General features: G+C 42.7%; 5 protein-coding genes and 1 long non-coding RNA gene across 7 annotated transcripts; 4 read left to right on the top strand and 2 right to left on the bottom strand.

The window, feature by feature from the left end:
* Window positions 1-33,460: 33,460 nt before the first annotated feature.
* On the top strand, window positions 33,461-36,070 carry LOC117502993. Its single transcript, XR_004558448.1, has 2 exons — window positions 33,461-34,401; window positions 35,733-36,070. It is a non-coding gene; the product is annotated as an uncharacterized LOC117502993 (long non-coding RNA).
* On the bottom strand, window positions 35,996-107,805 carry scara3 (scavenger receptor class A, member 3). The gene is given in 15 exon segments (XM_034162141.1): window positions 35,996-37,234; window positions 37,313-37,490; window positions 38,539-38,731; window positions 40,678-40,766; window positions 40,856-40,972; window positions 40,974-41,009; window positions 41,011-41,049; window positions 41,051-41,078; window positions 49,517-49,761; window positions 51,535-51,653; window positions 53,657-53,737; window positions 56,329-56,448; window positions 66,013-66,057; window positions 67,541-67,573; window positions 107,384-107,805. Coding segments are annotated over 15 exon segments (1,827 nt in total). The 5' UTR covers window positions 107,391-107,805; the 3' UTR covers window positions 35,996-36,737.
* A 30,388-nt stretch (window positions 107,806-138,193) lies between these two features.
* clu (clusterin) lies at window positions 138,194-169,093 on the top strand. The gene is made up of 10 exons (XM_034162674.1): window positions 138,194-138,346; window positions 148,027-148,170; window positions 150,047-150,195; window positions 157,218-157,388; window positions 163,372-163,542; window positions 164,201-164,411; window positions 164,573-164,713; window positions 164,874-165,100; window positions 166,805-166,974; window positions 168,523-169,093. The coding sequence occupies exons 1-10, from the start codon at window positions 138,199-138,201 to the stop codon at window positions 168,533-168,535; spliced, it is 1,545 nt and encodes a 514-aa protein (XP_034018565.1). The 5' UTR covers window positions 138,194-138,198; the 3' UTR covers window positions 168,536-169,093.
* Window positions 169,094-174,981: 5,888 nt separating this feature from the next.
* Window positions 174,982-253,382, bottom strand: reps1 (RALBP1 associated Eps domain containing 1). The gene is made up of 18 exons (XM_034162675.1): window positions 252,693-253,382; window positions 244,413-244,536; window positions 228,811-229,040; window positions 227,055-227,217; window positions 222,509-222,639; window positions 219,642-219,804; window positions 219,499-219,562; window positions 198,498-198,652; window positions 195,586-195,707; window positions 189,978-190,065; window positions 187,675-187,776; window positions 187,336-187,396; window positions 185,347-185,545; window positions 184,938-185,132; window positions 184,717-184,803; window positions 181,825-181,979; window positions 175,860-175,965; window positions 174,982-175,772 (listed from the first exon to the last, which is right to left on the bottom strand). Exons 1-18 carry the CDS (start codon window positions 252,843-252,845, stop codon window positions 175,704-175,706), a joined length of 2,367 nt encoding a protein of 788 aa, XP_034018566.1. The 5' UTR covers window positions 252,846-253,382; the 3' UTR covers window positions 174,982-175,703.
* A 4,245-nt stretch (window positions 253,383-257,627) lies between these two features.
* abracl (ABRA C-terminal like) lies at window positions 257,628-264,150 on the top strand. The gene is made up of 3 exons (XM_034162556.1): window positions 257,628-257,766; window positions 259,678-259,741; window positions 263,411-264,150. The coding sequence occupies exons 2-3, from the start codon at window positions 259,681-259,683 to the stop codon at window positions 263,593-263,595; spliced, it is 246 nt and encodes an 81-aa protein (XP_034018447.1). The 5' UTR covers window positions 257,628-257,766; window positions 259,678-259,680; the 3' UTR covers window positions 263,596-264,150.
* Window positions 264,151-269,020: 4,870 nt separating this feature from the next.
* On the top strand, window positions 269,021-286,943 carry heca (hdc homolog, cell cycle regulator). 2 transcript variants are annotated; one of them, XM_034162143.1, is made up of 5 exons: window positions 269,021-269,450; window positions 274,230-275,274; window positions 280,707-280,873; window positions 284,068-284,180; window positions 286,460-286,943. In XM_034162143.1, exons 1-5 carry the CDS (start codon window positions 269,318-269,320, stop codon window positions 286,622-286,624), a joined length of 1,623 nt encoding a protein of 540 aa, XP_034018034.1. In that variant the 5' UTR covers window positions 269,021-269,317; the 3' UTR covers window positions 286,625-286,943. The 2 variants fall into 2 exon arrangements, with proteins under 2 accessions (XP_034018034.1, XP_034018033.1); XM_034162142.1 differs by having other exon boundaries at window positions 269,023-269,450; window positions 284,026-284,180.
* The last annotated feature ends 1,415 nt before the right edge of the window (window positions 286,944-288,358 follow it).

Here is a 288,358-nt window from a genome sequence, read left to right as displayed (position 1 = left end):
TGTCTGGTAATCACAGGGAGGAGATTGTGTTTTATGTCACACCTTCTACCTCCCGTGTGATTTTGGGTTATCCTTGGATGATAAAGCACAATCCCTGGATTGATTGGCCGTCTGGGGTTGTGGCTCAGTGGAGCGAAACCTGCCACCGGGAATGTCTCGGATCCTCGGTTCCGCCTGGTGTGACAGCTAGTGAGGAGGTCAAAGTCCCCCCCAATCTGATGGCGGTGCCAAGTGAGTACCACGATCTTACTGACGTTTTCAGCAAGGATCTGGCGCTCACCCTTCCCCCGCACCGTCTGTATGATTGTGCCATTGATTTGATCCCGGGCGTTGAGTACCCGTCCAGCAGGCTGTACAACCTCTGACGTCCTGAACGCGAATCAATGGAGACCTACATCCGGGACTCATTAGCTGCCGGGCTGATCCGGAACTCCACCTCCCCGATGGGTGCTGGTTTCTTTTTTGTGGGCAAGAAAGACGGCGGACTCCGTCCATGCATTGATTACAGGGGGCTGAACGAAATCACGGTTCGCAACCGATACCCTCTGCCCCTATTAGATTCAGTGTTTACGCCCCTGCATGGAGCTCAAATTTTCACAAAACTGGATCTTAGGAATGCGTACCACCTGGTTCGGATCCGGAAAGGAGACGAATGGAAGACGGCATTTAACACCCTGTTAGGTCACTTTGAGTACCTGGTCATGCCATTCGGCCTCACAAACGCCCCCGCGACGTTCCAAGCTTTGGTAAACGATGTCTTGCGGGACTTCCTGCATCGGTTTGTCTTCGTATATCTAGACGATATACTCATCTTTTCCCCGGATCCTGAGACTCATGTTACGCATGTACGTCAGGTCCTGCAGTGGTTGTTGGAGAACCGGCTGTTTGTGAAGGGCGAGAAGTGCGAGTTCCACCGTACTTCTTTGTCCTTCCTGGGGTTCATCATCTCCTCAAACTCCGTCGCACCCGATCCGGCCAAGGTAGCGGCGGTGAGAGACTGGCCCCAAACAACAAACCGTAGGAAACTGCAACAGTTCCTCGGTTTTGCTAATTTTTACCACCGGTTCATCAAGGGCTATAGTCAGGTGGTTAGTCCCCTGACAGCCCTGACCTCCACAAAAGTCCCCTTCACCTGGTCGGATCAGTGCGAAGCCGCGTTTAGGGAGTTGAAACGCCGGTTCTCGACTGCGCCAGTTCTGATGCAGCCCAATCCAAGTCGCCAGTTTATAGTCGAAGTGGACGCCTCTGACTCAGGGACAGAAGCCGTGCTGTCCCAGAGCAGGGAGTCCGACAAGGTTCTCCACCCTTGTGCCTATCTTTCCCGCAGGTTGACCCCGGCTGAAAGGAACTATGACGTCAGCAATCGGGACCTTCTTGCGGTGAAGGAGGCTCTGGAGGAGTGGAGACACCTGTTGGAAGGAGCTTTGGAGCCATTCATGGTTTTCACAGACCATCGGAACCTGGAGTACATCTGGACCGCCAAGCGTCTGAACCCCAGGCAAGCCCGCTGGTCACTGTTCTTCGGGCGTTTTGACTTTCGGATCACATACCGCCCCGGGCCGAAGAACCAACGGTCTGACGCCCTGTCCTGGGTGCACGAAGAGGAAGTCAGGACCGAGCTGTCAAACCCAACCGAAACCATCATCCCCGAGTCAACTGTCGTGGCCACCCTCACCTGGAACGTGGGGAAGACCATCCGGGAGGCCCTGACACGGAACCCGGACCCGGGGACCGGCCCAAAGAACAGACTGTACGTCCCACCAGAAGCCAGAGCTGCAGTCCTGGACTTCTGTTACGGTTCCAAGATCTCCTGCCACCCAGGGGTGCGAAGAACCGTGGCAGTTGTCCGGCAGCGCTTCTGGTGGGCGTCTCTGGAAGCCGACGTCCGGGAGTACATCCAGGCCTGCACCACCTGCGCCAGGGGCAAAGTGGACCACCAAAAAACTCAGGGTCTCCTCCAGCCTTTGCCCGTGCCTCATCGCCCCTGGTCTCACATCGGCCTGGACTTCGTCACGGGCCTCCCACCATCCCAGGGCAAGACTACCATCCTCACGATAGTGGACCGGTTCTCCAAGGTGGCCCACTTCGTGGCCCTCCCGAAGCTCTAAACTAAAGGACAGATTCATTGGACCCTTCCCCATCCTAAAGGTCCTCAGTCCAGCCGCAGTGAAGCTGAAGCTGCCAGCTTCACTGCGGATACATCCAGTTTTTCATGTGTCAAGACTCAAACCCTGCCACTCCTCTCCCCTCTGTGCCCCCGGACCAGCGCCGCCGACTGCCCGGATCATTGACGGGGAGCCGGCTTGGACTGTGTGCCGGCTCCTGGACGTCCGTCGGAAGGGCCGGGGGTTCCAGTATTTGGTGGACTGGGAGGGACACGGACCTGAAGAACGCTCCTGGGTGAAGAGGAGCTTCATCCTGGACGCGGCCCTCCTGGCCGACTTCTACACCCGGCACCCGGACAAACCTGGTCGGGCGCCAGGAGGCGCCCGTTGAGGGGGGGGGGTCCTGTTGTGTGGGTCGCTGAAGAGGAGGTACTGCTGGCCCACCACCACTAGATGACGCCCTGCTTGAAGTGCGGGCTTCAAGCACGAGAGGGCGTCGAAGCCACTGGGAGTGACAGCTGTCACACACCATCAGCACCAGCTGTCACTCAGCCAACTCATTAACCTCACCATAAAGGCTGGACTGCAACTCCACCTCCTCGCTGAGAAATCAGCTACCTTGGAGGTAATTTTCTCTGCTGAACTAAAACACTGAGTCTGAACTTCTTTGCAGCCGTTTTCCTGTGGTGTTGCCTTATCGGTGGGATTGGAGTTTGGTGTGATCAGCGACGGCTTCGCTTCACACCCCAACCAGATAAGTGGTTAGACAGGAGCTGCACGAGTGTGTGATTGGAGGTGGAGGTGCTCCCTCCCAAAAGAACACAGACGGTGGGATTACTGAGTGTGATAAACTCACACTCATCAAAACTGTTTTTCTGTTCTCTGTCAGCAGTACCAGGTCTGACAGCTGGAGACGGTGGCCACCTGGGGCTCCAGGACTTGGCGGGTCCGGTGTTCTTCAGATCCGTTGGCGGTGAAGGCCGTGTGGGATCCGACTCGGTTCAGGACGGACGTCTCCTATCCTCAAGCCTGCCCACACGTCACTCAACATTTAATTGTCTGTGGTACCAAAACTGTAGTTGTCTGTATTCTGTTGTGCACTTCACAACATTAAATTGTTATTGTTTGGCTTATCCATTGTCCGTTCATTTAACGCCCCCTGTTGTGGGTCCGTGTTCCTACACCTTCACAACAACTTCTGGACTTGTACTATACAAACATGACCCCTCTGGAAAACCTCCAGGTGATGTCATGACATAAAATAAAAAAAAACCTAAAACAAAAACAAAAGGCTCCACAGATTGTCACAGTTCACGATAAAGAAATAAATACATTTCCAATATTTTGAAAATCCCACCACAGTTAGTAGTGCTGAAATTCTTTAACTTGAAGGACCAAAATCTGGATGGCACGTTATGGACAAAACTAAATATTTATCAACTGCACACAATTTTCAATTACATGGTAATAATAATTTTGCAATATAAATATAATACGTTAGAGAAAATTTACATTCTAAGTCTACAATGACATGTCACCATAAAATCACAGTATGAATTTTGGAGAGATCGTCAGTTGCCAAGGTGAGCCAAAACAAAGGGAAGGTAGGCCAAATGTGGCTGATGTCAGGGTTTTCTGGACTAAGCCTTTCTTCTCATCTGTGGTGCTGATGGAGCCAGTTTGTGTGCACAGATGCCGTGTGAGCGCCTGTGGTCGTCACGGTTACTGTGTTTTATCTGCTGTGCTTCCAGTCGAAGTAGCCTCAGATGACTATCGTGGTCGCACCAACGTAATAGATGGAAATAACATCCACCCCAGCAGTGGTCACGGAACATCTGGCAGCACATGCTGGGACCACACACACACACACACACACACACAAACACAGGGGGCAGTTTGCATTTTCTTCTCGTGTCTGTTTCATCCCACCATCACAATCTGTTCCTTTCTCTTCACTTCACTGAGGCAGTTCTTCTAGTTCTGTAGTTGATCCCTGGGTGCATGTGTGCTGAAAAAGGGAGAAGGATTCTAGGGACCCATGACTGACAAGGGCCAAGGGAGGCCCCTAATACAATTATAATACTGACAAAATATGGCGCGGTGGCCCAGTAAGATTTCATTTCATGGGGCCCAAAATCCCTGGCGGCGCCCCTGTGCAGGGGTGCCCGAAATAGGTGAAAATAAGGAGAAGGATTCTAGGAGCCCATGATTGACAGGGGCCCAGGGAGGCCCCTAATACAATTATAATACTGACAAAATAATATGGTGGGGTGGGCCCAGTAAGATTTCATTTCACCAGCTGGAGCAGTCTTCATTCATATACTGCTCATGAGTAATTTTCTCTACTCCGACCCCTGTCGAAAACTGATTATTACTCTTATGGAAAAAAATTGCCAGCTTTCAACATGCAAATGACAATCCAAGCAAACAAACATTTCGGATTCGGCAAGTTCACCCTGGCTACCACTTTCATCTTTCCTCGTCTCTACGGCCAGTTCTCAACACGGACCAAAACTGCTCTAAAACCACAACAAACCATCGGACTTATCATTGCCATCTGCCTCCTGTTATCCGGGGACATCCACCAGTGTCCCGGTCCGCTCTGCCGCCCAGCAGAGGACAGCCATGCCAACACCACCGCTAACAGGAGCAACAACAATAACCTACAGGTATTCTCACTTTGTTCATCCTACTCAGCATTGCATCAACCTCACCTCCATTCCTCTGTCCTTCCTGTGAGCGCTGCTCTGGTGTCCAGGACGGGTGAGGCGATCGGCGAAACGAAGCCACTGGGGTCTGGGAGCGATGCCTCTACCTGGGGCAGACCATGCACACTAGCCCCGCTGCACTCACATGCCGGGCCTGTACATCCTGCCCAGATGGCTCTGCTGAACGCCGAGGAAAGGAGGCTCCACCACCATCATCCTCAATCCGGCTTCAAATCGCCCACATCTAAGAGACATGAGGAATATTCCACTGGCCAGCCCGCACCACGACCTCTTCACCGACTGCATCTCCGCGGCACACATTCAACGCGTCATTGGCAACGACGTCATCAGAACACGACCAGCACGATGACAAATAAAGGGAAACAGGGAAAACGTGGAGTGGATTTCCGCCTGCTCCGGACTTTGCCAAGATGCAAGAACATTTCCAAGATAAGAATAACACTCTTCAATTCCCAATCACTCACAAATAAAACCAGCCTAATATTTGAACATATTCTCGACAAACAAATACATATGATGTGCCTTACAGAAACCTGGCACAAATCAGACTCATATCTGGCACTAAATGAAGCATGTCCCCCAGGATACACATACCTGGAAAGGGCCAGGTCCACAGGCCGGGGTGGGGGTCTTGCTGTCATTTACCATAAAGCTCTTATTATAACACCTCTCCCACTGCCAGAGCTCATCACATTTGAGTGCTTGTTATTCAAATGTAGATCACAAAAAGAAACAACAAAAATTCTCCTCATCTACCGCCCCCCAAAACCACACCCTGGATTCACTGCTGAACTTCAAGACCTACTAACATCACTCTGTGCAACCTCCAATAGTACACTTATACTGGGAGATTTCAACGTTCACGTCGACTCCCCCACAAACCGCCCAGCTGCAGAGCTCCTAGATCTCCTGGACTGCCTTCACCTCACTCAACATATAACAGTTCCCACACACAAAAGGCCACACTCTTGATTTGGTCATAACAGACAATGCTCCCATTAAAAACATAAAGCTGTACGACCTGGGCATGTCTGACCATAAGGCCGTCTCCCTGGAACTGCCATTAGCAGAAACATACCTCTAAACAAAACGTCAAATCCGGTTCAGAAACTTAAAAGCAACTGACACCATTCTGTTCAACCAGGACATACAGAAAATTTCAGTTAATGAATCCGTTCAGCACTACAACTCTAGTCTTCACAACATCCTCGAGTTACATGCACCAGTCAAAACAAGAACAGTAACTTTTTCCAGGTCAGCTCCTTGGTACAGAACAGAGCTCTGAAAAATGAAAACTGCTGGTCATGCCCTGGAGCGCAGATACGTCTCCAGTGGCCTACACGTACACAAACAGGCTTACCGTGAACACCAGAAACAATAGAGAGGTTGACTTCCGGGGGCGTGGCCTGCTGCTGACCCTGCGCGTTTGTTTCACTGTTTGTCTGTTAGCGTTATTAAATTTGTTTTAACGTATTTTTTAAAGCAGTTCATTGGTTTAATGTGGATGTGACCTGTCAGAACTTCACTGCACTTTGCACTTTGGACCTTATCGTCGCAATGAAAATCGTACTGCTGTGGATCATTTTCTGCCTATCAGCGTTTGCGCACGGGAGCTGCCTCACAAGCCGGCAAAGCTTCCTTACCTACACCAGAGAGCATCTTTTGTCACTTCGCTCACCTGGTGGGGTTCCTTCAGTTTGTCTACCTGCGGACTGTCAGGAAATCCGACGGCCTCTTAAATGTCTGGGGAAAAGGAAAAAGCGTGGCTCCAGGGGAGGCGTGAGGCACCGACTCTGGAGACGCCGCAGCAGATTCCCGCTGCCTGTCATCACTCTGTCTAACGTCCGCTCGGTAAGCAATAAACTCGATGAACTTGTGCTGAGAGCCGAGCCTGACAGTGACTTTAGACAGAGTAAGATCATCCGTAAACACAAGATTTCATTTCATTGCTACGCAGACGACACACAGTTATACATCAAAATGGACTCCACACTCCCCTCAGCTCTGCCGTCTGCCTTTCAGGCTTGCCTGGAGGAGATGGAAGCATGGATGACTGATAACTTTCTTAAACTAAACACTGACAAAACTCAAGCCATCCTCATCGGTACCCCACATCAAACCCAGTCCTCCTCCCTCACCAGTATTCCCATTCTCTGCCACAACATTCCCCTGTCCACCTCCGTCACCAACCTTGGAGTCAGATTTGACCCACATCTCACCTTTGTCACCCACATCCGCCACCTATGCAAAGTCTCCTTCCATCACCTCAAAAACATAGCCAAGCTTCGCCCCTCCCTTTCCCAACCAGATGCTGAGAGGTTGGTCCATGCTTTTGTCTCCTCCAGGTTGGACTATTGCAATGCCCTCCTCGTCGGGACCCCTGGTAAAAACCTGCTAAAGCTGCAGCACATCCAGAACTGTGCTGCCCGGGTCATGACGAGGAGGCGCAAGTTTGACCACATCACCCCTGTCCTCAGATCCCTCCACTGGCTGCCCATCAAATACAGAATAGAGTACAAACTCTGCCTCCTGACTTATCAGTGCATGCACGGAACCGCCCCTGTCTACCTCAGTGAACTCCTCACTCCACACACCACCTCAAGATCTCTCCGCTCCACCACCTCCTCACACTGCCTTCACCAACCCAGGACCAGACTCTCCACCATGGGAGACAGGGCCTTCCAGGCAGTGGCCCCTCGGCTCTGGAACTCCCTCCCAGAGACCCTGAGGGCCCCACAAAGTGTGGAGGCCTTTAAAAAAGGCCTAAAGACATTGTTATTTCAAAAGGCCTTTTAGAGATCTTATCGTTTGAATTGATTATTGAAATCTGTTTTAATTCTGTTTTTAAATCCTTGCTGTAGCACTTTGAGATTTCTTTGAAATTTAAGGTGCAATACAAATAAAATGTATTATTATTATTATTTCACGGGGCCTGTGCAGGGGCGCCCGAAAAGGTGAGATTAAGGAGCAGGATTCTAGGAGCCCATGATTGACAGGGGCTCAGAGAGGCCCCTAATACAATTATAATATGGCAGGGTGGCCCAGTAAGATTTCTTTTTATGGGGCCCAAAATCCCTGGCGGCACCCCTGCCTGGGTGACTGCAGCCCCCTGTTTCTCTTGATTGGATGGACTGTGTATGACTATAGTTAGGAGAGGTTCAACGCAGAGGAGAAATTTCATTTTATTCTTAAACAATGAGAATAAAGCATAAAGTCATCAAATCAAATCAATTTTATTTATATAGCGCCAAATCACAACAAACAGTTGCCCCAAGGCGCTTTATATTGTAAGGCAAAGACATACAATAATTACGGAAAAACCCCAACGGTCAAAACGACCCCTTGTGAGCAAGCACTTGCCGACAGTGGGAAGGAAAAACTCCCTTTTAACAGGAAGAAACCTCTAGCAGAACCAGGCTCAGGGAGGGGCAGTCTTCTGCTGGGACTGGTTGGGACTGAGGGAGAGAACCAGGAAAAAGACATGCTGTGGAGGGGAGCAGAGATCAATCACTAATGATTAAATGCAGAGTGGCGCATACAGAGCAAAAAGAGAAAGAAACACTCAGTGCATCATGGGAACCCCCCAGCAGTCTAAGTCTATAGCAGCATAACTAAGGGATGGTTCAGGGAAAGTCATATGCACATCTACGCATTTGGTTGTTCCACAGCATGATTTATAAATGTGAAATGAACAGTTTTAATTACAGATTAATTCACAGGCTAAGTGTGTAGACCTGGTTTCATTTGGGTAAAGTTCTTGTTATAATCTGACAGACCCTGTCGATGGACTCGTGACGCTTTTCTGCAGAAGGATTTTACCAAGTACACTTCAAGGATTTTGACCTTTTGTCCCCAAAATCAAAAGGCTTCTTGGGGTCACCATGTTTGCCGACAATTTGGCAATTAAGTTCCTGCCTCCCACAAGATATTCATAAAGTATGTTCCAGTAATGTTGACCTTTGACCCCATAAATCAGTAGGTTCATGCACCAGGAGGGTAGGGGTCCCAGAAACACAAAAGAATGTTTAGAGAAGTAAAAGACACCAGTAAAATAAAAGCATTTACACACATCATCACCGGCTCAGTTTTACAGCTTAAAGTCAAAGTCAGGTCAAAACATTAACACTTACTTTGACAGCAGGAACGATGGCGGTTAAAAAAAAAAAAATCCACATTCTACACTCAAACAGACAGCACTGAGCATCAACCCTGAGCAGCCTTCAGGGTAATTCATCAGAAATCTATAAAACATTTCCACTGTTTCCTTGATTTTGACTTGAAGCATTTAAAATTCAATATGGAAACAGTGACGGAAGAACTGGAGCTACATTCCAGTACATCACTTCCTATCTGTCTGTGTTAGACAGGAAGTGATGCCAAGTCGTGTCACAGTTTCCACACTTTTAATCCACAATTCAGACAACAGACTCAGCAGACGTCAACTACCTTCTTCTGACAGGCAGAGTCCAGCATCTACGTACCCGTACACCATCGTGACGGGGAGCCCCCCCAAAGTCTGTCTGAACATTCTGTACATTATCACTGTAGATTAAGATCTGAGTCTTTGTGGTGGAACTACTTTGGTCATCTCAAGCATCAGTTCAGACAGAGCTGTTAGATAATGTTTGTTTGGAAATTCTGAGAAATATTAGTTAAGTTTTACTTCATCATATGTCCAAGTTTCAGACACAGGGAGATCTCCTCCTGTTGGTGAGAGCCAGTAACATTAGGAGTGTGCGATTAAACCGCACCCGTTGTTAACACCCACATTGTATAAAAGTGTTGTCCAAGCTATTTCGGGGGCCTTTCACAAGATGGACACTGTCTATGAGGGTCCCTGTCAGGTTTTCATTGTGACCTTTAATAAATCCAAAATGAGGAATACAATGGTTTGGTTCTTGGAAAGGGGCAGTAAATTACATAAACAACCGGGTAGAAATTACAGAGCTTTCAGCTTTACTCTGACTTATTGTGGCTTACAGGACAAACAGTTCTCCAGATTAATCACAGATACAAATATTTCAGTGCTGCCAAATGCTAATGGGAGGCAGGACGGCGAACAGAGTCCTGATCAGTATCTGGAGCCACAACCATTTCACATGTGGTTTGAAAATTAACAAAAATGGTGTTATGCAATTCTGAAAGGACTTCCAGCAAACAAAAACCTGCATGTTGCCGGGAAAGAAGCTGCTTACAGCAAATTATCAATGCAACCCTGGACCACATTGCTAATTTGATGTTTGTGCTAAATATATGCTGTTAGCAATGCTGTAACATGCTAACTTAGCATGTTACTGCTGCTGTGTTACATGCTAACTTAACATGTTACTTCCTTGCTAGAGTACGAATAATGCAAAACATATGATTTAGACCAAAGGTCAGAAGTGTGGAGGTGAGAGGTGGAACTTTAAATGTCGGCAGTGTGACTGGTAAAGGGAAACAGCTAGCTGACAAGAATCAAAAATGTAGACGACATGGGCTACATCCAAATATGCAAACTGTAGTAGGGAAAAAGCAGTATGCACCTCTTTAGTTTGGATCTAACGAACTTCCCGGGAAAATTCAGATGGTGGACATACACTCACTGGCCACTTTATTAGGTACACCTTGCTAGTACTGTGTTGGACCCCTTTTGCCTTTAGAACTGTCTCAATTCTTCATGGCATAGATTCAAAGTGTTGGAAATATTCCTCATATTGACACAATAGCGTCACGCAGTCGCCCATTCAACCAGTCTGTCCATTCCCAGGTATTTGATATCAACAAGGCACTGCTCACTGGATTTCTTCTGCAGACTGACCACCCAATGACAAAGTGCATCTAAAATCTACAGACACAGGAGTGAAACTGTCCAGCGAGCATGAGACAAGCAGGCCGCTGCTCCACCTGGGCCAACTCAAAACAGCAAGGCCCAGCCACATCTTCAAGACCACTGCACTCCACAGGCCCGAAGTCCTCACCCCGGTGTGGAATGAAGAGCCCAACCCAGGGACACATCACCTCCAGCCACCAAGGAGGTGCCTCACACCACCTGTAAAGTCCCACGGCAGCCCTTCACCACACTGTATGCCTCGACCAACATGAGGCCCACGCCAGAGGACAACATCACCACAACCACATGGTCCCTGCGCCTTGTGCCTACACCCTGGGCACTGCCCAGTGAGGAGCCACAGGGCACCCGATGGACACAGCAGAGACCTGCGATGTGACAACCCAAGCCCTACATGCCCAACATGCAATTAAACTGCAAAGCAGAAAGCTGTTTAATTGCTAGTAACCAGAGTGATGTGGTTGATGCATGTATTGTGTTTAAGAACCTCCTGAAGAATTGTTCATCTTTGGTTTCCAGCATCCACAAACTGAAAAAAAAAAAAAAATTGTTTACTTACTGAGTGATGAACAGAAGAAGGTGATGTAAGGCACAGAGAGAGATGTTCTGGTGGTTTGTAACGTTGGGAATCTGTCACAGCTCATTTTCACAAACTGTTTCCCTTGTGGGTCCAACATGACAAGCCACATTCTGGACCAATTACCTGACTTTTCTTTAACCAAAGCCCAAAGGGCTGGGGGGGGGATTAAAACCCACAAAGAGACCATCAGCATGTTCCTGCTGAAGTCTGGGATCCCAGAGTTTAACTACACAATTCAAACTGAATATTTGGTGAAACTGGAGAACAAGGATGAGTTCAAAGTTTCATGAAAATCATGTTGCAAGCAAGGGCTTCAAATGAGCCGCAGCTTTCAGAAACTCAGTACTGACAAACTATTTCTGCATTTAATCCATTCCCAGAGCACCTACCAACACCACCTCTGTTTATGTCTTTTCATTTTCCTTTTCTTTCTTTTCCATTGTGAGAAGATTAATCCTTTGATCTTGTTAAACATTTAACCTAGTTGTCATCTTTGTTCATAATCACTTGTCTTTAATTCCCATCTTTGAAGTTGATTACTGGCTCTTTGATCCTGATCACTCACCACTGAGCCTAATCATTGGGCCAGATTGCCGGGTTTGGCTCCTGATAACTCGTTATTGATTGATCCAGATCACTAGCCTTTGATTTTAATCTTTGAGACTGATTGCTTGATTTTGATCATCTGCTCACTTGTCCCTGAACCTGATTGCTGGGATTTGTTCCTGTTCACTTGTTTATGTTTTCATTGCCATTTGTCTGAGTATTGCTTTGATCTAACAATCAGGATCAATTATCCATGTGTTCATGTTGTTTTGAGATATCCTGTTGATTAAATCAGCAAGTAATCTGTAATCTATATAATAATACTTCTCACAAAAGCATATATTCCTCCCTGTCATGGCCACACTCTGTTTACTTCCAGCGGTCCTTTTGTTTTGACACTCGTGATTTATTTCTATAGATTTCTTACTATCCATGTACACTCCCATTTCCTGTTAATATGCACATGCCCTTTCCTCACTTACTGTGTCACTCTCTCATTTGGTCATCATCTCAAGTGCCAGAACATCTTGGTTCCTACATAGACATCTTGCATTTTTTTTCCTGTGTTTGTGCTCCTGTTGCCAACCTTGTGCTGTCCATTTGTACTGTTTAAGATGTGCCTCGCATCAGTTGGATTATCTGGCTGGTATTAGGTTTGTCTACATTTTGACCCACTGTCTGACCGTGTTACTCACTGCATCTCTTCTGCCCATTATAACACGACTGACTTACCTGTATTTAGCAAACTCTACCTGCACAAAGATACTGAATAAAGACTGTTTTACCTACTCAATTCAGTTTTTTCAAATAGCATCAAATCACAAAATAAGTTGCTCCAAGCTGCTTCATATAAGTAAGGTCTAACTTTAGCAAACAAATAACTCCCTCTGACATTTTGAGGACAAAACCTCAAGCAGATCAGACTCAGGAGTGACCAACTGCTTAGGCCATTCTAAATCTAACAGAGTTCAAATGGCATGCTGGGAAACTGAGTATTTTAAGTTATGTGGGTCAAATTCTAAAGTCATTTCCATTATGATGTGGGTCTCAGGAGTGAGAGGTTTTCTGGTGAGGAAAGTGTTCCGTGTGCAAAGTGCAGAACTACAGGTCCCTGAGGGGGAGCGTATGAGCGCCTCATGCAGTTCAACTCCACAGCAGATGTGACACAAATGTAGGAATATGGGGAAAGATAGATGTCAGCATTTTGTATCCAACTTCACATCACTTATAATACATTCAGACTGAGAAGAATTTTCTATCTTCATTATGCATTTCGTTTCCACAGCACATCCATCATTATGGTCTGTTTGTCAGATTTTAATAAGAGGAAACAAACATTTTACTCAAATTGGCTTCAATCAAATAAGCATTTAAAACTGAAAAAGTTTATAAAAAGAGGTTCTGATGCAACCACAAAAATAAGCATAAGGAAACAAATCAGTTGTAAAGTTCCTGACAGCAGAAGAGCTTTCTTTTGGCTTCAGTTTCACCCCAAAATTCAGACACAGAGTAGAACTTAGGGACGGAACATGCCGCTGTAGTGGCCCCTTCACACGTAGTGCGAAGTTTGGACTAAGTGCACACTTAGTGCGCATGACACAGGAATCATGTGCAAACCGTGTAATGTCGTCACTGTCGCCAATGCCTCGTACACCTGTTGCTACAACTATGTGTGCACACCAGCGCCTGAAAGACAAAGTGTGTGCTCTGCGAACCCATCACACCCTCTCACAGCAGGTACCAGCCAAATTCCAGGTGACACGCACGAACAACTAACACTGCTTGCATGGCATTTAGAAAATGTGTGGCCAGTTGCACTCTTGGCATGACAATCACTGTCGCACTGCTGTGAAATTTGTCTAAGTTCCCCACAAGTGTGACTTTGCAAACACGCACACTGACATGTGGGTGTGTGCACGCTACTCACGGGAGGCGTGGCTTCCAACAGAAAGCAGCAGTGGTGATCTGCCATTCTGGACATTCCACGACAACATGTACTGTGGACAGTTTATGGACAAACAACTGTCCAATGTGAGGCACTTCTGTCTGATTGCTGTATTTATATGGACATAAATACAACATATATTGCTGTGGCTGACAAGCTGCAGCAAGCGCACAACGGAGCGGACACTGACAAACCCCCAGGTTGAACAGACCATCAGATCAGAACATGCAGCGGGCGATCTGACAGTCACGTCACCCATGTGAGCTCTGTTCCACATGATGCGATGTCTGTGCTGTGGTGTGCTGTCCACAAGACACGCATGTCAGGCAGACATGGCCGACTGGGTGCACCTGACCAGTAGATGTGGAAATCAGAACACACTGCTTCTCATTCATGTCATTTCATGACTGTATGTCTGTGACCATGGGTCATCACCAGAGGAACAGAGGAATCATATTTGTATTGCTCACTTGATAAATGCGGTGTTTTTATATGGTGTGGGATTTTTTTTTTGTGATACTTCCTATCCTGTCCTTCCTGATATGAGGCAGCTTCCCACAGCTTTTAAAGAACAGCTTTGTGGCTTAGTGGTAAAGTCTCTGACTAGTAATCAGAGGTTTTGAAAAGTGTGAGTTCACGTCCAGGGAGGTGTTTTTATTATTATTATTATTATTATTATTATTATTATTATTATTATTATTATTATTATTCCACATAAGCAGCTTGATGTGGTTCCAAAGGTACCGGCTGGTTTTTATTTGTTATTATTATTCCACATAAGCGGCGTGATGTGATTCCACACATATCAGCTGGTTTTTATTTCTTCCACATAAGCGGTGCCATGTGCTGCACCTGGCACTATTCCTGCTCGACGGACACTAGTGCATGCACGAACTCTCGCACCGGGTTCGTGCATGCCTGGCCCTTGGTGCGATGTTTCAAACTGTTTCGCTGTTTTCATCCAAACCTCGCACTATGTGTGAAGGGGCCCTAGAGGAAGCAAAACAGGAAACACTACAAACGGATTCTTGCTGATGGATCACTTTTACAGTTCAACATTTGTGCCAAGGGCAGTTCAAGTCAGATGGGGGGAACCACAACCAGATCCCTGTGGTGCACTGTACATGTACACTCAAAATTAAATCATCAACCCATCAGCTACATCAGTAGTGTAAGTTTTATTAGTGCCATTCACTATGGTCGGATGTTTCTGTGTAGGCTCTCCGTTGTCCAGGTGGTTTCCATAGTAGAGAAGCTTGAATCTTCGACTGGACTGGGTTGCTTGACGTGAGGACGTTTCGCTTCAAATCACAGAAGCTTCCTCAGCTAAAATTCTTGCTCTGGTAGTCTGACCTCTGTCTTGACTCTTGTACAGAAGAATAAACCAGAAGCCAACAAAAGCTGGAGTTTTTTTCAAGCTTCTCTACTATGGTCGGAGTTGATTTATCACCATATGTACTGGCTGCAGTGTGAATTTAACACTGTTTAATTTGTGTTAACTTTGTTCAGTGTTGAATTAATGTTCATGTAATACTTTGACTATGGTCCAATTCAAAATAGTGTTAAAACAACTTCATCATATTGTAAAATAATTCTACTAGTGTTTATCACTATGGCGTAACACTGTAAAACAGTTTAACACTGAGTTTGTTTAACACTATTTTGAATGGCACTCATTCTAGTGTTAAATTAACACTCCACAATTTACTGTGTAGAAATTAACAGGTTTTACCCAGTTAATGAAAATTACCAGCACAAGCAGCATAATACTAAACTTTGCTTGGACTTAATACATTGCACATGCTTTTATTTCATTAAGGCTTTTAATGAGCATATATGTATAGAATTAGAAAAAAACTATAGTTAATAATTAAACCTCTTATTGTTGAGCATTTGATTGCCAATGGATTATTTTTAAAGATGTAAACTTGCACTGTATTTGCCAATATAATGTTGGGATTACATTCAACCTTTTACAGTGTTAAAGTAACACTGCAGTGACTACATTAGGACCTTATTGGAATAACACCAAGTCAAAATCCGCCCTTCGTCCATTTCGTGACACATGGGAAATGGATCAAGTAGAAGATTGTCTGTTTGGGGTTAAATACTTTGGGGACCTTGTGTGGCTCGTGGCCACTATGGCACCAATGAAGCCCCAGCAGGATCCCTGAACACAAGACAGCTAACGGGGCTGTGGTGAAACAAGAAGTCCTCAACGGCGGACCAGACAGAGGAGGTGATGGATTGTAACTCAACAGCTCAGACCCCATTCAACTGGGATTTTCACCATCAGACCAGGATGAAGCTCGTGTTCGTTGGCATTCCCACGTTCAATAAACCGAAGCACAGGCTTCTCTAGATCGATCCTGGACCACAACAAGCCAACTCCATTAGAGGGTTGCTGACTGTCATTTTACACAAAGAAAGCTTCAACATCACATTTGAACGGGGGACCATACACACTTGTAGTGTTACTTTAACAGTGAAAAATGCACAGTGTATAAAATTTTTAAAGACAGATGTGACACAAACAGAAATAGTATAATTAGTTCAAAATCTAAAAAATATTTCTGTGTGGAAAATAATTGGTTTGATTTTGTTGAAATGAGTGATAACTAACTGCCACTGTGGAACCATCCAGGAAAACAAGATTTGACTTATGACAGGTTGGAAACACATCACCAGTTGTTCAATGTGGATCTGCCAAAGTAATAAAGACTCAGCATCCTATTTTCATGTAGATGCTGAAAAAGTTAACTAGAGATAAAGAGCTGAGGGCAAATTCATCCAAAGTGCATCAGAATGCACGCAAATCAGGGTGAGGAGCGTGGAATGTGGGTGTAAAAAACCCACACACAACAAAAAAAAAAACCCACACACAACAACAACAACTTCTACCAACTTTTGCCAAGTGGTGCGCCACCAAATGCAGCCAGGAAAAAGACGCTTCAGGAAATCATCCACACACACACACACCAGCCTGAAAAAAAAAAGTTTTGCAGCTGTGTGTAATTAGCTCTTCGGGGGCTTCAAGGCAAGCTTAGCTAACGTCTCAGGATGTGTAGCTTTTCAGTTTGTGTGTGTGTGTCGAGGTTATGTCATGATTCCCTGCAGGGTTGACTGTAATCGCACCATGTGACAGTCAAAGTGCAAAAACAAACACGAATTAAAACCCAGAAATAATAACTTGTTTATTCAAATCCCTTTGCTTCATTTGTCTAACGGGTAGTCGATACAATCGAACCCAATACAAACATCACATTAGTAGTTTTCAACAATCATTTCACCATATGTCAAACAAATCTCTTAGTGCACCCCAAAGTGTTGGACTTTATAGAGCTGCAAAAAAAAAAAAAGTTATGAGGGAATTTCTCTGTGGAAAACATTTTTATTCCACATGAGCTCCCTTATTACCACGGAGGTTCTGTTTTCATTCCTGAATAGTTCACTAGTTGGTTTGTCAGCAGGATCTTTAAAGATTTATGAGCAGATCTATTGAAATTTAGTAGAGGTAGGCGTGGACAGACGCAAGAGGTGGATCAGGATCAAAAGGGTGGATCTGATGTTGATCCGGCATTGGCTTCTGATCATCGGAATTGCTGGTTGGTTGAGCAATCCGGATCAAAGGAAAACAGGCAGACAAATGGCAATAAAATCAGCTGAATACAGCTCAAATCCTCAGATCAAAGACAGGCACCAAATGCCAGTAAGCAGGATCTGGAAGTCATGATCAGAGATCAGTGAACAGAATCAAAAGGTAAGTAATAAAGATTTTGAGGTTGGGACCAACACATGAGTGATTAGGATCAAAGATAAATGTTTATTCAATGCAGGATCCTAAAGTAAACATACCACAGTACAGAGAATGTTGATAATGTTCAAGTCTGTTATCTAAACTTTAAAAGTTAAAATTAGTTAGTGCCCCTAAGATTTTTATTGATTTTACATTTATTTCTGTGATGGTCTGGTGGTCCATCCATAGTGTACCCTGCCTCTCACCCAGTGTCCGCTGGGAATAGGCTCCACCCCCAAATCCTTAAGTGGAATAAACAGGTATATAATAATAAATGAATTGATATTCATTTGAAGAAAATACCAAAGCTTCAAATTCCCTCACAGTTCTATTTGTTAATACTTGTTGCTTTTCCACAGTACAGTGCAGCAAATAAAATGATTAAAATATCATACAACCAATCAGACTTCATGTGTGTCAGTGAGGGCCACTAATTCAAAAAACAACTTTAGTCATGTGAAAATCATAATTGGCAGCTGTTTTATTTCCCAGATGACCATGTTTCCTCATTATTTCATGGCAAATAATGCAGAAAAAAAGGTACGGAGTTTATTCTGACCTCTGAATTTACTGTTCATTGAAAACACTCGGTATGAGGTTTAAAGGAGGTGCTGATGTTAAGTGAAGGAGGTCAGTTAGGCTACAAAAAAAAAAACACAACCAGACAGAGCAGACTCTTTAGGTTTGGCCAAATCAACAATGTGGTGAATAATTATTAAGAAGGAATGTATGGGTGAGCAAAACAACAGATGGCCTGGAAACCCGCAGAAGTGGATGGTGCCAGAATTCTTTGGTGAAGAAAAAAAAAAAAATCCTTCACAACATCTAAGAGAGTAAAGAACACTCTGGAGGATATAAATGTATTGTTGAAACACCTTTGTGAATGTAAGAACAGAAGGTTGAGAAGAAGCTGCAAACCACATGAACATTTAATCCACTCCAGATGTTTGTTCTGGTGACAGCTGTTTGCAGAAACCTCCCCAATTCCTAACTGTACAAACATGAAGATCTGTCTGCCTTGACAGGCTTTTGGACCCTGGTGTGCAGGTGATGGTGACATGGAATCAAGCCAGGAACCTTTCTGTACCTGATGAGTGTTCATCCTTATGGCCAATCAAATGCATTTCAGTTTGTACTGCTCAGTTCAGGTGCATTTCTCAGCCTGAACTTGAGGAAACAAGCTTTGTCCCAACAACCACAAGAAAAAAATAACTTATTTTAAAAGCTGAAAGTCCTTTCTGCAATTATTTTACTGGTGTTACAGCACTCCATTTATTCACACCAGTGTTCACCACAGACATCCATCATCTGTTCAACACTCTGCATGCGATGAAAATAAATTCCATTAAGGATCCACCAAGCAAAAAAAGAAAAAAAAAACAAAAGTTAAATTGCACTCTTACAACAATGCCATTCAGTATGAGCAGCTGAGTGCAGAAAGGGAGGGCTATGGCATTTCAGAATCGTTCCATATTGCTTGTCCACACAGAGATGTACAACCCCAATTCCAATGAAGTTGGGACGTTGTGCAAAATGTAAATAAAAACAGAATACAATGATTTGCAAATCATCTTCAACCTATATTTAATTGAATACACCACAAAGACAAGATATTTAATGTTCAAACTGATAGACTTTTTGTTTTAGTGCAAATATTTGCTCATTTTGAAATGGATGCCTGCAACACGTTTCAAAAAAGTTGGGACGGGGCAGCAAAAGACTGGGACAGTTGATTAATGCTCAAAGAACACCTGTTTGTAAACAGGTGAGCGTCATGATTGAATATAAAAAGGAGCATCCCCAAAAGGCTCAGCCCTTCACAACCAAAGATGGGGTGAGGATCATCACTTTGTGTACAGCTGCTAGAAAAAAAAAGTCCAACAGTTTAAGAACAATGTTTCTCAACATTCAATTGCAAGGAATTTAGGGATTCCATCATCTACAGTCCATAATATAATCAGAAGATTCAGAGAATCTGGAGAACTTTCTACATATAAGTGGCAAGGCCGAAAACCAACATTGAATGCCCGTGAGCTTCGATCCCTCAGGTGGCACTGCATTAAAAACCAACATCATTGTGTAAAGGATCTTAACGCGTGGGCTCAGTAACACTTCAGAAAATCATTATCAGTTAATACAGTTCGTCGCTACATCTACAAGTGCAAGTTAAAACTCTATCATGCAAAGTGAATGCCATACATCAACAACATCCAGAAACACTGCCGCCTTCTCTGGGCCTGAGCTCATTTGAAATGGACAGACACAAAATGGAAAAGTCTGCTGTGGTTTGGTGAGTCCACATTTCAAATTGTTTTTAGAAATCATGGACGTCATGTCCTCTGGACAAAAGAGAAAAAAGACCATCCAGATTATTACCAGAGCAAAGTTCAAAAGTCAGCATCTGTGATGGTATGAGGGTGTGTTAGTGCCCATGGCATGGACAACTTACACATCTGTGGTGGCACCATCAATGCTGAAAGTTACATCCAGGTTTTGGAGCAACACATGCTGCCATCCAAGCAACGTCTTTTTCAGGGACGTCCCTGCTTATTTCAGCAAGACAATGCCAAGCCACATTCTGCACGTGTTACAACAGCGTGGCTTCATAGTAAAAAAGTACGGGTACTAGTCTGGCCTGCCTGCAGTCCAGACCTGTCGCCCATTGAAAATGTGTGGCGCATTATGAAGCACAAAATACAACAACGGAGACCCCGGACTGTTGAACAACTGAAGTCGTACGTCAAGCAAGAATGGGAAAGAATTCCACCTACAAAGCTTCAACAATTAGTGTCCTCAGTTCCCAAACGCTTGTTGAGTGTTGTCAGAAGGAACGGTGATGTAACACTTTGTTCAGTGAAGGCATCTTTTAATTTGACATTGAAAATTGAAGTCCGTTTCCTGTCAATCTTTGTATCTTCTGAGTTCGATCCCCACATTAAACGACTGGGAAGCAGGAAAACCCCCAACAAAAGTATTGGTCAAACACGTTCAACATCTCTTGGATTCTATGACTCATGTTACCCTAAATGTGACAGCTAAGAATGACAGATGTTCCAAACTACTCCTTTTTAAAACCCTGTCTGCTTAACCTGAGGTTCAGGGTGTCGCTGATCTTGATGACTGCTTGTTGTGGAGCGACCAGAACTACATTCTCCAGAGCAGGAGGGGTGAGTCATCCTCCAGCCACATGGCGGTTGTTTATTTCTGTTACAAACTGCAAAAAAAGGATGTAGGTGCACGTGAATTATTTATGCATGTGAGTGAAACAAGAACAGGAGACACTCAGAGAACATCCGGGTCAGTTCATGCAAAGGATCTATGCAAGAAGTGTGCAACCAACAAACTACACATCAGATATCCGGGTAGCTGCACCATGTGAGCAGGTCAGCTGAATAAAAAGCAACTAATCACTGGAATGCAAAAACATGTCAGTATTCAGGCGATTCCACTCCCATCCTGCAGGGGGAGGCACTGGCACTGATAGTCAATGTGACTGATTCCATTTCAATTTTTATAAAACTACTTTAACTCAATACAATAACATTTCACAAACCAGCAAGCATTAAGAAAATGGAAAAACAATATTTTTAGAGACCACACTGACAAAACTGAAAACAACAACAACAACAACAGCGGGCCTCATGCAAGAGACACTCGTACTAACAGATTCTTTCCACATTTACCAAAATTTTTTCATAGGAATGAATAAATCTACGAATACGCCAAAACTGTAACAGGAATATATTTGTGTAATTTATGCAGTAACTTTGAAAACTCTAAATAAATTACACATAATTATATTGATGTGATTCTGTTTAACTCAGCAGCACATCTGTTGTGTGGGCCGCTGAAGAGGAGGTACTGCTGGCCCACCACCACCAGAGGGCGCTCTGTCTGGAGTGCGGGCTCCAGGCACCAGAGGGCGCTGCCGCCTCACAGGAGCAGCCGGGGTGACAGCTGTCACCAATCATCTGATCAGCAGTGGTATATCAGCAGGACGACATCTCCACCTCTTTGCCGAGATATCGCTCTACCTAGAAGGTACCGTACTCAGCTGACTGTGTTGTCTTTGTGACAGTAACCCTTTATTACTTTTGTGCGTTAAATAGCAGACATTCTTCCAACGAGAGGTGGAGGTGGTTTTCCCGCCATACGGATTGCTGGGTGCAAACGCACCCACATTTAACTGTTTTTGTTCCTCGCCAGCAGTACCAGATCCGACAAGCGGAGGCAGTGGCCACCTGGGAGTTCGGGACTTGGCGGCTCCAGTATTCCCGGGGTTCGGTGGCGGAGGAAATCGTGTGGTTCCGGTTCTGCTTTGGACAGACGTCTCTTATCTTCGAGCCTGCCCACGTGACACATTCTTGTGAATTGACTTCTCTGTCTATTGTTGTGATCCGTTGTGTTTGTTGTGCTTATTCACAGCAGTAAAGTGTTGTTATTTGACTTCCTCCATTGTCCGTTCATTTGCGCCCCCTGTTGTGGGTCCGTGTTCCTACACTTTCACAACAACATCCCCTATTTAAACTGTTTATCTGCCTTTTTTTTTTAAATAATTCATATGTGTTTCAAACGTGTGGTATCCGTGTTATTGTTTTATTCTTTTTTCTATCATTTTTTGCTGTTACTTTAATTGTCAATGTTTGCCCCCCAAAAAAGTATGAAAATTGCCTGTGTTTTCTGAAATACTGTGTTTATGGTTTTTGTCCATATGATTTCCAAAATGTAAAATTTAATTTGCAGTGTTTTTTATAAATGAGATTTCAAAACTGTTGCTGTGTTTTATTGATTTTTGTAAGAGAAGAGTTTTCTAAAATGTTACTGTGATTCGGGTTTTTAGTTTGTTTTCTATAATGTTGTGTTTTGCACTCTCAGGGCCACCTCATGTGTTCCGTCTGAAGCATGTGCAGGCATGATATCACACTTCTGAATCAGCAGAAAACACGGGGGCTTCTGGGGCGTTTTCTGGAACAAACCATTACACGGTCAGATCTCACGGCTCCTCGGTCCACCTCGCTGCCACTCAGCGTTTTAGATTTCCAGCAGCAGCCTGTGAGAGGTGTTACATTCCTGTCATTAATTAAATCATTTGTAAAAACAGCTGCTGTGTTGGGAGTTAATGTTTGAAGCCATCTGAAGGGTTCAGCAGAGAAACCAGACGTGAGAAAGGTGAACACGTATGAAAGTGTGGGATTAATTCTGCAGAGCAAAGTCCAAACTGGCAGATGTTCCAGAAACACATCTGGCTCCAGGGTTTATGCTGGATCGGCCTGATGTTTTTCACCACAGCCTGAACACACGATGCCCTCTTGCACTTTCCCTCTTCCCTCCCTTTGACAGCAACAAGGCGTTCCTCCCCTCAGTCTTCTCTCCGTTTAAGATATTTTTCATGTTTTACCTCGACTTAGGAGAATAAATACACTTAGTGCTATAGTTTCATAAAAATCCTTCAAAACCCCCCAAAAGGTGCCGATGCAGATTTTATCCATCACCACCTTTAAAAACATTTATGTTTTGTGGGAGCAGGGTGACAGTAGCCTAGAATTAGAGATTCAGATTCACTATGAAAAGGAGAAAAACAGTTATTAAGTTTCTACAATATCCAATCACCTCCTGGAGTCGGGTTTTCAAATAGACCTTGAATGTAATCATGTGGCGTTGAGACAAACCTAAATTAACAAGTGATCCCCGCTTGTCTAAATAGACCTGGGTTCCCCTGTCTCCATGCCATATTATACCAGACAGCGTGGCTGAGTTGAAATCGCCCATTTTTGACGGTACGCCCAATGCCTTTTAACCAGTTAATGCCATGTTGACAACACATGCTCTCAGAGGATGACCAGGAACAATGACAAATGGATCACAATGAGGAGAAAAACATCAAATTTGTCCTCTTAGAGTCACAACGTTAGGCTCAGTCAAGTGCCTCTTCTGCTACCTCAAGCCTTCTCAGGACATCTTGATAGTAGTGTAGATGTGTCTCTGGGAGCATAGGTATCTTTGGGGTAGGTCTTTCCACAGTTTATCCAAATGGTTCTTGAAGCCGTTAATACTAGATGCTGATGTGACAACGACGAGCAAGTTGTTGCAGGTATCTGAGGTTGTAAAAGGTGCGTTTGCTCAGATTAGTCCTTGGCCTACTTTTCACGACTTTCAAATAATGTCCAGTGGGTTTGGCATTAGGTCTGAGACTTTGATGAAGTCACACACACACACACACACACACACACACACACACACACACACACACACACACACACACACACACACACACACACACACACACACACACACACACACACACACACACACACACACACACACGTCAGTCATATTTACCAGACAGAATTTTATACATTTCAGTCATGTCTCCTTGGAGTCTACAGAATGATAACAAAGGGAACTTTAATTTTCAGAGTCTTTCAGGGTATGATGATCTCCATTTGGCCCCAACCTGGATCATACATGGTCTGAACCAGTCCCCACAAGAGGCTTTCGAGTTCTGGTGCAGCACAAAGGCTGCTTGATAAAGTGTGCAATGGCCTTCCCTCGGTGGGACCTCAGTCCTGATGACAACTGTGGCTGGCTGACTGTCTGGAAAAAAAAACAAAAAAAAAACAATCACAGAACACCAGTGACTCAATGCATCACATGGTTTGCTGCTTCTGGTCCTTTAATCATTACAAAATAAGAGGTGTATTTTTCAGGACAACAAGTCTTTGGGGTCCTGGTACTTCCTGTCTTACTGTATGGTTGCATGACTTGGATGTTACCTATACTGTGTGTCCAATTCTTAGGCAGGTTGTAATCCAGAGGATTAATTTTATTATTGAACAAATACAACGCTCTCAATCATTCTGAAATGATAAGATACCTCAAACTTGAACCTTTTAACAAAGGTTCAAACCATTTGTGTGACTACCACTGGAGACAGGTGTGGCAGGGTTTACAGCACCTCACGAACTACAAGAGGAATAAGTATCAAATTATGTAACGTGAAGTGGCTGGACACAAATGCAAAGCTTTGACACAGATGAGTCACATTTAAAAGGTTTAACTGAAGGCACTGGCAGGGTTCAGCACTCCAACATCAGCAACAGTATCAGACACATGAGACAAAATCAGGGTCCAAAATACAAGCAGGCAGTTCAAAAATGCAGCAGAGCAATCGTGACAAAACTCAGAAGAAAAGAGGCTGGGAGAAAAGGAAGGGAAAGAATGACCAAGGTGAGGCTTAAATACAGAGAGGTAATGAGCAGACGATGAGGAACAGGTGTGAGGGAAAGCTCCAGGGTGTGGGAGTGGAAAGACGGAGGGAAACGCCCACCACCAAGCACCAAGTGACAGACAAGAGAAAGTGGTGAAGCCAAAACCCAAGTAGAAAAATAACAGAAAAACATCACACAAGACATTACAATCCTAATCCTGACAACAAGATGAAGTCACTCAGTGCTGATGCCTCGCTGGTAGAGGAGCTTAACCATTTGTTCACCAGCTGTGAGGCAAAAGGGTCCTGTTCTGCCATTCAGACCCCATGGCCACCCCAAACTCCACCCACTTAACCTGCAGCAACATCAGGTGAGATTGAAGGCTGTAAACCTCAACAAAGCTCCTGGACCAGATAGGGTACTTGGAAAAGTATTGAAGGTCTGTGCTGAGGAGCTATCAGGAGTCCTGACAAAAATTTTCAACATCTCTCTGAAGCAGGTCATCATCTCATCCTACCTCAAAGCAGCCACCATCATCACTGCCCCAAAGAACTCAGCCATAATCTGCTTCATTGACCACAGATCAGTCGCACTGACCTCTGTATTCATGAAGTGCATTGAAAGACTTATTCTCCTCCACGTGAAGACAAGGGATGGGTATTGATAAGATTTTATCGATATTATCAATTCTGCTTATATCAATCAAATTACTTTTCGATTCCCTTATCAATACCTCTTGTGAGTTTTCTGTGTACTAAAAATAGTCTTTACAGGTTCACTATATTAACAACATTTTATTTTATTGAGTCTTAAAGTAAATAAATAAGAAATTGGTCACTGGTCCAGAGATCTTTGATCTCTAGACATAAATAAAAACAAGAGGAATCAGAGATTTCTGACGTCCACCAATCCGGATCCGGATCACCTCCAAAATTTAATGGAGTCTTCGATGGTGTAATATCTGTCTGTGGTGAAACTTTTCTCAAAATCCGTGCAGTAGTTTTGACGTAATCTTGCTAAAAGGCAGACAGACAGACAGACATTCAAATAAATAAATAAATACAGTGGCTTGCAAAAGTATTCAGCGTCTTGGTATTTCATGCATTTTAATTTGTTTATGCCATTTCAAATGCAAAAAGTAGATCAGGCTTCTCAGTATAAAAAAATCTAAAATTATCTTCCTTAGACTCAAACTGAAAGTAAATCTCTACATCTTGATATAAATTAATTAAAAATATAAACGCCAAGATGATGGGTTGCATAAGTAATCAACCCCTTTGGTATAATACCTGTAAATATTCAGTTTAATTGCTAGTTTTCTTCAGACAAGTCAGGGGATGGATACATGAACATTTCCAAGTCACTGAATATGTCCTGGACTTTATTTACATCAGTTATGAAGAAATACACACAGTATGACACTCTGTGGTAAATCTGTGGGAAGGAGACAGTTCTCAAAAACTGAGTGACTGTGCAAGAAGGAGAAGAGTGAGGAAAGCCACCAAGACACCCAGACAACCCAGAAGAAGTTACAGGCTTCTGTGGCTGTGATTGGAGAAATTGTGCACAGTGCAAGTTTTGTATTTTCTATCCCCAGTTATACAGCTTCACAATGAAGTGGTATAGAGGAGGGTTTTATTAAGTTCAGTTCTGAAAGTTCAGCTACAATTTGCCAGAAGGTACATCTGAGAGGCAAGCCTAGATTTGATGTTTTGGTGAAAGAAAACCCTCCTCCTCTAAAGTTCCAGACATATTCAGTGACTTGGAAATGTTCATGTATCCATCCCCTGACTTGTCTGAAGAAAACTAGCAATTAAACTGATTATTTACAGGTATTATACCAAAGGGGCCCATTACTTATGCAACCCATCATCTTGGCTTTTATATGTAAGGATTAAACAACGAGAAGCCGTGCATTATACGGTTTGAATACACAATGCGGAGTCTAAAACACCACGACGCAAAGCGGAGTGATGTTACTCCACGAAGTGCATTCAAAACGTATAATGGACGGCTTTGAGTTGTGTAATCCGCTTATACCATGGTCCCACACAGTGAGCTAACACAGAAATAGTTAAGTTAACTTTTTTGTGTTCTCTTCTTCTTTCCCATCTTCAATCTTGTCCAGTTCGTCCGATGATCTTTATGCTGTTGCTTTTGCTGTTCTTCTTGTTTGCTCTCCTCCTCGTTCCATTCCTAAAACGTTTTATTTTGGCCACAAATATTAAAATTCACTTGGAAATCCATGTTTTATTGCATTTCTGTCATTCACCTGTCAAAACACAGCTGATCTGCAACAACTGATTTGCACGTTGCTATGGTGATGACCAGAGCGGAGTGATTATATCAGTGACTTAACTCGCCGAACTATGTGTGCGTATATACGAAAATAATGCATGCCAGTTAGACATGGAATTCTCACTGACCATGGTATAATTTTAATTAATTTATATCAAGTTGTAGAGATTTGCTTTCAGTTTGAGTCTAAGGAAGATAATTTTCAAAATTTTTATATCGAGAAGCCTGATTTACTTTTTGTATTTGAAATGTCATAAATAAATTAAAATGCATGAAATACCAAGCGGCTGAATACTTTTGCAAGCCACTGTAAACGCCAATGATTTTGTTATGTCCTTGGTGGACATAATAAATAAAATCTGTACATGGTCACTGGATCCTAGATCTCTGGACATAAATAGAAATAAACAAAATCTGTAGGTTTTGTCCAAAGAATTTCCTTTCAGATATTAATGGAATACATCAACATCAATGTAATTCATAAACAACGGAGGACGTCTCATTTTGGAAGAAAAGAAACAGTTTTGGTTGGTTGTAGTTTATGTTTGCAGTAACAACATTTGACCTTAAAATTTGCTTTGAAGTTATCTTTCCAACTTTACTTGGCAGAGAGCCGTGCAGCGTTTGGAGCTGTGCACTTACCCCCACAAAACAGAGGATATTGTTATTGTTATTATCATTATTTCCTTTACCTGATGGACAACTTCAGTTTACGCACCGGCGAAGTGGGTTCAGCTCACGCCAGAGAACCATAGTGTAAAACTCCGGCGTGGAACGATTCTTGTTCCTTGCACGCAATAAGACAAGAGTCCCAATTAGTGACTTTAATCATCTCAAAAGTGACTCACAATTGACATCTTAAATGGCTTTGATAGGAGTTAATGAAGTAATTATGGACCTGCTGCTTCCGAAAAGCAGCCAAGCAGAGAACCAGCGGGTCACAAGACAGTTTCCACAGTCACCCTTGTCTCTTTACCACTTGTAGGTGGTGACAACTATTGAGTCATTCAGATCTATGGTTATTTCTTCTTGAATAAAGATTTTGATGATGAGTTGGTGCAGTTGATGTTGGAGTAAGGGACCTTCTTCTTTAAAGACCTCAGCGAGAATGTCGCTTTGTTGTTTTTCATGCATTTAAGGGTGAGGAGAGTTTCTTTGAGAGTTGGCGTTCGGCTGAGTTCTTCAAAGATGTCTTGTCTTGGTAGATGGCTGAGCACTTCCGAATTCTCAATGATTTGATTAGCGTTGAAGTTTTCTTTCCATCGAACACTTACTGTATGTCATCTTTGGTCTGAAGACCAAGCTCAGGCCATCCTTTCTTCAAAGAGGTGTTTGTCCTTAGTTGAGGGGAGAGCTTCTCTTGTGAGGACATATCTTTCTGGAAGTTGAGGAAAGCTTTTCACTTTTAGTCAACAAGTCATTGGAAGACCTGGCCATTCTCATCAAACCAATCCTGGTACTTTCTCTTCTGGTGTCCAAGGGTTTCTAGGCTTCCTGTTGTTCTGAGCTTGTCCCGATGTATAGGAGAGGGATAGAGTACTTCATGGGGAGTTCTTTCATCAGGCGCTCTTAAAACTCTACTTTTGTTTCTGGGTCTTTGAGTTTGACAATGTTGAACCTTTTGACAGTTTTGTAGCGTCTAGGCCTCCTCTTAGGACAGATGTTCAGCTGAATCTTGGAGCAGATCAGACAATAATCCATCCAACAATTGTCTGTGCCAATCATTGCCTTGTTGGATAGGACATCTTTCTGGTCACACCTTCAGAAGATGATGTAGTCCAGCAGTTGTCTGCATCTCATTTCAGAACAGTTATGTTCAGCCATCACATCGCGTTTCAATTTTTAACCTTACATTTGCAAGGTAAAATATTTATGATTAGCTCCAAACTGACAGAACAGTAGTTCTCACTCTCATTTCAACACGCCAAAGTCCATTCGTGGTGCAGAATTAATCAAATCCTGAATATTGTGGCCCACAAATCTAGACTGAAGCAGTTTAACAACAGGACCAGAGATTTACTGTAGCTTCACATATGGAATAGTTGAGGATTACCTGGAGGAGGTTTCAGTCACCACATGTCTGGTTGAGAAAAAGAGAAACGACTTGTGTCCAAGTCAAGAATTTCTTACATTTCTTAAACTTTTTAGTTCCATGTCTTCAAATGTAGTCTTGATTCCATCAAAGGTATTTCCTTGTAGATCAAAAGCTGCAGTGTTTTCTTACCACTGCTTTAGGGTTTTGAATGAAAAACTGTGTGCGTGATTTAGTACAAATATGCCGTGCTTATAATTAAGAGTCATGGGTCTGCAGGGCAAAGGGATTTGGGTGGAATCTTGAAGTATGTTTTTGTTGGAAAAACCTAGTTCCTGACATCCTACAAAAATGAGATTGCTGTAAAATACTGAGGGGATTAAAACAGTCAGCATAGCGTTTGTTCCACTGTACATTTTCATAAGATTGCTAATGCCACTTCTGAAGTGTATTTTGAAATAGATGCACTCATTATCATAATTTATTGTTGCCCTGGGTCATGGTGGTAGCTGGTTTGATGTATCTCAGATGACCTGTTCCACAGCTGTGTCATTCAGCTCCTCCTGGTGGATCTGAAAGCCTTTCCGAGCCAGATGGGACATGTAATAAAAAATTTTAATCCATAATATTGACATAAAAAGGCTCATTTTACAGTTAGGGTTACATAAATTAAAAGTAGATAAAACGGGAACCAACCTTAAGTTTTTTAATAGGAGCAGAAGAGACAAGAAGTAAACCCTGTTATGTTCTTGTTTTGCCCGGCTTATCTCCGGATTCTGCAGTGTGAAGCTCATGAGGTTTTATGAGTCCCCCTGGATGGGACACCAGTCCAACAAAGGTTACTTCCCCAGCCAAGGCTGCTTCCATTTACAGCTGTGTGAACTGATTCAATGAAGAAGTGTCTTTTCCATGGACACAAGGAGAATGACCAGGAATCCAACTTAGGTCTCTTATTGGTTGTCCAAGTACCTGTCTCACTGAGCTACCTACTCTACTGAATCATGCAATCATCTGATGGGTGGAAAACATGGAAATGCCCAGGGGTCCAGGAAAGCACCGCCCAGGCACTACGACCAGTCCAATCCAGTTCTCAATGTTGCCGTCTGTGGTATACGGTATTCAGATGAAGTGAGAGCATCTTCTTGGCCTTTCCAATTGCTGAAGACCTCACAGTGCTGAGGACCTCCAAGCCAGATAATTAACCCCTTAAGCCCTAGAGCCTGTTTCACCAAAATCACATACCCATACATTATGATTTATTTCTCAGCTTGTACAACCCCTGGCAAAAATTATGGAATCACCGGCCTCGGAGGATGTTCATTCAGTTGTTTAATTTTGTAGAAAAAAAGCAGATCACAGACATGACACAAAACTAAAGTCATTTCAAATGGCATCTTTCTGGATTTAAGAAACACTATAAGAAATCAAGAAAAAAGATTGTGGCAGTCAGTAACGGTTACTTTTTTAGACCAAGCAGAGGAAAAAAATATGGAATCACTCAATTCTGAGGAAAAAATTATGGAATCACCCTGTAAATTTTCATCCCCAAAACTAACACCTGTATCAAATCAAATCTGCTTGTTAGTCTGCATCTAAAAAGGAGTGATCACACCTTGGAGAGCTGTTGCACCAAGTGGACTGACATGAATCATGGCTCCAACACAAGAGATGTCAATTGAAACAAAGGAGAGGATTATCAAACTCTTAAAAGAGGGTAAATCATCACACAATGTTGCAAAAGATGTTGGTTGTTCACAGTCAGCTGTGTCTAAACTCTGGACCAAATACAAACAACATGAGAAGGTTGTTAAAGGCAAACATACTGGTAGACCAAGGAAGACATCAAGCGTCGACAGAAAACTTAAGCAATATGTCTCAAAAATCAAAAAATGCACAACAAAACAAATGAGGAACGAATGGGAGGAAACTGGAGTCAACGTCTGTGACCGAACTGTAAGAAACCGCCTAAGGAAATGGGATTACATACAGAAAAGCTAAACGAAAGCCATCATTAACACCTAAACAGAAAAAAACAAGGTTACAATGGCTAAGGAAAAGCAATCGTGGACTGTGGATGACTGGATGAAAGTCATATTCAGTGATGAATCTCGAATCTGCATTGGGCAAGGTGATGATGCTGGAACTTTTGTTTGGTGCCGTTCCAATGAGATTTATAAAGATGACTGCCTGAAGAGAACATGTACATTTCCACAGTCATTGATGATATGGGCTGCATGTCAGGTAAAGGCACTGGGGAGATGGCTGTCATTACATCATCAATAAATGCACAAGTTTACATTGATATTTTGGACAATTGAAAGGATGTTTGGGGATGATGAAATCATTTTTCAAGATGACAATGCATCTTGCCATAGAGCAAAAACTGCGAAAACATTCCTTGCAAAAAGACACATAGGGTCAATGTCAATGAGCAGATCTGATTTGATGCAGGTGTTAGTTTTGGGGATGAAAATTTACAGGGTGACTCCATAATTTTTTCCTCAGAATTGAATGATTCCATATTTTTTTCCTCTGCTTGGTCTAAAAAAGTAACCGTTACTGACTGCCATAATATTTTTTTCTTGATTTCTTATAGTGTTTCTTAAAGCCAGAAAGTTGCCATTTGAAATGACTTTAGTTTTGTGTCATGTCTGTGATCTGCTTTTTTTATACAAAATTAAACAACAGAATGAACATCCTCTGAGGCCGGTGATTCCATAATTTTTGCCAGGGGTTGTACAAGGTCAAAAATGCAAAAGTTTGGATCAGCTAAAAGACAGGTCCTAGGGGATGTTGTGGATGCAAAAAAATTGAAAGTAAATAATACTTGGCAGGGGTAAATGAGTTTTTTTCCCCAAAAGATGAATTCCGATTTATGTCTTTATTTGCATGGCATTTCAGCTGTGGTTAGCTGATATGTGATTGAAGTGGATACCTTTGTAGAGGAGACTTCGCTTGATGCTTTGATGTACGAGGGTAGGCTGAAAAGTTCTACGGTTCACTGTGATACAGTTAATGCATTAACTGCATCATAGTGAACCGTAGAACTTTTCAGCCTACCCTCATATAATAAGTGTATGTTGATGTCAGCACTGGTTAGTTATGAGTGTTCAAATGTTCCAAAACAGGGCAAGTCCCCAAATTTAGGGACTCTAGGGTTTAAGAGGTTAATAGTGAACATGTCACATGGCCAAAATGTAGTTGACATTCCCTCATTATGCAAGTGATAGTCTTGATCTGAGTCTCCATGAGTAACCACTCAGTTGACACAAAGTCATTCCAAAGGTACCCTATGATCTTCCAAAAAGACCTGGGACCGAATGCATTCAGTCGTCACCTGAGGTTCCACTGGTGAGCATCCAAGCCTCACAATTATATACAAAAACAGAAAGCACCAGGACCTGAAAAACCTTTGTTCTCCTGGATCAGTGTCGGCATTACCACACACCACTGTTCAGGGACTGTACAACTCCATAAGATCTTTCCAGGTGTGTTTTCACCTGAAATGCTGAGGACATTTCAGAAATAAGTGAATGTCTCTCCAAGTTTGACACTTTCAAGACATGCAGATACACTTCTGATGGCCAAGTTCATGAAGTCATTGAAAGCCAACTTCTGACAAGTTTTTGGATCCCACTTTCATGTCATGCAGACACACTTCTGATGGCCAAGTTCATGAAGTCATCGAAAGCCAACTTCTGACAAGTTTTTGAATGCCATCAGTGAAGAGATTAGGTGTCTTCGCTCGCCAGCAGCGATGTACAGCTGCTTGTACCTCCTCATCATTAGTGTGATGGTACCCCTTTAGGAGTTTTTCAGCTTTGGGAAAAAATTAAAAACTGTAAGGTATGAGATCCGGATTGTATGGGAGGTGTGGTGATATTTGCGCCTCTGCAATGCATCCTGTGTTTGTTGACTTGTGTGGACGAGCATCGTCCAGCTTTTGCATTGTCCATGTATCAGTCAGAGTTGACAAACAAACATCTCCAGAGTGTACTGACATCCACAGGGGTGTCGCCATAGACAACACTCATTTGTTGACGAATATCAACGGGTGCACATGCGGAATTCAGTAACACTGGGTTTTTTTCAAATGCACGTCCATGTACATCGCCTTTTTTTTTAACCAACTACATGTGTTATGTCAAAGGCAGTTGTTCACATCCCCGAAACTGCAGCTTAAAATGGTTTGGTGTCGCGATGGTCAACAACAAGTCAAGGATTACTGTCGTACCAGTTTCACTTCAATATCTTGCTTGTTCTTGAAATAATCACAGTGGACACAGACCTTTTTAGCCGACCCTATCGATCATAGTAGATGATATATGTTGGGTAAAACATAGTAACAGTAACAGTCAGAGGCATCAAATCTGAAAAAGGTAACATGAGGGGTAGAGACATGTTTTTGAATTAATGACAACCACTGGGTTTCTTTAAACAACAGTACTACGCTTTGAAAGTACAGTCGGTGACAACTGTTAAAAGCATTTATTGAAGTTTGATGCAAGCCAGTCGCATTTCATAACACCACTCAGGTTTACAAAAATAGGATGTTTCCTTCAATATAAAGCCTTTTTATGTTCTGTGCTTCTGCTGGTGTAAATCCTCTTAAAAGAGATTAGTCTGAACAATGTCATATTGTGCCATTAAGCACTGCGATCATTTATTAACTGTAATTTTTAAATGTACATTTATGTTTCATAAGTTTTATGACTCACCTATCATTGACACATGTTGAACTCTGAGATTCCAGAAAGCTGTTAGCATCTCTTAAAAAAATAAAGGCAGAAGATTTTTCTTCAAATTAATGGCATCACAGCATTCGATTGAAAATGACTGAATTATTTGATTCTGCATCTGCTGGATGCTAAACATCTTCAGAGTACCTGCTCTGAAATACCACATTTTAAAAAGTAAAATACTTTAAAGGGATGCTGCATAATTGTTCAAGGAGTTTTACAGAAACACAAATCCAAGTTTCCACCTCCAAGGATATCTATCTGTCACTGAAAAAAGAACCAACTTAAAATAGCATTGCAACTGGTAAAACTTGAATGAATTAAGTTGTTTGAACTTAAGTTAGCAAGTTAGATCAGCTCTAAGTTCAAACAACTTAATTCATTCAGATTTTACCAATTGTAACACTTTTTAAGTTGGTCCAACTATTCTCTTTTTTTTTCAGTGATGTTTTGGTTGCCATTGGCATGTTTAATTTGATTGGCCTCAGGATCCTCAACGAGGCAGGAACAAACTTCAATAAGATTTGGTGGGCAGTTTGGCCTGAGGTCAAGGAAGAACAGGTCAGGTCAGGTCAGGCAGAGAGCATGCAGTGGTGCCATCCACTCATGTCCACTGAAGCCACTAAATTTTGCTGCAGATCCAGAAGATGAGGTGGATGTTTTTTTTAATCTTTGGTAATCCTGTTTACTTTGATCCTGATCAATTAACTTCAATTCCACTTATGCTATAATCAGGAGATTCAAAGATCAAAGGCAGGGTCAGATCAGGATCCTGATTGCAAGATCAAAGTAAATAGTAATCAGGATTAATGGCAGCTATTGTGATTAAACCTCAGTGATTAGGAACAAACAGCGGTAATCAGATCAAAGCTTGATGAGCAGGGTAAAAGGTGAATTATCATCATCATCATCATCTCAGTTCAGCGATAAAGATAAATATATATTGATTGGCCAATAATATCGGCCAGTACGAGGTCTGTGAGAAAAGTATTGTACCTTTTTATTTCTTTCAAAAACTATATGGATTTGATTCATATGTTTTTACGTCAGCCAAGCTTGAACCTTCGTGCGCGTGCGTGAGTTTTTCCATGCCTGTCGGTTGCGTCATTCACCTGTGGGCAGGCTTTGAGTGAGCACTGGTCCACCCCTCTCTTCGTTGTTTCATTGTGAGGAAATGGTGGAATGATTTGGGCTTTTTTTCCATCAGAATTTTTTCAGAAACTGTTAGAGACAGGCAGCTGGAAACCATTCGAAAAATTTATCTGGCTTTCGGTGAAAAATCTTCAGGCTTCACAGAGAATAAGGAGTGTTACTACAGCTTTAAGGATGGCCCACAATGGCGCTCGGCGCGCCGCGCTCCGAGCCGCCATCGAGAGGCAGAAACCACCACATCATTTCTAAACGGATCGCTGTGTGGAGCCGGGACCATCGTGTGCAATTTCTCTGGTTATTACAAGAGCTGGACATCAGCCATTTTCCAGCAGATTTCACTTTTAACAAGAGATTTTGTCATGGAAAGCCGTGCGGAGGCTTCGCGCGTCACGACCAATTCGCTGATGAAGCGAGACAAAGGAACACCTCCGTTTCGGAGTGCCAGGGGACAAGTTGGAACATGCCCAGCTCTCCACAATTTCTCTTATACTCACTCGACTGGTAAGCACTGAAAGCCGAGATAGGCATGTCCCAACTTGTCTTTTAACACTCCGAAATGGAGGATCCAAAGATCAGTGATCGGGGCAAAAGTGGAACATTCAGTGTCCTCAGGATCAAAGGTTGTGGATCAGAATTGAATACGGGCGATTTGAAGTTTCAGGAGTCGAAGGATTGATTCATGAGCTGTACTGTACTGGGGCGACCCTTTTTGGAACCTGTTTCAAAGCTGAAACAGAACCTTGGTGTTGAAAACTTGGAGTTTGAGTTGTAGTTTCCATTTGAACAATAACATCTCTTTAAGAACCAATAAAGTGCCATTGTTCATCAATGTGTGAAGGATATACAACAAAGGAACTCTGGACCTTTTAACTCTTGACTTGTCATTGAATAATCCTAATTGTATTAAGCAGGAGGGATTTTTTTCCCATCTGTTTCCATGGAGTGTAGATACACTCTGTCAAATAGTCCATTGTTCTCAAAAACACAACTCTTAATCTAATTCTGGGACAACCCCCCAGTTGACTCGACCCTGTGAGGTTTTGATGGCCTCAGACATCAACCTCAACTGCAGACATTCCTCACTGACACTACATTCAGCTGTGTTCAATAGAAAACACAAAAATATGTCAGAATTTTCATTTCATTGTTGAGTAAGAGGTTTGAAATCTGGTATAAATTTGTAATTCAACCCATGCAAATTGCTGGACAAGCGTATTCTCATAGCCTCAGTGCATCGCGAAAATCCCTATAACACGCAGAGGTGCAAAGGCGCAGAAGTAATACCTTAAGCTGGACCCCGAGCTGAAAACAGTGGACTTTTGTTTAATTTTCAAGATACAAAATCATTGCTGATCACATTCAAAGGTACATCGTTTAAACCCCGCTTGGGTACATCTTGAGCGACAAAGCATTGTACACTTAGTGTCAAGAGTAAAGTCACTATGATGTTCAGATGTCTGATCAAAACACAGCCCTTTGCTGACCTGCGTACTTGCAGCCGTCAGTGAATAATAAAGAGAACAGTCTGTGAGCAAAGTTCTGCTTTCAACATTTATCATCATCATATTTATCATTATGACACTCATCAGAGGAATACTTGCCCCGTCTCTGTCTCAGATTTATTCTATAAAAGTTCTTCATTTCCTCATGAAGCCAAAAGAAACATTCAGAATGTTTCTTAGCTGATTATATCCAGGTCAATGTGGGTGATGGCTTCCTTCAGGTACGATTGAACAGTAACTCTAAAGCTTTGGTACCAGACCCATCTCACCTCGGTCTACTGCCTTTTGGAGCCACTGGCAGGTGTCACGGTTTGGGAAGGCTGCTGAATTTTGATTCTGTCATGAGGATATGGGAGGCCTGGAGGACCAGGAGTTCCTGGTGGACCAGGTGGCCCTGCTGGCCCTGGTTTTCCCTTAGGCCCTGGTGGGCCAATGATGCCTGGTAGTCCCTCATGGCCCTGGACACCTGGAGGTCCCGTTGATCCTGGTAAGCCATCTTGACCAGAGCGGCCCATGTCTCCTTTCTCACCCCTCTCACCACGTGGACCTGGCTGTCCAAGTGACCCTTTGGCTCCTTTGAAACCAATTCCACCTCTGGAACCGGTAGGGCCTGTTTCACCAGGTGGTCCCTTGGGCCCAATAGCACCTTTCTCCCCAGACAATCCACGGATTCCAACAAGACCTCGGTCACCTTTGCTTCCTGATAGACCAACAGGGCCTCTTGAACCAGCCTCACCACGATTCCCTTTTGGCCCCGGTGGTCCAGGAGCCCCTGTTGACAGTAGGCAGTGAGACAACAAATACAAAACATTAACTATTCATCAAGTTTTTTTTCTATTTATGCACATACCTTTTACTATAGTGAAGTTCTTTATGAGCTGAGTATGATGAATGTCCACTAATTTCATTTCTTCCATCACCATAGACAGGTTCCTGACATCAACATCTAGTCGGACATTCAGCAACATGTTCTGCTGCCTCAGCGTGTCTGCTAAGTGGAGGAGTAACAAGACTGTGTTGTTCAAGTCCTGCAGAGTCCATGTCAGGATAAATAGAAGAAAGAAAGAACCAAGAAGAACAGAAACACAAAGAACAAAGAAGAATGAATACAGGCTGTCCACCACCGCCAACTCCAATGCAAATGGTTCTTCTAGCTTATTTTTCATGAGCAGCTAAGTCCTTGCAGTACCAAATGCCTTTTGACTGTATACAGACATAGCTGATAAACCAACATAAAATATGGCAGGTCTATATTCCAGATCCAGATCCTTATCCAGATTCAGGACATAATGGCAGCAGACCAAGCAGCTCACCCAACACAACCCATCTTCAGCCAAATCCTCTAACTCTTCCTGGGGGATCCTGAGGTGTTCCTAAGCCAGCCAGGAAACATAATCCCTCCAGCATACCTTGAGTCTACCAGTGGCCTGCACCTAGGTGGACCTGCTTTGAATAAGCAATCTGCTGAGGTTGTCCAAGCCAATCCATTTGTCAAACAAAGGCATCAGAATAAAATTTTGCATCTCCAAACTCCTTCTGCAGCATGGTGAATTAGTGGTTAGCACTGTTGCCTCACAGCAAGAAGGTCATGGGATCACTTTCCCACCCATCACTTCCAAAGACATGCAGGTTAGGTGGATTGGAGACTTTAAATTGACCTTAAGTATGTGTGTGGGTGTGAATGCATTTGTCTGTCTATATGTGGCCCTATGACAGACACGTCCTCTTCAGGTTGTACCTCATGCCCTATAACTGCTGGGATAGGCTCTGGCCCCCATGACCATTGGAGTAAGCGGTATTGAAAATGGATGAATGCATGGATGGGTGGATCGAAGGATGGACAACCCTTATGTCCCATGCCCACTTTGGCAAAGATCCATCCCAGAAGGTTAAAGTCTGTAACCATGACAAACTAGCGTTTCTAGCTCATAGTTGGCCATGAATGTGATCTACAGAGTGGTTTATTGATATAACACAACAAGATTGTATCACATTCACACCCACAAGGGAAAATGTCAACAGCATCTCTTGTTATTAATGTGCACACAGGTTGTTAAGGTTCTTTGCAGTTACCACCTGTAGATCTTCGGTGTGTCTGCCCAGGCGACTCTGGCATGATGAACTCTCCATGTTGATGTACCTGTACATGCTCTGGACATGGCTCACTGTGGCGTTGATGCTTGAGGAGATGGTGTCTATCTCCATCTCGATGGAGTTTAGACGACCTTCCATGGCAGAGAAACGTTCACCTGTCCGATTCTCGTAATACCTGATACCAGAATGATTAAAGATCATTACAATGGAGATGATGAGTTGTAATTCTGGAAAGAACATGGACTGTGTGTTCATGTATGTGTGTACAACTGTGATATGATAATGCACATTTTCATGCCATTCATGCTTGCGTTTGATACCGTGGATCATCAATTTACTCGATAGGCTGGAGAATCACTTGGGATTGCTGGAAGTGCCCTTGCGTGTCTGATGTCATACGTGTCCAGTCGTTCTCACTGTGTTTTATACAATAACACTACCTCTAATATTAATGACATGACATTGGGTTCACAGGGATCTGTTTTAGGCCCCCTGCTTTTCTCCTTTATATAGCACCTTTTGGGCATATACTGCTGTGTTTTGGGATTGCCCTTTCATTGCTATGCTGATCATACTCAATTGTACATGTCAATAACGCTGTAACTCACTCAAATAAAATCCTTAGAAGATGCCTTCCATCAGTAAGAAGCTGGATGTCTAGTACAACTTCCTACTTACTTACTTTCTGATAAGACTGAAATGATGGTTCTTGTCCAGCGAGACATCGGTATCACTTTGACCAGCTGGCGATGGGCCTGGGTTCGTGTGTCATACATCATATGGAAAGATGAGAACCTGGGGTAGTTTTTGATCCTACATTGTCTTTTGAATTCACATTAGAGATATACAAGGATTTGCTTCTTCCATCTGCGAAATATAGCGAAGATTTGTCCATCCTGTCTATGGCTGTTGCTTAGACCACGATTCATGCATTTGTCTCTTCTAGATTGGATTATTGCAATGTTTTATTTTCTGGGTTGCCGCAGTCCAGAATCAGGGGTCTTCAATTGGTTCAAAATGCTGCTGCCACACTTTTGACATGAAGCAGAAAGTTTGACCACATTACTCCCATTTTGGTGTCTCTCCACTGGCTTCCTGTCTCTGCAAGATCAGATTTTAAGGTCCTGCTACTGGCCTATAAAACGTCATGGACTGACACCGTCCTATTTGGCTGATCAACTTAAACTCTACGTACCGGCCCGGGCTTTGCGTTCACAGGACGTAGCCTTACTTTGTGTCCTTAGGGTGAATAAAAAGTCTGTGGGAAATACAGCCTTCTCTGATCGTGCCCTGGTCCTGTGGAATCCTCTCCCTGTGTTAGTGAGGCAGTCAGACTCTGTTGAGAGTTTTAAGTCACGATTGAAGATGTATATGTTTTCTATTTTGTATGATTAACATAGTTCACACTCTGATTAGTCTGTTGTTTGCCGATGGACAGTGAAAAGCCGATTAATGTCAAGCAGAGCCAAGGTCCCCCAGACACCACGGGTCTGCTGGACTCCGCATTGCCCAAGTGACATCGCAAGGTGACGTCACTTGGGCAATGCTGATGTTCATTGTGGTCCAGGAAAAATTTTCAACATGCTTAAAATCTTTGACATCCATGCTAAAATGCTAGTATGCCGTTACTGTTCTGTTTTCCTCTGTCGCCCTCTGCTGGCCAACGCTGCAGCCTTGAATGCATGCATCCCCTCTTCTGGATCAACTTGTCATTAAGGAATAAGTAGAAATGTGAAGGAACATGTATTGACAATGCGCCAGTAGCAAGTGACAAAATCGCAACTACTGATTTCATATAGGCTACGTTACATAATATCTCATACTTTGAGTCAATGATCAGTTGCGCCAATCTATGCTACTGCTCTGGGAGCATACTACCAATGTACCCACCCTCTAATGGCAAAAGCTGAACTATGTCCTATAGCAAGTCCATGGACTGTTGCCAAACGTCAAGCTTCACCAGTACAATATTGCCCTCTGCTGAGCTATGTCAACCCGTGTTGAAGGCAGTACATTTAGACCCCTGGAGTGAGCCTACTCCGGCATTTCACAGAGATTTTTGAGAATCTGCTACATCGGTCACGTCAGCCACATTAAGTCATAGTGTAAACAAACCCTTACCTAGAATGGTATTGAAGGTCATGCATGTTCTCCTCATGTTCATCCATGAAAGACGTTACATTATCAAGCTGCATTTGTAGGTTCATCACCTGCATGTAACAAATTTGGAAGCATACAAGACATACTGTTTGTACTAAACTTGCGTATTACAGTGTCAAATGTTACTGCATAAGGTCACCTGCTGGGTGAGGTCATAGTACACCTCTGTGGACACGGCAATTCTCTGGAGTGCTGCGGCAACACCACTTTGGAGGTAACGTAAAGTCTGTGGCGCACTGCTCATCTCGGATTTGATTTGTGGTCAGAACACGGCTGTAGTTCTGCCAGTCCCCTGGTCAGTGTCTGGAGAACCAATGTATCCTCCTCTGCTTTTCCTTTGCAGGGCATCTATCCACATTGTGCTGAAGGACAAGAAAACATAACAAATACAACATTCAATAGATGAAAGTGTTATTGTCATCCATCCAACCATCTGTTTTCCTTCATATATCTGGGGGCGGGTCATGGTGGCAGCAAATAACCCATATGTTCATCTTCACAGACTCATCTTCCAGGTATTTGGGGGGAATCACAAGACATTTCCAAGCCAGATTGGATGTACCTTGGGATTCCTACCAGATGCCTGAAAAATTTCCAGATGGAGGCATAGTATGGAAAAACAGTTCTACTATGAGCTCCTTCTGAGCGTCAGAACTCTTCACCCTGTTGTGAAGGGAATCCCCGCCACACAGCAAAGGAAATTAATGTCAGCTGCTTGGAACCACAGTCTCATCCTTTTGGTCACTACTCAGAGATCCTGACCACACTTAAAAAATGGAATGTAGCCTGAATGTAAAATTGAGACCTTTTCCTTTTGACTTGGCTGACTATTCACCACAACAGTCTGAAACCACACCGGCATTACTGAGCACCCTGCACCTCTCTCATAAACAAGATCCCACAACAACTTCACTTAGAGAAGTAACTTCCTCCCAACCTGAATTGAGCAATCCGTTAGTTTGAGTCAGAGTACGATGGAACTAGAATGGGAGGTGCCAATGCTTATCTTGGGCATTTCAAATGGTCACTCGAAGAAAAAAACATCAAAGCTGCATCATCTGCAAACAGCAGCAACGCTATCCTGAGGTTACTGCAATGATTTGAGTTCAGAAGTGACTCCAACACAGAAAACCGGCAGGATATATTCTAACAGAATTCTTTAATCAGACCTGAGAGATCAGCCCACTGTCATTTCTGGGAGATCTGTCAAATGACAGAGGTGTCCGAGAGGCAAAGAGCCAAGAAACTAACCAGGAAATGACGCAAAGAGTCCAAACACGGTCAACAATCAAAACAGGCGATGGTGTCCAATGACATCAGGCTAAACTCAGAAAACCTGAGGAGGTCACAGAGGTCAGCAACTTCAAATCAAATATGGAGAAATGATGTAAGAAGGACAACATGGAAATTGGACAGACATTCTGGCACCGGAGACAGCAAAAGGGATGAAATTAACTTTAGTGCAATTAGGACAATAAGGAACAGCTGCAGAGGGACGCAGGAAGAAAGGCACAAATACAAAACTAATCACATATCACAAGAACTAAAGTAGTAGGAGGAAACAAACAACTAGGAAAATAACAGCAGGACACCAGAGGGAGGCAGAGGACAAAGACAGACATCAGACAATTTATGATGACTTATTTAATTAATTTAAAGCCTGATTTATGCAGCTGCACAGCAATGACGTGTGCGACAGTTTTAAAATTCTCCACCTCTGGATTATACTTTATTCGGGACTAATTTGACCCTCAACAAGCTTTTCTTTCTACAATCATCACCTCCAAATCAAAGGTAAGCTGTACATTTTCCTCTTCTACCAACTTTGTCCTGTAAATGTGCGGACTTTTCTGATATGTTTGTAATCAGCATGCACACTGCAAAAACTAGTAAAATATGATGATAGCAGTGAAAGCAGAACAGTGTCAAATCACAGCCTTTTGTGTCTGATTTAACAGGTGCACGTCCAGGCTGCGGGTACGAGTCTGAGCAAAGTTTCCTGCAAATTTCCTTCCGGCTCTCGGGTTCAAATTTCCTCTCCTGCTCGGCATGGATATTGCAAAAAATGAACTAAAAAATACAAAAAATAAATGGCCGGACTTTTTAATAACAGAAATGACTCCGACACCACTTTCCTCAAATTGGTGAGTGTCAGAGCTGAACTTTAATTTGTACCTCTGTTACTGTGCAGGTCCAGACTGCTCGGGGTTTTTAATGGAAATGCAATTGGACGGGACATTTTATCCGATTGTGAACAAAAAATCCGTAATACAAAATTCGTTATATATTGTGTTTATTACTGGAAAACAATACAAAAACATTGGACTTTTTTTTGTCCGGTGAATGCAAATTTTACACAATGATGGTTTAGGTGAGTTTTACTGTACATGGGATTGAACAATAAATTTACTTCTCAAAACTGTGACAATGAAGTCAGCTTCTATCCCACACAGCTGACTTTATTTTCCCAATTTTTTTTTTTTTTTTTGTTCAGATCAGAAGGGAATCTTTACATCTTGAAGCCCTTGTTCTGTCTATTTGTGCATCCAAATGCACAACAACCCATCATTTTCAGTGAATAAATAAATAAAATAGCTGGATTTCCATGCAGACAGATTAACAGCAAATGTTATTTTCAACCCAAGATGGGACCACAAGTCACATGACCGTTTTTTTTTTCAACTCGTCATGTCGCCACTCTTTCAATTAAGGCACTCTACATTATCCAGTCTCTCTCCATCATTTTAAATACTCATCATCTCCTCAAAGTACTCCCTCCACCCTGCTGTGCAGGAGTAGCGGCATCGGTCATTAACTTAGCCCTCCGCTGATCAGGCATGAAAATTTATTTTGTGACATGACTGTTTGGTTTGGAATATTTTATCCTGGATGCCCTTCCTGATGCAACCCCTAGATGTTATCTGGACTTGGGACTGGTACTCAGATATACACTGGCTTGTGCACTCCATGTGACAGATATTTGACAAAATTTACATTGTACACCTTAAAAACGTTACTGCTGTCTCAACAAGAAAAAAATATGTAACAATTTGCATAGATTTTTTTTAAAAGTTATTTCAACTTAGCAATTACTGAGTTAATGCTCGGCTCGGTATTTGCCGGCATTTGAAATGACTTTAGTTTTGTGTCATGTCTGTGATCTGCTTTTTTTCTACAAAATTAAACAACTGAATGAAACATCCTCCGAGGCCGGTGATTCCATAATTTTTGCCAGGGGTTTTATATATATATATATATATATATATATATATATATATATATATATATATATATATATATATATATATATATATATATATATATTTGCAAAAATCTGAAAAAAACTTGTCACATTGTCATTATGGGGTACTGTGTGGAGAATTTTGAGAAAACAAATGAATTTCATCCATTTTGGAATAACATAAAAGAAAATGTGAAAAAAAAAGTGCAGCGCGTGAATACTTTCTGGATGCACTGTATATGAAGACTTTTGAGCTTGTCAGCTATCTCTTTGATCTCTGCCAGGGGCACTGTTGAAATTTTCCATTGCTTGCTGAAAACTGCGTGGTGTAATCCCTATCTTTCCTTCTTGAATTGGATAGCTGGACTACATATCAAGGCAAACTGGCCTTCCAAATCTCTCACCACATTTGAATTTTTCTTCAGTATCAAATGAAATTACAGTCCTGTGAGCTGCTTTGGGTGCTCCATGGACTACACAAATCCAAAAAGACTCTAATTTTAGAGTTTGACAGAAGTATGTTCCCTCAACCTTCTTGGCACCGCTTCAAATAGCTTTACTGTATTTGGCTGAAGGCCATAAAGTCAAATAGTAAGTGTGGCTAATGAGAAACATAATCTTTAAGCACACATGGTGTAGAGGATTGCTCATGGATACTACCGAATTTACTCCATCTATAAAACTTTCGAGCACAATGAACCCAATGAACCATATTTGGAACATACCATGCACTGGAGTATAAGTCAAACCTGTAAAAAAAAAAAAAAATGTCTCTTGAAGAGGACAAAAACATATGTAAGTCACACAGGACCAGGACCAGTCACACTTTTTTCCTGCATATGAACTCACTTTCTTTTAACACAGCGTTTCTCTGGAAGTGAGCTATGGACAGGACTTCAGTAGAACATGTGCACACCACAGTGTATGCTGTTTCTTAACATAAGGACTTTTAAATTCCAAGATAAACATGTTGGATGTTATTTGATGCAGACAAATACGGATTGCTTGGTCACAGTACAACAAAAATGTGCATACATTTAATTTTTTTTATCACCTCTTTAATTTGTTGCTTTTTTCCATTGTTGTCATACACTTTTATTATTGGAGTTTATTTTGTTAGGTATTGTGATTCCTGGGAAAACCACATACCGATATTATGATTATTATTTTTTTATTAGAATTATTGATCGTATGATTTTTCATGATAGTGTGTTACGTTGCAGCAGAGTATAAGTTGCAGTACTTCACAAACTAGTTAAAAAAGCCACAATTTGTACAATCAGGACACAAGACCCCATAGCTTTGTGCAAAGTTACCATCTTTATTCAACCCTGGAAGTCGATACAACATCCGTAGAACTGCATTGTGGGAACAGTAGTCTCCCGTTACACCACCTTTTAGCTAAAGACATCTCTATGAAGACGACTCAAAATGGTTCACAAAAAACATAACTGTGGAGCATTCTTCAATGTGAACATTTTAAATACTTTTGTTGTACAGTTACTTTTAACATAGAACACAAATGTATTTCTGGTAACCGTTCTTTTTTACAGCCTATCAGACATTTCTATAAGCATGAATGCATACCATTAGCAGATTTACATATCCAACCTTTCCGGAGGTCTCACGACTCGTCCAGATCTGGTAACAGTCCCTGTTGGTCTAAGGTGGCTCCTATTTCTCCTTAGAAGACCCCTGTCTGTCTCTACCACATAAGATCTTGGAGCATTGCCAGGTCTAACTACTGCTCCAGTGGTTCCTTCAGTAGTTTTCCACACTTTCTGTCCTGTCGCTAGTTCTGGGAGCGGTCTGGCACGGTGTCTCTGGTTATACTGCTTTGCCTGCTCACACCTCCCCTCCTCATCATTGTTTTGAAAAGTCTTCAAGTCGGGCCACTTGGGCACCAGTTTGGCTGCAGACTGTGGTAGGGAGCTGCGCAGGTGTCTCCCCATGAGCAACTATGCTGGTGAGAACTCATGCTCCAGTGGGGTGGCTCTGTACATGAGCAGCGCTCTGTTGTAGTCACAGCCCTTTTTCCACAGGTCTTTAATGGTACGAACAGCGCGCTCTGACTCCCCATTGGCTTGGGGGCACCTGGGGTTGCTCGTGACATGTGTGAACTGGTACTCTTTAGCAAACTGTCTGAACTGGTCTGATGAACACTGCGGCCCGTTATCTGATACCACAGTCTCTGCAACGCCATGTCTTGCAAAGGCCTCTTTTACAGCTTTAATAGTGACCTCTGCAGTTGCGTTCCTCAGTTCAGCTATCTCAATGTACCTAGAGAAAAAGTCAATAAACAGCAAATATTGTTTCTTTGACCACTCAAAAAGATCCATGCCAACTTTTGCCATGGGCGGTCAGGAACAGGAGTTGGTAACAGTGGTTCACGATTCTGTACCCTGTGCTTTTGACATATTTCACACCTGTCTACCACCTGCTCTATTTGAGTTGAGATGCCCGGCCACCACACAGCCTCTTTAGCTCTAGCCCTGCACTTTGAAATGCCCTGGTGGCCTTCATGGAGACGTGCCAAAACATCCACTCTCAGTGGAGGTGGTATCACCAGTCTCTCTCCTTTCATGAGAAGACCATGTGCTACATTTAAGTCCATTCTGTGTTGCCAGTACCCCCTTAACTCTGGATCTAGCTTACACTTTTCTGGCCAACCTGTCAAGCAGTAATTTACCACCTTTTTACACAGTTCATCTTTACCTTGTGCTAGCTTAATCTCCTCCAGCCTTTTGTCCGTGGCTGGAAGATGGGATACAACACAGTCCACAAAGACCTCTACTTTTTTTTCCAGCTGAAGGCCCCCTGCCAAGGGCGGGCCCTCCAGCAGAGCTTGCGACAGGGCATCAGCGGTGACGAGGTTCTTCCCTGGAACATGGACAACGTTAAAAGAAAAGCGCAGCAGTCTGAGGCGGAATCTCAGAATGCGTGGAGGTAGGTCGTCCAGGCCTCTTGTGCTCAGGAGGGGAACCAGGGGTTTGTGATCCGTAATCAAGGTGAACTGTAGTCCCATGAGGTAAGATGAAAGTCTCTCACATGCCCACGTTACAGCAAGCGCCTCCTTTTCTATCTGCGCATAGTGTCTCTCTGTGTCTGTGAGTCCTCTTGAGATGTATGTCACTGGTCTCCACGAGCCGTCGGACTGTTTCTGAGTAAGAACGGCTCCAGTACCGTATGGCGACGCATCAGCAGCAACTCTTGTATCTGCTGAGTTAGAGTACTGAGCGAGCACTTCAGGAGAGCTTAGTATCGCTTTTAGTCTCTGGAATGCTGTGTCCTGTGGCTCCGCCCACATCCACTCGTTTCTCTCTTTTTGTAGCTCTTTTAGCGGTGTGGTGATTGTGGCTAATTGTGGCATGAACTTTGCAAGATAGTTGGCCATTCCCATGAGATGGTGCACATCTTCCACACGCTGAGGCTGTGGCAACTGTTGGATTGCTTTTACCTTGTTGGGATCAGCCTCAATACCTTTTGCTGAAACTTTGTGTCCCACAAAGATGATTTCACTTTTAGCAAACTCACACTTATCGTTCAGACTGCGACCTTCCGTCTGAAACTTTTGGAGCACACAGTGCACCCTATGGTCATGCTCCTGCCTGTCTCTGCCATACACAAGCACATCGTCAGCATGACAAATCACACCTTCAGAATCCTCCAGCATCTGCGACATTCTCCTTTGGAAATGTTCCAGTGCCGATGCTATGCCAAAAGGAAGGCGGTTGAACTGAAACCTTCCAAAAGGAGTGATGAAGGTTGTGAGCGGCCTTGACTCGGGTGTGAGAGGAATTTGCCAAACTCCAGAATGGGCATCGAGCTTTGTGAACACTCTAGCATCCTTCAGCATTCCTAAACTCTTAAACACATCTGGGTAAGCTGCTCTGAAATCTGTCTCTGATTCAGTGACTGTGTTTACTCTGTACACTAGGTCTAGAGCCTCACATGCTGGTCTGCTTAACAGTGGCTGTACTAGGTCTGACACAAGGTAGACATCCTGTGATACACTGTGCCCTTTCACTACCAGCTGTGCCCCAAAGCAGCCCTTAACATTGAGTGGGTAACTGCCTGGCCCCAGTAGTGTCTTCTTAGGTTTCTGCAGCTTACCATCCCTGTCTGGTCTGTATAGTCCCTCTGGAATAGACGTAACATCTGCCCCTGTGTCGAGTTTAAAGTCTATGTTTTCCCCATTTAACTTGACCTTTTGCATCCAGGGCTGTGACCTCACTGTCCCTACTTCTCCCAGGAACACACAATCCTCACTGTCTGTATCTTTTAGATTTTCTGTCACTTCACATAATCTTGCAGCTTCACTACTGCGACAGACTACAGCAAAATGTCCTTTCCTCTGACATTTTCGACACTGTACTTCTTTAGCTGGGCAATCTTTCCATGAGTGCTTGTTCTTGCGGCCACATTCCTTTTCACTTTGCTTGATTGGCTTTTGTTCTTTCTTCTGCCATGTCTGTGTTTTTCCTCTTTTCATGTTTGTCCTTATAGTGTCCATGTTCAGGGTTTTCTCTTCTGCAGAGCTGCTGTGAAGTATTAATTGTTGTTTCTTTACAGTTTCACTCTGCCTGACTTTCTGAATGGTTTATCAAGAGTTAACTCTGAGTCCATTTGTAGCTGCTCGGACGGTCTTTTGTCTCTTATGCCAACTACAACTCTGTCCCTTATAAGTTCGTCTTTGAGCACTCTGAAGCCACAGTTTTTTGCAAGTTTGTGTAGAGCTGTGATGAACGATTCTGGACTTTCACCCTCTTGTTGCTGTCTGGAATTAAACTGTGCTCTTTCAAAAATGACATTGTGTTTTCCAACACAATGCTTCTCAAATGCCTCTTTAACAGTTGCATAATTCTTTTTATCTGCATCACTCAGTGGTAAGACAGCCAAAACATCGTCAGCAGCATCTCCCATAGCATACAGGAGTGAGGTGACCTGATATTCGTCAGGCTTATTGTCAAGAGTGGTTGCAATGCGAAACCTTTCAAACCTTCTGATCCACTTTGGCCATTCAGCAGGATGAGAAAAGTCAAATGTCTCTGGGGGAGTTATTTGTACAGTGGTCACCATCATGATGAGTGGATCCCTGGCTACTTCGCGTCCAGAATCCGAACTATCCAGTGAGCCGACCACGTCTCCCTCCTCCGACATGTAGGGCCGTGCTTAACAGAGCGCACACCCCTTGTAGCTAGCACTGGTGTCTGTCTTGGCCGCGTTTCGCCTGCATGCTGGTCATTTTCGGGTTGCAACTGCACGAAAACCTCCGCAAGTTAACTGCACTGTACTGCACTCGAAAATACCACGGAGGCAGATCCCACTTCTGACACCATGTACAATCAGGACACAAGACCCCGTAGCTTCGTGCAAAGTTACCGTCTTTACTCAACCCAGGAAGTCAATACAACATCCGTAGAACTGCATTGTGGGAAGAGTAGTCTCCCGCTACACAATTTATACTTCAGAAAATATGGTGTGTCACAGGCACAGTCAGTATCTATTTAGTATCAGGAGGTAAGTATTGACCCATCTACTACACAATCTGTGACTCACCTGAGTGCCACTGTGGTGTTAATTTGTTGTGCTACAGCTTTGAGGTTATACTGATCCTCTGTGACGGTCTTCATTTTCTCTTCAGTTTCCTCAATCACTTCCTTCCAGCCATCCACCTGATCACGGTATCTTCCCAGTGACTGGCTGAGAAGCTTGATTGACATGATATGGTTTTGCATGTCACGTGTCAGACGGTCGCTTGTTGCTTTCAGGGTGTCCTGGGTCTGGGAGGCCTGGTCCAGGATCTGGAGGATGATGAGTGACAGGAACAAATACGAGAAAGTTACTGCCAAAACAAAGGGCTTCAAATAAATGATAAAACACAGCGGCATTGCCATTATGTCCACTGCCATCTGGTGGAGGAGGGCAGTTGGAATGAAGTTGGGCTGAAGTTGATGCACATAAGTGAACATATACAGTAGATTTACTGCAAACACCAAATCACAGAAAAGTCGACAGCATGTAAGCATCATCCAAGCAGTGTTGGGTAGGGTTCTAGCTAGAACCAGTTTAGTGTCGGGTGAATTACGTGATCACAGCTCACGGCCGGGGGTGCAGGGCCCCCCGGCGAGGGTCAAGGGGGCAAAGCCACCTGAAGCTATAGGGTTTTATTCCTCTAAAATGTTATTGGGAAGCTCTATTTTAACCAATTTTGAGTGGTTTTAGATGCATTGAAATAAAGAATAATAGTAATATTTATAATACCATAGTTCTTTTTAAAAAGTTAACAAAATAAATAATGTCGAAATGGTTAAAAACATTAATATTTGATGGGCATATTGCATTTGCTCTCTTCTTCCTCTTTCATCCAGTGAAGCAGGCAGAGTTTTTCTGACATGACAGTTTTTTTGTCAACATGTTTGAGTGGGATTGCATTACTTTAAAACAACAACAAAACAATATAACCACTAATTGTTTTGTTTGAACAAGAGCTGACTAAGGCTCCTCTTCCCCCACCCTCCTCCTCCTCCTCCTCCTCGCTCTCAATGTCAATGCAGTTTTCCCAGAGCTTTTTGGAAATGGGAGCCTTTAAACTGTAAAATAAACCGTAAACATCTGAATGTATCAGCATCTACCGAGACTGACACTCTTGATTATTTTAATGAAACATTTTAATGGAGTTTTTTTTCCCTTTAAGTCAGAGCGGATTGAGACTGCTCTGATCTGCTTTCAGCATTTGCTGAAAGCAGCTGACTGCTGATCTCTACTGTTTGCAGCTGAGATATGAAGAAAATGAGAAATATATTTCTTATTTCTTTAATTATTTGGTTGGAATTGTAAAATAGAACAAAAGTACAACACTATAACCTTGAAATATGATGGAATTGGCACATTTTTCAGCAACATTTCAGTTCATTTTTGGAAAATCGGGCGAGAGAAGAAATTTGAACCCCAGAGCCGGGAGGAAATTTGCAGTACTCAGCAGTACTGCCCGGCGCCACCCACCATAGCTAGAACCCTGGTTTGGAATATCTATGACTGAAAGTTAGAGTTATGGGGTAAAAAGAGTAAAAATGGTGACAAAGGTCAGGTTCAATTTGTACAGAAGTCAAAATTAAAAGTTGCTCCAGATTTGGTAAAAAGTGATGCAAATTATTGGTTGAGCTACTAGGATAATAAACAGAATAATTTTGACTGTGATGAATGTCTGGTCTCCAAAATAATGGTCAAACAAGGTCAATGTGCAATGGATTCTGTCACATAACGTAACGTGACAAAGAAGCATAACCAATGGTGAAAAATATTCCTGTTTAAAATTCTATTAGCCCAACCAATATTTTCCATAATTTTTTAAAAACAAAACTGGAGCAATGTTGGCTTTTATCTAGTCGTAAAAACAACTGAAATATATCCTGCCAAAAATCTGGATAAAGATATAAAGTGGAATAAATAGAGGACAACCGCAACTAGTGCAGCAGATAATAAAATATTTACAGAGGAATCCTTCAAATGGTGATGCAAGCACCAAATTTGGCACAAATAAGTTGCTGTACGTGCAGTAAAAAGGTCTGCTGTACCTGATTCTGCCCCAGCATCATTTTCTGGATGTCTGCAAACTCTCGCTTCAGCCTGCTGATCTCCTTGTTGTTAAAAACCATATCCAGACAGCCCGAGCAGTTGGAGGTGACGCTCAGGTCTGAGAAACAGGCGAAAGAGGCAACAGGTGGATTTACAGGACAAAGATCTGACTCAGTCCCTCCTGCTAATAAAACAATACATTATGCAAGGTAGCTACACAAGGAAATGTGCACTGGGCCAAATGGAATATCAGTTTAACAGACAGGTGACCTACACTCAACAAAAATATAAACGCAACACTTTTGGTTTTGCTCCCATTTTGTATGAGATGAACTCAAAGATCTAAAACTTTTTCCACATACACAATATCACCATTTCCCTCAAATATTGTTCACAAACCAGTCTAAATCTGTGATAGTGAGCACTTCTCCTTTGCTGAGATAATCCATCCCACCTCACAGGTGTGCCATATCAAGATGCTGATTAGACACCATGATTAGTGCACAGGTGTGCCTTAGACTGCCCACAATAAAAGGCCACTCTGAAAGGTGCAGTTTTATCACACAGCACAATGCCACAGATGTCGCAAGATTTGAGGGAGCGTGCAATTGGCATGCTGACAGCAGGAATGTCAACCAGAGCTGTTGCTCGTGTATTGAATGTTCATTTCTCTACCATAAGCCGTCTCCAAAGGCGTTTCAGAGAATTTGGCAGTACATCCAACCAGCCTCACAACCGCAGACCACGTGTAACCACACCTGCCCAGGACCTCCACATCCAGCATGTTCACCTCCAAGATCGTCTGAGACCAGCCACTCGGACAGCTGCTGAAACAATCGGTTTGCATAACCAAAGAATTTCTGCACAAACTGTCAGAAACCGTCTGAGGTAAGCTCATCTGCATGCTCGTTGTCCTCATCGGGGTCTCGACCTGACTCCAGTTCGTCGTTGTAACCGACTTGAGTGGGCAAATGCTCACATTCACTGGCGTTTGGCACGTTGGAGAGGTGTTCTCTTCACGGATGAATCCCGGTTCACACTGTTCAGGGCAGATGGCAGACAGCGTGTGTGGCGTCGTGTGGGTGAGCGGTTTTCTGATGTCAATGTTGTGGATCGAGTGGCCCATGGTGGCGGTGGGGTTATGGTATGGCAGGCGTCTGTTATGGATGAAGAACACAGGTGCATTTTATTGATGGCATTTTGAATGCACAGAGATACCGTGACGAGATCCTGAGGCCCATTGTTGTGCCATACATCCAAGAACATCACCTCATGTTGCAGCAGGATAATGCACGGCCCCATGTTGCAAGGATCTGTACACAATTCTTGGAAGCTGAAAATGTCCCAGTTCTTGCATGGCCGGCATACTCACCGGACATGTCACCCATTGAGCATGTTTGGGATGCTCTGGACCGGCGTATACGACAGCGTGTACCAGTTCCTGCCAATATCCAGCAACTTTGCACAGCCATTCAAGAGGAGTGGACCAACATTCCACAGGCCACAATTGACAACCTGATCAACTCTATGCGAAGGAGATGTGTTGCACTGCATGAGGCAAATGGTGGTCACACCAGATACTGACTGGTATCCCCCCCAATAAAACAAAACTGCACCTTTCAGAGTGGCCTTTTATTGTGGACAGTCTAAGGCACACCTGTGCACTAATCATGGTGTCTAATCAGCATCTTGATATGGCACACCTGTGAGGTGGGATGGATTATCTCAGCAAAGAAGTGCTCACTATCACAGATTTAGACTGGTTTGTGAACAATATTTGAGGGAAATGGTGATATTGTGTATGTGGAAAAAGTTTTAGATCTTTGAGTTCATCTCATACAAAATGGGAGCAAAACCAAAAGTGTTGCATTTATATTTTTGTTGAGTGTATATTCAGGACTGATGTTCGTATTTGTACACAGGGTAAAGTGAAAATAACAGTAAAGATGCATAATGAAACCTACCGGAACTATATTTTATGTAAAGTATGAAGACCTAGCATGAGCAGGATTCAAACCCAGGTCTACCTAAAGGGTCTCAGGCCAACTTCTTCTGCTTCATAATTTTTAAACATCTGTTGACCAAACCTTGTGAAGCGTTCTGAGTCTGTATGTATTTTACCATCTAATCCTTGCTGAACCTTGGCGATCCTCTTGTGATAGAGCGACTCCTCTTCAGACAGATTGTCGACTTTCCTGAACACTGGAAACAGGAGGGAAATGAAGGCCAACTGTTCACGATGAAGGTCAAAAAGGAATCAAACAGTCAGCTTCGGACAGGGTCAGTAAACAGTCACGTATAAAAATACAGAGAAATATTTGCTTTTGCATTTGACAGTCAAAAAAATTCATGCAATCACACTATAGATTTGAAGAATAAATAAGGCATCTGCACATCAGGTCAGAGAGCGTGTGCTGGTGCAGAACACTGCTGCTTCCACCAGACTTTGGAACCGCCTTGCGTTCTGGATGATCCCGACATCCACATACAACCATCAAACTGCTGCCCTCAGGTGCAATATGGGCGTCCTCTTGCTTTTCTCCAGCTCCTGGTGTCTGTATCCTCAGGTACCTGCATGCTACAACAGGACCAAAGCACTCGCCACATGTCCAAAATGTCACAGCTGACATTCCCTCATGATGCAAGTGATACTCCTCATCTGATTCTCCCTATGTACAGACTCATTTGACACAAAGACATTCCAGTGGTACCCAAGGATCCTCTGAAGAGACGTGGTTCCATTTGTCACCTTAGATGACTGGTTCATGTCCAAGTCTCACAACTGGAAGAAAGTACCAGGACCATAAAGACCTGAGCCTTCATTCTCCTGCAAACATCTTGACATCACCAAATGCCACCTCCAGCCACCTCATGACTCCATAAGATCTTCTCTAGTGTCTCTCAACGTGAAAGCCAGAGGACCTAGAGTCATTAATATCACTGCTGAGATAAGCGAATGTCTCCAGAAGTACAACATTGAAGGTCAAGTCCATAAAGTTACTGAAAGCCTGGATCTTAGTCTTCATCCACGACAATCTGAAACCTAGACACTTTAATTCCTCACTCAGGGTCTCAAGTGTTGCAATCAGGTTATCCATAGACTCCACAAAGATCACAGCATCATCCCCAAAGCCAAGATGAGGAAAACGTTCCTCACAAAGAAACGCACTAAAGTAGCTCGGTTCCACCTACCTGACCCAAAACCCTGTCCATGCAGGCAACAAACAGTCAAACAAAAACACCAGTAAAAGGAAAAACATCAAGAGATTCCACCACTGTTCCACACGACACTCACAGATCCTGTTTGGAGGCTGGCTATGATGTCAGACATAGAAAACACATCTGCAGCACGTAGGTGTGAAAAGAAATTTAGATGAATTTATGGAAGCAGAAGCAAGATGTGGTAACTTAAGTCATGTAATGCTCTTTCTTTTTCTTGTTTTTTTTTAACAAATCCGTCCCAAACGCTGGTGAATGTTGGTTTACTCAGCTGTCTGAGGCCCCTGGCATGTTTCCCTCGAGAGCAACAACAATGCTGTGAGAGTGTAACCGTGTATGTTCCAGTGCACATTAGAAAAAAAAGTGTTTGAGATGTTCTGTGCACGTACTACCTGTTCAACCGCATTTGGACAGGAGTCCAAAGTTCCCTGCTTTGTATCTACTAGTACAATTGAACACTTCAGCAATGTGCAATACTTTTTCTGTTGATTCTAAAGTGTTTCAGTGGTTTGTTATTGTGCAACTTTTTTTCTGTAAGTTAATCAGGACAATGTTAAGGTTCTGCCACATCATCTGTAGTATTGGTTTCATCCTGATTGTGTTTGCCTTGATTTTCAAAAGTAATGGACATGGTAACTGGGGGTGGTAGATTAAGCAATGTATTAATTTTTACCCCTTTTCTCAGTTTCTTTGGTATTATGCAAGAGGCCATTATTTACAGAGCCCCAAAGTGACCACTGGAAAGAAAAAACAACTCAATGGAAGCCATGACTGACTGCACTGAGCACTTGAAATGCTATTGCAAGTGCACAACATACACTTTTGAATCATTTGTGCACATGTTTTGATTAATTCACAGAAATTCAGTTTAGTGCATCCACAGCGCAGTGTGGTGAATCAGAAGAGGCACTTCCTGTGTCAAGATCAAAATTAGCGTTGGTTAAGGAAAGTGGGAGACTGTGAATAGAATCAACATGGAGTGATAACTGTTGTCTTGTGTTTACTCTTGTGGAAATACTTAATTCATTTTCTGATTCATGGTGGCAGTAGACTAAGCAGCTCAGCCAGCACTTCCTTATCTTTGGCCAAGTCATCTAGCTCTTCCTGGCGGATCCCTCCAGCATGTTCTGGGTCTTCCTCGGGGTCTCCTCCCAGTTGGACTTCCCTCCCTAGGCAGTCGACCAGGGGGCATCCTCACCAGATGCCCGAACCACCCCAGTTGGCTCCTTTTGATGTGAAGAAGCAGCAACTGTTCTCCAAGGCCCTCCTGGATAGTTGAGCTTCTCACACTGCCTCAGAGTCTAAGCCCAGATACCCAACCTTGTTCTTTCAGTTATTACCCAAAGGTCATGGCTATAGGTGAGGATAGGGGTGCAAATTGACTGGTAAATCAAGAGTCTTGCCTTCTGGCTCAGCTATTTCTGTACCACGACGGTTCAGTACCACGTCTGTAAAACGTCAGATGCCGCCCCAATCCCTCTACTGAGCTCACAGTCTTGATCAATGGGGAAACAATTTTATCTTAAATTAATTTGACTTGACTCATATGGGAAAAAAAATTGAGGTGAACTCACCAAGTGATGCTAGCACTACTACAGTAATGATGAGAAATGCAACAAATCCATAGAGGACTTTGACAGCCAGCTGCAGAGAGCTGCTCTGCTGACACCTCACACATCCTCCTCTGGTCCGACCTGAAAGAAAAAATAAACACACACATAAATCAAGGTGAGTGCATGATTCATAACCACATCATGGGTTTTTTTTTTTTACTTTAAGTTAGCGATACAATACCACATATCGCCCAATACTGCAAATAAAGACATACCTTTATCCTGAAGGAAGGGTCCATTTGTTTTGCATTACGAATGTAAAATAAAAGTTCAGATTGAATCTCAGCAGTGACATAATCTGCTACAAAATCAAATATGGGCTTTTAGATTTGTCTGGTTTAAAGGACAACATAGTGTAAAAGTTCAAAAGAAAAAAGTACACTATATCATACATTGTATGATGTAGTGGTGATGTAGTCCACATGGGGGTTGTATTTCCCAGCTGGCATGGGAACGCCTCGGGATCCCCCGGAAGGAGTTAGATCGCTGATGGCCGAGGAAAGTGTGGGTCGAGCTGCTTTGTCTGCTGCCCTCGCAGAACATCCATTCATAAGAAAATGAATGGATGAATAAATAAATTCATGATTTAAAAATTAACTAAATTTAAAACAATACCACTACAAAATAATCAACTACACACAACATAAATAAATGAACGTTGTTCAATACATTTGATTTGTTATAATTTAACATAAGTGTTGTGTGGGCCGCTGAAGAGGAGGTACTGCTGGCCCACCACCACCAGAGGGCACCCTGCCTGGAGTGCGGGCTCCAGGCACCAGAGGGCGCTGCCGCCTCACAGGAGTAGCCGGGGTGACAGCTGACACTCGTTGCCTATGACAGCTGTCACCACTCATTTGATCAGCATTGGTATATCAGCAAGACGTCATCTCCACCTCTTTGCCGAGATATCGCTTTACCAGGAAGGTAACGTTCTCAGCTGGCTGTCAGATTTTTTCGACAGTAACCTTTTGTGACTTTGTATTGTATAGCAGACTCTTTTTCCAACAAGAGGTGGAGTTGGTTTTCCTGCCGTGTGGATTGCTGGGTGCATACGCGCCCACATTTAATTGCTTTTTGTTCCTCGCCAGCAGTACCAGGTCCGACACGCGGAGGCAGTGGCCACCTGGGAGTTCGGGACTTGGCGGCTCCAGTATTCCCGGGGTCTGGTGGCGGAGGAAATCGTGTGGTTCCGGTTATGCTTTGGACAGACGTCTTCTATCTTCGAGCCTGCCCACACGACACCTTTTGTGATTTGACTTTTTGTCTATTGTTGTGATCCGTTGTGTTTGTTGTGCCCTTTCACAACAGTAAAGTGTTGTTATTTGACTTCCTCCATTGTCCGTTCATTTGCGCCCCCTGTTGTGGGTCCGTGTACCTACACTTTCCCAACAGGATATCTCGGCCAACGTCATGGATCCCGAGGGGCGTCAACCGGCTGTTGAACGGCCAATGGAAGAACAGGGCGCACAGGCGTCCGCAGGAGGAATGATCGGTGAGTTGCAGCGGATCCTCACCGCTTTCACGGCTCGGTTGGATTTAATGACCGAGCAGAACGTCCTCCTTAACCGCAGGGTGGAGGCTCTCGCCGCGCAGGTGGAAGTGCGCCCTCAGGGCGCTGCTGCGGCTCTCCCTCCTGTCGACCCTGTGCGTAACAGTGACGTTCCACAGGTCGTTCAACGACCCCTCCCACCTTCCCTGGAAGCATACATAAGCCCTCCAGAGCCGTACGGAGGTTGTGTGGAGACGTGCGCGGACTTCCTTATGCAGTGTTCGCTCGTCTTCGCACAACGCCCCGTCATGTACGCGACTGATGCCAGCAAGATAGCTTATGTAATAAACCTGCTTCGCGGTGAGGCACGCGCTTGGGCTACAGCGCTCTGGGAGCAGAATTCACGGCTCCTTCAGACATATGATGGGTTTGTGAGGGAGTTCAGAACAGTGTTCGATCACCCAAATAGAGGAGAGACCGCTTCAGCCGTGCTGCTGTCAATGAGACAGGGGCGCCGGAGCGCAGCTGCCTATGCAGTCGACTTCCGCATCGCGGCTGCGAGGTCCGGCTGGAATAGCACTGCCCTCCGCGCCGCCTTTGTAAACGGACTGTCATTGGTTCTAAAGGAGCACCTGGTGGCTAAGGACGAACCGCAGGATTTAGATGGGCTTATTGATCTCGTAATACGATTAGACAATCGGTTAGAAGAACGCCGTCGGGAACGAGACGAAGGGCGTGGCCGGGCACGCGCCGTCCCTCTCCCTTCCGGTTCCGACCGCGTTCCGCCCTCCCCACGCTCCACGGCCCCTGCGCTCCGTGTGGTTACAGCTCCCCCTGCTGACGAAGCTATGGACACGAGCAGGGCCACATTTAGGGCACCAGATAGACAGAGGAGGCTGGCCCGCGGAGCGTGTTTTGTTTGTGGCTTGATAGAGCATCAGGTAAGAGACTGCCCCGAGCGGTTAAACACCAAACGCCCGCCCCTAGAAACTGGGCTAGGGGTGGGCCGAGACATTCACGTGGGACACACCCACATTGCCACACGACTCCCAGTTACAATCCTTTATGAGGATTTAACCCTGAAGGCCCCAGCACTGGTGGACACGGGCTCTGAAGGGAATCTGTTAGACAGCAGATGGGCCAGGGAGATAGAGCTCCCTCTGGTGGCGCTTACCTCGCCTGTGCAGGTGCGGGCACTAGATGGCTCCCTACTCCCTCCAATCACACATAAGACTGGTGGTGTCAGGAAATCACCGGGAGGAGATCGAGTTTTTTGTGACTCCTGCTACCTCCCGTGTGATTTTAGGGTTCCCCTGGATGTTAAAACACAATCCCCGGATCGATTGGCCATCTGGGGTAGTGGTTCAGTGGAGCGAGACCTGCCATCGGGTATGTTTAGGTTCCTCGGTTCCTCCCGGTTCCCAGGCTAAGGAGGAGGTCAGAGTCCCGCCCAATCTAGGGACGGTGCCGGTGGAGTACCACGACCTTGTAGATGTGTTCAGTAAGGATCTGGCGCTCACCCTTCCTCCCCACCGTCCGTACGATTGTGCCATTGATTTGGTTCCAGGCGGTGAGTACCCATCCAGCAGGCTGTACAACCTCTCACGACCTGAGCGCGAATCAATGGAGACCTACATCCGGGACTCTTTAGCCGCCGGGTTGATCCGGAATTCCACCTCCCCGATGGGTGCAGGTTTCTTTTTTGTGGGTAAAAAAGACGGCGGACTTCGTCCATGCATTGATTATAGGGGACTGAACGAAATCACGGTTCGTAATCGATACCCGTTGCCCCTGTTGGATTCAGTGTTCACGTCCCTGCATGGAGCCCAAATGTTCACTAAGCTAGATCTTAGAAATGCGTATCACCTGGTTCGGATCCGGAAGGGAGACCAGTGGAAGACGGCATTTAACACCCCCTTAGGTCACTTTGAGTACCTGGTCATGCCGTTCGGCCTCACTAACGCCCCCGCGATGTTCCAGGCTTTGGTTAACGATGTCTTGCGGGATTTCCTGCACCGATTCGTCTTCGTATATCTAGACGATATACTCATCTTTTCTCCGGACCCTGAAACTCATGTCCGGCATGTACGTCAGGTCCTGCAGCGGTTGTTGGAGAACCGGCTGTTTGTGAAGGGCGAGAAGTGTGAGTTCCACCGCACATCTTTGTCCTTCCTGGGGTTTATCATCTCCCCCAACTCCGTCGCTCCTGATCCGGCCAAGGTTGCGGCGGTGAGAGACTGGCCCCAACCCACTAGCCGTAGGAAGCTGCAACAGTTCCTCGGCTTTGCAAATTTCTACAGGAGGTTCATTAAGGGCTACAGTCAGGTAGTTATCCCCCTGACAGCCCTGACCTCACCAAAAGTCCCCTTCACCTGGTCGGATCGTTGCGATGCCGCGTTCAAGGAGTTGAAACGGCGCTTCTCGTCTGCACCCGTTCTGGTGCAGCCCGATCCTAGTCGCCAGTTAGTGGTTGAAGTGGATGCCTCGGACTCAGGGATAGGAGCTGTGCTTTCCCAGAGCGGGAAGACCGATAAGGTCCTTCACCCGTGTGCCTATTTTTCCCGCAGGTTGACCCCGGCCGAACGGAACTATGACGTCGGCAATCGAGAACTCCTTGCGGTGAAAGAGGCTCTTTAAGAGTGGAGACATCTGTTGGAGGGAACGTCCGTGCCATTCACGGTTTTCACTGACCACCGGAACCTGGAGTATATCAGGACCGCCAAGCGGCTGAACCCCAGGCAAGCCCGCTGGTCACTGTTCTTCGGCCGTTTTGACTTCCGGATCACCTACCGTCCCGGGACCAAAAACCAGAGATCAGATGCCTTGTCCCGGGTACATGAAGATGAAGTCAAAACGGAGTTGTCGGATCCACCAGAACCCATCATCCCGGAGTCCACTATCGTGGCCACCCTTACCTGGGACGTAGAGAGAACCGTCCGGGAGGCCCTGGCACGAAGCCCGGACCCCGGAACTGGGCCGAAGAACAGACTCTACGTCCCACCAGAAGCTAGGGCTGCAGTTCTGGACTTCTGTCACGGCTCTAAGCTCTCCTGTCATCCAGGGGTGCGAAGAACCATGGCAGTTGTCCGGCAGCACTTCTGGTGGGCGTCCCTAGAGGCCGACGTCCGGGATTATATCCAGGCCTGCACCACCTGCGCCAGGGGCAAGGCTGACCATCGCAGGGCTTCGGGACTGCTCCAGCCGCTGCCCGTGCCCCATCGCCCCTGGTCCCACATCGGCCTGGATTTTGTCACGGGCCTCCCGCCGTCCCAGGGCAACACCACCATCCTCACGATAGTGGACCGATTCTCCAAGGCGGCCCACTTCGTGGCCCTCCCGAAGCTCCCGACGGCCCAGGAGACAGCGGACCTCCTGGTCCCCCACGTCATCCGGTTGCATGGGATCCCAACAGACATCGTCTCCGATCACGGTCCCCAGTTCTCCTCGCACGTCTGGAGGAGCTTCTGCCGGGAACTGGGGGCCACGGTGAGTCTCTCATCCGGGTATCATCCCCAGATCAACGGGCAAGCAGAACGGGCCAATCAGGAGATGGAGCAGGCCCTGCGTTGCGTGACAGCCGCGCACCCGGCGGCCTGGAGTACCCATCTGGCCTGGATCGAGTATGCCCATAACAGCCAGGTGTCGTCAGCCACCGGCCTCTCCCCTTTCGAGGTATGCCTGGGGTACCAACCTCCTTTGTTTCCGGTGGTTGAGGGAGAGGTCGGTGTGCCCTCGGTCCAGGCCCACCTACGGAAGTGCCGTCGGGTGTGGCGTGCCACCCGTTCTGCCTTGCTGAGGGCCCGGATGAGGACGAAGGCCCATGCAGACCGTCGGCAGACCCCGGCCCCTACGTACCGGCCAGGGCAGGCAGTGTGGTTGTCTACTAAGGACATTCCCCTTCAAGTGGACTCCCCTAAGCTGCAGGACCGGTATATCGGTCCGTTTAAAATCATCAAGGTACTCAGTCCAGATCCATCCCGTTTTCCACGTGTCCCGGATCAAGCCCCATCACACCTCACCCCTCTGTACTCCGGGTCCGGCACCACCTCCTGCCCGGATCATCGATGGCGAGCCGGCTTGGACTGTGCGCCGGCTCTTAGACGTCCGTAGGATGGGCTGGGGCTTCCAGTATTTGGTGGATTGGGAGGGGTACGGACCTGAAGAACGCTCCTGGGTGAAGAGGAGCTTCATCCTGGACCCGGCCCTCCTGGCCGATTTCTACCGCCGCCACCCGGACAAGCCTGGTTGGGCACCAGGAGGTGCCCGTTGAGGGGGGGGTCCTGTTGTGTGGGCCGCTGAAGAGGAGGTACTGCTGGCCCACCACCACCAGAGGGCACCCTGCCTGGAGTGCGGGCTCCAGGCACCAGAGGGCGCTGCCGCCTCACAGGAGTAGCCGGGGTGACAGCTGACACTCATCACCTATGACAGCTGTCACCACTCATCTGATCAGCATTGGTATATCAGCAAGACGTCATCTCCACCTCTTTGCCGAGATATCGCTTTACCAGGAAGGTAACGTTCTCAGCTGGCTGTCAGATTTTTTCGACAGTAACCTTTTGTGACTTTGTGTATTGTATAGCAGACTCTTTTTCCAACAAGAGGTGGAGTTGGTTTTCCTGCCGTGTGGATTGCTGGGTGCATACGTGCCCACATTTAATTGTTTTTTGTTCCTCGCCAGCAGTACGACACGCGGAGGCAGTGGCCACCTGGGAGTTCGGGACTTGCCGGCTCCAGTATTCCCGGGGTCTGGTTGCGGAGGAAATCGTGTGGTTCCGGTTCTGCTTTGGACAGACGTCTCCTATCTTCGAGCCTGCCCACACGACACCTTTTGTGATTTGACTTTTTGTCTATTGTTGTGATCTGTTGTGTTTGTTGTGCCCTTTCACAACAGTAAAGTGTTGTTATTTGACTTCCTCCATTGTCCGTTCATTTGCGCCCCCTGTTGTGGGTCCGTGTACCTACACTTTCCCAACAATAAGTCCACATTATTTAAAGATGATGATCGGCTTTTTTTTAACAATTGTTAAAATTCTAACATTTATCTTGTAGGTACAGTTAAAGTTCTGACCAGCAAAATCATGTTTCTGTCAATAAACATAATCATTATATCACTGAAAAATTGCGAGACTTGTTTCTAATCAACAATACTTAGTACAAAATATGATATGTATAACTATTTGACACATTAAGTAGCACCCCGTGTAGTACGTTTCACAGTGTACCACAATGTAAAATTAAGCATTAATTAAGAGAACAGTGTTGCAAGTCCACATATGTATTTTATCTCTAAAGACAAGTGTGCACATAGTTTGTCCCGGTTGTTTTAGAACATTTGCGACCATTTTGCGGTTGCTTTTCTAAGAATAATTGTGTATGTGACAGTGGGTTGGAACATGGCGTAGACATTGTAACTGAAAATGTCACTGAATCTTTTCTTCACTTTAACATAATCACAGAGGATGTGATATACAATGAAATCATTTGCATATGTTTATATATCAGTGGCTGTCTGTGGAACTGCCCACAGTCTGACCAAAGACTGAGATGGTGACTGCTGTCAAATATGCACAAGACCTTCTAGTTTTATTTCTATTACACAGAAAGACATGATAAATGTCATATTTCATGTTATTTTGGCAGTGGATGTTTCAATTAATTATAAAATAAGCCACAATAAATTAATGCTTAATTGTGGTGTTTTCTGTATTAAATAAGATTATTGAGTGAAAACAAAGAAATGCATATCCAAACAGCTCATGTAAAATGGGAATGACTATCAATCAGATTTATGCTTACATACATTGACCATGCAACATTGAGAAAGCTTTCACCAAATTTTCGAATGTACTAAATTACAGATGCAATTTCAGCCCAATAAAATAGGCCTATTTTCATATTCAACACCATAGCTTTGTGCACGCGAGTGGACTCACCCCAGGTTGCATATTTATGAAGGCAAATGAGTCAATGAACAATGCACATAGGGCACACTTGAAGGATGTACTGTTAGTAAATCAGAATGCACAATTTTTTACAGGGGTTATGGTGTTTGTGCACATTCTACAACCCCTGGCAAAAATTATGGAATCACCGGCCTCAGAGGATGTTCATTCAGTTGTTTAATTTTGTAGAAAAAAAGCAGATCACAGACATGACACAAAACTAAAGTCATTTCAAATGGCAACTTTCTGGCTTTAAGAAACACTATAAGAAATCAAGAAAAAAAGATTGTGGCAGTCAGTAACGGTTACTTTTTTAGACCAAGCAGAGGAAAAAAATATGGAATCACTCAATTCTGAGGAAAAAATTATGGAATCACCCTGTAAATTTTCATCCCCAAAACTAACACCTGCATCATATCAGATCTGCTCGTTAGTCTGCATCTAAAAAGGAGTGAACACACCTTGGAGAGCTGTTGCACCAAGTGGACTGACATGAATCATGGCTCCAACACGAGAGATGTCAATTGAAACAAAGGAGAGGATTATCAAACTCTTAAAAGAGAGTAAATCATCACGCAATGTTGCAAAAGATGTTGGTTGTTCACAGTCAGTTGTGTCTAAACTCTGGACCAAATACAAACAACATGGGAAGGTTGTTAAAGGCAAACATACTGGTAGACCAAGGAAGACATCAAAGCGTCAAGACAGAAAACTTAAAGCAATATGTCTCAAAAATCGAAAAATGTACAACAAAACAAATGAGGAACGAATGGGAGGAAACTGGAGTCAACGTCTGTGACCGAACTGTAAGGATCCGCCTAAAGGAAATGGGATTTACATACAGAAAAGCTAAATGAAAGGCATCATTAACACATAAACAGAAAAAAACAAGGTTACAATGGGCTAAGGAAAAGCAATCGTGGACTGTGGATGACTGGATGAAAGTCATATTCAGTGATGAATCTCGAATCTGCATTGGGCAAGGTGATGATGCTGGAACTTTTGTTTGGTGCCTTTCCAATGAGATTTATAAAGATGACTGCCTGAAGAGAACATGTAAATTTTCACAGTCATTGATGATATGGGGCTGCATGTCAGGTAAAGGCACTGGGGAGATGGCTGTCATTACATCATCAATAAATGCACAAGTTTACGTTGATATTTTGGACAATTGAAAGGATGTTTGGGGATGATGAAATCATTTTTCAAGATGATAATGCATCTTGCCATAGAGCAAAAAACTGCAAAAACATTCCTTGCAAAAAGACACATAGGGTCAATGTCAATGAGCAGATCTGATTTGATGCAGGTGTTAATTTGGGGGATGAAAATTTACAGGGTGATTCCATAATTTTTTCCTCAGAATTGAGTGATTCCATATTTTTTTCCTCTACTTGGTCCAAAAAAGTAACCGTTACTGACTGCCACAATCTTTTTTCTTGATTTCTTATAGTGTTTCTTAAAGCCAGAAAGTTGCCATTTGAAATGACTTTAGTTTTGTGTCATGTCTGTGATCGGCTTTTTTTCTACAAAATTAAACAACTGAATGAACATCCTCTGAGGCCGGTGATTCCATAATTTTTGCCAGGGGTTGTAACACTCACAAATTTTCAGTAAATCAGGCCTATAAGGTTAAATAAGATATTTCCATTTGGTTTGCTATTATGAAGCTGAAATTTCCAATGCCACATGAACACAACATTATTCCGCAGTGATAATTCTGCTGTCCCTTGCTGTGTTTGAGGTTGTAATGTGAATGAAATGTATATTTTGAGCCATAAATGGTGTCACTAAATCTACAGTGAAAAATGCAGATTTAGGAAGCAGGAAAAAGGAAGCTGTTGCTCTACTATGATATTGCTTCCACGTTTATTGATTTTGGAATTGCATGTCACTGAGCACATTTTAAATACATAATTATGAAAAATAGAAATTTTATTTTCTCAGAAATCGCCCCCTGGTGGCCGTCCGCCACAGTCCAGATGTGCAGAACAGTTTATATGTTTTCTGTCTGAATCACCGCTAAAATATTCAGATGTTTGAAGCTTTTGAAGATGATGAGTGTGTCTAACCCGGGACACTCAGGTGCTGGTAGAGAAGCTATGCATGTGCATGTGCATGTGCACTGTGTCCTTCACGACCAAATAAATAAATACAGATGTTCTTGTTTGTTGATGTTATACTTGCGTGCATGCATTTGTGGGTCATCACCTCTAAATGAAGGCATTTCCTCCTCCTCACCAGTAAGATCCTCTTCTGGAAAACAGAACAAAATAAAAGCCGATCAGCACATGAATTGCTTCGGGGGTTTATTTTATCAGTGAAGTGTAAAACATGCAAGAAACTCCTGGGATTATTTAAAACTCACATCCACTTCAAAAAATCTTACAAAAAAAAAAAATGTTTTTGATCTCTTTCAGAGCAGAAAAATAAGTCCTGAAGCAACAACACACTCAGGAGTGTTTCATAATTAGCTGGGGGGTTTTTTTAAACTAATTACTTGAGTGATTGCACAAGGAAGCCAAGACACCCAGACAACTGTCAAGGATTTATACGGTGCATCCAGAAAGTATTCACAGCACTTATTCCAAAGTGGATGAATTTCATTTTTTCCCCTCAAAATTCTACACAGTACCCCATAATGACAATGTGAAGAAAGTTTTTTTTTTTTTTTTTTTTTTTAGATTTAAATCACATGTACATAAGCCACAGTGTCTGTGCCTGTGATTTGAAAAACCGTGCTCCACAGTAGTGGGGCACACAAATGCATTTACTTAAATATAAGGTAAGAAATTCTACTCACAGTTTGCCCAAAGGCACTCGGGAAACCTGAGCCTAGTTTTGATGAGTTATCTTGTATGAAAACGAGTCTCTGTTCCAGTCCACCATGAAGCTGTGACTGGTGGTGCACTTTGAACCGCTTCTTCAATCACAGCCACAGAAGCCAAAAACACACTGAGAGTGGTTTGGGTGTCTTGGTGGCTTCCCTCACCAATGTTCTTTTTGCACAGTCAATCAGATTTTGCCTACCCAGCAAACACACTGTGTATAAAAAAAGGTTGTATTTCTGGAAGTCTACAGTGATACATTGGGAAAAATCACTTTATGACACCATCATTACTAAAAAGTGAATTGTTTGCTGGGTATTCCAGACAGATTTACTACACAACACTGCACTGTGTGAATTTCTTCATGATTGAAGCCAATCAAGTCCAAAATACTTTCAGTGATCTGGAATCTTCATGTTCCTGTCCCCTGAACACAGCCCATAAGTAACTGGACAAACTTAAATATAAGACTTTTTAATTAAAAAAACCCATAAAAGTCTGTAACTTTTATGGGTTTTTTAATTAAAAAGTCTTATTTTTAGTTTGTCCAGTTACTTGTGGGCTCTGAAAATCTAGGGACAATGTATAAAAAATGGCTGTAAGGTTAATGTGAAATTTTTGTCGAAGATTTATAAAAATTTTAATGCGTTCTGTCGTGACTCTCACCGCACACATACACTGCGTTTTATGAACATCGCTCCATACGTATGTTTGTCCATAATCCAATAACACGTGATATGACCTTGGTGGTTTTTACCAATCAAATTTGCTTTAATATTATGATGACCAAAGAATAATTCAAAATAAAATAAATCATCACTTTAAAACATGCAAAATTTGAATTAAAAGTGAAAACACTGAGTGTAAGATGATAATGTCATGAACACAGAGTGTTTTGTTTTGACCAATACCTTTGAAAAGCTGGTTCTCGATGCCAAAGTTTTCTGCCAAAGTGAAAGAAAGAAAAGATCAGACAGACACAGAGAGAAAGAGAGAAAGAGAGAGAGAGAAAGAGAGAGAAATCACTCGTCTGGATCAAATCAGTTCTGCTGTAAACGCATCATAAATCACTGAAACCCAAAACCTCGTCTCCCAGAGAAGTACAGTAAAAATGCATGTTTTTGTTCTAATCGCACACGCTGGTTAAAACGAGCCTGTGACGGTGTCAAGTAAGAGAACAGCGTGTGTGGGTTCGGGTTCATGAACTGTGGCTGACAGCTGAACTGAGAAGCAGAACGTCTCCACGAGCCGACCAGAAAACCGAGAGATCACCAAGCAGCAGTCAGATATCACGTTTTTATCGACGCGCATTACCGACTCCGTTCTCAACAGCTTTAACCCACATTTGCGTGCAGTTAAAACGACACTGTGCCCCAGGTCTGAGGAGTGAACGGGTTCAGCGTTTTCCTCAAGAAAACTCAGCTGCACTCAATTTATTCAATTTATTTAATTTATATAGCACCAAATCACAACAAAGCTGCCTCAAGGCGCTTCACACAAGTAAAGTCTAACCTTGCCAACCCCTAGAGCAAGAACACAGGCAACAGTGGTAAGGAAAAACTCCCTCTGATGACTGGAGGAAGAAACCTCATGCAGACCAGACTCAAAGGGGTGACCCTCTGCTTGGGCCATGCTACCAGGATGAGGCGGAAAGATTATATCTCCACTTCGTCCTGGAAATCCTCAGGTTCCCCCAGTCAGAGGTGGTTAATGTGGCCCAGGAAAGGGACGTTTGGGGTCCCCTCCCGGAGCTGTTGCCCCCACGACCTGATCCCAGATAAGCGGTTGAAGAGGTATGTGTAGTTTTAAAAATTATTTCACAATTTATTCCAAATAATATCATATTACATACATTTCCTTTTGAAGACTTAATTTTCTCTGTACATGTCTGATAGACGGCAGCATTCATGCTAAAAACGGAAAAGAACAAAACCTCAAAAACAAGTAGAAACTTTGTTAAACTTTACAGGACTACAGGTCAATTTGAGTTGCAAGAGCTCAGATGTATTTGTCTGTTTCTTGACCCAGAAGAAAATGTAAAACTTCCGAAACCAAAACAACTGGTGTGGATCAGTCATTGGTTAACCACATCATCAGCTCGGCATGATGAGGAATGAGGTGTTTGTTATGGACCAAATAGGACCAAATGTCTGTGAAGACAGAGAAAGCAGTTAAAGCTCAGCTCCAGAGAAGACGAATTTGAAGTTTTTGAGATGGACTCTCCGGCTGGTATCAGCTCTTGAGTCACAAAATACAGATCAAATCAAATCAAATCAAATCAATTTTATTTATATAGCGCCAAATCACAACAACAGTTGCCCCAAGGCGCTTTATATTGCAAGGCAAAAGCCATACAATAATTACAGAAAAACCCCAACGGTCAAAACGACCTCCTGTGAGCAAGCACTTGGCTACAGTGGGAAGGAAAAACTCCCTTTTAACAGGAAGATACCTCCAGCAGAACCAGGCTCAGGGAGGGGCAGTCTTCTGCTGGGACTGGTTGGGGCTGAGGGAGAGAACCAGGAAAAAGACATGCTGTGGAGGGGAGCAGAGATCAATCACTAATGATTAAATGCAGAGTGGTGCATACAGAGCAAAAAGAGAAAGAAACACTCAGTGCATCATGGGAACCCCCCAGCAGTCTAAGTCTATAGCAGCATAACTAAGGGATGGTTCAGGGTCAGCTGATCCAGCCCTAACTATAAGCTTTAGCAAAAAGGAAAGTTTTAAGCCTAATCTTAAAAGTAGGGAGGGTGTCTGTCACCCTAATCCGAATTGGGAGCTGGTTCCACAGGAGAGGAGCCTGAAAGCTGAAGGCTCTGCCTCCCATTCTACTCTTAAAAACCCTAGGAACTACAAGTAAGCCTGCAGTCTGAGAGCGAAGCGCTCTATTGGGGTGATATGATACTAAGAGGTCCTTAAGATAAGATGGGACCTGATTATTCAAAACCTTATAAGTAAGAAGAAGAATTTTAAATTCTATTCTAGAATTAACAGCCAATGAAGAGAGGCCAATATGGGTGAGATATGCTCTCTCCTTCTAGTCCCCGTCAGTACTCTAGCTGCAGCATTTTGAATTAACTGAAGGCTTTTCAGGGAACTTTTAGGACAACCTGATAATAATGAATTACAATAGTCCAGCCTAGAGGAAATAAATGCATGAATTAGTTTTTCAGCATCACTCTGAGACAAGACCTTTCTAATTTTAGAGATATTGCGCAAATGTAAAAAAGCAGTCCTACATATTTGTTTAATATGCGCATTGAATGACATATCCTGATCAAAAATGACTCCAAGATTTCTCACAGTATTACTAGAGGTCAGGGTAATGCCATCCAGTAAGGCTCTGGTTAGACACCATGTTTCTAAAATTTGTGGGGCCAAGTACAATAACTTCAGTTTTATCTGAATTTAAAAGCAGGAAATTAGAGGTCATCCATGTCTTTATGTCTGTAAGACAATCCTGCAGTTTAACTAATTGGTGTGTGTCCTCTGGCTGCATGGATAGATAAAGCTGGGTATCATCTGTGTAACAATGAAAATTTAAGCAATGCTTTCTAATAATACTGCCTAAGGGAAGCATGTATAAAGTGAATAAAATTGGTCCTAGCACAGAACCTTGTGGAACTCCATAATTAACCTTAGTCTGTGAAGAAGACTCTCCATTTACATGAACAGATTGTAATCTATTAGATAAATATGATTCAAACCACCGCAGCGCAGTGCCTTTAATACCTATGGCATGCTCTAATCTCTGTAATAAAATTTTATGGTCAACAGTATCAAAAGCAGCACTGAGGTCTAACAGGACAAGCACAGAGATGAGTCCACTGTCTAAAGCCATAAGAAGATCATTGGCAACCTTCACTAATGCTGCTTCTGTACTATGATGAATTCTGAAACCTGACTGAAACTCTTCAAATAGACCATTCCTCTGCAGATGATCAGTTAGCTGTTTTACAACTACCCTTTCAAGAATTTTTGAGAGAAAAGGAAGGTTGGAGATTGGCCTATAATTAGCTAAGATAGCTGGGTCAAGTGATGGCTTTTTAAGTAATGGTTTAATTACTGCCACCTTAAAAGCCTGTGGTACATAGCCAACTAATAAAGATAGATTGATCATATTTAAGATCGAAGCATTAAATAATGGTAGGGCTTCCTTGAGCAGCCTGGTAGGAATGGGGTCTAATAGACATGTTGATGGTTTGGAGGAAGTGACTAATGAAAATAACTCAAACAGAACAATCGGAGCGAAAGAGTCTATCCAAATACCAGCATTACTGAAAGCAGCCAAAGATAACGATATGTCTTTGGGATGGTTATGAGTAATTTTTTTTTCTCTAATAGTTAAAATTTTATTAGCAAAGAAAGTCATGAAGTCATTACTAGTGAAAGTTAAAGGAATACTCGGCTCAATAGAGCTCTGACTCTTTGTCAGCCTGGCTACAGTGCTGAAAAGAAACCTGGGGTTGTTCTTATTTTCTTCAATTAGTGATGAGTAGTAAGATGTCCTAGCTTTACGGAGGGCTTTTTTATAGAGCAACAGACTCTTTTTCCAGGCTAAGTGAAGATCTTTAAATTAGTGAGACGCCATTTCCTCTCCAACATACGGGTTATCTGCTTTAAGCTGCGGGTTTGTGAGTTATACCACAGAGTCAGGCACTTATGATTTAAGGCTCTCTTTTTCAGAGGAGCTACAGCATCCAAAGTTGTTTTCAATGAGGATGTAAAACTATTGACAAGATAATCTATCTCACTCACAGAGTTTAGGTAGCTACTCTGCACTGTGTTGGTATATGGCACTGGAGAACATAACAAAGAAGGAATCATATCCTTAAACCTAGTTACAGCACTTTCCGAAAGACTTCTACTGTAATGAAACTTATTCCCCACTGCTGGGTAGTCCATTAAAGTAAATGTAAATGTTATTAAGAAATGATCAGACAGAAGAGGGTTTTCAGGGAATACTGTTAAGTCTTCAATTTCCATACCATAAGTCAAAACAAGATCTAAAGTATGATTAAAGTGGTGGGTGGACTCATTTACATTTTGAGCAAAGCCAATTGAGTCTAATAATAGATTAAATGCAGTGTTGAGGCTGTCATTCTCAGCATCTATGTGGATGTTAAAATCGCCAAAAGGTCAAAAGGTCTGAAAATTCACAGAGAAACTTACAGTAACAACCAGTTGGATGATAGATAACAAATAAAACTGGTTTTTGGGACTTCCAATTTGTATGGACAAGACTAAGAGTCAAGCTTTCAAATGAATTAAAGCTCTGTCTGGGTTTTTGATTAATTAATAAGCTGGAGTGGAAGGTTGCTGCTAATGCTCCGCCTCGGCCCGTGCTACGAGCATTCTGACAGTTAGTTAGTGTGACTCGGGGGTGTTGACTCATTTAAACTAACATATTCATCCTGCTGTAACCAGGTTTCTGTAAGGCAGAATAAATCAATATGTTGATCAATTATTATATCATTTACCAACAGGGACTTAGAAGAGAGAGAACTAATGGTTAATAGACCACATTTAACTGTTTTAGTCTGTGGTGCAGTTGAAGGTGCTATATTATTTTTTCTTTTTGAATTTTTATGCTTAAATAGATTTTTACTGGTTGTTGGTCATCTGGGAGCAGGCACCGTCTCTATGGGAATGGGGTATTGGGGGATGGCAGGGGGAGAGAAGCTGCAGAGAGGTGTGTAAGACTACAACTCTGCTTCCTGGTCCCAACCCTGGATAGTCACGGTTTGGAGGGTTTAATAAAATTGGCCAGATTTCTAGAAATGAGAGCTGCTCCATCCAAAGTGGAATGGATGCTGTCTCTCCTAACAAGACCAGGTTTTCCCCAGAAGCTTTGCCAATTATCTATGAAGCCCACCTCATTTTCCTTGAATATGCACAGCAGGTCAGTTGGGTGACCGATATGCAGACTTGGGTTCGATTTCTGGTCATCCTACCTGCTTGGGTCCTTGGAGAAGACACTTCTGTATTGTCCCAGTTCACCCAGCTGGAAATGGGGACTGGCACTGACTTGCAAAGTAACCTTTGATGGACTGGTGTCCCATCCAGGGGGAATCGTAGACTTTCATTCTCTTCATGATATCCGTGGCTAAACATGGGTGTCAAAGGGCCTCAGGGCCTAGTACACAGGAGTACTTCATTCTTGTGCTTTACTCTTCAAAGTGATTATGTTATGGAGTGATATATCCACCTCACAATGTACGAGGTCTGTTAGAAAAGTATCCGACCTTATTATTTTTTTTCAAAAACCATATGGATTTGAATCACGTGTGATTACATCAGACATGCTTGAACCCTTGTGGGCATGCAAGAGTTTTTTCACTCCTGTCGGTTACGTCATTCGCCTGTGGGCAGTGTTTGAGTGAGGAGTCGCCCACCCTCTCATCGTTTTTTCATTGTTTAGGAATGGCTCAGAGACTGCTGCTTTGTTTGATAACAAATTTTTTCAAAAACTGTAAGGCACAACTGAGTGGACACCATTTGATAAATTCAGCTGGTTTTCGGTAAAAATTTTAACGGCTGATGAGAGATTTTGGTCTGGTAGTGTCGCTTTAAGGATGGCCCACGGCACCTGATGGCGATCTGCACTTCGAGGCGGCAGCGTCTCGCCGTTTCAAGTTGAAAACGTTCACATTTCAGGCTCTGTTGACCCAGTAAGTCGTCAGAGAACAGAGAACTTTCAGAAGAAGTCGGCATGAGGAGTTTATTCAGACATTCCATTGTTAATGGACAGTTTGTAATGAAAGAACGTGCGGGCAGAGTCGCATGTCGGGCCGGACCCAACCGCGGGGGGTCGCGACAGGAAAAACACCTCCGTTGGAAACCTTAACGGGCAAGTTGGAACATGCCCAAGCTGTTAAACAATTTCTCAGTTACTCACTTGTTGAAAGCCATCAAAAGCCGCCTGAATTTTACAAATGGTTTTCAACACGGAGGTGTTTTTCCTGTCGCGGCACACGCAGATTCGGAAGTCGTCACGGAAACGACTCAGTGAATTTGCGCACACGTCTTTCATTACAAAATGTCCTTAAACAGTGGAATGTCCGCATAAAGTCCTCATGCCGGCCTCTTCTGAATCTTCTCTGTTCTCTCACGACATCCTGGGTGAATTAAGCCTTAAATTAGGATGTTTTCAGGTCGAAACAGGCCGACGACGGCGCCTGGAAGCACTGCGCGACGTCCCGCTCTGTGGGAAGTCCTTACAGCGACAGAAACACCATTAAACTTTTCACCAAAAAACAGCTAAATTTCTCGAATAGTGTCCACTCAGATATTCCTCACAGGTCCAGAAAAAATTTTGATAAAGCAATGTCTCGAGCAGCGTGTGAAACAAAGGAATTCAGCCGAGAGGGCTGAACCACATCTCACTCAAGGCCTGCCCACAGGAAAATGACGTCACCGACACGCGTGAAAAAACTCAGGCATGCGCAGGAGGGTTCAAGCATGATTGGTGTAATCGCATGTCATTCAAATCCATATAGTTAAAAAAAAATAAAAGTGTTGGTTTCTTATCTAATAGACCTCATATACTTTTCATTTGTTCCAGTTGTTGTAGTAGTTATAGTAGTTAGGATGACTGGCACTTGTGGCATCAACATGTTGTGTCCCAGATGGGTCAAAACCCCATTTCAAAGATGCTACAAACCATATTAAAAAACTGTACTGTGATTATTCTGTACTTCTTTTGGTATGGAAACGGTTGAACTTAGAGGTTTGAATGTCTCAGCTTGAATTGCAGTAGGGGAATGCATGTGCCAGTGCACATGCCTGGAAGTAGCCCTCACTCAATGCATCATGGGATAGTCTGTATGCCTACAGCTGGTGTTTGTAGACAAAGAAGCATGCAATACTTTTAAGCCAATTTTGTTCCCAGAAGCTGTACCTGGAGCTGTCATTATCTCACCATTCGAGGGAGCAACAGTAGTGGAACTAAAAAGATGGATAAAGTGCAGAACTGCAAGTTGCAGGTATCCCCCTGTTGGTGGTTTGAGTTGAAAATACTCCAGTCACTATCCACCCACAGAATCCTGTCTGCTGCTCTGACAGTCTAATGTCCATCTCGCCCCGGTCAAGTGTTTCTCCTCCTCCACCTCCACCTCTCTTTCTATCCTGCTGCTCTTTCTTCTCATATTTTCCTGCAGCAGTGGAAAAAATCTGTCGCGTCTGTCTTGTTAGTGAGGAAGTCGACCTGTCCAACACTCACACAGCAGAACTGATGTGATGGGAGAGAAACACCTCACACCCCTCAGAGGTCACACCTACACTCTTCATGCTGGTGGTGCCTGTAAAACACTATTATATTTGTTTGCTGTAGACTGACTGGCCGTATTTTCTGAGGTTCAGCTGCTAGGTTTGACTTAACTGATTCCGTCAAAGGGGGAAAAAATGACACTAACAATCCAACCTGTGTGTTAATGACCATATGCCAGAGCCCGTCCTAATCTCTCTGGGGAACGAAGGTCCCCAGAGAGTCAGGAAGACCATCACATTGCTTCTTGCATAGAGTTGCATATTAACTACAAAGGGTCTTACGTCCTACACTACCCTAGAACTGGGTACCCAGTTCTAAAGTCTTATGTTCCCCTGATCTATAGAGCACATACTGTAATGAGTACCTCTTTTGCCATACCAAAGCCACACCCCCTGCCCCCTTAATCATGTACCACAGAGCTGTAGGAACACCTTGGGGTCCCCCAGGGAGAGTTAGAGGACTTCTGGGATGTGCTGCTTGGTCAACTGCCACCTCAATCTGGATAAGCAGCAGAAAATAAATTAATGAATGAATGATTGTAGAAGTCCTACGAACTTAGGAGGTGAATTAACATTAGTCGGGAAAATGTTGATTTCTGTTCTTTAAAACAATTTATTATTGACCATTTTCAGTTTTTAATTGAGGTTTAAAACAAAATGGTATAACAAGTGAAAATCTTTTTCATGTGTGTTAACAGAAAATTTATCTTGGGAATCACGGACTTTGGGAACATACATGTAGGTACACTCCCTGATCTGCCACCTTTTTCGTGTGCGAACGGACGACACTACGCTGAACCATGAGGCAGTTGGAGCCTGGTAACTGAAGAAGAAGACTTTTCAGGGAAAATTCAAAGAAGATGATGGACATACAGTGCATGAAATGGTAGCAGCGTCTAAGGGGCCGTACGTCATCTGTAAATAACGATGGGGAATTTATTAGATTTTATGGATATTGAAGATTTATTGATTCCTGGTGAATTTTCTGTGCAGAAAAATGTTGATCCACAAAGGTTTCCAGAGTCATTTCAGACATTTTCCTTGTGCATGTGCAGAGTTTGGCGTCATAATGCATAAATTTTTGCAAATCCGAATGTAGTAGTTATAGTATAAAAAACATGGTGGCGATGATAAGAGGAACTGATACCATCTGAGGCATATGACTGGAAGTGACCATTTGGAACCGGTGTTCCGACTAGATGATCTACCCGTCGTGAGGATCTCTACCACGTAACTGCACACGTGCAGTTCTCTCTACCTCGCACTTTAACACCTCCCCCATTGAGTTTATCTACAACCCCAATTCCAATGAAGTTGGGACGCTGTGTAAAGATTTTTTTAAATTGAAAAGACACTGTATTTTTATGTAAAGACAAAACTTACGTGGGTTTTCTACTTTTCAACTCAACGAATGAGGTGCATATGCGCAATTGCGTGGTGGAGCTCATCTTGATGGGACACGGTCACCCATTGAGTTGAGCTCCACTACCGAAGAAAACCCACGTAAGTTTTGTCTTTACATAAAAATACAGTAATAAGGTGTTTTTTACAATTTAAAAAAGTAAAGACTTGCATGTACACTCTGTCTTTAAAGCAAAATATTTTTGTTAGATGACGGGAGCTCAGCTCGGCACACATAACTGTTGATTTGCGCTACGGGAGATCAACTCGACGGGGCAGCTCATCTCGACAGAATACCTCGTTCACAAACAGAAGGGGTTCTTGATTCCAATCCCTATCTGACAGGAAAGCCTAGTCGTCTGAATTGTGTCCCTTCAACTCACTTCTCGTAGTCATACTAGAGTACTACACGAACGGTAGAGGTGGGTAGATCAATCCTAATATCGATACCAACGCTGGTATTGATATTGAAAGATCTTCATGTAAAAAGATCGATAATCAAGCTTTTTTCCTCTCGCGCACACACTGACTGCTACGCACACAGATTCATCAAAGTCTACTCTCTGTCTATAAGAGCAGTGCTGCGCTGTGTCACACAACACGGAGCAGCGCACCCTCCCCGCTCTGGTCTTTTGTTGTTGCGCAGTCATGTGGCTCAACGGCGCCAGCCAATTTTGTTGTGGTGTGTTACTTTTGTTGTATTGTGGTTTGTCAGCCCTCTACCTCAGGAGATTTTGTTTTAAGTTGTGTTGAGTGATATTTTTTTAAACAAAAATGTTGATTGTGATAATAAAGTATTTTGTTGTCACATACAACGTTTGGTGAAATTCTATCCTAGGTCTTTTGGATCCTTTGGATCTGTGAAGCTTAAATATGAAAAAGTATCGGTATTGGTATCGATATCGGCGATACTGCGCCTGTATTTACTTGGTATCGGATCGGTACCAAAATTCCCGGTATCGCCCACCTCTAACGTTGTCAGACTGCACTCTACTAGAGGTTGGCTCTCACTGTGGTATTGTATCACTTCCTGTTCCAGAGCACAGCGGTATTTTGCTGTATCTGTTAGCTGTTTAATCTGCATAGTTAGACTGATCTAGATAACTAAATAACAATTTATTTCACAGTGTAATGTTCACGTGCCTTAACTAAAGCACCCTCTCTGCTGAATCACCTCTAAATTATTTTCACATTCTTCACTTTGTGTGTTTTTAGGACTCTGCTAGCTTAGCGCAGCTATTAGCTCTTAGCCGGTTTAGCATGGCAGCTTCTCCTGTCTCTCCCGCACTTTTCTGCGCTGGTTGTGAAAAGTTTAGTTATTCCTCGGCCTCCTTTAGCAGTAACGGTACTTGTAATAAGTGTAGCTTGTTCGTAGCTTTGGAGGCCAGGCTGGGCGAATTGGAGACTCGCCTCCGCACCTTGGAAAATCCTACAGCTAGCCAGGCCCCTGTAGTTGGTGCAGACCAAGGTAGCTTAGCCGCCATTAGCTGTCCCCCAGCAGATCCCGAGCAGCCGGGAAAGTAGGCTGGCTGGGTGACTGTGAGGAGGAAGCGTAGTCCTAAACAGAAGCCCCGTGTACACCACCAACCCGTTCACATCGCTAACTGATTTCCCCACTCGGCGACACACCCGCCGAGGAACAAACTCTGGTTATTGGCGACTCTGTTTTGAGAAATGTGAAGTTAGCGACACCAGCAACCATAGTCAATTGTCTTCCGGGGGCCAGAGCAGGCGACATTGAAGGAAATTTGAAACTGCTGGCTAAGGCTAAGCGTAAATTTGGTAAGATTGTAATTTACGTCGGCAGTAATGACACCCGGTTACGCCAATCAGAGGTCACTAAAATTAATATTGAATCGGTGTGTAACTTTGCAAACACAATGTCGGACTCTGTAGTTTTCTCTGGGCCCCTCCCCAATCGGACCGGGAGTGACATGTTTAGCCGCATGTTCTCCTTGAATTGCTGGCTGTCTGAGTGGTGTCCAAAAAATGAGGTGGGCTTCAAAGATAATTGGCAAAGCTTCTGGGGAAAACCTGGTCTTGTTAGGAGAGACGGCATCCATCCCACTTTGGATGGAGCAGCTCTCATCTCTAGAAATCTGGCCAATTTTATTAAACCCTCCAAATCATGACTATCCAGGGTTGGGACCAGGAAGCAGAGTTGTAGTCTTACACACCTCTCTGCAGCTTCTCTCCCCCTGCCATCCCCTCATTACCCCATCCCCGTAGAGACAGTGCCTGCTCCCAGACCACCAATAACCAGCAAAAATCTATTTAAGCATAAAAATTCAAAAAGAAAAAATAAAATAGCACCTTCAAATGCACCACAGACTAAAACAGTTAAATGTGGTCTATTAAATATTAGATCTCTCTCTTTCTAAGTCCCTGTTAGTAAATGATATAATAATTGATCAACATATTGATTTATTCTGCCTTACAGAAACCTGGTTACAGCAGGATGAATATGTTAGTTTAAATGAGTCAACACCCCCGAGTCACACTAACTGTCAAAATGCTCGAAGCACGGGCCGAGGGGGAGGATTAGCAGCAATCTTCCACTCCAGCTTATTAATTAATCAAAGACCCAGACAGAACTTTAATTCATTTGAAAGCTTGACTCTTAGTCTTGACAATCCAAATTGGAAGTCCCAAAAACCAGTTTTATTTGTTGTTATCTATCGTCCACCTGGTCATTACTGTAGATGCTGAGAATGACAGCCTCAACACTGCATTTAATCTATTATTAGACTCAGTTGGCTTCGCTCAAAATGTAAATGAGCCCACCCACCACCTTAGCCACACTTTAGATCTTGTTCTGACATATGGCATAGAAATTGAAGACTTAACAGTATTCCCTGAAAACTCCCTTCTGTCTGATCATTTCTTAATAACATTTACATTTACTCTGATGGACTACCCAGCAGTGGGGAATAAGTTTCATTACAGTAGAAGTCTTTCTGAAAGCGCTGTAACTAGGTTTAAGGATATGATTCCTTCTTTGTTATGTTCTTCAATGCCATATATAACACAGTGCAGAGTAGCTACCTAAACTCTGTGAGTGAGATAGATTATCAAATCAAATCAAATTGATTTTATTTAAATCACAACAAACAGTTGCCCCAAGGCGCTTTATATTGTAAGGCAAAGCCATACAATAATTACGGAAAAACCCCAACGGTCAAAACGACGCCCTGTGAGCAAGCACTTGGCAACAGTGGGAAGGAAAAACTCCCTTTTAACAGGAAGAAACCTCCAGCAGAACCAGGCTCAGGGAGGGGCAGTCTTCTGCTGGGACTGGTTGGGGCTGAGGGAGAGAACCAGGAAAAAGACATGCTGTGAAGGGGAGCAGAGATCAATCACTAATGATTAAATGCAGAGTGGTGCATACAGAGCAAAAAGAGAAAGAAACACTCAGTGCATCATGAGAACCCCCCAGCAGTCTAAGTCTATAGCAGCATAACTAAGGGATGGTTCAGGGTCACCTGATCCAGCCCTAACTATAAGCTTTAGCAAAAAGGAAAGTTTTAAGACTAATCTTAAAAGTAGAGAGGGTGTCTGTCTCCCTGATCCGAATTGGGAGCTGGTTCCACAGGAGAGGAGCCTGAAAGCTGAAGGCTCTGCCTCCCATTCTACTCTTACAAACCCTAGGAACTACAAGTAAGCCTGCAGTCTGAGAGCGAAGCACTCTATTGGGGTGATATCGTATTATGAGGTCCCTAAGATAAGATGGGACCTGATTATTCAAAACCTTATAAGTAAGAAGAAGAATTTTAAATTCTATTCTAGAATTAACAGGAAGCCAATGAAGAGAGGCCAATATGGGTGAGATATGCTCTCTCCTTCTAGTCCCCGTTAGAAGTTCCTTTTCAGGGAACTTTTAGGACAACCTGATAATAATGAATTACAATAGTCCAGCCTAGAGGAAATAAATGCATGAATTAGTTTTTCAGCATCACTCTGAGACAAGACCTTTCTAATTTTAGAGATATTGTGCAAATGCAAAAAAGCAGTCCTACATATTTGTTTGATATGCGCATTGAATGACATATCCTGATCAAAAATGACTCCAGGATTTCTAACAGTATTACTAGAGGTCAGGGTAATGCCATCCAGAGTAAGGATCTGGTTAGACACCATGTTTCTAAGATTTGTGGGGCCAAGTACAATAACTTCAGTTTTATCTGAGTTTAAAAGCAGGAAATTAGAGGTCATCCATGTCTTTATGTCTGTAAGACAATCCTGCAGTTTAGCTAATTGGTGTGTGTCCTCTGGCTTCATGGATAGATAAAGCTGGGTATCATCTGCATAACAATGAAAATTTAAGCAATGCTGTCTAATAATACTGCCTAAGGGAAGCATGTATAAAGTGAATAAAATTGGTCCTAGCACAGAACCTTGTGGAACTCCATAATTAACCTTAGTCTGTGAAGACGATTCCCCATTTACATGAACAAATTGTAATCTATTAGATAAATATGATTCAAACCACTGCAGCGCAGTGCCTTTAATACTTATGGCATGCTCTAATCTCTGTAATAAAATTTTATGGTCAACAGTATCAAAAAGCTGCACTGAGGTCTAACAGAATGAGCACAGAGATGAGTCCACTGTCTAAGGCCATAAGAAGATCATTTGTAACCTTCACTAATGCTGCTTCTGTACTATGATGAATTCTGAAACCTGACTGAAACTCTTCAAATAGACCATTCCTCTGCAGATGATCAGTTAGCTGTTTTACAACTACCCTTTCAAGAATTTTTGAGAGAAAAGGAAGGTTGGAGATTGGCCTATAATTAGCTAAGATAGCTGGGTCAAGTGATGGCTTTTTAAGTAGTGGTTTAATTGCTGCCACCTTAAAAGCCTGTGGTACATAGCCAACTAATAAAGATAGATTGATCATATTTAAGATCGAAGCATTAATTAATGGTAGGGCTTCCTTGAGCAGCCTGGTAGGAATGGGGTCTAATAGACATGTTGATGGTTTGGAGGAAGTAACTAATGAAAATAACTCAGACAGAACAATCGGAGAGAAAGAGTCTAACCAAATACCGGCATCACTGAAAGCAGCCAAAGATAACGATACGTCTTTGGGATGGTTATGAGTAATTTTTTCTCTAATAGTTAAAATTTTATTAGCAAAGAAAGTCATGAAGTCATTACTAGTTAAAGTTAAAGGAATACTCGGCTCAATAGAGCTCTGACTCTTTGTCAGCCTGGCTACAGTGCTGAAAAGAAACCTGGGGTTGTTCTTATTTTCTTCAATTAGTGATGAGTAGTAAGATCTCCTAGCTTTACGGAGGGCTTTTTTTTATAAAGCAACAGTTAAGTCTTCAATTTCCATACCATAAGTCAGAACAAGATCTAAGATATGATTAAAGTGGTGGGTGGACTCATTTACATTTTGAGCAAAGCCAATCGAGTCTAACAATAGATTAAATGCAGTGTTGAGGCTGTCATTCTCAGCATCTGTGTGGATGTTAAAATCGCCCACTATAATTATCTTATCTGAGCTAAGCACTAAGTCAGACAAAAGGTCTGAAAATTCACAGAGAAACTCACAGTAACGACCAGGTGGACGATAGATAACAACAAATAAAACTGTTTTTTTGGGACTTCCAATTTGGATGGACAAGACTAAGAGTCAAGCTTTCAAATGAATTAAAGCTCTGTCTGGGTTTTTGATTAATTAATAAGCTGGAGTGGAAGATTGCTGCTAATCCTCCGCCTCGGCCCGTGCTACGAGCATTCAAGCAGTTAGTGTGACTCGGGGGTGTTGACTCATTTAAACTAACATATTCATCCTGCTGTAACCAGGTTTCTGTAAGGCAGAATAAATCAATATGTTGATCAATTATTATATAATTTACTAACAGGGACTTAGAAGAGAGAGACCTAATGTTTAATAGAGCACATTTAACTGTTTTAGTCTGTGGTGCAGTTGAAGGTGCTATATTATTTTTTCTTTTTTAATTTTTATGCTTAAATAGATTTTTGCTGGTTATTGGTGGTCTGGGAGCAGGCACCGTCTCTATGGGGATGGGGTAATGAGGGGATGACAGGGGGAGAGAAGCTGCAGAGAGGTGTGTAAGACTACAACTCTGTTTCCTGGTCCCAACCCTGGATAGTCACGGTTTGGAGGATTTAAGAAAATTGGCCAGATTTCTAGAAATGAGAGCTGCTCCATCCAAAGTGGGATGGATGCCGTCTCTCCTAACAAGACCAGGTTTTCCCCAGAAGCTTTGCCAATTATCTATGAAGCCCACCTCATTTTTTGGACACCACTCAGACAGCCAGCAATTCAAGGAGAACATGCGGCTAAACATGTCACTCCCGGTCCGACTGGGGAGGGGCCCAGAGAAAACTACAGAGTCCGACAATGTTTTTGCAAAGTTACACACCGATTCAATATTAATTTTAGTGACCTCCGATTGGCGTAACCAGGTGTCATTACTGCCGACATGAATTACAATCTTACCAAATTTACGCTTAGCCTTAGCCAGCAGTTTCAAATTTCCTTCAATGTCGCCTGCTCTGGCCCCCGGAAGACAATTGACTATGGTTGCTGGTGTCGCTAACTTCACATTTCTCAAAACAGAGTCGCCAATAACCAGAGTTTCTTCCTCAGCGGGTGTGTCGCCGAGTGGGGAAAAACGGTTAGAGATGTGAACGGGTTGGCGGTGTACACGGGGCTTCTGTTTAGGACTACGCTTCCTCCTCACAGTCACTCAGTCAGCCTGCTTTCCCAGCTGCTCGGGATCTGCTGGAGGGGAACTAACGGCGGCTAAGCTACCTTGGTCCGCACCGACTACAGGGGCCTGGCTAGCTGTAGGATTTTCAAAGGTGTGGAGCCAAGTCTCCAATTCGCCCAGCCTGGCCTCCAAAGCTACAAATAAGCTACACTTATTACAAGTACCATTACTGCTAAAGGAGGCCGAGGAATAACTAACATTTCACACCCAGAGCAGAAAAGTGCGGGAGAGACAGGAGAAGCCATCATGCTAAACCGCCTAAGAGCTAGTAGCTGCGCTAAGCTAGCGGATTCCTAAAAACACACAAAGTGAATAATGTGTAAATAATTTAGAGGTGATTCAGCAGAGGGAGTGCTTTAGTTAAGGCACGTGAAGATTACACTGTGAAACAAATCGTTATCTAGTTAACTAGATCAATCTAACTGCGCAGATTAAACAGCTAACAGATACAGCAAAACACCGCTGTGCTCCGGAACAGGAAGTGATACAATACCGCAGTGAGAGCCAACCACCAGTAGAGGCCTATCTTGTCAATAGCTTTACATCCTCATTTAGCACAACTTTGGATGCTGTAGCTCCTCTGAAAAAGAGAGCCTTAAATCAGAAGTGCCTGACTCCATGGTATAATCCACAAACTCGCAGTTTAAAGCAGATAACCCATAAGCTGGAGAGGAAATGGCATCTCACTCATTTAGAAGATCTTCATTTAGCCTGGCAAAAGAGTCTGTTGCTCTATAAAAAAGCCCTCCATAAAGCTAGGACATCTTACTATTCATCACTAAATGAAGAAAATAAGAACCCCAGGTTTCTTTTCAGCACTGTAGCCAGGCTGACAAAGAGTCAGAGCTCTATTGAGCCGAGTATTCCTTTCACTTTCACTAGTAATGACTTCATGACTTTCTTTGCAAATAAAATTTTAACTATTAGAGAAAAAAATTATTCATAACCATCCCAAAGACATATCTTTATGTTCGACTGCTTTCAGTAATGCTGGTATTTGGTTAGACACTTTCTCTCAGATTGTTCTGTCTGAGTTACTTTCATTAGTTACTTCCTCCAAACCATCAACATGTCTATTAGACCCCATTCCTACCAGGCTGCTCAAGGAAGCCCTACCATTAATTAATGCTTCGATCTTAAATATGATCAATCTATCTTTATTAGTTGGCTATGTACCACAGGCTTTTAAGGTGGCAGTAATTAAACCATTACTTAAAAAGCCATCACTTGACCCAGCTATCTTAGCTAATTATAGGCCAATCTCCAACCTTCCTTTTCTCTCAAAAATTCTTGAAAGGGTAGTTGTAAAACAGCTAACTGATCATCTGCAGAGGAATGGTCTATTTGAAGAGTTTCAGTCAGGTTTCAGAATTCATCATAGTACAGAAGCAGCATTAGTGAAGGTTACAAATGATCTTCTTATGGCCTTAGACAGTGGACTCATCTCTGTGCTCATCCTGTTAGACCTCAGTGCAGCTTTTTGATACTGTTGACCATAAAATTTTATTACAGAGATTAGAGCATGCCATAAGTATTAAAGGCACTGCGCTGCAGTGGTTTGAATCATATTTATCTAATAGATTACAATTTGTTCATGTAAATGGGGAGTCTTCTTCACGGACTAAGGTTAATTATGGAGTTCCACAAGGTTCTGTGCTAGGACCAATTTTATTCACTTTATACATTCTTCCCTTAGGCAGTATTATTAGAAAGCATTGCTTAAATTTTCATTGTTACGCAGATGATACCCAGCTTTATCTATCCATGAAGCCAGAGGACACACACCAATTAGTTAAACTGCAGGAATGTCTTTCAGACATAAAGACATGGATGACCTCTAATTTCCTGCTTTCAAATTCAGATAAAACTGAAGTTATTGTACTTGGCCCCACAAATCTTAGAAACATGGTGTCTAACCAGATCCTTACTCTGGATGGCATTACCCTGACCTCTAGTAATACTGTGAGAAACCTTGGAGTCATTTTTGATCAGGATATGTCCTTCAATGCGCATATTAAGCAAATATGTAGGACTGCTTTTTTGCATTTGCGCAATATCTCTAAAATTAGAAAGGTCTTGTTTCAGAGTGAGTCTGAAAAGCTAATTCATGCATTTATTTCCTCTAGGCTGGACTATTGTAATTCATTATTATCAGGTTGTCCTAAAAGTTCCCTGAAAAGCCTTCAGTTAATTCAAAATGCTGCAGCTAGAGTACGGACAGGGATTAGAAGGAGAGAGCATATTTCACCCATATTGGCTTCTCTTCATTGCCTCCCTGTTAATTCCAGAATAGAATTTAAAATTCTTCTTCTTGCTTACCATATCACCCCAATATAGTACCATATCACCCCAATAGAGCGCTTCGCTCTCAGACTGCAGGCTTACTTGTAGTTCCTAGGGTTTGTAAGAGTAGAATGGGAGGCAGAGCCTTCAGCTTTCAGGCTCCTCTCCTGTGGAACCAGCTCCCAATTCGGATTAGGGAGACAGACACCCTCTCTGCTTTTAAAATTAAGCTTAAAACTTTCCTTTTTGCTAAAGCTTATAGTTAGGGCTGGATCAGGTGACCCTGAACCATCCCTTAGTTATGCTGCTATAGACTTAGACTGCTGGGGGTTTCCCATGATGCACTGAGTGTTTCTTTCTCTTTTTGCTCTGTATGCACCACTCTGCATTTAATCATTGGTGATTGATGTCTGCTGTCTTCCACAGCATGTCTTTTTCCTGATTCTCTCCCCTCAGCCCCAACCAGTCCCAGCAGAAGACTGCCCCTCCCTGAGCCTGGTTCTGCTGGAGGTTTCTTCCTGTTAAAAGGGAGTTTTTCCTTCCCACTGTCGCCAAGTGCTTGCTCACAGAGGGTCGTTTTGACCATTGGGGTTTTTCTGTAATTATTGTATGGCTTTTGTCTTACATTATAAAGTGCGTTGGGGCAACTGTTTGTTGTGAGTTGGCGCTATATAAATAAAATCGATTTGATCAATCAATCAATCAAGTTTTTTATATAGCGCCAAATCACAACAAACAGTTGCCCCAAGGCGCTTTATATTGTAAGGCAGACCATACAATAATTATGTAAAACGCCAACGGTCAAAACGACCCCTTGTGAGCAAGCACTTGGCTACAGTGGGAAGGAAAAACTCACTTTTAACAGGAAGAAACCTCCAGCAGAACCAGGCTCAGGGAGGGGCAGTCTTCTGCTGGGACTGGTTGGGGCTGAGGGAGAGAACCAGGAAAAAGACATGCTGTGGAGGGGAGCAGAGATCGATCACTAATGATTAAATGCAGAGTGGTGCATACAGAGCAAAAAGAGAAAGAAACAATGCATCAAGGGAACCCCCCAGCAGTCTACGTCTATAGCAGCATAACTAAGGGATGGTTCAGGATCACCTGATCCAGCCCTAACTATAAGCTTTAGCAAAAAGGAAAGTTTTAAGCCTAATCTTAAAAGTAGAGAGGGTGTCTGTCTCCCTGATCTGAATTGGGAGCTGGTTCCACAGGAGAGGAGCCTGAAAGCTGAAGGCTCTGCCTCCCATTCTACTCTTACAAACCCTAGGAACTACAAGTAAGCCTGCAGTCTGAGAGCAAAGCGCTCTATTGGGGTGATATGGTACTACGAGGTCCCTAAGATAAGATGGGACCTAATTATTCAAAACCTCATAAGTAAGAAGAAGAATTTTAAATTCTATTCTAGAATTAACAGGAAGCCAATGAAGAGAGGCCAATATGGGTGAGATATGCTCTCTCCTTCTAGTCCCCGTCAGTACTCTAGCTGCAGCATTTTGAATTAACTGAAGGCTTTTTAGGGAACTTTTAGGACAACCTGATAATAATGAATTACAATAGTCCAGCCTAGAGGAAATAAATGCATGAATTAGGTTTTCAGCATCACTCTGAGACAAGACCTTTCTGATTTTAGAGATATTGCGTAAATGCAAAAAAGCAGTCCTACATATTTGTTTAATATGCGCTTTGAATGACATATCCTGATCAAAAATGACTCCAAGATTTCTCACAGTATTACTAGAGCTCAGGGTAATGCCATCCAGAGTAAGGATCTGGTTAGACACCATGTTTCTAAGATTTGTGGGGCCAAGTACAATAACTTCAGTTTTACCTGAGTTTAAAAGCAGGAAATTAGAGGTCATCCATGTCTTTATGTCTGTAAGACAATCCTGCAGTTTAGCTAATTGGTGTGTGTCCTCTGGCTTCATGGATAGATAAAGCTGGGTATCATCTGTGTAACAATGAAAATTTAAGCAATACCGTCTAATAATACTGCCTAAGGGAAGCATGTATAAAGTGAATAAAATTGGTCCTAGCACAGAACCTTGTGGAACTCCATAATTAACTTTAGTCTGTGAAGAAGATTCCCCATTTACATGAACAAATTGTAATCTATTAGACAAATATGATTCAAACCACCGCAGCGCAGTGCCTTTAATACCTATGGCATGCTCTAATCTCTGTAATAAAATTTTATGGTCAACAGTATCAAAAGCAGCACTGAGGTCTAACAGAACAAGCACAGAGATGAGTCCACTGTCCGAGGCCATAAGAAGATCATTTGTAACCTTCACTAATGCTGTTTCTGTACTATGATGAATTCTAAAACCTGACTGAAACTCTTCAAATAGACCATTCCTCTGCAGATGATCAGTTAGCTGTTTTACAACTACCCTTTCAAGAATTTTTGAGAGAAAAGGAAGGTTGGAGATTGGCCTATAATTAGCTAAGATAGCTGGGTCAAGTGATGGCTTTTTAAGTAATGGTTTAATTACTGTCCACCTTAAAAGCCTGTGGTACATAGCCAACTAACAAAGATAGATTGATCATATTTAAGATCGAAGCATTAAATAATGGTAGGGCTTCCTTGAGCAGCCTGGTAGGAATGGGGTCTAATAAACATGTTGATGGTTTGGATGAAGTAACTAATGAAAATAACTCAGACAGAACAATCGGAGAGAAAGAGTCTAACCAAATACCGGCATCACTGAAAGCAGCCAAAGATAACGATACGTCTTTGGGATGGTTATGAGTAATTTTTTCTCTAATAGTTAAAATTTTGTTAGCAAAGAAAGTCATGAAGTCATTACTAGTTAAAGTTAATGGAATACTCAGCTCAATAGAGCTCTGACTCTTTGTCAGCCTGGCTACAGTGCTGAAAAGAAACCTGGGGTTGTTCTTATTTTCTTCAATTAGTGATGAGTAGAAAGATGTCCTAGCTTTACGGAGGGCTTTTTTTTATAGAGCAACAGACTCTTTTTCCAGGCTAAGTGAAGATCTTCTAAATTAGTGAGACGCCATTTCCTCTCCAACTTACGGGTTATCTGCTTTAAGCTACGAGTTTGTGAGTTATACCATGGAGTCAGGCACTTCTGATTTAAAGCTCTCTTTTTCAGAGGAGCTACAGCATCCAAAGTTGTCTTCAATGAGGATGTAAAACTATTGATGAGATACTCTATCTCACTTACAGAGTTTAGGTAGCTACTCTGCACTGTGTTGGTATATGGCATTAGAGAACATAAAGAAGGAATCATATCCTTAAACCTAGTTACAGCGCTTTCTGAAAGACTTCTAGTGTAATGAAACTTATTCCGCACTGCTGGGTAGTCCATCAGAGTAAATGTAAATGTTATTAAGAAATGATCAGACAGAAGGGAGTTTTCAGGGAATACTGTTAAGTCTTCTATTTCCATACCATAAGTCAGAACAAGATCTAAGATATGATTAAAGTGGTGGGTGGACTCATTTACTTTTTGAGCAAAGCCAATAGAGTCTAATAATAGATTAAATGCATTGTTGAGGCTGTCATTCTCAGCATCTGTGTGGATGTTAAAATCGCCCACTATAATTATCTTATCTGAGCTAAGCACTAAGTCAGACAAAAGGTCTGAAAATTCACAGAGAAACTCACAGTAACGACCAGGTGGACGATAGATAATAACAAATAAAACTGGTTTTTGGGACTTCCAATTTGGATGGACAAGACTAAGAGTCAAGCTTTCAAATGAATTAAAGCTCTGTCTGGGTTTTTGATTAATTAATAAGATGGAATGGAAGATTGCTGCTAATCCTCCGCCTCGGCCCGTGCTACGAGCATTCTGACAGTTAGTGTGACTCGGGGGTGTTGACTCATTTAAACTAACATATTCATCCTGCTGTAACCAGGTTTCTGTAAGGCAGAATAAATCAATATGTTGATCAATTATTATATAATTTACCAACAGGGACTTAGAAGAGAGAGACCTAATGTTTAATAGACCACATTTAACTGTTTTAGTCTGTGGTGCAGTTGAAGGTGCTATATTATTTTTTCTTTTTGAATTTTTATGCTTAAATAGATTTTTGCTGGTTATTGGTAGTCTGGGAGCAGGCACCGTCTCTACGAGGATGGGGTAATGAGGGGATGGCAGGGGGAGAGAAGCTGCAGAGAGGTGTGTAAGACTACAACTCTGCTTCCTGGTCCCAACCCTGGATAGTCACGGTTTGGAGGATTTAAGAAAATTGGCCAGATTTCTAGAAATGAGAGCTGCTCCATCCAAAGTGGGATGGATGCCGTCTCTCCTAACAAGACCAGGTTTTCCCCAGAAGCTTTGCCAATTATCTATGAAGCCCACCTCATTTTTGATTTGATTTAACGAACGGATGTTCACACATACTGATTATTTGGACGCAGGGTTGATTTCTAACCTCAACATTAATGACTTTAATAAAGTTTCGTGTGTCTTGGCCTCGCCTTTTAGTTTTTTAAACAAGCAAATGGTGAAAGTCCTGAAGCAATATTGTTAGACATTACTAGAAGTAAAGCTTACATAGAGATTTCATGGTAACTGGAGCCATATCTGTGCCCAAACATGTAAATCAAAGTTGGAAAATGTACATTTCTGATGGGACAAATTGAACTCAGTCGTATTTTAGAGTAAATTTATTTAGAACAGAATCCTGGAGCCTAAAACAACACAATAAAGTCTGTGACTTTCTAAATAAATACACAGATTTTGTAACAGACAGGATTACCTTTTCTGCAAAAGCATGTCATCGTGTCAGTGTTTGTTTTTATATTTTAAAGAGAAAATGAAAGACAGGTTCAATTTACTTGTGGAGGGGAAAGACTGAAGTCACAGTTTATGCATTGTTTAAAAGACCTTGAAAAGGTTTGGCATTGGTTTGAATACAAAATGAGAGTCCTGCAAGAGTTTTACAATGCAAAAATACAATTAAAGTTGCTTTTTGGATCTTCCACCATCTTTTCCCACCGGCCCTTTGGTGTCTGTCAACGCATCACCAAGCCTTTATGAGTCAGCTCACATTAAAAATGATGGCTGGCTCTGCTCTTCCTCCTTTCATTCCCTCTTTATAGGCTCTGTTTTCACCAAAGGATTGTGAAAAAGTCATCCTTGATGAGAAACAGAGATCCGCTCTCGACACGCACGCATTGAAAAACACACTGCGCTCTATTTGATGTTCTTCTTCCTCCTGTTAGTGCGACTTAAATTATTCTGACCCGTAAAATCCCAGCTTTAAATGAGAGCAGAGTTGGTTTCCAAACCTCTGCTGACATCCAGTTCTTTGAGGTGCCCTCTGACTCTGATCTGTGGCCTAGAACCCAAACTATAAAGGCCTGGAATGTGAGCAACACAAAATGCACAGACGTGCCGTTACAAGAGGATGTCCTTTTATTGTAACTCAGCAGTGAAGTTTTACAAGAAAGATTCAGAACACATGGGTGCAGGGGCAGGGGTGCCAAAAAGGGGAGTATAAGAAGAAGGATTCTAGGGGCCCATGATTGACAGGTGCCCAGTGCCCCTAATACAATTATAATACTGACAAAATAATATGGGGGTGACCCATTAAGATTTCTTTTCATGGGGCCCAAAATCCCTGGCAAGCACCCCTGTGCAGGGGTGCCGAAAAGGGAAGAATAAGGAAAAGGATTCTAGGGGCCGAGAGAGGACCCCTAATACATTTATAATACTGAAAACATAATATGGGGGGTGGCCCAGTAAGATTTCTTTTCATGGGGCCCAAAATCCCTGGCAGTGCCCCTGTGCAGGGGTGCCGAAAAGGGGAGGATGAGGAAAAGGATTCTAGGGGCCAGAGAGGCCCCCTAATACAGTTATAATGCTGACAGCATAATATGGGGGTGGCCCAGTAAGATATGGGGGTGGCCCCAGTGCAAGGGTGCCAAAGAGGGGAGAATAGGGAGAAGGATTGTAGAGGCCCATGATTGACAGTGGCCCAGATAGGCCCCTAATACAATTATAATACTAACAACATAAAGGGGGGGGGGGTAATAAGATTTCTTTTCATAGGGCACAAAATCCCTGGCGGTGCAGGGGTGCCAAAGCGGGGAGAATAAGGAGAAGGATTGTAGGGGCCCATGATTGACAGTGGCCCAGAGAGGCCCCTAATATAATTATAATACTAACAACATAATATGGGGGGGGTGCAATAAGATTTCTTTCATAGGGCCCAAAATCCCTGGAGGCGCCCCTGCATGGGTGACACCGAATAGTCTGAGGTCAAAGGGCATATACATAGTTAACTAATGCTTTGATATTTCAAGAGGAAAGACAGAGAATTAAATTAAATCAATATGACCTTCAGAGAGACCAGTAATCTTAAATTTGTTCCCCACTAAAGGATTCAAACTGATTTCAAGCAGCGGCGGCTTTAGTGGCCCCCAGAGGAAGGCTTTGGTAATGAAAAAAACTCACAAATATTGCTTCACGCTACATGCACGTAGCTTCAAAACCACAGATGACTTCAGAGGTTCATTCTTACATCTCAAAAGTAGCCGTTAGTCTGCCTCAGCTAGGTGTAACATGGTTGTCCCCGTGGTCTTCTCCAGCTACTGGGGTCCTCAACACTCAGGCACATGTGTGCTGGATCATTGCTCAGAGAAACAGGCCACATGCCCAAAATGTTATAGCTGAGGCTCCCTCACAGTGCAAGTGATCCTCCTCATCTTGGTCTCTCTTAGTAACTGCTTGCATGATACAAAGTTATTGCAGTGGTACCCAAGGATCCTCCAAAGATACCTGGTACCAAAGACATCCGGTTATTGCATCAGGTCACTGGTCAGCATCTAGGTGTCGCAACCACACAGCAACTCAGGTACCACCAGGACCCTGAAGACTTGAATCTTCATTCTTGCCTGAAAAGATATCAGCATTGCCAAACACTTCTGTCCATTGACCTCAGAACTCCATCAGCTGCTCTCAAACACCTCTTGATCTCTAAGGCTGAGGACCCAGAGACATGAATGTCACTGCTGAGATAAGTACATGTCTCTACAAGTTCAACACTTTGACCACATTTCTGATGGAGTCAATCTCAATCCAAGACATTCTGATTCTTCACTCAGCTTCTCAACTAGATTAATCTCAAATCTGAAATCTCAATTAGAGTATCCACTGATTCTGCAAACATCACAGCATCGACCACATGGTCACAGTCAGTAAATTCCTCCTCACCAACAAAAGTACCAACATCTATCGTTTTCACAACCCTACTCAACACCCAGTCCATGCAAAAACTGAACAGTGTAGGAGCCAGAACACATCCCTGATGAACACCAATTTTCACTGACAAAAACTCAGAGTCTCTGCTTCCACTCTGCACAGCACTCACAGTATCTGTGTATACTCTGGCTATGACAGATTAAGTTCTTGGGGATACCACAAATTCTCAGGATGTCCCAGAGAGCAGTCAAATCAGCTGAATCACATGCTTTGCATGCAAAAAAGTACTTCCAATATCCGCGCTTCCCCACAATCCCCAAGCAAGCTTGATTCTATCCACATTTGTGTTCAGACCTTGGTGAATCCCGCTCAAATCCGACAACCCCATATATGTCTTAAAACCAGGAAAATCATTCTGCTGCATTGTGGTGCTAGTAGAAATATGACGCCATCCATCCATCAGAAAACAAAATCCATAACAAATCAGTTCACACAATCCGTCATAGTGTGACTACACTGAAAAAAGAGACATGAGAGTCAAAGACAGCCACAGAGTAAACTTGGATTATGGGTATTGGTGCCACCTACTGTTGCAAATGTATATGACATGCAAAAGTCTTCTCCGTTATTAAGACAATCCAGTATTTTTTTGATGTCTTTCCTTGGGAGAAAAAAAAAAACATCCTGTATCTGGGACAATATGCTAATGTTTAATTTGATTAACAGTAAATTATTAATTTGCTAAGAATGTGTCAACTGCCGTTGTGGGCCAAAACAAAAGGAGCGTGGACCAAATCCCTTTTTAAGAAAGAGAGAGAGAGAGAGAGAGAGAGAGAGAGAGAGAGAGAGAGAGAGAGAGAGAGAGAGAGAGAAGTCTGTGCTTCAGCTATAAAATCCTTCTGTGAGTTTCAGAACTTAATTACTTTTAAACAATCAGAAAACAACAGTTTATTCCTCTGATTTAGTACATTTCAGTGCAGACATGCTGTCTGTCTGTCTGTGTCTGTCTGTCTGTCTGTCTGTCTGTGTCTGTCTGTCTGTCTGTCTGTCACTCACACTCGTCACTCGAACTCCAACACTTCTCCCACTTTGTTTTTCTTTTGTGCCTAAATTCATGCAAAATCCTTTCTTCGTGCTTGTGTGGGCTGATGAGCTTTAGGATGAAACCACTGTGAAACAATCACAAAAATATTTGTTTACTTCACTAATTTAATATATTTCTGTGTGGAAAAGTTTTGTCTCTCTTGACAATCACACAGATTTCTAACCCACTAGAAATTCTGCCTATTGGATATAGAGGGAGAGAAAAAAAACAGGCCCAGGAAGCTTTGCAGTCAACATCCTATTTTGTTTGTTTGTTTGTTTGTTTGTGTGCTTTTGTTATTTTCCCAGTCAGATGAATTTTCGGTCCCATTGTTTACAGTGCTTGACCTCCACGTGTTATTTCTGGACGTCTCTCCAAAAATAGCTGTGCCAGTTTATCCGATGTTGCGTGAGTATGACCGTGAAGGCTCAGAGACGAAGCGACATCGGTTTAGCGATCTCAGTGGTCCCGCTGTAGTGACTTTGAAGCAGTTACCACTACTAGCTGTTAGCGATGTCTGTGCTGACAGTCGGTGGACAAATGAGGGAATCGAGAAAAACCAATGTGATGATGGCAAATGGGTGTTTAATGACCATCATGTCGAACTTGTGGAACTTTAAATATCGAAGCGTTTGAAGCCAGAAGCAGTTTCAGACAGCAACACGCTGTTTTTTTGAACTAGTTCACACCACTTGCATAATGCAAGTTTTTGTCACTTTCCTTCAGTATCCTAACAAAATTTAAAATGGGATGTCTCTTCATCAACTAAATCCATTCAGGAAACAGAACCTGGTGAAAGTAAAAAAAAATGGAACGATGACAGTTCAACATGCAGATAGTGCCACCTACAGGGGCGTTTTCTCCATCCTGACTGACATTTATTGTTAGCTCTTCTTGTACAGTTCAGAATAATAGTAGTGCTATGTGACTAAAAAGATTAATCCAGGTTTGGAGTATATTTCTTATTGTTACATGGGAAACAAGGTACCAGTAGATTCAGTAGATTCTCACAAATCCAACAAGACCAAGCATTCATGATATGCACACTCTTAAGGCTATGAAATTGGGCTATTAGTAAAAAAAAGTTGAAAAGGGGGTGTTCACAATAATAGTAGTGTGGCATTCAGTCAGTGAGTTCGTCAATTTTGTGGAAGAAACAGGTGTGAATCAGGTGTCCCCTATTTAAAGTTGATTGGAGAGGGGAAAACTTATACGCAGGTGCAAAAAATTATAGGCTGTTCATCTACAATGATCTCCAATGCTTTAAAATGGACAGAAAATCCAGAGACGCGTGGAAGAAAATGGAAAACAACCATCAAAATGGATAGAAGACTAACCAGAATGGCAAAGGCTCACCCATTGATCAGCTCCAGGATGATCAAAGACAGTCTGGAGTTACCTGTAAGTGCTGTGACAGTTAGAAGACGCCTGTGTGAAGCTAATTTATTTGCAAGAATCCCCCGCAAAGTCCCTCTGTTAAATAAAAGACACGTGCAGAAGAGGTTACAATTTGCCAAAGAACACATCAACTGGCCTAAAGAGAAATAGAGGAATATTTTGTGGACTGATGAGAGTAAAATTGTTCTTTTTGGGTCCAAGGGCCACAGACAGTTTGTGAGACGACCCCCAAACTCTGAATTCAAGCCACAGTTCACATTGACGACAGTGAAGCATGGTGGTGCAAGCATCATGATATGGGCATGTTTCTCCTACTATGGTGTTGGGCCTATATATCGCATACCAGGTATCATGGATCAGTCTGGATATGTCAGAATATTTGAAGAGGTCATGTTGCCTTATGCTGAAGAGGACATGCCCTTGAAATGGGTGTTTCAACAAGACAATGACCCCAAGCACACTAGTAAACAAGCAAAATCCTGGTTCCAAACCAACAAAATTAATGTCTCTCAGATGTGAAGAAATCATGAAAAACTGTGGTTATATAACTAAATACTAGTTTAGTGATTCACAGGATTGCTAAAAAAGCAGTTTGAACATTATAGTTTTGAGTTTGTAGCGTCAACAGCAGATGTTACTATTATTGTGAACACCCCCTTTTCAACTTTTTTTTAGTAATAGCCCAATTTCATAGCCTTAAGAGTGTGCATATCATGAATGCTTGGTCTTGTTGGATTTGTGAGAATCTACTGAATCTACTGGTACCTTGTTTCCCATGTAACAATAAGAAATATACTCAAAACCTGGATTAATCTTTTTAGTCACATAGCACTACTATTATTCTGAACACTACTGTAAGTTTAAACATATTTTCCAAAATTGGCACTTGTATTTCATCAGAAGAGCAAACAAGTTTTTCAAAATGTTTGATTCTGCAAGTTCTGTCTCTTGTATCTTGTATGTGTTAACTTACTATATATATATATATAATAGGCACAGAAAATTTACTTTAAAATCCTACAAATTCCGTTGCTCTTTGATGACAGAGCCACACCCCCGTGCAGCCCCACCAAGAAAACAAAATAAAATCTGGAGCCGCCACTGATCACGGGATCAGTTTGTAATTTAAAGGGTTTCATTGAGAGTCGTCTGTTAAAAATATGTTTATAATTATTGAGCTAATATATGTGAAAATGTAAAGAAAGAACAAATTAATGTTGCCTCTTTTATGGTTTTTACCGCTGAGTGACCTTCCTGGCGAAAACTGATGACCAGCAACAATTTGGTGTTCACCATCTTGCTCAAGGACACGTCAGCACACAGACCTGGAGCCGTCTGGGATTAAACCGCAGTTTTCCCTTAACAGCCTACTGAGCCAAGTTAGTCACCAAAAGAAGGAGTGGTCTGACTGGAGGGGGTGTGATTCAGGTCTGAGGTGATGACAAGTGATGGGCAGCTGTGGCGCCGCGCGTATCACACGTGCACATATTCAATGAAATGTGTGTTTCTATTGGTGGAGAGATGGTTGTGTAGACATGCCCACGAACACGGCGACAATGTGCTGGAGACGGAGACCCGTAAAGGTGAGGAGAAGGAGGAGAGCAGGAGCAGCGCTGAAGGACAAACTGTAGAGTGAGACGTCTCTCTTCAGTTCGTCTCTGTGTTCACTGAAGCACACGTTTGTTTTTCTTTATCTGTTCATTCTTTTTTTCTCTCGCTCTCGTGCTTGTTTGCAGCCGTTCCGCTCCCCCACCCTCCTGCAGCCGCCGTCTCCTCTGACCACCCACACCCTCACCTTTGACCTCTCCCTCACTCTCTCCTCTTTCTTCGGGAGCCATCCTCTCATCTGCACCCCCCCCCCCCCCCCCCATTCTTTGGCCACGCCCCACCTCCTCCTCCACCAAAAACCTCCCTCTCTTCTGGCCTTCACTTCTCTTCTTTTTTCTACCCCTCCTCTCCTCTCTGGCCTCCTTCCCTGTGTCCTCTGGCCTAACCCTCCTTTCTCCTTTGGATTCTTGTCTGACTCTCTTCTCCCATTTTCCTCAGGTCCTCCTCTCCCTCCCCTCTCTTCTCTCCATGTTCTTGGGCTCCTGTCCTATCTTCTCTGACCTCCCTCTCCTCTGTCTCCTATACTCTGTCCTCACCCCCTCCTCTCCCCTTTGGCTTCACTCCTGTCTGGCTACTCACCTCCTTTCTCCTCTGGCCTCACCCTCCTCTCTCTCTTATGACTTTAGTCTTGTCTGCTAAAACACCCCCCGCCCAATATCCTCTGGCCTCCCCCCCCCTTCTCCTCAGGCCTTCCTCTCCTCTATCTTCCCCTCCCTTCTCCATTATCCTCCTCCCTCTCCTCTCCTCTGGCCTCCTCCTCAGCGCTGTGAGGAATGTAGGAGGCAGCATGTTTAGTTCTGCTCCACGTGGGCTGGGTTCGTCTCAGCAGCCTGGAAACCCACAGGAGCCGACCTCTTGTTCTGTTTTTCCTCCAACACGCTCTGTGCACTTTCTTACAGTAAGTTCACGTGCCGTGTCCTTCAGGACTCCCCGAGGCTCAGCAGGACCACGAGCTCTATCATCAAACTGCTGTGTAGTTTAATTTCTAACCCGTGTGGAGTTTTATGTGGCTCTCCATTAATTAACCAACTGAAGACACGCTCACAATTATCACAGAATAACTGAAGTCCAAGAATCCACATTAAAGAAAATGTGACGCTTCCGTCTTCATGGACAGGAACTAATAATCTGTTTTGCACCTGTGCAAAGTCACTCGTCCTGTATGATCAGTGGAAGACGTGTTCCTTTATGCTTGATCATTAAGATGTCATAAAGCCAGTTCTTGAGCTATTGGGAAAAGACAATATACAAAGAAAGCCTAAGAGGAAAGAAAAGATATGAATAAAATAACAGGTTTCAGGTTTTAAGCTGTATTTTGTATTTTCATATGAGAAAATAGAAGAAAAAAGATATGAGAAAAGAGATCAAATGTAGGCTGGAGTCTTCCAAACTGTAGCTGAATATTTATTTAACAAAATCCTTCTGTATACCACCATGAAACGGTTTAACGGATGATGCAACACACAAGAGCTGCACTCTGCACAGATTTTTTCCAATCGTCTTGTCGTCTCTATGCTGATGACATCCAGCTGTATTGTTCTTTTTAGGCTTCTGAGTTTCATAAACTGTGTAGTTTTAATTGATTGTCTCACTGAAATCAATCAATGGTTATTACTGAAACAAAGTGACATATTAGCTTCTTACTTTCCTGTTTTCAGTCCAGTTTCAGAAATGTGGATGTTGTTTTTGACACTTCAATGTCCCTCAAGCATCATTCAAAACAGCTGGTTTGAAACTGCTTTTATCATTTCAAAATGTTTCAAAACTCAGACTGCTGGTGTCAAAAGCTGAACTGGAGATAATTATCGATGCTTTTGTCTCTTTGTGTTCGGATTATGAGGTCTATTAGAAAAGTATCCGACCTTATTATTTTTTTCAAAAACCATATGGATTTGAATCACGTGTGATTACATCAGACATGCTTGAACCCTCGTGGGCATGCGAGAGTTTTTTCATGCCTGTCGGTTACGTCATTCGCCTGTGGGCAGTCTTTGAGTGAGGAGTCACCCACCCTCTCGTCGATTTTTTCATTGTTTAGGAATGGCTCAGAGACTGCTGCTTTGTTTGATAAAGTTTTTTTAAAAAACTGTAAGGCACAACTGAGTGGACACCATTCGATAAATTCAGCTGGTTTTCGGTAAAAAATTTAACGGCTGATGAGAGATTTTGGTCCGGTAGTGTCGCCGTAAGGACGGCCCACGGCGCCTGAAGGCGATCTGCGCTTCGAGGCGGCAGCGTCTCGCCGTTTCAAGTTGAAAACTTCTACATTTCAGGCTCTGTTGACCCAGGAAGTCGTCAGAGAACAGAGAACTTTCACAAGAAGTCGGCATGAGGAGTTTATTCGGACATTCCATTGTTAATGGACATTTTGTAATGAAAGAACGTGCGGGCAGAGTCGCATGTCAGGCCAGACCCGACCGCGGGGGGTCGCGACAGGAAAAACACCTCCGTTGGAAACTTTAACGGGCAAGTTGGAACATGCCCAAGCTGTTAAACAATTTCTAAGTTACTCACTTGTTGAAAGCCATCAAAAGCCGCCTGAATTTTACAAATGGTTTTCAGCACGGAGGTGTTTTTCCTGTCGCGGCGCACACAGATTCACCGAGTCGTCACAGAAACGACTCGGCGAATTTGCGCGCACGTCTTTCATTACAAAATGTCCTTAAACAGTGGAATGTCCGCATAAAGTCCTCATGCCGGCCTCTTCTGAATCTTCTCTGTTCTCTCACGACGTCCTGGGTGAATTAAGCCTTAAATTAGGATGTTTTCAGCTTGAAACAGGCCGACGACGGCGCCTGGAAGCGCTGCGCGACGTCTCGCTCCGTGGAAAGTCCTTACACCGACAGAAACACCCCATAATCTCTCATCAGCCGTTAAACTTTTCACCGAAAACCAGCTGAATTTCTCGAATAGTGTCCACTCGGATATTCCTCACAGGTCCAGAAAAACGTTTGATAAAGCAACGCGTGCCGTCTCGAGCAGCGTGTGAAACAAAGGAATTCAGCCGAGAGGGCGGGACCACATCTCACTCAAGGCCTGCCCACAGGGAAATGACGTCACCGACACGCGTGAAAAAACTCATGCATGTGCACGAGGGTTCAAGCATGATTGGTGTAATCGCATGTCAATCAAATCCATATAGTTTTTTTTTTTTTTATAAAACTGCCAGTTAGTTTTATAAGATACCTCGTATTGTAATGGTCATTTTACTTGTCTTAACAAATCTACTTTGGAACACTTCAGACTGTGTGGAATGCTGCAGCAAGGCTTTTAACTGGCACAAATAGAAGAGCTCATGTCACTCCAGCTTTGGCCTCTCGCTTTAGAATTCATTTCAAATTTTTAGTTTTCATTTTCAGGGCCCCACGTGGACGAGCTCCCCAGTACATCACGGACATCCTGAAACTTTATTCTTCTTCATGGGCCCTTAGGTCATCAGGGCAGAGGTTGGTGATGGTCCCAAACACTCATTTTAAAACTTTCAGGGATCAATCAATCAATTTTTTTTTTATATAGCGCCAAATCACAACAAACAGTTGCCCCAAGGCGCTTTATATTGTAAGGCAAGGCCATACAATAATTATGTAAAACCCCAACGGTCAAAACGACCCCCTGTGAGCAAGCACTTGGCTACAGTGGGAAGGAAAAACTCCCTTTTAACAGGAAGAAACCTCCAGCAGAACCAGGCTCAGGGAGGGGCAGTCTTCTGCTGGGACTGGTTGGGGCTGAGGGAGAGAACCAGGAAAAAGACATGCTGTGGAGGGGAGCAGAGATCGATCACTAATGATTAAATGCAGAGTGGTGCATACAGAGCAAAAAGAGAAAGAAACAGTGCATCATGGGAACCCCCCAGCAGTCTACGTCTATAGCAGCATAACTAAGGGATGGTTCAGGGTCACCTGATCCAGCCCTAACTATAAGCTTTAGCAAAAAGGAAAGTTTTAAGCCTAATCTTAAAAGTAGAGAGGGTGTCTGTCTCCCTGATCTGAATTGGGAGCTGGTTCCACAGGAGAGGAGCCTTAATTCTATTCTAGAATTAACAGGAAGCCAATGAAGAGAGGCCAATATGGGTGAGATATGCTCTCTCCTTCTAGTCCCCGTCAGCACTCTAGCTGCAGCATTTTGAATTAACTGAAGGCTTTTTAGGGAACTTTTAGGACAACCTGATAATAATGAATTACAATAGTCCAGCCTAGAGGAAATAAATGCATGAATTAGTTTTTCAGCATCACTCTGAGACAAGACCTTTCTGATTTTAGAGATATTGCGTAAATGCAAAAAAAGCAGTCCTACATATTTGTTTAATATGCGCTTTGAATGACATATCCTGATCAAAAATGACTCCAAGATTTCTCACAGTATTACTAGAGGTCAGGGTAATGCCATCCAGAGTAAGGATCTGGTTAGACACCATGTTTCTAAGATTTGTGGGGCCAAGTACAATAACTTCAGTTTTATCTGAGTTTAAAAGCAGGAAATTAGAGGTCATCCATGTCTTTATGTCTGTAAGACAATCCTGCAGTTTAGCTAATTGGTGTGTGTCCTCTGGCTTCATGGATAGATAAAGCTGGGTATCATCTGCGTAACAATGAAAATTTAAGCAATACCGTCTAATAATACTGCCTAAGGGAAGCATATATAAAGTGAATAAAATTGGTCCTAGCACAGAACCTTGTGGAACTCCATAATTAACTTTAGTCTGTGAAGAAGATTCCCCATTTACATGAACAAATTGTAATCTATTAGACAAATATGATTCAAACCACCGCAGCGCAGTGCCTTTAATACCTATGGCATGCTCTAATCTCTGTAATAAAATTTTATGGTCAACAGTATCAAAAGCAGCACTGAGGTCTAACAGAACAAGCACAGAGATGAGTCCACTGTCCGAGGCCATAAGAAGATCATTTGTAACCTTCACTAATGCTGTTTCTGTACTATGATGAATTCTAAAACCTGACTGAAACTCTTCAAATAGACCATTCCTCTGCAGATGATCAGTTAGCTGTTTTACAACTACCCTTTCAAGAATTTTTGAGAGAAAAAATCAATCTGGAATGCACTTCCAAAGTCACCTATGAACTATCCACATGCATTATCCAAAGTCAAAATTCTTCCATTGCACAGCGAGACAACCTTAATTTAAAATACACTCTGTAGTGCAAATAATAATAATAATAAAATATGTGCCATTTTTGCAAAGGTCATAGATTAAACACTTTACTTTTAGATATATTCTTTTCCAGTTCTGAGTGCTTCATGTTTCTCTGCTCATTGTGTCTTGTGATTTGAAAATATTTCTTGGGGAAACACTGTTGTGTGACCAGGAATGGAACCCAGGTCAAAATTAGGGTTTTGTTAACATTCTTTAATAATTTCTATTTGATAAATATAAAAGTCTAGTGAGACCCTTTGGCTGTTCCCTTGTTTTCACTCGGGGTCGCCACAGCAAATCCGAGGTGGATCTGCATGTTGAACTGGCACAAGTTTTACGCTGGATGCCCTTCCTAACGCAACTCCACATGCGGAGTTGCGTTACAACCTTCTGCACTGAATCCAAGTGCACCAACCACTTTGCCACAACCGCTAGAGATAGATATGAAAGTCTAATATGTATTAATAAACTTTTTTATGTTATTAACACATATAGCACACAATAGCATTAATAAATGTCTTATGAGGACTTCACTCACTCACTCACCCATCCGCTTACTCTAAGGGTCACAGGGGCCTGGAGCCTATCCCAGCAGTCACAAGGCGTGAGGCAGGGTACCAGTCTGTCACAGGGTCACATACAGACAAACACCTACACACGCACACCTATGGACAATTTAAAGTTTCCAGTCCATCTTACCTGCATGTTTTTGGATGTGGGAGGAAGCCGGAGCAGCTGGAGGGAACCCACATACACACGGGGAGAACATGTGACTGAACTCCACACAGAAAGGCCACAGGTGGGAATCAATCCCATGACCTTTTTGCTGTGAGGCAACAGTGCCAACCACTAATCCATCGTGCTGCCCTTATCAGGACTTATAAAGTCCTTATTACTAATTATCTGGTTCCTACATGACTCACAACCGTAAGTTGTGCTTGTTGTTGTCCTTCCGTCCATCCTTCCTGTAAAACCTTCCTCATCCATAACTCAAGAACCATAAAACTCTCTAAATCTCAATTTTTATACATTTTATACATTTTATACAAAAATCATGCATTTATGACATGTATAAATCCCTTTTTTACTTTATTATGGGTTTCAAGTAAGAAATGTACAGAAGCCCTGAAATGCTCACATCGCCCGCTAGATGGCGACAAAACTGTTCATGTGTGCGGCAAGGTCTCGACTGTTAACTCATTTGAGAAGTTAATTTTTGGTGAAAATAAGCCAAAAATCAACTTACAGTTGTGTCCCTGCCCTGATGGACAATTTAGTCATTATAAAACGATTTCACTCATATTTCACTCATCAGAAAGTGGTTGTGAACATTTCATACAATGTGATACCAGCAGGAAGCCCAAGAAAGATTCTGTGTGATTTGACAGTGGTGTGAGTTCATGTCCTGCCTACAGAGGGTGTGGCTCCGCCCATCAGGTTCGAGTGAACACGGCCTGTTTTAAAATGACATCACATATTCATCACGGTAGAGTGGAGCAGTTCCTTGAGGAGTGGTGATGTTTTATATTCAGCCTGTCATCAGCAGCTCGGGTTTTATGAAACCTAAAGTGATGCTTGATGGGAAAAACACCTAAATGTGTTTCTGAGGGGAACAGTACAAGCCCCTGATGTCTTAAAACTTTCATGCAGCAGCAGGTACATGGAAAAATGAGCAGCTGAAGTATTTCTGCACAACACTGACAGCCACTACATTTGTCACTGATGAAAGGAAAAAGTCCAAATATGTCCAAGTGCTTAAACATTATAAAAACTAAATCATATGAAGGAGTAAACAGTTAAGGCATTCAGGCCTCCACAAACAGTGTAATGGAAAGCAAATGATGGAGACGCCCATTAGAATTTTTTTAAACCATCTAACCTATGACTGAGTGGAAATCTTGGACCAGTTTGGAATCAGCCAACTTGTGACGTATCCAATAGACCTCTTCTACATGAAAATTTAACCAAAAGGTTTCAGGAGAGATTTTGCAATTTTGTGCCAAGTTTAAGGCAGAATTTCCTGGAGAAAGTCAGCCATGAATCAACACTCTGTTTTTCATCATGTTTCTATGTAGATTAGTGATAGAATGTCACAGACTTCATTCGACCACTTCCTGAAATTACAGAGTTGTCACTTCTCATTGCAATCCCTGTTGTAGACGATCTTTGCCTCACAGCCAATGCTAGAGTCCAGAGAATGTCACCTGGGACTGTGTCTCTCTTGCTCTGCCTGCCACTGCAACAGGCTGGATTCAGAGCACGTCAGTTAGGTTCACACTGCCACTAAACCCTCATAAATGCTTAAAAAAATAGTCCTGTCCACCAGAAAACACATTTTAAATTTTGTTGTCATACAGACAACTGTCCTAAAAAACATACATCCACAAGCTGACACCCCCCACCACCACTACCAGTTTTTCTGAGGGACTTTCCACTTTTCATCCAGTGAAGGATTTTTATAGATGCTTCTGGATACAGTGAAGACAGAAAATATCTAACTAATTAATTTTTCTCAGTAATAATGGAGCAGGACTCAGTGTCATCATTGTGATGCTCCCTTCTAGCGTTGAACTTGCATGAGAAAGATCTTCATCATCTGAGATGTTGGCTGTTTTTGCGTTGCATGTTTGAAAATGTATTCCTGTACTCCGTCTATTTGATCTGTTATTGACCGTTAGAATGGCCGTAGCAGTTGATCCACCCCTCTGAGTCTGATCTGCTTGAGGTTTCTCCTCTAAAATGCCTACGTTGCCTACGTGTTTGCTTGGGGGGCGGGGGAAGGGGGGGGTTGGATTACCCTTGTGAAACACTTTGGAGTGACATATATTGTGATTTGGCACCATATAAATAAACTGAATTTATTTGGCAAGCTTCCTGAAACAGACGCACCCACAATCGAACCAAAGTCCACAAGTTGGACAGGGCTCCATCTACTGTGATACAGATGGAGAAAAGAAATTGGAGGAAAATCTATTTCATGATTAAACATATGGAAATAAAGGAAAATTTTTGATTATGTCATGAGTCAAGAATGTCACAGAAAGGGCCAACAAAATTGGAAAACAATTATAAAAGGAAATGTTTTAATGTTCTCACAACATAAGAAGACAAGTGAAGCCTTCAAAGAATGGGGAGGTTGGCCTGGAGGTTAGAGAAACTGGTTTACGACCAGAGGGTCCTCGGTTCAAATTCCTGTCAGACAACATGAATGTGCGTAATCTATGAGTTGCTTCAGCTGTGTGGCTGAGGTCATTGCGTGACACCACACTGACATCAGTGTGTGTAAGTGTGAAGCATCATGTAATCACGCCTGCATCTGATGGAAATGCAGTACTTTTTCCATTATCACAGGAAAAAAGAAACCTGTCTCACAATGATAGAGACACACATAAAAAGAACACATCTGATCAGGTCATAAGAAACCAAAGGAAAAACTGCTCCACAATAAAATGAAAGAGATAAAAGAAGGCTTGATGATGTCATAAGGACCAAATATTATAGAAAAGGTCAGAAGAAAAACTTTTTAACAATGAAGAATGGAAATATAAAAGTTTTATAAAATATTTTTGATGGTGTTACTCTGTGGTTGTGAGACGCTGACATGAACCAAAAAGTGGATGTCTTTGATAATAGGTCTCCTCAGAGGGTTCTTGGAAAACACTAGATTGAGAGAGACTGAAATGAGAAGGATCAAGTGATCCTTTTCCGATGCAGTTACAATGTTTTTGACCATGTGGTGCATTTCTCTGGACATGACCAAGGACACAGCTGCTTCAGTGTTGCGTACGGAAGCAGTTGGAGAAGGTCAAGGACATGCTGACAAGACACCTGGCTACTGCAGACAGATGATCTTTTAAGACACAATGAAGAAGAAGGAAACCCTATCCAGGACCTGAGACCTACTGGTACCTGTGATTATCCCCAGATTCCATAATGTGAAAGGATGAGAGCCTATGACTCCTCCTGTAAAGTTCACCAGCCCAACATAGGCTACTTCTCAGGCAATGTTGGTAAAAATGTACAGCTGGATGGACTGAGACAATGCAGATGAAGTGTCAGAAGCAGATAAGAGGAAACATTTGGATGATGTCATATGGCATTAAAGCTCAAGAAGAGATCAAAGGAAAAATATCTTCCAATGAAGAAGACACGAAAAAGAAATTCTGAAAAGATATTAATGAGAAGCCTGTTTCCCAGTGAAACAAGTCGAAATAAGTGATCTGTGTAAAGTGAGAAGACGAAAGTCGACAAAAAACAAAGTAGAGTCTTACAACTTAACAAAATAAGAATAAAAATGTAAAGAAGAAATGTGAGAGGAATTAAATGTGTACTACAATAACAAGTACTTTGCCCATAAGGGCAGGCAACACAACTGGAAGTTGATTTTTGGCTGTCAGCCCATTCTGTAGTCGCCAAACTGGTGTCAAAATTTAACCCCTCATCCTGGTCATGACACCTAGGTAAGGGATCAAGTACAGGGTTCCCTGTTGGGATGAAATAAGGTGGAGACCTCGTGTGCCCTAGGGCCCAACAAGAACCCTGGATACGAGACGGCTAACGGGGCTCTGGTGAAACAAGACGTCCTCAATGGTGCATCTGGCGGAGGAGGTGATGGGTTGTCACCCAACGGCTGTGAGGGTGGATGAAGGCTGCAGCAGGTCCTCAGACCCGATCGTCTGGGATTTCCCAGCCATTGCACCAGACTGAGGATCTTTCAGGGAGCGTGTGTTTGTCGTTGTACGACATTCCTACATTAAACAAACCCAAAAACAGGTGTGTCTAGATCGAGACTGGACATCCACTGTGCAGGAATCGACTGAGTCCAGCTTCCTCACCATGAGAATTTGCCAAAAGTTAACTTTTCAAAAAGTTGCTGTACATTTGAGCAGCATTTGTCGCCATCTAGTGGGCAATGTGAGCATTTCAAGGCTTCGGATACATTTGCTACTTGAAACACAAAATTCTGTTTTTAAAAAGGCATTTATAAATGTCAGAAATGCATGCTTTTTTGGCTCGCAGAGCTCTGACCTCCCAATATTAATGTATAAAAATATCAATTTTGTGAGTTTCTTGAGTTTTAAGATGCAAAGGTTTTCCAGAAGAAAGTACAGAATGATGGAATTTCTCCTGACAAGCACAACAAGAATAAATCCATTCTCTTCAAATCCTTACTGGTAATAAATGTGCCGACACTTCATTCTGTGTTATGGAGCTGTGAAGCCACATGTGGGAAATCAACTTTCTTTGCTGGTTTCCTCATTTCTGACAGCCACTTATTGCAGATTGTGAGTCTGGGATGTGGGTGAGAACAGTGGCGTGCTTCAAAGCCTCCGTTTGTGGCACACTGTGAAAAGTCTCGAGTTTAAATGTTGTGTTTTCTCCTCATACTCTTAATTTGCCAGAACCGGAGAAGATTTTGCACATAAAGACTTAAAGCTGACTCTTAAAAGTCTGACATCCAACAACAACAAACCACCACTTTCCCAGGATCCAGATTCCCAGGTTCTGGAGCAGATGTGCAGGTGCCTGCTTCCGCAGAAAGTGCTCACATTAAAATATCAGCTTTGTGATGACTGTACGTGCACACAGCGATAAATGCACATCAAAGCAGGACATTTGCACTTTACCTTTCATGATTCCTCCTTTACAACAGTTATTCGTTCAGGTTGCTGTTGCTCGGGTTGGAGATGGAGATGATGGTGCAGCTCCTCTCACAGAAGTCTCCACTAGCGTCCTGCAGCCAGATGTTTAGCACTGATGCATCAACTGACTCATTCATGCAAACTGGTCCAGGTGTCTTCAGATTCCCAGAAAAGTAGAGAGCTGATGTGAAAAAGTCCAAAAGTTAACAATCACCAAAGGAGAGGAGCAACTCCTCAGCCAGAGATACATGCAGGACATTTAGGATCAGCCCTCACAGGGAAATGTCCACTGCTGACCGCATCAAGCATTCATACAGGACTCTTAAGTTCTCAGCATCAGAGTTTGCCTGTAGCTTTCTGGCATTGTCCCTGCAGAGCTCAAGAAAACTAAACCTCCTCAGAGAGAAACCATGTGCAAAACACGGGCGGGAAGAAAGAGGGAGAGAGGAGGGGAGAGAAGGATGGGAAGAGAACAAAGAAACTGGAAAAAGAGGGAGGAGCTGGAAAGAGGACAGATTGGGGGGAAAAAACACAGGCGGAAGGAGTGTCTGCATGTTTTCGCTGAGAGTCGCTTTGAGGCCGAAGCAAATTGCTAACAAATGTTTGACCGCCGACGGAGTCGCCACCTTGAATACATGAGACGGAAAAGAGTTCTGGTGAGTCGGTACCTGGACCCGCCGGCTCCGGCTGAGGTCCGTGAACGGGTTCCAAAGACAAACAGCAGGTGTAGATCTCTCACAAACACGTGTACATCTCTACTTTAAGCGCACGAGGCAGCTGCTCTGCTTTTTACCCTGTTTGCTGAATTATTTTACTACAAGTATTTGTGCGGTGACCCTCAAAGGTCGTTTAAAGGGGTTAAACCGTACAAACTGGATCTAAGTTTTGCAGTTAAGTCTGGATGAGGTTTCATGTTGAACATCTTTATAATCAGTTTTACAGCAGCCCATGAAGAAATGTCCTTGATGAACAAAATTTAGTCCTGACGTGGCTCATTTTAGTCTTCCGTGACATATGTTACAGAAGTCCATATCTGGTTTCTCATCTTTCTGTGAGATACGGTCACTGAGCCGTCATGCCCCATGTGCTGACACAATCTGTGAAAGTGAGACCAAGCGATACTTCACACTTGAGGGTGGGCGGGGCAAACAACAGCCCCTTTCCAATTAAAGCAACAGGCACAGAAACAGATCTTTTACTTATTTATCTATTTACAACCATGGAAATGGGTCATCTTACAAAACTACTCAGTGTCTGTGCCGTACTTTTAGCTACAGAATTTAAGATCTATTTTTGATCTTGTGCCCTATATCAGCTCGTTTAAGTTGTGTATCATATTAACCCTATGGAGTAAGTAGGTATAGAAAAATGAATGAATGAATAATATTAACCCTTTAATTGATCCCATTCTTTAAATCAGCTTTTCCCAAGCTTAAGAACTCCACAGCCCACTTTAAAATATAAATATCTTTGCCCACCCAAACTTTTAGTCACAGTTTTGACTGAAACATCACACTAACATAAAGTACTTTATATTACAGTACTTGTGTGTTGATGTGTATGTGTTTGTTTGTCTATATGTGGCACTGTGACAGAATGGCATCCTGTCTAGTGTGTACCCCGCCTCACGCCCTATGACTGCCCAGATAGGCTCCAGCACCCCCCGCTCCCATGACTGCCTGAAGAAGGGGTGGGCCAATGCACACGCATGGCCAATATCATGTACATGGTGAGGCCAATTTCAATAAAATGTCTAATTTCATCACAGATAAAGAGTATATCACAAACAACTCACCTGATTGTGTCCCTTTTGTCCTTTTCTCATTCACTGAATGTAGAGACATAAGGGGGAGAGTGGTAAAAATCTTGGTAAGGGAGGCGTGCGTCATGCGTGAGTGTGTAGATGAGTTTATATCAGTTTCTGTCCGTGTGTGCATAATGTCTGGAGATGCCTTGACAACATCTGTACGGGAGGGCAGAAAGATAAGAGGAGGAGCCAAATGGTTCACCGAGGCCATAGAGATCCTTCTGGAGGAAAAACAGCGGGGCGTTTTGACCTTCAGTGGCTGATAAGCCTGCCATGTTCAGGGTTAAGCAGAGAAACACAGAAAATCCATTTACGGTTCCTCTGTCCAACCAATTTATGAGTATTCCCTGGTCTCCGATATCTTCCTTTGCAAGGTGGACAGTTGCTCCCAGATGTTTTCCAACTTGGGTCTGAGTTCAAGGGTTAACGCAGTCTGAGATTGTACCGGCAGCTTGCCCACCTCATTAATCATGACGGAAAGGTGAGGGGTCGTGGTTTTGGTAGCAGCCGTCTTGTCAATTCTCTGGTAGGTCAGGGTAACACATAAACCAAGGAGCAACAGCCCTAATATGATAAAACCAAATAAAAGTAAATCTTCGATGTCCTCCACAGAGGGTGGAGCCAAGCATGTTCAGAGACCTACTGATCAATTCCATGGCTATGACAGATGAATGACTTTGTTTTATTATTATTACTACTGGTACTACTAGGTAATAGTACCCATGGACATGCAGAAAGTGTTGACTATGGAAATGAGACATTTGACTGTTGACAAACTTGACCACACTATTTCACAATTCCAGAACCCATCTCTATATGTGTGCCACGTTTGGTGGCACACATATAGAGCACATTTTGACCTTTTACAAAAATGACTATAACCTCTGGTAAAACTCTAGACCTCACTTACGTACCATGTGACAATAAATCATTTAACAATAAACATGATAATCGATTAGTCCAAAGTTTATAATCAGGAGAAATATGGCAGGAACATGAAATGTCCAAAGCAACGCGTCACTGGCAATCGGAGGAGAAGTGAGGGGATTATAAAGATGACTGTCGGGAAACAGATGTGGCAGATTGTGTAACTTGCAGTCATGAGGAGTGCAGGAGGAGAAAAGAACATCAGTGAACATGTGACAGTCCTGAGAAAAGGAAAATCAGTGAGTGGCACCAATCTTCAACCTCCAATGACCAAACAGAAGAGGAAAACAAGAGGAAGGCAACTTGATATGGAAGAAGGATGAGGGGACTGGAAATGGTACATGGACTGCATTTCTCTGTCACTTTTCCATCTGATGCAGACAAACTACTTGACAAAAAGGACCCACATTCACCCAGTCGTTGTCGTCGTGACAATCCCTTGGTGACAAGGAAGACTGTCTCTTGATCAGTTGTCGGATAAGATATCTAGGCCTGTGTCTGGGTTTATTTAACGTGGGAATGTCGTTACACACCGGCAAACACACAGTCCTTCATTTTCAGTTTCAATTTATTTTCACTTATATAGCGCCAAATCACAACAAGCTTGCCTGAAGGTGTTTCACACAAGTCCTTGACAGATCCTGAGCCTGGTCCAATGGTTGGGAAATCCCAGAAGATCTTCATCCACCTTCACAGCTGTTGAGTTACAAGCCATCTTCTCCTTCCCTTGATACGCCGTTGAGGATGTCCTGTTTCACCAGAGCCCCGTTAGCCGCCTCATGTTCAGGGTTCCTGCTGGGCCTTCATGGTTACAGTAGCGGCTACAAGGCACAAAAAGTCTCCACCATATTTCACCCCAGCAGTTAATTCCCCACTTGACCCGTTACCCAGGTGCCACAACATGGATTAGGGGATGGATTTTGAAACTCTGTTCACCCATTTGCACCTGCACTCATGGAAGCAATGTCAGTCTGCTGCCACAGATGGTGCTCTATTGGACAGGAGGATTAAGGACCTGGTTCAACAGCACCCAAGTGAATTTCATGTCTGATGGGGAAATCAAACCTAGGAACTGATCACAAGCCCATCTCTCACACCTGCAGTCCATCACCTCCCTGTTAGTGCACCAGGCACAGGACCTGGGGTCAGTGAGGACAGGGGCCAGATCTGGAGAAGGTACAGGACCTGGGGCCCTAGGTATTGGTGTTAGATCAGGTGCAGGACCCAATTTGGCAGGCAGCAGGTGAGGAGTAGAATACGTACGGACTGTCATCACCACCTCAACCTCAAGAGCAGGAAAGGCACGTGGGAACATTGTTGCCACAGGACCAGGAACAGGATAGACATACAGGACAACCACTATATAGGGATCAGGACCGGCATTCAGGACCACCAATGCCTAAGGAACGGGAAAGCAATGCCAATTATGACCTTGGACAGTGTCTGGGGTGGTATCTTTCCAGCTTACCTGGGTTTGTTTCCTGGTGGCTATGTCCATTGTTGAGTTAGTGGAGACCACCCTGTATCTGCGTAGCACATCAGGGTCTCCAAGGCCGCCGCAGAGCTGCTGTAGCTGGTGAGTGAGCTGAGATGGCACCACTCTGGGTCCCATTGCACTGCAAGGTGTATTTGAAGAATATAAAAACCATGTCTTTGCTTTTCTGATTTTGGGAACGCTCCAGTGACAGTACTGCTGACAGCTGGGAAAGGCCGCAAGCCAGGATCCTTTTGGGGCATGCAAGACCAACAGGCCAACTATGAGCTTGGACATGGTCTGAGGTGGTATTGCTTTAGCTTCCCAAGGTTTGTTTCCCAATGACTATGTCCCTTGTCGACTTAGTGGGGAGTGCCTTGACTTCCTGCATCCATATGACACATCAGGGTCCCCATGGGTGGTGCAGGGCTACTGAAGTTGGTGGGTGAGCTGAGATGGTAGAGCCAGCACTGCACAGACATGCAGGACCATTACTGCCTGAATGGTAAATGGACTATATACTAAGTGCTGCCAGACAAGGTGCCCAACTACACACCGGAAGAAACTTGGGGATTTATGACCTTACCCACGGACCATTAGTGATCAGGATAGGCATGAAGGACCACCACTAGATAAGGAATAGGATAGACACACTGGACCACTGCTGCCTAAAGAGCGTGAGCAGAATAGGATGAATGCCACTCCAGGATCAGGAGCTGGAGTCAGACTTTGCCTGGGTTCAGCAGGACTTGGACTAATAAGAATAAACCACATTCACCTACATATGTTCCAACAGTCTGACACAAGTCAATACTTACAAATAACCTGAGACACAAACCCTCTTCTTTGTGACATAACAATCAACAAAACAAAAACTTTACAAAGTGCTTTGTCTTCCCATATGGCCATGACCTTTGATTGTGATGTCATAGAGGCAGGGTCTATAAGGCTCAACTGCTTAATATAAAATAATACATGAAGTAATTCATACTTATTACACACCCATAAAGTGTTTATAAGTTCTTACAACTGCTTAATATAAAATAATACATGAAGTAATTCATACTTATTACACACCCATAAAGTGTTTATAAGTTCTTACAATATGTCATTTTGCAAAGTGCTTTTAAAAGACTGTGATGCTGTGAAGACATTTTTTGTGGAAATGTTGCAGCTTTGGATAAAATTTGCTTTTATTGCCTCCCGTCAGAAATAATCCCAGTAAATAACGGCGCCTTTGTGGTTTTTCTTTACCAGAAAAATAAAGCAGAATTATTGCAGCTGCGGTTTCGACGTATTAGAAGGATTCCTTTAATCCACTTGAGGATTCGAGGGCGAGTAGTTTCTTAATGCATATAGTTCGTGCACACTCCCACACAAACTCACATGCACACACACCAACGCACACACACACACACACACACACACACACAGATTGTGTCATTCCACCAGTGGGACCAATTAAACGCGGCGATAATTATGTTCTGCACGAGATTCCAGCAGAATGTGTCGTCCTCTGCGGTCTGTGTGCGCTCAAATTAAAGCCAGCAGTGCAGCGCTGGGATTGTGTTCCACAGTCAGCTGATTGAACTCTGCAGTCGCTTGGCAGTGAGCACAAACCCGCAAACACACACCACAGAGACGCCGTCAGCCATCTGGTCTCATGTGGACCCACGCGTTGTGTAGGACGTACAACACAAAACTACCCCCACTGTCAACACAAGGAATCCACAGGACACAGAAGGATAAGTACAAGCGGGAAGGAGCTCCGATTCCGAACACCAGCTGTGTAGTACGACAACGACTGAAACATCACAAAGGCCCGGAGCCTCCATCCGGCTTCACAAAGCTCTCTGGGATGTGTAATGTGAGCTAGCACAGGTGACTTTTTACAGAGATGCTCCCTGAGCTGCCCGACTGTTGACACATCCACTAGGAGGCAGCGTCTGCATTGATCCATTGATCTTTTGCTCAAGTGGAGGGGTTCCGGTACTGTGGTAACATGCACATGCCGTTGCACACGTTCTTCATAGTTATCATGAAATAAGGACCTTCTGGAATGGGCACGTCGTGATTCGTCATGGAATTTGATTTAAAAAATTGTAAATAATGAAATGAGGATTATATAATCAGGGGTGCATATAACTGGTACTCACGGTGCTCATGTGTGCTAAACATTAGCTTTCCTCTTATGAAGCGCTTCCCTTGTATTGTGCATCATTTATTTTTAGCGCACACACAAGCACCAGTTATGTGCACCCCTGTATATAATTCCATTCCAGGATGTATAATTTCAGCATTCAGGGCGGGTAGTTTGCTAGTACACTGTAACTCCATTTTCAGAGGCCAAAAATAATTGGACAAACTAAATATGAGGCTTATTGTGAATGAAAATCAACACTTTTGCAGCCAGGGGATGAACACATGAACATTTCCAAGTCACTGAATATGTCTTGGACTTCACTTACATCAGTAATTAAGAAAACACAATGTCATTGTACTCATAAGTGAGTGAGCGAGTGAGAGAATGAACAAGTGAGAGAATGAAGGCATGCAAGATTATTTAATGAGTGAGAAAATGAATGCATGAGAGAGTGGGCAAGTATGAAAGCGAGTGAGTGAGTGAGTGAGTGAGTGAGTGAGTGAGTGAGTGAGTGAGTGAGTGAGTGAGTGAGTGAGTGAGTGAGAGTGACTGAAGAAAATGAATGAGCAAGTGAGCTAGCAAACAAGCAAATGATTGACTGAGTGAGAATGAAGTGAGCAAGTGAACCAAATAAGAGACTGAGTGAGTCAGTATGAAGGCAAGTGAGTGAGAGAATGAATATGTGACAGACTGAGTGAGTGAGTATGAAGGCGAGTGAGTGCGTGAGCGAGTGAGTGAAGATAAGCAGCACATCATCATTAAAGATTAATCCTCAAAAAAATTCCATCATCTGGAATCACTTCTTGGAGTGTTTATTGATTTATTTTTGCCTATTTGTTAATCTTTGTTTGATAAAACTCCATCTGCACATGAAGATAACAAAAACGCAGACTGATTTGTGTAGAAGATGAATGAATGAGTCTCTCTGTGAAGCCCTTGGATGTGACGGCGGCCCCGCGGCAGCGATAACTGTGATGAACGAGCTGTGACGTTTCCACACAGGATAATAAAGTTTGTCTGATGGATTCAGTCCGCTGAAGTTGGCGAGTTCGTGTTGAATGACAAATGTGGCGTCGCTACCAGCTGGAATTTCACACATCGGGGCCATCTTGGAAAGGATCAAGCGTGCTCTTGTTTTTATGAACAGTCTCCACGCTCAACTCGACGCAGGTGATCCGCACGGTGGGGTTTGTTTTATTCATATTGACAGTCACTGTGGTGTTCGAACCGACAAACACAGTCTCGTCCAAAAGGCTCAAACTGACTGAGCCAGAAGATTTTCCTCACATGAAGTTCTCCGCTTTCTTCATAAATGTACAAAATTTGCACATGAAGTGCTTCTGTCTGTGAGCTACATTAACTACCTATTCCTGTTTGCCTCCTGAAGTGTCCTTGAGCAACACACCGATCCACAGACTGCTCCTGATGTGCAGATCAGCGCTCTGTAAAGGAAGCCACTTTATTTGTGTGCATACTCGGGTTGTCGAAAAAAAAATAAAAAATCTGTTACGTAGTTACTAACTGCCGTTAAATTCTAGGAACAACAAAAGAAGCTCCATCTGCTCTCCGTTGGTGTCAAAGCAGATGAAGAACCTCACGAGGACACAGAGTCAGAAACAACGAGCCATGACACCACATTATTGTTGGGAATAAAAATGAAAGCTGGCCAAAGAAAAAGTGTTCGATATTACGAGATTTGCACTGCATCTCATTTGAGTGTCATCTGGTCTTGAAGCTGTTTCTTCCAGGTCTGCTCATAGCTTCATACCAATGCTGTGTTCAAGATGAATCAGAAATCTCAACTTGGAAACGTCTTAAAACAGTACTCACTTGATGAACTACTGAAAACAATATGGATGCTCATAACATATTTGAGCTTTGTTGTCCTTACAAACAAAACATAAATAAGCTGTAAGTTGTGTTTTTTTTAACTAACTCAGACAGCATAAAAATATTGTCTTTTTTCCCCAACTTGTTATGTGTCGGACGCAGGACGGAGAACCGACCAGCGTTTGAAGGACCCAGTATAAAATAAGCAGAGCACGGTACAAAGGATAACTGAATTTAATAACATAACAGTGATGTGCAAATTACAAACAAATGAGTGCGCGGTCTGCGAGGTGGAGATACGGTGCGCTCCTAGCAGCACAAACGGTCTGGAGCCAGAAACAGTTCGGACCCAAGGACCCCGCCGACACCCCCCAGGTGGCCGCGACAAACCGAGTCTATGAAAGAAGAAACCATTATGTGAGTCCACACTCCACACACAGAGAGACCACTCAAAGGTGTACATAAACAGCAAACACTTCCTGGCTTAATCACTAATCAGCTTCCCACCCTGCAGGCATGGAACACCCAGTTCACATTCTTCACTGCAGTGGAAGCTGATTAAACGACTAACATAACAGCTCAATATAATAAGGTGTGAGGGACACCACATTTACTGACTGTACTAATGTTAGTCACAAAACCTAACGTACCTCAGGAAGTGTGCTGACGAGCGTGAGACCTCACCCCCTCCTCTTTCACAGAGCATGGCATCAAAACCTGGTACGGTCTCTGCATCCATGATGATGAGATGGCTCTCGAGACGACGATCTCACCCGTCTGGTCACAAGGTCGAGTCTCTGGCAAATACACACTGTGTACTCCAGACTTAAATGCAACATGCTCCAATCCATATAGATGCACCACAGCTGTGAGTCCTGACGAGCTGCACATGACCAGCCTCAGGTGATCAGGGTGAGGTCCTAATAGCTCAGCCACACAGCCATTCAGTCCTGAATGCAAGCCACCTGGAAGGAAAAACAAAAGACAGAACAGAAGACAGAAACAAAAGGCAGCCAGGCACCCCCAGCCATACAACACAACTACTGATATAAAATATGTGTCATCTACCCCTTATAGGTATGTTACTGTATTTCTGTTTTGCACTATGTAATACAAATTAAAAATAGTGTTGACATTAATGTTATTGATATTATCATAGCCAAGTGGCTTCTGTGTGCATCAGTGCGGGGGTGTTTGCGTGCATATGGCTTCAGTTATGCAAAAACCTGGGAGAGCTGACATTTGCCATTTGGTATGCTTATGTATTTTGGGTCAAGGATGAAGGCTGCGAAAACGGAAAATTAATAGGTCAAATATTTCTTGAGAAATGACTGATTTTTGCTAACCAGTAAACAATGGACATTGTGCTGCAATGCACCATGGGAGTTTGGGGTTTTAAATGTTGTTATTGTGGTTCATGTTAGTTTAACAGTGTTGTTAGTATTATTAATTTATTTTGTTTTTATAGTTTAGTTGGTTTCTTCAGTTTAGTTAAGTGTTACGTTGCTGTTACCAGGATTGACTTAAGTGTCATGCTCTCTGTACCATAAGTGAAAAGTGTAGTGCTTTTAATGTCTTCTTCCACAGTCTCTGCTTGTCAAATTAAAAGAAGACAAAAACCTGTGCATGTGTGCATGCAAGTTTAATCAGGCACAAACTGGGGAGAGCTGACATTTGCCATTTGGTATGTTCATGCATTTTGGGCCAAAGATGAATAGGACCAAAATCGAATGTTGATAGGACTAATTTTTTTTTTTTTTTTTTTTTTTTTTTTTTTTTTTTTTTAGAGAAGTTACATATTTTAGCTAACAACACTGAACAATGGACCTTGATATTTATTGATATTTTCTGGACTTACACGCCAAACCAGCAGGGGGCGTTAATCATCTATATATTAAAACCATGAGTGTGTGCATGTGCAATTTTATTTAGTAAGTGCAATGTAAGTACATAATTGTAAATATGTTAGAAATCCATGGATGACACAAGAAAGACAAAATATAAGTAATAATAATAATAATAATAATAATAATAATAATGGTGTATATGATAACAAGAACCTAAACAATTTATAAATACATCAGGACAGAATATTAACCTTAAAAATTATGTAATTAACAGGAAATAAACGGGTTGAGTTCTTCTCCTTAAAACTGTTGAGGTCTAAGGTCTAAGGTTATAAAAACATTGTGGACTCACACTATTCCAACCCATTATAGAAACTTTGCATAATTTATTACCATCCTTGAAAAATGTCAGCTACCTATTTTATAAACACTACCTAATCTGGTGCCCATGGATCCCCACGGGCAATAAGTAGCTCTAAACTTTTATTTTTAACTACTAAATATTGAGTATTTCCCTGGGTACCGGTAACAGGTTTGAAATACTACTCTCGTGATAAATCTACGACATGCAGTCGGTGAATGTAAGGCACTGCTTGAAACACAAGACTCTATACGATGGCGGTCGTTTGGCCTTTCAGCCAAAATCTCACAAGTATTTGAGGAAAGAACTTTGAGAAATTTAGAAATTCACATCTAACTAATCAAACACAATCTATGGTTTTTCCTTCCAACGTTTGGAGGTTCATAGTTGACTGGAGAATCAGCCACAGGAACCCTGGTGCCAGAAATGTCTAACACCCCAGCAGGAGGATGAGCCTGATACAGCTGCTCAAAGTAGCTGGTCCAGTGTAACATCTGTTGGGACTGAACCATCTTCCACCATAACTACAGCGGAATGACGTGTAGGTTTGGAGGAACAAAGTGCTTTGATTCCTCTGTAAGCAGGTTGAGAGTCACTAGACCACAGATGGTTCTACTGATCACAGGGCTATCACAGCCTCCTTTCTTAGCTCCTTCTACAGCCTAGACCTTCCATCATATTGTGCACTATGACTCCTCTGAATATTTGGAGGGCCCTCAGATATGAAACACCCCCTGCTATGGTCACTAGCGGCTCCAATACAATCCTCAGCAACTTTCAAGGTGAGGATTCGGAAGAATTCCCTCAATCCATTTGGATTATTTGTTGTGTCCAAGTCTGTAAATCCTTCTTCCAGAATGCACACAAAATACTTAGTGTGGTCCAATAAAACATGGTATTTGGATGAAGCGTTCATTTTGGTGAAGGTCCACATCATTGGGTGAAAGTTCAAATTTGTAAACTTCCCCCCAAATGTGGCAAATTGTCCAAATTTTGGCAAATGTGTCACAATGCCCCGGTGAGGTCAAATTTGTCTGAAAGCAATAATAAGGGTCCAATTTGTGCCAAATTTGGGGCATGTGTGTGAATTGTGATATCATCCTGAAAAACACAGCCAAAGGTCAAGGTCATTAAGGTCACAGCAGTGTTGCAGGTCACATTTTCACCCAATAAGTTCTGTCATAAACAAGGTGACTATTGAGGGTACACTTACCGAACCCATCTACCATCACATGGAGCATCTTCTTGTGCATGAACATCAAGTCTGAATACTACAAAAGACACAAATCAGATTCCTTTCTTTTTTTTAACCCCAAGATTGTAAATGAGTACTACTACTACTACTTTTACTAGTACTACTAGTACTACTACTTTTAAATATTTTCAATCCTGATTAAACATAAAGTTGTAAGTCTGTCAGTGTTTGAGCTGAGTGATGCAGATGGTCTTGTCTTGGTGACCTTTTGGGCACACTCTAAAGTGCATAAACACAACATATTTGGGATGCGTTCAACTCCATGAGCAGAGTTTTTGACTCCTGGTCTTGTCACTACCCAAGGTGACTGTCCTGACTACTGACCAGCAACCATCCAGACAAACCAGCAGTCCATTGCCACCTCCCAGAAGTGTGTTGTTAGGCGCTGATAAGGGATATAGCAAACTACATTACTCAGAATGCTCAGCAGGTCCGAGGCAGGAGTTGCAGGATGAACATGTCGCTCGGTAAAAGTTCAGAGAGAAACCTACTCTGACCTCCGAGCCTTCTTTCGAAGAAGAGTCTGCAGAGGGACGGATGACTGCCCACCACCAAGCGACTCGTGAGAGAGTTGTAGCTGAGCAAGAAGGTGTGCTACAAAGGTTACAAGCGGGCACAACAAAATTTTTCAATTTTGCATCAGAAGCTCAAAGTGCTTTACAATTATGCTTCACATTCACCCATTCACACAAAGACACTGATGTCAGGGTGCCGCCATGCAAGGCGGCACTCACTGTACACCTTGGCTGGGAGACCTCAATGCCAACCGTTGAGGTCTCCCAGCCATACATTAAACCCAGAAACACCACAACCCTAAGGACTTGGACCTTTGGTCTAAATATCTAAGATATCTACATCTCCGGACGCCGGAGTCTGGCTGTCCACTGGTCCGAGAGGTTGGATTGTGTCAAACATTAATCAGAATGGGTTGAATGCAGAGGACACATTTGGTTGTATGTAAAAAAAAAAAGTAGAAAAGGGGGTGTTCACAATAATAGTAGCATCTGCTGTTGACACTACAAACTCAAAACTATTATGTTCAAACTGCTTTTTTAGCAATCCTGTGAATCACTAAACTAGTATTTAGTTGTATAACCACAGTTTTTCATGATTTCTTCACATCTGCGAGGCATTAATTTTGTTGGTTTGGAACCAAGATTTTGCTGGTTTACTAGTGTGCTTGGGGTCATTGTCTTGTTGAAACACCCATTTCAAGGGCATGTCCTCTTCAGCATAAGGCAACATGACCTCTTCAAGTATTTTGACATATCCAAACTGATCCATGATACCTGGTATGCGATATATAGGCCCAACATCATAGTAGGAGAAACATGCCCATATCATGATGCTTGCACCACCATGCTTCACTGTCTTCACTGTGAACTGTGGCTTGAAATCAGAGTTTGGGGGTCATCTCACAAACTGTCTGCGGCCCTTGGACCCAAAAAGAACAATTTTACTCATCAGTCCACAAAATATTCCTCCATTTCTCTTTAGGCCAGTTGATGTGTTCTTTGGCAAATTGTAACCCCTTCTGCACATGTCTTTTATTTAACAGAGGGACTTTGCGGGGGATTCTTGCAAATAAATTAGCTTCACACAGGCGTCTTCTAACTGTCACAGCACTTACAGGTAACTCCAGACTGTCTTTGATCATCCTGGAGCTGATCAATGGGTGAGCCTTTGCCATTCTGGTTATTCTTCTGTCCATTTTGATGGTTGTTTTCTGTTTTCTTCCACGCGTCTCTTGTTTTTTGTCCATTTTAAAGCATTGGAGATCATTGTAGATGAACAGCCTATAATTTTTTGCACCTGCGTATAAGTTTTCCCCTCTCCAATCAACTTTTTAATCAAACTACGCTGTTCTTCTGAACAATGTCTTGAACGTCCCATGTTCCTCAGACTTTCAAAGAGAAAAGCATGTTCAACAGGTGCTGGCTTCATCCTTAAATAGGGGACACCTGATTCACACCTGTTTGTTCCACAAAATTGACGAACTCACTGACTGAATGCCACACTACTATTATTGTGAACACCCCCTTTTCTACTTTTTTTTACTAATAGCCCCATTTCATAGCCTTAAGAGTGTGCATATCCTGAATGCTTGGTCTTGTTGGATTTGTGATAATCTGCTGAATCTACTGGTACCTTGTTTCCCATGTAACAATAAGAAATATACTCAAAACCTGGATTAATCTTTTTAGTCACATAGCACTACTATTATTCTGAACACTACTGTATCTGTGTTTGTACAGTTACAACAAAGGCTCTTCTTCTTCTTCTTATGCCTCTAAATCTCCCACACGCTTCTGTTCAGCAACTTCATGACTTCATGATTCCATAAGATGTTTCTCACTTTCACACGTCAGACTCCCACACGTGAATGTCGCCGCCACAGACACACTGTGTTAATATTCACACGTTATGTACAGTACAGAACAATAAGAATGGACGTCCTGCCACCTAGTGTCATATTTGGCTTTTGCACTCTGATATAACAGAATAATGAAGCACAAACAATTTTCTTTTAAAAAGTTGTATTTTGTACTCAGATTTTTATTGAAACAAAATATAACAACCTATCACATAATATTGATAATTGATTCATAGATTAGTAGAACTAAAATGTCACAGAATAAACTTTGAGATTCTTGGTCCTGCATGTGATTCATTACATCTAAAAAAAAAAAAAAAAGCTCATCTGTTGTGTGTTGGGGGGTTTGGCTGGACATTTTGGTGTTGTTTTCTTTTCTTTGCTCTCCAGGTGGTATGCAAACTGGTTTTTGTCTGTGGAGAAGGTGCTGGCAGAAGAGTCCAGTAGTTCCCGGCCATTCCAAAATGGACCCAGCGGCAGAAGCAGTTCCTTTTGCTGAAAAAGTTCAAGAATACTTGGAGAAGATATGGGAGCAATTACGGCCTCTCGCAAATCAAATTAAACAAACAGATGCTCGCATTACGGAGCTTGCAGCGCAAGCCGTTCTGCTTCCTGCTGCTCCAGCTGCGGCACTATCGATACCGGTGCAGATAACTCCGTCACCCAACGGGAGGCGGAGTGCGGCGGATTATTCCGTGGATTTCCGAATTTTTTCTGCTCAGTCCGGTTGGAATGCCGCAGCTTTGAGAGGAGTGTTTGTGGATGGTTTGAACGATTCATTAAAAGACGAGCTAGCAGTCTGTGACGAACCAAAAGATTCAGATGAGCTGATATCTTTGGCTATTCGTCTAGATGATCGGATAAAGGAGCGGGGACGCGAGAGAGGGCGGACATCAGAGTGGGTCTTTTCGTCTCGGGGCTTTCCCCGACACAGATCAGGGCTGCCTCTTCTTCGCCCCACTGAGACTCCTCCGACGGGACCTCTGGCTCCTCTTGCGGATGAGCCCATGCAGCTCGGACGAGCTGAAGCCGCCATGTTGCCCCGGTCACATAAGCGTCAAGAAAGAGAACAATGACGTATCTCCAGGTGTTCTTAGACAGGCATAATAATGGACAAAAAAAAAAAAAAAAAAGGGGCAGATCTTTGGTTGTTTAGTTATTTGGGCTGTTTTTTGTTTTCATGTAAGGGGTTATAAATTGTTTGGGGATTTAGAGGCGGTTCTGGTGGAGTGAATGACTGGAGGTTTGGAGCTCGGCTGGACTCAGGTAATCATTATTTGAAGTTAGGTAATTTTTGTTTGAGGATTGGGTCGTTTTGTTTTGTTGTTTTAATTTCCCTGTTTCCCTAACCCCAACCTCACATGCTCTAAGACCGTTTGTCTTTTGGGTTATGGGGTGGTGCAGGTTGGTTACGCTGAGCGTTTCTCAGAAAACCTCTGCACCTAGGGGGGGGTTGTCAGGGGCGTTTTTTTGTGTTTGGTTGATCCCCGGTTCCACTCCAGCTCCGGTGGGCCTTTGACCGTTCGTCATTGGTGTTACCGGGGTGTGGTGCAGCGGGAACGTACCTCAGTCGGAGTGGTGGGCCGATCTGTGCCGTTCGCCATTTCGGTAGTTCCACCCCTCCCGATGGGCTGGTGGTATGGTCGGTTTGGGGCACCGGACGTATTTCCGGTTTTCCGCTGCGCTTAGGGGATGGGACTGGGTTAGTTTTTCCTGTTTCCTTCCCCAGCTTGGTAGTTTTGTGCCATTTGCCAAAATTGAGCTGACGATAGGCTCTGGGAGTGATCTGGGGTCTTTCGGTGTGCTGTGGGGGGGTAACAGGGTTTGTCGGTTGTTTTATTTGCCCCCGGGGTGGTTTAATGAAGTCCGCTGGGGGTTGGATTTTGTGTTTTTTATATTTCCTTCCAGGTTCCACCTCCAGGGTTGATGGGACGGTCCTCTGGGGGGGAATTGGCTTGTGGGGCCGACTAGCCAAGTGTGGCCGGGTCTGGGGTTCCTGGGTTGTGGGGAGGGTGCCTCCTGGGGTTGATGGTACGGTCCTCTGGGGGGTGCTGTTGCTCCATGTGTACCTGGGGACCTCTGTGGGATTCTGGCTTTGGCTGTTTCTCCTGGAACTGGCGGTAAAGGTCTTCTGGGGGGTGTTGGGCTCTGCAAGTCGTTCTGGGGGGGTTGTTTGTTATTTTTCTTTGTGAATTTATGTTTGTATTGTGTTGTTGGGGCTGTGTTGGGTTGTTGGATTTGGGTGTTTTTCTTTTCTTCCCGGGGTTGGATGGGACGGTCCCCTGGGGAGGGTTTGGGTGGGTTTTGTGTTTTTTCTTGTATGTTGGGTTGTATATGGGACTTTTTGGGGTTTTTTGTTGATGCCAGCCGGCCTTCCAGCCGCGGTGCCCTGTCCTGCTGTCTGCGGTGGACCTTGGGAGCGTTACACCATCTGCTTCCTGACGAGGACCCCAGAGGGAGGTGCTGTTCTCGGGCCTGGTCTGTTCGGTCGCCGGGAGGCTTCCCGTTGATGGGGGGGTACTGTTGTGTGTTGGGGGGTTTGGCTGGACATTTTGGTGTTGTTTTCTTTTCTTTGCTCTCCAAGTGGTATGCAAACTGGTTTTTTGTCTGTGGAGAAGGTGCTGGCAGAAGAGTCCTTCACCCTCATCAGCATTATTGGCTGCACTTGTGGAGGATGTTCACGTGCAGGCCTAATGACTTGCAGCACCTGTGGATGATGCTCACGTGCAAACTTAAAGACTTTCAGCTGAAGCAGATAATGAGATGGCATTCTGCATTTAAGCCATGAGTGGTTCAAGCAGAATTGCCGGGAACTCGACCTTGTGATGTTCGTTTGTGAGACGCTGAGGACCGCGCCTGGGTTTGACACATCGTACCTGTGAAGGAGGACGGGTGAGGGACACATGCTGTCAGCACACATCAGAGGTGATGATTGTCTGAATAAGTGTTAACAGTAATTTGGTATTTTGTTACGCAGTATATTTGAACATTGATGAGAATTGTGCAGCTCGCTTCTCACTGCCGTGGCGTACGGATTGATGATCCTCCACCTGTTGTGAGAAGCTGCTCATTTACATAAAGCTTAAATTCAGACCTGAATGTGTTGCTGATAGTGTGTGCCTTTGAAGGATATTTGTTGTAGCTGTTGACTTACCTCACCTTTTCCATCCTTCACAGAGTCAGTTTGTCGTATCCACCTGGGGGGTGTTCGGCGGTGAGTCTGGGTCCAGAAGCGTCGGGCTTCGATCCATTTGGGCGCTGGAGAGCGCGCCATCCTTCACCTCGCCAGACAAACCACACATTTATGTTGTACACAATTATTGCACAGACGGGAAATAAACTTGTTTTGTTTTTGGAACCGCTTTCTGGTTATTTTAGCGCAGGGTTCAGTCAGACGCTGGTCCGCTCCTCAACTCGCATCTGCACACAACATCATCAACAGTTTAATTATTTCTGTGACCTTTTTAGTCAGATTATCCCGTTAAGATGATGCACATTATTTAGACTAACGGAAGACAAATATCAGATGGTAACAGAGATAAATAAGTGTGTGTGCGCATGAGTCAAGGTCAATGTGATGCGTCAGCTTCTAATCTCTTATGTTGGTTAGCAGACAGACAAACACACACATGGTGGGGGAGCATTTCATGAGTAATATGGAAGGATGAGTGTTTCACTTTAACTCCAACAAAGTGCAACAAAAGGTTATACAACATTTTCGCCCACTCATGTCTGCCTTCAGGCCAGCATCACCTACCAGGTCCCAAAATCCACCCAGCATTCACAAACCATCCAGGAGGTGGCAGACACATCTATGGGATATTAAATAAGAAAAACCAAAGTTGCTTTTTTGATCGAGCTGGTGCATCAAAATAAACTGTCATCTAATCACGTCATCCACATTATCTGCTCTTTTAATTTGGTGAGTTACAAGAGGATATCATTTATTGTTTTGGAGTTATTGCTTGCAAAACATTGGCTGGGATGGACTAACCCAGTCACTCATCAACATTTTTTTCTTCCTGTGCAGTTACCAGCGCAAGAAAAACCCTTCTCTGCACAGCGCCTCCATGAGGCTGTGTTTCCAGTCATGATCCAGTCTTGGTGTCCATCTTTGATATAGCTGATGTTGACTTCTTGGGCATGAAGCCAGACTGTTCGAGTTGCTCAGCAGCAACTAACTAGTACTGATCCCTGTTTATAATAATCCTTGCAAACCCTTTCCCTGGCACAGAGAGCAGTGTGATACCTCTGTCGTTTCTGGATCATCCATTCCAGATTGAGACAAGTCCTTTCTTCCAATCTGTAGGAATGACACCTGTCTCCCAGATGGAAACAAAAATTGTTTGCAAAGCCAGGAGAAGAGTATTTCCACCCGCTTGGAGGAGCTCCACTACAATGCCTCAGATCCCTGGAGCCCAAGGCCCCAAAGCTTTGCAATCTCTCCAACATTTGGAGGTTCACAGTTGACTGGAGAATCAGTCACAAGAACTCTGGTGCCAGAAATGTCTAACACCACAGCAGGAGGATGAGCCTGATACATCTGCTCAAAGTAGCCGGTCTAGCGTAACATCTGTCATGACTGAACCATCTTCCACCATAACTACAGCATAATGAGGTGTAGGTTTGGAGGAACAAAGTGCTTTGATTCCTCTGTGAGCAGGTTGAGGGTCACTAGACCACAGATGGTTCTACTGATCACAGGGCCATCACAGCCTGCTTTCTTGGCTCCCTCTACAGCCTAGACCTTCCATCATATTGTGCACTTGGACTCCTCTGGATATTTGGAGGGCCCTCAGATATGAAACACCCCACTAGTGGCTCCTATACAATCCTCAGCAACTTTCAAGGTGAGGATGCGGAAGAATTCCCTCAATCCATTTGGATCATTTGTTGTGTCCAAGTCTGTAAATCCTTCATCCAGAATGCACACAAAATACTTGAGTGTGGACTCAAAGTTTGGCCAGTTTTAATCTTGAGCACAGAACAGATTAAATCGGCCGAAGAAGATCCTTTGGCAGATTTCCAATACAACACAGTATTTGTATGAAGCGTTCATTTTGGTGAAGGTCCACATCATTGGGTGAAAGTTCAAATTTGAAAACTTGTACCAAATGTGGCAAATTGTTCAAATTTTGGCGAATGTGGCACAATGCCCCAGTGAGGTCAAATTTGTCTGAGGTCAATAATTAGGGTCCAATTTGTGCCAGATTTGAGGCATGTGTGTGAATTTTGATATCACCCTGAAAAAGTCAGCCAAAGGTCAAGGCCATTAGGGTCACAGTCAGCAGTGTTGCAGGTCACATTTTCACCCAATAAGTTCTGTCATGAACAAGGTGACTATTGAGGGTACACTTACCGAACCCATCTACCATCACATGGACCATCTTCTTGCACACGAACGCCAAGTGTGAATACTACAAAAAAAACGCAAATCAGATTCCTTTCTTTTCTTTTTAACCCTACACACCAGACATCACTATTTTTACTGGTGTGTGTGTGTGTGTGTGTGTGTGTGTTAATTTGATGTCAAGCACAAATACAACAAATGAAAGAGAACAAAAAAATCAGACTATGGTCACTTCAAATGGTAATGTGAACGTTGTTAACTGCTGACACAGAAATAAAGAATCTATGGCTGATTTACTGGAAGTGGAATCTGTCAAAGTGACACATCCTCAGATGGTTTTTATTTGGACTCAGGTCTTTCATTCAGAACAATAATAATGTTTGGTTTGAAAGGATCTTAGGATTTGTCTGACTCACTTCATCACGCAGTGTTTTTGTGTTGATTTATTTAATGCTTACTCTGCAGCGCCCTCTGTTGGTTCGCATTCCCAAAGGTCTCCAAACATTCGGCCTGACGGGAAACTGCACGTACAAACAAGCTGTACTTCACGTGACACACACACACACACACACACACACACACTGAAAGAGGAGTCGCAAAAAAAATAAAATAAATAAATAAATAAATAAAAATAAAAATAAAAATAAAAACTAAAATAAAATAAACAAAAACAGATGGGCGCCAGATTTCAAAATAACAAAATAAAAAAGAGTTGTTCTAAACAATTATTTAAAAAAAACAAAACAAATGTCAAATAAAGAATAAAAAAAAAAACATTAAAAATGTTTTTAATGGCATTTTAACAAAGACATTGTTTTGTATGAGGATGTACACTTTTCATTACTTTTTTGTGCAAAACAATTTTTTATTCATTTTAGAAAAACAATACATTAAAAATATTAACAAAGCTATTTACGCTACAAAACTACAAACAAATTCGTAACATTACGTAAATGCAATGAAAAACTTTCTTACAAGAACGCAACAAATGCACTTGTGCATTAATTCTTTTATTAATTCTTTTATTAATACTGATTATGTTTTTGTAAATCCATAATTTAAAGGTAGATATTTTTGTATTAGATATTTCAGGTTTTGTACTTTTATGAGGCCGTAGATTTTGAACGGCTGATTCACGGTGTTGACTGGGAAGTGGTTTGAATGTTGAGTCATGAGAGGATCCAGTGTTTGTTCCTGCACTCAGCAGCTCTGACAGCTGCCAAAAAAATTGAAAAGTTCTGGAAAACTCCATCGGCAGAGTCAAGTCAGGAAAAATGAGCCACCGCACAACTCGGAAAACTAATTTCAAAATAAAAGCACAAATTGCTACATATATTTCTAGAATCCAGACTGGATTTGGATTATTTCTGATGACCCGCTGCCTCGACGATCAACACACACAACGGCACATTTCCTTGCAGCCATAAGGGTGTGTCGTCAGATCCATAAGTATTTGGACAATGACTTCACCTCCGTATGCCGTAACAATGGAACGGTCAAGATATGCATATAGTACTGCATTTCAGATTTAATCCAAGAGGCTGAACAAAAATATCAACCAATTTCAGCCATTTTAATACACAGTCCCTCCATAAGTAGGACAATGTAAACAGAAATATAGTATAATAATAATATTAATACAAATCAACTTTACAGCCAGTTTTCATGAGACAAGTCAGACAATGTCACTGAATATGTTATTTTATTCTTTGAGAAATACAAACATTATGGGCCTGTATGTTAAATCTGTCTGGAGTCAACAGTTCTCAAACACTAGGTGCAAAATCAGAGCCCTTGGTGGCTACCCTCACTCATCTCCTTTTTGCACAGTCACTCAGTTTTTGGAAAACACCCTACTTCAGACAGATTTACCACAAAGAATGACTGACATAAATGAAGTCCAGCGACCAGTCCATCACCTGATGTTGTGTGGGCCGCTGAAGAGGAGGTACTGCTGGCCCACCACCACCAGAGGGCGCCTGGCCTGGAGTGCGAGCTCCAGGCACCAGAGGGCGCTGCCGCCTCACAGGAGCAGCCAGGGTGACAGCTGACGCTCATCATCTTTGACAGCTGTCACCATTCATCAGGATCAGTGTTGGTATATCAGCCAGACGACATCTCCACCTCTTTGCCGAGATATCGTTCTACCTTGAAGGTAACGTACCTCAGCTGACTGTGAGACAGTATCCTTTTGTTACTTGAGCGTTGTATTGTGAACTACTTTGCCAACGAGAGGTGGAGGTAGTTTTCCTGCCATACGGATTGCTGGGTGCAAACGCGCCCTCATTTAACTGCTTTTTGTTCCTCGCCAGCAGTACCAGATCCGACACGCGGAGGCAGTGGCCACCTGGGAGTTCGGGACTTGGCGGCTCCAGTATTCCCGGGTTCTGGTGGCGGAGGAAATCGTGTGGTTCCGGTTCTGCTTTGGACAGGTGTCTCCTATCTTCGAGCCTGCCCACACGACACCTTTGTGATTTGCCTCCTGTCTAGTGTTGTAATCTGTTGTATTCGTTGTGCACATTCGCAACAGTAAATTGTTGTTATTTGACCTACTCCATTGTCCGTTCATTTGCGCCCCCTGTTGTGGGTCCGTGTACCTACACTTTCACAACACCTGACTTGTCAAAAGGAAGTGGCTGTAAAAGTGATGATTTGTATTTGAAACTACCTTTATATTTAGTTTGTAAAGTTAATCACGGGGTCTGAAAATGGAAGAATTCTGTATGCAAATGGTCCACCACGTCGTCCGGCTGACATCATCTCCGATCGCGGTCCCCAGTTCTCCTCGCACGTCTGGAGGAGCTTCTGCCGGGAACTGGGGGCCACGGTCAGTCTCTCTTCCGGGTATCATCCCCAAACCAACTGGCAAGCAGAACGGGCCAACCAAGAGATGGAGCAAACCCTGCGTTGCGTGACAGCCGCGCACCCGGCGGCCTGGAGTACCCATCTGGCCTGGATCGAGTATGCCCACAACAGCCAAGTGTCGTCAGCCACCGGCCTCTCCCCTTTTGAGGTGTGTCTGGGGTATCAGCCGCCGTTGTTTCCGGTGGTTGAGGGAGAGGTCGGTGTGCCCTCGGTCCAGGCCCACCTGCGGAAGTGCCGTCGGGTGTGGCGAGCCGCCCGTTCTGCTTTGCTGAAGGCCCGGAGGAGGACAAAGGCCCATGCAGACCGTCGGCGGACCCCGGCCCCTACGTATCGTCCAGGGCAGGAAGTGTGGTTGTCAACCAAGGACATTCCACTCCAAGTGGCCTCCCCGAAACTACAGGAGCGATACATAGGTCCCTTTAAAATCCTCAAGGTCATCAGTCCCGCCGCAGTGAGGCTTCAGCTTCCGGCCTCACTGCGGATCCATCCCGTGTTTCACGTGTCAAGGATCAAACCACATCACACCTCACCCCTCTGTACTCCGGGTCCGGCACCACCTCCTGCCCGGATCATCGATGGCGAGCCGGCTTGGACTGTGCGCCGGCTTTTGGATGTCCGACGGATGGGCCGGGGCTTCCAGTATTTGGTGGACTGGGAGGGGTACGGCCCCGAAGAACGCTCCTGGGTGAAGAGGAGCTTCATCCTGGACCCGGCCCTCCTGGCCGACTTCTACCGCCGCCACCCGGACAAGCCTGGTCGGGCGCCAGGAGGCGCCCGTTGAGGGGGGGGTCCTGTTGTGTGGGCCGCTGAAGAGGAGGTACTGCTGGCCCACCACCACCAGAGGGTGCCCGGCCTGGAGTGCGGGCTCCAGGCACCAGAGGGCGCTGCCGCCTCACAGGAGCAGCCAGGGTGACAGCTGACGCTCATCATCTTTCACAGCTGTCACCATTCATCAGAATCAGTGTTGGTATATCAGCCAGACGACATCTCCACCTCTTTGCCGAGATATCGTTCTACCTTGAAGGTAACGTACCTCAGCTGACTGTGAGACAGTATCCTTTTGTTACTTGAGCGTTGTATTGTGAACTACTTTGCCAACAAGAGGTGGAGGTAGCTTTCCTGCCATACGGATTGCTGGGTGCAAACGCGCCCTTATTTAACTGTTTTTTGTTCCTCGCCAGCAGTACCAGATCCGACACGCGGAGGCAGTGGCCACCTGGGAGTTCGGGACTTGGCGGCTCCAGTATTCCCGGGTTCTGGTGGCGGAGGAAATCGTGTGGTTCCGGTTCTGCTTTGGACAGGTGTCTCCTATCTTCGAGCCTGCCCACACGACACCTTTGTGATTTGCCTCATGTCTAGTGTTGTAATCTGTTGTATTCGTTGTGCACATTCGCAACAGTAAATTGTTGTTATTTGACCTACTCCATTGTCCGTTCATTTGCGCCCCCTGTTGTGGGTCCGTGTACCTACACTTTCACAACAGGATATCTCGGCCAGCGTCATGGATCCCGAGGGGCGTCAACCGGCTGTTGAACGGCCAATGGAAGAACAGGGCGCACAGGCGTCCGCAGGAGGGGTGATCGGTGAGTTGCAGCGGATCCTCACCGCTTTCACGACTCGGTTGGATTTGATGACCGAGCAGAACGTCCTCCTGAACCGCAGGGTGGAGGCTCTCGCCGCGCAGGTGGAAGCGCGCCCTCCGGGCGCCGCTGCGGCTCTCCCTCCCGTCGACCCTGTGCGTAACAGTGACGTTCCACTGGTCGTTCAACGACCCCTCCCACCTTCCCCGGAAGCATACATAAGCCCCCCAGAGCCGTACGGAGGCTGTGTGGAGACGTGCGCGGATTTCCTTATGCAGTGTTCACTCGTCTTCGCACAGCGTCCCGTCATGTACGCGACTGATGCTAGCAAAGTAGCTTATGTGATAAATCTGCTTCGTGGTGAGGCACGCGCTTGGGCTACAGCGCTCTGGGAGCAAAATTCACGGCTCCTTCAGACATATGATGGGTTTGTGAGGGAGTTCAGAACAGTGTTCGATCACCCAAATAGAGGAGAGACCGCTTCGGCCATGCTACTGTCAATGAGACAGGGGAGCCGGAGCGCAGCTGCCTATGCAGTCGACTTCCGCATCGCGGCTGCAAGGTCAGGCTGGAATAGCACTGCCCTCCGCGCCGCCTTTGTAAACGGACTGTCATTGGTTCTAAAGGAGCACCTGGTGGCTAAGGATGAACCGCGGGATTTAGATGGGCTTATCGATCTCGTCATACGATTAGACAATCGGTTGGAAGAACGCCGTCGGGAACGAGACGAAGGGCGTGGCCGGGCACGCGCCGTCCCTCTCCCTTCCGGTTCCGATCGCGTTCCGCCCTCCCCACGCTCCACGGCCCCTGCGCCTCGTGTGGTTACAGCTCCCCCTGCTGACGAAGCTATGGACACGAGCAGGGCCACATTTAGAGCACCAAATAGACAGAGGAGGCTGGACCGCGGGGCGTGTTTTGTTTGTGGCTCGATAGAGCATCAATTGAGAGACTGCCCCGAGCGGTTAAACACCAACGCCCGCCCCTAGAGACTGGGCTAGGGGTGGGCCGAGACATTCACGTGGGACACACCCACATTGCCACACGACTCCCAGTTACAATCCTTTATGAGGATTCAACCCTGAAGGCCCCAGCACTGGTGGACACGGGCTCTGAAGGGAATTTGCCAGACAGCAAATGGGCCAGGGAGATAGGGCTCCCTCTGGTGGCGCTTACCTCGCCTGTGCAGGTGCGGGCACTAGATGGCTCCCTACTCCCTCCAATCACTCACAAGACACCACCAGTAACCCTGGTGGTGTCGGGAAATCACCGGGAGGTAGCTTTCCTGCCATACGGATTGCTGGGTGCAAACGCGCCCTCATTTAACTGTTTTTTGTTCCTCGCCAGCAGTACCAGATCCGACACGCGGAGGCAGTGGCCACCTGGGAGTTCGGGACTTGGCGGCTCCAGTATTCCCGGGTTCTGGTGGCGGAGGAAATCGTGTGGTTCCGGTTCTGCTTTGGACAGGTGTCTCCTATCTTCGAGCCTGCCCACACGACACCTTTGTGATTTGCCTCATGTCTAGTGTTGTAATCTGTTGTATTCGTTGTGCACATTCGCAACAGTAAATTGTTGTTATTTGACCTACTCCATTGTCCGTTCATTTGCGCCCCCTGTTGTGGGTCCGTGTACCTACACTTTCACAACACCTGACTTGTCAAAAGGAAGTGGCTGTAAAAGTGATGATTTGTATTTGAAACTACCTTTATATTTAGTTTGTAAAGTTAATCACGGGGTCTGAAAATGGAAGAATTCTGTATGCAAATGGCTATAATTCCTGAATGGCTAATGTGATCATCCTTGAATTAAAGCCAAAAGTTGACACTATAAGCACATCTTGATTGCTTTTATTTTAACACCATTGCTGTGGTGTACAGAGGCAACATTATATGCACAAAAAGTATCCAAATAGTTATGGACCTCACTTAAGTTGTAAATGTATTTATTTGTTTGTTTATTTGTGCCATGCAGATACAACATACAATCGTACGTATGTGGGCTTTGTTTATCACATTCATCACATTTGGACATAATTCACCATAACGGAGGGTTCCTCTGTCTGTGCTCTGATCTATTAACACACACAGATGTGCAGAGCACAGACAATGTGTCCCATGTTCTGCATGTGTTAACACATCGAGGCGCACTGAGCTCCTTGTCTCAACAATGTGTATTCTATGGAAATAAAGCTTCTCTGCATCTTTGATGTCTATCAGCAATGCTTACTCCTGTCTCGCCAACATGTATTCATGTTCTGCATACGACAACCTGTCTCTGATTAAATGTCTCACATATTGATGAAGCCGTTTCCTGACAAGCTGTCTCGCATACTAATGTTTCCTGTCTCACTTGTGTATTCTTGCTGTACATATGACAAAGCTTTCTCACCCCTGTGATGCTTTTCTTGGTCAGAACTCCTGTAAGGCATCAGGCGGGGCAGAGCTGTATAAAGATCTGTGACTTAGATGATAAAGTATCATATACAAACTACTATGATGAGCGATTAAGCTGTAGAAATAAATAAATAAATGGTGTGCACTTGCGTTGCCAAAATAGGGAAATTGTGTCTCCTTCCTCCATCATACCTTTGACAACTTCATGTTTCCTATGCTGTTTTCTGAGTAGAGCTACTGTGCAGAATGTTTCGTCTCTGAAGCAAAGGTCAAATAAAGTCAACATCAATCGCATTCTATGACATACTGTGCATCTAGAAAGTATTGAAGGAAATTCAATGGAGTGAATTATTTTTTCCCCTCAAATTTCTACTCACAACAACAAATAATGACAACATGAAAAAACCTTTTTTTTTTTCTTTTTTTTTTATTATTATTATTATGGATATGGTTGGACTGACAAATGAATCTTGAGCCAGTGATACATGTGCACACCAAAGCATATGCTGTTACTTACTGTTACTAATTAAAAGCAAAGAAGCAAAATGGACAAATAAACATGCAATGGACAAAATATTGGATGTTGTTTGATATATATATATATATATATACTTTATTGATCTCACAGAGGAGAAATTCACATGTTACGTCAGCTCTTAAAAAACACACAAGATGGGTGAAAGTAGAGGAAAATGTTCATCAAACAGCTTGTGCAAGGATAAGCAATAATAATACTTGTAACAGTACAAGACATAAGAAATGAGGTAGAAATAGAATACACACACACACACGCATATATATATATATATATATATATATACAGGACCTCACAAATTACTTATGAAACCGTGACTTCTACTCCAAAAAAAAGCTGTATCTCTTTGAATGAATGAATGAATGAATTTATTTGACACACAGACTCAACAATAACAAAAAAAGAAAAAAAGAAAAACAAAGAAATTGATAAAATAAAAAACTGATTAAAAACTAATTGGGTCAATTAGTTTAACATAGAATTCACATTACATTTTAACAACTTTGGAGCAACTTTAGGTTTTGAAATTGACCTTTGTCACCATTTTTGCTATTTTTTTATCCAATAACTCCAATAACTCCACAAATAATGTGTTGTCCTTTGCAAGATGATTGGAGCATTTTGAAATCTTGACCCCTGTATAACCCTTCATTGACCCCTACCTGGTTGCAGCTGCCACTCTGGGATGGTTATCCTACATGTTTGTGTACGCCATGGTGTACTGAGAGTTCATTTTGAGTGTTGTTTAGTACCTTAAGCAGTACTGAAAACCTGCTTGGCTCATGAACTAACTGTTGTTTAACTTGGATATTGACAGTGTGATATTTATCCAAGCATCTGTTTCACACATTTGACATTTCTTGATGATTCCATCAGCACCTGTTGACCTTTTTTTGCTTGAAGCTCCAACAGTCAGTGAACATTCTAGAAGGTGTTGCATGTGCTTGGATGACATGACATTTTCTAAGTTGTGTAACTGCGGTTTTCAGCAATTTGCATAGTTTACTTTTCTCGATGTTCCTGTCAGCGCCCTTCGTCCTTCTGTCTTCATAATGTTTTTCTTAATACTCATGTTTTTTTTTCTCTCAAGCAGACAAAACATTCTGCAGAAACTCAAAATGGGACACGGGCCTCCTAAAACAACTGGTCACTCCATTTCTTCAAACATTTACTTCATTAAATGTTTATCACATTTTGAAACTCTTCCAAGCACTTCCAACTGGGGACTGCACACTTTTGGGCAAGAAGAGATATTGGTGCAATGATAACATCCTGCCTGACTTGTTTTTCACCATGAAAATCATCGATTCCAGGGAAATCCAATTATTTAAAGCATCATTGGAATAAATGTGAACTCAATAAGACAGACAAGACTTTAATTGCCATTCTATCAGGAGACAATGAAATTGGATTGGTAGCTCCCAGACACTAGCAGCAGGAAATGGGGAGGATGTGCAAAAATTTCCCACAACAACCTTTACAGTGTATACATTTATTATAATGATGGTGACCAAACAACAAAATAGTAATTGCAATAATATAACAAATTAGAATAATTAAACGTCCAGCCCCTCTCCAGGAGTTGGGTACCAGAACCCAAGCTGTGCGTGGAGGTGAGCCCGACTATCTCTAGTCGGTAGCTCTCAACCTCCCGCACAAGCTCAGGCTCCTTCCCCCCTAGCGAGGTGACATTCCACGTCCCAACAGCCAGGGGCTGTGAGCATGGACCGGGCCGCCGGGCCACCCGCCCTCGACCGCCACCCAATCCTCTCTGCACCCGACCCCCACGGCCCCCTCTGCAGGTGGTGAACCCACAGGAGGGCGGGCCCACGTCACTCTTTCGGGCTGAGCCCAGCCGGGCCCCATGGGCTAAGGCCCGACCACCAGGTGCGAGCCCCAACCCCAGGCCTGGCTCCAGGGTGGGACCCCGGCTCCGCCATACCGGGCGACATCTCGGCCCTTGATCTTTTACTGGTCATGGAGGTTCGGAACTGCCCTTAGTCTGACCCGTCACCTAGGACCTGTTTGCCTTGGGAGACCCTACAGGGAGCACAAAGCCCCCGACAACATAGCTCCTAGGATCATCTGGGTACGCAAAGTCCCCCACCACGATAAGGTGGCAGCTAGAGGGGGAGATCCAATCCCATCGTCATGTCTTCCGAAGAGGAAGCAGAGACTGGGGACTCAGGGGCGGACTCATCCATTACCCAGGCCAGGGTCACCGAGGTGGTTAGAAAGCTCCTCGGTGGCAAGGCTCCTGGGGTGGATGAAATCTGTCCTGAGTACCTTAAGTCTCTGGATGTTGTGGGGCTGTCTTGGCTGACACGCCTCTGCAACATCGCGTGGCGATCGGGGACAGTGCCTCTGGATTGGCAGATCGGGGTCTGTTTAAGAAGGGGGACCAGAGGGTGTGTTCCAACTATAGGGGGATCACACTCCTCAGCCTCCCCGGTAAGGTCTATTCCAGAGTACTGGAGAGGAGAATTCGACTGATGGTCGAACCTCGGATTCAGGAGGAGCAGTGTGGTTTTCGTCCTGGTCGCGGCACACTGGACCAGCTCTACACGCTCCATCGGGTGCTCGAGGGTTCATGGGAGTTTGCCCAACCAGTCCACATGTGTTTTGTGGATCTGGAGAAGGCGTTTGACCGTGTCCCTCAGGGCACCCTGTGGGGAGTGCTCCGGGAGTACGGGATCCGGGGTCCTTTGCTAAGGGCTATCCGGTCCCTGTACGACCGCAGCAGGAGCTTGGTTCGCATTGCCGGTAATAAGTCAAACCTGTTTCCAGTGCACGTTGGCCTCCGCCAGGGCTGCCCTTTGTCACCGGTTCTGTTCATTATTTTTATGGACAGAAGTTCTAGGCACAGCCAGGGTGTAGAGGGGGTCTGGTTTGGGAACCACAGAATCCCGTCTCTGCTGTTTGCGGACAATGTGGTTCTGTTGGCTTCGTCAAATCAGGACCTTCAGCATGCACTGGGGCAGTTTGCAGCCGAGTGTGAAGCGTCTGGGATGAAAATCAGCACCTCCAAATCCGAGGCCATGGTTCTCGACCGGAAAAAGGTGCTTGCCCTCTTCAGGTCAGTGGAGTGTCCTTGCCTCAAGTGGAGGAGTTTAAGTATCTTGGGGTCTTGTTTACGAGTGAGGGACGGATGGAGCGTGAGATCGATAGACAGATCGGTGCAGCATCTGCAGTGATGCGGTCGCTGTATCGGACCGTCGTGGTGAAGAGAGAGCTGAGTAGGGGGGCAAAGCTCTCGATTTACCAATCGATCTACGTTCCGATCCTCACCTATGGTCATGAGATTTGGCTCATGACCGAAAGAACAAGATCGCGAGTACAAGCGGCCGAGATGAGTTTCCTCCGCAGGGTGGCTGGGCGCTTCCTTAGAGATAGGGTGAGGAGTTTGGAGTCGAGCTGCTGCTCCTCCACGTCGAAAGGAGTCAGTTGAAGTGGCTCGGGCATCTTTTCCGGATGCCCCCTGGACGCCTCGCTGGAGAGGTGTTCCGGGCACGTCCCATTGGGAGGAGGCCCCGGGGAAGACCCAGGACACACTGGAGGGACTACATCTCTTGGCTGGCTTGGGAACGCCTTGGGGTTCCCCCGGAGGAGCTGGGGGAGGTGTGTGTGGATCGGGAGGTCTGGGCGGCTTTGCTTGAGCTGCTGCCCCCGCGACCCGACTCCGGATAAAGCAGAAGAAAATGGATGGATGGATTATAATAATTAAAATAAATAAATACCCAAACACTATAAATCTACAAGGGCACAATAACAGCAAATTACAATAATAATAATAATTATTATCATCATCAAAAGGAAATCATGGTTACCTTGTGAACTTTTCAGCTCATTTTGGAATTTACAGTTCTTTCTAATTACTTAATCTGGTGTATATAATAACATTAACTAATAATAATAGGAAATATTAAGATGTACAGATAATATAATAAAAATAATAATATTAATTATAATTATTACTACTATTATTAAATTTAACCGCACATAAAACTTCCTTTTCGCACCGCTTTATTATTTTTTGTTTTGAAGGGCAATACCGGAAGTAAAATGTTTAATTGCGCTAACATGACAACGGCGTATTTGGAAGGTGAATCACGTGTCTGTACCGTCCCCGTTATCCGCCGCTATAAAAACCGACAGGATGCAGCGAGCCGAGCAGCTTCAGACCGTCCGGATTCTCAGCAGACACTCAGAGGTGAGTCACAGCTGGACTTTTATTTTGTAGAGTCTGCAGCTGGCTGATGCTCGGAGGGAAAACGACGACTAAAAAAAAAAAATAGAATGCATAAGCAGTAACAGTAAATATGCTGCTTACTTTAAAAGCCGAACGATTTTGGATTGTTATGCGGTTGTTTTTCAGCACACGCAAATGCTGACGTCATGTCTGCCTGACTCGGGCTGTGGCTGAAAACAGCTGCTTTAGTGCAGGTGACGTCACTGTCTGTGGATCAGCAGAACAGCAAGTGGCGAAATGACCCGTGATTATTCTGCAAGACAGTCATTTAACCTGGGGAGTGGAAACTGTGTCAAAATATAAAAAGCAAAGCTTGTCAGAGTGCGTGTGCAAAGTAGAAAATGACTATTTTTGCGTTATTATGCAGCTACTTTGTTTTGATCATGCAGGATTTTCTTATTTTCATTTTTTTCTGAATGCACATTTCAGATAATAAACAAATAAAAACCCACAATAGGTTAAAACGTCTTAACTGAAGGCAGATGCTTAAAGGGGTCAGATTGTGCCAAAGTTGGTTTTGTTTGCACTTAATTCTGATTTTGTGTTAAGACTCATTTTACACACCTGTACAGTTGGTTGTAGAATATTTAAGCTTTGCATTGCTCCTCCTCTTTTTTGAAAGAGGGCGTGGCAAATGTCAACAAGCCTGAGCAGAGTAATGAGATATAGGTGCATCAGCTCAGATGGATTAACACCCAGCTGGAGTGTGCTGACAAATGCAATGTGACTGACAGGATCGAAGCAATCAGGCTCAAAGGTCAGCAATAAGACTCAATTTTTACAGACAAGATAAAATATCTGTAGAAATACACAGCAGCAATCAGAATCAAAGATGAGATGTGTGTTTGCTCAGGGGGGGTCGGTAAGTTTAGACCTAACTCGTGAAGCGCCTTGAAGGCAGTGTTGTTGTGATTTGAAATAAATAAATTAAAAGACCAGCAATCAGCTCAGGATCAAAGATCCGTGCCAAGAAATAAAGCTCAGTAAGCAGGGTCAAAGGTCAGCAATAGTGATCCAACATCAAGATCAAAGCAATCAGGTGCCAAGTTAATGAAGATAAACTGATGAAACATTAGTTCAGTGTGATGCACAAGATCAACACAAAAAGTCCCCCAAATTTTTTTGGTCTTTAGAAAAAGGGCATCAGCAAATAAGATGGACTGTACAATACAACCAAAAGAATTGAAGCAGTCAGGATCAAAGATCAGCAATCATGCTCAGTGATCAGTATCAAAGATTAGTTATAAGGATCAAAGGTCTGGAATATGTTCAAAGGCCAGCACTCAGGATCAGAGGCCCATGATTCAAAACAAATATCATCGCTTAGGGTCTAAAGGTCAGTCATCAGGATGAAGGGCAGTGGTTGGAATCAGTCCAATCAGATCGAAGTTAAGTGATCAGGTTCAAATGACAGGAAAATGATTAAGGATCAACAATCATAATGAAAGGTCAGAAGAATATTCAAGTATAAGTGATGAGGATCAAATGGCAGGAACATGATCAAAGATCAGTAGTCAGGTTCAAAATACAGCAATCACGATCAAAGGCCAGGAACGTTATTAAAGTTCACCGATCAGGTTCAATGGACAGTGAGGACAACAATGAAGATCAAAGGACAGGAACATGATCAAAGGTTGGAAGCATAATCAAATATGAATGATGAGGATCAAAGGGCGGGAATGTGATCAGAGATCAGCAATCGGGTTGAAAGGACAACTACATGAGAAAAGGTCACGAGCATAATCAAATATGAGTGATCAGGATCAAAGGACATGAACATGATCAAAGATCAGCAGTCAAGTTTGAAGGACCGCAATCAAGATCAAAGGACAGGAACATGATCAAAGATCAGCAGTCAGGTTTGAAGGACCACAATCAAGATCAAAGGACAGGAACATGGAGTCAGAAGCATAATCAAATATGAGTGATCAGGATCAAAGGACAGGAACATGACCAAAGATCACTGATCAGGTTTGAAGGACAGCAATCAAGATCAAAGGAGAGAAACATGATCAGAGATCACCAATCAGGTTCAATGGACAATGAGGATAGCAGTGAGGATCAAAGGACAGGAACATGATCAAAGGTCAGAAACATAATGAAATATGAGTGATCAGGATCAAAGGACAGGAACATGATCAAAGATCACTGATTAGATTTGAAGGACATCAATTAAGATCATAGGACAGAAACATGATCAGAGATCACCAGTCAGGTTCAATGGACAGTGAGGACAGCAATGAGGATCAAAGGACAGGAACATGATCAAAGATCACTGATCAGGTTTGTAGGACAGGAATCAACATCAAAGGACAGAAACATGATCAAAGGCCAGAAGCATAATCAAGTATGATTGATCTGGATCAAAGGTGAGTGTTCAGGATCCCATGGTTGTCTATCAACAGGTGTACTTTGATGCAGCTCTATAATAATCTGGATCTTTTGGATTGGAGTGGTTTGGGGCAGGAATTTATTATGAAGGGCACGACGGTGGCACCGTGACACATTATGATTATTTTCTTTTTTACTTCACATTTGACATTTATTCACAAATGACATACATTTAGCACTTTATTTTTAGCACACAGTGGTGAGAAGATGAACATCACTCCTTTAATGGTGCAAGATGATCCCCTTTGTGACATCACTAAAACCTAAAGAGATAAATAAAATAAAAGGACATTTTTGAAAATGGGTTTGGCTTGCTCCCAAAATGCAGTTGGTTCTTCTCTGACCACTTCAACACCCCCACACTAACATTCACCAAAATCCACAAGTGAATTTTTGAGCCACGGCGCAGCCAGACGGTTACATCACCGCCATCGTCCTGCGGGTTGGTGGCGGTGGTTCTTGGTGAGTCACGTTCATCTTGTATTGTGTTGACCTGCATGTTTTGGTGTAAGTGTCCAGCAGCAACACAAAAACACAAACTGAGGTGTGTCAGGCACTGATGTGTTCAGGGACTCGTGATGGAGGAGGAAAGTGGAAATGAACGCTTGTGCAGCAGCGTCACACTCACTGCGCACACACACAGGATGCAGATGATTCATCAGTATATCGTTCATCAGATGGAGAACATTCTGGAAGCACCTGGACAACATCTGGACTGAATGATGGCTACTCTCATTACATTTGTTTAGTTGTGGTAATCAGCAGATAATGCACCGCAAGCAACCCCGTTTTCCCTGTGCCAGGCCTGTCGTCTGCTACTGTTTTTCCTCACTCACTTGTTCCTTTCGCGCACTTCTTGGTTTTCTTGTGGAAAACTTGTTGCTGAAAGCAGACTTTGTGTGTTTTAATGAAGTGAGACATTAGCTGTCTCATCAGGGACACTTTGCCATGATGCATTCATAAACAGTCCTGCTGTGTCTGGAGCAGGTGGGGAGTTTTGCAGCGCTGCAGACTAAAGGTTGCCTCAGTGACTGGTGTTGCCCATATTGCACCTGGCTGTGGAAGACTTTCGAGAGATCTGTCTGGGTGGTTGCCATCCAAGACCCAAGACGGCTCCGTAGCATAGCGGAAACGGTGATGCACGGCAGCAGAATACACACATATGTTCAGTCCTTTTGTGAAGGCAGGTTTCTTTGTACTTGACTGAAATCCATATTTTTCATAAACTGAGTTCGCTAAATCGCAAATTGAAAGCCAATCACTTATTTTAATAATTCTATATATTTGTATCCTAATTCTATATATCTTTAAAATTAGAAGATGCGCTCACAGAACAAATATGTACAAACTCCCACCGATCACACAAATGTATACATTTTTGTGATGTCATAAAGCTGATTCTGGCCATACCTGCAAAACTGCACAACAAAAGTCAGCCCACGACTGAGGTGAGGGGACGGCGAACAGCTGCAAATGTCACACCGAACTGCGCGAATTTCCTCGCCGATGCCGTTCGCAGGTTGTTGCAGCCCAGCGAGACACTTACCTAATCATCTCTTCGCTATTAGCCGTGATCCAGGCTCTTTTGAATATAGTACATACTGCACCAAGGCCTTCAGCAATCCTCAAGCAATTAAACACATCATCTGAGGCAGCATCACAAATGTTTTGCAAGAGTATCATGGTTCCTTCAAGGGAGAGACTTTCTGACTCAAGCAGCAAAATTAACACAAAGAAGCAAGAGAAAAGTCAGAACAGACACATTTACTCAGACGACCACCAAGCAAGCAAAAACTCCATAAACACAAAGAACACAATCAGAATTAAGCAGACTCCAGATTCTGTGTGTGTGTGTGTCACACAGGCACTGACAGAGTCAGACGACAGACATCATAGTAAGTAAAAAAAAAAAATACAATCAGTTAAATATACTTCTGCTTTTTGTTCCTTAGAAACAGTTCGATAACACAGTTGCTGAGTCCACAGCTGCCTTGTAAACCCACCAACATATCTGTTTAAAAACTTGCCAAAAGATAAAAAAAAAAACACTGCACAAAAAATCAAAATAGGGTGGTGGTGCTGCTTTAAAGGCTACATTATGTGCTAGTTTTGTTCCAGTTAACTAAAAAGAAAAAATAAATTAACTTTACTGCACAAACAAAATGGGTCCCTGATTCACATGTACGGTACATCCAGAAAGTAATCACAGCACTTCACTTTTTCCACATTTAGTTATGTTACAGTCTTATTCCAAAATGGGAGTAAATTAATTTTTCCCAACAAAATTGTACTCACAACACCCCATAATGACAACATGAAAAGGTTTTTATTTATTAAAAATAAAAAAGTAAGAAATCACATGTACGTAAGTATTCACATCCTTTGCTCAATACTTTGTTGATGCACCTTTGGCAGCAGTTACAGCCTCAAGTCTTCTTGAATATGATGCCACAAGCTGGGTGCACCTCTTTCCAGCATCCCTCAAGCTCCATCAGGTTGCATAGGGAGCATCGGTGCACAGCCATTTTCAGATATGTCCAGAGATGTTCAATCAGATTCTCAAGGGAAGAAAAACTTTTTCACATCGTCATTATGGGGTATTGTGTGGGGGGAAAAATGAATTTCACCCATTTTAGAATAAGGTTGTAACATAACAAAACGTGAATACTTTCCAGATGCTCTGTAGGTGTAAGCTAGCAAGCTACGTAAGAAAGAACATGCCCAATGCGGCAAACTCCAAATCTGATTGGTTAAAGAACATCACAACCGACAATCAATCAATCAATCAATTTTTTTATATAGCGCCAAATCACAACAAACAGTTGCCCCAAGGCGCTTTATATTGTAAGGCAAGGCCATACAATAATTATGTAAAACCCCAACGGTCAAAACGACCCCCTGTGAGCAAGCACTTGGCTACAGTGGGAAGGAAAAACTCCCTTTTAACAGGAAGAAACCTCCAGCAGAACCAGGCTCAGGGAGGGGCAGTCTTCTGCTGGGACTGGTTGGGGCTGAGGGAGAGAACCAGGAAAAAGACATGCTGTGGAGGGGAGCAGAGATCGATTACTAATGATTAAATGCAGAGTGGTGCATACAGAGCAAAAAGAGAAAGAAACAGTGCATCATGGGAACCCCCCAGCAGTCTACGTCTATAGCAGCATAACTAAGGGATGGTTCAGGGTCACCTGATCCAGCCCTAACTATAAGCTTTAGCAAAAAGGAAAGTTTTAAGCCTAATCTTAAAAGTAGAGAGGGTGTCTGTCTCCCTGATCTGAATTGGGAGCTGGTTCCACAGGAGAGGAGCCTGAAAGCTGAAGGCTCTGCCTCCCATTCTACTCTTACAAACCCTAGGAACTACAAGTAAGCCTGCAGTCTGAGAGCGAAGCGCTCTATTGGGGTGATATGGTACTACGAGGTCCCTAAGATAAGATGGGACCTGATTATTCAAAACCTTATAAGTAAGAAGAAGAATTTTAAATTCTATTCTAGAATTAACAGGAAGCCAATGAAGAGAGGCCAATATGGGTGAGATATGCTCTCTCCTTCTAGTCCCCGTCAGTACTCTAGCTGCAGCATTTTGAATTAACTGAAGGCTTTTTAGGGAACTTTTAGGACAACCTGATAATAATGAATTACAATAGTCCAGCCTAGAGGAAATAAATGCATGAATTAGTTTTTCAGCATCACTCTGAGACAAGACCTTTCTGATTTTAGAGATATTGCGTAAATGCAAAAAAGCAGTCCTACATATTTGTTTAATATGCGCTTTGAATGACATATCCTGATTGATCAAAAATGACTCCAAGATTTATCACAGTATTACTAGAGGTCAGGGTAATGCCATCCAGAGTAAGGATCTGGTTAGACACCATGTTTCTAAGATTTGTGGGGCCAAGTACAATAACTTCAGTTTTATCTGAGTTTAAAAGCAGGAAATTAGAGGTCATCCATGTCTTTATGTCTGTAAGACAATCCTGCAGTTTAGCTAATTGGTGTGTGTCCTCTGGCTTCATGGATAGATAAAGCTGGGTATCATCTGCGTAACAATGAAAATTTAAGCAATACCGTCTAATAATACTGCCTAAGGGAAGCATGTATAAAGTGAATAAATTGGTCCTAGCACAGAACCTTGTGGAACTCCATAATTAACTTTAGTCTGTGAAGAAGATTCCCCATTTACATGAACAAATTGTAATCTATTAGACAAATATGATTCAAACCACCGCAGTGCAGTGCCTTTAATACCTATGGCATGCTCTAATCTCTGTAATAAAATTTTATGGTCAACAGTATCAAAAGCAGCACTGAGGTCTAACAGAACAAGCACAGAGATGAGTCCACAGTCCGAGGCCATAAGAAGATCATTTGTAACCTTCACTAATGCTGTTTCTGTACTATGATGAATTCTAAAACCTGACTGAAACTCTTCAAATAGACCATTCCTCATCGCAGCCATGTATTTGAACAGCAGAGAGAGAAAAAAATCATTCTGAAGACCTCACAGAAGATTTTTTTTTCACCCAGAGACAGCAGCGAGAAATCTGATTGGATAAAACAAAGCTCTCTTCTGTGTGAGATGATCTGGAAGCAGCACATCGACAGGAGAGCAGATTTCATCCTTATAAATACATAAATGGAATATTTATGGGGGGAGGAAGTTGTCCAGCTGTCCAAACAGGCGTCAGTGAAAGGAGCCGTTGTTCTTTTTATGTAACCGTTCTGAAAGGCACAGTCGGTCACCGCGGCACAAAAGACTGATTTGAGGTCAGTCTGACGATCAGCTTTAGCGAGCGGAACCGGAGACGAGGAAAACGTTCTGTTCAGCAGCCAAGAGTGTCCTGATGAATCACTTGTATTGATCAGTGTGTTATTTTTATTTTTTGCTGCCTAAACCACATCCCTGTGGTTTGAAGCAGTTTATATCGCCCTCTATTGAACAAGTCTGACATTACAACTGCCCAAATAAGAAATTCTCCATCACGCTCCATTTTATTCAACAATATGTATGTTAACTTGGACAGAATGCCGACTTTATTTCCATGTAAAGTTCTCAGCAGCCTGAAAAGCAAAAGTCCCAATGTTTTTGTATGGTTTTCCATGTAATAAACACCATATATAATGGATTTTGTATAACATATTTTTGCTCACATCAGACAAAATATCCCGCCCCATCGTAATGTATTACCATTAAAAACCCCGTGCATGTACCGGACAGAGCAGTCTGGACGTGCCCAGTAACAGAGGTATGAACACTCACCGATTGGAGGAGAGTGGGTACCGTATTTCCGTGATTAAAATTATTTTAATCAAACCGTGCACAGACCCGGCACCTAAACGAGGTAGGGCATAATTCAAGGCCGGCAATTATTAACAAAATGCTGCTGTCTTCCATCATATTATAAAAGTGTTTGCAGTGTGCTCGCCAATTACATTTCGATCATGGATCAAATACATTTGGCAGAAAAGTCCGTAAATATGACAAACTTCACAACACGGAGCGGGAAAAGATGCTGAAATGACCTGCAACTCATGGAGGAAACTGTATGTACTGTATCACTGGTTTCGAGGTTGATGATTGTACAAAGAAGTGGAGCTCATTGAGGGACAAATTAATCCAGAAAAAGCCACTTTTCCTGTGGTAAATTGCATAAAGACACGATGGGGAACTGTAAAACACCAGAAGCATAAATCAGGCTTTAGGATTTTAAGGTACCACTCTGCAGCGGACTTATAAAAAAAGTGATGTGACCAAATGTAATCTTTTTAATGCACATAATACTCAGCGCTTATTTAAGGCAGGCGTTATTTTTTTCAGACGAAGTTTTGACCCAGTCATTAAATGAGGCAGGTCCCTATTCATGGTCAGGCCTTTAATCAAGGAAATACGTAAACCTAATTGAAGACGAGGATTCCCCATAGATAGTTCAGCCCCTTCTGACTGTAACTAATTCATTACGTACATATAACGGATTTTGTCCGTTTTATATGTATAATGGACTTTGTCCATTTATATGTGTAATGGATTGTCTGTTTGACGGATTTTGTCCATTTTATACGTATAGCAGATTTTGTCAGTTTATACGTATAATGGATTTTTTTCTGTTTAACGGATTTTGTCCATTTTATATGTATAACGGACTTTGTCCATTATACGTATAATGGATTTTGTCTGTTTGATCGATTTTTGTCCTTTTTAAATGTATAGCGGATTCTGTCCGTTTTATACATACATTTGTCAGTTTATACGTATAATGGATTTTTTCTGTTTAACGGACTTTGTCCATTTATACGTATAATGGATTTTGTCTGCTTGACGAATTTTGTCCATTTTAAATGTATAGCAGTCCGTTTTATAAATATAACGGACTTTGTCCATTTATACATAAAATGGATTTTGTCTGTTTAATGGATTTTGTCAATTTTATATGTATAGCGGATTCTGTCCGTTTTATACATATAACAGACTTTGTCCATTTATACGTAAAATGGATTTTGTCTGTTTAATGGAGTTTGTCAATTTTATACGTACAGCGGATTTTGTCCGTTTTCTACATATAATGGATTTTGTCTAACGGTTTTTGTCCATTTTATATGTACAGCAGATTTTGTCCATTTGATACGTATAATGGATATTGTCTGTTTAACGAATTTTGTCTGTTTTATACATATAACGGATTTTGTCTGTTTTAAACATATAATGATTTTGCCCGTTTATACATATAACAGATTTCAGTTATAACAAAATTCACTGGTCCACCTGAATCCATTTATATGTGAGTTTTACTGTTACTTTTGTTTTCCCACTTCACTGAAGTGACAGGTGGTGCAACAGATAAAAGTTGCACAACTGGTAAATTTTCTCTGTCCAGTCACATCTGTAGAAGAACATACATACAACAACATGGGTATCTCCATTCCCTGACTCGTCTCAAGAAAATGGACTATAAAAGTGCTTTTTTTATTAAAAAAAAAAAATCATATTTCATTTGTCCAGTTTTTGTATCTTTGGTCCCGTTATTTATCACCACTTAAACAGCAAAGTGCATTCAGACACACTCCTAATGGGTTTGCAGCCTCTGCCTGAGTCCTTTCTGTATCCTCCATTAAAATAAGGCCCATATCAATTGTTGGATAACAGTGAATATGTGCAGTGAGAAAAAGCAGAAATTTCATGTTTTTAGGTGAGAAATGTAAACTTGTTACCATAAATGTGGTCGTCATTCCTGGTGTGTTGACGTCTGTCGGTCCAGGTTTCACTCCCTGTTCTCTGCTGAGCCTTGAAGAGTTGGAGACGATGATGATGATGAAAAAAGATTGGAGGTTTGTGGCGGTGGCCTCTCTTCTTCTGGCCTCGGTGAACTGTATCCTCCAACCCACAAAAGAAGAACTGAACGGTAAGAAACACACTGAAAATATCAAACCTGAAATAAATGATGCATGAAGAGTTAAAGAATTCTCTTCTCATTGTAACTTGAGTAAATTAATTGAAAATTGTTTCGACCACTGAATTATTTCTGCACCCAGAGAAGTATTTTATAACTTAAGTCTTAAATGTATAACTGATAAGCTTTTTGTTTCAATGGTTTGAGACTCTATTTTTGATGAAAAGTACATGAGATATTTAATAACGCTCCTATGACCTGTGAGCTAAAAAGAATCATTGTGTGAGCACTAGCTTGTATTTTAATGAGAATGTCCTAGAGATGTCTTAGAAAAAGTATTACAATTAAATCACTTATTGCAAAAACTAGAAGGGGCAACAGCTGTGACTTGAATTTCCGAGGAGTCCCAAAAATAAATGATTTGTGAATCTGTGACAGTTTAATAGAGCCGTTCCCAAATTTAATAAGACCACGGCACACTTTGAAATCTGAAAATGATTTGTGGCCTACACAAACATTAATCACAGTTTTGGTTGATGCGGAAGACTAAGATGATGTGTGTGTGTGTGTGTGTGTGTGTGTATAAATATAACTTTACTCAAGCGCTTGGCAAAATTCTATTGTACCTGCATTAATGGTAAATGTCCACCAGGTGGAGATATTGTTCCATTTCAAGAACCTTGAGTACAGGCTGCTGTAGGACACCACCAATAATGACCAACCCATTGTTTATATTAAATGTACAACCAGGGCTTAATTTGAGGGGGAGCAAGCCGGAGCGCGCTCCGGAACCTCGGACGTGCTCTCCGGAACCTCTGACGTTGGCTCCGCCAGCTATTTATACTGGATCCGTGATCTGCCACCTCTCTTGACTAACAAAATTAAAAAAAAAAAAATAAATCACTGCGATTGCTCTCACTGCCAATCACACCGCCGCCCTCCTGTCTGCTGTGCGGAATTGCGCCAAATCTGGCAACAGGTCCAGAGGCTACACTCGCTGTTTTGATCCGGATGTTGACCGTAGCTGCAGAGCTCCGTGGCCACCGAGAGAGGACTTGGATTCTTTGCGGGTCCCGCATCTGTACCCCCGGAGGCAGTGAGTGAAGGGAGAGCCACGCATTGTGTTCTGCGTGTGTCTGTTTATAATCTTCTCGCACAGAAGAAAAAAGAGTGTTTACACAAGAGAGAAAAGTGAGAAAATGTTAATGCCTGTTTGAGAAAAGTGTGTAGTGAGGGGTTTTACAGCCATAAAACATCTATAAGTGTAAAAAATAGCGCTGACTACTTCGCGGATTTCATTTATCGCGGGTTATTTTTAGAACGTTCTCCCGCGATAAACGAGGGACCACTGTACATCATTAAACAGAAATTTGTACTCTATCCGGATTTGGTGTGACTAGTGTTATTAGGCCTACAATACATGCCGAGTTTATTTTTCAGTGTGGCGCACAGCGTTGTTCGCAAGCTCCCCGGCCCCCCTCGCCCTTCTTTTTTTTCTGCACCGGAGCCACCCATCCTCTGCGCTCCGGGACCTCCCACTTTACAAATTAAGCACTGTGTACAATTTAAAGGACCATAATATTTATTTGAAAGTTCAATATTAATAATTATACATTATTACTTATATATATAAAAATGGGAAAACAGAAACATTACAAGTTCTCTCTGTAATCTATCACTTTAGGAAAAGTTTTTTTTACAACTACTTCTAATCTCATTTGGGCTACTGGATTGTTGTACAGTAATTATGCTGCATCGTGCACCTTTTTCTCTCTATTTGAATACAAAGTTTTTGCAGCATAGTCACTGGAAAGTGATGGTGTTGTTGCGTTAAAGCAGACAGTAAGAAGCATGTTTTGTGTTTTTTTGTTTGTTTTTCTTGTAACAGAAATCTCCCTGATGGGAGAGAAGTACCTGGACAAGCAGATCGAGAGCGCCATTAACGGAGTGAAGGAGATGAAGAGCGTGATGCAGAAATCCTCAGAAGAGCACAAGAGGTTTTTAAAGGACCTGGAAACAACTAAGCAGCAGAAAGATGTAAGACTGTGTGTGTGTTGCATCTCATTTTAGGACCACCATGCTCCCTACTATACAGATGACTACAACTTAGTCAATATGGTGTTGTGTGGGCCGCTGAAGAGGAGGTACTGCTGGCCCACCACCACCAGATGGTGCCCTGCTTGGAGTGCGGGCTTCAAGCACGAGAGGGCGCCGGAGCCACTGGGAGTGACAGCTTTCACTCTTCATCAGCACCAGCTGTCACTCAGCCAACTCATCACCATCTCCATAAAGGCCGGACTGCGACTCCACCTCCTCGCCGAGAAATCAACTACCAATCAGGTAATTTTCTCTGCTGACTCAAAAACATTGAGTAATAATCTCAACTTCTTTACAGCCGTTTTCCTGTGGTGTGTCCTTGTCTGTGGGATTGGCGTTTGGTGTGATCAGTGACGGCTTCGCTTCACACCCCAACCAGATAAGTGGTTAGACAGGAGCTGCACGAGTGTGTGATTGGAGGTGGAGGTTCTCCCTCCTTTACTGAATACAGACTGTGGGATTACTGAGTGTGCGACCTCACACTCATCTGGACTATCTCTGTTCTCTGCCAGCAGTACCGGGTCTGACTGCTGAAGACAGCAGCCACCTGGGGCGCAGGGCTTGGCGGCTCCAGTGTTCTTCAGCTCCGTTGGCGGTGGAAGCTGTGTGGATCCGGCTTTTCTCTCGCCAGGTGTCTTCTATCGTCGAGCCTGCCCACACGTCACCTGGTGTATGATTGACAGTCACTGTATTGTTATTGTCTGTGCATCGTTGTGTGATTCACAACATTAAATTGTTACTTTTTGGCTTATCCATTGTCCGTTCATTAACGCCCCCTGTTGTGGGTCCGTATCACAACACTTTCACAACAGGATTTCTCGAGGGCGTCAACCATCGCTTGAACAGCCAATGGAAGAGCGAGGTGCACAGGCGCCAGCAGGAGGCGTGTTGGGTGAGCTGCAGCACATCTTAACCGCCTTTACCGCTCGGTTGGACTTACTTACCGAGCAGAGCAGTGTTCTCAATCGTAGGATGGAGGCTCTCACCGCCCAGGTGGAAGTGCGTGCTCAGGGTGCTGCTGCAGCACCTTCTCCTGCTGACCGTGTGCCAGAAACAGACATTCCGCTGGTCGTTCAACAAACCCCCCCACTTTCCCCTGAAGCATACATAAGTCCTCCGGAGCCGTACGGAGGCTGTGTGGAGACGTGCGCGGACTTCTTGATGCAGTGCTCGCTCGTCTTTTCACAGCGTCCCATCATGTACGCAGCAGACGCCAGCCGGGTGGCTTATGTGATCAATTTGCTTCGAGGAGAGGCACACGCCTGGGCTACGGCGCTTTGGGAGCAGAATTCACGGCTCCTAACGGTTTATACTGAGTTTGTGAGGGAGTTCCGACAGGTGTTCGACCACCCTCATAAAGCTGAGACCGCTTCAAGTGTGCTGCTGTCGATACAGCAGGGGCGTCGGAGCGCAGCGAAGTATGCAGTCGACTTCCGCATCGCGGCAGCGCGAGCCGGCTGGAATGCTGTTGCGCTCCGCGCCGCCTTTGTAAACGGACTGTCTCTGGTCCTTAAGGAGCACCTGGTGGCGAAGGACGAGCCGTGGGATTTATATGGGCTTATCGACCTGATTATACGGTTAGACAACCGATTAACGGAACACCGACGGGAACGAGACGAGGGGCGTGGCCAGGCACAAGCTGTCTCTCTTCCTCCCGGGTCCGAAAGGAAGCCGACTTCCCCACGCTCCACTGCCAGGGCTCTCCACGTGACAACAGCTCCCCCTGCTGACGTTGCTATGGAAACGAGCAGGGCCAAAAAACGATCAGATCAGAGACAAAGGAGGCTGATCCGTGGAGAGTGTTTTCTCTGCAGCTCTACCGAGCACATACAGAGAGAATGCCCCAAACGGTCAAAACAACAGCACTCGTCCTTAGAGACTGGGCTAAGGGTGGGCCACAACACCCACATGGGGAAACCCCGATGATCTGGACGAATCCCAGTCACGATCCTGAGTGGGGATCTAACCCTTCACGCCCCAGCACTGGTGGACATGGGGTCGGAGGGGAATCTGCTGGATAGCAGATGGGCAAAGGAGGTTGGGCTCCCTCTAGTGGCCTTACCGTCACCATTGTCGGTGCGGGCGCTAGATGGCACCCTTCTTCCACTAATCACACACCAGACACAGCCAGTGACATTGGTGGTGTCTGGGAATCACAGGGAGGAGATTGTGTTTTATGTAACACCTTCTACCTCCCGAGTGATTTTGGGTTTTCCATGGGTGTTGAAACACAATCCCCGAATTGATTGGCTGTCTGGGGTTGTGGTTCAGTGGAGCGAAACCTGCCACCGGGAGTGTTTAGGATCCTCGGTTCCACCCAGTGTGACTGCTAAGGAGGAGGTTTCAGTCCCCCCCAATCTGACGGCGGTGCCGGCCGAGTACCACAACCTTGCTGACGTCTTCAGCAAGGATCTGGCGCTCACGCTGCCCCCGCACCGTCCGTACGATTGTGCCATTGATTTGATACTGGGCGCTGAGTACCCGTCCAGCAGGCTGTACAACCTCTCACGTCCGGAACGCGAATCAATGGAGACCTACATCCGGGACTCGTTAGCTGCCGGGTTGATCCGGAACTCCACCTCCCCGATGGGTGCTGGTTTCTTTTTTGTGGGCAAGAAGGACGGCGGACTCCGTCCATGCATTGATTACAGAGGGCTGAACGAGATCACGGTTCGCAACCGATACCCGTTACCTCTGTTGGATTCAGTGTTCACGCCCCTGCATGGAGCCCAAATTTTCACGAAATTGGATCTAGGAATGCTTATCACCTGGTTCGGATCCGGGAGGGAGACGAGTGGAAGACGGCATTTAACACCCCGTTAGGTCACTTTGAGTACCTGGTCATGCCGTTTGGCCTCACCAATGCGCCCGCGACGTTCCAAGCATTGGTTAATGACGTCTTGCGGGACTTCCTGCATCGGTTTGTCTTCGTATATCTAGACGATATACTCATCTTTTCTCCGGATCCTGAGACCCATGTCAAGCATGTACGTCAGGTCCTACAGCGGTTGTTGGAGAACTGGCTGTTTGTGAAGGGCGAGAAGTGTGAGTTCCACCGCACTTCTTTGTCCTTCTTGGGGTTCATCATCTCCTCCAACTCCGTCGCCCCTGATCAGGCCAAGGTTGCGGCGGTGAGAGATTGGCCCCAACCAATGAACCGTAGGAAACTACAACAGTTCCTCGGTTTTGCAAATTTCTACCGGAGGTTCATCAAGGGCTACAGTCAGGTAGTTAGCCCCCTGACAGCCCTGACCTCCACAAAAGTCTCCTTCACCTGGTCGGATCGGTGCGAAGCCGCGTTTAGGGAGTTGAAACGGCGGTTCTCGACTGCACCGGTTCTGGTGCAGCCCGATCCCAAGCGCCAGTTTGTTGTTGAAGTGGATGCCTCTGACTCAGGGATGGGAGCCGTGCTGTCCCAGAGCGGGGAGTCCGACAAGGTTCTCCATCTTTGTGCCTACTTTTCCCGCAGGTTGACAGCTGAACGGAACTATGACGTCGGCAGTCGGGAACTTCTTGCGGTGAAGGAGGCTCTTGAGGAGTGGAGACACCTGTTGGAGGGAGCATCGGTACCATTTACAGTTTTCACGGACCATCGGAACCTGGAGTACATCCGGACCGCGAAGCGTCTGAACCCCAGGCAAGCCCGCTGGTCGCTGTTCTTCGGGCGTTTTGACTTCCGGATCACCTACCGCCCCGGGACAAAGAACCAACGATCTGACGCCCTGTCCCGGGTGCACGAAGAGAAGGTCAAGACCGAGCTGTCAGACCCCCCTGAAACCATCATCCCCGAGTCCACTGTCGTGGCCGCCCTTACCTGGGACGTGGAGAAGACCGTCTGGGAGGCCCTGACACGGAGCCCGGACCCGGGGACAGGTCCAAAGAACAAACTGTACGTCCCACCAGAGGCCAGGGCTGCAATCCTTGACTTCTGTCACAGTTCCAAGCTCTCCTGTCACCCAGGGGTGCGAAGGACTGGGGCAGTGGTCCGGCAGCGCTTCTGGTGGGCGTCTATGGAAGCCGACGTCCGGGAGTATGTCCAGGCCTGCACCACCTGTGCCAGGGGCAAAGCTGACCATCACAAGGCCCAAGGTCTCCTCCAGCCTCTGGCTATGCCTCGTCGCCCCTGGTCTCATATCGGCCTGGACTTTGTCACGGGCCTCCCGCCGTCCCAGGGCAACACCACCATCTTAACAATAGTGGACCGGTTCTCCAAGGCGGCCCACTTCGTGGCCCTCCCGAAGCTCCCAACGGCCCAGGAGACTGCAGACCTCCTGGTCCACCACGTCGTGCGTCTGCATGGGATTCCATCAGACATTGTCTCGGATCGTGGTCCTCAGTTCTCCTCCCAGGTCTAGAGGAGTTTCTGCAGGGAACTGGGGGCCACAGTCAGTCTCTCGTCTGGGTACCACCCCCAGACGAACGGGCAGGCAGAGCGGACGAACCAGGAACTGGAGCAGGCCCTCCGCTGGCTGACCTCCACGCACCCGACGGCCTGGAGTGACCATCTGGCCTGGATCGAGTACGCTCATAATAGCCAAGTTCCATCTGCCACCGGCCTCTCCCCGTTTGAGTGTGTTTGGGGTACCAGCCCCCATTGTTTCCACTGGTGGAGGGAGAGGTCGGGGTGCCCTCGGTCCAGGCCCATCTGAGGAAGTGCCGTCGGGTGTGGCGTACCACCCGCTCTGCCCTGCTCAGAGCCCGGACGAGGGCTAAGGCCCATGCAGACAGCCGGCGTTCCCCGGCCCCTGCATACCAGCCCGGGCAGGAGGTTTGGCTATCCACAAAGGACATCCCCCTGCAGGTGGAATCCCAGAAGCTTAAGGACAGGTACATAGGACCTTTTGCCATTACCAAAGTCCTCAGTCCGGCTGCAGTGAAGCTGGTAGCTTCAGCTTCACTGCGGATTCATCCAGTGTTCCATACCTCAAGGATCAAACCCTACCACACGTCGACTCTCTGCACTCCTGGACCGGCGCCGCCCCCTGCCCGGATCATAGATGGAGAGCCTGCCTGGACCGTCGAAAGGGCCGGGGGTTCCAGTATCTGGTGGACTGGGAGGGGTATGGACCCGAAGAACGCTCCTGGGTGAAGAGGAGCTTCATCCTGGACCCGGCCCTCCTGGCCGACTTCTACCGGCGGCACCCGGACAAGCCTGGTCGGGCGCCAGGAGGCGCCCGTTGAGGGGGGGGTCCTGTTGTGTGGGCCGCTGAAGAGGAGGTACTGCTGGCCCACCACCACCAGATGGCGCCCTGCTTGGAGTGCGGGCTTCAAGCACGAGAGGGCGCCGGAGCCACTGGGAGTGACAGCTGTCACTCTTCATCAGCACCAGCTGTCACTCATTCATCATCATCACCATAAAGGCCGGACTGCAACTCCACCTCCTCGCCGAGAAATCAACTACCGAAGAGGTAATTTTCTCTGCTGACTCAAAAACATTGAGTAATAATCTCAACTTCTTTGCAGCTGTTTTCCTGTGGTGTGTCCTTGTCTGTGGGATTGGCATTTGGTGTGATCAGCGACGGCTTCGCTTCACACCCCAACCAGATAAGTGGTTAGGAGCTGCACGAGTGTGTGATTGGAGGTGGAGGTTCTCCCTCCTTTACTGAATACAGACTGTGGGATTACTGAGTGTGCAACCTCACACTCATCTGGACTGTCTCTGTTCTCTGCCAGCAGTACCGGGTCTGACCGCTGAAGACGGCTCCGTTGGCGGTGGAATCTGTGTGGATCCGGCTTTTCTCTTCTATCGTCGAGCCTGCCCACACGTCACCTGGTGTATGATTGACAGTCACTGTATTGTTATTGTCTGTACATCGTTGTGTGATTCACAACATTAAATTGTTACTTTTTGGCTTATCCATTGTCCGTTCATTAACGCCCCCTGTTGTGGGTCCATGTCACGACACTTTCACAACATATGGGCTGGGCATGAAAATGAATGACAATTGCGTAGGTTAAAAACTCCTACAGGTGTTTTTTTTTTTTTTTTTTTTTTTTTTTTTTTTTGCTGGTTGGATACATGTAGAAGGTGGAGAAAGACCAGATGTTTACCTGGATGGGTATCTGACGTGACCCCGGGTGGTTCCTTTTGGCTGAAGGATGTAGGTACGAAGGTGTTGTAAACCCAGCTCTTATGTGGTGCAGTCTCGATTGAAAATTTGGCAAATACAGAGAAATATAATTTATTGAAATTGAATGTGAAATCAGACAGATCTGGGTTCTTAATGAACATAGCTCATGCAGGAACTCATTCAGAGGGACTCCCAAACATTGGTACAGTGATGTTGTCATAGAGAGTGGGGAGTGTTCCCCTGTTAGAATGGGTGGACCTGTTCTCACAACTCGTTCCTATTACACAGCGAAAGAGGGGCGGTCCATCCATATCGCATGCTCAGCGCATGACAAAATAAAGGTTATGTCAGCCCATGGCATTAACTTGGTCAGCCTAGAAAGGCACAAAAACAGGGCTTTGGGTTGGCGACTAAACCGGTGAACCACTACAAGTGTTGTTATGCCAACGCTGTAAGTGAAGACGCTGGCAGTTCTGAGTGGATAAAAACCCTTAGCAAGCATGCAGTGACCCTTCACATGCAGATAAGTGATTTCAGCAAGAAAGCAGCAACCCAATGCAGAAAAGAGAAGTAGCCTTGCTGGTAGTAAAATATGATGCTTATACGTATTAGCAAAAACATGTCTAAGATAGTCATTAACAGTGTAATATATGATAACTTTAAATTGGAAATTTCTTATAAAATCCAGGTGCAGAAGACTAAATGTGGAATTTTAACAGTTGTTAAGAATTTTTAGAATTTTTATTCACCACTTTAACCAAAAAACACAACCTTCAGAAAGTCAAACTTTGCTACAGCTTTGCTAATGCGTTATCTCGTGGAAGCATGTTGCAACAAGTAACGTTGTACAAGCAAGCGTATGTCTTATACGCCGCCTGTGTGCGCCTGCAGGAGGCCATAAAAAACGCACAGGAGATGGAGGCCAAGCTGGAGCAGCGGGAGGAGGTCTGCAACGAGACCACGAAGGCTCTGTGGGAGGAGTGCAAGCCCTGCCTCAAGGTCACCTGTGTCAAGTACTACTCCAGAACGTGCAGCAGTGGATCTGGATTAGTGGGACGCCAGGTCAGTTGGTCACACGAACAAGATCAAAGCAATAACAGTGCTACAAATATTTTTTTACGCAACACTTTTGGTTTTGCTCCCATTTTGTATGAGATGAACTCAAAGATCTAAAACTTTTTCCACATACACAATATCACCATTTCCCTCAAATATTGTTCACAAACCAGTCTAAATCTGTGATAGTGAGCACATCTCCTTTGCTGAGATGATCCATCCCACCTCACAGGTGTGCCATACCAAGATGCTGATTAGACACCATGATTAGTGCACAGGTGTGCCTTAGACTGCCCACAATAAAAGGCCACTCTGAAAGGTGCAGTTTTGTTTTATTGGGGGGGGATACCAGTCAGTATCTGGTGTGACCACCATTTGCCTCATGCAGTGCAACACATCTCCTTCGTATAGAGTTGATCAGGTTGTCAATTGTGGCCTGTGGAATGTGGGTCCACCCCTCTTCAATGGCTGTGTGAAGATGCTGGATATTGGCAGGAACTGGTACACGCTGTTGTATACGCCGGTCCAGAGCATCCCAAACATGCTCAATGGGTGACATGTCCGGTGAGTATGCCGGCCATGCAAGAACTGGGACATTTTCAGCTTCCAAGAATTGTGTACAGATCCTTGCAACATGGGGCCGTGCATTATCCTGCTGCAACATGAGGTGATGTTCTTGGATGTATGGCACAACAATGGGCCTCAGGATCTCGTCACGGTATCTCTGTGCATTCAAAATGCCATCAATAAAATGCACCTGTGTTCCTCGTCCATAACATATGCCTGCCCATACCATAACCCCACCGCCACCATGGGCCACTCGATCCACAACATTGACATCAGAAAACCGCTCACCCACACGACACCACACACACTGTCTGCCATCTGCCCTGGACAGTGTGAACCGGGAATCATCCGTGAAGAGAACACCTCTCCAACGTGCCAAACGCCAGCGTATGTGAGCATTTGCCCACTCGAGTCGGTTACGACGACGAACTGGAGTCAGGTCGAGACCCCGATGAGGACGACGAGCATGCAGATGAGCTTCCCTGAGACAGTTTGTGCAGAAATTCTTTGGTTATGCAAACCGATTGTTTCAGCAGCTGTCCGAGTGGCTGGTCTCAGACAATCTTGGAGGTGAACATGCTGGATGTAGAGGTCCTGGGCTGGTGTGGTTACACGTGGTCTGCGGTTGTGAGGCTGGTTGGATGTACTGCCAAATTCTCTGAAACACCTTTGGAGACGGCTTATGGTAGAGAAATGAACATTCAATACACGAGCAACAGCTCTGGTTGACATTCCTGCTGTCAGCATGCCAATTGCACGCTCCCTCAAATCTTGCGACATCTGTGGCATTGTGCTGTGTGATAAAACTGCACCTTTCAGAGTGGCCTTTTATTGTGGGCAGTCTAAGGCACACCTGTGCACTAATCATGGTGTCTAATCAGCATCTTGATATGGCACACCTGTGAGGTGGGATGGATTATCTCAGCAAAGGAGAAGTGCTCACTATCACAGATTTAGACTGGTTTGTGAACAATATTTGAGGGAAATGGTGATATTGTGTATGTGGAAAAAGTTTTAGATCTTTGAGTTCATCTCATACAAAATGGGAGCAAAACCAAAAGTGTTGCGTTTATATTTTTGTTGAGTGTAGAATGACGGTAAATGGTCATTCTGGCCTGTAGGACAAGAAAGAACCCTGTGAATAAAACATGGACCAGCCAGACATAGGCTGTGGAAATGAAAACTTGGTTTGTTTTTGAATAATCCTGTTGACAATCAAACCAACCAGCAAACCGACACGGGCAAAAAAAATGACCTGCTGTGCAAAGATTAAGAGTTAAAAAAAAAAACAAAAACTGATCCGGAATCACATTGACCGGTTTCTTTTTCAGATATCCTGCCAAAACTGTTCCTGGCTGCCTTTTTGATCATCGATTTATCAACTTAATGTGTTACAAAATCCAAAAAAATTCTTAAGAATTTCATATTTCTACTAATCGGGAAGAAAAATGTTCCCAGAACTAATAACTTAACAAAAGTGCATTTTCTCTCCTTCTTAGATTAAAAAGAGGCACAATATCTGACTGAAGCACAGCAAGTTTTATCTGACAAACCACATCTGAAGACTAAACATCAGAGCCGTTCGCCTGCATTTATCTTGTTTATATGATTCTTTCAGCAAAAATGTCTTTTCACACGGTGGGTGCAGCGTCAGTGGCGTCACTCTGTTTTGACTCGGACGACAAAAACATGGATCAGACAAAACAATCTCAAAATTTAAGAAAAGCAATGTAACAGAGTGGGCAGGGTGACTTAGGCCTCTTTCCCACGAATAAGTCATGAAGGGGAGGTGATGGTCTAGTGGTTAAGGTGTTGGGCTTGAGACCAGAAGATCATCGGTTCAAATCCCCACCTGACTGGAAAATCACTAAGGGCCCTTGGGCAAGGTCTTTAATCCCCTAGTTGCTCCCAGTGTGTACTGAGCGCCTTGTATGGCAGCACCCTGACATTGGGGTGAATGTGAGGTATAATTGTAAAGCGCTTTGAGCGTCTGATGCAGATGGAAAAGTGCTATATAAATGCAGTCCATTTACCATGAATAATGAGCCACGCATGGGTGTGTCAGCGATTATTCAAAGAATGATCCTCACATATTAGCCTCTAGTGCATATGATCCACGTCAAGCCATGTAGCGCCATGATAACGCGATGTTGGTGCACATTTGGCATGGGTTTGGTCCAGACTTCCACCCCTCACACACCTGGTCCCTTTAAAGTGTGGGTTTTCAATTCACAGCATCCATTCAAGATGTTGTCACTTTTTTAAAATGCAGTCCAAAAATAGATGCTCCAGTATAGTCCGGCCGGTGTGCGCGTCCATGCACCAGGCTGCCTTCACCTGTGTTCCAGAGTCATTAAATGCACCAGATCAGCTAAGTTAAATGAATTTTAACTTTGTGTTCGTCCGTTATTGACTGCAAAATCACTCATTTGCGAGCTCGCTTTTTGCGTAAATGCTCATCTTGAGTGCAAGTCATTGCGTCAGTGCGCACATACAGCTGAGCTCATCTGATCTATTATTACAAGCTGTTAAATCTTTCATACACATACTTTTACAGCTGCTTGTAAAGAAGGAATAAACATGTTTTACCAACCTATTAAAATATTACAAAGACTTACCTCTTGGGCAGTGGTGGACACAGCTAACCAAAAAGTTAGCTTCGATAATCACTAATCCGATAACTGAAAAGCTATCTTTTATGACACTAAACTGATAAACTGCTAAAAAAAAATTCTTTATTACAGATAACCGCTAACTTTTAATATTGAATCATACGCTGCCAAATCAGATTACACTGTCGGCTTCTGATAAACCAGTTTCACTTTTCACTACTGGGTAAATTCAAGATTCACAAACACAAAAGGAACACACGAAAAATGAATGAATAAAAAATAAAACCCAAAACACTGTCATCACCTTTCAAAAGCAGTAAAACACAGTATTAAAAGTCACAGTTTATCTCGGTATTAAATACACCGTCATTTACGTATGAGCTAAAAAGCTGCTGCTTTTTTCACATGCTTTGAACCCTGCGGCTTAAACAACCAAAATACGTCCATTAATCAATCAATCAATCAATCAATCAATTTTATTTATATAGCGCCAAATCACAACAAACAGTTGCCCCAAGGCGCTTTATATTGTAAGGCAAGGCCATACAATAATTACGTAAAAACCCCAACGGTCAAAACGACCCCCTGTGAGCAAGCACTTGGCTACAGTGGGAAGGAAAAACTCCCTTTTAACAGGAAGAAACCTCCAGCAGAACCAGGCTCAGGGAGGGGCAGTCTTCTGCTTGGACTGGTTGGGGCTGAGGGAGAGAACCAGGAAAAAGACATGCTGTGGAGGGGAGCAGAGATCAATCACTAATGATTAAATGCAGAGTGGTGCATACAGAGCAAAAAGAGAAAGAAACACTCAGTGCATCATGGGAACCCCCCAGCAGTCTAAGTCTATAGCAGCATAACTAAGGGATGGTTCAGGGTCATTAATGCATTGATTGGCAGAGTAAAAGACATGTAGTAAATATAAATTCTTAACTGTTAGTTTCAGTGGGATTCATCTGACAAAATAATCCACTTAAAGCGTCTGTTTTAAAAACAAAAAAAAACTAAACGGTGTCTAAACAGTGAAGAAGAGTCCCTCTGTACACACAGGTACGCCGTGAGAGCTCCTCTCCCCCACCAATGATCACTTGGTGATTAAATTATACTGTCAACCACAAAGAAATAAAATAATGTTAAAATGAGTCAGTTTTGTTTTTGTGTCAAGTGGACGATAACACTCACTGCAGCGTCCAAAGTGAACCTGAGCTACACTACCCACAGTTTTCCCTGCATCGACCACCCAATCACATTTTGCACTTAATAATGACGTCATCAGCAAGCGACAGCCAGCCAGTCTGCTACAAACACACAACATATGGACTAAAATGTTTTATTTTAGGGTTTACAAACATTTTTGACCGTTCAAAAAAATGTTATTGGAACTAAATTTATCGGAAGATAAGTGGTCCAATGATGGTTTTAAAACTTATCTGAAAAGCTAATCTGCTTGCAAAAACATTAGCTTCGATAGTTATCGGTTATTGGATTAACTGAACTGTGCCCACCACTGCTTTTACGCTGTTCCAAATACGTTCTCCACCTCAGCTCACGAGACAGAGAGAGGGGGAAAAAAACGGTCCAGATGGAACAATCCTCTGTGATTCTAGAAGCGCTTAGAGGTGTTTTCAACTGCCAAAATGTGACAGAAAATGATTAATCCGCAAAATAATTATTTTATACACAGCATCCGGTGCACAAAGCAGGTGGAATTTTAGTACGCAAGAGGGCGGAACCAAAATAACCTATCCAAAATAGTCTGTCCTGTCCTTGTAGCTGCCAGGTGCTCGGATAATGGGCTTTTAACAGCCTCGTCCTCATCACAAACATGCCTCTAAAATCCTCATTTGTCCCTCGTAGTACCTCGTACACAAACTGTCCCACACTGTTGTTGCTAAATTTTGAACTTCTTGAAATTAGCGGCACACTCAGAGATGAGCCTCGTTAGCTGAATATTCTGCCTCTCAGAGCCTCTGTTCTCCCATGACTGTTGAATAACTGGACTCGTACCAAAAAAAAAACAAAAATCCTACGTGGCTCATTATTCACTGTTCATTATTTGGTGGCACCAGGGCTTTTGTAGTTAGCTCTGTTGCCTCACAGCAAGAAGTGCACATTTGAACAGCTGTTGTCGCCATCTAGCTGCCATTGTGAGCATTTCAGGGCTTCTGTATATTTTCTACTTTAAACTCATAATACAGTTTAAAAAAAAAAAGGAGTTCTAAATTCATGCAGGTAGATCATTGACCTTCTAGGATTAATGTATTAAAAAAAAAAAAATTACATTTTGACAGTTTTATGGTTCTTGAGTTTTAGGATGTAGAAGGTTTTGCCAGATGGATGGAGGGACAGTAATTTGTCTTAACAAGAACAACTTACAGTTGTGAACAAGATTCATGTAGGAGACAGGTCATTAGTAATAAGGACTTTATAAGTCCTGAATATGACAGAGTGTTTAGGTTCACACATCAAATGCAAAAGATTCCTCAAAAGTCTGTAAATTTTTAGAAAGTGACAGTTTTTATAATTTTGCTTCTGCGCCCCAGTTTGACTAATATTGAAGCATTACAAGAAACAGGAAAATGCTAGAAAAAAACTCTCTCAATGTTAACAGTAGTGGGGGGGGAAAAGGTTCCAGAGTTCTTTCTTGGAGCATGACCCACCCTTTGACCTGCCCTTCAGTCTGACCTTCCACCAAATAGCCTAAAAACTGATGTGTACATTTTTGCTGACAAACGACAAACCTCCATGACAGCGTGATTTATTTTTTTTATTTTATTTATTTATTTTTTTTAATTGAAATTTTTTGCTCCTTCTAGCTGGAACAGATGCTGAACAGAACATCTCCTTTCTCCATCTGGATCAACGGCGAGAAGATCGACGTACTGAATCGGGAGAGTCAACGACAAAACACAGAATTTAAGAATCTGGAAGACCGTTACACATACATGGCCGACGGCGTGGACAGCATCTTCTCCGACAGCATGAAGGTACTCTCTAAAATATGAGCGTGACTGGGGCACATTTGATTAAGATATAATGTAAAATATACATTAAATGGGGTTTTCAATGTTAAATTGAAATGGTCACAAAATCTGTAATGTTGATCAGATCCAGATCAAATGTCAGTTGATAAAGGATACCATCCTACATAATGCTCTCAAATATGAAAGAAATTCAATCTTTTTTGACAGAGTTATACATTTCTGAAAAGTTGTTCAATGTTAATGATAGAGATTTTTCCTGACTTTGACCTTGAAAACCGAATCAGTTCTTGCCTACCAGGATATGAATCCTCTGTAAAAATTTCATAATGATATTTGAAAAATTGTGGGCTCCAGGCTGTTCAAACGGGTGAAAACATAACCTCTGTCCACTTTTGTTGGCAGAGGTAATAATTATGTCCCCCACGAAAAACCCTGTGAAGCCGCCTCTGCTCTGGAGGGATGTTCTTGTTGCTGCTCAGATTCTTTCCACAAAGAACCGATTTGACAAAATTCAGAATCATTATAAATGTGAAGCTGATTATTTTGAAAAATGGTCATGTTGGTGTAATGACGCCGACTGATTGCACTCAGAATCAGAACTTTCCTGTCATACGTGAGGTTGTTTCCCAGCAATGACTGTTATTTTGTCTTTGTGTCTCAGGTGGCAGACCACGTCCCCTATCAGGGTCCGCTGTCCTTCTTCTCCAACTTCTTGGGTCAACATCAGCCGTTCACTCGTTCACTCTTTTACAACCCATTTCACGACTTCCAGAGTTTGTTCTCCCCCCTGATGGACATGAGCAGGAACGCCTTCAGTTCCATTGGCTCCATGATGGACACAGATATAGATACCGACATGCCAACCGACGAGGGTACAGTTTACTCTAATTTAGTCAAACATTGATGTTAATGAGTGAAATCTGTCTGTCTGTCATGGTCTTTCTCAGGGAAGCCCGATACAAATAGAAATGTTCTTGAGAAGTTGCGTCTAACCAGCTCCTGTTTTTCGAACTCTGTGTGTGTCCGTTTGCAGACGGCAGTGTGAACGAGGACGTGATCATCGCCAAACCTTTTGGCAACAGTAACATGACCTGCAGAGAGATTCGCCGCAACTCAGCCGGCTGCCTCAAGTTCCGCAATGAGTGCAGGAAGTGCAAAGAGATCCAGTATATCGGTGAGAAGATTCTCTGACATTTTTAGTGCAGTTTGAACCTGTTCTGGACATCTGATGGAAGTTGGAGTGAAAACCCCAAACAAATATTGAAAAAAGTCATCAAATGAACCGTGATCAGATTTCTCCAACCTGATGGAGCTCAGTGATGGTTTGTTGGCAGATTGCTCCGGGAAGAACCCCCTGGACACCCCCCTGAAGAAAGACCTGGAGGAGGCTCTGGCCCTGGCTGACCGTTTCACACAGCACTACAACAAGCTGCTGAAGAGGTTTGAGGAGAAGATGTTCAACACCTCCAGCATCCTGGACATGTTCAACAATCAGTTTGGCTGGGTGTCTACGCTCGCTAACAGGACCAACACCAAGGACGGCATCTTCAGCGTTCAGACGGTGCGTCAGGATGTTTTCAGATGTTAACTGCTCCATCATTGCCACCCAAGATTTTAATACCGCGCTGCTCAATGAACATAATATGACGCTCATACAGGATCCATGTTTCTGGAGCAGAAAGAATAAAAAAAAGAGGGCTGTGCCCTTTAAAGGATCCAGCTTTAAAGATGAGCAAACGAAGGTGTTCATAGTGCATTGGAGAGAACAAGATAGAAGCGCAAATGGGGGCAGGGGTGGAGAAGATATTGTACCCAAAATAATCTTATCTTAATTTTGGGCATGTGACATGGGTTGATTAATCTGTTTGCATGAGGTAAATACTGCACCAATTTTTGGCAGCATATGCAGCCAAGTCATTTGAAAAGGTGAGGTGCTGGCTCAAACCCACGTTTTGTCTCTGAGCAAACAAATTTGAAGGGGCGAAGAATGCACGGATCGTGTTTTTACTACGAACAGTCTCATCACACTATGCACATACTACATTCTCATCCTTACCAATACTGCATTGCACTTTTTTATTTGTTCTGCAAGTTTTCTTGTGTCCACATGTAGGTTCAACAGTAAGCTACAGTCACAAAACAACTCTCCTACCAAAAGTACCTGTTTCTATTCAAACACAGACTCAGATATGCTCTGTGCGTGTGCATGCACATGTTTTGAAAAGAACCTCGACTTGTATGAGGAGGTGGGGGATTTTTTTTTTTTCTTTTCCATCCTGGGCAATGATGGGTACATTTCACAAAGCAGTGCACAGGCTGCTGCAGGGAGGGGCCCATTTGCGTCACACTTGTACTAAGTTAGTGAAGTCCCTTCTTGATTTTAAGTACCTCCTTAGTATGTCAACACAGTCATTACTACGTCCTTACGAAGTTCTTAATGTGTCCTGATTTGACCATGTCGTTCCTATGTTTTTTTTTTGTTTTTTTTTGCACACATCCAAAGTTTGACCATTTCCTCCACATTCACAGAGACCACACCCTATTGACAAGTTTGTACTGCATCCACCCAATTTTTTTTTTTTTTTTTTTTTTTGCAGACGTAGTGGAAACATGGATGGGTGCGGTGGTGGTTTAATATGGGCTCAAATGTATTTCCTGTTTGTTGTTATCCACATAAACACACAGTGACATCTATCTATCTATAACACTATGTAACAAATTTTTATTTTTGTTTTGTTCCTGGGTACACAGTGTGTTTTTCTAACCTGTTATGCCTTAAATAAATAGAAAATAGCTGTTATTCCACAGAAACTTTGCTTCTGTGATCAGGACAATATTTTGAAATTTGTCTGTTTTCAAGAATATTCTCGATTCGCCTTCACTACTACTGAGTAGTCTTCTAGAATATTCTTTAACAGCTAGAACTGTCCAGAATTTTCTAGAAGTTTCCAGAATTATCTAGAAATTTCAAGAAATTTTTAGAACTTTCTAGAACTTAAAAAAAAATAAAATCAAAGTTTGTGCTGAATGTAGTCATTTTTCCATAGACTTTAGACATAAGCAGTTGAAATATAACACTTAGCCAGGAACAAAAATTGTGTTACATAGTGTAATTATTCCACAACAGTATTTTCATCCTCACCTCAAACAGTTTGAACATTTACCATCGTCTACAGTTAATTTAAATAAAGAAAACTGGTAAACTATAAAAGCTAACAACGTTCTGTTATTTTGAAGTGTGACTAATAGGAATTTGTCTCGTTAGGTAATTTGTAAGGACAGCGAGGGTGATGGGGAGGACACCAAAGTGTCTGTGCAGCTGTTTGACAACCCACCCATGACCTTCTCCGTGCCCGGGGACATCCCCTGGACTGACCCGAAGTTCTCAGAGGTGGTGGCCCAGGAGGCTTTGGACCGCTACAAGGATAACAGTGTGTGAGTGCTCCAAGAAACCTACTCAACTGACGGTCAAAAAGCAATGATGCAAATTAAAATGAAAAATTAGTTCATTATGTTTCACGCATGGTGAAACATCAGGTAGAAACTCATTTAGCCATGGTGCTCTGATCGCTTCCACCACCTTTTATGATGAAATAATTCTGAATTTATGTGGAAATGATTGTTGTACAAAAGCTTCAGATCTGTCGCTGAGCTAGATGATGACTGGTATGCAATTTGAAGCAAAAACGAGGTGTTAATCCGTGAACTGCGTCATCGGGGGCACCGTTTTTTTTTTTTTTTTTAGGGGGACCGTTCAGTCTGCGACACCGGCTGCATTCTCAGCAAGAACCGCAATAAATGCTGCTTTTGCTTTAAACGTTTACCCCAATGGAGCACAATCAAACACGTATCAAGCTGTACTCACTAGGACAACCCCATTTAAAGATGTTTGAACATGATTGAATTTTAAGACTATATAAATACCCAGAAGTGACTACGTAATGACACTGATTTGGTAAATCGGGATGAAGTTTTAAACGGCTTGAAATTTCACCCCATTTCAAAATTGGCACCGATGACCGTAACTACTGGGTATAAGTTTGTTCAACATTGACAAAAGAAGGATGGATGAGTTACGATGATGCTTTGAACGTGCCCGTTCAAAACGTGCTATTCGGGATGAAACAGGAAGGAATAGGGGTATTGCTTTTTTAAAGTGGGTTGCCCAGGTAAGGGATTTATAAGATAGCCAGTTGCCAGGTCTGCACTTTATAAGCCAGCCTGAGAGGAGGCGTGCTGGAGTCAGCCGTTTCAGCCCATATTTTTTTTCTCAAGATGACTGGTGTCTGACTGAAGCCATGTCCAAATTAACATGACTCATAGCAAACATGACATTCATCCATAATGGCTTCAAAAACCTTTTGTTGAATTCTGGCGCTCAACAAACAAATGTGTGCATTGCTGCCATCATGTGGTCCTGACTGTAACCAACAGCTTACTTGACATTTAACTGCCAACCTCAGCGATAAAATAATGGTAAAGATAAAGATGTTGTAGCCTAATTTTCCCCCCCATTTTGATAAAAGGTTTTAAAAGTTGCATTTTATTATTTTTATGTACAGCAAAAAGTCATGAATATTGTGATTGGTGCAAGCGACAGTTGATTGAAAAACTTTAAAATCAGCTGTTTAGAAAAGGAATCCAGCCTCATCAGTTTAAGTAACAGTACAGGCTGTGACGTGCACATGCACTAGACTGAGTTCCTGTCTGTTGTTAAACTTTCCCCAAGGGAAACCCTGCTTTTAAACTGTGCATTACAGATTTTTTTATTTTTTTTTAAAGCCTTAAGACTCCAAAAAATACTGAGATATGTATATGCTAATTAAAAAAATTTTCATGTTGCTTAACTTGATGGGCCTTGTTTTTGTATTACGTATTCCAAAACCTCTCTCATCTGCGATAGGGAAATTGATCATAAAATGATAGAATTTCCTTTCTGAGCATCACTTATGATTCCTGGCCTCTCTCTTGCGTTTTTTCCAGCATGGTCAAGTAAAGAGTCGGGGTCCGGCCCGATCTTCACCATCTGCTGTCAGCATTCTCGACGAACCCCGTTGGAGAGAGAAAACACACGTGGGACCTCCGCAGCAAAACATTTAAATCCTTTAGGCTCTGCTTGCACAAATCACAAAGTTTAATCTCAGATTTAGATTATTAGAGCTCTTTGTTCTGCTGTAACATGAGGAACAGTGGATGTAGATAATCTGCAGTACCTCCACATGGAAGCCAGCCGAGCACTCGAGCTTCACAGCACAAATCTATCCTTGGACGGGAAAGACTGGTGGATTTGGGAAGAGCTAAACTGTATTATTTATGAGTTGCACGAAATATGGCAGAATGGGGTTATTGCGGCCGTTTTACAACCCTTCGCTGCATTTCTAACAGTTACTGCACTTTGCTAAATGCCAGATGTTTAAAGACTGATTTTAGAGACTGATGTTCAGAAAGTGTATGGAATAAAAATCTGCTTTGGTCAAATAGTTGGTAATGTTCAGCTTTGCTTTGAGGCCTCAGTATGACGGCAACAACGATTCAATAAAACCTGCTTGTACCCACGAGTCTGTCAAGTCTTTATTTAAAAAAAAAAGTTAATTAAAAAAATCTTTTCTGAAGAGGATGAGTTAACAATACAACAGTTGGAATTACAATTGCAATAATTAAAACAGTGGACATAAATGCACAGTAAACTCCACCATGACAATAATAAATATTAACAATAAGTGTTTTCACGAACGCAACATCATGTCGGCAGATTCTTGGATAATTACTGTAATCAGTATTAGGGAAGTATCGGGCACAGATGTTTGGGAAACTCAACCACAAACAATAATAGTGAGACCCTTCAGCTGCTCCCTTGTTTGCACTTGGGGTCGCCACAGCAGATCAAAGGTGGATCTGCATGTTGAATTGGCAGAAGTTTTACTGTAAATTTCCTCTATTGTAACCTTTAAATGATACGATTTGTGGTTTCTTCTTTGATGCCTACAATTTGTCACTGTAAAATGTCCTTTGTTTTCTTAAATGTAAAGCAAACATCTCAAAATGACCTACATATGGAATAAATGGTTTAATTTACCTCTCTGACACCCAAATCTGAACAGATTTCCCATTTTCACACCGTAAAGATCAGATCAAAGCAGAACTGAAAGTGGCCCAAATCTGCTACATCTTCATGCTTCACAAAAAGACCAGATTCAGGCCATTTCAGCCAAGAATGTGAACAAAATAGAAGCAACCCTTCAATTCATAAGAAAAACGCAAACTACGCTAACAGAGTTTTACATTTCCCATCAATGTGACCGTTAACCATTAAAGGAGTGAGTGAATATAGCGAAGGAAGTTGTTAATTTTGTAAATTGTAGAAAGACCCAACCAGGGACAGGGGTTGTGAGTTAAGATTAGTTATAAACTGTGTATCACAACAGTGGAAAATGTTTTTTGTACTATGTTTGATTGCATTGTCCCGCTCAAATAAATAAATCCAGCCAAGTCAAAAATCCTAAACGATCTCCACTGACGTAAATCCCTCAAAAGTCTTAAAATGTCAAAATCTAAACTGTTGCTGTAATCACAGTGTCTCTCAAGAAAAGACAGAGAAAAATGTTTAAAATATTGTGCCATTTTTATTTTTGTGTAAAAATCACACAGCTGCTAGTTGACTCTGCAGAGATACAGAACATCCATGCAGTTAAACACAAAGGATCCCACAGCCGAGAGAGAAGGAATTAAATAGAATATTCTCCTGCTGTTAGTCAGCAATTAATGCAAATTTACACGAGTCCAAAACTGTGAATCATACACAATATACACCACAGATCCAGGAGCAAATAGCATTCGTTTCAGAAAAGGAAGAGATGAAGGGTGAGGGTGTGAATCCAAACCAATCCCACATGACACCTTTAATGAGGTTTGGAATTCTGTTAGATCCAGGTCTGAAAAACACACACCTCAATAGCAATATTAAAAAAAACAAACAAAAAAAAAAACATGTTTTGACAGCGGTAGAGAAATAAGGCTTCAGAGGACAGATTTTTCACAAACACACAAATCAAACCCTTTAAAAAAAAACCCCACATCATCAACTTCCAGGGTTTAATGGAGACAAAATGGGAGGTTCAGATACATTTCCTTCTTAAAGCTTCATTTCTTTTTTCTTCTTAAATACGTGTGAAAGACATGGACAACCTGTAAGCGGAAATGAAGTCAAGACAGATGTGAAAATTGGGGGAAATTCAAGTTCAAAGTGCAGTTTAACTCTTAACTGGTCTCCACCTGAAGTCCTGATACGCTTCATCGACACCCAAAACTGGATCTGTTGTTACTTCGACCTGCCCCCCGTTTCCGCTGGCAACTGGGAAGTGAACCACGAGTCCGTACCACAAAAGACAAATTGACGAATTTCTGGAAGATCAGCGGTACGAAACCAGAGGATGGTGGTCACATGGAACGATGAGAGCGCACACAGCAGAGTGTAACTGTACTTAGTCAGTATCATCGTGCTTGCATAGTGCCGACTGCCAAGTTTCCAAGCCGATTATGTGCACTTGACCTCACCACCTGTGCAGATCTGTGTACCCGTGTTACCTGAACAGCATTGGGGGGGGATCTCCAAAATAATTCTTCATAACAGCAGCTTCTGGAACCCCAGCAAACCCTCCAGCGAGAGCCTGTTTGTCCCTTAATGCTCAGCAGTGCTGGCTTTTAGACAAAAACCAATCACGGACAAGAGCTTAAAAAAAAAAAAACACAGGAACAAAGAGGATGAAGATGTTCAGTCATTTGACGTGACGTCATTCAGCTCAAACCCCAAAAGACAATGTGAAACAACCACCAACGCTGGTCTGTGTTCTCACGGACGTGCAACGACCACTGCAAGAGGCACCAATCAAAATTATCCTGGGTGTTTATGATCACCGATAATCTGGAGGTGCCTTCTACAGTGCAAGTTCCTCAGACAGAGTGAAGGTCAGACGTGTCGACACATCTGGATGTTTGTCTTCTGTGTTCAGCTCGATTAAAAATAAAATCTGCTTTCTGATTATGCCACAGCACATGAACTTACCACCGGAGATATATATCACAGCACTAGCACAACGTTAACTGCATATAAAGAACCTCACAGGCATCAGCCAAAAGTAACAGCAGCTGCACCTGCTCCTAATTTCCATCATTCATGTGATGAGCTTATTCCCTGCAACAATCCATGATATGTCCAGCAGGTGGCAGACAGGTCTATGGTGTGTGCACCTGTAAAGTGCAGCAAGTGAAAGAACAGATGAAACCATTTCCTGGAGTCAAACACAGCAACACAAAAACAGTGGATGTTGTCTTGTAACTCTCCAAATTAAAAACACGTGTGGGGACGAAGTGATTAGATGCTGGACAACTAACACACCAGATCAATCCAAAAACTAACCATTCTGATCATGTCACTATATCACAAACCTGTCTGCCCCCTGAACACCGCCACCTACTCGACATGCCAAAGTGCACTGCAAGGAATAATCATCAGATGCATGAAGAAAATTAGGAGCAGGCGTGGTATTTTTATTCAGTTCAAAAGCGGGGGTGTTTTGGCAACCAAGGCCACAGCCAGTTGTACAAAATAAAAGTCTTTTTCATTGCATTTAATCTGTTTATTCTCATGTGTCCTTTTAATTTGTAGAAGAAGAACTAAAGTCTTGTACAGGTTTGAGACCCGTTGGTACCAGTATGCATCAGCCGGAATGCCAGTCCAACTCAGGTTAGTTTCCCAGCCAAGGCCGGGACACCGCTGGGTGGACTGAAACTGCAGACTGTCTTTTCCAAACACACAGACATCTGGCATGAGCAGGATTCAAACCTGGGTCTGGATATCTTATCCACTGAGCTACCTACTTCATGATTAAGTTTGGAGTACTATCGTTTTTGAAATTATTAGATAATTTCACACATAATTACATAATAGGAAGTAATTGTGCTGAATGTTTAAGGAAACAAATTATTCTGATATATAAACTGTAATCCTTCTTACAATAGTGTTCAGAATAATAGTAGTGCTATGTGACTAAAAAGATTAATCCAGGTTTTGAGTATATTTCTTATTGTTACATGGGAAACAAGGTACCAGTAGATTCAGTAGATTCTCACAAATCCAACAAGACCAAGCATTCATGATATGCACACTCTTAAGGCTATGAAATTGGGCTATTAGTAAAAAAAAAAAAAAAAAAAAAAAAAATGTAGAAAAGGGGGTGTTCACAATAATAGTAGAATATGCTGTTGACGCTACAAACTCAAAACTATTATGTTCAAACTGCTTTTTTAGCAATCCTGTGAATCACTAAACTAGTATTTAGTTGTATAACAGTTTTTCATGATTTCTTCAAATCTGCGAGGCATTAATTTTGTTGGTTTGGAACCAAGATTTTGCTGGTTTACTAGTGTGCTTGGGGTCATTGTCTTGTTGAAACAACCATTTCAAGGGCATGTCCTCTTCAGCATAAAGCAACATGACCTCTTCAAGTATTTTGACATATCCAAACTGATCCATGATACCTGGTATGTGATATATAGGCCCAACACCACGTAGGAGAAACATGACCATATCATGATGCTTGCACCACCATGCTTCACTGTCTTCACTGTGAACTGTGGCTTGAATTCAGAGTTTGGGGGTCGTCTCACAAATTGTCTGCGGCCCTTGGACCCAAAAAGAACAATTTTACTCTCATCAGTCCACAAAATATTCCTCCATTTCTCTTTAGGCCAGTTGATGTGTTCTTTGGCAAATTGTAACCTCTTCTGCACGTCTTTTATTTAACAGAGGGACTTTGCGGGGGATTCTTGCAAATAAATTAGCTTCACACAGGCGTCTTCTAACTGTCACAGCACTTACAGGTAACTCCGGACTGTCTCTGATCATCCTGGAGCTGATCAGTGGGTGAGCCTTTGCCATTCTGGTTATTCTTCTATCCATTTTGATGGTTGTTTTCCATTTTCTTCCACGCGTCTCTGGTTTTTCTGTCCATTTTAAAGCATTGAAGATCATTGTAGATGAACAGCCTATAATTTTTTGCACCTGCGTATAAGTTTCCCCCTCTCCAATCAACTTTGTAATCAAACTACACTGTTCTTCTGAACAATGTCTTGAACGTCCCATTTTCCTCAGACTTTCAAAGAGAAAATGATGTTCAACAGGTGCTGGCTTCATCCTTAAATAGGGGACACCTGATTCACACCTGTTTGTTCCACAAAATTGACAAACTCACGGACTGAATGCCACACTACTATTATTGTGAACACCCCCTTTTCTACTTTTTTTTTTTTTTTACTAATAGCCCAATTTCATAGCCTTAAGAGTGTGCATATCATGAATGCTTGGTCTTGTTGGATTTGTGAGAATCTACTGGTACCTTGTTTCCCGTGTAACAATAAGAAATATACTCAAAACCTGGATTAATCTTTTTAGTCACATAGCACTACTATTATTCTGAACACTACTGTATATCAGTTTCCAAATGTGTATTTTATAAATCATTTATGATTCTTCTGTGCAACAGCTGACTTCTCACTGTATCATGATACTCATTAAAAACAACAGAAAGAGCCAATTTGATGAAGGCCCTAAGATACCATTATCACAATCTGTGATCATTTATTACTAAATTTATCCCTTAATTCACTCAATGCATTTCAGACGCTGTCTGTCTCCGCTTTTTCTTTTCTTTTTAATCTATGCATTGTTTCTTTTTAGTACTTTTAATTGTTGTTTGCAACTTTGTAATGAATGTAAAAACAGCTGGGTTTCTATTAACGATTTGTGCAAAAGTTAAGCGATATTTTCAGAATGGTGACCAAAAAAAAAAAAAAAAAAAAAAAAAAAAAAAAAAAAAAAAAAAAGTGAAAAGCTCTTATATCATCCACACACAGAGTCAGGGATTTTAGAAAGACATGACTTTCTGAAGAGTTGCCATTGCAGTTTACTGCAATACGGTTTTTCCAAATCACCTGAAACACAACCAACTTATTTACGATATGTGGGCGTCTCCCTCCTGAAACATGCGCGTCCCCATTGATACACATATACACTTCAAATTTTGCATTTTGGAGGGTGATGGAAACCACAGAGAAAATGTGTAACACAATAAACACCATTAAACAAACCAGAACATGACTGGGCAAACAACAACATCATGATTAGTAGCTGCACTCACGGTCTTTGGCTTTGGGTGTACGGTGTTGCGTATTCACGCACCATCCTGGCAACGTTATTTTCAATTTGATCGTCCGCCGCTTTCAGACCCATTGTGATTAGATTATGATTGGATGTCTAATATATGTAGCTCTGCAAAGCTGATTAGTCGGAGGATGAATTCACGTCACAGGGCAACTGTAAGCCTCAAAGTCTGACTCTGAATGAAGCCCACAGACTCACCATGAAGTCCCATCAAAGAGATTAAACCAGGTATATGAAGATTTTAATGAGGATTTGCAAAAAAAACTTCAGATTTCAAATAGATGATGTGCTGCAGCTGGTGAAGCAGCACATCAGCAAGCTGCTGTTGGATTTTCTTTTTAAAGTTTGAGTCGAAAGTTCTTTTTAAAGTTGTTACGTGAAAGTGAGAACTATCAACAGAAGAGACCCCCTGACGATGAACGCACGTCTGCTGTCCTGGTTAACCATCTATTAACAATATCCGCCTCATTTCACTCATGTTAAGTTTAATGTGGCAGACAAACGTATGTGGACTCATCAAGTATCCCACTGAACAGGAACACAGACGCAGAAACACGCGTTCCAAACACGCCGTTCTTCTTCAGTCAGTCTGTGAGCAAAAAGATCAGACAGCCGCTGTTAAACACGCCGCGCTTCACGGCTGCTACTTCAAACTGACTTTCAGTCAACCGCTGTCCTCAACTTTGCCTCAGAAAATTAAAAAGTGCCAGTCCCCCACCCCCATGCTCCTGGAACTCCTCCGCCAGTAAGCCTGTGTGGTCGGTCCATTTGGTTACGATTGGTAAGTGTGGTCGCTTGTTTTGATGGAACAACCTGCGGCGGCCCGAAGCCTCTGGAGCGCAGTGGGTGCAGGAAGCCGGGATGATGGCGGGATCGGAGGGGACGTCTCAGCCTTCTGGCGGTCTGTCAAGGAGAACTACAGCCGAGCTTTTGCTCCCAGAGTTGGTTAAAGATGAGAAAAAGGTCTGAGCTGCTCCAACTGAACTTCCAGAGATATTCTCTCCTCAAGTAAGTCCTGAAACACAACACATGTGCTGACAGCAGCTTCACTTTCTGTGTGTGTGTGTGTGTGTGTGTGTGTGTGTGTGTGTGTCCTCCATACCTTCAACTGTTGTTGCAGTTCACTGTTAAGTCGTGCCAACACTGTGTTCGTCTCCTTGTTTCTCCTGATTGAAGCTTGAATTGCTTTTTTTTCTTTTCCGACTGACCTGGGAAAAAACAAACAAACAAACAAGTGCTTGAATTAAAGACTGCAACACAACAAAAACCACGACTATACTTAACAAGACCAGTCAACTTATGCAGGAAGTTATTCTATGGTTTTTGGCTACCAGTCCCACCAGAAGTTTTACACACTTTCAGATCAAGCACGTGTAGGAACTTGGTGCCTGGGACCACCCACCGAGCAAGTTCCCTGGAACTACACACCTCCAGGCCCTTTTGTCTGTTTGCAGTCGCACCGCCAGAAGGAACCTGACAGGAGCACTTGAGTGACATAAGGTGGATGACAGTTGTTACACAAATATGGGGAAAGTGGTGTTACGCAACGCTTTTGTTTTATTCGCTTGGAACTGTTTACCCCCCTGTGGTAACCCCCTACAGGTACTCAAGACAAAAGTCCAATTCTCCATGGCCTGACAGTCACCTGAAGAATCTCCAAACAATATTTCAGACAAATTTATTGAAGAGTTTGAGAAAATCAGCAAAAGGTAAATTATTATCATATGACTGTTTAAAATATTAAAACCACTCACACTGAGCAAATATAAAGTCTTAATCTGACCTGTTATGTCGCTTCAGTCGGATTTGTCATCACAGGCTGACAATAAGACGTCCTTGTTTTGGAAGATGACGTCTGTGTAATATTTTAATTCCTTATCATGGAAATTACTGAAGAAAAGAAGTCCCTCGTCACAGCGCTCCATTCAGACATCTGCTGTCTCAAATAAATTTCATAAAAATAATAATGCCAATAAGTGTTTTTAAAGAAGCTCCTCCATGTTTGTCTGCTCCTGGTGTGTTTCTCAGCGTAAAACACAGGGCGCCCGCGCTTTGTCCCGCCAACAACAACCAGAATAAGTGAACATCAGGAAGTGAACATCAGGTCATTGGAAACACCAAAGAATGAAAAATAAATAAATAAATAACAGTATTACCATTACTTGAAAATAACAATTCTGTTCCGGAATAGAAAAATAACGCAGGGTCCTCCCCAGACAACAGAACAACAGCAGTGCGCCATTATACTGTAATGTCTGCGCCGTTATAGTACGTCATGCTCAGATATTTTTTAATCTAGCCAGGCTGTTTGTGCTGAACGGACTCCTGCCTGCTCGCCCTTCCCACACCGGCAGCCAAGCAGAGCAGAGTCACAGCACCGCAGCTCAGAGAGTGAAAGAACAAAAACTCTGTCAGTCTTCCAATAAAAAGAGCTCCTTCTGCCTGTGTAGCAAGTGACACATTAAGGCTTTATTTTACAGATGAAAGTCTTCATGCTTCCAAAGTTTGCTCAAATAAGCAGTGAGAGTGACCAGTCTCTCGTTCCCCCACACACACGACACACACACAGAGACAGAGAGAGCGCATGAACAACAGATGCCACACACTAAAAAAAAAAAAGCAGCAAAGCAATTTTAATCAATCATCTTCACCACGCAGCCTCAGTGAAACAGTAAAGTGTGGAAGATTCAGAAAGTTTTTCCATCCAGGGTTTCATCTTTAAAAGAGCAAATTTACTTCTTTATTTCTTGCAGAAGTATTTTTTTTTTCATTTTCTTTTTATTATTGTTGTTTATGCACCAATGACCCCAGATCAAATTACTTGTATGTGAGAACTTACTTTGCAATACGAGGTCTGTCCAAAACGTATCAGACCTTTTTATTTTTTTCAAAAACTATATGGATTTGAATCACGTGTGATTGCATCAGCCAAGCTTGAACCTTCATGCGCATGCGTGCGTTTTTTCACGCCTGTAGTTGCGTCATTCGCCTGTGGGCAGGCTTTCAGTGAGCACTGGTCCACCCCTCTCGTCGGATTTTTATTGCGAGTAAAATGTCTGAATGATTTGGAGCTTTGCTGCATCAAATTTTTCCAGAAACTGTGAGAGACAGCCAGGTGGACACCATTCGGAAGATTCAGACGGCTTTCAGGGACGATTCTATGGGGATCACACAGACTGAGGAGTGCTACAGCTGGTTTAAAGACCGCCCACAGCACCTGAGAGCATGCCGCGTTCCAAGATCATTTCCAAACTGAACGCTGTGTTGATCCGGGACATCGTCTGACTACCACAGAAATGACAGAAGACGTGGACATCAAGACTTTTTCGGCACATTCCACTGTTACAGGAGTTTTGTTATGGAAAGAGGAGCGGAGGAATGCGCCACCGTGCCGCAAATGGCGCGGCACAAAACCACAGGAATTCGCGCGTCGGGACAGAGCCGCATGGCGCAAAGCAACGCCGTGATGAAGCCTCACAGGACATGTTGTGGCATGTCCAGCTAATCCACAATTTCTCAGATAGTCACACAACTGAAAAGCCACCGAAAGTCATCTGAAAGCCGTCCTGTGAGACCAACACAGAGGTGGTTTTGTGCCGCACCATTCGCGGCACGGTGGCACATTCCTCCGCTCCTCTTTCCATGACAAAAACTCCTGTAACAGTGGAATGTGCCGAAAAAGTCTTGATGTCCACGTCTTCTGCCATTTCTGTGGTAGTCAGACGATGTCCAGGATCAACACAGCGTTCAGTTTGGAAATGATCTGGTCGTTTGAGCCTGTCGATCGCCGCTCGGAATGCTGCACGCTCTCAGGCGCTGTGGGCGGTCTTTAAACCGGCTGCAACACTCCTTAATCTGTGTAATCCCCATAAAATTGTCCCTGATAGCCATCTGAATTTTCCGAATGGTGTCCACCTGGAGGTCTCTCACAGTTTCTGGAAAAATTTGATGCATCAAAGCTCTAAATCATCCAATCCAATCCACTTTATTTATAAAGCACATTTAAACAGACTCGAGTCTCCAAAGTGCTGCACAGCAAAAGCATAGACACGCAAAACAGTAATAATAACAATAATAACAGTAAAATAGATAAGATAAAATAAAACATAAATAAATAAAACCATGATAAAACAATAAATTTCAATAAAATAAAAATAAAATAAGACACAAGGACCGTACAACTCACGCTGTGTTAAAGCCAAGAATAAAAGTGGGCCTTAAGACGGGACTTAAATCACTCCACAGTGGGAGCAGATCGGACGTGTAGGGGCAGAGCATTCCAGAGTTTGGGACTCTGGAATCATTCAGACATTTTACTCGCAATAAAAAGCCGACGAGGGGGGTGGACCAGTGCTCACTCAAAGCCTGCTCACAGGCGAATGATGCAACCGACAGGCGTGAAAAAACTCACGCATGCGCACGAAGGTTCAAGCTTGGCTGATGCAATCACACGAGATTCAAATCCATATAGTCTTTGAAAAAAATAAAAAGGTCCGTTACTTTTTGGACAGACCTTGTATATTTTATTCTGATTTGACAATCAAATTAGTCCAGATTTAGCTCTTGTTCAAACAAGACAAACAGGGGTTTATATATATATATATATATATATATATATATATATATATATATGTATATTTGTTAAAGTATTTATCCCAAGATGACAGTTTAGTTAAAGTAAGCCTGTCTTACTGGATTAAAGGTACAGTGTGTCATTTTTGAAGAGGAGAGCAAATGTTATGTCCATCAAACATTAATGTGTTTTTAAAAGTTTCAATGTTATTTATTTTATTAACTTAGACAGAAACATGCAAAAAAGAACTTTGATATTATAATATGTGTCATTTTTTTTGTCTATTATTCTTGCTTTCAATGCATCTAAAACCAGTCAAAATGACTCGCAACGCACGCCGCCTCAGGTGATAACTGCCAACAGCACCACTATACTAACCCTGTAACGCAATGTGAAAATACCCTCTGACATATACTCAACAAAAATATAAACGCAACACTTTTGGTTTTGCTCCCATTTTGTATGAGATGAACTCAAAGATCTAAAAGTTTTTCCACATACACAATATCACCATTTCCCTCAAATATTGTTCACAAACCAGTCTAAATCTGTGATAGTGAGCACTTCTCCTTTGCTGAGATAATCCATCCCACCTCACAGGTGTGCCATATTAAGATGCTGATTAGACACCATGATTAGTGCACAGGTGTGCCTTAGACTGCCCACAATAAAAGGCCACTCTGAAAGGTGCAGTTTTGTTTTATTGGGGGGGGGGGGGGGATACCAGTCAGTATCTGGTGTGACCACCATTTGCCTCATGCAGTGCAACACATCTCCTTCACATAGAGTTGATCAGGTTGTCAATTGTGGCCTGTGGAATGTTGGTCCACTCCTCTTCAATGGCTGTGCGAAGTTGCGACGACGAACTGGAGTCAGGTCGAGACCCTGATGAGGACGACGAGCATGCAGATGAGCTTCCCTGAGACAGTTTCTGACAGTTTGTGCAGAAATTCTTTGGTTATGCAAACCGATTGTTTCAGCAGCTGTCAGAGTGGCTGGCCTCAGACGATCTTGGAGGTGAACATGCTGGATGTGGAGGTCCTGGGCTGGTGTGGTTACACGTGGTCTGCGGTTGTGAGGCTGGTTGGATGTACTGCCAAATTCTCTGAAACGCCTTTGGAGACTGCTTATGGTAGAGAAATGAACATTCAATACACGAGCAACAGCTCTGGTTGACAATCCTGCTGTCAGCATGCCAATTGCACGCTCCCTCACATCTTGCGACATCTGTGGCATTGTGCTGTGTGATAAAACTGCACCTTTCAGAGTGGCCTTTTATTGTGGGCAGTCTAAGGCACACCTGTGCCTAATCATGGTGTCTAATCAGCATCTTGATATGGCACACCTGTGAGGTGGGATGGATTATCTCAGCAAAGGAGAAGTGCTCACTATCACAGATTTAGACTGGTTTGTGAACAATATTTGAGGGAAATGGTGATATTGTGTATGTGGAAAAAGTTTTAGATCTTTGAGTTCATCTCATACAAAATGGGAGCAAAACCAAAAGTGTTGCGTTTATATTTTTGTTGAGTGTATGAGCATGCAATCAATGAAAGAGTTGAAAGAATGTGACCATTTAACCCCTTAGAATAGGTCAAGGTTAGCCATCTTTGAGCTTGCCCAAGGTCTGTGTCACAAGAATGTTCCCTGTGAATTTCAAGACCCTGGCAGTAATAGGACTGGACTTATGCTGAGCGCACACAGAGGGACGGACAGACAGGGGGACGGACAGAGGGATGGACGGAGGCAAAGTCTTCGCAATACCCGATGGCCATATTTTGGCCTTGGGTAAAAAACATTTCGGGTTTTTTTACATTCCTACCAAAATAACAAAGGTTTATGGTTTTTGTTCCCGAAAACCGGTTCAAAGCCTTTTAATCACCAAATATGTTTGGGCAACAATCACGCCACACCTACATCACGATTTTTAAAAATATTTGCAATGTACTAAAATTAATCTGAATTTCTAGGTGTTTGATGCAAACTCCCTGATTTCCTTGATTAAATGTGTAGCGGTTCAAACTCATCGTGCAGCAGAGGCGCCGCACTGCAGGAGGCACGGCTGCAATTCAGCACATCAGGAAGCCTCTGCACAGTTTGTGCCACCATAAGTCTTTACGCTGACCAAAGGCAATGTGCAACAGTATGAAGGTATTTGCAGGAGTATGAAGGTTCAGCAGCATCTCACCTCATCTGTCTCATTCAGACACACAAGGGAGGGAGTTCATCACAGTCTTCAAAGCACTCAGGAAAAGAAACACCGGATTTTAATGGTGATTTTAAATTATTGCAACACACTGTGCCAGAAATTAGGCCGAGCCAGCTTTTGTCTGGTGGTACAGAGCAGTACAGGAGCACAGAAGGGAAAAGAAATCATCTGAGACTGCAGACCGTAAGGAAAGGACTCCAATATGGTTCTGCATTAATTCACCTAATCCTGATGAGACACCAAATACCTGGACTGAGCTGTGACACTTATTTACAAGTGTCTTACCGGGGAATGGAGGGCTGAGTGGCCAGGACAGCAGCAATGACGTTTGACTTCTGTGGAACGTGTTGCTCGTCTTCTGGTCGAAGCTCATCTTCTGACTTCAATCTCCGGCGTACTGGTTTGGGAGGAGGAGCTAGGGGACCAGAGGAACCTTTGGCCTAGTGGTGCAAAAAACAAATTGTACAAAATAAGATCAAACTCAATATTATACAATGACAATGATGATGAAAATGCAAAGAAAGTGCAAGACTGCATCTAGATTAACCCACATCTCTTACCTGTAAAGGTCACAACTTTCAATTTGAAAGTCTTTGTCTGTAATATGACAGAATAGTGTCACAATCTCTTGTTCATGCATAAAATAAAGGCTGTTATGGTGCATGATGCGTGGAACAGTGGAAAAGTAAAAACAGATTGGTCTGTGTTGCATTTGGCAGAAACAGTTTTAAAATAGTGACATCAACACATATTTAAATTAATATCAATACCTTTAAAAAAATGTTTGAACTATTTTGCGTGTTTCTGGCAATATTTTTGTGAATTTACAGGGTTTTATACCATCTTACAATGTGTGGGGAAAATGTGTAAACATGCACTTGTTTATTGCTGTATAAATCAGTTTTGTTACATCATGATACCCATTTTATGCCACAACAGGGGCATAGTTTTTCAGTTTGATCAATAATTCCAAATCCTTTGAAAGTTACACCTTGCATATTTAGCTACATCCAAAATTACATTAAAATTGTTCTTAAAATAACCATGTTAAACCATTTAGAAGGTAGAGATTTTGATGTTATTTTTAAACTTCAAGTGCACCCATTTTCGTGTAATTTCAAATGGTTGTCTGTCAGTATTCACCCTATGTATAATACTAATAAGTATTTTTGGCACTGTATTTTCTGGACTATAAGTCACATTATTTATTTATTTTTTAACTTGTTTGGCTGGTTCTACAACTTCCACGTCAAATACGTCACGTCAAAATACTGCATTATCACTTATGGCCAAAAACCTGCCCAGTGTACACATTTGACGAGCACCTCCAATGTGCTGATCTGAATCGGGTACCTTCAGAGCCACACTGACACAGAAAGCTGCAGTAAAGCACCTTTAAACTGGATGACAACCACCAATGAAGGAAAAAAAACAAAAAATACAAGGTCCAAAAGAAGGTGACATGCTGGGTCTTGGAGAAAGAGAAATTAATAAACTATGCTCTCAAACTGAAAGACTGCACTCTTGAATAACAATAACGTTCCTTCGCTCTTGAATGAAGAGGGAATAATCAGCACTCCACTTCTTTAAACTCTGTACGACACCAACAAGGAGGGTGGCTAGGCTAATGTTTAAAAAATGTAGAATGAATTTGTAAAATATGATGGCTTATATTTCATGAGGTGTTGGGTGGTGGCCAAGTGGTTAGTGCATTTGTTTCCAAATCAGAAGGTTCCCAATTCAAGGGCACCCCGATCATTCTCCCTGTAATGTGGAGCTGCTTCATGAAGGGTATCCAGTGTAAATGAACCAGTTCAAACAGCGGTATAGGGAGGAGGAAGGGTAATGAGGGTTAGGGTGTTTTTGTTTTTTGCTTCAGCTTGTAAATATATAGTATTTTGTATGTAAGTAGGTATGTGTAGGTGTATATTTATGTTTGTGTATATATGTGTGTACGTATGTTGATATATATATATATATATATATATATATATATATATATATATATATATATATATATATATATATATATATATATATATATATATATTGATATCGGTTTAGGTGTGTAGGAATCTATGTGTATATGTGGCAACGGGTATTACTGGTTGTGGGGAAGAAGGGGTAGGGATAAATAAGCTGATGCTTCACCCTACCCCTTTTCGGACATGTTGGGTACACAGTAGGAACTTTTTTGTTGTTGTCTTTACTGATCTATCTTGTAATTGTTGTTGTATCAAATGTTCGAAATAAATAGTTTTCATTCATTCATTCTAAATGTGCCAAATTAGCATGCAAATCCTACGTAATTGAATCTGCTGTGGCCACCCCCAATTAAAAAGGGAGAAGCCAAAAGAACTGACTATTTACGAGGTCTGTTAGAAAAGTATCGTACCTTTTTATTTTTTTCAAAAACTATATGGATTTGATTCATATGTTTTTACGTCAGCCAAGCTTGAACCTTCGTGTGCATGTGTGAGTTTTTCCACGCCTGTCGGTTGCGTCATTCGCCTGTGGGCAGGCTTTGAGTGAGCACTGCTCCACCCCTCTCGTCGTTGTTTCATTGCGAGGAAATGGTGGAATAATTTGGGCTTTTTTTTCCATCAGAATTTTTTCAGAAACTGTTAGAGACAGGCAGCTGGAAACCATTTGAAAAATTTATCTGGCTTTCGGTGAAAATTTTACAGGCTTCACAGAGAATAAGGAGTGTTAGTTACTACAGCTTTAAGGACAACCCACAATGGCGCACGGCGCGCCGCGCTCTGAGCCGCCATCGAGAGGCAGAAACCACCAGATCATTTCTAAACGGATCGCTGTGTGGAGCCGGGACCGTCGTGAGCAATTTCTCTGGTTATCACAAGAGCTGGACATCAGCCATTTTCTGGCAGATTTCACTTTTAACAAGAGATTTTGTCATGGAAAGCCGCGCGGAGGCTTCGCGCGTCACGACCGATTCGCTGATGAAGCGAGACAAAGGAACACCTCCGTTTCGGAGTGTTAGAGGACACGTTGGGACATGCCTATCTCGGCTTTCAGTGCTTACCAGTCGAGTGAGTATAAGAGAAATTGTGGAGAGCTGGGCTAATAAAATTTTGAAATTACTAAAGATGAGACTGTCTATTGGTGTTTCAGACATCAGATAAGTTTAAATGTAAATGTGAAGGGAAGCCGACGTACAGAGTTCACAGTGGCTGTGGTTCTGTCCTCTGCTTGGCTGTCACTCTTCACTGCTCTCAGAGGTCCAGCTCCATCTGGTGGTTTATCCTGGCAGCACAATTAAAATTCATCCATAAAAACATGGCTTGCTAAACAGGCAGTGCAACCAAACACCCAACAACAAAATATTTGAATATCTCACTGCCAACTGAGAGAGAGATACACTTGCTGTCACCACCTACCTGCCCCGGCTCGCTGAGTTTTTCTGCTTCAGGAAGGTTGGAAGGCTGTTCAGACGCAGCAAAAGCCTGGAACTGACTGAAGTCTGCAAAATTGGCCTGCTGAGGGATCTGCTGAGGGGATGTGGTTGCAATCACGGTCCCGCCTCCGGCTCCACTTTCCGCTTCTACACGATGCCCGCTGTGGGGTACTGATGTCTATTGAAGGAAAATTAAGGGGATCAGATGTTATTATTCCTCAAAATCACATTTATAGGTCAGAATTTTATACTTGAATTTAATATTTTGCACATATAAAGATTCTGATTTGGGGGGAGGGGGTCTTTTCTTTTAAAGGTACCATGTTTGATGGTGGATAAACGTGCGATATTCCAACAACATTAACACGATTAGAATTTTGGGTTCATCGTACCTGGGTGGGAAGAGGTCGAGGAGGTACAGCAGGCAGGTAGGTTATGGAAGAGGGCTGAGGCTGCCCTGACGTCGAGGCAGCAGCAAAGGTGCGATTCATGTCCAGAGATGAGGAGCGAGAATGGGAGGGGTGGGGTCTGGGTGGAGGAGGAGGTGGAGCCACAACCTTCAGAGCCTCTGGAGACGTACTGGACTGAGACCTGAACACACACATCCCAAATTCTATGACAGTGCTTAAACACGGACCGACTGACTGATCTGAAAGGGTCATAAAGTTAAGTGTCTTCGGGACCTTTCACCTGTCGTGACACAGACTTAGGTTTCACCTTGTTGATTTAACACTGAATGGATTAACTGCTGTGGGTCAATAACAAAAGCTCACTGCATACAGTGTGAGGAAAATGGGAATGACGGAAATACAGTGCAACTGGAATATATTCACAGTGCTTCACTTTTTCAACGTTATGTTATGTTACAGCCTTATTCCAAAATGGAGTAAAAATTTTTCCCCTCAAAATTGTACTCACATCACCAGATAATGACAACATGAAAAAAGCTTTTTTGTTTTTAATTTTTGCAAAAAACAACTAAGAAATCACATGTACGTAAGTATTCACAACCTTTGCTGGATAGTTTGTTGATGCACATTTGGCAGCAATTACAGCCTCAAGTCTTCTTGAATATGATGCCACGAGCTTGGTGAACCTATCTTTGTGCAGTTTTGTCCATTCTTCTTTGCAGCACCTCTCAAGCTCCATCAGGTTGGACGGGGAGAGTCGGTGCACAGACATTTTCAGATCTCTCCAGAGATGTTCAATCAGACTCAGGTCTGGGCTCTGGCTGGACCACTCAAGGACATTCACAGAGTTGTCCTGAAGCCACTCCTTTGATATCTTGGTTGTGTGCTTAGGGTCATTTTCCTGCTGAAAGATGAACCGTCACCCCAGTCTGAGGTCAAGAGCACTCTGGAGCAGGTTTTCATTCAGGATGTCTCTGTACATTGCTGTATTCATGTTTCCCTCAATTCTGACTAGTCTCCCAGTTCCTGTTGCTGAAAAACATCCCCACAGCATGATGCTGCCACCACCATGCTTCACTGTAGGGATGGTGCCTGGTTTCTTCTCAACATGACGCCTGGCATTCACGCCAAAGAGTTCAATCTTTGTCTCATCAGACCAGAGAATTTTGTTTCTCATGGTATGAGAGTCCTTCAGGTGCCTTTTGGCAAACTCCAGGTGGACTGCCATGTGTCTTTTACTAAGAAGTGGCTTCCATCAGGCCGCTCTACCATAAAGGCCTAACTGGTGGACTGCTGCAGAGATGGTTGTCCTTCTATAAGGTTCTCTCTCCACAGAGGAATGCTGGAGCTCTGACAGAGTGACCACCAGGTTCTTGGTCACCTCCCTGACTAAGGCCCTTCTCCCCAATCACTCAGTTTAGATCTCCGAAGAGTCCTGGTGGATCTGAACTTCTTCCATTTACGGATGATGGAGGCCACTGTGCTCATTGGGACTTTCAAAGCAGCAGAAATTTTTCTGTACCCTTCCCCAGATTTGTGCCTCAAGACAATCATGTCTCAGACAAGTCCTTTGACTTCATGTTTGGTTTGTGTTCTGACATGCACTGTCAGCTGTGGGACAGTTGCGTGTCTTTCCAAATCATGTCCAATCAACTGAATTCACCCCAGGTGGACTTATTTTTGTTTTGGTTTTAATCAATCTGTAAAAATCTTTAAAAAAAAAAAACTTTTTCACATTGTCATTATGGGGTATTGTGTGTAGTAGAAATTTGAGGGGAAAAATTAATTTCACAGCAATGTGAAATTAATAATGAATAACAAATCAGAATTAAGTGTATAAAAATATAAACTGAAGGGTATCACTGATTGATACCAAAACTGTATCTTGCCCGTGATGTAGTTCCACTAAATGTAGGTACAGTAATCATCATCATCATCAGCAAATTCGTCACATAAAAGTGAGAAACTGACCTTTGTCGGGCAATCGGCTCCTGATCTGATGTGAAGGAGTCAGAACTGCTGTAACCATCACCTTTAAAGGACATTTAAAAACAAACAAACCTCAAAACATAAAATTTGTCAACTAAGCTGTAATCAATTACATCAAGACTACAGCTCAACAAAAACGTTACCGTTATCTAAAGGGACAATACAGCTGTTGTAAATGGGAAAAACCTTTAAATCAATCAATAAAAAAAAATAAAATAAAAAAAAAAAATCCCATTTTAACAAACTATGTTTGAAGGTTTATAGGTCCTGAGCCTACCCCAACATGCATTGGGCAGCAGGTGGTGCATATCACAGACTCACCTACAGTGTTGGAGGCTGCAAACTTCATGGAGGTGGGAAGTTTAGCTTCTTCAGACATTTCTGGAGGCTTAACGAGTAGTGGACTCGTCGGGTGGTTGTGGTCTACGGGGGGTGGGGGGGGGGGGGGGGGGGGGGGGGGTTGTGGGAGAGATTTTTCCAAGAAGCTGTCAGTTTGTGGTGTATGCCAAAAGGACTGTTAAATCCCAAATAAATAAATAAAATGGATAAATAAGCATGCAATTGATAACATATTTGAGGTCATTTGATGTAAATAAACATGAATTGCTGGTACAGTGTTAAAAACACGAGTACATTAGATTTTTTTTTATTAGCTCTTTAATTTGGGATTTTTGTGCAGTGTTATGCACTTTTATGACTGACGTTTCTTTTGTTTAGTGCATGGATGCCTGTGAAAGCCCTGTATAAATACTTATTTACTTTTTTTTTTTTTTTTTTTTTTTTTTTTTTATAAGTCACACCCAAGTGTACATTGCAAGACCTTCCAAATAAAAAGGATACTCTGGAAAATACAAGGTCTGTCAATAAAGTAACAGTCCTTTTTTATTTTTTTCAAAAACTATATGGATTTCATTCATATGTTTTTACGTCAGACATGCTTGAACCCTCGTGCGCATGCGTGAGTTTTTCCACGCCTGTCGGTGACGTCATTCGCCTGTGAGCACGCCTTGGGAAGGAGTGGTCCCGCCCCCTCGTCGGATTTTCATTGTCTGGAAATGGCGGAATGAAAAGGACTTTTTTCCATCAGAATTTTTTCAGAAGCTGTTAGAGACTGGCACCTGGAAACCATTTGAAACCATTTTCGGTGAAAATTTTACGGGCTTCACAGAGAATAAGGTCTGTTACTACAGCTTTAAGGATCCCTTTAAGGACCGCGCACCGAGCTGCGGCGACGAGGCACAAGCCACCAGACCATTTCTAAACGGATGGCTCTGTGGATACGAGACCGTCGTGTGCTCTTTCTCTGGTTATCACAAGAGCTGGACATCAGCCATTTTCCGTCAGATTTCACTTTTAACAAGAGATTTTGTTATGGAAAGCTGCGCGGAGGCTACGCGCGTAAAGACCGATTTGCTTTGGAAGCGAGACAAAGGAACAGCTCCGTTTCGGAGTGTCAGAGGACAAGTTTGGACATGTCCAGCTCTCCACAATTTCACTGATACTTACTGGACTGGTAAGCACTGAAAGCCGAGATAGACATGTTTTCGAATGGTTTCCAGGTGCCAGTCTCTAACAGCTTCTGAAAAAATTCTGATGGAAAAAAAGTCCTTTTCATTCCGCCATTTCCAGACAATGAAAATCCGATGAGGGGGCGGGACCATTCCTTCCCAAGGCGTGCTCACAGGCGAATGACGTCACCGACAGGCGTGGAAAAACTCACGCATGCGCATGAGGGTTCAAGCATGTCTGACGTAAAAACATATGAACGAAATCCATATAGTTTTTGAAAAAAAATTAAAAAGGACCGTTAATTTATTGACAGACCTCGTATATTATTTATTTCACACACACAGACTTCACAATGGTTTGAGGTGTTAAAATGCACTTGTGCCGGTGCTGAAATGCACGGCCTGAGCTGTACTGTAAGGACCGATCAGGGAAATTTGGAAAGGCAGAAATGGCTTTCTGCAAAGCAAAGAGCTTGAAAGGCACAAAGAAATTCTCACATCACAATGCAACACAAAAAACGCCAGTCAAAAGTGTCTGTGCATATATTTACTTTCCAACTTTGTGCAGAAGTAATGATTAAAATGTTTACCTCCCAGCTTAGCAACGAAATGCAGCAGAATATCCTTCATGTCTTACTATAGCAACGCGTTATGGACAGTAACTATAAATAACAATTTTGGAGTTTTCAGCTTTCACGTAGCTTTTAATGAATCATGAAAATATAACAAGCACTGACCTGCGTGGTTTTTATTACAACCATTTTGACATCATAATGCAGAAATAAATGCACAAGTTCAACATTTTTAGTGAAATATCATGATGTGAACAATAGGATTTAAGCTGCTCTCACACCTGCTCGTGTTTAGCACTGAAAATTAAAACTCAGCACATCTGGGCTGCTTTCCCCTAGCAGCTTCACATTCGGTGCAGAGTCCTCTCAAGCAGGCTCGCTGCACTGAAAAAGTAATTTCTTTACAGAGCTCAGTCACAACCACCAACCACCTCGGCTCAATCTGTGCTCAGCTCGAGACATCTCACAGCAAAGCGCCTTCAACTCAACACAGCTTTGTTTTATTCTTTACATGCATGACATAAAAACTGTGCCACACACTTACCGCTGCCCGTCCTCTTTAGTTCCATCTCCTGCATGTGGATCTTACTGGGTGTCATCCGGATGGGAACTGGGTGGACAATGGCCGTGTCCTGTGCAGACCAACACACATGAGAAGAAAAAAGATTTACAAAGAGACATAGGTTGATTCCACTGTGAGAGATTAAACTTGTATCTGTGTACATGGTCAGACCAAACAAACAGTCATTTTATCAGCAAAGCTACACAATCAGAAAACATTCGGCCATGACCTTTGCTGCAGTATAACATGACTGTTGCATATGTCACCAGACAGCCAACATGCACAACTTCACCACTATCAGGATCAGAGTCTGTGCTACAAAATTTGTAACTTTACAACATCAACAGCTCTGCCAGTCTTGCGTGCTGACTGGATAGTGTGCAGAGGTGACAGTATGCCAATGCATTTTCTGTTAGCCTCATCTTTTATGTAAAACTATAAATAAAAAAAAAAAGAGCATAATGGCAAAGTTTTCCACCTTTCTGGCACACAGTGGGCGTGGCCTCACCCAATAACACATTTCTTCTTTGAGAGGCTGTCTGCTGAAGTATGCAACAACTTTAAAAGGCTGTCGGGGTCTTTTTGATGCATGAACCCAAAATACACAAATATCATACACGTTACTGGTAACCAATGAAACACCAAGGTTAAAAGCACTCACCCTACCCCCACCCCCAATTATGGAGAACGGTTTAACTTTTATCTACAGTGAAATGTTTCAAGAGATTCTTTGGTGGTGGAACAATGCTGCGTTCAGGGATTTTGTAAAGGTTCCACAAAGTGTCACCTGCAGCTGCTCTGTAATGTTGGGAAACTCAAAACTCAGAACTTCACTGTTCACTATTTTTCTTTCATGTTCGTCTTCAATACAGGGCTATAATGGAGGCAAATTTTTTTTTTTACTTTTATGTCAGTCCGAATGCAGCACTGCTGCATCACCAATGAAATGCTTGAATCAGAGTTCAAACAGCATTTCTGATTGCAAATAAAACATGAATCTGATGCATCATATTGCATCGTTCTAAGTTTGTACCAAAATAAAGTGATGTCAGTAGAAAGGCAAGTAAAACTACTTTCAACTTCTTTACCGTTTTTGCAATTTAGAAAATAAATAATTGGCAGTAACACATTTCATACGTGTATATTTTGGGAACAAACAAAAATTATTTAAATGTGTATTTCTTTTCTTTAAAAAAAAGAACACAGTGCTGCAAGCATGCTAGTGTCCGTTAAACATCAAGTGCCGTCAGATGCGGTGCACAGGTAATGCATTCACAGCCAGCAAGGGCAGAGTTTTTGGTCATCATCTCACTGAAAACAATGCAACATTCAGTTTACTGTCTGTCGCTTACAGCCAACATGTAAATGCAGCATCGGGCCGATTCTCCTGCCAATATATTGGACACCTAAGGTGCCAGTGAGATTGCAAAGAAAAAACAATGGGCGGGGAAGAAGCTGCAGAGTACTATGGTAATGGGGCTGAACTTTAAGCGTATGGAGAGGCTTTTATCCCGACACTGCAAAACATCTTTGCTTCCATTTAGAAGATGACAAACTAGTTCTGAAGGTAGTGAGAGCATTTGCAGCTGATTGTTACACTTTCTGAAACAGCCTGAGAACCCAAACGCACCTCAATAACTTGCTGAATATCACAGCAAGTACATCCACACAGGTACTGCGAGTACTGTGCTGAGTGGAAGCAGAGTTTCAGGTAGGGATGGGAATCCAAAACAAGTTCCTGCTGAGAACTAGTTTTAAATTGTCCGAGCAACCAGAATGCATGTCTCTGAGGATATTTATTCTTTTGACTGTGATCGTTGTAAAAACCCACGTCATGACTGCAAACTCTGTGCCGAACGTTAAACTCTGTGCCTGTGCACTACTTGCACCAAGGAATAGTTAGAGAAGAAGAAGCAATCCGATGCATGGCTTTGTTTCATAAACAAAATAATAATAACAGTGCTATAGTGCTGTGGGAGGTGATGCGGGATTATGGAGTGAGGGCGGTTCCTTCACAGGGCCATACAATCTGTACTCACAAAGCAAGAGCTGTGTTTTGGTGCTCGGCAGTAAGTCGGGCTCGTTTCCGGTGGGGGTTGGCCTCCTCCAGCGCTGCACCTTGTCGCCAATCCTGCTTGTGATATTCATGAACAGGATATCGAGGCGTAGTCGGGGGGAAGAGGGTTTCCAGTTTGGTGGGCTCAGGGTCTCATCGCTGCTTTTTGCAGATGATGTGATCCTGTTGGATTTATCGGCCTGTGACCTCCAGCACTCACTAGATCAGTTCACAGCCAAGTGTAAAGCAGCTGGGATGAGGATCAGCACCTCGAATTCTGAGGCCATGGTTCTCAGCAGGAAACTGATGGATTGCCTACTCTGTGTAGGGAATGTGGTGTTGCCCCAAGGGAAGGAGTTCAAGTAGCTCGGGGTCTTGTTCACGAGTGGGGGGGACAATGAAGCGTGAGATTGGCCGGAGAATCGGCGCAGCAGGGGTGGTATTACATTCGCTCTACTGTACTGTTGTGATGAAAAGGGAGCTGAGCCAAAAGCCGAAGCTCTCAATCTACTGGTCAATTTTCATTCCTACTCTCACCTATGGTCATGAGGGTTGTGTCGTGGCCAAAAGAACGAGATTGCGGGTACAATTGGCCGAAATGGGCATGGGTGGCTGATGTCTCCCTTAGAGATAGGGTGAGCAGCTTGGTCATCGATGAGGAGCTCGGAGAAGAGCTGCTGCTCCTTCACATTGAAAGGATCCAGTTGAGGTGGTTTGGGCATCTGGTAAAGATGCCTCCTGGGCACCTCCATCTGGGAGGAGACTCTGGGGAAGACCCAGGACTCGGAGAGTCTATATCTCCACACTGCCCTGGGAACGCCTCAAGATCCCCCAGTCAGAGGTAGTCAATGTGGCCTGGGAAAGGGAAGTCTGGGGTCCCCTGCTGAAGCTGTTTCCCCCACGACCCGATCTCGGATAAGCAGTTGAAGATGAGTGATGAGAGTGAGTGCTATATATAATGTCTGCAAAAATTTTTTTTTTTTTCTTTCAAGAAAGTGCCACTGCTTTCCAACTTAGCAGGTTGTCTGTTACTGAAGGTAAATATCATCACCTTCCTAAAATAACACCTAAGTCATGTTTTGGAAAATATGACTTAGGCCATTATTTTAGGAAGGTGATGATATTTTATGCTGCTCTAACATTAGCGACACATAAGCAGGCTGCGTAGAATTCATCTGTGAGTAAGAAAACCTAAACAAAAACATATTCTATCATTTCATACATTTCTGAAGATGGCTGAATGTTACTGCAGGACAGTTGAGTAAGCTACAGTCAACTGACTGACTGGCCAATCAGCTCCTGGCCAGCAAAAACCTTCACACAGAAGAAAAATTAGCAGCTGATAATTTGAATTGAAAACTGCTCCAGAATCAATAAGGAATCTGACCATAAGCATACTCGATAAAAAGTGCTGGTCTCAATATAATCTTATCAATCCTCTATATTCTGGTGTTCCGATGTATTCTGGTTCTGACTCTATACAATGTTTGTACATACTGGATGTTGGGTAGGCTTCTGGAGTCCAACAATTTGGGTGACTTGGTGAGGAAAGGTTCACTGACCTTGACAATCATGGGCGATGCTGTGATCTTTGCGGGAGGTCAGAATATCTGGGGTTTGTGACTGTCCTAAGATCCAGGCTTTCAACAAATCCTGGATGCAGTCATCAATGTATAGCCATTTGTGGTGACAATATTGACCTCGAATGATACATTTATCTCTGCAGTCACATTCACGTCTCTCTAGGTCCTCAACTTTTGCATCAGAGTCGCCCGTAATAACCTTATGGGGTATGAGTTCACTAGACAGAGGTGTGTGGCGATGTTCATCCTGCAGTCAAACAAAGGTCCAAGTTTTGAGGGTTATGTGATACCAGACTTTCTGCTTGTTTATGAGATTTGTGTCCTAACCAGTGACCTAAGGAGAATACTTGATGAATTTGGTACTAGATGCCAAATAATTCTACAGAGAATCGTTGGCACTGCTGAAATAACTTTGTGTTAAACAAGTCCTTGAAGAGACTGAAATAAGATGGTCTACTTGCATTTGAAGGGATCCTCAGTATGGCACAATGTGACGCGCTTTCCCTGTCTATTCAATGCGCAGGTGCCTCATGCTGAGGACCAAACAAATTGACAATGCCAAGGCGACACCCATGTTTCACCTGGCTGTGGCAAACAGACTGTTAATGCTGGCAGTTAGGGATGGAATGGAGGTCTGCCTTGGGTGGTGGCCATCCAGGACTACCCACTGCGTTCTGTGGTGTGGTGGATGCGGCGACATGTGCCACCAGCGCAAGTCTTAATTATTGTTTTCAGAATATTGCCTGAAAAAGTATTATAGTTATCTCCATCAGCTCCACTATGTAACATATAATTAAACAATATAAAAACATCACTGTTTGAAATAAATGTGTAAAAGTCGGTTATCTCTATATTTCTGCTTTCGTCATATTCCATTTCCACTATCCTGTGTGTTGCACATGCTTTTGTGGTCTGTAAAATTGATTACTGTAATGTTTGTTTTCTGGTTTACCACACAAGATGTCCGCAGGTGATTCAGAACACAGCGGCATAAATCTCGAGCAAAGCTTGAAATTTTGATTATATGACCTCAAAGCGGTGCTGAGGGAAGGGGGGGGGGTACTTGCCTGAGGGCTAATCACTCTTCAAAAAGTACTGACAGTTCAATAACATTTTGTCGCTACACAATTTGCAAACATACTCGCAGCACTGCATATGGATTGGGGAGGGAGACCCCCGCACTGTATAATATTGAACAAATGCACTGGTGATTGTGGGCGAAAGGTGTCGTCCAACACAAGCTAAGCCAGTCAAATCACAACACACACAGTTTGATGCAATAAAAGAACAAAAACCAAACATGCAGTGACAGTGTCATGAAGAGATTCTGTGACAAGAGGCAAGAGAGAAACGACAGAAAAAAGGCAAGAGAGGAAGTTGAGATGATCCATAGAGGGTTAATATCGTTCATGCTTACTAAGTGATTGACTTACAGGGTCAGCTGGTGCAATGTTAGAGTCAAATTGGGTCAGAGTTTGTGAGCTGGAGGAGCGCTCGCTAAACGTCTCCCACTGCTGCAGGAGACAGACAGAGTGAGAAAAACAAACAAACAAACAAAAAAACATGTCAGTCAGCCAAGTGCAGTGACATCACACATTACATCATCAGCCTGAGCCACAGTGACGTGGAATCAGAGCGGGCACCAAACAAAATCATCCACATTCAGCCAATGTGCCGACTTTGACGGCTGCGGCTACAGTTACAGGAAATGAGAGGAGACACACTGGATTACACTCGATAACAGACAGGGTGATGTGGAAATCAAATGTGGGTGGACGCATAAAGACAAGTCAACTTTTACCAATTAAACACTGAAGACAAATCGAATGCAAGCAGAGCAAATGGAAACCAACATGCTGTTTGCAGTCTGAGCTGCACCATGTGTGTGTGTGTGTGTGTGTGTGTGTGTGTGTGTGTGTGTGTGTGTGTGTGCACATGTGCATGTCGGAACCTCGTTGCTCTGGTTCATCTCTGGCCAGGCCTGGTTGAGTGACGGCATTGAGGGAGACTTGCTGGGCGTGACTTCCACCGGCGAAGCCGAGTATCCGACGTCTGTGACCGGCTCCGGCACTTCTGTGCACAAGACTACGATTAGCCAGCTTCAATAGCGGCAACAAAACATACAAGTAAACTGAATTCTACCAGTATTTTAAAATGTGGCTTCATTTTAGCTGTCAAAGTCGCAAAGTAACGTTGCTATAAGCCTAAACTTCAGGCAGAAACAGTCTGGTCCATACGTATTTGGACAGAGCTTTGCCTTTGCGCACCACTACAATGGCGCTGAAACAAAATGAGGTTTGCAATATAGACTTTCAGCTTTAGTTCAAAGGGCTTTAACAAAAATATACATTTTAAACGCAGTCCCTAAATTTTCAGAAGTCACACATCAATGAATAAACTACATTTTAGGATTTTTTTTTAATAAAAATCATTTTTGCAGCCAGTTTCCTTTACATACAGTAGTGTTCAGAATAATAGTAGTGCTATGTGACTAAAAAGATTAATCCAGGTTTTGAGTATATTTCTTATTGTTACATGGGAAACAAGGTACCAGTAGATTCTCACAAATCCAACAAGACCAAGCATTCATGATATGCACACTCTTAAGGCTATGAAATTGGGCTATTAGTAAAAAAAAAGTAGAAAAGGGGGTGTTCACAATAATAGTAGCATCTGCTGTTGACGTTACAAACTCAAAACTATTATGTTCAAACTGCTTTTTTAGCAATCCTGTAAATCACTAAACTAGTACTTAGTTGTATAACCACAGTTTTTCATGATTTCTTCACATCTGTAAGGCATTAATTTTGTTGGTTTGGAACCAAGATTTTGCTCATTTACTAGTGTGCTTGGGGTCATTGTCTTGTTGAAACACCCATTTCAAGGGCATGTCCTCTTCAGCATAAGGCAACATGACCTCTTCAAGTATTTTGACATATCCAAACTGAGCCATGATACCTGGTATACCGATACTCAGGCCCAACACCATAGTAGGAGAAACATGACCATATCATGATGCTTGCACCACCATGCTTCACTGTCTTCACTGTGAACTGTGGCTTGAATTCAGAGTTTGGGGGTCATCTCACAAACTGTCTGTGGCCCTTGGACCCAAAAAGAACAATTTTACTCTCATCAGTCCACAAAATATTCCTCCATTTCTCTTTAGGCCAATTGATGTGTTCTTTGGCAAATTGTAACCTCTTCTGCACATGTCTTTTATTTAACAGAGGGACTTTGCAGGGGATTTTTGCAAATAAATTAGCTTCACACAGGCATCTTCTAACTGTCACAGCACTTACAGGTAACTCCAGACTGTCTTTGATCATCCTGGAGCTGATCAATGGGTGAGCCTTTGCCATTCTGGTTATTCTTCTATCCATTTGATGGTTGTTTTCCGTTTTCTTCCACACGTCTCTGTTTTTTTTGTCCATTTTAAAGCATTGGAGATCATTGTAGATGAACAGCCTATAATTTTTTGCACCTGCGTATAAGTTTTCCCCTCTCCAATCAACTTTTTAATCAAACTACGCTGTTCTTCTGAACAATGTCTTGAACGTGCCATTTTCCTCAGGCTTTCAAAGAGAAAAGCATGTTCAACAGGTGCTGGCTTCATCTTTAAATAGGGGACACATGATTCACACCTGTTTGTTCCACAAAATTGACGAACACACTACTACTACTACTATTATTGCGAACACCCCCTTTTCTACTTTTTTTTTTACTAACAGCCTAATTTCACAGCCTTAAGAGTGTGCATATCATGAATGCTTGGTCTTGTTGGATTTATGAGAATCTACCGGTACCTTGTTTGCCATGTAACAATAAGAAATATACTCAAAACCTGGATTAATCTTTTTAGTCACATAGCACTACTATTATTCTGAACACTACTGTAAGTCAGGGGATGGATAATGTGAACATTTTCTAGTTACTCACTATGTCTGACTTCATTTACATCAATCATTTAGAAATACACACAGTACAGTAAATATGTCTGGACTAAGCATGTGAGGGAAACCACCAAAACATCTGTAATACATCTGAAGGAGTTATAGCCTACTGTAGCCATGGCTGGTGAAACTGTGCATAATTCAGGTTTTGGCAGTTGCATCATCAGTGACTCAACCTCCCATGTGCCTTTGGCAAAATGCATATGAAATTTTATATAGCAGTTAAGAAAATTCTTGTCTGTGCCACTCGACCACACAGATGTATAACTGGTGATTCAAGGAACAAAGGTAGCACAATGCACAGTTTCTCCAGGCACAGAAGCCTTTAGCTCTTTCAGGGTTGCTCTGGGTGGCTTCCCTCACTCATCTTAGTTTTTGAAAACTGCTTAGTGCGGACAAATTTACCACACAGCTCACCATACAGTTAGTATCTCTCTGTAAATGACGAACATGATGTCTAACACAAGGCTGTTTAATCCTTATATTTAGTGTGCAAAATTATTTATGGCCTCTGAAAACAGGCACCAGCTGTAAAAACAAAAAAAAAATAGTTGTAATTTATAAATGTAATACTTTGTTTAAACCCATTAAATCAAATCTGGACATCTATACTACAAACACATCTGGATTGGTTCAGCTCTACTGTGGTGGAGCTGAGAGGCAAAATTCCCAAAAATAAATAAATAAATTTGTGACTACATACACTTACTGTTGGCCCTACACTACTTTATTACCTTTACATGTTGTGGTAAATACTTTAAATAAAAATGAACTTCTCACTGTATAAATATTTGTGGAATCTCAGGAGAAATACTGATTTGCAACACTGTCATCATACAGAATTTTGGAGTTATGCCCACGTGTGGGAAGCTCGGTGAGGGAACAATAACGAGTCAGTGAGGCTGTGTACCTGCTGAGTCATCCAGGTCAATCAGCTTTGGCATCAGGCTCTCAGGCAGCTTCTCGGGGAGGTCGTAGCCGTTTTTCCTAGCCACAACCAAGTGGAAAGCAGCACAAAACTCATCCAAGGTCAGCGCGCCGTCTTTATCGAAGTCCGAAAGTTCCCTAGAAACGTGCATCAAGACAAAATCCTGGCAAGTGACCACGACAACCAACAGCAGCAAAGACAAACAATGTGCACGCTTGATCCTGCACAAATAAACCTGGTTATTAAGCAACAATTAAATGTGCAACATTTTGTTTCTCTTCAGATCCAGCTGTAGTGTTCTTCTGGCCATCTAGAACTGCACAATACCTTAATGTCCTACCACAAGATAATCAAGCTTTTAAACATGTAACAGTCACTGCAGTCCAGGTATAGAGTTCAAAGACAAAACCGAACAAGACGTTCAGGATTAGTAAACTACAAATTTCTCACCAAATGTGCGACAGCTCCAGTATTGGTAGCTTAGATTTGGTGAAGAACTCTTTTGCTGCTGAACCTGCAACACAGTAAAAGCAAAGAAGAGATGATGACATCAATCTGTGCTTCTACAAGGCTCCGTGTGTCCGTTTTCCTACCCGGTATGAATCCGTTTAGGTCCGGCTGGATGGTTTTGAACTGGTTAATATAATACTGTCTCTGCTCATCTGTGATTTTCCACGGGTCATCGTAGGTACTCGACTGCCTCTGGATCTCATTGGTCATCGCTGCTGAGGCCACTGTTCGTACTGTTGTGCTTTCCTATGGTAAACCATGAACATTTAGAGAATGTGACAAAATACAATAAAATAAAAAAAATAACACTATGGACATTAACGCTGGCATGAAACATGAAATAACAGATCTACTATACAATACCACATAGTTTGAATTTCTTAATGACTGATGGAAATGAAGCCCAAGAATATGTTCATTAGAGGTGTCACGGATTGGATACGGTGTTTAAATCACAGATCGGGCAAGTCTGTGGGCTCTGCGCAAAAAACAAACAAACAAAAAAAAAAAACACTAACTACTGTGCTTTCCATTTTTTAAATAAGGAACTTTTTCCAATTGCAATGACCAGCATTAGTGAATAAAAACAGCCTGTCAAAATCACCATAAGTTAAAAAGGGAGACAAAATGATCTGAGATTGTAACGTCAAATTTATGTACTTATCTTTTAATAAACACAGGAGATGAGGATATCTACATTGTCTGGTAAGAAGGTAACAATAATCATTTAACTTCTAACCAAGGTTCAAATTATATAGTGGTTTTCAGGGGCGCCCCATTTTGCAGTGAATTCTAATACCCCCATCACACAGCTAGAATCAGGCATGGCATCAGAATGGCGTCAGAATGACAAATAGGCGCACATCCGAAAAGTGTCGATTTCAGTTCTAAAACGTTCTAACAGCCATCTGCAATAGTCCACACAGCTGGTCAAAACCAGTCAGCCGCCACAAGTGTGTTGCACATGTTCAAAACCCTCCAGGCACCGTTGAGATGGGACACCTATCAGACGGCGGTCCATGTGCAATCTGAGGACCATCTGACCGCAATTTACATATTCCAATGACGGCAAGACGGGATCTGAAATGATTTGAGCGCATATGAGGGAACCTCGAGATGGATCTGGCACAGCAAAGCCTGCCAGTATGACCTGCACGTGCCACGTATAATAATGCCCGCCCGCCCCCCCAGAGCACAAAGGAACTGTTGAAATGTAAGTGGCACACTTCATCATGATAAGGATTATGAAGTATTATCATGTACAATGAATGTGAACAGCAGCTATCAAACCGAAAGCACCGTGCGCTACTGTGTGCACGCCGCCGCAAATCTGAACAGGCTGTTATTTCCACAACAGACCTTAGAGTACAGATATTTGTCCATTCCTCCCCATGGGCGAGTTCAATAATGTGAATACTGTCTCCATCATAACTGTATATAACATGGGCAGCTGCGCCTCTCCGTGGTGCACAGTAATGCGTAATTGCACGCATCAGGCTCAGAGCTGAACGGATCTCACGCTGTTAAAAATGATAAACTTCTAACTCTGTAGGAGATATAACATGGAACTGTTGTGCCAGGCTGTGACAGCATTAATAAACATGAATCTCACCTCCAACAGTGGTCCAGGAGTGTTTCACAGCGCGGATGTGGACACTTCATCCACACCTGCCTTCATGCAGGTTGGACGAAGTAATCCGGATGCATTCTGACACTGCTGACTCCGCCTCTTTTCCTCCTGACTGCGTCGTATTATGGCAATATTTGCTGTGTCGGGCATGGTTCCTGCACATTCTTGCTATGTGTGACAGGGACTTAAGAAATCCCAAGCATGAGCACAAGTGTACCGCAGTGCAGCCAATAACAGAGTTAACCATTCCATTACTACTGCAAGCAGTAAATATCAGGAATATACGTATATATTTTTTAAATCGGACAACAACAACAGTACAAGAATCATTTAAGTCCACAGAAGTGAGGAGAGGATTCACCCACGTAACCTGTTTCGATACCTATTGTCAGTAACAGTCACAGCGAAAATTCCTTCTCACATTCAGCTGAGGGTGGACAAGTATGTGAGAACTGCTTTTGGAGTTTTACCAGCGTTTTCCCGGCAGTCTGTTTTTGCAGTTACCAATCCACGTCGTCTTTCACCAAATTCAGCCCACTTAATGAGGAAGCTCATTCAGCTCCAAAAATCACGTGGAGAGCTGCACAAGTGACATAGGTGCTTTTTGATGGATACAGGTGTTTGAAAAATGTAATGTAGTGACCGAATACACACACACAAACACCAATGCTGACATAGTTTTACTTAAAGGAATGTCAATGTACCAAAATAAAATACATACACAACCCCATAACACAAAAGGGGGACATTTTTCAGGGATCCCCCTAAACATCTCTGGGGAGGCTTTTGAAAAGGAACTTGTGTCCTTTTCAGGGGAGCAGGGCTCCTCTTGGCTTTCCCTGTAATTCAAACTATGTTCATCAATATTTTTGGATAAATACATTCACTCTTACCCACTTAAAGAAACATCATTCGGATTAGTGGTCATGCCAAGCGGACACAGAAAAGAGTCGGGAACACTTCACAAAATAATAACTGATAATCTCTAATATTAATAAACAAATAAATGCGTGGATACTTTTATATATATATATATATATATATATATATATACACACACACACACATAAACAGCTTGATTAAAAGCAGTGATAAAGTTATTTTTATTGAATATTACTGTGTTTTATTTAGGGGAAAACATTAACAATGTGGTAATCGATTAGTTTTTCCACAGAATTAAAGGGACTGGGGTGGAATAAGAATGCCAAGACATTGCAAATTAGATTTGTTTATTGTTGACCTACATGAGTATCTGCATATTTCTCTAAAGTACTACACATCTGACTGAGCTCAAGGGCAAAGGACTGCAACACGCGTTTAATGATGCCCTACCTGGACTGATGAAGGATGCATTGCTGGAAGTGTGCTGGATGGTGGAGTGTCTGCTGTGAAACTGACCCAACTTTCCTGACTTGGTAGAGGGTGGCGAGTGGGAGGACCACATTCCATCACCAGACACCGGCCCTGGGCATCAAGAGAAGACACAACACTATAAAACTGTATGAACATGCACATCAGAAAATACTTAGCAGGTTATATGTTGGGATGTCATCGTTGTTTCTCACCTGACCAACTGCACAAAACTGTCTTTTTTAAAACTGCATTATGTAAAACTACATACTTCAAGATGCTTACAACACAAGATACACATTCAGTGCTAGTTCCTAATATGTACAGTGCTGGAATGTCTGCAAACAATCCAACAGTGTCTGACACAGTTTTAATTATTGAAGCCTCCCATGTGACATTTTGAACATACTGGGGATGATGTAAGTGAGAAGCAGCTTCATTGTCCACACCTAATGTACCGTCAACTCTGCCGAGAACATTACCTCTTATTGCTGTGGGATTGAAAGGAAAAAAAAAATTAAACAAGGCCCAGGTCAGGATCTATTTTTTTTTTTTTATTGCTTCCCCACTGACCCAGACTGAAGATGCAAACAGGTTACAGCTGTGAGGAAGCAACCAACTATATGCAGTCATCTCTGCAGCAAGCGGTTCATTTCTTGTTTGCCTTTCTAAATTGACATAAAACAGTCATGTCCAATTTACACTGGATGTGCAGTATCCAGACACTGCAGCTTTTATGGAGCCACAGCAGCATCATTCCAAACATTTTCTGTGCACAAGCACCATGTGTTGGCTCATTATGCAGCATTCACACCAGTTATTGTGGAATCACTGTCCACAGCTGCAGCAGATGGCAAATAATGACTACTATGACAATTTCTTACATGTTGTATGAAAAAAGGAAGCGCCAACTCTGATCGATGTGATCACAATTTTGCCGCTGTGAGCACACCTGATGCAGTCAGATGTCCTAAAGGAAGCAGAATAGGTCCTGTTGACCATTTGGCTGGAAACAACTTGGGAATACCAGGAACTCAGAGCATGTCTCTCCATGAATATCTGGAGTTGCCTCAGGAAGAGCATCCGGTACACAGTTTACTACTTGTGAGACACGCCACCTTGCCTTTAAACCCAAGCACATCCACCCATGCAGCACCCCACCTCTCTCTTCATCACAATACATTGAGGGAACTCATTACTGTGAAGAAAAGTGGTGGAAGCTTTCACTGTGCATGATAATTTTATTGATAGCCTGGGAGGTTTACCCAGGGTGTCATCCCTGATCTGCTTTAGAGATATAACGGAGGCAAACTGTTAACTGAGGACAAGTAAACAGACTACATTTCTACAGCGCTTTACAATAATCCCTCACATTAACTGATTCACAAACACATCAATGTAAGGATGCAGCCATACAAGGCAGTCAACTGCACACCAGGAGCAACTTTGGGATTAAGGATCTTGCCAAAGGGCACTTTGTCATTTTCTGGTCTGACAGGGATTCAAATCCAGTCACAAGTCCATGCTTTTATCCACATCCCCTCCATGCTGTCTCAATGGGGTCACCAAAAATTTACTTCATTGGCATTTTCTCTTTGAAGACATGTACAACTAAAACTTAAAGAAAAAAAAAAATATCTACTCTGTCCAATAAATAAATAAATAAATTAAAAATGCCAGACAGGGTCTCTGTTCAATTTGTGGTAACTGATATTACAACCATAAATCAGAAAAGGTTGGAAAATGGTGTTAGGGGGACTTACATTTACTTACTTCATTGCAGACAGTATGAACCAAGATATTTCATGTTTTTTTTCTTTCTGATTAACTTCATCTTATTTGTTAATATACATCCATTCCTTATTTCCAGCCTGCAACACACTCCAAAAACATTTACCACTTGTAACGTTGCCGTTTCTTCTAACAACGTTCATGGTGCATCCTGAGAGTATTTGCAGCGCTTTACATTTGCCAAATTTTGTTTTGTTACAGCCTTATTCCAAAATGGATTTTTCCCTCATATTCTACTCACAGCACCTCATAATGAACATTAAAAAATTATTTTTTTTTGCTAATTTATTGAAACTAAAAAAAACAAAAAACAAAAACAAACAAAGAAATCACATGTACACAAGTATTCAACACCCTTTGCTCAATACCTTGTTGATACACCTTTGGTCTTCTTCAATATGATGCCAGAAGCTTGGTGCACCTATCTATGTAGTTTTGTCCATTCCTCTTTGCACCACCTCTCAAGCTCCATCAGGTTGGATGAGGAGCGTCGGTACACAGCCATTTTCAGATCTCCAGAGATGTTCAATCGGATTCAGGTCTGGGCTCTGGCTGGGCCCCTCAAGGACATTCACAGAGTTGTCCTGAGCCACTTTGATATCTTGGCTGTGGGCTTAGGGTCATTGTCCTTCTGAAAGATGGACCATCACCCCAGTCTGAGGTCAACAGCGCTCTGGAGCAGGTTTTCATCCAGGATGTCTCTGTACATTTCTGCATTCATCTTTGCCTCAATCCTGACTAGTCTCCCAGTTCCTGCCGCTGAAAAACATCCCCACAGCATGATGCTGCCACCACCATGCTTCACTGCAGGGATGGTTCCTGGTTTTCTCCAAACATGATGCCTGGCATTCACACCAAAGATTTCAATCTTTGTCTCTTCAGACCAGAAAATTTTGTTTTTCCTGGTCTGAGAGTCCTTCAGGTGCCTTTTGTCAAACTCCAGGTGGGCTGCCATGTGCCTTTTACTAAGGAGTGGCTTCTGTCTGGCCACTCTACCATACAGGCCTGACAGGTGGATTGCGACAGAGATTGTTGTCCTTCTGGAAGGTTTCCTCTCTCCACAGAGGAATGCTGGAGCTCTGACAGAGTGACCATCGGGTTCTTGGTCACCTCCCTAACTAAGGCCCTTCTCCCCAATCACTCAGTTTAGACATGCGGCCAGCTCTAGGAAGAGTCCTGGTGGATCTGAACCTCTTCTGTTTACATGATGGAGGCCACTGTGCTCATTGGGACATTCACAGCAGCAGAAATGTTTCTGTACCCTTCACTAGATTTGTGCCTTGAGTCAATCCTGTCTTGGAGGTCTACAGACAATTCCTTTGACTTCATGCTTGGTTTGTGCTCTGACATGCTCTGTCAGCTGTGGGACCTTATATGTAGACTGGTGTGTGTCTTTCCAAATCATGTCCAATCAACTTTATCCCAGGTGGACTCCAATTAAGATGTTGAAACATATCGAAGATGATCAGTGGAAACAGGAAGCACCTGAGCTCAATTCTGAACTTCATGACAAAGGCTGTGAATACTTATGTACATTTGATTTGCAAAAATCGCCCAAAACATTTTTCACATCATTATTATGGGGTATTGTGTGCAGAATTTTGAGTGAAAAACTAAATTTCTTCCATTTTGGAATAAGGCTGTAAAATAAAATAATAATAATAAAAAAAAAAACACAACAGACATTGTTCCTAAACAAGATCTGGAATATTGATTTGTGTGACCACAATACACATCTAGTGTGATGGGCCAACCCAGTTGCATTTGAGCCTAGAGAAGTGCAAGGTTAACATAAGGCTGCTTTTCTGCACTTTAAAGCTTTAAGTGGTATTTTTGAATGTAACTCCATATAGTAGTGCTTGACAAAGTTTTTTTCCACAAAGTAATTCATCGCCCATGTGGTTATATCAGTTGATGAACAACAGTCCCTGATGCAGTGCTGTCTGAGGAACCAGAGATCATAGGTGTTCAGCTTAGGTCTTGTCCTTTTACACATTAAAATTCCTCCTTGATATTCCTGCTTTAAAAACAAGGGGAAAGTAAACATGCAAACACTTCCAGCCTCACAATCTACCTCAAAAGATTTAAGTTGCTCGATACTGATCAAACTAACTGGTGGGAGTAGTTTGGATTCCAAAAGAGGAATGTCGCTCAGAAGTCAGCAATCTGCAAAACATGTTGCCAACCCACTGCTGTAAAAAACAGCTCAACAGTGAAATTGTCTCACCACTTACAAACTAACCATAGCAAATAAGATAAACAATATGAAACTCTGAGTCTCTGTTGCCCAATAAAAGCCGAGATAAGTTTAGGTGCCTGCACAACACACTCAGAAAATCATTTGCACTTGTGATTTTTACATTCATGCTTAAGCTTAAGGAAATAAATAAGAACAATTTTCCTTAAGCATTGTTCCATGAATGTCATCAGTAAGCAGTAATTAATGCCAACTTGTTCAAACACTTCTATAAACACAATTTGTTATCATCAAAGTCACAAAGAAATAGAGAATTTTTTGTGTCCATATGACAGACATCCCATTAACAAATGAGATGAAATGAGATGGGGAAAAAAAAAACACAGTAAATTCAAAAAGCAGAACTGAATACGGTCATTAAATTTAACAAAGAGCAGTGGCTCAGTGACCTTTAGATAGAGAGATAGTTTATTATAGTCATTTTTATGGCCACATAAATCCTTTACCTGCTTGGGATTCTCTGAATTGTGTCCAGACAGCTCCACTTGCAGTGACGGCTGTCTGTCTGTCTGAATTTCCCCCACTGTGCTGCCGTTTGTGCTTTCTCCAGGAGTGAGGGGGGTGGGAGGAGAATGATGAGGAGAGACCACCGGGGATGTGGGTTCAGGCTGACAACAGGAAAAACAACAAAAGACTTTAAAGAAAGTGTTTCAGGAATGAAAAATATGAATAATAATATATGAAAGGTCTGTTCTGGCAGCCTGTGCACAGATTTGCTCTGGGTCCTGATCATCAACCATCTAAACAGGTCATTGCTGTAGCCGCACTTCAAAAAAGTAGCTTTCTATCTACCGCCACCAGGTGACGTGAGCCTCTGTTCCCAGCACAGTGGCTCCAGCATGCACAGGATCACGCACAGAGAAACGAGCCAAGTGGCCATAATGTCATAGCTGAAGTTCTCTTTTGCAGTCGCCACCTTAGGTCACTGATTATTGTCAAAGTCTCATGGTCATACTGTGTCCATCAACCCCATCAACTCTCCCCGAGCTCCCCGAGACCTGGGCACACCTGCTTACAGACACTCACCTCTCACATTCAACACTTTCACTGCAGACACACTTCTGATGGCTCATTCCAGGAAAACTTTGACAGCCTGGATCTTGGTTTCAAGTGCTGTGTTCAAAACATCCAATGATCCAGAGAGTGCACTGTATCTTCCACAAGACAGGTTTAATGAAACTTTTTGTGCTGACAATAACACCAAAGTCCCTGGATTCTATGACCAAAGACTCCATTCATGCAATCAGTCCACAGAGCAGGAGCTACAATACATCCTTAGTGAATCCCCAATCACTCAGTTTAGATCTCCGAAGAGTCCTGGTGGATCTGAACTTCTTCCATTTACGGATGATGGAGGCCACTGTGCTCATTGGGACTTTCAAAGCAGCAGAAATTTTTCTGTACCCTTCCCCAGATTTGTGCCTCAAGACAATCATGTCTCAGACAAGTCCTTTGACTTCATGTTTGGTTTGTGTTCTGACATGCACTGTCAGCTGTGGGACAGTTGCGTGTCTTTCCAAATCATGTCCAATCAACTGAATTCACCCCAGGTGGACTTATTTTTGTTTTGGTTTTAATCAATCTGTAAAAATCTTTAAAAAAAAAAAACTTTTTCACATTGTCATTATGGGGTATTGTGTGTAGTAGAAATTTGAGGGGAAAAATTAATTTCACAGCAATGTGAAATTAATAATGAATAACAAATCAGAATTAAGTGTATAAAATATAAACTGAAGGGTATCACTGATTGATACCAAAACTGTATCTTGCCCGTGATGTAGTTCCACTAAATGTAGGTACAGTAATCATCATCATCATCAGCAAATTCGTCACATAAAAGTGAGAAACTGACCTTTGTCGGGCAATCGGCTCCTGATCTGATGTGAAGGAGTCAGAACTGCTGTAACCATCACCTTTAAAGGACATTTAAAAACAAACAAACCTCAAAACATAAAATTTGTCAACTAAGCTGTAATCAATTACATCAAGACTACAGCTCAACAAAAACGTTACCGTTATCTAAAGGGACAATACAGCTGTTGTAAATGGGAAAAACCTTTAAATCAATCAATAAAAAAAAATAAAATAAAAAAAAAATCCCATTTTAACAAACTATGTTTGAAGGTTTATAGGTCCTGAGCCTACCCCAACATGCATTGGGCAGCAGGTGGTGCATATCACAGACTCACCTACAGTGTTGGAGGCTGCAAACTTCATGGAGGTGGGAAGTTTAGCTTCTTCAGACATTTCTGGAGGCTTAACGAGTAGTGGACTCGTCGGGTGGTTGTGGTCTACGGGGGGGGGGGGGGGGGGGGGGGGGGGGGTTGTGGGAGAGATTTTTCCAAGAAGCTGTCAGTTTGTGGTGTATGCCAAAAGGACTGTTAAATCCCAAATAAATAAATAAAATGGATAAATAAGCATGCAATTGATAACATATTGAGGTCATTTGATGTAAATAAACATGAATTGCTGGTACAGTTTAAAAACACGAGTACATTAGATTTTTTTTATTAGCTCTTTAATTTGGGATTTTTGTGCAGTGTTATGCACTTTTATGACTGACGTTTCTTTTGTTTAGTGCATGGATGCCTGTGAAAGCCCTGTATAAATACTTATTTACTTTTTTTTTTTTTTTTTTTTTTTTTTTTTATAAGTCACACCCAAGTGTACATTGCAAGACCTTCCAAATAAAAAGGATACTCTGGAAAATACAAGGTCTGTCAATAAAGTAACAGTCCTTTTTTATTTTTTTCAAAAACTATATGGATTTCATTCATATGTTTTTACGTCAGACATGCTTGAACCCTCGTGCGCATGCGTGTTTTTCCACGCCTGTCGGTGACGTCATTCGCCTGTGAGCACGCCTTGGGAAGGAGTGGTCCCGCCCCCTCGTCGGATTTTCATTGTCTGGAAATGGCGGAATGAAAACGACTTTTTTTACATCAGAATTTTTTCTGAAGCTGTTAGAGACTGGCACCTGGAAACCATTTGAAACCATTTTCGGTGAAAATTTTACGGGCTTCACAGAGAATAAGGTCTGTTACTACAGCTTTAAGGATCCCTTTAAGGACCGCGCACCGAGCTGCGGCGACGAGGCACAAGCCACCAGACCATTTCTAAACGGATGGCTCTGTGGATACGAGACCGTCGTGTGCTCTTTCTCTGGTTATCACAAGAGCTGGACATCAGCCATTTTCCGGCAGATTTCACTTTTAACAAGAGATTTTGTTATGGAAAGCTGCGCGGAGGCTACGCGCGTAAAGACCGATTTGCTTTGGAAGCGAGACAAAGGAACAGCTCCGTTTCGGAGTGTCAGAGGACAAGTTTGGACATGTCCAGCTCTCCACAATTTCACTGATACTTACTGGACTGGTAAGCACTGAAAGCCGAGATAGACATGTTTTCGAATGGTTTCCAGGTGCCAGTCTCTAACAGCTTCTGAAAAAATTCTGATGGAAAAAAAGTCCTTTTCATTCCGCCATTTCCAGACAATGAAAATCCGATGAGGGGGCGGGACCATTCCTTCCCAAGGCGTGCTCACAGGCGAATGACGTCACCGACAGGCGTGGAAAAACTCACGCATGCGCATGAGGGTTCAAGCATGTCTGACGTAAAAACATATGAACGAAATCCATATAGTTTTTGAAAAAAAATTAAAAAGGACCGTTAATTTATTGACAGACCTCGTATATTATTTCACACACACAGACTTCACAATGGTTTGAGGTGTTAAAATGCACTTGTGCCGGTGCTGAAATGCACGGCCTGAGCTGTACTGTAAGGACCGATCAGGGAAATTTGGAAAGGCAGAAATGGCTTTCTGCAAAGCAAAGAGCTTGAAAGGCACAAAGAAATTCTCACATCACAATGCAACACAAAAAACGCCAGTCAAAAGTGTCTGTGCATATATTTACTTTCCAACTTTGTGCAGAAGTAATGATTAAAATGTTTACCTCCCAGCTTAGCAACGAAATGCAGCGAATATCCTTCATGTCTTACTATAGCAACGCGTTATGGACAGTAACTATAAATAACAATTTTGGAGTTTTCAGCTTTCACGTAGCTTTTAATGAATCATGAAAATATAACAAGCACTGACCTGCGTGGTTTTTATTACAACCATTTGACATCATAATGCAGAAATAAATGCACAAGTTCAACATTTTTAGTGAAATATCATGATGTGAACATAGGATTTAAGCTGCTCTCACACCTGCTCGTGTTTAGCACTGAAAATTAAAACTCAGCACATCTGGGCTGCTTTCCCCTAGCAGCTTCAACATTCGGTGCAGAGTCCTCTCAAGCAGGCTCGCTGCACTGAAAAAGTAATTTCTTACAGAGCTCAGTCACAACCACCAACCACCTCGGCTCAATCTGTGCTCAGCTCGAGACATCTCACAGCAAAGCGCCTTCAACTCAACACAGCTTTGTTTTATTCTTTACATGCATGACATAAAAACTGTGCCACACACTTACCGCTGCCCGTCCTCTTTAGTTCCATCTCCTGCATGTGGATCTTACTGGGTGTCATCCGGATGGGAACTGGGTGGACAATGGCCGTGTCCTGTGCAGACCAACACACATGAGAAGAAAAAAGATTTACAAAGAGACATAGGTTGATTCCACTGTGAGAGATTAACTTGTATCTGTGTACATGGTCAGACCAAACAAACAGTCATTTTATCAGCAAAGCTACACAATCAGAAAACATTCGGCCATGACCTTTGCTGCAGTATAACATGACTGTTGCATATGTCACCAGACAGCCAACATGCACAACTTCACCACTACTCAGGATCAGAGTCTGTGCTACAAAATTTGTAACTTTACAACATCAACAGCTCTGCCAGTCTTGCGTGCTGACTGGATAGTGTGCAGAGGTGACAGTATGCCAATGCATTTTCTGTTAGCCTCATCTTTTATGTAAAACTATAAATAAAAAAAAAAGAGCATAATGGCAAAGTTTTCCACCTTTCTGGCACACAGTGGGCGTGGCCTCACCCAATAACACATTTCTTCTTTGAGAGGCTGTCTGCTGAAGTATGCAACAACTTTAAAAGGCTGTCGGGGTCTTTTTGATGCATGAACCCAAATACACAAATATCATACACGTTACTGGTACCAATGAACACCAAGGTTAAAAGCACTCACCCTACCCCCACCCCCAATTATGGAGAACGGTTATTAACTTTTATCTACAGTGAAATGTTTCAAGAGATTCTTGGTGGTGGAACAATGCTGCGTTCAGGGATTTTGTAAAGGTTCCACAAAGTGTCACCTGCAGCTGCTCTGTAATGTTGGGAAAACTCCAAAACTCAGAACTTCACTGTTCACTATTTTTCTTTCATGTTCGTCTTCAATACAGGGCTATAATGGAGGCAAATTTTTTTTTTTACTTTTATGTCAGTCCGAATGCAGCACTGCTGCATCACCAATGAAATGCTTGAATCAGAGTTCAACAGCATTTCTGATTGCAAATAAAACATGAATCTGATGCATCATATTGCATCGTTCTAAGTTTGTACCAAACTAAAGTGATGTCAGTAGAAAGGCAAGTAAAACTACTTTCACTCTTTACCGTTTTTGCAATTTAGAAAATAAATAATTGGCAGTAACACATTTCATACGTGTATATTTTGGGAACAAACCAAAATTATTTAAATGTGTATTTCTTTTTCTTTAAAAAAAGAACACAGTGCTGCAAGCATGCTAGTGTCCGTTAAACATCAAGTGCCGTCAGATGCGGTGCACAGGTATGCATTCACAGCCAGCAAGGGCAGAGTTTTGGTCATCATCTCACTGAAAACAATGCAACAATTCCGTTACTGTCTGTCGCTTACAGCCAACAGTAAATGCGCATCGGGCCGATTCTCCTGCCAATATATTGGACACCTAAGGTGCCAGTGAGATTGCAAAGAAAAACAATGGGCGGGGAAGAAGCTGCAGAGTACTATGGTACATGGGGCTAACTTTAAGCGTATGGAGAGGCTTTTATCCCGCCACTTGCAAAACATCTTTGCTTCCATTAGAAGATGACAAACTAGTTCTGAAGTAGTGAGAGCATTTGCAGCTGAGGTGTACACTTTCTGAAACAGCCTGAGAACCCAACGCACCTCAATAACTTGCTGAATATCACAGCAAGTACATCCACACAGGTACTGCGAGTACTGTGCTGAGTGGAAGCAGAGTTTCAGGTAGGGCTGGGAATCCAAAACAAGTCCTGCTGAGAACTAGTTTTAAATTGTCCGAGCAAACCAGAATGCATGTCTCTGAGGATATTTATTCTTTTGACTGTGATCGTTTGTAAAAACCCACGTCATGACTGCAAAACTCTGTGCCGAACGTTAAACTCTGTGCCTGTGCACTACTTGCACCAAGGAATAGTTAGAGAAGAAGAAGCAATCCGATGCATGGCTTTGTTTCATAAACAAAATAATAATAACAGTGCTATAGTGCTGTGGGAGGTGATGCGGGATTATGGAGTGAGGGCGGTTCCTTCACAGGGCCATACAATCTGTACTCACAAAGCAAGAGCTGTGTTTTTGGTGCTCGGCAGTAAGTCGGGCTCGTTTCGGTGGGGGTTGGCCTCCTCCAGCGCTGCACCTTGTCGCCAATCCTGCTTGTGATATTCATGAACAGGATATCGAGGCGTAGTCGGGGGAAGAGGGTTTCCAGTTTGGTGGGCTCAGGGTCTCATCGCTGCGTTTTGCAGATGATGTGATCCTGTTGGATTTATCGGCCTGTGACCTCCAGCACTCACTAGATCAGTTCACAGCCAAGGTGTTAAAGCACTGGGATTGAGGATCAGACACCTCGAATCTGAGGCCATGGTTCTCGCAGGAAACTGATGGATTGCCTAACTCTGTGTAGGGATGTGGTGTTGCCCCAAGGGAAGGAGTTCAAGTAGCTCGGGGTCTTGTTCACGAGTGGGGGGGACAATGAAGCGTGAGATTGGCCGGAGAATCGGCGCAGCAGGGGTGGTATTACATTCGCTCTACTGTACGTGTGATGAAAAGGGAGCTGAGCCAAAGCGAGCTCTCAATCTACTGTCAATTTTCCTTCCTACTCTCACCTATGGTCATGAGGGTTGTGTCGTGGCCAAAGACCGAGATTGCGGGTACAATTGGCCGAAATGGGCATGGGTGGCTGATGTCTCCCTTAGAGATAGGGTGAGCAGCTTGGTCATCGATGAGGAGCTCGGAGAAGAGCTGCTGCTCCTTCACATTGAAAGGATCCAGTTGAGGTGGTTTGGGCATCTGGTAAAGATGCCTCCTGGGCACCTCCATCTGGGAGGAGACTCTGGGGAAGGACCCAGGACTCGGAGAGTCTATATCTCCACACTGCCCTGGGAACGCCTCAAGATCCCCCAGTCAGAGGTAGTCAATGTGGCCTGGGAAGGGAAGTCTGGGGTCCCCTGCTGAAGCTGTTTCCCCCACGACCCGATCTCGGATAAGCAGTTGAAGATGAGTGATGAGAGTGAGTGCTATATATAATGTCTGCAAAAATTTTTTTTTTTTTTCTTTCAAGAAAGTGCCACTGCTTTCCAACTTAGCAGGTTGTCTGTTACTGAAGGTAAATATCATCACCTTCCTAAAATAACACCTAAGTCATGTTTTGGAAAATATGACTTAGGCCATTATTTTAGGAAGGTGATGATATTTTATGCTGCTCTAACATTAGCGACACATAAGCAGGCTGCGTAGAATTCATCTGTGAGTAAGAAAACCTAAACAAAAACATATTCTATCATTTCATACATTTCTGAAGATGGCTGAATGTTACTGCAGACAGTTGAGTAAGCTACAGTCAACTGACTGACTGGCCAATCAGCTCCTGGCCAGCAAAAACCTTTCACACAGAAGAAAAATTAGCAGCTGATAATTTGAATTGAAAACTGCTCCAGAATCAATAAGGAATCTGACCAATAAGCATACTCGATAAAAGTGCTGGTCTCAATATAATCTTATCAATCCTCTATATTCTGGTGTTCCGATGTATTCTGGTTCTGACTCTATACAATGTTTGTACATACTGGATGTTGGGTAGGCTTCTGGAGTCCAACAATTTGGGTGACTTGGTGAGGAAAGGTTCACTGACCTTGACATCATGGGCGATGCTGTGATCTTTGCGGGAGTCAGAATATCTGGGTTTGTGACTGTCCTAAGATCCAGGCTTTCAACAACTTCCTGGATGCAGTCATCAGATGTATAGCCATTTGTGGTGACAATATTGACCTCGAATGATACATTTATCTCTGCAGTCACATTCACGTCTCTCTAGGTCCTCAACTTTTTGCATCAGAGTCGCCCGTAATAACCTTATGGAGGTATGAGTTCACTAGACAGAGGTGTGTGGCGATGTTCATCCTGCAGTCAAACAAAGGTCCAAGTTTTGAGGGTTATGTGATACCAGACTTTCTGCTTGTTTATGAGATTTGTGTCCTAACCAGTGACCTAAGGAGAATACTTGATGAATTTGGTACTAGATGCCAAATAATTCTACAGAGAATCGTTTGGCACTGCTGAAATAACTTTGTGTTAAACAAGTCCTTGAAGAGACTGAAATAAGATGGTCTACTTGCATTTTGAGGGATCCTCAGTTATGGCACAATGTGACGCGCTTCCCTGTCTATTCAATGCGCAGGTGCCTCATTGCTGAGGACCAAACAAATTGACAATGCCAAGGCGACACCCATGTTTCACCTGGCTGTGGCAAACAGACTGTTAATGCTGGCAGTTAGGGATGGAATGGAGGTCTGCCTTGGGTGGTGGCCATCCAGGACTACCCACTGCAGTTCTGTGGTGTGGTGGATGCGGCGACATGTGCCACCAGCGCAAGTCTTAATTATTGTTTTCAGAATATTGCCTGAAAAAGTATTAATAGTTATCTCCATCAGCTCCACTATGTAACATATAATTAAACAATATAAAACATCACTGTTTGAAATAAATGTGTAAAAGTCGGTTATCTCTATATTTCTGCTTTCGTCATATTCCATTTCCACTATCCTGTGTGTTGCACATGCTTTTTGTGGTCTGTAAAATTGATTACTGTAATGTTTTGTTTTCTGGTTTACCACACAAGATGTCCGCAGGTGATTCAGAACACAGCGGCATAAATCTCGAGCAAAGCTTGAAATTTTGATTATATGACCTCAAAGCGGTGCTGAGGGAAGGGGGGGGTTACTTGCCTGAGGGCTAATCACTTCAAAAAGTACTGACAGTTCAATACACATTTTGTCGCTACACAATTTTGCAAACATACTCGCAGCACTGCATATGGATTGGGGAGGGAGACCCCCGCACTGTATAATATTGAACAAATGCACTGGTGATTGTGGGCGAAAGGTGTCGTCCAACACAAGCTAAGCCAGTCAAATCACAACACCACAGTTTGAATGCAATAAAAGAACAAAACCAAACATGCAGTGACAGTGTCATGAAGAGATTCTGTGACAAGAGGCAAGAGAGAAACGACAGAAAAAAGGCAAGAGAGGAAGTTGAGATGATCCATAGAGGGTTAATATCGTTCATGCTTACTAAGTGATTGACTTACAGGGTCAGCTGGTGCAATGTTAGAGTCAAATTGGGTCAGAGTTTGTGAGCTGGAGGAGCGCTCGCTAAACGTCTCCCACTGCTGCAGGAGACAGACAGAGTGAGAAAAACAAACAAACAACAAAAAAACATGTCAGTCAGCCAAGTGCAGTGACATCACACATTACATCATCAGCCTGAGCCACAGTGACGTGGAATCAGAGCGGGCACCAAACAAATCATCCACATTCAGCCAATGTGCCGACTTTGACGGCTGCGGCTACAGTTACAGGAAATGAGAGGAGACAACTGGATTACACTCGATAACAGACAGGGGATGTGGAAATCAAATGTGGGTGGACGCATAAAGACAAGTCAACTTTACCAATTAAACACTGAAGACAAATCGAATGCAAGCAGAGCAAATGGAAACCAACATGCTGTTTGCAGTCTGAGCTGCACCATGTGTGTGTGGGTGGTGTGTGTGTGTGTGTGTGTGTGTGTGTGTGTGTGTGTGCACATGTGCATGTCGAACCTCGTTGCTCTGGTTCATCTCTGGCCAGGCCTGGTTGAGTGACGGCATTGAGGGAGACTTGCTGGGCGTGACTTCCAACCGGCGAAGCGAGTATCCGACGTCTGTGACCGGCTCCGGCACTTCTGTGCACAAGACTACACGATTAGCCAGCTTCAATCGCTGGCAACAAAACATACAAGTAAACTGAATTCTACCAGTATTTTAAAATGTGGCTTCATTTTAGCTGTCAAAGTCGCAAAGTAACGGTGCTATAAGCCTAAACTTCAGGCAGAAACAGTCTGGTCCATACGTATTTGGACAGAGCTTTGCCTTTGCGCACCACTACAATGGCGCTGAAACAAAATGAGGTTTGCAATATAGACTTTCAGCTTAGTTCAAAGGGCTTTAACAAAATATACATTTTAAACGCGTCCCTAAATTTTCAGAAGTCCACATCAATGAATAAACTACATTTTAGGATTTTTTTTATAAAAATTCATTTTTGCAGCCAGTTTCCTTACATACAGTAGTGTTCAGAATAATAGTAGTGCTATGTGACTAAAAAGATTAATCCAGGTTTTGAGTATATTTCTTATTGTTACATGGGAAACAAGGTACCAGTAGATTCTCACCAAATCCAACAAGACCAAGCATTCATGATATGCACACTCTTAAGGCTATGAAATTGGGCTATTAGTAAAAAAAAAGTAGAAAAGGGGGTGTTCACAATAATAGTAGCATCTGCTGTTGACGTTACAAACTCAAAACTATTATGTTCAAACTGCTTTTTTAGCAATCCTGTAAATCACTAAACTAGTACTTAGTTGTATAACCACAGTTTTTCATGATTTCTTCACATCTGTAAGGCATTAATTTTGTTGGTTTGGAACCCAAGATTTTGCTCATTTACTAGTGTGCTTGGGGTCATTGTCTTGTTGAAACACCCATTTCAAGGGCATGTCCTCTTCGCATAAGGCAACATGACCTCTTCAAGTATTTTGACATATCCAAACTGAGCCATGATACCTGGTATACCGATACTCAGGCCCAACACCATAGTAGGAGAAACATGAACCATATCATGATGCTGGCACCACCATGCTTCACTGTCTTCACTGTGAACTGTGGCTTGAATTCAGAGTTTGGGGGTCATCTCACAAACTGTCTGTGGCCCTTGGACCCAAAAAGAACAATTTACTCTCATCAGTCCACAAAATATTCCTCCATTTCTCTTTAGGCCAATTGATGTGTTCTTTGGCAAATTGTAACCTCTTCTGCACATGTCTTTTATTTAACAGAGGGACTTTGCAGGGATTTTTTGCAAATAAATTAGCTTCACACAGGCATCTTCTAACTGTCACAGCACTTACAGGTAACTCCAGACTGTCTTTGATCATCCTGGAGCTGATCAATGGGTGAGCCTTTGCCATTCTGGTTATTCTTCTATCCATTTTGATGGTTGTTTTCCGTTTCTTCCACACGTCTCTGTTTTTTTTGTCCATTTAAAGCATTGGAGATCATTGTAGATGAACAGCCTATAATTTTTGCACCTGCGTATAAGTTTTCCCCTCTCCAATCAACTTTTAATCAAACTACGCTGTTCTTCTGAACAATGTCTTGAACGTGCCATTTTCCTCAGGCTTTCCAAAGAGAAAAGCATGTTCAACAGGTGCTGGCTTCATCTTTAAATAGGGGACACATGATTCACACCTGTTGTTCCACAAAATTGACGACACACTACTACTACTACTATTATTGCGAACACCCCCTTTTCTACTTTTTTTTTACTAACAGCCTAATTTCACAGCCTTAAGAGTGTGCATATCATGAATGCTTGGTCTTGTTGGATTTATGAGAATCTACCGGTACCTTGTTTGCCATGTAACAATAAGAAATATACTCAAAACCTGGATTAATCTTTTTAGTCACATAGCACTACTATTATTCTGAACACTACTGTAAGTCAGGGGAATGGATATGTGAACATTTTCTAGTTACTCACTATGTCTGACTTCCGTTTACATCAATCATTTAGAAATACACACAGTACAGTAAATATGTCTGGACTAAGCATGTGAGGGAAACCACCAAAACACTGTAATACATCTGAAGGAGTTATAGCCTACTGTAGCCATGGCTGGTGAAACTGTGCATAATTCAGGTTTTGGCAGTTGCATCATCAGTGACTCAACCTCCCATGTGCCTTTGGCAAAATGCATATGAAATTTTAGATAGCAGTTAAGAAAATTCTTGTCTGTGCCACTTCGACCACACAAGATGTATAACTGGTGATTCAAGGAACAAAGGTAGCACAATGCACAGTTTCTCCAGGCACAGAAGCCTTTAGCTCTTTCAGGGTTGCTCTGGGTGGCTTCCCTCACTCATCTTAGTTTTTGAAACTGCTTAGTGCGGACAAATTTACCACACAGCTTCACCATACAGTTAGTATCTCTCTGTAAATGACGAACATGATGTCTAACACAAGGCTGTTTAATCCTTATATTTAGTGTGCAAAATTATTTATGGCCTCTGAAAACAGGCACCAGCTGTAAAAACAAAAAAAAAATAGTTGTAATTTATAAATGTAATACTTTGTTTAAACCCATTAAATCAAATCTGGACATCTATACTACAAACACATCTGGATTGGTTCAGCTCTACTGTGGTGGAGCTGAGAGGCAAAAATTCCCAAAAATAAATAAATAAATTTGTGACTACATACACTTACTGTTGGCCCTACACTACTTTATTACCTTTACATGTTGTGGTAAATACTTTAAATAAAAATGAACTTCTCACTGTATAAATATTTGTGGAATCTCAGGAGAAATACTGATTTGCAACACTGTCATCATACAGAATTTTGGAGTTATGCCCACGTGTGGGAAGCTCGGTGAGGGAACAATAACGAGTCAGTGAGGCTGTGTACCTGCTGAGTCATCCAGGTCAATCAGCTTTGGCATCAGGCTCTCAGGCAGCTTCTCGGGGAGGTCGTAGCCGTTTTTCCTAGCCACAACCAAGTGGGAAAGCAGCACAAAACTCATCCAAGGTCAGCGCGCCGTCTTTATCGAAGTCCGAAAGTTCCCTAGAAACGTGCATCAAGACAAAATCCTGGCAAGTGACCACGACAACCAACAGCAGCAAAGACAAACAATGTGCACCGCTTGATCCTGCACAAATAAACCTGGTTATTAAGCAACAATTAATGTGCAACATTTTGTTTCTCTTCAGATCCAGCTGTAGTGTTCTTCTGGCCATCTAGAACTGCACAATACCTTAATGTCCTACCACAAGATAATCAAGCTTTTAAACATGTAACAGTCACTGCAGTCCAGGTATAGAGTTCAAAGACAAAACCGAACAAGACGTTCAGGATTAGTAAACTACAAATTTCTCACCAAATGTGCGACAGCTCCAGTATTGGTAGCTTAGATTTGGTGAAGAACTCTTTTGCTGCTGAACCTGCAACACAGTAAAAGCAAAGAAGAGATGATGACATCAATCTGTGCTTCTACAAGGCTCCGTGTGTCCGTTTTCCTACCCGGTATGAATCCGTTTAGGTCCGGCTGGATGGTTTTGAACTGGTTAATATAATACTGTCTCTGCTCATCTGTGATTTTCCACGGGTCATCGTAGGTACTCGACTGCCTCTGGATCTCATTGGTCATCGCTGCTGAGGCCACTGTTCGTACTGTTGTGCTTTCCTATGGTAAACCATGAACATTTAGAGAATGTGACAAATACAATAAATAAAAAAATAACACTATGGACATTAACGCTGGCATGAAACATGAAATACAGATCTACTATACAATACCACATAGTTTGAATTTCTTAATGACTGATGGAAATGAAGCCCAAGAATATGTTCATTAGAGGTGTCACGGATTGGATACGGTGTTTAAATCACAGATCGGGCAAGTCTGTGGGCTCTGCGCAAAAAACAAACAAACAAAAAAAAAAAACACTAACTACTGTGCTTTCCATTTTTTAAATAAGGAACTTTTCCAATTGCAATGACCAGCATTAGTGAATAAAAACAGCCTGTCAAAATCACCATAAGTTAAAAAGGGAGACAAAATGATCTGAGATATTGTAACGTCAAATTTATGTACTTATCTTTTAATAAACACAGGAGATGAGGATATCTACATTGTCTGGTAAGAAGGTAACAATAATCATTTAACTCTAACCAAGGTTCAAATTATATAGTGGTTTTCAGGGGCGCCCCATTTGCAGTGAATTCTAATACCCCCATCACACAGCTAGAATCAGGCATGGCATCAGAATGGCGTCAGAATGACAAATAGGCGCACATCCGAAAAGTGTCGATTTCAGTTCTAAAACGTCTAACAAGCCATCTGCAATAGTCCACACAGCTGGTCAAAACCAGTCAGCCGCCACAAGTGTGTTGCACATGTTCAAAACCCTCCAGGCACCGTTGAGATGGACACCTATCAGACGGCGGTCCATGTGCAATCTGAGGACCATCTGACCGCAATTTACATATTCCAATGACGGCAAGACGGGATCTGAAATGATTTGAGCGCATATGAGGGAACCTCGAGATGGATCTGGCACAGCAAAGCCTGCCAGTATGACCTGCACGTGCCACGTATAATAATGCCCCCCCCCCCCCCCCCAGAGCACAAGGAACTGTTGAAATGTATGTGGCACACTTCATCATGATAAGGATTATGAAGTATTATCATGTACAATGAATGTGAACAGCAGCTATCAAACCGAAAGCACCGTGCGCTACTGTGTGCACGCCGCCGCAAATCTGAACAGGCTGTTATTTCCACAACAGACCTTAGAGTACAGATATTTGTCCATTCCTCCCCATGGGCGAGTTCAATAATGTGAATACTGTCTCCATCATAACTGTATATAACATGGGCAGCTGCGCCTCTCCGTGGTGCACAGTAATGCGTAATTGCACGCATCAGGCTCAGAGCTGAACGGATCTCACGCTGTTAAAAATGATAAACTTCTAACTCTGTAGGAGATATAACATGGAACTGTTGTGGCCAGGCTGTGACAGCATTAATAAACATGAATCTCACCTCCAACAGTGGTCCAGGAGTGTTTCACAGCGCGGATGTGGACACTTCATCCACACCTGCCTTCATGCAGGTGTGGACGAAGTAATCCGGATGCATTCTGACACTGCTGACTCCGCCTCTTTTCCTCCTGACTGCGTCGTATTATGGCAATATTTGCTGTGTCGGGCATGGTTCCTGCACATTCTTGCTATGTGTGACAGGGACTTAAGAAATCCCAAGCATGAGCACAAGTGTACCGCAGTGCAGCCAATAACAGAGTTAACCATTCCATTACTACTGCAAGCAGTAAATATCAGGAATATACGTATATATTTTTTTAAATCGACAACAACAACAGTACAAGAATCATTTAAGTCCACAGAAGTGAGGAGAGGATTCACCCACGTAACCTGTTTCGATACCTATTGTCAGTAACAGTCACAGCAGAAAATTCCTTCTCACATTCAGCTGAGGTGGACAAGTATGTGAGAACTGCTTTTTGGAGTTTTACCAGCGTTTTCCCGGCAGTCTGTTTTGCAGTTACCAATCCCACGTCGTCTTTCACCAAATTCAGCCCACTTAATGAGGAGCTCATTCAGCTCCAAAAATCACGTGGAGAGCTGCACAGTGACATAGGTGCTTTTTGATGGATACAGGTGTTTGAAAAATGTAATGTAGTGACCGAATACACACACACACACACAATGCTGACATAGTTTTACTTAAAGGAATGTCAATGTACAAAAAATAAAATACATACACCCCATAACACAAAAGGGGACATTTTTCAGGGATCCCCCTAAACATCTCTGGGGAGGCTTTGAAAAGGAACTTGTGTCCTTTTCAGGGGAGCAGGGCTCCTCTTGGCTTCCCTGTAATTCAAACTATGTTCATCAATATTTTTGGATAAATACATTCACTCTTACCCACTTAAAGAAAATCATTCGGATTAGTGGTCATGCCAAGCGGACACAGAAAAAGTCGGGAACACTTCAAAAAATAATAACTGATAAATCTCTAATATTAATAAACAAATAAAATGCGTGGATACTTTTATATATATATATATATATATATATATATATATACACACACACACACATAAACAGCTTGATTAAAAGCAGTGATAAAGTTATTTTTATTGAATATTACTGTGTTTTATTTAGGGGAAACATTAACAATGTGGTAATCGATTAGTTTTTCCACAGAATTAAAGGACTGGGGTGGAATAAGAATGCCAAGACATTGCAAATTAGATTTGTTTATTGTTGACCTACATGAGTATCTGCATATTTCTCTAAAGTACTACACATCTGATGAGCTCAAGGGCAAAGACTGCAACACGCGTTTAATGATGCCCTACCTGGACTGATGAAGGATGCATTGCTGGAAGTGTGCTGGATGGTGGAGTGTCTGCTGTGAAACTGACCCAACTTTCCTGACTTGGTAGAGGTGGCGAGTGGGAGGACCACATTCCATCACCAGACACCGGCCCTGGGCATCAAGAGAAGACACAACACTATAAAACTGTATGAACATGCACATCAGAAAATACTTAGCAGGTTATATGTTGGGATGTCATCGTTGTTTCTCACCTGACAAACTGCACAAACTGTCTTTTTAAAACTGCATTATGTAAAACTACATACTTCAAGATGCTTACAAACACAAGATACACATTCAGTGCTAGTTCCTAATATGTACAGTGCTGGAATGTCTGCAAACAATCCAACAGTGTCTGACACAGTTTTAATTATTGAAGCCTCCCATGTGACATTTTGAACATACTGGGGATGATGTAAGTGAGAAGCAGCTTCATTGTCCACACCTAATGTACCGTCAACTCTGCCGAGAACATTACCTCTTATTGCTGTGGGATTGAAAGGAAAAAAAAAATTAAACAAGGCCCAGGTCAGGATCTATTTTTTTTTTTTTATTGCTTCCCCACTGACCCAGACTGAAGATGCAAACAGGTTACAGCTGTGAGGAAGCAACCAACTATATGCAGTCATCTCTGCAGCAAGCGGTTCATTTCTTGTTTGCCTTTCTAAATTGACATAAAACAGTCATGTCCAATTTACACTGGATGTGCAGTTATCCAGACACTGCAGCTTTTATGGAGCCACAGCAGCATCATTCCAAACATTTTCTGTGCACAAGCACCATGTGTTGGCTCATTATGCAGCATTCACACCAGTTATTGTGGAATCACTGTCCACAGCTGCAGCAGATGGCAAATAATGACTACTATGACAATTTCTTACATGTTGTATGAAAAAAGGAAGCGCCAACTCTGATCGATGTGATCACAATTTTGCCGCTGTGAGCACACCTGATGCAGTCAGATGTCCTAAAGGAAGCAGAATAGGTCCTGTTGACCATTTGGCTGGAAAACAACTTGGGAATACCAGGAACTCAGAGCATGTCTCTCCATGAATATCTGGAGTTGCCTCAGGAAGAGCATCCGGTACACAGTTTACTACTTGTGAGACACGCCACCTTGCCTTTAAACCCAAGCACATCCACCCATGCAGCACCCCACCTCTCTCTCTCATCACAATACATTGAGGGAACATCATTACTGTGAAGAAAAGTGGTGGAAGCTTTCACTGTGCATGATAATTTTATTGATAGCCTGGGAGGTTTACCCAGGGTGTCATCCCTGATCTGCTTTAGAGATATAACGGAGGCAAACTGTTAACTGAGGACAAGTAAACAGACTACATTTCTACAGCGCTTTACAATAATCCCTCACATTAACTGATTCACAAACACATCAATGTAAGGATGCAGCCATACAAGGCAGTCAACTGCACACCAGGAGCAACTTTGGGATTAAGGATCTTGCCAAAGGGCACTTTGTCATTTTCTGGTCTGACAGGGATTCAAATCCAGTCACAAGTCCACTGCTTTTATCCACATCCCCTCCATGCTGTCTCAATGCTGGGGTCACCAAAAATTTACTTCATTGGCATTTTCTCTTTGAAGACATGTACAACTAAAACTTAAAGAAAAAAAAAAATATCTACTCTGTCCAATAAATAAATAAATAAATTAAAAATGCCAGACAGGGTCTCTGTTCAATTTGTGGTAACTGATATTACAACCATAAATCAGAAAAGGTTGGAAAATGGTGTTAGGGGGGACTTTACATTTACTTACTTCATTGCAGACAGTATGAACCAAAGATATTTCATGTTTTTTTTCTTTCTGATTAACTTCATCTTATTTGTTAATATACATCCATTCCTTTATTTCCAGCCTGCAACACACTCCAAAAACATTTACCACTTTGTAACGTTGCCGTTTCTTCTAACAACGTTCATGGTGCATCCTGAGAGTATTTGCAGCGCTTTACATTTGCCAAATTTTGTTTTGTTACAGCCTTATTCCAAAATGGATTTTTCCCTCAATATTCTACTCACAGCACCTCATAATGACAACATTAAAAAATTATTTTTTTTTTTGCTAATTTATTGAAACTAAAAAAAACAAAAAACAAAAACAAAACAAAGAAATCACATGTACACAAGTATTCAACACCCTTTGCTCAATACCTTGTTGATACACCTTTGGTCTTCTTCAATATGATGCCAGAAGCTTGGTGCACCTATCTATGTAGTTTTGTCCATTCCTCTTTGCACCACCTCTCAAGCTCCATCAGGTTGGATGAGGAGCGTCGGTACACAGCCATTTTCAGATCTCTCCAGAGATGTTCAATCGGATTCAGGTCTGGGCTCTGGCTGGGCCCCTCAAGGACATTCACAGAGTTGTCCTGAAGCCACTCCTTTGATATCTTGGCTGTGGGCTTAGGGTCATTGTCCTTCTGAAAGATGGACCATCACCCCAGTCTGAGGTCAACAGCGCTCTGGAGCAGGTTTTCATCCAGGATGTCTCTGTACATTTCTGCATTCATCTTTGCCTCAATCCTGACTAGTCTCCCAGTTCCTGCCGCTGAAAACATCCCCACAGCATGATGCTGCCACCACCATGCTTCACTGCAGGGATGGTTCCTGGTTTTCTCCAAACATGATGCCTGGCATTCACACCAAAGATTTCAATCTTTGTCTCTTCAGACCAGAAAATTTTGTTTTTCCTGGTCTGAGAGTCCTTCAGGTGCCTTTTGTCAAACTCCAGGTGGGCTGCCATGTGCCTTTTACTAAGGAGTGGCTTCTGTCTGGCCACTCTACCATACAGGCCTGACAGGTGGATTGCGACAGAGATTGTTGTCCTTCTGGAAGGTTCTCCTCTCTCCACAGAGGAATGCTGGAGCTCTGACAGAGTGACCATCGGGTTCTTGGTCACCTCCCTAACTAAGGCCCTTCTCCCCAATCACTCAGTTTAGACATGCGGCCAGCTCTAGGAAGAGTCCTGGTGGATCTGAACCTCTTCTGTTTACATGATGGAGGCCACTGTGCTCATTGGGACATTCACAGCAGCAGAAATGTTTCTGTACCCTTCACTAGATTTGTGCCTTGAGTCAATCCTGTCTTGGAGGTCTACAGACATTCCTTTGACTTCATGCTTGGTTTGTGCTCTGACATGCTCTGTCAGCTGTGGGACCTTATATGTAGACTGGTGTGTGTCTTTCCAAATCATGTCCAATCAACTTTATCCCAGGTGGACTCCAATTAAGATGTTGAAACATATCGAAGATGATCAGTGGAAACAGGAAGCACCTGAGCTCAATTCTGAACTTCATGACAAAGGCTGTGAATACTTATGTACATTTGATTTGCAAAAATCGCCCAAAACATTTTCACATCATTATTATGGGGTATTGTGTGCAGAATTTTGAGTGAAAAACTAAATTTCTTCCATTTTGGAATAAGGCTGTAAAATAAAATAATAATAATAAAAAAAAAAAAACACAACAGACATTTGTTCCTAAACAAGATCTGGAATATTGATTTGTGTGACCACAATACACATCTACTGTGTGATGGGCCAACCCAGTTGCATTTGAGCCTAGAGAAGTGCAAGGTTAACATAAGGCTGCTTTTCTGCACATTAAAGCTTTAAGTGGTATTTTTGAATGTAACTCCATATAGTAGTGCTTGACAAAGGTTTTTTCCACAAAGTAATTCCTCGCCCATGTGGTTATATCAGCTATTGATGAACAACAGTCCCTGATGCAGTGCTGTCTGAGGAACCAGAGATCATAGGTGTTCAGCTTAGGCCTTGTCCTTTTACACATTAAAATTCCTCCTTGATATTCCTGCTTTAAAAACAAGGGGGAAAGTAAACATGCAAACACTTCCAGCCTCACAATCTACCTCAAAAGATTTAAGTTGCTCGATACTGATCAAACTAACTGGTGGGAGTAGTTTGGATTCCAAAAGAGGAATGTCGCTCAGAAGTCAGCAATCTGCAAAACATGTTGCCAACCCACTGCTGTAAAAAACAGCTCAACAGTGAAATTGTCTCACCACTTACAAACTAACCATAGCAAATAAGATAAACAATATGAAACTCTGAGTCTCTGTTGCCCAATAAAAGCCGAGATAAGTTTAGGTGCCTGCACAACACACTCAGAAAATCATTTGCACTTGTGATTTTTACATTCATGCTTAAGCTTAAGGAAATAAATAAGAACAATTTTCCTTAAGCATTGTTCCATGAATGTCATCAGTAAGCAGTAATTAATGCCAACTTGTTCAAACACTTCTATAAACACAATTTTGTTATCATCAAAGTCACAAAGAAATAGAGAATTTTTTGTGTCCATATGACAGACATCCCATTAACAAATGAGATGAAATGAGATGGGGAAAAAAAAAACAAACAGTAAATTTCAAAAAGCAGAACTGAATACGGTCATTAAATTTAACAAAGAGCAGTGGCTCAGTGACCTTTAGATAGAGAGATAGTTTATTATAGTCATTTTTATGGCCACATAAATCCTTTACCTGCTTGGGATTCTCTGAATTGTGTCCAGACAGCTCCACTTGCAGTGACGGCTGTCTGTCTGTCTGAATTTCCCCCACTGTGCTGCCGTTTGTGCTTTCTCCAGGAGTGAGGGGAGGTGGGAGGAGAATGATGAGGAGAGACCACCGGGGATGTGGGTTCAGGCTGACAACAGGAAAAACAACAAAAGACTTTAAAGAAAGTGTTTCAGGAATGAAAAATATGAATAATAATATATGAAAGGTCTGTTCTGGCAGCCTGTGCACAGATTTGCTCTGGGTCCTGATCATCAACCATCTAAACAGGTCATTGCTGTAGCCGCACTTCAAAAAGTAGCTTTCTATCTACCGCCACCAGGTGACGTGAGCCTCTGTTCCCAGCACAGTGGCTCCAGCATGCACAGGATCACGCACAGAGAAACGAGCCAAGTGGCCATAATGTCATAGCTGAAGTTCTCTTTTGCAGTCGCCACCTTAGGTCACTGATTATTGTCAAAGTCTCATGGTCATACTGTGTCCATCAACCCCATCAACTCTCCCCGAGCTCCCCGAGACCTGGGCACACCTGCTTACAGACACTCACCTCTCACATTCAACACTTTCACTGCAGACACACTTCTGATGGCTCATTCCAGGAAAACTTTGACAGCCTGGATCTTGGTTCTCAAGTGCTGTGTTCAAAACATCCAATGATCCCAGAGAGTGCACTGTATCTTCCACAAGACAGGTTTAATGAAACTTTTTGTGCTGACAATAACACCAAAGTCCCTGGATTCTATGACCAAAGACTCCATTCATGCAATCAGTCCACAGAGCAGGAGCTACAATACATCCTTAGTGAACAACTTCAGTCCACTGGGTAGGGGAGTGAGCAATCAGACTGCCTCCACTCCACACGGTCTGGCTATGGTGTCCAGCAACTTACAGATGATCCCAAAAATTCTGAAGATGTTCCACAAAGCAACCCAATCCACCAAAAGCAACACTTTGTGAAATCAACACAGGCTGCAAAGAAGTGCTGATCATATTCATGCTTGTATTCACTGACAATTCACAGAGCAACGACTAGGCTGATAGTTGACAGTTCTGGTTACTGAGCAGCAAGTAACTGGAGCTGAATCCTATCGACAATGATGCTTGTAGGTACAGAGTGAAACAGGTCTTTTCTTCCCATCTGCTGCAATGATACCCATCTTTCCAAATAAAAGCAAAGATATATACACCTCCCTGAAGACATTTAGACCCAATGAATGAGGTGTAGGTTTGAAAAACACAGTGCTTGGATTCCCCTGTTAGCAGGCTGTGGGTCAGGAAACATGTGTCACCTGCTCAGAGAACCTTGAACAAATACCTCCTTGTTTACCTGCAGTGCCATCACAGTTCACTTCTCAAGTTCACTATCCAGCCAATAATTGCCACCAAGCAAGGCACTACAGCACCTGTAGATGATATTCATTGGCCTGAGATGAAAGACCTTCTATGTACATTGGCAACACCAATGCAATCCCTGACAGCTTTCTGCGTCTTGTCACATAAGAACTCCCACATTCCAGTTGGGTCACTTGCCGCATGCATGTTTATGGGTCCTCCACCCAGGCTATGTGAATTGTTGTGAAACACATCTTGAAACCAAGCCAGATTAAATTTCGGACACCAAGTAAATGGCAATCTGTGGGACTTTACTTGAGACCTTTGGGATGCTTCCACAAGTCTGTTGTCAGTTCACAAATAGGTAGTTCTACAAGGTAGAATGACTCACCTGTGATTCAATACTGGATGCCAAGGGCTGGATGACATCATGTACAGAGTGTGAAGTGGAAGAAGGGAGACCTTTCTTGTTCTGGTGGCCCCTGCCAGGTGGTCTGGGTATCACCCCTGGGCCAGAACCCGGGTACATCCCCTGACTGTCTGTGTCCTGGTACAGTGCCGCATGTCTTGCCTCTGCCTCATTCTTCCCGACGACAAACCGTGGCAGCGGCAGGTCCTTGACTAACAAATGAGAAATCCATTAAGAGCATAAAAAGAAACTGCAATGGCAAGTTGGATTATTGATTTCAGGTCCTGTGTATATATAATGCAGTAACCTGGAGCTCACACCAGACTTATGAAACAAATTCACTCTCTAACACATTTACACTGACATCAGCTCTCTGATATTTAATGGCTTCCTGGAATCGGCTGCGGTGATCAATTTTTATTTTTGTCTCACTGTCTTCACCTGATCATCTCCACATCTTCAGTGTTTGATGTCACGACAGAGTGACAGAAAGTTGATTGTATACACAATGTGCAAGATGAATAACAGCACAAAAAATATCAATAAAAGATACAAACCTATTTGTATATCATCACAGACAACTGCTCTATATGAATTGAAACTGTCAGGTTTTTGTGTGTATGCGTTTTTGTGTCTTCAATTTGTGTTTATAAATCTAATCTAACTGCTCATTTATTTACTTTCATGTTTGTTCTGTTGCTCATGTCCCATATTCCTTTGAATTTGTTCCTAAAAAAAGTGAGTAGCTGACAGGGTGATGAGTGTGAAGTTGGAAATTCAAGGGGTGATGAATGCCATCAGTGCATATGTCCCACAGGTAGGTTGTGAGATGAAGGAGAAAGAAGAGTCCTAGAGTGAGTTAAATAAAGTGGTGGAGAGAGTACTCAAACATGAAAAAGAGTGGTGACTGAGTGGACTTCAATGAGCATGTTGTGACAGGAACAGAGGTAATGAGGAAATAAGGGGTAGATATGTTATCAATGAGAGGAATGTTTAAGAGCAGATGGTGGTAGATTTTACAAAAAGGACAGAAATGATAGTTGGAAAGATGATGAAAACAGACAGGAGTAAAAGGAAATGTTATGTAAGATGAAAAGAGAAGTGACAAATGCTAAGGAAAAGGCATACAGCGGCTGTACATGAAGTAAAACAATAAGATAGGAGAAAATTGTACCAACTGGCCAGACAAAGGGACTGTGCTGGAAAGGATGTGCAGTGGTTTAAGGTAAGAAAGGATGCAGTTGGTAATCTGCTGACAAGTGAAGAGAGTGTGTTGAGAAGGTGGAGGAAATATTGTGAGGAACTAATGAGTGAAGAAAATGAGAGACAAAGAAAAAGTCAGGTGCCAGAACTAAAGATGGTGTGATTTTCTTTGGGAGTGATAAGGATGGACAGGATTAGGAATGAATATATCAGAGGGACAGCACAGGTGGGACAGTTTGGGCACAAAGTTAGAGAGGCGAGATTGAGATAGTTTGGAGATGTTCAAAAGGAGGGACTCAGGGTATATAGGGAGAAGGATGCTGACCACAAAGCCACAAGACAGAAGGAGAAGAGGGAAGACAAAAGGAAGGGTTATAGATGTGCTGAGGGAGGACATGCAGGTGGTTGGTCAGACAAAAGAAGATTTAGAGGAAAGGGGCAAGACGGAAAATGATCTGCTGTGGTGACCCTTAACAGGAGCACCAAAAAGAAGAAGAAATGAAACCTGTGTTTCTCCACTGGGCAGCATGGTGACTTTTCAGTTTGGACTGTTGCCTCATGGTGAAAAGATCCTGGGTTCACATTATCAACATTTTAGTTTATATGCAATTTGCCTAGAATATGTACAATTACACACTTTTTTTTTTTTTTTTTTTAAACACACCTCCCACAGCTCCTCCAGGGGATCCCCAAGGCGTTCCCAAGCCAACCGAGAGATGTAGTCCCTCCAGCGTGTCCTGGGTCTTGCCCGGGGCCTCCTCCCAATGAGATGTGCCTGGAACACCTCTCCAGCGAGGCGTCCAGGGGGCATCCGGAAAAGATGCCCGAGCCACCTCAACTGACTCCTTTCGACGTGGAGGAGCAGCGGCTCGACTCCGAGCTCCTCACCTTATCTCTAAGGGAGCGCCCAGCCACCCTGCAGAGGAAACTCATCTCGGCCGCTTGTACTCGCGATCTCGTTCTTTCGGTCATGAGCCAAATCTCATGACCATAGGTGAGGACCAGAAAGTAGATTGATCGGTAAATCGAGAGCTTTGCCCCCCTACTCAGCTCTCTCTTCACCACGACGGTCCAATACAGCGACCACATCACTGCAGATGCTGCACCGATCTGTCTATTGATCTCACGCTCCATCCGTCCCTCACTCGTGAACAAGACCCCGAGATACTTAAACTCCTCCACTTGAGGCAAGGACACTCCACTGACCTGAAGAGGGCAAAGCAACTTTTTCCAGTCGAGAACCATGGCCTTGGATTTGGAGGTGCTGATCTTCATCCCGGATGCTTCACACTCGGCTGCAAACCGCCCCAGTGCATGCTGAAGGTCCTGATTTGACGAAGTCAACAGAAACACATCATCCGCAAACAGCAGAGATAAGATTCTGTGGTTCCCAAACCAGACCCCCTCTACACCCTGGCTGCGCCTAGAAATTCTGATGAAATGAACAGAACCGGTGACAAAGGGCAGCCCTGGTGGAGGCCAACGTGCACTGGAAACAGGTTTGACTTACTACCAGCAATGCGAACCAAGCTCCTGCTGCAGTCGTACAGGGACCGGATAGCCCTTAGCAAAGGAGCCCAGGCCCCGTACTCCCGGAGCACCCCCCCACAGGGTGCCCCGAGGGGACACGGTCGAATGCCTTCTCCAGATCCACAAAACACATGTGGACTGGTTGGGCGAACTCCCATGAACCCTCGAGCACCCGATGGAGCGTGTAGAGCTGGTCCAGTGTGCCGCGACCAGGACGAAACCACACTGCTCCTCCTGAATCCGAGGTTTGACCATCGGTCAAATTCTCCTCTCCAGTACTCTGGAATAGACCTTACCGGGGAGGCTGAGGAGTGTGATCCCCCTATAGTTGGAACACACCCTCTGGTCCCCCTTCTTAAACAGAGGGACCACCACCCCGGTCCGCCAATCCAGAGGCACTGTCCCCGATCACCACGCGATGTTGCAGAGGCGTGTCAGCCAAGACAGTCCCACAACATCCAGAGACTTAAGGTACTCAGGACGGATTAAATCCACCCCAGGAGCCTTGCCACCGAGGAGCTTTCTAACCACCTCGGTGACTTCGGCCTGGGTAATGGATGAGTCCGCCTCTGAGTCCCCAGTCTCTGCTTCCTCTTCGGAAGACGTGATGATGGAATTGAGGAGATCCTCGAAGTACTCGTTCCACCGCCCAACAACATCCCCAGTCAGGATCAACAGTTCCCCACCCGCACCGTAAACAGGTGGTGGAGAGCTGCTTCCATTTCCCGAGGCATCGGATGGTTTGCCAGAATCTCTTCGAGGCCGACCGATAGTCCTCCTCCATGACCTCCCCGAACTTCTCCCAGACCCGAGTTTTTGCCTCTGCGACCGCACGGGCTGCGGCATGCTTGGCCTGCCGGTACCTGTCAGCTGCCTCTGGGGTCCCACTTACCAACAAAGATAAGTAGGACTCCTTCTTCAGGTTGACGGCATAACTTACTTCCGGCGTCCACCACCGGGTTCAGGGATTGCTGCCGCGACAGGCACCAGAGACCTTGTGACCACAGCCACGAGCGGCCGCATCGACAGTGGAGATGGAGAACATGGTCCACTCAGACTCCATGTCTCCAACCTCCCCCGGGATCAGGGAGAAGCTCTCCCAGAGGTGGGAGTTGAAGACCTCGCTGACAGAGGGTTCCGCAAGTCGTTCCCAGCAGACCCTCACGATACGTTTGAGCCTGCCAGGTCTGACCAGCTTCCTCCCCTCCCAGAGGATCCAACTCACCACCAGGTGGTGATCGGTTGTCAGCTCTGCACCTCTCTTCGAGTGTCCGAGACATGTGGCCGAAGGTCAGATGATACGACTACAGAGTCGATACATCGACCCTCCGGCTCAGGGTGTCCTGGTGCCACGTGCAGTTATGGACACCCTTGTGCTCGAACATGGTGCTCGTGATGGACAAACTGTGACTAGCACAGAAGTCCAAACAACCTGAACACCACTCAGGTTCAGATCGGGAGGCCGTGCTTCCCGATCACCCCCCTCCAGGTCTCACTGTCGCCGCCCCACGTGGGCATTGAAATACCCAGGACAACAATGGAGTCCCCAGTTGGAGCACTATCTAGTACCCCTCGCAGGGACTCCAGGAAGGTCGGGTACTCTGCACTGCCGCTCAGCCCGTAGGCCGAGACAACGGTGAGAGACCTGTCCCCGACCTGAAGGCGTAGGGACGCAACCCTCTCGTTCACTGGAGTGAACTCCAACACATGACGACTGAGCTGGGGAACAATAAGCAATGCAACCCCAGCTCTCCGCCTCTCCCCGTGGGCAACGCCAGAAAAATGAAGCATCCAGCCCCTCTCCAGGAGTTGGGTACCACAGCCCAAGCTGTGCGTAGAGGTGAGCCCAACTATCTCTAGTCGGTATCTCTCAACCTCCCGCACAAGCTCAGGCTCCTTCCCCCCCAGCGAGGTGACATTCCACGTCCCAACAGCCAGGGGCTGTGAGCATCGACCGGGCCGCCGGGCCACCCGCCCTTGACCGCCACCCAATCCTCTCTGCACCCGACCCCCATGGCCCCCTCTGAAGGTGGTGAACCAACTGGAGGGCAGACCCATGTTGCTCTTTCGGGCTGAGCCCGGCCGGGCCCCATGGGCTAAGGCCCGACCACCAGGCGCTCGCGCGTGAGCCCCAGCCCCAGGCATGGCTGCAGGGTGGGGCCCCGGCTCCGCCATACCAGGCGACGTCTTGGGCCTTGATTTTTTATTGGTCATGGAGGTTCTGAACTGCCCTTAGGTGTGTGTGGATCGGGAGGTCCGGGCGGCTTTGCTTGAGCTGCTGCCCCCGCGACCCGACTCTGGATAAAGCGGAAGAAAATGGATGGATGGATATGTACAATTACCACTTTCTGAAATAAACAAAAAATAATGAATTTTTTCCAAAATATTTCAATTTTTTGAGATGCACCTGTATATTCCACCAAGATATGGTTGTCTCCCAGTGTCTCAAACGCAAAGCAAAACTGGATTAACACGAAACAGGTGAGGTATGTTTCTTTCCTTCAATCTCCAGGTGACAGTTTCTTACAGCGTTTTGACATCTCTCAGTAACACACAAGATCAGAAAAACAAATTTAAAAATGGAAATTCAGAAAAACAGGCCTGGGCAGTGCAGACCCACCCTCGAGGATTTCTGTGTGTTCCTTTTTTCCAGGAGCAACAACACATTACAACCCCTGGCAAAAATCATGGAATCACCGGCCTCGGAGGATGTTCATTCAGTTGTTTAATTTTGTAGAAAAAAAAAGCAGATCACAGACATGACACAAACTAAAGTCATTTCAAATGGCAACTTTCTGGCTTTAAGAAACACTACAACCCTGGCAAAAATTATGGAATCACAGGCCTCGGAGGATGCTCATTCAGTTGTTTAATTTTGTAGAAAAAAGCAGATCACAGACATGACACAAAACTAAAGTAATTTCAAAAACACTATAAGAAATCAGGAACAATAATTGTGGCAGTCAGTAATGGTTACTTTTTTAGACCAAGCAGAGGGAAAAAAAAATATGGACTCACTCAATTCTGAGGAATAAATTATGGAATCACCCTGTAAATTTCATCCCCAAAACTAACACCTGCATCAAATAGATCTGATCGTTAGTCTGCATCTAAAAGGAGTGATCACACCTTGGAGAGCTGTTGCACCAAGTGGACTGACATGAATCATGGCTCCAACACGAGAGATGTCAATTGAAACAAAGGAGAGGATTATCAAACTCTTAAAAGAGGGTAATCATCACGCAATGTTGCAAAAGATGTTGGTTGTCACAGTCAGCTGTGTCTAAAACTCTGGACCAAATACAACAACATGGGAAGGTTGTTAAAGGCAAACATACTGGTAGACCAAGGAAGACATCAAAGCGTCAAGACAGAAAACTAAAAGCAATATGTCTCAAAAATCGAAAATGCACAACAAAACAATGAACGAATGGGAGGAAACTGGAGTCAACGTCTGTGACCGAACTGTAAGAAACCGCCTAAAGGAAATGGAATTTACATACAGAAAAGCTAAACGAAAGCCATCATTAACACCTAAACAGAAAAAAACAAGGATAATGGGCTAAGGGAAAGCAATCGTGGACTGTGTATGACTGGATGAAAGTCATATTCAGTGATGAATCTCAAATCTGCATTGGGCAAGGTGATGATGCTGGAACTTTTGTTTGGTGCCGTTCCAATGAGATTTATAAAGATGACTGCCTGAAGAGAACATGTAAATTTCCACAGTCATTGATGATATGGGGGCTGCGTGTCAGGTAAAGGCACTGGGGAGATGGCTGTCATTACATCATCAATAAATGCACAAGTTTACGTTGATATTTTGGACACTTTTCTTATCCCATCAATTGGAAGAATGTTTGGGGATGATGAAATCATTTTTCAAGATGATAATGCATCTTGCCATATAGCAAAAACTGAAAACATTCCTTGCAAAAAGACACATAGGGGTCAATGTCATGACCTGCAAATAGTCCGGATCTTAATCCAATTGAAAATCTTTGGTGGAAGTTGAAGAAAATGGTCCATGACCAGTGTTGCCACAGTTACTTTGAAAAAGTAATCCAATTACTGATTACTCCTTGAAAAAGTAACTTAGTTACTTTACTGATTACTCAATTGTAAAGTACTAAGTTAGATTACTAGTTACTTTTTTAGCTACTTTTCCCAGCTGCCGACAACTACCCTCTGCCATCTCAACATGACAATGATACCTGTTTTGCCAAAACTTACTTTATAGTCACCCTTTCTTGACTTCAATGAAAATAAATACTTGTTTTATAAAAAGTAAAATAAAGACCTCTTTCTTGACCTCATATTTAACTGTTGACAGCACTGTAACAGTAAAACTTGCAATTTCGAACCTACAGTGTTTATAAATGTAACTATTAAATTCATTCTAGCATTTTTCTAACATTTAAATTCTCTCTAAATATTTTACTTGTAGAAATAATATTATTTTAAGTAGTATTAGTAGTTGTAGTAAAAAAGGCTTAAAAACTGGACCTTTAATCTAGGGGTGTTGTGAGGGGGGCACATCCCTCCCCACGCCCCCATTCCATCTGGATTCGCCCCTACTTTGGCGTTTGAGCACAAAGAATGGATAACATTTATTTATGCAGAAAACGTGACCGATTTACAGGTAAGAAAGTTTTATTGTGTTTTCACATCATGTGTCCTCAGAAACAGAGTTTAGGTGCATTTGAGTGGAAAATAGTGTTAGTTGTTGACGCGTTGCGGAGGATCAGCTGTTTTAACGTGCAGATATGGAGCGGCTCAGCTCAGCTCTAAATAAAGGAGGAAAAAAAGTATAAAAATGTCTTTGTAAAGCTCAGTGCAGGTGTGCTGATCACCGTGCTTTAAGAGACGAGTCGAGCAGCTGCAAAAAAACGCGGATGAAAAGCTCACAGCTCACTGAAAGTGGGCAGTTCAGTCGAACCCCGACCTCCTGCCCACGGACCAAGTTTAATGCTGCTATTGACCCACAATGAAAAATAATAGTAACGCACAGTGACATGGAGAAGTAACTTTAATCTGATTACTGATTTGGAAAGATTAACGCGTTAGATTACTCGTTACTAAAAAAAGTGGTCAGATTAGAGTAACGCGTTACCGGCATCACTGTCCATGACAAGGCTCCAACCTGCAAAGCTGATCTGGCAACAGCAATCAGAGAAAGTTGAGGCCAGATTGATGAAGAGTACTGTTTGTCACTCATTAAGTCCATGCCTGATAGACTGCAAGCTGTTATAAAAGTCAGAGGTGGTGCAACAAAATACTAGTGATGTGTTGGAGCGTTCTTTTGTTTTTCATGATTCCATAATTTTTTCCTCAGAATGAGTGATTACATATTTTTTGTTCCCTCTGCTTGGTCTAAAAAAGTAACCGTTACTGACTGCCACAATCTTTTTTTCCTGATTTCTTATAGTGTTCTTAAAGCCAGAAAGTTGCCATTTGAAATGACTTAGTTTTGTGTCATGTCTGTGATCATTCAAAGCGCATATTAAACAAATATGTAGGACTGCCTTTTTTGCATTTACGCAATATCTCTAAAATCAGAAAGGTCTTGTCTCAGAGTGATGCTGAAAAACTAATTCATGCATTTATTTCCTCTAGGCTGGACTATTGTAATTCTTTATTATCAGGTTGTCCTAAAAGTTCCCTAAAAAGCCTTCAGTTAATTCAAAATGCTGCAGCTAGAGTACTGACGGGGACTAGCAGGAGAGAGCATATCTCACCCGTGTTGGCCTCTCTTCATTGGCTTCCTGTTAATTCTAGAATAGAATTTAAAATTCTTCTTCTTACTTATAAGGTTTTGAATAATCAGGTCCCATCTTATCTTAGGGACCTCGTAGTACCATATCACCCTAATAGAGCGCTTCGCTCTCAGACTGCAGGCTTACTTGTAGTTCCTAGGGTTTGTAAGAGTAGAATGGGAGGCAGAGCCTTCAGCTTTCAGGCTCCTCTCCTGTGGAACCAGCTCCCAATTCAGATCAGGGAGACAGATACCCTCTCTACTTTTAAGATTAGGCTTAAAACTTTCCTTTTCGCTAAGGCTTATAGTTAGGGCTGGATCGGGTGACCCTGGACTATCCCTTGGTTATGCTGCTTTAGACGTAGACTGTGGGGGGGTTCCCATGATGCACTGTTTCTTTCTCTTTTTGCTCTGTATGCATCACTCCGCATTTAATCATTAGTGATCGATCTCTGCCCCCCTCCACAGCATGTCTTTTTCCTGTTTTTTTCCCTCAGCCCCAACCAGTCTCAGCAGAAGACTGCCCCTCCCTGAGCCTGGTTCTGCTGGAGGTTTCTTCCTGTTAAGAGGGAGTTTTTCCTTCCCACTGTTGCCAAGTGCTTGCTCACAGGGGGTCGTTTTGACCGTTGGGGTTTTCATAATTATTGTATGGCCTTGCCTTACAATATAAAGCGCCTTGGGGCAACTGTTTGTTGTGATTTGGCGCTATATAAAAAAAAAGTTGATTGAAGTTGAGTTGATCTGCTTTTTTTCTACAAATTAAACAACTGAATGAACATCCTCCGAGGCCAGTGATTCCATAATTTTTGCCAGGGGTTGTATAAGAAATCAGGAAAAAAAAATTGTGGCAGTCAGTAACGGTTACTTTTTTAGACCAAGCAGAGGGAAAAAAAATATGTAATCACTCAATTCTGAGGAAAAAATTATGGAATCATGAAAAACAAAATAACGCTCCAACACATCACTAGTATTTTGTTGCACCACCTCTGGCTTTTATAACAGCTTGCAGTCTCTGAGGCACGGACTTAATGAGTGACAAACAGTACTCTTCATCAATCTGGCTCCAACTTTCTCTGATTGCTGTTACCAGATCAGCTTTGCAGGTTGGAGCCTTGTCATAGACCATTTTCTTCAACTTCCACCAAAGATTTTCAATTGGATTAAGATCCGGACTATTTGCAGGCCATGACATTGACCCTATGTGTCTTTTTGCAAGGAATGTTTTCACAGTTTTTGCTCTATGGCAAGATGCATTATCATCTTGAAAAATGATTTCATCATCCCCAAACATCCTTTCAATTGATAGGATAAGAAAAGTGTCCAAAATATCAACGTAAACTTGTGCATTTATTGTTGATGTAATGAGCCTTTACCTGACATGCAGCCCCATATCATCAATGACTGTGGAAATTTACATGTTCTCTTCAGGCAGTCATCTTTATAAATCTCATTGGAACGGCACCAAACAAAAGTTCCAGCATCATCACCTTGCCCAATGCAGATTTGAGATTCATCACTGAATATGACTTTCATCCAGTCATCCACAGTCCACGATTGCTTTTCCTTAGCCCATTGTAACCTTGTTTTTTTCTGTGTAGGTGTTAATGATGGCTTTCGTTTAGCTTTTCTGTATGTAAATTCCATTTCCTTTAGGCGGTTTCTTACAGTTCGGTCACAGACGTTGACTTCAGTTTCCTCCCATTTCCTCCCATTCGTTCCTCATTTGTTTTGATGATGAAGAAGAGGAGGAAAACGTTGCCACAAACAGCGGGAGAAGAAGAAAACTAGAAGGGTGGAAATGAGAGTGGGGACTTTGAATGTTTGGTAGTATGACTGGTAAAGGGAGAGAGCTGGCTGATATGATGGAGAGGAGAAAGGTAGACATATTGTGTGTGCAAGAGACCAAGTGGAAGGGAAGTAAGAGCAGGAGCATCGGCGGTGGGTACAAGTTGTTGTACCATGGTGAGGACAGGAAGAGAAATGGTGTTGGGGTCATTTTAAAGGAAGAGTATGTTAAAAGTGTGTTGGAGGTTAAGCGGGTGTCTGACAGGGTGATGAGTGTGAAGTTGGAAATTGAAGGGGTGATGATGACTATCATCAGTGCATATGCCCCACAGGTAGGCTGTGAGATGAAGGAGAAAGATTTCTGGAGTGTGTTAGATGAGGTGGTGGAGAGTGTGCCCAAGCATGAAAGAGTGGTGATAGGAGCAGACTTCAGTGGGCATGTTGGTAAAAGGAACAGAGGTGATGAGGAAGTAATGGGTAGATATGGTATCAAGGATAGGAATGGGGAAGTACAGATGGTAGTTGATTTTGCAAAAAGGATGGAAATGGCTGTGGTGAATACCTACTTTAAGAAAAGGGAGGAGCACAGGGTAACATATAAGAGTGGAGGAAGGTGCACACAGGTGGACTACATTCTTTATAGGAGATGCAAGCTAAAAGAAATCACAGACTGTAAGGTGGTAGCAGGGAGAGAGTGTCACTAGACAGCATAGGATGGTTCTTTGTAGGATGACTTTAGAGGTAAAGAAGAAGAAGAGAGTGAGAGCTCAACAAAGGATCAGATGGTGGAAGCTGAAGGAGGAAGACTGTTGTGTAAAATTAGCGAGCAGGTGAGAGAAGCACTGGTTGGAGGGGAAGCAATTTTGGACAACTGGAAAAGTACTGCAGATGTGGTGAGGGAGACAGCTAGGGCAGTACTGGGTATGACATGCTGGACAGTGGATGGAAGACAAGGAGACTTGGTGTGGAATGAAGAGGTCCAGAAAAGCATAAGGAGAAAGAGGTTGGCGATAAAGTTTTGGGATAGTCAGAGAGATGAAGAAGTAGACAGGAGTACAAGGAGATGCGGCGTAAGGTGAAAAGAGAAGTGGCAAAAGCAAAGGAAAGGCATATTGCGAGCTGTACAAGAAGTGAATAGTAAGGAAGGAGAAAAGGACTTGTACCGATTGGCCAGACAAAGGGACAGAGCTGGAAAGGATGCTGCAGGTAGGTTAGGGTGGTAAAAGATGCACATGGTAATGTGCTGACAAGTGAGGAGTGTGTGCTGAGAAGGTGGAGGGAATATTTTGAAGAGCTGATGAATAAAGAAAATGAACGAGAGAAAAGGCTGGATGATGTGGTGAGAGTAAATCGGGAAGTACAAGAGATTATTAAGGAAGAAGTGAGGGGCTGCTATGAAGAGGATGAAGAGTGGTAAGGCTGTTGGTCCAGATGACATTCCAGTGGAGGCATGGAAATGTCTAGGAGAGATGGCAGTAGAGTTTCTAACCAGATTGTTTAATAAAATCTTGGAAAGTGAGAGGATGCCTGAGGAGTGGAGACGAAGTGTGCTGGTTCCTATTTTCAAGAACAAGGGTGCTGTGCAGAGCTGCAGTAACTACAGAGGCATAAAGCTGATCAGCCACAGCATGAAGTTATGGGAAAGAGTAGTAGAAGCTAGGCTTAGAAAACAGGTTAAGATCTGTGAGCAGCAATATGGTTTCATGCGAGAAAGAGCACTACAGATGCAATGTTTGCTCTGAGAATACTGTTGGAAAAGTACAGAGAAGGACAGAAGGAGTACATTGTGTGTTTGTGGACCTTAGACAAAGCTTAGATAGGGTGCCAAAAGAAGAGTTGTGGTATTGTATGAGGAAGTCTGGAGTGGCAGAGAAGTATGTTAGGGTAGTGCAGGACATGTACAAGAATAGTGTGACAGCGGTGAGATGCGCAGTCGGAATGACAGACTCATTCAAGGTGGAGGTGGGATTACACCAAGGATCAGCTCTGAGTCCTTTCTTGTTTGCAGTGGTGATGGACAGGTTGACGGATGAGATCAGACAGGAGTCCCCATGGACTATAATGTTTGCAGATGACATTGTGATCTGTAGTGAGAGTAGAGAGCAAGTTGAGTCTAGTCTGGAGAAGTGGAGATATGCTTTGGAGAGAAGAGGATGAAAGTCAGTAGAAGCAAAGACTGAGTACATGTGTGTGAATGAGAGGGAGCCCAGTGGAATAGTGCAGTTACAAGGAGTAGAAGTGGTGAAAGTAGATGAGTTTTAAATATTTGGGGTCAAACTGTTCAAAGTAATGGAGAGTGTGGTAGAGAGGTGAAGAAGAGAGTGCAGGCAGGGTGGAGTGGGTGGAGAAAGGTGGCAGGAGTGATTTGTGACCGAAGAATATCAGCAAGAGTGAAGGGAAAGTTTACAAAACAGTAGTGAGACCAGCTATGTTGTATGGTTTAGAGACGGTGGCACTAACAAAAACACAGGAGGCAGAGCTGGAGGTGGCAGAGCTTAAGATGTTGAGATTCTCTTTGGGAGTGACAAGAATGGACAAGATTAAGAATGAACATATCAGAGGGATAGCTCAGGTGGGACGGTTTGGAGACAAAGTCAGAGAGGCGAGATTGAAATGGTTTGGACATGTGCAGAGGAGGGACCCAGGGTATATAGGGAGAAGGATGCTGATGATGGATCCACCAAGCAGGAGGAGAAGAGGGAGACCAAAGAGGAGGTTCATGGATGTGCTGAGAGAGGACATGCAGGTGGTTGGTGTGACAGAGGAAGATACAGAGGACAGGGTGAGATGGAAACGATTGATCTGCTGTGGCGACCCCTAACGGGAACAGCCGAAAGACAAAGAGGAAGAAGAAGAAGAAGAAGTTCCTCATTTGTTTTGTTGTGCATTTTCGATTTGAGACATATTGCTTTAAGTTTTCTGTCTTGACGCTTTGATGTCTTCCTTGGTCTACCAGTATGTTTGCCTTTAACAACCTTCCCATGTTGTTTGTATTTGGTCCAGAGTTTAGACACAGCTGACTGTGAACAACCAACACCTTCTGCAACATTGCGTGATGATTTACCCTGTTTTAAGCTCTCCAAGGTGTGATCACTCCTTTTTAGATGCAGACTAACGAGCAGATCTGATTTGATGCAGGTGTTAGTTCTGGGGATGAAAATTTACAGGGTGATTCCATAATTTATTCCTCAGAATTGAGTGAGTCCATATTTTTTTCCTCTGCTTGGTCTAAAAAAAGTAACCGTTACTGACTGCCACAATTTTTTTTCTTGATTTCTTATAATGTTTCTTAAAGCCAGAAAGTTGCCATTTGAAATGACTTTAGTTTTGTGTCATGTCTTTGATCTGCTTTTTTTCTACAAAATTAAACAACTGAATGAACATCCTCCGAGGCCGGTGATTCCATAATTATTGCCAGGGGTTGTATGCAAGGCAACAGTTTATGCTCAGAAAGAAAAAGGAAAAATAAAAAAAAAAAAAGGCATTTGTTCTTCCAGATTCTGAGAAAACACCTTCATTGGGCTCAATTTTTTTTGGCAAAAAAAAAACAAAAACAAAAAAACAAAAAACAAAACAAAAACAAATTAGTGTACGCCAATGTCCATATTACTACGGACATTTAACTACCAATTTGAGGTTTCCACTAATCTGAAGCTGTAATGTTTGGCAGGACAACTTTCTTGACCACATTTAGCAGAAACACTGGCCTGATATCTCTTCAGTATCGAATGTGCACACTTCCTGATGTCATAGAGCAACTGAAGCAACAACCTGACACACTTGATTTCTTCTTTTCTGGGGGAGATTCTGATGAACGAAAGAAAAGTTAAAAGTTTGAACAAAAATGTTCAGCATCAAGTGAATATTTTACTATTCAATGAAGTGCATTTTCATAAATGGGGAAAAAATGCAATTGAAAATGTGAATTAATTGGATTTACATAAGTAAAATGAAAATAATGTGTTCAAACTTGTTAATATTCTGCACAGCAACAGTGACTTAAGTAGCCAGGGACATGTTGGCCTCAACTAAAAAGATGTGACTTTGGACGTACAGTGTTTTGCATCTACAGTACATCCGGAAAGTACTCAGAGCGCTTCACTTTTTACACCATTATTCCAAAATGGATTAAAATAATTTTTTTCCTCAAAATTCTACACAACAATACCCCATAATGACAATGTGAAAAAAGTTTGAGATTCATTATAAATTTATTAAAAATGAAATAAAAAAAAGTAAGAATCACGTGTATATATAAGTTTTCACAACTTGGTTTAAAGAACTACATTTTGTAATTTGTTCATTTTAATGAGTGGAAGTGGTCTCTGTTCTGCTTCCTTATATTTCTGCCAAGTTATGAAATGAAAAATGAAAAGGTTATGTTGCAATATTAGTCACTTCAAATAATGAAGGAAAGACAGTACTTGAGGAGATGACAAGTTATCATGACATTCTCTGGGGCTGAAACAGTTTAATTATATATATGTATATATATTAAACTGCGTGTGTGTACATACATATATGTGTACACACACACACACACACACACACACACACACACACACACACACACACACACACACACACACACACACACACTGAGAAAACACCCCCACAGCTGCCTAACTAACAAGCTTGCACTGTTCACAGAAACTCTCAGTTCTGGTTTTTCATAGTTTTTACTGCCTGCTGGTTAATATCCTTAATATCCCAAGTCGGTGGATTACAGAATCATTTGGAAATGTGAGAGCTCACACTGCTTTGTTTTGCAATGGAGGCGTAAAAAAAAAAAAAAAAGGAAGTAAGCGGTGCACACTCCAGTCGGTCAAAAGGACTGAGAAAACGTCGGTTGTATGCACATGGTTCAGATCTTACGGAGTCAAACAGTGAGCATAAAACAATCATTTGCAACTGATGGGCAACAGTGGCTACAACTTTTTCTGTCACCAAAAACAAAATGAAAAGAAGAATACATCCACTGCAAACGCCAGCTAAATCACTGAGCGGAGACCGAAAGAACAAGCTAGCTCTTATTTTATTCGATTTCATTAAAGTGTTTTTTTATTGAAGTTCACTGAGAAAAGGTTTTCTATTCTTATATATTTACTGTTTACATATTTAAAAATCAAATGCTTTAATATGATTATTTTGATTATTAAACAATTTGTCACTGCTAGCTGTGCGATTATGTGTGAGAATACCATCATTATTGGGTAAGCGGGGCAGGACTCTGACTGAACAAAGAGGTGGAAAATAAAAACGCCATTCAAGTCAACCAACGACGTCTGATTAAATTCATCCAGTGACTCACCTGAGTTGAGGCTTTCCACCCTTAGAGGCAGCCCAGACTGAGCGATGGCAATAAGCTTCAGAGCGATGTAGAACTGACTCCTTCCAAAGTGACCCAGCCGAGTGGCTCCACATAGTTCTGTGATCTAAACCAACACAACAACAAGGAAGTCAGCAACACCTTCTGTTAAAATAAAGTAGTGATAAAAAGCAGGGGTGTCATGGATCACAAAAGCCATCAGATCAGATACAGTTTGTAAGTCACAGACCTGATTATTTTTTTAGATTAGTAACTACCTTGTTTTCCATTTTTAAAAATAAATTAATGACCATTGACCAATGAAAATGAGGAACTTTTCCCTGTAGTCCTGAATGAAAACAAGGTGTCCCACGTTTTATAGATACTGGCCGAGCCACCTTTTTCAGTTCCGATCAGATTCTGACGCACGGCTGCCAATACAGAAATATTCATATACTAGAGTTCTTGCTGAACTTGTTAAAACTTGTGTTTCGTTTCATGCCTTGGTTAAGAAGTCAGCAGGTTTGAGAGCCTTTACATCCTCTGTTCTGTCACTATGGAACAGTTTGCCTACAAAGTCCACTTATGTTGGACCTTTGAAGGCAAATTAAATATTTTTCTGTTTACTATTAGTTATACTGTTTTATCTCAACTGTATTTGCTGTTTATTTGTATTTGGCATTTAATATAAAAACCATGAAAATATGGTGAAGATCTTGCATAAACAAAGGCTGGTTGATGAAGGCTGATGCATGCAGAATTAGTTACTGCAGTGCACGGCTCAGCTCACTGGACTGAAGCCACTGTCCTCAAAATTTACAGTGCTTAAAATAAAAATTGTACATTAAAACCGATGACTAGAGAGTCTTTAGCTTCCCAGATTTCCTAAGAAGGCAAGAAAAAGGCTTCAGATTTTTATAATTTTCCAGGGTGGGCAAAGTCACGCACCCCACTCCACCCCTAACTCCACCTGAAGCTATATCCCCCCATGGAGTTTCATGAGCTGAAAGTGCTGTGTGTCTGTGCACAGCCCTTCAGTGGTCTGTTACACACAAACCATTGAAGCATTTAATAATAGTTTATGTCTGTACTAAAATGCTGCTAAGAACTGATCCCACCCCAGTGCATGTGCAAAAACGCATTTATGTGTAAAATGTTGACTTGGTCTTCTGAAATAGTTGATAGATGTATTTTATGCTAACGCCGATGCTAATGCGTTAGCATGTCTATGGCGTTTTCAATGTTAAAGTTAGCATTAAGGTGCTGGCATTTTAGCATGTTTGTGCATTTGTTTTCTGTATAATAATTAATGGCTCAGCATTTGTTGTCGTAAAAGAGTCAAATGTATTACAAATTATAATATTTTTAAACTTATTTTTATTTATATATTAATAATAAAGCAACAATAATAATAGTAATAATAACTAATAATGCTACAATACAATTTTAGAGAGAGAGACATGAGTCACATGTGTCATTGTGAAATGACCACATAGTTTACAAGTTATACAGAGAATGTCGCACATATAATGAGTCGGGCTACAGTTTTTGATTTAGGTTTTATGGTTAACTGGTTATGCTAATTGCTCATTTGCAGCAACAAAAATACCTCTTTTTTTCACCATATATTTTATAACATTTATATGTTTCAATGTTGTTTTATGGCAACTCAGCCCTTTGATAAAGCAATGTCATTTGAAATAATTATTTTTGTTATTTATTATAAACTGTTTTATTCTTTATTATTTTATATTTCAACAGCCAAGGGACATTTGACGATTTGTTGATTTTCAAGTATTTTAAGTTTTCAAATAATGTTCTGTTGTTAAATAAAATGATGGAAGGAGAGAAAAATTGTTTCCCTGGCACATTTTTAAAAAATTCCCCCCTAATCCGATTAATCGATGAATCATGTCGAAACCCCATCAGATTCATCGAGGATCCAAATAATCGTTGCAGCCCTAAATCCCAGCCTGACCAGAAAAATCACTAAGGGCCCTTGGGCAAGGTCCTTAATCCCCTACTTGCTCCCTGTGTGTAGTGGGCGCCTTGCATGGCAGCAGCCTCACATCGGGGTGAATGTGTAAAGCGCTTTGAGCATCTGATGCAGTCCATATCACTCATTTCTGGCTAAACATGAAAATGACCATCAATCATCAGGTAAAAGTCCTCTGTGCTTAGGACAAAAAAGGGAAGAATTTGGTTCACCTTTTACAGGTTTTACTTGGCTTCAGCGAATGTTAACTCATTAAATATGCCTGATGTTCACAAAGATATTTTTTTTCTCTCAAGCAACGGCATCTGAATTAAGCCTCGTTATACAGTAGACTGTAGAGTACGGCCTATAACTCCTTTGAAAATGGATGTCTGATTATAACGCAAATGTGCCATGGAAAAAGTGAAGCGCTGTGAATACTTTCCGGATGCACTGCAGTTGCCAGTCATAAAACATAATGTTCCTGGTGAGGCGAATGTCATAACAGGATGACCCTTTAAGTGAGCAACCTTCAGCTCTGGCTGACAAAAACAACAGCAGACTGAAGCGTTATAAAGGACCGATCACTTTAGTCGGACTACTGTAATGTGACACACTGTTCAAAAGATCAACATCCTATTCAATGAAACGTATATATACACGAGGTCTGTGATAAAAGTAACGGACCTTATTATTTTTTCAAAAGCCATATGGATTTGAATCACGTGTGATTACATCAGACATGCTTGAACCCTCGTGGGCATGCGAGAGTTTTTTCACGCCTGTTGGCTACGTCTTTCGCCTGTGGGCAGTCTTTGAGTGAGGAGTGGCTCACCCTCTCGTCGTTTTTTCATTGTTTAGGAATGGCTCAGAGACTGCTGTTTTGTTTGATCAAAATTTTTTCAAAAACTGTAAGGCACAACTGAGTGGACACCATTCGATAAATTCAGCTGGTTTTCGGTAAAAATTTTAACGGCTGATGAGAGATTTTGGTCTGGTAGCGTCGCCGTAAGGACGGCCCACGGCGCCTGACGGCGATATGCGCTTCGAGGCGGCAGCGTCTCGCCGTTTCAAGTTGAAAACTTCCACATTTCAGGCTCTGTTCACCCAGTAAGTCGTCAGAGAACAGAGAACTTTCAGAAGAAGTCGGCATGAGGAGTTTATTCGGACATTCCATTGTTAACGGACATTTTGTAATGAAAGAACGTGCAGGCAGAGTCGCATGTCGGGCCGGACCCGACCGCGGGGGGTCGCGACAGGAAAGACACCTCCGTTGGAAACCTTAACGGGCAAGTTGGAACATGCCCAAGCTGTTAAACAGTTTCTCAGTTACTCACTTGTTGAAAGCCATCAAAAGCCGCCTGAATTTTACAAATGGTTTTCAACACGGAGGTGTTTTTCCTGTCGCGGCGCACACAGATTCGCCAAGTCGTCACGGAAACGACTCGGCGAATTTGCGCGCATGTCTTTCATTACAAAATGTCCTTAAACAGTGGAATGTTCGCATAAAGTCCTCATGCCAGCCTCTTCTGAATCTTCTCTGTTCTCTGACGATGTCCTGGGTGAATTAAGCCTTAAATTAGAATGTTTTCAGGTCGAAACAGGCCGACGACGGCGCCTGGAAGCGCTGCGCGACGTCCCGCTCCGTGGGAAGTCCTTACACCGACAGAAACACCCGGTAATCTCTCATCAGCTGTTAAACTTTTCACCGAAAACCAGCTTAATTTCTCGAATAGTGTCCACTCTGATATTCCTCACAGGTCCAGAAAAAATGTTGATAAAGCAACGCGCGCCGTCCGCAGCGGCTATTCAGACAAAGAGATTCCGACGGGCGGGGTAGAGCACTCCTCACTCAAGGCCTGCCCACAGGCGAATGACGTCACCGACACGCGTGAAAAAGCTCACGCATGCGCGCAAGGGTTCAAGCTTGTCTGACGTAAAAACATATGAATCAAATCCATTTATTTTTTGAAAAAAATAAAAAGGACCGCTTTTTTCATCACAGACCTTGTATGACCTTGAATCAAAATTATTATCTATCAGTGTGATATTAGAGGTCATCTGCAGTCTGTGACGTGCATTATGCTTTGCTGTCTCATCATAAATATTCTAAAACAAGATATAAAACCTTGTAAATGCAAAATGGAAAAAAAAAAAAAAAACAACACACACACGTTAAACTTTACCATCCTTGAATTTTGACTTTTCTTAAACCATTTGAGTATTCGCGTTGAAGAGGATGATACTTCTCCTTCACACAGGTCGGCTGTTAACATTTAGTTCACTGAACTGATCCCAGACCTGCCAGCACCTTGTTTTTCCCCACTATGGAGTCTTCATGTCACCCACTGGTTCAAATGTGTCATGTGATAAAAAGGCACACTAATTGGCTATGAGCTCCCTCTGTTTCAGTTCTGCTACATGTGGAATCATAGCAGCAACATTTATTGCTCACGTTTGGATTACATCTTAATAAAATAAAAATGTAAAAGCAATTTCCAGACAGGAACACATGATGAATTTTGCCATCAGAAGTGGGAAAGTCTGGCTCATGCACTGTGACTCATTCAACACTTTTCGTAAGGTTAGAAAGTGTTTGAGCTCCCATTTTCTACTCTTTTGCTCCTGCATAAAACAATGGCTGGTGTGAGATGTAAGGTTCAAAAACACGACTGATTTGTAAATGGAAATAAACCATACACACACACACACACCTATGAGACAGACTTGACAGAGTAATGATAAACTATTATAATTTCAAGCACTTTATGCAAAATTCAGGCACTTCTCAAACCTTGAAAACACAACATTCAAGCATTTTCAAGGATTTCAAGCACTCGTACTAACTGTAAATTAATTTTGCGGCACTACTCCACAGTAATTTACATCAAATAAATTCCTGTTTTAGAGCACTGGATACAAAAAAAAAAAAAAAGTGAGAGAGGTGTCATGCTGATGTTTCTGTAGAACTGTTCGATAATTAGATGATGTTACAGGAACACAATCTGAAACCTGAGCAGAAGATCAATAATTTGACATGTTTCAACTGACAGTAACACCACACCTGCACAATAACCGACAGATCATACGTATAACAATGATATGTCAGATTTCTAAAAAATATTTGCTCCAGTGTTTTCTAGAACCGACGAGGTTCGTCCAGGAGGCCACAATCCCCTACATTCATTAAAGCATAACATTCAGCAACCTGTACTTAGGTCACGTGACCTCTGGTGAATTCAGATATAAACCAATTTGCAGAATTTCAATATTCAGCACTGTTAAAAAGTGTACTTCAGGTATTAACTAATGCTATTCTTGATTCCTCCCAGAAAACTAGAGGTCTGATTTAGATTCTACAAATGCACAGCAAATTCTGTGATACAGTCTCCTGCACCGAATTGAATGGTTTAAAAATCTAAGAAATTGCGCAGATGCCCAATATTTGTAAAGACATATTTTATATTCACGATTGATTCCTCTCCATGCAGACTCAACATTAAATTAATCCTGAATTTCAAGCTGTTCAACTATCAAGTGAACTTTCTGACCATTACTGAATCAGACAGATATTCAAGTTATATATTTTGCACACAAGAGTAGTTCAATGCAAATTTCAAAATTATTGCTACTTTGTTTTTGGCATTTTCCCCCCATCAAGAAAAATGTTCCTGCACTTTTACTGTCCATACTCAAATGCATCAGAAAATGACTTGATGCTTAAGTATATTGAAGATACTTTGATTTTTACTCAACCAGGATGCTAAAGATCAAAGCTGGATGTATGTGTCAGTACCTCAGCCACCTGAGGTACTGACTGTAACCGCTCGCGTGCTTTGACACTTTGCAAGATCCACTTGCTCGCCAGAAAACCTCACTTCTCTGCTATTTATATAGAAAAGTGTCAGTTTCAGCTGCTCTTAAAATAGACTGACAGAAGGCAAACTTGTCAAAAATTCTGAAATCTGCGATGCCAGGATTTCAATAATCATTTCAACAAATAATTCAACCACTATATCTGTTTTTATCGTTCCATATTATATAGACATCCATCCAGCTCTCCATACATGCACATGACATGTATATTGGTTGACACTGAAAACTTCTGGAGGGTCTGTTTTTTGCACAATCTGCATATTGACTTGGCACAATTTACAGCTCCGCCCCTTTCCTGATGCAGCTTAAGATGTACATGGAGGTTGGAGTACAGGCAGCCTTGAACCGGAGACCTTGTCACTGGGAGGGAAGAGCATTACCACTACCAGTCCTACAGACAGTTTTCTTTTGACAAATCAGGGGACAGTTAGATGAACATTTCCAAGTCACTAATTATGTTTTGAACTTCATTAACCTTAAGAAGTGTCATATAAATACAGCTCATTTACATATAAATATGAAGACATACTTATTCAGTGACCTGGAAATGTTCATGTATCAACCCTGGACTTGCCAAAGAAAACTAACTGTAAAAGTAATGATTTGTATTAACAGTAATTGTTAGAAATTATTGCTGACACCTCCCACCCTGGTCACAAACATTTTAAGGAACTGCCCAGGATACAAAAACAGCTTCTTCCACCCTCTGCAATCAGTCTCTTTTCTCTCTATCACACTCACACACCTGGACTCTGTTTTTTGCACATTATACAGTCTGTACTTTCATTGAAATAATTACACACATTATTACATATCTTGAACATCTTTCATACTTATTTAAATACTCACTGTATGCTGTAAAATGGTGTATTCTGTGTCCCGATACCTATTTGGTCACAGTACCAAACCAATAGCAATATGCTTTTGTAAAACCTCTTGAATTAAAGCTGAAAGCCTACACTACAAGAACATCTTGATGGTTTCATTTCAAAGCCACTGTGGTAGTCTACAGAGACAATACTACAGAAATGTGAGACAAAGACATATCTGTGTGGAGGACGCAGTTCTCAGAAACTGCATGATCATGCAAGGAGACCACCAAGAAAAGCCACCCAGAAAACCCTGAAGAGGTTATAGGCTTCTGTGGTTGGGAATGCAATTGGAGAACTTATGCACAGTGCAGGTTTTGCATTTTGTATCACCACTCAGAGCTTGATAGTGGAGCAGAGAAGAAGATTCATATGTGCATTTAGGCAAACTGCAGCTGAATTTTCAAATCATCTTGTTAAGAAAATCCTCCCCACCATTTCATCATGAAGCTGTATAACTGATGTTGCAACATCTTCACAGTTGCCTGTGTGTCTTTGTGGCTTTCCTCACTGGTATCGTTCTTACACAGAGACTCAGTTGTGAGAACTACCTATTCAAGACAGATTTATCATAACTTACTATACTGTTTGTTCTATTTCATGCTTTCTGACCACCAGAGGCGGTACATAACGCACTGAATGATCACCTTTGTGCAAAAGCAGGTCAAGAATAAATATAAACAAAGTCACATGTGACCTACATGACCCTATACAAGCCACAAGGCACCAGAAGCAGTCCCTTAAACCTTCTCGTGAGCAAACGAGGATTCAGAGGGACCAGGCGCTCTGGCGGTCATCCAGGATTCATAGAACCAGAGTTACATGCGTAACTTTCATTTTGCTTAATGACTGATGTAAATGAACTCAGACATATTCAGTGACTTGGGTTCAGTTCATGTATCCATCAGGATTGTCTGAAGAAAACTAGCTGTAATAGTGATCACTTACTTGTATAAACTTACACTACGGGGTGCCATTACTTATGCAAACCATCATTTTATCTTTTAGATTTTTATTTCATTGATATTATGTTGTAGAGATTAGTTTCGACTGGAGGTAACGGCATCATTTAAAAAAAATTACATAAAGAGGTCTGATTTTTTTATTATTATTTGTTGTCAATCAGTTCAGACATGTAACAGTTCATGGGTTCAGATATTTTTTTCTTGCCACTGTATTTCTTACTTATGGCGTTAAATGATAAGGGATTTTGAGACCGAGTGCACTGGCATAAAGAGGGCAGTGTGACTTCCAGCCACCATAAATTGTGATAAAAAGAGACGACAGGAAAGAGTGGGCTGTGGAGGAAAACGGCCTGATGTGGACAATCGACAGAAGACAACATCCCCAGCTGGGTTCAGGGCTCCCTTCCGTTTAGCTAAAGCTAACATTAGCCAGGAGGAAGGTGTGTCTCCTGCGCAGCACTGCTAACTGCCAAGGCTAACCACACGGTCAAAGGAACACGGGTCAACTCTGACAGCACATCAGGTTTATTCTAATGTACAATCAGTAGGCTGCCTACGGGGGTCGTAAGCTTTTCAAGTGCTGCTACGGTTAGCTTACCTGCAGGACAACTTCGCTGGGTAGCTGGGCCGCCCGGAAAAGGTCAAGAACTCTCCCGTTGGAAGCCACTTTTTTGGTGTTGTCCGTGTCGCAGTAGATGAACAAATCCGAGTAATATTTCTGTTCGACATCACTTAATGTTAGACTTTCCATTGTGGAGTGAGTCGATCGGCTGCTGATTAGCCTTTAGCCAGAGGCTGGATCAGCTTCCCAAAAAAGGAGGAGAAAAAAACCCCGATAAATTAGTTTACCAACTCAGCTAACCGAATGGTCACCAGTCACAGCCGACTCGTTGTCTCCTGGTCAGCCTCTCAGCGAATAAGTGCCCGCCTGTGAACGACTTTAAAAACTGCTTTCATACAGTTAGTTCAACGCTGAGTTAACTTGTTGGGCCAACAGCTGGCTACAGAATGCTAACAGCTACCTACAATCAAAGTCACTGGAGCTAACTAGCAAAGTGCGTCCGTCTCCTTCAGCCCAACATTTACCGCGATAATATCACATAGGAGCAACTCTTCTCCCTTCCAGAAGCCGTCACCGGACCGCTGATGTGCGTTTCGCCACAAACAAATTCCTCTGCGGGGCCGCTACAAGTAAAGTTTCAGGCTCTTCGGGATCCTTCCTCCAGTAATCATAGCCGCCATTCCTACTGGCATCGTCAAAAACACAATAATTATCAAAGAACATCCGGGAGATGGTGTCAAGATAAAATATAAATTCGCTGTCAGCCGCAAAATTGTAGATGCCACAAAAGATATGCTTTTGTTTTGAAGGCAATAGAGGCAAATTTCTGGTCTTGTCTCGTGATTAGCTTGAAGTCTCGCGACGTCAACAAGCTCCGGTCAGACTCAGGGGGAGCGTGCTTGGCCCACCGCGAGGAACCGGATGAATGACTTCAAAATAAAATAATTAATAATAATAATGAGTAAAATCTCCGCCAACACTAGTTTCCAATTCCACAAACTTTTATCTTGGAAAAATTTTCAAGGTGAAAGTCCTGTTAGAAGTGACTTTTCTTTAAGTTAAAATAGATGTGATCAAATGTATTTAGTTCATGCACTTGAAGTTTTTTTTTGTGGTGATGTCAGCTTTTTTTTTTTTTTGGTTACTTGTTTAGCAAGCTAATATAGGCCACCGGTTACACTTGTCTGTGTCCTTGGATTTACAGGTCAGCCAGTGGAGAGGAGTTGGGCTACCAATATGTGGACATGGGTTTGAGTCCTAGTCATGCTACCTGTCTGTATCCTTGGACAATACATTTCATTTGCATTGTGCCATACCACCTAGTAGACTCTCAACCTCATCACCCTACGGTATCACAGGATACAGGGCCTATATTGGACTTCTTCTTCTACTAAGGCGTTGCTTCCCGAAACATATTCATGGGGTTTTTTTTTTCAGAAATAACATGTTTCTGTGCCCGCTGCTTTAAATGGACAGTTTATTTATGTCACAGATGTGCAAAGTAAGTTGTTTCAGGCCTAACTTTAGATTACAGCAGGAGATTTAATATACGAGGGCTGTCAATAAAGTAAGGGTCCTTTTTATTTTTTTCAAAAACTATATGGATTTCATTCATATGTTTTTACGTCAGACATGCTTGAACCCTCGTGCGCATGCGTGAGTTTTTCCACGCCTCTCGGTGACGTCATTCGCCTGTGAGCACTCCTTGTGGGAGGAGTCGTCCAGCCCCTCGTCGGAATTCCTTTGTCTGAGAAGTTGCTGAGAGACTGGCGCGTTGTTTGATCAAAATTTTTTCTAAACCTGTGAGACACATTGAAGTGGACACGGTTCGAAAAATTAAGCTGGTTTTCAGTGAAAATTTTAACGGCTGATGAGAGATTTTGAGGTGATTCTGTCGCTTTAAGGACTTCCCACGGTGCGAGACGTCGCTCAGCGCTCTCAGGCGCCGTCGTCAGCCTGTTTCAAGCTGAAAACCTCCACATTTCAGGCTCTATTGATCCAGGACGTCGTGAGAGAACAGAGAAGTTTCAGAAGAAGTCGGTTTCAGCATTTTATCCGGATATTCCACTGTTAAAGGAGATTTTTTTAATGAAAGACGTGCGGACGGGTCCGCGCGTCGGGACATAGCCGACGCGGTGCGGCGGCACAGGAAAAACACCTCCGTGTTGATAACCATTTGTAAAATCCAGACGGCTTTTGATGGCTTTCAGTGGAGTGAGTATATGAGAAATTGTTTAACAGGCAGGACATGTTCCAACTTGTCCTTAAGGCTTTCAACAGAGGTGTTTTTCCTGTGGCGGAGGTGTGCCTTAGACTGCCCACAATAAAAGGCCACTCTGAAAGGTGCAGTTTTATCACACAGCACAATGCCACAGATGTCGCAAGATTTGAGGGAGCGTGCAGTTGGTATGCTGACAGCAGGAACGTCAACCAGAGCTGTTGTTCGTGTATTGAATGTTCATTTCTCTACCATAAGCTGTCTCCAAATGCGTTTCAGAGAATTTGGCAGTACATCCAACCAGCCTCACAACCGCAGACCACGTGTAACCACACCAGCCCAGGACCTCCACATCCAGCATGTTCACCTCCAAGATCGTCTGAGACCAGCCACTCGGACAGCTGCTGAAACAATTGGTTTGCATAACCAAAGAATTTCTGCACAAACTGTCAGAAACCGTCTCAGGGAAGCTCATCTGCATGCTTGTCGTCCTCATCGGGGTCTCGACCTGACTCCAGTTCATCGTCGTAACCGACTTGAGTGGACAAATGCTCACATTCGCTGCCGTTTGGCACGTTGGAGAGGTGTTCTCTTCACGGATGAATCCCGGTTCACACTGTTCAGGGCAGATGGCAGACAGTGTGTGTGGCGTCGTGTGGGTGAGCGGTTTTCTGATGTCAATGGATCGAGTGGCCCATGGTGGCGGTGGGGTTATGGTATGGGCAGGCGTCTGTTATGGACGAAGAACACAGGTGCATTTTATTGATGGCATTTTGAATGCACAGAGATACCGTGACGAGATGCTGAGGCCCATTGTTGTGCCATACATCCAAGAACATCACCTCATGTTGCAGCAGGATAATGCACGGCCCCATGTTGCAAGGATCTGTACACAATTCTTGGAAGCTGAAAATGTCCCAGTTCTTGCATGGCCGGCATACTCACCGGACATGTCACCCATTGAGCATGTTTGGGATGCTCTGGACCGGCGTATACAACAGCGTGTACCAGTTCCTGCCAATATCCAGCATCTTCGCACAGCCATTGAAGAGGAGTGGACCAACATTCCACAGGCCACAATTGACAACCTGATCAACTCTATGCGAAGGAGATGTGTTGCACTGCATGAGGCAAATGGTGGTCACACCAGATACTGACTGGTATCCCCCCCAATAAAACAAAACTGCACCTTTCAGAGTGGCCTTTTATTGTGGGCAGTCTAAGGCACACCTGTGCACTAATCATGGTGTCTAATCAGCATCTTGATATGGCACACCTGTGAGGTGGGATGGATTATCTCAGCAAAGGAGAAGTGCTCACTATCACAGATTTAGACTGGTTTGTGAACAATATTTGAGGGAAATGGTGATATTGTGTATGTGGAAAAAGTTTTAGATCTTTGAGTTCATCTCATACAAAATGGGAGCAAAACCGAAAGTGTTGCGTTTATATTTTTGTTGAGTATATATATATATATATATATATATATTTGGTTGTGTCACTGATCCTCAGAGGAATAAAGGTAACACAAGAGGGTTCACCTCTTTATTACCATTTATGGGCAAAGGCAGCTGTGTGTGTGTGTGTGTGTGTGTGTGTGTGTGTGTGTGTGTGTGTGTGTGTGTGTGTGTGTGTGTGTGTGTGTGTGTGTGTGTGTGTGTGTGTGTGTGTGTGTGTGTGTGTGTTTTAATGGGGCAGAGCCAATGACATGTCACGTTGTGTCACGGTGAAGTCAGATGCGCTTGTGCAGCTTTCACTTACAATTGGAAACGGCAGTTGCATACAGCACATGGATGGCCCAATATTTGGAAAAGACCAATGCAACTTCTCATGTCATTTGTCCTTGTTCTACGAGAGGGCCAAATATAGCCATTTTTAACCACTGTGCCCTGAAAGTTGTATCAACAAAAAGATTCAACTTTCTGACACAAGTTGTTGTCAACAGAAAGGATTAGTTAACTTTTTAACAACTCTGGCCATGTTAAATCATTGATGGAAATCAAGCCTTGTGGATGTTTTGAAACATTGTTCCGATACTTTCCTGAGACCCAGTTAGTTCATTTCATTCTTGTATATGATTAAAATCAACTTGATAACACTTTAAACCATCTTCGGATCAGTAATTAATCATGACAAACAGTTAAGTATTTAAACTCATTTGTATCATGACTTTTATTCCTTGTAACTGCACTATTTCACTGGGCTCCCTCCCTCCATGTTCTTGACATGGAATAATAGCTCCCTCTGGTGGACAATTAATGCAGGTACAACAATTTCACAAAGGGTCATCGTAATTTTTAAAATGTTTGAAATTTTGAACAATACTTTCAAGATAAGAACTTTGAGCGATTTAGAGAGTCCTGCACAGGAGTACCACCATTTTCCTATGGTTCAAGTCCCATTCGGGTGTAGTTCAAGTTCTGTGTGTGTGTGTGTGTGTGTGTGTGTGTGTGTGTGTGTGTGTGTGTGTGTGTGTGTGTGTGTGTGTGTGTGTGTGTGTGTGAGAGAGAGAGAGAGAGAGAGAGAGTCTTATGTAGTTTTGAAAATTATTTCCTGAACTGCATTCTAAGATAACTGTATCTCTCAAATACTTTGTTTTACATTAAGCTCTTATGCTGTTTTGTTTTGGGGGGGGGGGGGGGTTTCCCCTGAAAGATATTATGAGCTGTTATTTCCAATGACCCATAAAGCACCTCTGGCTTTGTACTACTTGATTTCAACAGACTGAGAAAATCTATCAAAGCTACTTCTGTTCTACTTTGATTTCTCCTTAACATTTACATAAAAATTTTCCGAGCTGACCCTGAATGCAGCAGCATTATTCACCGGTGTTAGTTGAGAAAGTCGCCTAGTTCCTGTACATTATCCTAAAGTTAAATAAACCCTAATCAGGTAAATATTATCACTTTTAAAATGTTAAAACTGTTATTTTCCCCAGTTCACGTGCTTTCTGAATAATTTAATTTTGGCTCGAGTATCCTGCTGTTATAAGGAGAGTATTATTGTTGTAATTGCGTTAAACTTGATAAAAGCGTTCATGTTATTCCGTGAAAAAGACTTTTGAAATACTGAAGTAATTTTTCATGTCTTGTGATGGTTCGCGGTTTTGATGGTTCATTTCCGCGTTGCTGATATTCCGCCTGTTCATGTTGAAGCTTGTTGAACCTTGAACGCCTCACAGTTAATCCTCCTTTCAAATTTAACACATTTGTCTTTAACGAATCAGTTTCGTGAGTGGAACCTTTGCTTTTCCTTGCAAACCAAACAAAGGACCAGTTTTCATCAAACAAAAGAAGATCCCACTTCCAAACTCCGTTTAACAATTGACCAAAATTGTAATTTCCTTGTTTTTTTCGTGAATACACTTAAGAACACGAAAAACCACGATGCTTTTCTGATCGAGGTGGGTCTTCTGGAGAATTCGGCTTGTAAAGGACTACCAAAGAGGTCTTAGTTTCAGTACTGTGGCTTTTTGTATTGGCGCACACAGCGCATGTTCCAGTGAGAGTTGCAAACTAAACCCAGTCCTGCGTGGAGGTAATCTGGAAGTAGACTTGAAGCTTTGAAGGATGACAATTTACCTTTTTATAGAAGCAGGTAAACACTAAAGAGGAGCAATAATAGATAGGATTTATTCCCCCTATAGACATTTGTATGAATAAGGTCAAAAACTATATTTAATTGGTTCTTAAGTAATAAGCTTTCAGGGGCGTAACCAGAATTTTGCAGCAACAGTGGTCCCCCGGGGCCTAAGTAAGATTTTCTTTGCTTTCAGTGTCACAAATGACAAAACAGTCAATCAAATCACCTCCAGTACCCCTTACCAGAGGGGTACAATCCATCTTTTGGATCCAGTTTGCTGCTATCAAAGAGAAATGTCATGCTAAGCTGTGAAATCTGCTAGATGGAGTTAAAAACTGAAGTTGTGACACGTGTCCCAGATTGATCTGATCCTACCACTTTGAGAGGTAGGGAAAGAAATCGAGAACCACTTTCAAATTTTTCAATCCATTGGAATCGTATATGTTGGTTCAAAATTTTAGAAGCAAGTTGCGCGCAAGTGTCTCAATGTTAAGGTTCCCAGTGACCAGAAAATCCAAGGACATGCCGGTGTTTCACCTGGTTGCAGTAAATACAGTGATGGGAGTTATTCCAGAGTGTCGGTCAGTTGTTTTTAGTAGTTTGCATCTGGCTTGTACTCATGCTGCGATTCAGATACTAAAAAAAAAAAACCCTACACGTTTGTAATAATAATAATAATGATAATGATTAATAATAACTGTTTATATAGGGCTTTCCCTTTGTTGTCCATTGCATGTTTATTAGTCATTTTTAGTTATTTTTGACATTTAAAAGTCCTTTTTGGTACACACCACCAGCAGAGGGCTTCATGCAAAAATCCTGTTTAAAAGTTAAGAAACAGCACAGGCTGTGGCGTGCACATGTGCAACACTGAATTCCTGTCTATTGTTAAACTGGCTTCCAGGGTAATGCTGTGTGTGTGTGTGACTTTCACTCTGGAAAATACAGTAGTTACCTTCAAGTTCATGTAGATGGACCAGCTGTCTGCCTGAGTGGTTGCCATCCAGGACCCAAAGTGATTTTGGAGTGTGGTAGATGCACGCACTCAGACCTGACCTGACTTTCATTCCAAAGAACGCAATTATCCAGTAAGACTTCAGTCTTTGACAGTCATTTTGTCTGGCTGGACAGTTAACTTTGCAGCACCTCTGGAAGTCATCTGTGGTGATTATAATGTTTGTCTTACAGGACTAAACTACCTGTTTTTTATTCCCCTTCCAGCAAATGGACGTCCAACATGAAATAAACCTGCTGGTGCAAGAGATTCATCGACTCGGCACCAAAAGTGAGTGTTGGTGTGCTTAGTTTTTAATGGGAACTAGATCAAGGGTGAAGAACAGACTGCAGGTTTTCCTTCAGCAGGTGCTTTTATTCACGAGCTCCTCCTCTCAAATTAAAGTCATGATGATCCGCAAAGCTGTAGGGGTCAGCGAACAGTATATAGTGGTCTCAATATAAAAATGCTCCAGTCATACTGACAAGTATACCATATTTTTTGTCTGATCGTAGGGATTCCACAAAGGTATAGATTGGACTATCTCTGAATGAATGTTATGGAGTTATGAGGTTAAAAAAAAGCAGCAAAAATGGTGGCAAAAGTCAATTTCAGTGTGTACAGGGGTCAAAAGTTAAATATGCTCCAATTTTGGTAAACCATGATGAAAAATATTGGCATGATTTTAACCCTCTGGGGCTGACGCCGTCATATACAACAGCTAAGACCAAGCTTTACTAAATTATAAATAACTTTTTAATGATATGAGATAGAAACTTTTTTTTGCTGAAAAGTTAACTCCGCAGACTTTTGAGCCAGCCATCGGCCATCTTTGTATTCCTCATAGAAGCTGTGTGATGACGTGCGCAATGTGAGTGTCCAATCGGAATTGATTCATCATCAGATGGTTTTCCAAAATCCAATCGTAGGGCAGATTTACCTCACGTGAAAAGCCAAAGATCATTTTCAGGAGTGATATGTTACTACTTGGCCCGTTTGAATAGCCCCCTGGGTGCTCAAATGAGTACATCCAGTGCACCCTACGCCATTATGCACAGCAATCAGTGAAAACAGACGGAGAGCCTCTGATGACAATCTCACGTGCTCAAACAAAGAGTGTGTAACTATCAGGATTGCTCCACTAGTTTGCATGTGAATGTTACTGGATAACTCTGTTGCTTTCTTGGCATAAAGCACTGTTTACCATGTCAATGGACAACAAAACGCATAGACCATTTTGTATATATTGTTCAAAATGTGCATTTGTGTTTATTGTTTGAACCTTTTTGTTGTACAGTCTTTCACACAAGACCTAAAATTACCTTTTATAAAGTGTTAAAACAGTTGTTTATTATAGTTTGCTGTGTGTTTTGAATAAATGTGTGTGGAAAATTATTTTCCGCTTTACTTTCTTATTGTAAACCTTTATTACACTTATGAAACATAACAAAAGCATATATATTCTGAAAGCACAGGTTGTCGTGAAAAAAAAGAGACATAAAACTTGATTGTGGGATGCAGGGAGAGCTGTTAACAGCAATAATAAAACATTTATGCTAGGCGAGTGAACTGTCCAAAAAATGCCCTCGGACCCCAGAGGGTTAAAAAGGGAATAGTTTGCACCGTCTGTCATGTTTAGTTATTTATTCATTCATACCCACTTACTCCAATAAAGGGTCATGGGAGGCCTGGAGCCTATCGCAGCAGTCACAGGGCGCGAGGAGAGGTACACCCAAGACGGGACACCGGTCAATCACAGGGCCACATTCAGACAAACGCATTTACACACACACCTATGGTCAGTTTAGAGACATCAATCCACCTAGCTTGCAATACCTGGAGGGAACCCACTCAGACGCCACACAGAAAGGACCAGAAGCGATCCCACGACCTTATTGTTGTGAGGCAACAGTGCTAACCGCTAAGCCACCATGCTAGTTATCATGTTATGGGGTAACATATGTCATAAGTCATAAAATCTAATGGACATTGACCTTGTTTGGTTATTACTTTGGAGATCAAACAATCAACACATCCAAAACTATTCCATTTATTGATCCTATTAGCTCAACCAATAATTAATTATTATTATTATTATTATGATCAAAGATGCCTTTAAAATGCAGTATGTCTTCAAAAGTCGAACTGTAACAAAGGATTTGGTGGTGGTGGTGGTGGTGGTGTCTTCTGACCCCTTGCCCTTCTGGCTCTGGGCCTGAACAGTGTCTGTTGATGAGAGAAACTTGTGTATTCATGCGGAACGTGCGGCCTGATGCACCTGTAAGAAGCACATCACATGCACCATCCATCACAAATAGACTTAAGGCTTGTCACACCATGACGATTTAGCCAGCGTATGCCAAGTGTATTAAAAAACACTGGCATAAGTTCAGTAAGTTAAGGGTAAGTTTTTTTATAAGTTAAGAGCAAGTTGAAGCACGTTGAAGCTCGTTGATGTATGTCCTGATAAGCTGAGCTCCTCAAAAAATTTTGGGCATGCTGAAAATTTTCAGCGAGTGCCAGCATGTGACTCACGTCCTGCACATGCTGGACATAAGTTGTAGGTAAGTTATGTGATTGTTGGCAGACATTTCTAGTAATTTACTCATAAGTCTAAATCCGTCCATTAATGCTGGCCACTGATTGGCTGAAAGCCGCTGTCCATATGCAGAACGACTTTCATTCACACACGGAAAAAATATGAAGTCAGACCTGTTCATTTCAGTCCAATTCACCATCACAGACAGACATGAATCCACATAAAGCTCCTGATTTTTAAAATTGACCACGGAAAATCTTTTAATTCATGGCTGGAAACATAGCGTATTAAAGCAAGTCCCTCTGTGTTTTTTTTTTCTGCTCCAGGTGCGTTTCTCATGTTGGTGCTGCGCTCTGAACACACAGAAGCGCTGTGATGATTTAAACTTTTAAAGCACTGTCGCTGTTAGTGTGATCATCAGATGACCTGATCGATCGATCAGGGTGATCGCACCTGATTAATGCGCTGTTTAAGCATTTAAAGCGCCGTCGCTGTCAGTGATCACCGCTCTGACAGATCACACAGCACTTCATTCAGATAACACCTGATTGTGATTGACTGGTGCTTTAAAAGTTTAAATCATCACAGCGTTTCATTATTCAGGTCTGTGATCCGCTGATCAGGAAAGCAGCCGCTCTGTGCTTTCAACATTTAAAGAGACACGGCAATGTTTCCCACAGCCAATCCACTCATCAGCATTCTATACACAATGGAAAATTGTCCACCTAGATAAATAATGTTAAATTACTCTGTTTCTGATGCACACCACACCATGCAGTACAGACCAGAACCACTGGGTTGAAACGGGGCTGTCGGCAGACGCTGGATAATCGCCAAGGTGTGACAGCTGCATTAATTTATTAGACATATGACAGCGTGTGCCAGTGTTTTAACACGGTTGGCATACGCAGGATAAATCGTCAAGGTGTGACAGGGCCTTTAGTGGGTATTTGAAGTGAAACAGAGCTTCAATATATGAACCAGCAGCAGCAGAATGATTTGTGTGATTCTTATAAGTTCTTTCTTGTTTTCATTGTAGTTGTTAGTTAGTTGTTATATAGTTATAGTTGTTCAGCAGAACTTGTAATGCTCAAAGTGTAAACAATCTAGAGTAGCGGGTTGCACTGCCAGAAGAATGTTTAATTCTCTACAATCTACTGTTACTGTTGAGCTGACTTTGATCGTATTGAAGGATTTGCAGCACTAAAAGCTCTGAGGTCTTCAGAGTGCTGCTGTAGATCTAGAAATGTTGTGATTTGAGGTGGCCACTGAACCATCTAAACTTCTCTTCTCGTTCCTCATATCTTTGGCGCCAAAATCTCATTTCTATGAACTTTCACCTCTGCTCATAAACATGTTGTTACTGGATTATCTATTTGTGAATAATCTCTGTTAATACCTTTGTTCATGTCCTATTTCAGATGCAGATGGAAAAACCAGCGTGAAATTCGGTGTGCTTTTTAACGACGACCGATGCGCCAATATCTTCGAGGCGTTGGTGGGCACCTTGAAGGCAGCCAAGAAGAAGAAAGTGGTGACCTTCTCGAGCGAATTGCTCCTGCAGGGAGTCCATGATGATGTCGATATCACGCTGGTGGAAGAATGAGACCAGAGTTTGAAGCCTTAAAAAAAAAAAAAAAAAAGAAGAAAAAAAAACACAAAGTGTGTAAATGCTGAGGTTTGACGGCAGTTCTGCTCGTCTGGGATCAGTGACCCTGATCCTCACTGAGGTTCAGTACTGGCACTAAAAGTCAGTGTCCAATAAGATCTGATTTCAGTGTGCCACAAAAAAAAAAAACACCCCTCAGTCACAAACATTATTTTTTTAATTAATATTTTGGGACTCATTCATATTTGTACTTCCAGATAAAAGCAACCAGGATGTTCATGTCATTTTCAGGTGCTGCCAGTTAATCAGCTGCATTCTGCCAAGAATTGTATTCATCATTTTTTTGTCATTTGTGTTAATTTTTGATCAACATAGGAAAAGTTTCTCAACCAAAAGTCTCTAACAGTCGGTCAGATGGAGCAGTTTGTCGTAAACATTTCATCTTCAGACACGAATGAGCTTGATGACGGAGTAAAAGTCAAACCTGTCCAAAAAAAAAAAAAAAAGCATAAGTTGCACCTTTTTCTGTGTTATCTGCTCTTTAATTTAGGATATTTTGTGCATTGTGGTAGTGTCCTTTTTTATTATTGGCATTTATTCTTTTGCTGTTGGAGTTTATTTTGATTAGTGCTTTGGTTCCTGGAAAAGGCAAATATAAATAGTAATAATAATAATTATTATTATTATTATTATTAAAGATTGTGCAGATTTTCAGGGTATAAGTTGCAGGACCTCTGAAAATAGTAAAAATAAAATAACCTTACACTTTGGAAAATGCAATACTTTTTCTCGGCTTTGATGAAAGACGAGGCATGTATCCTGAAAAATGCAATAAGTAAATGTGTGGCTCCACTTCCTCAAGTTTGTTAACATGCTTTCTCAAAAACAATCAATGCTTTCATCTTATAAATCTCCAAATTAAAAGGGCAAAAAGGGCAGAGAATGAGGAGAATCTGAGTAAAATTTGGTGAACCTTGATGCACCATATCAATCCAAAAATCCAGATTGTTTGGCTCCTGTAATCATATATTGTATGCCTGTCTGCCACCTGCTGGACATGTGCAGGCTTATTCCAGGGAATAATCTTATCACATGCATGAGGAGCAGCTGTGGTTGAAGTTGTATGTAGCTCATCTTCAGTTTTCTTTCATTTCCATAGCAAAGGTTTTCCTCTGCTTATTTAAAGCCGTACATGCTAAAATTGTAAAATGGTAATAATAAATTCATTTATATAACGCTTTCCATAAATCAAAGCACTGAGTAACATAAAACCAAAAATAAAAATACAGTACAATGATGCACATTTGATAAAATAAACTGATAAAAACTAAACACTTGTAGAATTCCACACTGTCTCCCACAGGGAACCTCTTGGGACATTCGTACATAAATGCCATATAATGTAATGATTGTTTTGTATTGAAAATGTTACCATTAGGTTTTCGGAAAGTAGGCTGTGTCCATTTTTTTGTACCCTATATCATGGTGTCCGCTGTAGTCGTCATTGTCTTCCGTTTATTGCGACTTTTTTCCTAATTTGGCAAGAGTGTAATGTGTCATTGACATTGTTTCTGTCTAAAAATCATATTTGCAGATTGATTCATTTGGAAGTGGTGGCCATTTTTATGCTGAAAATGGCTATTTTGAGCATTTAAAGGCAATTTTCTCAAAAAAATGACAACTTTCTTCTAATTTGTCAAGGGCGTAATATGGGCCATTGACATATTTCACATCAAAAAAAAAATTATAGTCATAGATTTGTTCATTTGGAAATGGCGCACATTTTTATGCCGAAAATGGCCATTTTGAGCATTTAAAGCCAATTTTCTCAAAAACTGACAACTTTTTCTAATTTGTCAAGGGCGTAATATGGGCCATTGACATATTTCACATCAAAAAAATTATAGCCATAGATTTGATCATTTGGAAATGGTGGCCATTTTTATGCCCATAATGGCCATTGTACCTTGGGCTTTAATTGAGCCGGTAACCCACAGGGCCCTTGGCACACTAATTTTGCACAAGAGAGCTATTCTATTATTTATTCTGGACTGTAAGCATTATTTTACCAAATCTCTTGGAAATCAAGTAACTGTTTTCTTTTGAGAAACAGCAAAAAAAAAATTACAAATGCATTTCAAGAAAACTTTTTTTATCCCACATTCAAATTTTATATCCATTCCACTGTGCACAAGTAGCTTTTATTATATATTTGTGTATGTGACCAATAATGGATTTTTTTTTTCTTTTTTGCGACCAGTTCAGATTGTATTTCTGGTGCCAATTTTTCACTAATTACAGCTGTTAAGTGAAAATATTGGCACCATATCTCAGGACCAAAATGTGCACAAAACTGTGGCTTAAAGTGAACGACTGTTACTTGTAACACAATAAGACGTCTGTCTCTGTCTGTCTCTCTGTTCGCCGTACGTACTGTAGGTCAGACGGTACTTGCATATCAGGTGTGATCACTTCCTGGTTTCCCACTCACATAGTCGAATGTCTGGATTTGTTCAAGTTTTTTTTTTTTTTTTTTTTTTTGAGCAAGCGCTCATTTTCTTCATTTCTGTCAACTGCTGTGATGCCTTATGTGTTGAAAGTGTGTCATTTACTGTTTACTCTCCGTTGAATAAAATCTCCACACTTGAAGCTCTGCTGTGTATTTTTTTTTTTCAGCGCATGCTGCAGACTGGTTGTGCTTTGCTCTTGCTAGCTGTATCCGTAGTTCAGTGAAAATCTTAGTTTATATTGCATATTCACAATTCTAGTAAGTTGGTGTTAAAGAACAAGCAAGTTTTTTAAATGCATCCATGAGGTTAACTGTATTTAGCAGCATCCTAGGTGATGGTCTCAAACTGGCAGGTTGCAGGTCATTGGTTTACAGCCCACATCATCCCGCTGCTTTTTGGGGATGATGTTCTGTTGGCTTCATCAAACAGTGACATCCAATGTGCACTAGCCAGATCTGAGGGTGACTATGAAGAGGATCAGCACCTCCAAATTTGAGACCATGGTTCTGTTTCAGAAAAGGGTGGATTGTCTCCTCTGGGTCTGGGGAGAGTTACTGCCCCAAGTGGAGGAGTTGAAGTACATCATGGTCTTGTTCCTAAGTGGGGGTAAGATGAAGCAGTACATCGACAGGGGGATCGGGGCTGCATCTGAGGTCCTGTGGACACTGGACTGGACTGCTGTGAAGAAAGCTGTCCCAGAAGGTGATACTCCATTTACCAGTGAATTTACACCCCAGTCTTCACCCCTGGGCTTTGGGTCGTGACTGAATGAAGAAGGTCATGGATACAAGTGGTGAAAATTAGGTTTGTCCGTTGGATATCTGGACTTACAATCACGGACAGGGTGAGAAGCTCAAATATCTTGGGAAGATCTTGGAGTACAGCCCTGGAAGGGAGCCAGTCGGAGTGTCTCAGGCATCCTGATGAGGATGTCCCCAGGACATCTGCCAAGGGAGGTCTTCCAAGCATGTCCAACTAGGATGAGGTCCCGGGGAAACCCAGGACATGCTGGAGGGATTATATTTCCCAGCTGGCTTGGGAATGCCTTGGGATCCCCGGGAAGCGTCGGAAGACTGCAGTGTTTCAGCGGGTGGCTAACAGTAGGGGTTCATATCCCCTGTACCTAATAAAGTGGCGACTGAATCAGGGAACATTTAACGGATACCAGAAGATGCAGCTCATGTGGGATACGCTGGCAAAAAAAAAGGAGAAGACCAAAGAACCATCATCAATTTCACGCCCAAAACTGACTGTAATTTGAAAAACTTCCAGAAGATACATCTTACTGTTTGCATTTGGTGTCAGAAGTGTGAATTTTCAACAGTAAAATCCCACCCTCCCAACATGTCTGGAACACAGCATTTAAACTCAGGTTTTTAGTCTTTTATGACATCATAAGGCAAACTGAAATCAAAGAATTCTGAGTGTGGATATGTCTTTTATGACATCATAAGGCAGGTTCTGGAAACACCCAGAAATCCGAGGAAACCCTGCCATTGATTGTAGATGTGTCCCAAAGTGACGCAATTATGATCGCTTCTCTTTACATTTGCGGTGATACTTCTCTTCAACTTGGAACAACCCAAAGTATGTGATTCTGTATTCAGGTGGCGTGCACCCCACACTGCACACCCCCCATGAGGGTCAGACTTATCCAATGACCCTCCAATAACTTCACTTTATGACTGACATATGGTGTGGAAACATCATCTATCATATTACTCATAGAGGTATGTGATGATCCCTCGTCAGCAACTTAATGCATCTTCTTTCTTCATTCAGGTACCGTTCAAATTTCTGTCACTTGTCCTTCACTGTGTAAAACAGCAACCTTTAAAGCTACAGTGTGTAGAATTTAGTGTCATCAGCAGAAATGGAATATAACATCATAACATTTGTTCATTAGGCCATAATTACCCACAGCAATGAATCAACATGTTTTCATCAGCTCAGACAGAGGCCTTTAGGACTATCTGGGAGCACGGTGCTTCATGGAAGCCACCATTTTGGACCACCATAGTGATATTGTGGCCTAAAAGGGACATACTTACTCTGGCTTTCACATTTTGTGGTGCAGCCAGAAGACTGAAGTAAACAAATAGGACTCAGTGTTGCTCCCTGATGCACTTTCTACTAGTTACTAGTTTAAGCAAACAAGTTTGACAACACACATTTTTGTAAAATGGAAAATTATTAATATTGCTTTTTACAAGCAAAGGCAACAGAGCATGACCCCCCACCCCCCCCTCCAATCAAAGAATCAAAAAAGTGAAGTGAAATAAAATCATGACTGCCAAATGCATAATGCAGTCTGCAACATCACCACTAGATGGCACTAAATCATACACACTGTAGGATGATAGAGACATCATACATATGTGGGATTATTTGATAATTCAGTTGATATCTTATTTAAAAATGAGAATTTGTATACTACTATTTATGCATTGTACACCTTTTGTATCACATGAATAGATGAATTATTACTACTGTAAATAACTTTTATTTGTCCTGGCTGGGTTATTAACAACATGAGACTTGATAGTTCGATAAAATAATAATAATAATTTATTAATTTATATAGCGCCAAATCACGAGTAATCGCCTCAAGGCGCTTCACAAACATTTAAAAGCAGAATAAAATGAAATAAGATTAAAACACAATAAAAAAAAATTTAACCGTAAAAAGGTAAAAGAAGTAAAATAAATAAAACGAATAAAAAAGACACACAATCATTATTATTAGATATATTTGGTTATAATGAATGTGTTGGTGTATACTTCAGCAAAGTGGTGAGTAGAACCTCCCGAAACATTCAGGTCAATTATCTGCACGAACAGGTGCTGTGTAAATGTATGTCTCTGTGCATCGACGCTCCTGACTCACCTGAACGCACCATAAAACGCTGACAGCCAATGCCGGGGGCGTGGTCGCGTGACGTCAGGGGGTGGAAGAAAATAGCAGAGCAGGAATCAAAACAAGAGACGGGCACGCCTTCGTTCTTAAAGTGTATAGGAGCTAATTCTTTTTTAATCTGCAGAAATTCAAGTTTGTGATCATCGCGGGGCCTCACGGGAGCGACGCGTCGGTGAGCGCAGACAGAAAAGCGCAAACGGCGGAGGAGCGCGCTGCAGACACGGAGCCCGCAGAAATGTCAGGCTGCTGCTGAGAAAGGTCGAAAATAACAGTGACATTTGAATCCTGCGAAATGCCCAACCAGAAGAGTAGTAAGGGCAAGAAAAGCAAACGCACCAACAGCAGCGGGGACGAGCAAGAAAATGGAGCCTGTGCGGCTGCAGCAGGAGGCGCGGCCGCGGCGCCGAGGACCGATCGCTCCAGCGGTAAGGCGAACCCACGCGCGGACGTGGAACTTCACTGTCCGTCCCTGACACAAACACCTCGGGCCTTCTATGAATGGATCCTCCTGTCAAGTCGCTTAAACTCATCTGCGCTCAAATCTCAGTTCGCCACTTTGCTAAAGCTTCGTGTGGTGCGTTTAGGGCGCCAATCCAGCGTGGAAGCATGAAGAAGTGTTTTTAAAAAATGAAAATTCACTAAAACGCCTGGGGTTTGGTGTGTGAAGTGGTAGCCGATTTGAAGAGGGCTGCTGTTGTGTCGTGCAGCGTTTTAGTCACGTGTTTTAGCTGCACGCATCACCTAGTAATGAAGAAGTCGTGTTTTTTGAATGGAGTTTGGCGCGCTGGCAGCTTACAAACAGCAGAAACGACTAAGTGACATTCGGTGCTGCACAAAAGTGCTTCCACGATGTTGCAATCGCTGAACGTCATGAATCGATTAGTGACCGATGCAAACGTGTGTGTATAGAGTAAACTCTGCAGGCCTGAGCTGCGTGTTCGTGACGTGACATTACACAGCTTCTGGTTGTGGCCTTAAGTGCAGTACCTCAACGTCACCGCTAGTCCACGCAACTTCACAGATGTCAAAACTACTCAGAAAACATTTTCTGGAACCTTTTCCAACAAAAATTATACTGTTTTGCCCTGTTGTAACGACAGTCATAAATAATGCTCTTTTTGTCAGATGAATAAGTGCAATTTAGATAAAAACAATTTAATTAATTTACTACTGATCAAATCAATTTTATTTATATAGCGCCAAATCACAACAAACAGTTGCCCCAAGGTGCTTTATATTGTAAGGCAAGGCCATACAATAATTACGTAAAAACCCCAACGGTCAAAACGACCCCCTGTGAGCAAGCACTTGGTGACAGTGGGAAGGAAAAACTCCCTTTTAACAGGAAGAAACCTCCAGCAGAACCAGGCTCAGGGAGGGGCAGTCCTCTGCTAGGACTGGTTGGGGCTGAGAGAACCAGGAAAAAGACATGCTGTTGAGGGGAGCAGAGATCAATCACTAATGATTAAATGCAGAGTGGTGCATACAGAGCAAAAAGAGAAAGAAACACTCAGTGCATCATGGGAACCCCCCAGCAGTCTAAGTCTATAGCAGCATAACTAAGGGATGGTTCAGGGTCACCTGATCCAGCCCTAACTATAAGCTTTAGCAAAAAGGAAAGTTTTAAGCCTAATCTTAAAAGTAGAGAGGGTGTCTGTCTCCCTGATCTGAATTGGGAGCTGGTTCCACAGGAGAGGAGCCTGAAAGCTGAAGGCTCTGCCTCCCATTCTACTCTTACAAACCCTAGGAACTACAAGTAAGCCTGCAGTCTGAGAGTGAAGTGCTCTATTGGGGTGATATGGTACTATGAAGAATTTTAAATTCTATTCTAGAATTAACAGGAAGCCAATGAAGAGAGGCCAATATGGGTGAGATATGCTCTCTCCTTCTAGTCCCTGTTAGTACTCTAGCTGCAGCATTTTGAATTAACTGAAGGCTTTTCAGGGAACTTTTAGGACAACCTGATAATAATGAATTACAATAGTCCAGCCTAGAGGAAATAAATGCATGAATTAGTTTTTCAGCATCACTCTGAGACAAGACCTTTCTAATTTTAGAGATATTGCGTAAATGCAAAAAAGCAGTCCTACATATTTGTTTAATATGCGCTTTGAATGACATATCCTGATCAAAAATGACTCCAAGATTTCTCACAGTATTACTAGAGGTCAGGGTAATGCCATCCAGAGTAAGGATCTGGTTAGACACCATGTTTCTAAGATTTGTGGGGCCAAGTACAACAACTTCAGTTTTATCTGAGTTTAAAAGCAGGAAATTAGAGGTCATCCATGTCTTTATGTCTGTAAGACATTCCTGCAGTTTAGCTAATTGGTGTGTGTCCTCTGGCTTCATGGATAGATAAAGCTGGGTATCATCTGCGTAACAATGAAAATTTAAGCAATGCCGTCTAATAATACTGCCTAAGGGGAACATGTATAAAGTGAATAAAATTGGTCCTAGCACAGAACCTTGTGGAACTCCATAATTAACCTTAGTCTGTGAAGAAGATTCCCCATTTACATGAACAAATTGTAATCTATTAGATAAATATGATTCAAACCACCGCAGCGCAGTGCCTTTAATACCTATGGCATGCTCTAATCTCTGTAACAAGCACAGAGATGAGTCCACTGTCTGAGGCCATAAGATCATTTGTAACCTTCACTAATGCTGTTTCTGTACTATGATGAATTCTAAAACCTGACTGAAACTCTTCAAATAGACCATTCCTCTGCAGATGATCAGTTAGCTGTTTTACAACTACCCTTTCAAGAATTTTTGAGAGAAAAGGAAGGTTGGAGATTGGCCTATAATTAGCTAAGATAGCTGGGTCAAGTGATAAATAACTTTATCAAACTGGTGTGAAATATGTGGTCCCAGATTATTCTAAATAAATGATTAATATTTCTGTTTTAACACAGCGATATCAGAACTTTATTATTAATCATTTATTTTCAGTTTCCAAAAGTCAAAAACAAGTTTATCATTTATTTTTAATGAATCAGTTTTCACAAACTATGTCAGATTGAAACATTTGGTTTTGATCCACCAACTTCATAGTTATTTTCAAAGTTATTATCAGGAGGTGGTGTTCTAGTGGTTAAAGCTGCACACTTGAGACAAAAGGATTGTCTGTTCAAATCCTCATCACAGCAGCAAATCACTCAGGACCCCTTATCACTCTTTAATCCCCCAAATTGGTGTCCGTGTGAAGACTTGGGGTTGGTGATTCAGATTGAACAGCGCATTATAAATTAAAGCCATCTAATTATTTTGTTTTATTTTTTTAATTATTCCATCTTCATAAAATGTGTAAGATTTAAAAGGAACCGTTTGGGTCATCTGTTGAGTTATCATGTTATTGGGTAATATTTGGTCCGTAAAGTAATGGTAAAACACTCATCACGGTCAAAACGCTTCCTTTTATTCATGCTTTTACCTCAGCCAGTAATTTGCATCACTTTTGACCACAACTGGAGCAGCTTTAATTTTTTAATCTCGTCTGTACAAACTGAAATTGACATTTGCCACCATTTCTGTTGTATTTTATCCCATAACTCCATAACATTCAGTCATAGTTAGTTCAAACTACTGTATACCTTTTTGCAATAATGCATTATACAATCCAGTATAGAGCTGAAACAATCAAATTAATCAATTAAAATCAATTATTAAAATAATTGTCAACTAATTTAGTCATTGATTAGTTGCTAAATAACTTTGTTTTACAGCAAAAGTTTCGTTTCTTCCATATAATCAACCGAGCTTTGCGTTGAATCTTGAACCAATGAAGGAGTGCTTCGAGCTGCTACTTTGTTGGTTTCATTTGTTTTATTTCGCTTTATCTTAATTTTTCTCCACTAAAACCCTAAAGAGCATATGTCTGTGAGGAATATTTACCTTTTTTATGTTAAACTGACCTGTTATGGTCTTCTGAAACAGCTGATAGATGTATTTTGTGCTAACGCCGATGCTCATGCGTTAGCATGTCTATGGCGTTTTCAATGTTAAAGTTAGCATTAAGCTGCTGGAATTTCAGCATGTTTGTGCATTTGTTTTCTGTATAATAATTAATAGCTCAGTGTTTGTTGTAAAAGAAGCAAATGTATTACAAATTATAATATGTTTTAATTAATTTTTATTTATATTAATAATAATAGCAACAATAATAGTAATAATAACTAATAATGCTACAATACAATTTTAGAGAAAGAGACATGAGTCACATGTGTCATTGTGAAATAACCACATAGTTTACAAGTTATACAGAGAATGTTGCACATATGAGTCGGGCTACAGTTTTTGATTTAGGTTTTATGGTTAACTGGTTATGCTAATTGCTCATTTGCAGCAACAAAATACCTCTTTTTTCACCATATATTTTATAACATTTATATGTTTCAATGTTTTATGGCAACTCAGCACTTTGATAAAGCAATGTTATTTGAAATAATTTTTGTTCTTTATTCTAAACTGTTTTATTCTTTATTATTTTAAGTTTTCAAATAATGTTCTGTTGTTAAATAAAGTGATGGAAGGAGAGAAAAATTGTTTCCCTGGCACATTTTTAAAAAATTCCCCGCTAATCTGATTAATCGATTAATCGTGTCGAAACCCCATCAGATTCATCGATGATCCAAATAACCGTTTGTTGCAGCCCTAATCCAGTATGAGGAGCATTTTTAAATGTTGATCCTTGTGTACTCCTTCATTGACCCCTACCTGGCTACAGGTGTCGCCCTGGGATGGCCACCATACCTTTTTGTGCAGGCATAATATGAATAGACTTGAATGCATCATGCAGTTAAGCATCAGCTCAATAATATTATGCACTAAAATGATACACAAATAGTAAAATGTACCAATGGACTTTGCACGGTGAGGTGACTTGCAGAGAATCAGTAGCGAGTGTGTACAGGAAGGAGGAAACTCTCCCCCACACACACACTCCGTTGCATCAGCTCTTGCTTGTATGCCCACATGCTTTATTCACAACCATGTCTCTGCGTTGGCAGGGTTTGAATCAAGCTCCTGACAGGCTCGACGGCCTGAGCTGGTTTTTCGTGAAGCCATGAGGCTTCTTTTAAGATCTTCACCTGAAGAGTGTCTGCAGGCATATCAGTTTAAATGATGCCTTGCTCAAAACGTTTGGCAATCAGTGACTTACCACACATGTTCTGTCGTCTCCCCTCCTGTGTTTGCAGAGGTCCAGTGTGCCACGCCCCTTGGGTGCAGCTTTGGGAACACCATTGATCTGGAGAAGGACGAGTACCAGCGGGTGTTTTGTAACAATGAGCTCTGCCCGTATGGCAACTGGATGCACCTGCAGTGCTTCTACGAGTGGGAGAGCTCCATTCTGATCCAGTTCAACTGTATAGGCCGCGCGCGGTCCTGGAATGAGAAGCAGTGCCGCCAGAACATGTGGACCAAGAAGGGTTACGACCTGGCCTTCAGGTTCTGCTCCTGTCGCTGCGGCCAGGGCCACTTGAAGAAAGACACGGACTGGTACCAGGTCAAGCGCATGCAGGATGAACGCAAGAAGAAGCCATGTGAGAAGAGTGCAGGCAGGAGCGGGTCCAGCGGAGGAGGAGCAGGGTCTGGAGACGGGCTGTTTGAGGAGCCCAAGAAAAGCAAGCCAGCCGGGGCAGGTAAACTCGCCCAGCGGGCCTCCAGTCAGGAGTTACCACGGAGACAATCGGTTGAGCGTCAGAACTCTGCAGAGAGAGGAGTATCAGCCGCGGGACATGGTATAGGAGGCGCCTCCCCTCTGGGACCTCCACAGAAGTCTCCCTGTGACTCCCCTGGACAGTCTCCACCTACTGGTTTCTCCTTCTCCCCGACTACTTCCCTTGGATCCGGCGGTGCAGCAGCAGGTTTGCGGGGTTCCCGTCAGCTGGGAGAATTCCTCAAATCGGCCGTCCACATGGACGCGCAGAGGAAGCAGATGTTGATTGGGGGAGCCCTCAGCCAGGCCGGCGGATCCTCAGTAGGGGCGTCTGGTGGGGTTGCTGGCTGTCCCCAGCTGGATAGTGGTTCTGTTCTCCCTCTGTCTCTGTCCTTTGCCCTCCCGCTTCACCACCAGCTCACCTCGAACAGTGTGACCGACGGCATCCACTCTCATCCGGTGCAGTTCCTGAGGAGGCTGGACCTCTCAGAGCTGCTCACCCACATCCCTCGACATAAACTCAATACCTACCATGTCCGCATGGAGGATGACGCCCAGGCGGGGCAGGGGGAGGAGCTGCGCAGGTAGGACTTATGGGAAATTTATTCTGTTGCTTTGGTAACAGTACTAGCATGCACTGGGTTAGATGTGTTTCCATCATCATTCCCGATGTAATTAAAAGGCAAACGGGAGTGAGGAAGAGTTGCACTGCTTGTAGGAAAGTATCTATGACAACATGACAATGCATGATGGGAAAAGGACAATGATGATGTCGTACAGTCAGATGAACAAGTATTTGGGCAATAAGGCCATTTTTGTAATTTTGCTTCTGTACATCATCACAGTCACATTTTAAAATTAAACAAAAAGCAAGCACCCTGTGCGCTCTACATATACCTTACACATACGTTTGTAATGGAGTATTTTACTATGGATGACTTCATCATGTGACTTTTTGAAGTCATTCATACCAAGCAATCACAAATATTTTGCTGATCAATATAAATCAAATCAAATCAATTTTATTTATATAGTGCCAAATCACAAGCCATACAATAATTACAGAAAAACCCCAACGGTCAAAACAACCCCCTGTGAGCAAGCACTTGGCGACAGTGGGAAGGAAAAACTCCCTTTTAACAGGAAGAAACCTCCAGCAGAACCAGGTTCAGGGAGGGGCAGTCTTCTGCTGGGACTAGTTGGAGCTGAGGGAGAGAACCAGGAAAAAGACATGCTGTGGAGGGGAGCAGATATATGCTTTAGAACATTCATTGAGGCTTCTTGGTTGTTGATACACAAAAAGGGTATTTTTCTCACCATGGTTTCCATGAACTTGACCTTTGAACCATCAACTCCAGAATTTGATCACCTCTAGATGTAAGTAACATTCCCACCATGTTTGAAGGAAATCTTTCATATATATATATATATATACACGAGGGCTGTCCGTAAAGTATAGGTCCTTTTTATTTTTTTCAAAAACTATATGGATTTCATTCATATGTTTTTACGTCAGACATGCTTGAACCCTCGTGCGCATGCGTGAGTTTTTCCATGCCTGTCGGTGACGTCATTCGCCTGTGAGCACTCCTTGTGGGAGGAGTCGTCCAGCCCCTCGTCGGAATTCCTTTGTCTGAGAAGTTGCTGAGAGACTGGCGCTTTGTTTGATCAAAATTTTTTCTAAACCTGTGAGACACATCGAAGTGGACATGGTTCGAAAAATTAAGCTGGTTTTCAGTGAAACTTTTAACAGCTGATGAGAGATTTTGAGGTGATTCTGTCGCTTTAAGGACTTTTCACGGTGCGAGACGTCGCGCTGCGCTCTCAGGCAGCGTCATCAGCCTGTTTCAAGCTTAAAACCTCCACATTTCAGGCTCTATTGATCCAGGACGTCGTGAGAGAACAGAGACGTTTCAGAAGAAGTCGGTTTCAGCATTTTATCCGGATATTCCACTGTTAAAGGAGATTTTTTTAATGAAAGACGTGCGGACGGGTCCGCGCGTCGGGACGCAGCCGACGTGGCGGCACAGGAAAAACACCTCCGTGTTGATAACCATTTGTTAAAATCCAGTTGGCTTTTGATGGCTTTCAGTGGAGTGAGTATATGAGAAATTGTTTATCAGCTGGAGATGTTCCAACTTGTCCTTAAGGCTTCCAGCAGAGGTGTTTTTCCTGCGAGCCGACGCTGCAATCCGCCCGCACGTCTTTCATTAAAAAAATCTCCTTTAACAGTGGAATATCCGGATAAAATGCTGAAACCAACTTCTTCTGAAACTTCTCTGTTCTCTCACGACGTCCTGGATCAATAGAGCCTGAAATGTGGAGGTTTTAAGCTTGAAACAGGCTGATGATGCCGCCTGAGAGCGCTGCGCGACGTCTCGCACCGTGAAAAGTCCTTAAAGCGACAGTATCACCTCAAAATCTCTCATCAGCTGTTAAAATTTTCACTGAAGACCAGCTTAATTTTTCGAACCATGTCCACTTCGATGTGTCTCACAGGTTTAGAAAAAATTTTGATCAAACAAAGCGCCAGTCTCTCAGCAACTTCTCAGACAAAGGAATTCCGACGAGGGGCTGGACGACTCCTCCCACAAGGAGTGCTCACAGGCGAATGACGTCACCGACAGGCGTGGAAAAACTCACGCATGCGCACGAGGGTTCAAGCATGTCTGACGTAAAAACATATGAATGAAATCCATATAGTTTTTGAAAAAAATAAAAAGGACCTATACTTTACGGATAGACCTCATATGTATGTATGTATGTATATATATGTATATGTATATATATATACACAGTGAGGAAAATAAGTATTTGAACACCCTGCGATTTTGCAAGTTCTCGAAGTTAGAAATCATGGAGGGGTCTGAAATTTCCATCTTAGGTGCATGTCCACTGTGAGAGACATAATCTAAAAAAATAATCTGGAAGTCACAATGTATGATTTTTTTAATAATTAATTTTTATGTTACTGCTGCAAATAAGTATTTGAACACCTACCAACCAGCAAGAATTTTGGCTCTCACAGACCTGTTAATTTTTCTTTAAGAAGCCCTCTTATTCTGCACTCTTTACCTGTATTAATTGCACCTGTTTGAACTTGTTACCTGTATAAAAGAAACATGTTCACACACTCAAACAATCACACTCCAACCTGTCCACCATAACCAAGACCAAAGAGCTGTCCAGGGACAAAACTGTAGACCTGCACAAGGCTGGGATGGACTACAGAACAACAGGCAAGCAGCTTGGTAGAAGACAACAACTGTTATGATTATTTATTAGAAAGTGGAAGAAACACAAGATGACTGTCAATCTCCCTCGGTCTGGGATTCCATGCAAGATCTCACTTTGTGGGATAAGGATGATTCTGAGAAAGCTCAGAACTACACAGGAGGACCTGTTCAATGACCTGAAGAGAGCTGGGACCACAGTGGAAACATCATACTCTGGGGGTGCTCTTCTGCAAACGGGACAGGACATGTATTGCGAGATTTTGGCAAACAACCTCCTTCCCTCAGTAAGAGCATTGAAGATGGGTCATGGCTGGGTCTTCCAGCATGACAATGACCCCAAACACACAGCCAGGGCAACTAAGGAGGGGCTCCGTAAGAAACATTTCAAGGTCCTGGAGTGGCCTGGCCAGTCTCCAGACCTGAACTCAATAGAAAATCTTTGGAGGGAGCTGAAACTCTAAACCTGAAAGATCTAGAGAAGATCTGTAGGAGTGGATCAAAATCCCTGCTGCAGTGTGTGAAAACCTGGTGAAAAACTACAGGAAACGTTTGACCTCTGTAATTGCAAACAAAGGCTACTGTACCAAATATTAACACTGATTTTCACAGGTGATCAAATACCTATTTGCAGCAGTAACATACAAATAAATTATTTAAAAAAATCATACATTGTGATTTCTGGATTTTTTTTTTTTTTTTTTTTTTTAGATTATGTCTCTCACAGTGGACATGCACCTAAGATGAAAATTTCAGACCCCTCCATGATTTCTAACTTCGAGAACTTGCAAAATCGCAGGGTGTTCAAATACTTATTTTCCTCACTGTGTGTATGTATGTATGTGTGTGTATATATATATATATATATATATATATATATATATATATATATATAATTCGTAATTGAACAACTGACTCTTAAGCTGTTTTATGTTACATGAAACATTTTAAAATATCTGGAGTTATTTCCATTTGGCAGCTGGTTATGGGAACTCAATATAAAGTTCACAGATGTGTTAATGGAAGTGAAGGCCATAATTAGTCTGAAAAAAAAAAAAAAAGCCTATCACAAATAAGATGGCTTTATATGGCAGTGGCAAATCTGACAATAATGTGCACTCCTAAAACGGCGTGCATTTCACTCCAGAGTAAAATATTCTCCTCACTTTTGCATAATAATAGAATGAGAATAATTTGTTGATGTTGTTATATGTAGGTCCTCACCATAGACTGGTGGTGTTGACTGCTGTTAGGTTGCGCACTGGTCCTGCGCAGGACAGATGCATACAGGACTATTTGACTTATATTTCTATTACATAAAAAGACACGATAAGTCACATTTTATTTAGGTTGTGGATGTTTCGATTAGACAAAAATTGCCACTATTGTTGTCTGTGTGAAAGATTACTACTACTGAATGAAAATAAAGGAACGCATACCCAAACAGCTCACAGGGAATGACACTGAATCAGATTCACATGCCTCTGCATTGATTGCACAACCCTGAGTAAAGTATCACCAAAGTTTCAAACATGCTAAATTAGTTATTAGTCTCAGCCATGAAATTGCTTTTCGTCTTGATAAATTGTGCTGTGTGTGCAAACCTCGCCTGTTCAACACCCATTACTTTGCATTTTCATGAAGACAAATGTTAAATGGAAAATGCGCACAGTTTTTACATTTGAAAGATGCAGTCCTCAGCATGCACCGTGCACTTTTGTTGTGGGGGCTAATAAATTAGACCCTTAATGTATTTTATATAACATAAGTGTATAGACAGATGAGAAAGCATTGTGCATTGCAGTACAGAAACAGTAACAACTGACCACTCAATGATAATACTATAAGTGCACTCAGAGTGTGTACTTTCTCCAAGGCTCCAAAATCCCCATTACTTTATGGTAAGTTAAGGCCACAACACACCTTTGATCCTGACATTAGATCCTCATTACTCATTTTTGAGTGATGCCCTAATTTGATCCTGAGCCAATGCCTTATATAGGTCCTGATTTCTCACCTTTGAACCTTGCTTATTATAGGATCAAAGGAATCCACATTTTTCAACCTTATCCTGAAATTAGATTCCAGTTGCACTGATTGTGCAGCTGGGACCAAAATAATCAGGACTTAAGATCAAAGACATGGACAAAATAAAAGGAATCTGTAGCAAAGGTCAAGAATCCGAGGAAGGGTTTGTTCCATGATCTGGATCAAAGAAATAGAAAATAATGACTAAAAGCAGGATAAGAGTCGCAGTTTAAAAAAATGTAAAAGGCAACAAATGCCCATATGCTCCTTGATCAGGATCAAAGGAATCATAATTTTTGAATCTCATTACTGAACTTAGATCCTGGTTGCAATGTTTATGCAACACGGACAAAAATAAGATTAAAGATCAAAGACATGATCTAAGTAGAAGGAAACTGTAGGAAAGATCAAAAATCAAATGAAGGATTTGCTTCATGATCTGAATCAAAGAAGTCTGAATTAAAGAACAAATGCAGGCTCAGAGTTACAGGTTAAAAAAAATAATCAACAATTAAAGGCAAGATGTGCTCCTTGATCAGGATCAAAAATCCAAGTCAGCATTCATCCTTTGTTCTGTGTCCACACTGACATTTGTCCCTTCCTGGATCACAGTCTATCTGGCAAAGTGTCATTGAAATCTCTTTGTGTCCTGTGGAGACATCCTGCTGAATAACGAACCACAGTCTGGTACACTAAGTTGTTGTCTAAAAGCTATGTGATGGTATTTCTCAGATTTTGTCCATGTGGTCCTCCAGGTTTATACTGTCAGCCCTCAGTGCCAGCCAGAGAAACGTGGTCCACTGTGCTCTGTGCCACCGGGTGCTGCCAGTGTTTGAACAATTCCCTTTGGTGGACGGGACTCTGTTTCTCAGTCCTTCACGGCACGAGGAGATTGAGTATGATGTCCCCTGCCACCTTCAAGGTCAGTCACCATTTCTTCTTTATTTTTAATTCAGAACAGTTTAATATATTTGAAAATGTTTTGCAAAGACTTTAAAAACTGTAGCATGATGCAGGGGTAAAGTAATTCTGAAAAAAGTTTAACATTTTACAAATGCAAGACCTACATTCACATTTGTCCATTTATCATTCTCATGCAAATAAAAACCAATGAAGTGATGCAATTAATTTTCCTATGGTAACACAAAGGGAAATAGATGGTTTCCAAATGACATCAAAAAAATGAAAACCAAAAACAGCATTTTTCTTTTCCCCTCTTCAAAATCCCGTTTGCACAACTGCAGTTTGCATGTTAAATGCATGGTAGTCATTACCTCGTTCTGCCAGACTTCCTATCGGACAAGCAGCTGTCGCTATAAACTAGGGCTGCAGCTATCGATTATTTTACTAATTGAGTATTCTATCGATTATTCTGGCGATTAATCGAGTAATCGGATAAAAAGTACTTTTGTGTTTTTAAGCATCAATAGTCCAGGGCTCTCCCTAAGCAGTGGCACAATGTCACTGCACCAAAGTCTTGACATTTTGCTGAAATAGCGATGGGATGTGGCTTTCTGTTTTGTTTTCTCCAACTTGTAAAACGTAACCATTTTGAATGTTTGTTTTTTTTAATAAAGGTTGATGGACTGGTCCCTGATTTTTTTTTTTTTTTATCCCTCGTTCTCTGCAATTCAGCAGATGCATTTCAGCTGGAGGTTGAACATGCAAGCTTCAGTCAGTTTTTTTATTATTATTTTATTTAAGTTACCGTGTTTGTGAAGTGTTGTGTGTTGCCCAAAAAAGCAAAAATTAAAACGTCGAGCAGTGTGAGTCTGAGGGAAACAGAAGAAAGAGTGGACTTCTGCTGTTCGTCAATGTAGCCGGGGACAGAGCTGTGACTCGCCTGCTCTGAGAGCCCCTCACACTGGGTAGAGAGAGACAGCAGCTGGCCACCGGGTCCATGTGTTTTTTAAAAATACACAAACACACTGCTTCGCTTTAAATGCACAGTAAGTCTATTTCAGATGATCAGCGTGGACCATCTTTCTCTTAAAAGGCTTTATTTTACTCTGTGTGTCACGTTGGAAAGCGGTAGCTATCGTTGCTAATTTGATTAGCTGTTATGCTCGTCTTCTTCTGTTTTTGTTTCTGCGGCCGTTCCAGCGCCACACACAGGCCTGGCATATGTACTACAACGTTAAACGAAGCTTCGAGGCACAGAATTTGCCTCGAACATTTTTTGTAATCGAATTATTCGAGTTACTCGATTAATCGTTTCAGCCCTACTATAAACTGGACGGCGTCATGACACCAACAGGGTAGGTCAGGTCTGGAGGCAGGTGGTTGTGCTCTGCATCACTGCATCCACCAAACTACAAAACTGCCTTGGGTCCTGAATGGCAACCACCCAGGGAGACATCTGGTCCATCTAGAAAGTTACCATCTCTATGGCACAGCCAGGTGGAATGTGGGAGTACCATTGGTAGGGTGTTGTAGCACTTAAGTCGATTGTGGTATCGCCTCCTGCAAAGACTTGGTCTTGACTTACCCCTGACCTTTTAATATCATGGTCTTGACTCAGACTCTATATAGATCTACCCATTGGCCTTCTCCATTTGCTGGGACATTCAACACTGAGGTACCTATGTGCAGGAACATGTCCATGTCCCAAAAGTCATAGCTGATGTTCCCTCACAATAGAAGTGATACTCTTCATCTGAGACTCACTAAGTAACCATTCGATTGACACAAAGTCATTCCAGCATTATCCAAAGGCATCTGGTACCAAAGACACCCAGTCATTTCCTTAAGTCACTGGTTAGTGTCTCACAATCACACTGCAAGATTTTTTCTCATAATTATGAGATCATTTTCTCGAAATTACGAGATTTTTTTTAATCCAGGGAATGCATCTAGATAGATGGACAATGTATAAAATACATATTTTTGTGCCAAACTCACTGCTTTGTTTGTAATGTGATTGCCATGGTAATGAAAATCTGAACTTTTGTTTTCCCTATATAAATTCCTGCTGAGTCATACTTCTATAGAATATGGAGGCGGAGCTACTTATGTGACTAATCATGCAGGCCACCAAAATGGAGGAACCATGATCACTAGTTTTCGTTTCCACCTGATCATGCAAGTTGCTGTCCTTCTTTTAAGCAGATTTGTCTTTTGAAATCTCTTTTCCCATATTTCGTAGTGAAATGTCAGACGTTAGGATTTCTGGCCTTACTTTTAAAAGCTGGCAAATGAAAGAAAATGTGTGGAATATTATTGTTTTTACTGGAACTTTTGTAAACTCCCAACATATGCACAATTTCCAGTCACACCACTCGAAAGTTCCCAGAGCATTAATGTTCAGGAATATTCCCGAGGTTTCTGGACACATCACAATGGACCGCAAATGTGCTAGCTGCTAACTGTTAATGTGCTGAAATGCTTTAAATGGTTTTCTCACTTTGAAGCTAGCTTATTCAAAATGAGAAAACTGTAAGCTAGCTGCTAGCTTATTCAAAATGAGAAAACAATTTTAAGCAGAATCACAGCTGTAGCACCTCATTCTGACTTAACACATAAAAATACCTTTGTGGTTTGAGTTACTTTGCAGGGTCCTATCTGACAACACAAGCTAACAAATGGCGTCTCACACTGTAACCGCTTTAAGAGGCATTGGCCAGATTGGCCATCCGCACCGCATCTTACAAATACCACCTGAATAAAAGCTACTTCTTGTTCCAGTGTAGTCTTTCGTGGTCGTCAGCTGATAACTTCAGACAGGCACGCCGAACTAATCCAGAGCCCACTAAGAGTAGCTTTTACAAAAGATGAAGCTTGCAGAACCAACTTGTGTTCAGTAAATAAGATGCCGTCTCATAGTTAAGACATAACCAAAAGCAACAATATGGCCAGATGTAATATGCACACAATGAAACCACAGCTGGCTGACTGCAGCGCCCCCTGTGGGAGTATCTTGGCTGCGTCCTTAGTTACAGTAGCTTGGTGGGATCGGACTGATTTTGGACGGTGTGATTTCCTGTTATACGAGATAAAAAAAAATGTAATAAAACATACAGAGGTGGGAAAACTTATTTAATGAATGTACTTATTAGAAGTGTTTATTTCTAACAGGCAGGCTAATGCATCTCTACGCCATCTGTGTGGACTGTCTAGAAGGCGTCCACAAGATTGTCTGCATCAAGTGCAAGTCGCGCTGGGACGGGAGCTGGCACCAACTGGGCACCATGTACACCTATGATATACTAGCCGCTTCGCCGTGTTGTCAGGTAAAAACACTGGGGAGCAGTCATACAGTTGGGGCCAGATGTTTACGTACACCTTGACAAAAAACTTCCCAAAACAAATTTTTGTAACTCCCATATTTAAGGACCTACATGTGGAACCAGTGCTGTCTTGTGTTGTAAAGTGGATGCAAAAATCCCCCAGAACTTAACCCAAGGCATCTGGAAGAAAGCCGGGTTCCTCTTTAGGAGCCATCTCTTAATCTTCAAGGTACCATGTTCATCTCAAAGTGCTATAGGCGCCAAAGGTCTCTAGACCTTTCCCACCTACAACTTGAGGGATTAAGATGTAAGAAAACAAGTCAAGTCCAGGCTTGAGTTTCCAATACGCATTCTGGCAAACTGATACTTCAGCCAACTTTTTCTGTCTTGGTGGTGTATCCCATCATGTTTGTGTATCCATCCCCTGAAAACTGTCTGGAAAAAGTGATTTTTTTTTTTTCTTCAAAAAATAAACTAATATCCTGATATTTAGTTTGTCCAATTACTTGATGCTTCTGAAAATGTAAGGACTGCATATGAAAATAAGTGTAGTTTTAGGTACTTAATGAACTATTTTTGTTGGACCTACTGAATTAAAGCTTAGTCTGTACTATACATCTTCATTGTTCCATTAATTCTTCATTGTTGTGGTGAAAAACAAAAACTGACAAATTGTAGGCCATCTGTGATGTCTAGCTACTTGGTGGTGATTCTGCCAATTTCCAGGATTGTCCAGAGAGCAGGCAGGCACATCAAACCAAACAGCTTTGCAATAAAAGCAAAGGTTGCAAAGAAGCACCGCTGATATTGGTGCTTGACATCTTGGCACTAGAGATATCCTACATCCCAAAAAGAGGAGCAGTTTGATGTAACCAGCCTAATGGGACAGTACAGCAGAGGCATCTATCAGACTGAGCCAGAGCTCGTGATTGTGATGGTGCAGACTGAAGGTCACTAGACCACAGATGTCTTGATCACACATTCTTCTAACAAACATCTCCTTGTCCACTCTCAGGGCCTTCACAGCCCAGTTTCTCAGCTTCCTGTACAGCCTGGAGTTGCCATCAGTCTGTGCACAGCTGCTCTGGATGATATTCAGAATGCCCTCAGATATGAAACACCTCCTCCAATGGACATGACTGCAATATAATCAACAGCAGCAAACATTTCAAGATTTGGTAGCAGAAGAACTCCAATATTCATTTGGGTCACCACCAGTTTCGTCCATGTCTGTAAGTCTTCCTGCCAGATTGCATTAAGAATTCTAATCTTAAAGTCTAGCCAGATTTAATCTTGCATATTGAGTAAATGGCAGTCTGCAAGACTTAAACTGAATCCTCAAAAGAGCCATGACAAGTCTGTGGTGAGACTTCACAAACTGGGCACTGTTATAGAGCCTCCAGTTCTACAGAAGTCTCCAGTATTTTCCCACAGGAACATCATCAATCTTCTTCACAGGATTGTGGATTGCAGGATTGTTGTGGAGCACCAAAACATTTTCACCATGGTTATCAGATCCATGTGATCCAGTGCAGTCCTTGTAGGCAGCCCTGTCAGTGGTCACACTGAAATCGCCCATGACCAGTGGGTTGTCCCCTCAGGCAGCCATCAGTCACCCTCACTGAGTATTTATGGTTATAAATATTACCCCAAGTGAAGCAGTTCAAGTACAGTACCAGTCAAAGTTTGGACACACTTTTCCATTCAGCTAAATGGGAGAGTGGGCCACTTCACAGAGGTTGTCATGTTGTACCACTGGGTTGATACAGTACCCCAAAAGACATATTTACTCAGCATTTTGCAGGCCAACTGGAAGACTGAAGAAAAAAGAATGGGAATCAGTAGTCGCACCACTATACACTAGCTGCTGGTTGCTAGTAGGCCAGCAAGTTTGTGAAACTGAGAACCATACACATCATTATAAAAGACAGTAAAGGACCATGAATCCCGCCTCCCAAAAATGCAAAAATGGGAAGGGGGGTGGGGGAAAACAACAACAACAACAAAAAAGAAACAGCACCTTGGCAGTCAACAGCATAATGCAATCTGCAACCTCACCACTAGATGACACTACATCCTGCATGATTTAACATCCAAATTGTTTGGTAACATGAAATGTGTGAAGGTGTATGTCAACTCAGGACCTCCTGTAGTTTTTGCCACATTGGGTCTAACACAAGCTGCATAAAATGCTTCATACTACATTTGGGTTTAGACCAGTAGAGGCGTTACCATGTTTAATTCTCCATTTCTGTGTGTCTTCTTTCCTTTTGTGTCTTCAGGCTCGTCTTAACTGTAAGCACTGCGGTAAGCCGGTAGTGGACGTCCGCGTAGGAATGCAGTACTTCTCCGAGTACAGCAACGTCCAACAGTGTCCTCACTGCGGCAATCTAGACTATCACTTTGTTAAACCCTTCTCCTCCTATAAAGTACTCGAGGCTTATTGACAAATGTTGTCCATGCATGCTAGTTAAAATACTTTTTTCTAACTGTCTAGGAAAGATTTTATTTTTCATGCCATAAGGTGGTTTTATGTTTCATTTTCAGTATCTTTAAGTTTCTTTTTATGTATAGATAGTATGATTCTAGTTCAAATAAAAGTTCCGAGATAGTATCTCTGCTGTTACAGAAAGGTGTTGATAAAGTCCAGGACTGACATTTCAGCCAAGCAAATACATTTATCTGTGACAATGAATGTATCTGTACACCAAATTCGCTTTTATTTTTGAACAAAAATAAAATAATAAAAAACTCATAGCTGAGAAAGATACTTTTGTGGTCTTAGTTTGACATGTTCTTCACATCTGGAATGCTGCACCTTATGTTTGACATCAATTCATGCAAATTAATTCTAATTTAGTGACATAATATATAGTTCTGGATCAGTTTTGTCCAACACAATCACTGAACAAGAGTTTTTGAGAAAAACTGAAATTTTCAGGATAGGGCCAGAAAAAATGTGTCGAATCACATACTAATCCCAGTTGTGGCTTTTTCAAAACCCAAGATGGCGTCCAAATGGCTGCCATTTCTTAGTTAATTGTCAGATTTTAACATTTTAAGTATAGATGCCGTGGACAGTGCTGTGAATTCTTAAACTTGCTTTGCCTTATCATATGTTATGTAAAATAATAATTACAGACCAAAGCATTTGCTTAGGCATAGGATAAATACAGTCCCAAAGGGCCTTCCATAAATCTCCTCAGCTTTTTCATCAACTCTACAATAACTGGTCAGATGTTTTTGTGTGTGTGTCAAAGTGGAAATTATAAGCAAGTGAGATTTCAACCAAAAATCCTTTAAGATTTAATGGTTCTTCGTCATGAGATGTATATTATTTTTTGCCTAAAAATGAGGTTTTACTGGCCCTCTCATGAAAATAATCCCGATATTACATAAATTTTCATCTAAAACCTATTTGTAATTCTAGTAAAGAATTTCTCATGCCCTAAAACATATTTAGGCACTTAAATCAGGCTCCCAACCTCTATATAAAACCTGAAATGGCAGCCATCTTGGATTTTGAAAAAGCCACAAGGGGGGTTTTCAGCGAGGGCAGCATGATGGCAATCAAGCAGATAGCTGAGTGGGATCGGAACTGAACTAAACATCACAAGCAAGGAACTGATGGAGGCATCAGATAGGAATGTGACATCACCTTTAAGAAAGTGGTCAATGGCCAAAAAGTGTTGACCAGAAGAAGCCATTACTCCAAAATGGACATTAAAAAGCTAGGTTTACAGTTGTTCATCAAGACAAGAGTTGGGTGTTTACATTTTTTTTTTCTTCAATCTCTTTCATGTGCTCTTTAGTCATTCTGTTGGACCTAGAACATAATTTCTGTAATTCTCGGGGATTAACTTGGATCTCCATTCTGTATTGTACTAAACTTCATTCTCTTTATTTAATAACAGATTTTTAACAGCATGTGGTGCCAGGAATGTTTTTAAGACATTGCTTCAAAAGAAAGCAGGTTGTTCAGGGGATTAAGGTGTTAGGTAACCAATGTATAGACCTACGATCAATTCCTGGTCATGCTAACTGTCTGTGTACAAGACACATCTTCTGTATAGTCCCAGTCCATCAAGCTGTAAATGGGTACCAGCTTTGGCAGGGGAGGAACCTGCTATGGAAAATCATCCTGTCCAGGGGCAGTCGAGAGATCTTTATTTGCTTCATGC

This window comes from Thalassophryne amazonica, chromosome 21 (genome assembly GCF_902500255.1).
Source record: "Thalassophryne amazonica chromosome 21, fThaAma1.1, whole genome shotgun sequence".
NCBI lineage: Eukaryota > Metazoa > Chordata > Actinopteri > Batrachoidiformes > Batrachoididae > Thalassophryne > Thalassophryne amazonica.
The sequence above is the reverse complement of the archived record's forward strand: the minus strand, read 5'-3'. Positions and strand labels throughout refer to the sequence as shown.

Coding starts and splice junctions, on each gene's coding strand:
- clu (XM_034162674.1), top strand. CDS start 138,199: ATGTTTAATTGCGCTAACATGACAACGGCGTATTTGGAAGGTGAATCA. Junction 164,412..164,572: donor CGACATGCCAACCGACGAGG/GTACAGTTTACT, acceptor GTCCGTTTGCAG/ACGGCAGTGTGAACGAGGAC. Junction 165,101..166,804: donor GCATCTTCAGCGTTCAGACG/GTGCGTCAGGAT, acceptor TTGTCTCGTTAG/GTAATTTGTAAGGACAGCGA.
- reps1 (XM_034162675.1), bottom strand. CDS start 252,845: ATGGAAAGTCTAACATTAAGTGATGTCGAACAGAAATATTACTCGGAT. Junction 187,397..187,674: donor TGCAGCCTCCAACACTGTAG/GTGAGTCTGTGA, acceptor TGTCCTTTAAAG/GTGATGGTTACAGCAGTTCT. Junction 175,966..181,824: donor ACTCAGCCCTCCATTCCCCG/GTAAGACACTTG, acceptor GTTTTTTCCCAG/GTCAGTCGGAAAAGAAAAAA.
- abracl (XM_034162556.1), top strand. CDS start 259,681: ATGGACGTCCAACATGAAATAAACCTGCTGGTGCAAGAGATTCATCGA. Junction 259,742..263,410: donor TCATCGACTCGGCACCAAAA/GTGAGTGTTGGT, acceptor GTCCTATTTCAG/ATGCAGATGGAAAAACCAGC.
- heca (XM_034162142.1), top strand. CDS start 269,318: ATGCCCAACCAGAAGAGTAGTAAGGGCAAGAAAAGCAAACGCACCAAC. Junction 280,874..284,025: donor TGTCCCCTGCCACCTTCAAG/GTCAGTCACCAT, acceptor TATTTCTAACAG/GCAGGCTAATGCATCTCTAC. Junction 284,181..286,459: donor CCGCTTCGCCGTGTTGTCAG/GTAAAAACACTG, acceptor TTGTGTCTTCAG/GCTCGTCTTAACTGTAAGCA.